Source organism: Zootoca vivipara, chromosome 14 (assembly GCF_965207765.1).
Source record: "Zootoca vivipara chromosome 14, rZooViv2.hap1.1, whole genome shotgun sequence".
Classification (NCBI taxonomy): domain Eukaryota; kingdom Metazoa; phylum Chordata; class Lepidosauria; order Squamata; family Lacertidae; genus Zootoca; species Zootoca vivipara.
The window spans coordinates 39,072,654-39,347,159 of record NC_142597.1 but is presented as its reverse complement, the minus strand read 5'-3'; the positions used below and the strand labels follow the sequence as shown (position 1 = coordinate 39,347,159).

At 46.3% G+C, this 274,506-nt stretch overlaps 6 protein-coding genes, 1 long non-coding RNA gene and 1 other non-coding gene across 26 annotated transcripts; 4 read left to right on the top strand and 4 right to left on the bottom strand.

The window, feature by feature from the left end:
- Positions 1–3,349: 3,349 nt before the first annotated feature.
- HEATR6 (HEAT repeat containing 6) lies at positions 3,350–25,587 on the bottom strand. Its single transcript, XM_035139695.3, has 20 exons — positions 25,328–25,587; positions 24,848–24,955; positions 23,950–24,090; positions 23,419–23,534; positions 23,073–23,187; positions 22,076–22,177; positions 20,853–20,990; positions 19,289–19,566; positions 18,895–19,072; positions 17,087–17,293; positions 16,645–16,744; positions 15,866–16,230; positions 15,014–15,136; positions 14,192–14,278; positions 13,563–13,697; positions 12,902–13,024; positions 9,281–9,405; positions 8,459–8,555; positions 6,843–7,047; positions 3,350–5,651 (listed from the first exon to the last, which is right to left on the bottom strand). The coding sequence occupies exons 1-20, from the start codon at positions 25,553–25,555 to the stop codon at positions 5,098–5,100; spliced, it is 3,525 nt and encodes a 1,174-aa protein (XP_034995586.2). The 5' UTR covers positions 25,556–25,587; the 3' UTR covers positions 3,350–5,097.
- A 29,201-nt stretch (positions 25,588–54,788) lies between these two features.
- On the bottom strand, positions 54,789–68,494 carry DYNLL2 (dynein light chain LC8-type 2). The gene is made up of 3 exons (XM_035139685.3): positions 68,192–68,494; positions 58,616–58,754; positions 54,789–55,324 (listed from the first exon to the last, which is right to left on the bottom strand). The coding sequence occupies exons 2-3, from the start codon at positions 58,745–58,747 to the stop codon at positions 55,187–55,189; spliced, it is 270 nt and encodes an 89-aa protein (XP_034995576.1). The 5' UTR covers positions 58,748–58,754; positions 68,192–68,494; the 3' UTR covers positions 54,789–55,186.
- Positions 68,495–106,898: 38,404 nt separating this feature from the next.
- LOC148683581 (uncharacterized) lies at positions 106,899–111,063 on the bottom strand. The gene is made up of 3 exons (XR_015947071.1): positions 109,939–111,063; positions 108,754–108,989; positions 106,899–107,257 (listed from the first exon to the last, which is right to left on the bottom strand). It is a non-coding gene; the product is annotated as an uncharacterized LOC148683581 (long non-coding RNA).
- A 1,712-nt stretch (positions 111,064–112,775) lies between these two features.
- SRSF1 (serine and arginine rich splicing factor 1) lies at positions 112,776–125,522 on the top strand. Of its 7 annotated transcripts, none has more exons than XR_015947070.1 (6): positions 112,776–113,275; positions 117,074–117,258; positions 117,751–117,923; positions 118,802–118,921; positions 119,742–120,079; positions 124,715–125,522. XR_015947070.1 is itself a non-coding variant. In XM_035139436.3 (4 exons), exons 1-4 carry the CDS (start codon positions 113,082–113,084, stop codon positions 118,838–118,840), a joined length of 591 nt encoding a protein of 196 aa, XP_034995327.1. In that variant the 5' UTR covers positions 112,776–113,081; the 3' UTR covers positions 118,841–120,244. The 7 variants fall into 7 exon arrangements, 2 of the variants coding, with proteins under 2 accessions (XP_034995327.1, XP_060124598.1); XR_015947068.1 differs by having other exon boundaries at positions 118,195–118,921; XR_015947069.1 differs by having other exon boundaries at positions 118,802–120,079.
- A 27,092-nt stretch (positions 125,523–152,614) lies between these two features.
- Positions 152,615–182,414, top strand: VEZF1 (vascular endothelial zinc finger 1). Of its 7 annotated transcripts, none has more exons than XM_035139376.3 (9): positions 152,645–153,059; positions 166,900–167,618; positions 168,252–168,315; positions 171,266–171,449; positions 173,298–173,339; positions 174,731–174,865; positions 178,292–178,330; positions 179,168–179,212; positions 179,909–182,414. In XM_035139376.3, exons 1-9 carry the CDS (start codon positions 153,027–153,029, stop codon positions 180,334–180,336), a joined length of 1,689 nt encoding a protein of 562 aa, XP_034995267.1. In that variant the 5' UTR covers positions 152,645–153,026; the 3' UTR covers positions 180,337–182,414. The 7 variants fall into 7 exon arrangements, with proteins under 7 accessions (XP_060124509.1, XP_034995267.1, XP_034995268.1 ...); XM_035139377.3 differs by having other exon boundaries at positions 152,648–153,059; positions 166,900–167,597; XM_035139378.3 differs by lacking the exon at positions 152,645–153,059 and adding an exon at positions 156,441–156,460.
- An 11,256-nt stretch (positions 182,415–193,670) lies between these two features.
- CUEDC1 (CUE domain containing 1) lies at positions 193,671–256,171 on the top strand. Of its 7 annotated transcripts, none has more exons than XM_088658131.1 (15): positions 193,839–194,036; positions 217,533–217,657; positions 233,019–233,144; positions 234,380–234,594; positions 236,006–236,644; positions 239,911–240,038; positions 244,477–244,603; positions 246,864–247,047; positions 247,697–247,780; positions 250,603–250,677; positions 251,273–251,366; positions 252,966–253,024; positions 253,293–253,356; positions 254,536–254,553; positions 256,051–256,171. In XM_088658131.1, the coding sequence occupies exons 5-14, from the start codon at positions 236,354–236,356 to the stop codon at positions 254,540–254,542; spliced, it is 1,113 nt and encodes a 370-aa protein (XP_088514257.1). In that variant the 5' UTR covers positions 193,839–194,036; positions 217,533–217,657; positions 233,019–233,144; positions 234,380–234,594; positions 236,006–236,353; the 3' UTR covers positions 254,543–254,553; positions 256,051–256,171. The 7 variants fall into 7 exon arrangements, with proteins under 7 accessions (XP_034995183.2, XP_034995187.2, XP_088514259.1 ...); XM_088658132.1 differs by lacking the exon at positions 193,839–194,036 and adding an exon at positions 194,110–194,250; XM_035139292.3 differs by lacking the exon at positions 234,380–234,594 and having other exon boundaries at positions 193,671–194,036.
- TRNAM-CAU (transfer RNA methionine (anticodon CAU)) lies at positions 244,932–245,007 on the bottom strand. The gene has a single exon. It is a non-coding gene; the product is annotated as a tRNA-Met (tRNA).
- Positions 256,172–265,768: 9,597 nt separating the features above from the next.
- Positions 265,769–271,599, top strand: MRPS23 (mitochondrial ribosomal protein S23). The gene is made up of 5 exons (XM_035140134.3): positions 265,769–265,879; positions 266,357–266,533; positions 268,970–269,047; positions 269,160–269,283; positions 271,164–271,599. The coding sequence occupies exons 1-5, from the start codon at positions 265,836–265,838 to the stop codon at positions 271,311–271,313; spliced, it is 573 nt and encodes a 190-aa protein (XP_034996025.1). The 5' UTR covers positions 265,769–265,835; the 3' UTR covers positions 271,314–271,599.
- Positions 271,600–274,506: the final 2,907 nt, after the last annotated feature.

Sequence of the window (274,506 nt, the reverse complement as noted above, 5' to 3'; positions counted from 1 at the left end):
CAGATTGAAATAAATTGAGCATGAGAAACATTTAAAGGCCAATGTGGATGTCTCTTGGGAGCATGTTCCACAGGTATTGGGCCTGCCAATCTGACTGATCTTAAAAGAAGGGCCTGCAAGGAGGACTTCTGAGGCTGATGTCAAGGCCTTGGCAGACTCATATAGAAAAGCAGGTTGACTTTCACATCATTCGTTTCCAAACCATTTGGGGTTTAAAATCAGAAAGCATTTAGAGGAACTCCCTATTAGCTTTCAAGAAATCCTAGGGTTTCCCCCAGAATACTGTTTGGAAGCCAATGCAGAACAGGGCTGTTGGGGATGAGTCATAGCTCAGTGGGTAGAGCATCTGCTTTGCATGGCCAAAGGTCCCCAGTTCAATCCCCCGCATCTCCAGGTAGAGCTGGGAATGCTCCCATCTGAAGCCCTCAAGAGCTGCTGCCAGTCAGTGTGGGCAATGCTGAGCTAAGTGGACCTGTGATCTCAACACAGTAGAAGAAGCTTGCTATGGACACTGACACAGGATGGAAACATGTTCCTAGTTAAGTCACAGTGGGCTTGTTTTCACTAGGAAAGATTAATTCACCAAGTTGTAATTCCTTGTAGGTATGGGATTCACAAGGCCAACAGTGTCACCCCAGCAAATCCCGGCAGAATGCCAAGAACCAAGAAACACAATAATTTGAATCACAGAATAAGGTGCACAGGAGAGATGGGGAGCCTGTGGCTCTCCAATATTGAATATAACTCCCATCATTGCTGAACTTTGGTATGTTAGCTGCAGTTCTACCCACACAGCAAAAACTAGAGCGGTTTAAAAGCCTCTACCCTTTGCTTTCAAAGAAGCCATATGTTGCTCTGATGTGCCCTGTTACTTCTTAAAGGTAAAGGTACCCCTGACCATTAGGTCCAGTTGTGGATGACTCTGGGGTTGCAGCGCTCATCTCGCTCTATAGGTGAAGGGAGCCAGCGTTTGTCCACAGATAGCTTCTGGGTCATGTGGCCAGCATGACTAAGCCGCTTCTGGTGAATCAGAGCAGCGCATGGAAACGCCATTTACCTTCCCGCCAGAGTGGTACCTATTTATCTACTTGCACTTTGACGTGCTTTCGAACTGCTATGTGGGCAGGAGCTGGGACCGAAGAACAGGATCTCACCTCATCCCGGGGATTTGAACTGCCGACCTTCTGATTGGCAAGCCCTAGGCTCTGTGGTTTAGACCACAGCGCCACCCGTGTCCCTTACTCCCTAGGTGATAATAAATCATTCCTCCAGCTGATAAGCTAAGTGGCCTCACCTTGAAACAATTCACAGGGAAGTCTATAAAAAGGGCTGTCTTGCAAACAGAACAACAAGGCGAGCAGCGCAATAAAAGCTGGTTCAGGGCAAGGAGGAAAAAACACCTCCACCTTTTAAAAAGGCTATTAAAGCCCATTCCCTACAAATGTGAGGCTGCCAAAAGAAAAGAAGAGTTAGGAATCAGTCATCTGTGACACTGCTTTGAGAACTCTGCTCTCAGGTTTGCATTTGAAATCCCAAGCAAAGCCACAACCACACATTTAAAGTGATCTTACACCACTTTACGGCTCCCCCCTCCCCCCTCCAAAAAAAAAGAATCATGAGAACAGTTGTATCAGGGTGCTAACCTCAGAGCTGGAATTCCCAGCATCCTTAATAAACTAGAGTTCCCAGGACTCTCCACAACTGTTCAAGTGGTATAAAAGTGCATTGAATGTATGGTGTGAATCCAAGTTGCTAGTCCTTAGGACATCATTAGAACGAAGTTCGAGAAACAGTGCAAGATGCAGTTCATAACAGCTCAGTACCCAGAAAGGGGCTTTGGAATTCCTCCACTAGTCTGGGCATTTATCCTAAACTGCTCTTTGCTGACCTCCTCTGCCTTGCACCATAACTGCCTTTTCTACTCTTACCTTCTTCTGGTGGCAGCACAGAGGCAGCCAGGTAGGGAAGAATCTGCAGTGCATTCATGGTATGCACTGTTGGGCTTCCTGCCTCAATCTTCCAATATTTTATTCTATCTCTGGCCAATATATCTCAGGGCAGGATCCGACAAAGCCATTGGCCATGGTGACTGTGACCGATTTCAGCTGCAGTCCAAAACATCTAGGGCTAGAGGTTGGTGAAGGCTGTAACAGACCAACAGCAGAAAGGAAGTGTCAACTGCAATCCACCAGCACAAAGCAGCTTCCTTGAAGAAGCAGGGCTTGACCGGCAAAGAGCTAGCTAAACATGTCTACAAAGAGAAGCATACCCCTGGGTGTCACCACAAAAAAGGCCAAGTTCTGTCAAGCCAAGGTAAATTATAAATTTAGGGCCAAGTCCATGCGTTTTAATAACAGCAATTAAATAAGTAAGCTCTGCACAGTCTAACACCTTTAAAATTCCCAAAGGCAGAATAATCAGAGGACTGTGAGCCGCTTTGCTGGGATGTATAACATTTAGAAGTTTCCAAATAAGGTTTGTTATCCTCTGCCAAGGGAATAAGCCAGCTTGTTCCAATATGTTTTGCAATAAAAATTTATAAACGTTTCACCAAGACAGAGGTAAATATTTTTGAAACCCACGAGTAAAAACAAACAAACACTGGGTAAAAGATTCAACTAAGACAGCTCTTTAAAGGTTTCTGAATAACCACAAGACTGTACAAGACTGCTTCTACGTTTGCTACCGTAGTTGTGGGAGCAGCACACCCTTAAACATTTTGAAAAAGGAAGCTGTATAACCATCTAGGCTAGGAGCCTTGCCTGATTTAAGATGCTTAATCGTTTCCAAAATCTCCTTTGTGGTTATGCAGTGCTCAAGAATGTTCCTGTTCACCTCCCTGAGCTGAGATATTTACACAGTATCCCCAAAAAATGTTGTCTTGGCTGGGGGAGGCAAACAGGAACCATACAAATTGTTATAAACGTTGGCAAACTCTTCAGTTTGCCAACTGTATTTCACTCCTATTTAAACAGAGTTATTGGCCAGATTTTCTCATTATCTTCAAAACTCCAGTTTTATGTTATTTTTTTGTAATTTATTTCCCATTAATATGAACATTCCATATTCATAAAATCTGTGTTTCTAGTGCAGCAGATCAACAAGTTTGATTCATCTCTAGTACTTCCTGTTCTTTCTGTTTACATTCAAGTTGTTTGTACATCTGTCAGGAGCCAGTGACTTTACAAAGTTGTTCAAGGTCCTGAATATTTCTTTTCCAGTGTTTTGTGTCTGACCCACAAACCACCCCCTTTTCAGAGTAAGTGAACCCTTCGTGCATGCCTAACGATAAACGGAAGCTGGTTCAGTGACTTGGCAACACTTTTTCAAGTTAAGAGACAGAGCGAGATTTGGAGAAACCAGATTTATTATTTTTAAGAGGCAAACTGTTGAGTCATAGGACTTCTCTTCAGGCTTAGGCGATGTTGGGAACTGGGTTGGGTGGTTGCCTCGTTAGGCTGTTTGCCTGGACAGATCTGCTTTACTCACAGCACAAAACAGCAGAAGTTAGGTAAAACAGACACCGTAAGATAACAAAGAATACATTCTGCCCAAATGGAAATCACACAAAGCCCCGTAAGTCCAAATCAGCAATATATAAATTATGGTACCCCTACCAAAAAAGGGAGGGGAGGAAGAGAGGAGGGAGAGAGAAAAACCTAGAATTGGATATATTTTAGCTCAGATCAGGCATCACACGCAACCACAGATTGTGCCAAGTCTAGTATAATATACAAACTATGGCTGAAACTTTGAAAGCATTCAATGAACAGTTGAGTTGCAGTTTCCTAAATTTACTCCCATCTCCATAGTACAGGAAGTTTGGGAGATGAAGGAACAGTCATAAATATGGCTTGTCAATTCGTTCCAAACCACTGTTAAGCTTCCCAAACCATGGTTGGCTTGTTTGTTTTATTTCATAAAATTTATATACCACTTGATTGTAGATAAAATCTCAAAGTGGTGTACAAAAAAGATAAAACAAAAAAATCATCACTAAAAAAATTACAACGATAATTTACAGAAGGTTAAAACCACAATAGAGGTTTGGTGTGATGTCTGAACAGAGTCATAGTTTATCCACCCTGATTATTATAAAATTCTGAAAATGGGATGCTTTCTTCCCTCGGTCCCTTAATACCAAGGACATAAACATCTGTCATATGATATGTCCAGGCCTTTTTGTCATTAGAACTCAGTTCCGGCACTTCTCAGGTGGGTGCTATTGCCATTGTAAGAAAACAAGGGAGGCGTTCGTGGTGATTTCCGGCACCTCTTTTTCTAGAAAAATAGCACTGCATATGACAGTAGCCAGACTATGTGGGAACAGATGGGGGATGTGATAGAACTGAAGGCTACCTCAGACTGCCACGGACTAGCAGGAATGGAGCTCTGGGTCATGTGACAAATATGGAAATGTAGAGGAAGTCATGTGACAAATATGGAAATGTAGAGGAAGGCCCCCTTTCCCTCGGTTTCTGAATCCTCATATTGGGAGAGGAGGAAGGGTTATTTTTGTCCATTTAATTATTCTAATTATCTAGAACTTTCTGATTAAATTCATTAGTTGCCCGGCAACCCAGGTTTTCTGACCAACCAATAAGTTAGAGCCACTAAAATCCAATAAATAAGGTGACTGCATATAGGAAGGGAAAAGTTTGTTAGTGATTTATTATTATTAAACACATGACCCATTTATTTTTCGTCAGAACAGAGTTGGTGACTGAGAATCTTACTTACCAGGTTCTTTTTATTTGGTCTGAATTTGTGTTTGGCATTTAACTCCCCTTTTCCCTGACAGTATTGGGCACTCTCTTCCCTTTCCTTTAATGCGTGTATCTTCCACTATCACGCTCCCCACTTGGGGAAAAGAGTTCTTAGTAACCTGAAAGTCTGCCCCATCCATGTCAAAGTGCACTGACTCGTCGACAGAAAGGGGCTTGATTTTACTCGCTGTGCGCTGCTACTGCTTCTGAGGGACCAAGACAGCCATGTCTAAGCCCCCTAGAGGAAGACTCAAGGCAGTTTTATATTGCCAACAGCAAAGCTGCCTTTTGCGGCACCCGACAAGATGCCCTCTGCTTAGGCCACATTCCTTTAAGCTTCCGAGAGTCCTGTGGCACTGTTGTGGGCTTCCAATATGTCTTCTAGATAAGCTACTGTCCCCCTTTTCTTCGGGCATCCTTCCAACAGCTCCTCGATACTTCGCACATGCTCAACAGCCCTTTCCAGGAATTTGCTCCTTTCGGGAAAATTCTCACCTAGCCCCACTTCCTCTTCGGAAACTCCAGATTTCAAATACTGCAACATGTAGGATCCAATTACTTCTCCATGCTCAGCCACCGCCTTCTCGATGGCCGGCAGGTCCACCTCGTCTGCCAGGCTCAGCAAATGAAGCAGAGCATGGCAGAGCTGTGTCCGCAGGCTGGCGCTGTACTTGAACTCCAGGAAGTCTTGGGCCTCCTCGCTTCTCTGCAAGGCCACGACCAACGCACTCCAGATCTGGGAGAACTGCTCAGGGGTCCCGTAGCGCTTCCTTTCGGCTGGCACTGAGAGGGCTGCGGCTGATTTGATGCGGACTTTGAAATTCTTGCAGGACTTGACAACAGAGGTTAGGGCGTTATAGGCTTGGGCAGTCCAAAGGGCTTCTCCTAAAAGAATTGGAACCAGGAAAAAGCAAGGGTCAGGAGATTGGTTAAGGTGCTTCACAGCCACAATCTGCCAAAAATCTAAGGCAGATGGGCTGTTTTTTGGGGGGTGGGGGTTACTCACAGAATACAGAATTGCTGTAATAAATGTCTAGCTATTGTTGCTAGATAAATGACAGCTGCGCTGGCTGCCAATCAGCTACCAGGCCATATTCAAGGTCCTGTTGTTAACATATAAAGGCCTGAACAACTCAGGACCAGATTACCTGAAAGACCACCTGCCCATGTTCACTTAGATCACCAGTCATCAACTGGTGGGTCAGGACCCACTAGTAGCTTGTGGCCTGATCCAACATGGGTTACGACAGGAGCACTACCACAACACAAAAATGTGGTAAAAGGTTGGAATGGGTCCCAAAATGCATTCTGGGGTTAAAAGTGGGTCCTGGGTCTGAAAAGTTTGAAGATACCAACTTATATCACTAGGGAGAAATTCTACTCATGGCGGCACTGCACGCTACAGAATATCATAGGGTGGTTACTGCCCCTGTACTGTGGAGTACCCTTATTTTCTGCCATATGTGAAGCAGCAAACGCCAGTTGCTTCAGATGTTTTGTGAAGACTTTACCATTTTTGCTGGGGCTTTCTCTGGCCTATAAGACCAGACCCTGATTTATTTGTGCAAATCTCCTGAACACCTGATTTACTTGCCTCCGTGGCGTTTATAAAAAGTTTTTTATTTTATTTTAATGTATAATGTTCTCATATTGTACATGGCTTAAGAGATTCTCATACTATTAAGTGGTTTTGAAATACTTTTAAGTAAAATAAAAATGCAATGGATAAATGGAGTTTCAGAGGCAGTGTGCCACTGAGTAGGGGCAACAGGAGTGGGGGTCCTTTTAGAAATACTTTGAGCCTTGATAATGGGTTTCAAAGAGGCATCCAATTGGCCACTGTGGGAAGCAGAACAAGATCCTCAGTATGATACAACAGGGTTTCCCTTGTATTCTTACACCATACTGCCTGTGATCTGTAGACCAGGTGCCTTGAAGAGACAAGAAGGGAAATCTTTGCCAATATCCACTCAAAGGACACATGACCCTAGGCCTCATTTTTGCACATCCATTTGGGATCAATAACATACAAGACAAATGAGGCACAGAAGCATTGAACCATTGTTTTGCACTCACCCAGCGGCAAGGCACGATTTTTGAAGACGTTCCCAAGTGCGTAGCAGGCGTTCCAGCAGACTTTCATTCTGTTTTCACTCTGCACTGTAGAGATCAAGGCATGTACAGATTCCTCAATGGGTTGGCTGAACCTGGGATTAGCAATCTGTGACGGCTGCAGAAAATGAAGGAGGTTTCCAAGGGCACGGACAGCATTGCTTTTCACCTGGAAGAGAAATTTTGAAATTCTGGTATGTGCAAGAAAATGGTTGCTGCCACTGCCTTCAGTCACAGATTTACCCAGGCTGTGTAAGATGATCAGCTTTGCCTTCTGTGTCACTGTCTTGGGCCTTTAGGTGACTGACCACAAGAAACAGGACCTTCTCGGTAGTAGCGCCGTAGGTCTGGAATACCCTCCATTCGAAAATCTATCCAGCTCCCTCTGTGGCTTCTTTTCATTGTGAGCTAAAAACGGGTTTTCCCACCCAACTACTGCTGGTATTTGTATTGTGTTTTAGATTGCTACTTTTAATTTACTTTTGTGTGCATTTTGAAGCGCTTTACTTTATTATATGTGTTTGCAAAGCCACGCCAAGTACCTATGAGCTGGGAGTAGAAAAATAGTTCCACACTCCATCTGGTGGATCTTGCAAAGTTTGGAAAGCAGCTTCATTCCATGTTCCTTAAACTGAGGGGTGCACATATTGAACCAGGTTCAAATTGCAATTCAGCCCCAGACCTTTTCAGAACAACCACTCCAAAGTGAAACTACCCCATATTGTTGCTAACTGTAAAGAGGAGTGAAATGTTTCAGAGGGACAGTCACATCAGTCTGCTGCAGCAAAACAAGAAGTCACATAGCATTTATTTTTGTAAACCTCTTTTTTCTGTAACAATCAAGCAGTATATATAAATGTTGATAAATAAAAATACATTTAAACACTAACAAATTTATTACGGCATAAGCTTTGTGAACTACAAGTCAGTTTGTTTATTTGGCAAGACTGATATACTGCTCAAACAACAAAAACATCTAAGCACCTAAGAACAGATGAAGTTGACTTTAACTCTGATGAAGTGAATTTTAAACTCATAAAAGTAAATTTGTATTTCAAGTGCCACAAAGGCTGGAAAGATGGGAAATAAAGAAGCCACAAAACCTGCCCCCTTGTGGCAAGAGGTCATGTGCAGAAGTGCAAAGAAGTGCAGCGCCAGACTTCACATTCCCCTGAAAAGAACCGATTTGGAGCTTGCTTACAATCATAGTTGCTTGCCTCTCCAACAATGCCAAATCCAAGCTGGAGGCAGGAAACATCTTGAGGAAATGTACATTTCCCAAAACACTCCAGCACTTAGTCTATGTGGGACAACAACTACAGGTCCTGCTTTCAACTGCAAAGTCTCACCACTTCAGCCAGCCAGAGTGACACCACTGCCATCTCCGAATCCACTGGTCATTCCAATGCACTCCTGTTCTGGTCCTGGCTGAATGGTTAGGTGGGTACCTCAATGTGTCTAAATAACGTAACACACTTTGGCCACCAACTCTGGAACTCTTGGCACTCCCAGTATTTCAAGTGTGTCTGAATCCAAGTCCACAGCACCACCAAATACAAAGGGACCGTCAATGTACTTGCCTTGTCTTTGTCCTTTGACGCATCAGTTGCTGACCGCAACATTTTCAGAAGCAGCAGGTCTGAGAATTCATCCTGGAAGCTTTGTCCCAACAACTCCCTGCATTCCCAAAACGGGAAGGGGGGGGGATCAAAAGAGGAGAGGTCATAATTAGAACAACTGCTGCAAGAAATGCACACATAATGCCCACCTGAGTAAAAGACGAAACTCAAAACTATGTCAAGTTAGCAGAAGACAAAACAGCAGTGCCCTTGGATTGAACATTTCAAATTGTGGGAAGGGAATCCATGATTAAATTAGGAATCTATCGATTGTTCTTCTACGCACTTCTACTTACTGCTTTTTTATTTTAAAAAAAGTCAAAAATAAGTGATGTACATTGTCTCAAAATCAGATTCATTATAGACTACCTGCCTAATCCCTGCAAGCACACACACACACACAGAGAGAATCTCATTAGGACAAAACAGCAGTATCAAAAACTAGGCTCTGGTATAGGCAGGTAGTAGAATTTTAAATGCCACTCGGGCAACAGCACACAAATAGGCTTGTGTACCAAAACCCATCTTGAAGGTTGGTATCTGGGTCAAACCACTAAAAGGAGAGGACAGGGCCTTCTCTGTGGTGACCCGTCAGCTTTAGAACTCCCCCCCCCCACCAAGGTGTTATCTTTTTGGCACTGAGTAGAACCTTCTCACTTTCCCAAACACTTGTTTCTTTTACATTTTAATTTTATGGGATTCAGTTGCTGTTTTTCCGAATGTCATTTAAATAATGATTTAATAAGATGTAAAAAAAAGGTCCCAACAGAGTTTGCTACATACATGTTGATGATCAGAGTGTCTGTCAGGTTGCCCAAGGCCCAAGCTGCTTTGGCGCGGACGTTTGGAGAACTGTCACAGAGGGAGTCCAGGATTGCGTTGGCTGTGTCCGCAACGAACATCACATCCTAAGGATAGATATTGACCAATTTTTTTGGTCCATTTGATTTCACCCTCTTCACCAGGAACCCTGCTGGGCTGATTTTATATATCACAACCCAGCAAGGGATTTTTGTAGGAGTGTCTAGCTCAGCTGCCACAGAAGGGTGTCTGGATACATTTGCAGCTTTTAAGAAAAAAAGGTAAGCAGGAGGCAACATGAGTGTACTGTATAAAATTAAGCATGGTGTGGAGAAAGTGAGTAATAACAACAACAAAAAGGTCTCCCTCTCTTAACACAAGAATTCAGGAGCATCCATTAAAAGCAGAATGCTGGAAGATACAGGACAGACAAAAGGAAGTAGAAAGAATTTGCTTCCACGTGAGGCAGTGATGGCCACCAACTTGGATAGCTTTTAAGAGAGAACTGGCCAAATTCGGGGAAGGCTATCAATGGCTACAAGCCACAATGGCTAAGTTCTGCCTCAATTGTCAGAGGCAGTAGGCTCGTGAATGCTAATGGCTGGAAACCACAGGCAGACAGAGTCCCTATAGGCATCTGGGGAGAACAGGATCCTGGACTAGATAGGCCACTGACTTGATCCACCAGGCTCCTCTTAAATTCTCCTGCTGGTTGTCACTGGCTGAGCATTCTTACCCTGCTTCTACCTACGACTGGCCAAGCTGCTCTTATGGTTACCCATGAGAGGGATGGGGCAATTAGAGAGAACTGAACAGGGTCTGGACCATGAGACAGGACAGGAAATGGGGGCAGAAGAAGAAAACTGAAGAGCAAATAAGCCAGCGGTGAAGCTCTAGCCCTACGGATGTTGGTCTAAAACACCCAAAAGCTTCAGATAGCATGTTAATGGTAAGGGATGGTGGGTGTTGTAGTCCACCAACATTCCATCTCAAAACAGCTGTCGGTTATGTGTTTTCAAGAAGCCTACAAGGGCAGGAAGGCTCTCTCTCCCTTGTTTATCCCCAGCATGTGGGAGTTATGCTGACTCTGGATATGGAGTTCATTTTATTCCTCTTGGCATGGTCACTACTCCTGTGGCAAAGTTGTTCTTCAGCTTTGTAGAGAAGCCTGCAGAAGTTACTAGCCTGCAAACTTTAATAAGCTGCTAAGAGGCTAATAGCCTGAATTTCCATGTCGGCCATGAAGGACAGGAAGCCCCCTGCTCCTTGGTAGGCATGGAATCACAGGCTACTGGCCTCTTAGCAGCAGGTTGGTGGAAGAAGAATGGAGTGGTTGCCTGCATGGAATTCCTGGTTGCCTATGACCACCAGGTGCCTCACTAAATGCAGAGTTGGGCTTCCTCTACACATTACGGGCACTGTATTACATTTTATCCAATATACCCCGTCACCTTGATTGAATGTTAATTACTGACGGGTTGTATGAGGTGCCCAAACTTCACTGGTCTCCTGATACTACAAGGGCCTCTGAGTACATTTTCATCTAATTGGTGCTCCAGCTATTAAATTCAAGTGCAATTACCCCAAACCGCTAATCTTATCCTTTCACTAATCACAACCTATCATTAAATTAATTGCTTCTCAGTACTCCCCAGTGACCTTACAACTCTAATCTGCTCTTCAGTGTCACGCTCCATTTGTCTTCCCCTTTCTTTGCCATTGTTATTATTCATTTAAAGAAAAAAGCCACACACTCTCTCTTTTTAGCTTCAGTTGTTTGGGTGTTTGCCTTAGCAGTGCTCTTTTAAAGAGCAGCCTGCTTACTAAAGGACAAGCAAGCATAGACTTGAGGTTTGAACAGAAATGTTGATCTCAAGCTGTGCTTTGAGAGCCCAAAGGATTGTCAAGTGAGTAGTTGTACTCAGTTATATACAAGAGAAATTTATAATATCCACGTCCCACCCACTGGTGAAGGGGGACATTTGTCCAGGACCCAAGTAGGGTGATGTGTAACTAGACCTGTATACTTGCTTCAGTCCCATGTTGAAGGAAGCTAAGAGCAAAAAGGTCCAAGATTCGAAGAGGCTGAAGATATTGCTGCAAATATAGCAGTGATTTTACGGGTGGCTTAATTAAGACTTGCAATCTGCCCTTTGTGGCAAAACTGAATTTGCATTTGTGTGTTGGTGGTGGAGAAAAAACAGAAGATTTTGAGGGCCTTTGAACCCCTTTCATTTTCTATGCAAGTCAGAAATTCAACATGGACATGAATGCATTTGAATATTTTCATGGCAGTGAAAAAGAACCATGAAGCATTATGAAGTGCATGAAATTTGCAGTTGTAAGGGTTAGTGTACAGTCGTATCTTGCTTCTCGAACAGCTTAGCTGCCAAAACAAATCGGCTCCCAAATGCTGCAAACCTGGAAGTAAGTGCTCTGGTTTGTGAATGCTTTTTGGAAGCCGAACATCCGACACGGTTTCCGCTTGAGTACAGGAAGCTCCTGCAGCCAATCGGAAGTCAAACGGACTCCCGGAACAGAGTAAGTTCGAGAACCAAGGTACCACTGTATATGGATTTTGTACGTGATACAATTTAAATGACCCACAGCGCATGTTTAACATTTTGTAAATTAAAATGCTGAAGACTGACTTATAATAGGACAGAGAACTACACTTGTCAATGCCACAGCAAAGTGAGAGACTGAACACACTAGCAGACCTCATCCTCTCATGGAACTCACTGTTAGATGTGATACTGGTCTCTTGTTCTGACAGCTTTAAAGGGGAATCAGCCCTCTTCTCATCCCTGAAGTTGCCTATCTAAAATCTATCTTCTACAGTGGTACCTCGCAAGACGAAATAAATTCATTCCGCGAGTTGTGTCGTATTGCGAAAACGTCGTCTTGCGAGGCACCGCTGTATTTCCACTGTATATCCACTAGGTGGTGCTGTGGCTTTAGAAAAAAAATCATCTTGCGAAGCGCGGTCGTCTTGCGAATCACCATAAAAATTGCAAGACGCTTTCGTCTTGCGAGTTTTTTGTTGCGTGAGGCATTCGTCTTGCGAGGTACCACTGTACTGTCAGAAAGCCTATGGCCCTGAATACCAATTGCTGGGAATCCCAGGTAGGGAGATCACTATTGTGCTCAGGTCCTTCTTGTGTGATTCCAAATAGGCATCTGGTTGGCCAATGTGAGAACAGGATGCTGAACTAGACAGCTCACTGGCCTGATCCAATGTGCTCTTTTTAAGCTGTTGTTGTTGGACTAGATGGGCCACTTGCCTGATCCAGCAGGGCTTTTGCTATGCTCCTATATTTCATAAATTATTATTCTTATGTTGAGTGAAGAATTACATATTGTCTGCCTTGGAATTCATTGGGTGACCCTGAATTTAGGAGTCTAGTGGCTCAAGGTTAGATGGTTTCATCTGCATGGAAAAAGCAGAACAACAAAAAAGCCCACAATTTCCCCCCCCCCCCAGCTAGTAAGTTTTGTGGGCTTATTTACAAGACTAGACTCAACAACAACACTGTTCCCATTTCATAACAAGATACAGAGCAAAACCAAAAGGAACAGAGGACACAGAGATCAAGCTATGACCTGCTGGAGAGACGGGAAGACAACGTAGACCCCAAGTGCACGAGCGGCAGCAGCTTTCACCAGTGGATTCTCACTGTGGTTGAGCCCAAGAAGAATAGTGATGCAGAGGATTTGCTTGTCGCCCTGCCCATCAGCAAAAGGAGAGAAGTCATCAGTCAAACATCACACAAGCCAAATACATTTTGATGAAAGGGATTTCAGCCCAGGGTTAAAATGGTTAAGTTAAACAGAAAACAGAAAATATGGAAGTCTAACAGACTGAAGGTACTGCGAAGGGATTTTAAACAAAGTCACAGTGAGCCACAGTAAAGGCATCGTGGCAAACCACATTGGAGGGTTTGTATCCTGGTGTCCAGCAGGGGTCAAGAACCTGGTGCCCAGGGGAACCTCACCCTGAGCCACACACCTCTGCGCAGCCACAACCTCCCACCCCAGGCCATCCCTTTCACCAGCCTTGAATCACACCCTCCTTGAATACTTTTTGCCAGGCTGGAATGTGTCTGTGGTCCCTGACAATGCTGCTTCTTGCTTGCTTGGATGACAGAGAGGTAGAAACCAGCCATCCTTACCGAGGCAACGTTTACATCCATTGCTCCACAAACTTTTTGCCTCTTTCATTCCCACAGGAATACTGACATGTAAAGCTTAGCAACATGCTTACCGGGAGACCACTGAAAGCTTCTGGTAAGATGGAAGAGAGAGCATTGCAAGAGCTAGTCTGAAGTGTTGGATGTTGGGCATTTTGGAGGGCGCCCAGTAAGGGTCCATTCAGCATTCTAGTCCAGAATGTTACAACCTACAGGGAAAGCAAAAGCCTGGTTGCATTTACCACCGCTAGGAGTCTTTCAGTAAATTGCTACACAGAATCACAGCACTGGAAGAAATCACTCAGTCAATGCAGGGTGCAATGAGAGCATCCCTAACAGGAGACTGTCCAGGCACTGTCTCTTAAATACATCCAATGAAAGGGAATCCTCCAGTTCTAGCTGTAAGGAGGCTTATGCTAAGACTTCACCAAATTCTGCTTCCCTGTAAGTTTTCATCCATTAAGTTCTAACCCTGCTGGTTAGAGTAACAGAGAATAATAAGTCTGTTCCTTCTGTGTGGCAGTCGCCTTAAACCACTAGGCATAATATCATGTCTCCCCTTAATCGTCTCTACTCCTGGCTAAAGATACCCAGTTTCTTGCCAACTACTCCTCACAAGAGGTGGTTTCCAGATCCCTCACCCATTCAGATACTATTTCAAAAGCCTGAAAAATGGAATCAACCACATGGATATTATACACACCAGGTCGACAGGCACCCGTTGATCTGCAGTGACAGCCACATCTGACTTGTGCTGCTGTATTATACCAACACCAAGCTCATCCAGGAGCTGACAAAAACACACACATACAAGGAAAATGAATAAACTGAAATACATCCACAAGTGTATGGAACAAAACATCATGTGGTCCCAGGTAACTTTCTTACTGATCTGTCTTACTGAACAATTCCCATTCTCCCCAATTTAGAAAATAAAAAATCTCCAGAAAATACGACAAGGCAGTCACAATACTGTATATATGTTGCTGTGGTGCCCTTTAAATGTTGTTTTTCAAGTTATAATATGGAAGCTGCCATTAGCTTAACTGGACGGCCTTTTCAACCATGGAATTTAACTTGTATAATGGCCCTCCACATAGATGCTCGTCTGACAATCACACAAGAGTGTTTTACCAGCCAGGTGAAGAATGCTCTTCTGTTCTTACAGGTCTCTTAAACACAATAAGTATAGTCATCTGGTACTTTTAGATGCTTGAACCATATTATTCCCCTTGCAGGTTTTTAGATTTTAGCTGCTCTTCTTATGCTAGGTTCCTACACACACACACACACACACACACACACACACAGTGTTATTTGTAATTTGGTGTTGCTGTCTTTATTGCCATTTCTTAAATTTTGATTTGTTATTACATGGGTTTGTAAACTGTTCAAAGAGCTAGGCTGCAAATATATGAATTTAACGAACAAAAAAAGTGCATTTATCTGGAACCAAAGAAGTTTGGACAGAAGCTATTTTTTTACCATACAACACCAACATTGGACAAACTCTACAAGCGCTTACTTTTGCCCCGTGGAGCTGGATGGATGGATCTGTTTCCTCCATGCACTTACAAGCCACTTCACCAAGCTCTAGCAGATAGCTCTTGGAGACTGAGAAATACTCCTTGACAAGTAGGGCTAGGACCTGTAATAGATAAAGATGGAGAGAAGAGCAACTGATTGTGTCAGATGAACATAGGCAGCTACATTCCTCCAGCAGTGGGAATCCTCTGGGTCATGGGCCAATCCTGGTCTGTCAGTAGGGCTGCATCTAAACAGCTATAAAAAAAACGCTCTAAAAACGCTCTGCAAAAAAACTGTTTTAAAGTTCACAATGGAAAATTTCATAGTGTTCCGACTTCAGCTCCACACCATCAATTGTCATAGTGTTATAACGCATTTATAACTTTTTTAAAAAAAAAAACTAATGTGGCTTAGTCCTGGGTCTAATTTGGTCCACGAGGCCATTTCCCCAAAACCACACCCACCTGCTTATCAGCTGATGTCACTTGAAATGTCACCTAATGGGCAGGAAGACAGGGATAATTCCTGTACTGGCTGCATGTGCCTGTTCTCAATGGGTACAGCCAGAGCACCAAAATGTAATAGCCCCCCAATTGAGCAGCTGATTAGTTGGGGCTGAAGCCTGATTCAGGAGGGGTTTTTGCGTGGAAACGCCTGCTAAAGCAGAGGGAGGAAACTTCATTTTGGCAGCACCTTGCAACCAACTTCCCTGTGACATCAGGTGATCAACAGGTGGGCTGGCATGTGCTTTCCGACTGAGCTATGGTCTTCAATGTGCCAGAGGACTCCCTTGTTTTAACTGTAGGGAAAAGGTGGCTACCATTCTGGACATCTAGCCTCATTGACTTACCTGCAAGGACTCCAGCCGAACTGGAGAGGGTTCGTATATGCTAGTGGCTGGCAGGCAGCCGGTGTCGCTATCTGAGTAGCTGTCTTCCTTGGGCAGCACAACCAGAGAGATGCAGAGATTTAGCAGCCAGCAGGGCTCTGCTGGTTCGTTCCCCACAGCAAGGGGCTCCTCTCCTGGAGCTGCTGGGGCTTCTTTGCGCCATTCAGGTACGCCAGAGCGTGTAGCTGAATGCGGTATGGCAGAGCGGCCATCACTGAGCCCTGAAGAGCTGGGCTGCTGCAAAAGGCGGTGAACCTCCGGCAAAGGAGCCTGAGCCGATACAATGGCTCCTATCAATGTGAGGCTTAACACTCGAACGTTAACATCTAAGTAGAAAGAAACAAAGAGTACCTGTGAGGCAGCTGCAGTAAGGCCAAGGTCAGGCCGCTCCCTTATATGCATTGTATACTCTGGCATCATGGTAAGTCTCTAAATGCAGGGATCAGCAACTGGAAGCCCTAAGGCAAAATGTGACTCTCCCTGGCTAGCCCCCTGTTGCCAACCCAAATTGGTGTGTGTGTGTGGGGGGGGGAAACGACTCCAATTTGTGGAGCAGAAATATTTGACACCCTTCCCCAGGGTTTCCGGCAGCAACTGACAAGTACAGTGCTGGGTTACAGGCCATAATGCAGCAGACAGTTTCTCAGAATGGAAGTTTAATACACAGAAGACCATTAGCATGCAAGACTGTGGCACAAACCACCCCCCACCCCCCAAGGAGAACTGGGACCTGCGCGTACCTTTGTGTCTGATGTATGGCTTTATCTGGTGCCATATTCTTGTCAGCAGCCCGGGCTTTAGACGGCTGTATGGCGCGTTCGATACCAGATTGGCAAGGCACTGGAAACGTGCAAGGAAAAGAGAAGGTGTTAGCTTCTGGGGGACAAGCCACAAGCCAGGCAAGCAAGTCACTTAAAAAGTAGACACCATGGGTGTTTCTTGTGCAGTAGTACCTGCAGAAGGACTGTCTTGGGCAAGGACTAGTAGCAGTAATAGGCTTAGTAGTCTTTATTTCTGGTTGTCTGCACATTAGCAACAAGAGCATAGCCATCATGGCTAATGGCCACTGATTATGAGAATCTGCACAACTGCTGGAGAAACAATACATGTTGCAAAAATTACATGGCGAGCAAACTAGTAGAACTGACAACATGAAGGGAATTCCTGCAGCCAAAGATTTACCTTGATTATTTGGGTGAGCGTCTGGGAAGAGGATTCAGCCACCAAGGCCAGCAGCAGACAGCGGTGGAGCTCTCGGATGCTGGATGCAATGGAAACCGAGAAGGGTGTGAAGGCTCTCCTGTGATCAACGGCATCTTCGGCAATGGAAAGGAACTGCTTGGAGCCTTCCAAGATGGCCGAGAGAACTTGGAGGGCACAGGCCCGTGTCTGGAAGAGGGAGGGATTCATTTCATGGGAAGGACAATAGCTCAGTGGTAAGGCAAAGACCCTACAGGCAGATGGTCCTGGGTTTGATCCCTACCATCTCCTAGTTAGAAGGGTTAGTTACAGGTAGGTAGCCGTGTTGGTCTGAGTCGAAGCAAAATAAAAGAAATCCTTCAGTAGCACCTTAAAGACCAACTAAGTTTTTATTTTGGTATGAGCTTTCATGTGCATGAAAACTCATACCAAAATAAAAACTTAGTTGGTCTTTAAGGTGCTACTGAAGGATTTTTTTTATTCTAGTTAGAAGGAACAGAGATCAGACAATGGGGAAAGACCCTGGAGACCATGGCTGGTCAAAAGTAGACAATGCTGGGCTAGAATGATAAAGAGTCTGACTTGGTATAAAACAGCTCCCTACAACTTAGTAATAATAATGATAATAAAATAATATCGCTTACACATCAAAATGGCTTCTAAGTGGTTTACAAGATTATGAAATCCATACATAATTAGAACACACAATAAAACAATCCTGTTTCAAAATGTTAATGGTTAAAAAAAAACCCCAATTAGATTAGGTAAGACTTTCCTTGAACTTGGGACTTCCCAAACAGGTTTGCCTTCAAGAGCCAGTGGAATGCCAATGCTGATGAGGCATCTTGTATTTCAGCAGGGAGGGTGTTCAGCCCTGTATACCTGAAGGAGCGCCTCCCCCCCCCCCAATTGTTCAGCCCAGACACCAAGGGTGTTCTGAAACCAGGCAGAGGGCCTTCTCAGTAGCGGTGCTTGCCCTCTAGAACGCCCTCCTGTTAGATTTTGACATTAGAGATGAACTATTATACAACTTTCCATAGACATCTGAAGGCAGCTCTGTACCGGGAAGCTTTTAATGTGTGGTTTGTGTGTGTGTTCTTTTATATTGTTGGAAGCCGCCCAGTGGCTGTGGAAACCCAGTCAGGTGGGCACGGTACAAGTAATAAATTATCATTATTACAACACTGAGGCCACCAGTGAAAAAGCCCACCTCTGTGTTACCACAAGGCGCAAGTACTAGTACCAAAGCTGGGTATTCAAGGTGTCACAGTGGCCGGAGTGGGCTACTTCAGAGTAACGACTCTACACAGCTCTGCATTTTATCTTTTTATTGGTGCTGCGTATTTACAGTGCTAAAGGCAGTGCTATTTACAGAGACACATCTTATCCGCTTGAATCAGAACCTCCGAATGGCGTTTGGCGCGTTTTTCTCCAACATAACAACTTGGGGAGACCCATCCTCTTCCCCCTACGTTTTCTGCGCAATTCCGGAGTTGGGGGGACAGGTCTGCCCCCCTTGCTTCCCCCTTCCTGTCCCACCTGGGACGCTGGCTCCGCTACCCTGTCTGAGCCTCGGACCCCACTTCCTGCTTCCCCACTTGAGACGGAACTCTCCCTGCTTTCCCCTGCGCTCGGGGATGGGCTGGAACTCAGGAGGGGAGGGACTTCGCGATATCCCCTGTCCCTCACACAAGGGATACAAAGGACAGGCAGTCTGACACGGACAGGTTGGATAAACTAAGAATGAAAGTCCGCCAGTGTAAGTCCACAACTGCCAGTGAACTTCTTACCTTCGGAGAAGGATCTTTTAAAGCAATAGTCATCAAGGATACAGACTGTGGGCTTCCTATTCCAGGCACATCGGGAACGAACGCTGACCAGTAACCATAGAGGACTTTCTTCTCTATCGATTTCACAGTGGAAAGGAAGCAAGTTAAAGCCCCTTGACGAACTTTAGCTTGGAAAGACCTTGCACAAAACAAGAGAATACATTTTTAGGTGCACAGAACAGATAATGGATTTAAAAACCTGGATTAAGATTTATTTATTTATAAAAAGGATTTATATACCGCTAAATTATAAAAGATATCAAAGTGGCTTACAACATCGAAAAGGTAAAAACCATGCAATAATAGCGTTAAAAATAATCTAAAAGTACGGTATACCTTATAGGCTTACACCCACCTTGTTTTACTCTGCATCCCCCCTTCAGCATCAGAATACTCCGAGTCACTGCTGCTAATTCTTTTCCAGCCCAAAGCACTCAGAGGTAAATGGTCATTCCCAAATGACGATTGTATGTCACTGGAAGCTCGATTCCAGACCTCTGAATCAGGATCTGGCAGTGCATCTCCACGTATCTTCTGCTTGTCTAGTTTACCTCCTCTGTCACTTTCTGGCTGCACTTTCAGCTCTTCTTCCAACTTTCCCTTCTGCTTCCCTTTGGGCTTTTTCTTCCTGCTCTGTTGTTTGAGAAGATAATCATGTACAGAAAAGGATAATCAGAGTTTTGGTTTTATATAATGAAACAAGAACAATAATCTGCATCAGCAGCCAGAGCACATCAACCTCCCCTAACCTCTTCGGCACAATTTAAGGTTTTATTCCTGCATGCCTAAGAAAACATCTTGTTAGAAATGTCATTCGTATACAAAATTTGATCACCGATATGTATGTGAGTAATGCTTTTCCTGAGTGCTCAAAGAGCTTAACACTTTTGCCCGGAAATCATGATGACTCTGCAAGGGAGATCGACTTTATTAACTCCAGACATAATGGAAAATATAAAATGCAATGTCACTTTGAATTTGGCAACAATCTGACTAAACACAGTCAGATACACAAGGCATCAAAGAGAAATACCTGGCTACCAGATTCAGTCTAAATCTACACATTACAGATGAGACACTGTGACCAATAAAAAGTGTTAGTTACAGGTAGGTAGCCGTGTTGGTCTGACGTAGTCGAAAGAAAATTAAAAAATTCCTTCCAGCAGCACCTTAGAGACCAACTAAGTTTGTCATTGGTATGAGCTTTCGTGTGCATGCACACGAAATCTGAAGAAGTGTGCATCTGAATAAGTGTGCCTGCACACGAAAGCTCATACCAATGACAAACTTAGTTGATCTCTAAGGTGCTGCTGGAAGGAATTTTTTTATTTTGTTTCAATAAAAAGTGCTTTGGTTGAGCTCACCCTGTACACTGAGGTGCTATTGGAACCAGAGGCCCCTAGCTCACGCTCATGTGGTTAACCATCACACAACTTTTTCTGAGGAAGGTCTGCCCCCTTTCAAAGTAGCCAAAACTTTCTTAAAAGGGTAAAACCAGACTTTGCTTATTCCTTTCAAACTCTCTCTCACGCCCCACCTTTGCCAAAACCCGATTCCAAGGCCCTGCGGAAACTCAGCCTGTAGTCATCTGTATTGAACCAATAGCATAGCCCACCCATTAACCTGCCTCTCCTTCCCCTGAACTCTGCAAACCCCCATGCATTTAGAGATTAATGATTCTAGACAAGCATACAAACCAGGGGAGTGCATGGCATGTATTTTCACTACTCGCTATTAAAGATGGCCCCCTGCCCTTCCTGTCCTCTGTTGCAAAGTGTCCTTGCCTAGGCATCCTTAAAATATGGTGAAGCAGAGGCCAGCAGGTGGATTAAAAATGTGCTCAGTCTGTGCTGATGCAGCATTTGAGCTATTTTTGAATGATCTACACAAATGAAAGATCAATACAAAAATATGTTTACCCCAGTCATTTTAGCATTTCTCAGGTCTGACTTCTCCTGCTTGTCCGGCGACCTGCTGTCATATTGAGGAAGCAATGCTGGATATAAAATGGCTGGCATTTCTATGTTCAGTCCAGGAAGCCCATGGAACATGCACTTCTAAAATGAAAAACAACACCACACCCACCATGAGAATTGCATTATTTGGTGACAGCAAGTCAATACTCTATGGTTCCCCTCTTCTTTTTGGAAATGGTACTTTAGTGGCTCCAGACAAAAGCTACCATCCTCTTTCTTTAAGGTGTCTCTGGATTCCTGTGTCATCCCTCTCTCCTTTTTTTGTTGTTGTTGCTAAACACTCCTAGATTCACTTCAGACTTCTCACTATACATTTTTTTAAAAATCAGCTTTGCTACTCTAAAATATTTTTAAAGCATGCCAACCAAATCTATCCATGCAAACTCAGCTGATAATGTCCAGCTAGAACCTGCCCGTATAAGCTGCACTCAAATGTAGAAGGAGGAGGAGGGAGGAGGAGAGGAAGGAACCATGGCTTATCCTAATGGGAATTAGCCTAACCTCCACCAGAGGCTCACATGCTCCCTCTCTCCCCTCTGGCACAACCATAGAGAGATCAGAAACGTTTGCTTTCATTTTAGGTTAGCCAGTTCAACCCTGAACTGTGGCTAATTTTAACTATGGTTTGTTGAAAAGGTTGCTTTAATAATCCATGGTTTAAAATGGACTTGTTTCAAATGACCATAGATTAACCAGTTTGCTGATTAAAGTGGCACAAATGATAGTTAATAAAAAAAAATGGAAGTGAGAGTTTCCCAAGTCTTCCTTGCAGCTGCAGTAGGGGGGACAGGACAGCATTCCCCTGGGGGAAGGGGAAACTAGGCTCATTTCAGTCCTGATACACCAGGCTTCCCCAATCTGACGTACTTTGGATGTCGTTGGACTAAAACTCCCAACATCCCAACTGTAGTCCAACAGATCCAGAGAGAACCATGTTTGGAAATGCTTTGATACACTATAGTTTTATCATGATGTTCAAACTCAAGACACAAATCTAGTCCTAGAAAGTGAAGGAATTTCAAAAGCGGATGGAATGCAGGAGGTTGAAAGGCGGGATCTATTGCTAAGACAAGTATTTGCAGTGCAGAGTATGAGTAGCATCCTGGCCAGAAAGTTCACCTTCCTCTATGAGAAAAGGGATAGGACTTCCATTTTAAACAAGTCACCTTTAATACAGCAAGAAGGGAACCCAGATGATCAGTTTGTGTCAACTTCATCTTCCCACCATTTAAGAGTAACTGGATTCCTTTCAAGGCATTCTGCAACAACTAGAAGACCGGGGTGGGGTGGGGTGGGGTGGAGAGAACAACAACATTAGCCACTTGGCCCATCAACTTGGTGCTGTCTGAAGTCACAATGCTGTAGCACATGATACAATTAGTGTAAAGATTTAAATTTCATCTGCAAATCTTTCCCAAATGCCAGAAAGTACTTCATAGCACCACACCCAAATTTAGTCACAAGCTCAGCATGTGGCTTTGACCAAACAAAAATCTTCGGCCCTATGATACAGGACTGCACATTAAATCAATTTCAAAATGTTATCAGCTTGTTCCAACAGCAACATTAAAAACAGGAAAGTAAGAGGAGTTGGCCAACTAATTATGAGTTCCAAGCAAACTCCTCGGAGCGGGATAGAACTCTGAAACAGAGCATATGCATTCCATTATATGTCATCCCAGTTCCAATTAAGAGATTTCCTGTACCTCGGACAAGGGAAAGACTTCTGTCCGAGAACCTGGAGCGCTTTTTCCAAAACATGACTGCAAAGAAAGCCAATATGCTCCTTCAGCAATAGGTTGACCACAATTTAAGACAGGCACAGAGAATCTTCTTCAGCCCAAGGGCCACTTTTTAACATGCACAATCTTCTGGGAGCCATATGCCAGCAACAGGTGGAGCCAAAACAAAAAGCAGACATGGACAGAGCAGGTGGTGTCAAAAATGGCACAAGCACACCACAAACATACAAACAACACACATGCGGACTCTTACCCTGCTCCAAAGCAATTAGGCTTGGGAAAAGGAATTTTGTTGTTAAATAAAAGGGACATTGCTGTAAGGCATTGCTGCATTTTACAGTTGAGGAAACTATCCCCAGAAGTGATCAGGAAAGTTGCTGCTTACCATCGTGTCTCAGACAAAAGAGCCACATTTGCTTACCATGCAAAAGGTGATGTCATCCACCCCGGATCCTTTTGAAGACTGTAAGACATTAAGGAAAGCCTGAAAGCAGATTTCTCTGTAAGGTTCCTCCAGACATGATTGCCCTGGTGTGCTAAAAAACAACAACAAGCAGTTAAACCAGGCATCCCCAAACTGCAGCCCTCCAGATGTTTTGGCCTACAACTCCCATGATCCCTAGCTAACAGGACCAGTGGTCGGGGAAGATGGGAATTGTAGTCCAAAACATCTGGAGGGCCGAAGTTTGGGGATGCCTGAGTTAAACAGAGCAGGCGAGAACGTCTATTACAGAGACAAAAGACACCACCAGAGCAGCTTTCCTTACCTGAGGCAGAGATTTGCCATGCCAAGCACTGCAGCCCTCTTGAGCTCGGTGTCCATTTGAGCAGGGCTGCTGAGTTGCACCAGAACTCCATTTTCTCCCAGCAAATCCGGAAGGTACTAAAAATATAAAATACCATTCCCCTCACTGCTGGATACATCATCCAATTATTATTATTATTTAAATGAAAACGGCTTATTATCTCATAATACCCTGAAGCCAAAACAGACTAAGACCTCCTTCTTTGGAGGTCTCTAAGCAGAGGCTTGACAGCCATATGTCAGGAATGCTTTGATGGTGTTTCCTGCTTGGCAGGGGGTTGGGCTGGATGGCCCTTGCGGTCTCTTCCAGCTCTATGATTCTATGATTCTAATACTCAGGTGCATGGAAGATAAAAAATAGAACAATGATGAGGGGCCCCAACATGACATCCTAAGATACCTCCCTTGGCAACTGCTAAGGCTCCTTGGCCCTCCATCATCATGACACCAGATGACTGACAGGGGAATGGCCCCACCTTGTTCTAAAACCCACCTTTTGGCACTTAGATCCAGTATTGTAGACAGAAGCTGCCAAGGCCTGCAGGATTTCAACATGCGTCCAAGTGCTGCACTGCTTCAGCGCAGAGATAAAATAAGGCAGAAGATATTTCAGACTCTCCTCATCAACTATAACCTGCGATTGCATAAAGAAATTGTTTTAAACCTCTATGACGTCTCACCTTACCCTTTCGTAAACTAAAAAGTCCTAAACGTTTTCTCATATAAGAGTTGTTCCAGCCCCTTGATCTTATTTGTTGCCCTTTTCTGCACCTTTTGCAGCTCTACAATATCCTTTTTTAGGTGAGGAGACCAGTACTGCCCACAGCACCCCAAACATAGTCACATCATAGATTTGTATTGAAAGGAAAGGTATCAAAAATTTATCTAACCGTCCCTCAACATGGTCTTTGCCTTTTTCTCAGGTGCCGCATAATGGGTCAACATTCTCACAATACTATTCACTGTGAACTCCAAATCTCAGACCCCATTCATATGAATTTAGGACTTCTTGCCCCAATGTGCATAACTTTATAATTGCTCAGGAAAAGCTACCTGAGATCAGACTAGTTGTCCACCTAGCCCAATACTGCCTGTTCCGACTGGCAGCAGCTCTCCAGGGTAACCAGCAGAAGCCCCTCTCAATCACCTGCTCATGATCCTCCTTCTAACTGCAGGTGCTGGAGCGTATGCTCCACCACTCACCTACAGACCCTTTCCATTTCAGAGAACTTGGAATACTGCAATAAATACTGCAGCGCAATAACCATTCAGTTCTCTGGTCCCAGAGACAGCTAAGCAAAAACCACGTGGGGGCACGAACACCTAGCTTCAATTCACACGCTGGATCAGAAAGTAGGGGAGGGGGGGAAGGGAGAAATTAATTTTCGTACCGGAAATCTATTAAGCAAGTGATGAATCAGCTGGCAAACTTTGTTGACAAGATGTTCTTGATTAAGCTGGACAAGCTTGCAAGCCTGAACGAGTAGTTCACAGACATCCTGCCAAGGAAAACACACTCAAGGTTTTTAAATTTTTATTTTTTTAAATTGAATTTATATACCGCCCTATACCAGGGGGTCTCAGGGCGGTTCACAGAACAGAATATGCGTTTCCAGTTGGCCGTCCCTCCCAAGGAGCTCGACCCCACTTCACCTTGTATCCTCACGACGACCCTGCGAGGGAGGGACAAGGGAGAGAGACTGGCCCATCGTCAGTTGCCCAGACAGCTTCATGGCTCGGGGAGGATTTGAACCCCGGTCTCTCCCGTCCTGAACTCTCCTCCCTCCCACGCCCGACTGCCCCCGCTCTCCCCCTTCATGGGCCCCCGCCCACCTCTACACCCTCCACCTCCTCCTCCTCAGCCCCCTCACCTCTGGCCTCGGCGCCCCCGGCCCCGCTCCCCCCGGCCCGCAAGTCTCGGAGATGAGCTGGTCGAAGAGCAGATGGAGCTCAGTGCGGCGGCCGCTCTCGCCTCCCGGGACCTGGCTGGCGTCGCCCCCGAGCCGCAGGGCGCTAAGCCGGGCTAGGTAGCGCTTCAGGAAGGGCGCGGGTTCAAGCCCCGCCGCTCCCTCTCTAAGCGTTGCGGCCTCGGCCGCCATTTTCCCAGCCCGGCTGCAGGTTGCCACGGCGACGGTGCCGCGCGACCGGAACTTCCGGTGGAGAATGGAAACGCCGCCATTAGCCGTGCCCGAGTCTCAGTGGGCGCTACTCTAGGCTGCGACGTCTCTGTGGTGGAAAGCCCCGCTTGGCCAGGCGTTCGAATTCGCGTCTCTGGGCAGGCGCTGCACGTCCTCGAGCGCCCCCTGGTAGCAGCTCGGCATTTAGCTCGTAGGACTTAAGCCTGAAAGTAAGCAAGCCACGAAACTATGACACAGCTGGATATTGCTGGCTGGGGCTGATGTAGTCCAAAATATCCGGAGAGCAGCTGGTTGGGCAAAGGCTGGCACAGACAATGATTCTGGCGACCGCTGTTTCAAGTGCCTCGGTTTGCACAGCACATTATATGCATTGAAATTTGTAACACAAGCTTCTGTTCTGGAGTGTGGGTGGGGACTATGAGTTTCAGATTAATCTCCCTGTATAATCTCCACCATCCTCCTGCTGAGCCTTAAATTATTATCCGCTACATTAAATATTTTTATCCCTTCACCATCCCCCTAAATTGTTGTCTCCCCGCTCCTTTTTTTTGCTCCTTGCATTTTCCTCTCACTCCCTCCATGTTAGTCACAGATACACAGACAAATGTCTGAAAAAAACAAAACGGAAAAAAACATCTGGGTATATTTGCAACCATTCTATCTGCCTAAAAGCTGCAATTTTGCCTTCACAACACAGTGCTGATTGTTCACTTTTGCATAATGTGTAAACTCTGGATGCTTCGTGGTGGCTGTATAAACTTTAAATACAAAGGCCATCATCCTTGCCAAGCTCTAGACTTTTTTTCACATCCCTTTGACTCCAGTATGCTCAGTCTTAAAATTCCCCCGGTGGATTAAAAATGGGTGCTTCATTTCAGCTTCATTTCACCCCCCCAAAAAGGCAGCAGAAATGCCACACAGCCTCTCATCATATTTCTGCAAATGAGGGTAGACGTGTTTGAGAGGGGGCAGTCTTCTAATTGGAAGTTCTGTCCGTCCAAGTATCATTTCAAGACCAAGTACCCTAAGGGGTGGGGTGCTGAAGAACATAACATAAGAGGTGTGCTAGATCAAAGCTGTTCTAGTCCAGCGCTCTGTTCTCATGGTGAGATGCATCTGTAAAGACTGCAAACAGGATCTGCCAAACATCACCCTCCCCATTTGTGGTCCTTAGCAATTGCTATTCAGAGGCACACTGCCTCTGACCAGTGGAAGTGCAACACAGCCATTGTGACTAGCATGGGCAGCACCAGGGCGGGGGCAAGGGGGAAGTACTCCCCAAACAAAGAGCATGCGTCCCCATTCCCCCCCCCCCAATGTTGGACTCACCCTCCAACATTTCTCTTAGGAAAATAGGGATGTCCTGTTGCATAATAATAATTTTATTACCGGTATTTACAGCCCGTCTATTTGAGTTGCCCCGGCCACTCTGGGCGGCTTCCAACTTATATAAAAACACAAGGAAACATTAAAAAAAACTTCCCTATACAGGGCTGCCTTCAGATGTCTTTTAAAGGTGGTATGGTTACTTATCTCCTTGGCTTGGGGGTCGCATAATTCTGTACCCTGCAACATTTCTCTGATGTTAAATAGGGACATCCTAAGGAAAAAAGCAGGACCTTCCAGGAGCAAATCAGAATGGATGGCTTCTGTAAATCCACGACTGTCCCTGAAAAATAGAGACACTTGGAGAGTTTTGCTAGACTCCTGTCATTAACATATACCGTTACTTCTCTTTCAGAGTTCTTAACTTGGGGATCACAACTTGCTCTCCTAGAAATATACTTTGCCCCTTCTTCTGAGTTGTTTCTGGTGCCTTATCCTCCATAAATTTTCTCATCTCCTTTTAAAGCCATCCACGGACAGTATGATGACTGCACAAGACGAGCCAGGCAACTTTTATGAATGAGAAAGGGACTGTTCATTCATTTTGCACGATTTCTCAGCTGTGACTCAGTGTGGCAAATCACAGCCTTTGCGCTTTGTGTGGGAGCCTTGCATCTTAATGTGGCAATTACCTTTCCAATTAGTGTTTTGTAGTGCACGGAGGTGTGCATTCACAAGCCTCTGTGGTGTGACTGCGGCACACCCATAACAAAGAAATCCTTCCTGCCCTGGGGAGCACCTTTCCTTAGAAACTGGCATATTAGTTGTTTTGGTTAGTTAAGGCCCCTGTTGGACATTTCCTGCTTTACTGGCTGAATGATCACCCCAGGCCCTTCATCTCCACTGCATAGCAGAACACGGGGGGGGGGGGGGGGAGAGAGAAAATGGCATATGGAAGGATGCAAACAGTTACACATTTCTGAGCAGTGAGAGACTCCAGGGGTTCAAAGTGCTCTTTTGGGGTTCGGTTTCCTTGGAGTGAAGGTCAGCAGATACTGTGATGTATTTAGGATATAGGCAACTCCCCATTTAAGCACATTCAAGGCACACGTTTTTCCTGTTTCCTGGATGTTGTCCCCAGCTCTGCTCCTGGATTTGATTTCGGTTCAGAAGAGTCCTTCGGAAGAGATACTGCTCCATATAAACAGAAAAGCTGCCAGAACCGCCCAGGGCATCAGCTGAAGCTTTAAGAACTGCAACTGTACTTGAGCTTGCTTTTCCCTCCTCCCTCCTCTTCCTTTTTCCTCATGTCTTCTTTTCTTTTTCTTTTTTTTAAAAAAATTCCTTCCAACAGCACCTTAGAGACCAACTAAGTTTGTCATTGGTATGAGCTTTCGTGTGCATGCACACTTATTCAGATACACTGAAGATACACTAAAGTGTGCATGCACACAAAAGCTCATACCAATGACAAACTTAGTTGGTCTCTAAGGTGCTACTGGAAGGAATTTTTTTATATTGTTTTGACTCCGTCAGACCAACACAACTACCTACCTGTAACTTTTTTTTAAGATTGCGAGCCTGAGAGCAAGAACTGTCTTAGAAATGATATTTTTGGAAGATGCTCTCAGAGTGCTCATTTAGTGGTGTAAAGATAGATAAATACATTTCCAGGCTATGCCCTCTCTGGCTTTTAGTGGGAACTGTGGCCAACTTTCTTTCTGTTTTACTTCCCAGGAGATTTGTTTTGGGGCCTGAGACTGAAACAGTGGGTGGGATTCTCAGAAAGCAACAAGGAAAACACCAAGGCAGGCAGACTCAGGCTGCATACACACCCCAATACTTTGGCCACCTCATGAGAAGAGAAGATTCCCTGGAAAAGACCCTGATGTTGGGAAAGATGGAGGGCACAAGGAGAAGGGGACGACAGAGGATGAGATGGTTGGACAGTGTTCTCGAAGCCACCAACATGAGTCTGACCAAACTGTGGAGGCAGTGGAAGACAGGAGTGCCTGGCGTGCTCTGGTCCATGGGGTCACGAAGAATCGGACACTTCTAAACAACTCAACAACAACAACAACAACACACCCCTTGTCCATGGGTGCTGGAAATGATAGTTCCATTAAGGATAAACTACCATTCTCAGGATCCTTTGGGGAGAGTGCTTTAAACGTATGGTGCCAATTTGATTTCAGTAATGCCAATCAGATTGGGGTCACCACTATGGCCAAATCTGTTGTTCCATCTTTTCGATTTAGTCCTGTATTCCCACCGCTGGAAAATCCCCAGCAAATTATACAAGGATCTCCAGTTACCAATGGTGGATTTTGGGGTTATTGTGGGGATTTTTTATATGCAATTGCAGGCTAAGCACTGCTCACTTTACACAAATGCCTCTGGTTCTGCAGCGGACTTCAAAGGATGTATATATCATTATAAATTGCGCAGTTCAAAGGGGGGGGGACACAAGGCAGCTGTCAGGGGAGGCAAAATAGGCTGGTCTCTCTCTCTCTCTCTCTCTCTCTCATATATCTCTCCCCCGCTGCAACGCTTTACTTGCTGAATTTTTCATTCATTTTAAGAACGCCTCTCAGGCCTTGTTGGCAAACCATGTTCCTGTTATTATTCATAAAGGAACATCTTGGGTTTTCAGCGGTTGGGGAGAGATGGCTCATTATCACCACAAAGCAATCTTGCGGCCCCGTATGTGAATGCTTCTGGGAGGGCAGCAACTCTCACAGAGGTAAACCCCCCCTACAAACAACAACAACAACAATATGCAAAATGACATTCTTACACATTTGGCAGAGAAACATACTATTTCCAGCCAGGGTTGGCCCAGAACATTTTGCTGCCGGAGGCAAAACAGAAAATTCCACCCCACCACAGCCTCCGCCCCGTCAGGCGCCACCCACCCGCCAACAAGCACAGGATCTGCTGCCCCTCCCAGCTGCCCTGAGCCTGTTTGCTGCCTTGTTTTTGGCATTATTAGGGTTGCCACCTTTTTCTGGCAGCTGCACACTGCCAAGTGAAACCTTGGGATCCCCACTTGGGATGGGGTGGGGAGAGAAGCTGGGGAGGAGGAGAAAGAAACACTTGTTGCCCTCCGTCATGAATAGGGCTACCCCAGCCCCTTCATTAAAAATTTGTGGGTGCTCGGACGCCCAAGACCCCGCACAGCCGGCGCCTATGCAAGAAATATATTTCCAACAACTTGAGTACTTGGGTACTTGAACCATGCATGATTGACAAGCGCATGCCTGGATCTCAGATTTCCCACCTGACACCACACCTTTTCTAGGACATACCTATGGTGTTTTGATGATGCTGTGCGAAATGAATTATGGGTGTTGTGACGTGGGGTTTGTGATTTCAGCTCTCTTGACAAAACATGCTGGAGACAGTTCTCTAGTAACAGCTCTTTATTAAAGTGAACAAGACTGAAGACTGAGGAGAGGAAAGCTACATTTATAGGGACAGGGGACTAGCTAGAAAGGGATACATTTTGGAGGGAACAATATCAAGCAATCACAGTGCTGCCTTTTGGAGGAAACCAATAAGACAGAGGATCCAAATACAGCAGCTTAAATGAACCAATAGTAGCTGTACCCTCTGGAACCAAAAGGCAGTTACTTTATCCTAATGCAAATACAGACAATAATAATACAGATATAAAATCCTTTGACTCAATACACAACACCCCTCCCCCCCTAGTGAGCACAGCAGACGTAATCCCTCAGGTACTGTGGGGTCCTACAACTTCTACCTGATCTCCTGACAACAGGTGTTGCAGGTTCTGGATTGGGTGTTACCTGTGGTGGAGGGGCTGCTATAGGGGTTTCATCAGGAACAGATGGAGTCCCAGACATCTCAGGGTCCCCGACCTGTACCTCGTCATCATGAGGACTAGCAGACCCTGGTTCATTTGCTGAAGCCCCTGGTGACTGTACCTCTGGACCATTTTCACTCTGGTCTTGCAGCTGTGCGTCATTAGCCAGGGATGAATTATCTGACTCCTCCCTGCTGAGCGCCCGGCGCCTCAGCTGATCTATATGTCTCTTCCAAACTTGCCCATTTTCCAAGGTCACATAATAGGACACAGGTCCACTAGCCCGGGTGATCACACCGGCCACCCACCGCGGACCTCGTGAATAGTTCCTCACCCAGACCAGATCTTCAGGGGCGAGATACCTTGTTGTGTCAGTCTCAGCCTGGGGGGTTGCTCTTGAATTACGGTTTGGCATTTTATCTGGGTGGACATAATCCAGCACCGTTACCAGTCTTCTACCTAAGAGCAGCTCGGCTGGCGACTTGCCCGTCGCAGTACACGGCGTCGCATGCTGCAAAAATAACATTCGCGCAATGCGAGCCGACCAGTTACCCTCCATTAAGCGCGCAATGGATTCTTTGGCTGTTCTTACCATGCGCTCAGCCTGCCCATTGGAGGATGGGTGAAAGGGCGCGGATGTGACCCCTCTTATAAAGTTATCAGCCAAGAATGCCCTGAATTCTTGGGATACAAAAGCTGCCCCATTATCTGATACAATGGTCTCAGGTAACCCGTGGGTAGCAAACAGCTGCCTCAACACCTTGATTACGGCAGCTGATGCCATGCTAGGGACCATCGCCACTTCTAACCATTTGGAATATGCATCAACGATAACCAAAAAGACCTTTCCTTGGAATGGCCCAGCAAAATCTATGTGCAGCCGGCTCCAGGGAGTCCTGGACTGCTCCCACCAGTGGACTGGTGCTCTAGCCACTTCTGGCCGCACCTCTTGGCATGCCTTGCATGTTCGTACCCATTGTTCTATGTTCTGGTCCATTCCAGGCCACCACACATAACATCGGGCTAGCGACTTCATCCTGACCATTCCCGGGTGTCCCATGTGAAGCGTCTCAAGAACCCTGTTTCTCAGTGGTGCTGGGATTATCACCCTATCTCCCCATAGGAGACAACCCTTATGCATGGACAATTCGTGCTGCCTTGTCGCATAAGGCCTGAATTTTTCTTCATGCGGACCACCTGGCCACCCCCTCCCCACCCAAGTGAGCACACGGGAGAGAACAGCATCTTTCCTAGTTTTCTCAGCTATATCCGTAGCTGTTACAGGAGCCCCCGGAAGTGTTTCTAGCATCATAATGTGCTCCGCCGGAGCAGGATCCTCATTGCTCCCGCCAGGAAGGGGCAATCGACTCAGCGCATCAGCATGGCACAACTGTTTCCCCGGCACATGGGTCAAGGTGTACTGGAACCCATTCAGGAATATTGACCAACGCAACATTCTGGGGGAGAGAATTTGTGGCGTTTGTTTGTTTGGGTTGAACAACCCTAACAGTGGTTTGTGGTCCGTTTCAATGGAGAAATGGCGACCGTACAAATAATCATAGAACCTTTTGATTCCGGACACAATAGCCAGTGCCTCTTTATCAATTTGAGCATAGTTGCGCTCTGTGGGCGACAACGTACGGGAATAGAAAGAGATGGGCTTTTCCGACCCATCCGGTTCCCTATGACTCAGCACAGCCCCCAGACCGTATTGAGAGGCATCACATGCCAGGACCAGCGACTTTGACTCATCATAATGAGCAAGGACGCTCCTGCTACTCAGCATTCCTCGCAAGGAGTCAAAAGCCTTCTGCTGCTCCCGCCCCCATCGCCACACATTCTTTTTCTGCAATAGTCTATGTAATGGTTCAGCTACCGAAGCTTTCTGGGGTAAGAACGAATGATAAAAGTTAATAAGTCCCAGGAATGACTGCAACTCCGTCTTGTTCTGTGGTCGTGGTGCCTCGATGATGGCCTTAATCTTAGCATCTGTGGGGTGGGTGCCTGATGCATCAATTTTAAACCCCAATAAATCCACAGTTGGCACCCCAAAACTGCATTTTTCTTTTTTCAGTTGCAACCCCACCTCCTTGAACTTGAGCAACACTGCACGGACACGTGCAACCAGTTCCTGTGGGTCTTTTCCAGCAATCAAAACATCATCAAAAAATGGCAAGACCCCCGGCAGACCTCTTAACAGGCGTTCCATGAGCCCTTGAAAAATCCCTGGGGCCACACAAACTCCGAACTGTAATCTGTTAACTCTGAACGCCCCTTTATGTGTGACAATAGTCTGTGCTTCCGCTGATTGTGGGGTTACTGGCAGCTGTTGGTAAGCTTGTGCCAGGTCAATTTTGGCGAACACCTTGCCCCCAGCCAGTTTAGCCAACAGATGTGATACGACTGGAATGGGGTATGAGTTTCCCCTGAGTGCCTTATTGATAGTACATTTGTAATCTGCACATATCCTGACTTCCCCATTTGCTTTAAGGGGTGTGACGATTGGAGTCTCCCACTTAGCAGAGTCCACGGGTGAGAGAACTCCCTGCTTGACCAATTTATCCAGCTCTGCCTCGATCTTGGGTTGCAGTGCAAATGGCACTCGCCTTGGTTTGAGTCGGATTGGAGCCACCCCGGGGTCCAACTCGAAGTCAACTGGGGGCCCTTTATAACAACCCAGTTTTCCATTAAAGAGACCAGCAAATTCCTTGCATAATACCTCACTCATCTCAGGGCAGGTTTGGATTGAATTAAGCCCTGAGATACTCAGTCCCAGGGCAGGGAACCAGTCAGTGCCCAGGAGACTGGGGCGACTGCCCTTCGCAATCACCAGTTTGAGTACAGCCTGTTTGTCCCGGAACTGTACTCTCACGGCACACATTCCCATAACATGGATGCGGCCTGCTGAGTACGACTGCAAGGTTGCCGGAAAGGGCTCCAGAGGGGGCAACTTACCCCTGGGGAAGAATGTCTTCGCGGTCTGGTCCGACACGATGGTGAATGCGGATCCGGAGTCCACCTCCATGTCGCACTGCTGACCCTCAATCTTCACCTTGACGTGTGCCTTGCCTTGCGCTGGAAACTGCACGGCCCTCCCGTTGATCTCCGTTACGTAGTGGCAGTCCTTTAGAAAACGAGTTGCTGTGGGCGGTCTGCGATGCTCCAGTCTAGGTGCTCCTGTCGCTCCCGACGCCACCGATCTACAGACCCTGGCGATGTGACCCGTCTTTCCGCACGTCCGGCAGATAGCATCCCTGAAACGACAACTCTTCCTTTCATGGTTTCCGCCACAACCTGGGCAACTGCCTCGGCGATCTCTGTGCACTGTGCAGGCCTGACGCACCGACTCGACCCCACGGACTGGGCTCTGGCTCGGAGTAGCCTCTAGCTCGTCCATGGCATGCGCAACTTCTATCTGTGGCTTAGTGGCCTTGCGACTGGCATCAAGCTCCTCTCTTTCATAATTCTCCGTGGCGGTGGCCTCTTTCAAGGCTGAAGCAAGGGTAACCTCTTCTTTAGCCACGATGCGTCTTCTGGCTTTCTTGCTGCTCAGACCACCAATAAACCGATCCAGGAGAGTCTCTTCCAGATTTTGGAAGCCGCAGTGCTGAGCGAGCTTCCGGAGTTCAGCCAGAAATGTGGATACAGACTCCCCAGCATGCTGCTGCCTCTTATGGAACTCCATCCGCCGGGCCATCTTGGTCTCAGTAGGCGCCAAGTGGCTTGTTAGGCAGGCAAGAATATCTTTGAGAGATGTCTCACTCAGCTTCGCTGGAGCAAGTAATGCCTTGGCCAGCTTGAAGGTCTCGGGCCCACAGTAGCTCAGGAATGTGGCCCTTCTTTTGCTGGCATCGGTGATCCCTTGAGCCACTGCAAAGAACTCGAAGCGTTCGACGTAGTCTTCCCAGGTGTGGGGCTCTGATGGCTGGAAGGGCTCCAATACCCTTGGACTCTCCATTGTCCTAGCGGGCAGGGTCGTCTTCTCAGCTGGCCAGTGAGTCTTGTTCTCAGCTGCAATCCGGACTCTGAGGCAGGGTTGTGTTTAACCGCTCCTCAGCATTCCGGATCCCACCTTCGTCGCCAGTTGTTGTGACGTGCGGTTTGTGATTTCAGCTCTCTTGACAAAACATGCTGGAGACAGTTCTCTAGTAACAGCTCTTTATTAAAGTGAACAAGACTGAAGACTGAGGAGAGGAAAGCTACATTTATAGGGACAGGGGACTAGCTAGAAAGGGATACATTTTGGAGGGAACAATATCAAGCAATCACAGTGCTGCCTTTTGGAGGAAACCAATAAGACAGAGGATCCAAATACAGCAGCTTAAATGAACCAATAGTAGCTGTACCCTCTGGAACCAAAAGGCAGTTACTTTATCCTAATGCAAATACAGACAATAATAATACAGATATAAAATCCTTTGACTCAATACACAACAATGGGAAATGGTGGGAACTCCTCAGAACCCATGTGCCCTTTGTTCTGGACTTTTTCTTCCTCGTTTTGCCTGGAACCTTGCTGCAGCAATAAATGATCAGGCTTCCTAGCCACTGTTTTGCTTCAGATTTGCCTGGATGTCTTCTTGCTTGAACCTAACATATTCTGAACCCACAGGGCTAGACCCTAGCAAAGCTGGGAAATGATTTAAGTATGATGATGATAATTAATAATAATAATAATAATAATAATAATAATAATAATTTATTATTCATACACCACCCATAAGGACACGAGTGGCACTGTGGTCTAAACCACTGAGCCTCTTGGGCTTAGAATCATAGAATCATAGAGTTGGAAGAGACCACAAGGGCCATCCAGTCCAACCCCTTGCCAAGCAGGAAACACCATCAAAGCATTCTTGACATATGCCTGTCAAGCCTCTGCTTAAAGACCTCCAAAGAAGGAGACTCCACCACACTCCTTGGCAGCAAATTCCACTGCCAAACAGCTCTTACTGTCAGGAAGTTCTTCCTAATGTTTAGGTGGAATTTTCTTTCTTGTAGTTTGAATCCATTGCTCCGTGTCTGCTTCTCTGGAGCAGCAGAAAACAACCTTTCTCCCTCCTCTATATGACATCCTTTTATATATTTGAACATGGCTATCATATCACCCCTTAACCTTCTCTTCTCCAGGCTAAACATACCCAGCTCCCTAAGCCGTTCCTCATAAGGCATTTTGGTTGCCCTCTTCTGGACACGTTCCAGCTTGTCAGTATCCTCCTTGAACTGTGGTGCCTAGAACTGGACACAGTACTCCAGGTGAGGTCTGACCAGAGCAGAATACAGTGGTACTATCACTTCCCGATCGGCTTGCCGATCAGAAGGTTGGCGGTTCAAATCCCCACGACGGGGTGAGCTCCCGTTGTTCTGTTCCCAGCTCCTGCCCACATAGCAGTTTGAAAGCACGCAAAAGTGCAAGTAGGTAAATAGGTACCGCTCCAGCGGGAAGGTAAATGGCATTTTCGTGCGCTGCTCTGGTTCGCCAGAAGCGGCTTAGTCATGCTGGCCACATGACCCGGAAGCTGTCTGTGGACAAACGCCAGCTCCCTCGGCCTATAGAGCGAGATGAGCACCGCAACCCCAGAGTCGCTGGACCTAATGGTCAGGGGTATCTTTACCTTTACACCACCTATCCGGCTGGGTTTCCCCAGCCACTCTGGGCGGCTCCCAACCGATCAAAAACAGAATAAAACATCAAATATTAAAACTTCCCTAAACCGTACCCCAATATTTTGTCCTTATCATAAGGTACTTCCTTTGCCAAAATGCCAAAGTGAAAAACCATAAAAAGACTCAACACCGAAGATTAAAAACGGGATAATTAGTAGAAAGGCCTTGGGCACCGTGCATGTTAATGCATGCAGTCTATTTTGAATAAATCGCAAACTTGTGGGTGCAATGTGGAGAACTGAACTGAACTTCAGTTGCCAGCCTGAGGTTGGAACAATGAGAATATGGGAGAAGTAGAAACTGGTGGATTCGCAGATCGCTAGAGAATGGGGAAATAATGCTGGGTGTTATGGGCCACGGTTTAGAGGAGGATGTGGAAGCCAACCACCGCTGATCTGACACCAGACTTTTGGGTGGGAAGGTTGAACGTCATGCCCTGGCACCCACTGTCGTGGGACCGTGCCTGCTTCCTTGTATATAGTGCTGTTTTTTAGAGTTTAAATTCTAGAGTGCCTCGGCAGGAAGGTGGCATATAAATCCAATAAATAGCCACACTTTACACCAACGGATGCATTTTACACACACTGCTTTGCTGGAGAATTGCACAGAAACATTTGGGAAAGCACATGTGTGCTTTTCAGGGTTGGCTGTGTTTCAATTCAGACATCATTTTGGAAAAGGTGAGCTAGGTAGATTTGCCTTTCAAGGCAAACTGATCCAAATTCCTCCCCATCCTTAATCATCTTTCTTGGCCGAGGGCAGAAAGTTCGCGTTCCTGCTCATTTTCTCATTATTCGAGTTAGACTGCTCATTCCACACTAAAGCCTCTTTCCAACGGACAAAGGGGGGCAGTGATTAGAAAGCCAAACATAAAATAAAAATAAATCACAGTTGCCATGGTACAGGGGATCATGACCACCTGAAAAGGTTTCATTCGCAAGCGGAGCAGCCTAGATGACTAACGAGTATACTGTATTATAAAGGTAGCTTTAGGGCAGGGACAGCCAACATGGGTCCTGCCAGATGTCGTCAGACTACAGCCCCATCGTGCTTCTCCATCGGCCATGCTGGCAGCAAAGGTGTGTCCTCGGAGTTCAGGGCAGTAGGTGCAGGCTCTCTAAAGACTGCAACTCCACGTGATATGGACCAGAGAAGGGATACATTTCCTCCTCAGGGCAATAGATTAGCAGCACAGCACAGAGGAATTATACCAGAAAGATATGGAGGTCTCGTACACCCCAGGTAGCGTGGTTGCTGACCTTGAGCCAGACATCTTGGAGAGTGAAGTCAAATGGGCCTTAGAAAGCACTGCTAATAACAAGGCCAGTGGAAGTGATGATATTCCAGCTGAACTATTTAAAATTTTATAAGATGATGCTGTTAAGGTGCTACACCCAATATGCCAGCAAGTTTGGAAAACTCAGCAATGGCCAGAGGACTGGAGAAGATCAGTCTACATCCCAATTCCAAAGAAGGGCAGTGCCAAAGAATGCTCCAACTACCGCACAATTGCACTCGTTTGACACGCTAGCAAGGTTATGTTTAAAATTATACAAGGCAGGCTTAGGCAGTACTGTATGTGGACCGAGAACTCCCAGAAGTGCAAGCTGGATTTCGAAAGGGCAGAGGAACCAGAGACCAAATAGCAAACATGTGCTGGATTATGGAGAAAGCTAGAGAGTTCCAGAAAAACGTCTACTTCTGCTTCATTGACTATGCAAAAGCCTTTGACTGTGTCAACCACAGCAAACTATGGCAAGTTCTTAAAGAAATGGGAGTGCCTGATCACCTCATCTGTCTCCTGAGAAATCTCTATGTGGGACAAGAAGCTACAGCTAGAACTGGATATGGAACAACTGATTGGTTCAAAATTGGGAAAGGAGTACGGCAAGGTTGTATATTGTCTCCCTGCTTATTTAACTTATATGCAGAATTCATCATGCAAAAGGCTGGACTGGATGAATCCCAAACCGGAATTAAGATTGCCGGAAGAAATATCAAGAACCTCAGGTATGCAGATGACACAACCTTGATGGCAGAAAGTGAGGAGGAATTAAAGAACCTTTTAATGAGGGTGAAAGAGGAGAGCGCAAAATATGGTCTGAAGCTCAACATCAAAAAAACCAAGATCATGGCCACTGGTCCCATCACCTCCTGGCAAATAGAAGGGGAAGAAATGGAGGCAGTGAGAGATTTTACTTTCTTGGGCTCCTTGATCACTGCAGATAGTGACAGCAGTCACAAAATTAAAAGACGCCTGCTTCTTGGGAGAAAAGCAATGACAAACCTAGACAGCATCTTAAAAAGCAGAGACATCACCTTGCCTACAAAGGTCCGTATAGTTAAAGCTATGGTTTTCCCAGTAGTGATGTATGGAAGTGAGAGCTGGACCATAAAGAAGGCTGATCGCCGAAGAATTTATGCTTTTGAATTATGGTGCTGGAGGAGACTCTTGAGAGTCCCATGGACTGCAAGAAGATCAAACCTATCCATTCTGAAGGAAATCAGCCCTGAGTGCTCACTGGAAGGACAGATCCTGAAGCTGAGGCTCCAATACTTTGGCCACCTCATGAGAAGACCCTGGAACAGATCCTGATGTTGGGAAAGATGGAGGGCACTAGGAGAAGGGGATGGCAGAGGACGAGATGGTTGGACAGTGTTCTCGAAGCTACGAACATGACTTTGACCAAACTGCGGGAGGCAGTGGAAGACAGGAGTGCCTGGCGTGCTCTGGTCCATGGGGTCACGAAGAGTCGGACACAACTAAATGACTAAACAACACAGCATCTGGCTTGCAAGCAGAAGGTCACAAGTGCAATCCCTGTCATCTCCAGGTAAAGCTGGGAGAAACTTCCTGCCTGAAACCTTGGAGAGCTGCTGTCAGTCAGTGTAGAAAACACTGAACTACATGGATCAATGAATCTGAGTCAGCATAAGGCAGTTTCCTGTTCTCATGAGGACTCTCCCTCCTAGGATTCCTGGCCTGGAGTTGTTGGACTGCAGCTCCCCTCATGCTGCCTGGGGTGGCATACAAATTTAATGAAATCATTTAAAAACCACAAATTATTAGGTAATTGATTTTATTCTCATTTTGTTATTAGGATTCGTTTTTGGATAACTTTTTTTTGGAAAAAAGATAATGCACTTATTACTTTTCTAATAAACTGTCTTACATTTTAGAAGGAAAAGCAGTTTGTCAATAAAGTACTAAAGCTGTGTTGCAATGTTTGCATTCTGCCACTAGGTGTCACTATAGGTCTTAGTTACACAACTAATACAGCAAGTAATGCCTTTTTATTTAAAAACAAACAAACAAAAAACAAGCAGGGAGACAATCATCGCTTGTAAACAACTAAGTCTGGGATGCTCAAATAAAATTCCCCACAATGCCCTAGGACCATGCTGCATCAAGCAAATCGGGGCATTGTTGAAAATATAAAATGATGGATGGTTTCCAGACTCAGCCACAGGTGCCACTTAACCTTACTGCTAGGACAACAGATAGCACTGGTGAGCCCCACAATGCCACAAGGACAGTTTGACCCCTGGAATCTGCCAGAGGGCTCCGGTGCTGATACTGTCTGGCGATTCTAGAGAGAAAGCTTCCTTAGCAACTGCCCAAACCCTTTTAGCATACTTTAAGTCATTGGTTGCTCAACAGCAGAAAAATAAACCTATTTTGCTCCTTTACCAAGAGAAAGAAGAAAACTAAATTTGCATTTCCTAACCTATATATCAGCAGGCTACACAGAGATGCAATATTCTCTCCCTCCCTCACACACACATCCCCTCCCCCAATCTAAGCAATTTAGCTGCAAATCTCTGCCACCCAACTCGATAAAAGAGCACTCACCATTTTTCACTCTCCGCGCATACTAAAAATCTGAAATAATCATGGCAATTAGAGATAATTACAGTTATTTTGAAATAGGAATTCGAGTTGGATTCCGACTCGGCATCCAAGAGAGAGAGAGAAAGGGGAGGGAGAAAAGAAAAGGAAGGGGGAAGAAAACCTGAGGAGTGCTGCCCCATTTATCATGCAAACCACTCACTCCTTTAGTTGATGATTTGCCAGATCTTTCTGTTTAAGGATTCTCTGTATAAATTACTGGGTGAGAGACAAGCGCAGCAGAAGCCGGCTGCCTGCTGTTGCTTAGCATAGCATGCGGGTTAGTTCTGCAAAAAAAGAAAAAAGAAAAGAAAAAAGACAGAAGCTTGGATTAAAAAATGCAGAGTCATAGAATGGTGCTTGCCACCTCTCATCGCAGCTGCATGCACCTTGTATTAATGTATTATTTACTAAAGGAAGGGGGAAAGGAAGAGCTCCGCCATATGCTTGCCTTTCACTAAAGCAATACGAAGGACTGTATGCAATCAGCACACAAACACAAAAATATTGAAAGCCTGGGCTAGAGTACCAAAAGAGACTGTGGGCGCTGTCTTAGAAGAGTTTGGATTTGGTATCCCGCTTTATCACTACCCGAAGGAGTCTCAAAGCGGCTAACATTCTCCTTTCCCTTCCTCCCCCACAACAAACACTCTGTGAGGTGAGTGGGGCTGAGAGTCTTAAATGTGTGCACATCACAAACCTATTGTTGGAAGACTGGGTGGAACTCAGTTTGTAGGAGGAGGTTTTTTTTCACAAGTTAAGGCAGATAGAGTTAGGGACCTCCAGATTCCCAGACTAAACCCTGCATCTTTAACCTCTTGAGCCAGCTTCAGCCTGGCGAAACCCAGCCAGATGGGCAGGGTATATAATAAAAGTATTATTATTATTATTATTATTATTATTATTATTATTATTATTAACCTCGCTGCCTCTCCCATGTTAGACAGATGTTCTCATGTTGTGCTCTGTACAAGCTGCACCTCCTTCTCATACTTCTCTCTGCCTTGTTCTTCTCTAGACTAGAGCAAAAACACTTTCTTACGTATTTCCTACAATAAACATAGCGCCAGATTTACTGAGGTGCGAGCGGTTCCCACAGATTGGGCACCAAGCCAATGGGTGCAAAATGGAGAAGCTCCAAAATTGATAAGATCCATTTTGGGGCACCAAATTTTGGGCACACTCAGGGCACCATATTAAGGATTACCAAAGCCCGTGCCTGATAAGCAACTTTATTATTTTCTTACCTACAATCATCTGTGTTGTGTGATTGCAACAGGTAAGGTCTACTTTCAAATTGAGATTCACTACCGGTAGTTTAAACGCTGGTCACTCTGCACACAGGTTTCAATAGGTAATAGGCTCTGTTATCCTATTGCATATGGAGATCCACGCTGGCCTTAGCACTCTCTTTCCAGCCAGGCTTTGGAGCATTTGCAAACTGGATCATGGCAAGGGGTAGAATTCTATTGCACTGTCATTAACCAATGGCAAGGGCAGGTGAAACATACTCGGAGTCAAGAGTGAATTTCATGCTCTTTATTCAGCTCATAGTCATCAAGGAGGAGAAGAGAAGACGAATGGCTCTTTTCCCCAAACCATCTGCTTATATACATTATTTACACAATGGGCCTTGCGTGATTGGCTACTTCAGGGCTACACCTGTGGGCCAATTATATTGTGGATTGACTTCTGCCTGCAGCCTGGTTGGCTGCTCCTACAGGCCAATCAGGTAGCAGATTCACTTCTGCCAGCCGCCTGATTGGCTGCTCCAGCAGGCCAATCAGGTTGCGGATTCACTTCCACCTGGAGTTGGATTGGGTAGCTCCCGCTGATTCTGAATCCTATTGTTCTAGGATTCAGCTCAGTACATAACACCCCTCCCCTCTAAGTTCCAGTCCTGCCCGGGAAGTTGCATTCGTAGTCCCCAAGGTCTGCTGGCCGCCTCCGTGTGCGTTGTGGCCTGGGGTGTTCCTTGGTCAGGGGTTCTGGTTCTGGCTCGTGTTCCGAGGCTGCTGGCTGTGCCGGGGCTGTCTGGTCTGGCGCCACTGAACCACTAGGTTGTAGCCCTGGTTCCGGTGTCCTTCCAGCCTCGGGGCGCCCCTCTGTGCCTACTGCTTCTGCTTCCCCTGCCCACCCCTCTCGCTCTACAGGCCTCACTGCCCTGCTGTCCCCTTGGGACCCCTCTGTCCCGCTCTCCTCCCGGGTTCCTCCTGGGAATCGTCGCCGTAGCTGGTCGCAGTGGCGGCGCCAACATTGCCCCCCTTCTGTTAGTACCTCGTACGACACGGGACCGGTCACCTTGGTGACTGTGGCGGGTACCCATGCTGGGCCTGCCCCAAAATTCTTTGCATACACTGGGTCCTGGGCCACAAATGTCCGGGGGTTCCTGCCTTTCCCCACCACTACCTCATCCTGAGCTCTGTCGGGGTGAAGTCGGTCCAGTCTAGTTGCAAGGCGCCGGCCCATTAGTAATTCAGCTGGGCTTCGGCCCGTCGTTGTGCTTGGGGTGCTGTGCTGTGCTAGAAGAAAAGCGGCAAGGCGGTATTCCCAGTCCCCTTGTGTCATGCGGCGGAGGCTGTCCTTGGTGGTCCGCACCATGCGCTCCGCTTGGCCATTGGTGGCAGGGTGGAATGGTGCTGAGCGGATGTGGCGGATGGCGTTCTGCGCTGTGAAGGTCTGGAACTCCTCTGACGTGAATGCGGTTCCATTGTCCGAGACGAGGGTGTCAGGGAGCCCGTGGGTCGCAAACAGCTTACGTAGTACCCGGATGGCTGCCGCCGTAGAAGTGGATGGTACCAGTGCGACCTCCAGCCATTTGGTGTAGTCCTCCTCTCGTGGTTCTCCCCGCAGCTTGCACAGTTCCCTCCTTCTCGTCGAGGCTGCTGTGGTGTGTGTGCTGCTTGAGTGCGCCGCTGTACTCGGTGTACTTCCTCCCTGTCAGATTCGGATTCGTCGGTGAGGTCTTCGTGGTAGACCCTCGGTTGGGATGGCGGGGCCGGTCGTGCCTCTTGCGTTGACCTCTCGGCGGCTTCGGTTGCCAGGGCTTCCTCCAGAGCAATCTGGAACGTGAGGTCTTTTTTGGCGTAGAGGCGTCGTTGCAACATCTCGTCCCTCAGGCCACCGACGAGGCGGTCACGAAGCATGTTCTCCAATTCTGAGAAGTTGCATAACCGGGCGGCTTGGCGGAGGGAGGTCACAAACCCAGTTATGGTTTCCCCCGGGGCTTGCCGCTTTGCGTAGAAGGCATTTCGGCAAGCTACCACCGAGGGCTGTGGTGAGAAGTGCTCCTTCAGCCGTTCCATTATTGTTTTGTAAGAGACGGTAGCGACATCTCTAGGTGCAAGGAGAGCCCGGGCGATTTCAAACGTCTCCTCTCCACAGACGCTGAAGAATGTCGCCCTCTTCATGGCATCGTTGGTGACTTCTTTCGCTTGCAGGAGGAAGTTGAAACGGGCGGCGTACCCTTCCCAGTCTCCTGATGCTGGTTTGAATGGCGAGAAGCTGCTGTCGGTTGCCATTCTGGGTTCCTTGGGTCCTGGAGCTGAAGCCTGGATGCACGGTGCGATGCAGCGGTGCAGCAGGTGGCGGTGCTGCGGTGCAGTGCGTGGTGGCGGTCAGCTCAGCAGGATCCCATCCTCGTCGCCAGTGAAACATACTCGGAGTCAAGAGTGAATTTCATGCTCTTTATTCAGCTCATAGTCATCAAGGAGGAGAAGAGAAGACGAATGGCTCTTTTCCCCAAACCATCTGCTTATATACATTATTTACACAATGGGCCTTGCGTGATTGGCTACTTCAGGGCTACACCTGTGGGCCAATTATATTGTGGATTGACTTCTGCCTGCAGCCTGATTGGCTGCTCCTACAGGCCAATCAGGTAGCAGATTCACTTCTGCCCGCCGCCTGATTGGCTGCTCCAGCAGGCCAATCAGGTTGCGGATTCACTTCCACCTGGAGTTGGATTGGGTAGCTCCCGCTGATTCTGAATCCTATTGTTCTAGGATTCAGCTCAGTACATAACAGCAGGGAAAATGTGGCACAGTCCAGACATTAGGACTACAACTCCCATCATCCTTAACCATTGGCCATGCTGATAGGGGCTGAACTCCAACAACATCTCGAGGGCCGCAGGTTCCTGATCCCTGAATGATGGGATCATAGAATCATAGAGTTGGTAGTGACCACGAGGACCATTTAGTCCAACCCCCTGCAATGCAGGAATCTTTTGCCCAATGTGGGGCTCGAACCCACAGCCCTGAGATTAAGAGTCTCATACTCTACCAACTGAGCTACCAAGGATGGTTGCTTTTTCATACAAAGAAGAAGAAGAAACACCTTCAAATGGTATCTCATGAAAGCCTTTAATTAAGGTAAATTGGCTTGTCAGGAGGAGGAGGAAGAAAACAGTTCCCATTTTTATTTTTGCTGTAATTGACTTGTAATACTGTTTGCTAGATTTTGCAATAACTCATCTAGTTGGCATAATAATAATGCCCTCACATGCACACGTATAAAACATTGCAGTGGCTATATTTAACATTCTTACCACAGTCCCTACTTGCCTATAATAAGGAAATCTGGTAGTTAAGAATGGAAGAATTTCCTCTCTGAGTCAGACTTTGGTCCATCTCATTCGGCATCCTGATTCCAAAATAGGTTTCCTCCTGGTTGAATAATAGTCTAGGGACCCACACATCCTCCAAGGAGGGACCCTTGCCTTCCCCTGGGAAATCATTCAGAGCGTGATAAGAGTCTGCTGGATCAGGCCAATGGCCCATCTAGTCCAACCAGGTGAGTGGCCAACCAGATGATTATGGGAAGCCCCAAAGCAACAGTATTCTACCAATTCCCAGCAGCTCGTATTCAGAAGTATCATTGCCTCTGCCCACCACTGAGGTCCAGGTCCTGACAGGTGAGCCCTGTCTGTCTCACAGCCACACCATGCATTTTAAAAGCACTATTACCAACCGTTTGTTAAGGGCTGCGGCCTCAGAGGGTTGCAGTTCCCAGCACCCTTAACGAACTGCAGCACTTCTCCCTTACCAGTCACAATGGGCAACAGCCATCACCGTCAAAGTGACATTTCTAAGATGTCTACAGGAGTCTCTCTGTGTGCTGCACATCACTGAAACCTCTGCTCTCCCTGATGAAAGCTGCACTCCTGTTTGCTCTGCAGGAACCTGCCCTCCCCTGATTTAAAGAGCCAAGAGGGTGCTCGTTCTTTGGGTCTAAAAATAGACAGGGAAAACATAATTGCCCTATTGTATACTATTGACAGATCAAAAACCAGCCCTCCCCACCCCCTTCAGCTGGTGGCTTGTGCAACCATTTAGTACATGGGTAGGCAAACTAAGGCCTGGGGGCCGGATCCGGCTCAATCGCCTTCTAAATCCGGCCCACGGATGGTCCAGGAATCAGTGTGTTTTTACATGAGTAGAATGTGTCCATTTATTTAAAATGCATCTCTGGGTTATTTGTGGGGCCTGCCTGGTGTTTTTACATGAGTAGAATGTCTGCTTTTATTTAAAATACATCTCTGGGTTATTTGTGGGGCATAGGAATTCATTCATTTTTTCCCCCAAAATATAGTCCGGCCCCCCACAAGCTCTGAGGGACAGTGAACCGGCCCCCTGCTGAAAAAGTTTGCTGACCCCTGATTTAGAAGCACATGCAAACTTCGGAAACATAAAGCAGGCATCCCCAAACTTCGGCCCTCCAGATGTTTTGGCCTACAATTCCCATCTTCCCCGACCACTGGTCCTATTAGCTAGGGATCATGGGAGTTGTAGGCCAAAACATCTGGAGGGCCGCAGTTTGGGGATGCCTGACATAAAGCATCCTCCACATGCTCAGAGATTTAACATCAATAAATTTTGAGGAAGGAGCCCTGCCTTAGAGGGTCGGTGTAGCATGGTAGTTGAAAGACTAGGCTGCCAATCAGAGACCACGTCCACACCTTACATGCAACGCAGGCATGAGGAACCTTTGATCCTCCAGGTGTTAAAGGTAAAGGTAAAGGGACCCCTGACCATTAGGTCCAGTCGTGACCGACTCTGGGGTTGCGCGCTCATCTCGCATTATTGGCCGAGGGAGCCGGCGTACAGCTTCCAGGTCATGTGGCCAGCATGACAAAGCCGCTTCTGGCAAACCAGAGCAGCACATGGAAACGCCGTTTACCTTCCCGCTGTAGCGGTTCCTATTTATCTACTTGCATTTTGACATGCTTTCGAACTGCTAGGTTGGCAGGAGCTGGGACCAAGCAACGGGAGCTCACCCCGTCACAGGGATTCGAACTGCCGACCTTCTGATCAGCAAGCCCTAGGCTCAGTGGTTTAACCACAGCGCCACCTGGGTCCCTCCTCCAGGTGTTGCCAAACTACAACTCCCAACCACCTCAGGAAGCAAGGCCAATGGCCAGGGAAGACGGGACTTGCAGTTGGGAAGCACCTGGAGGGCTCAAGGTTCCTGGCACCTGATTTAAAACGCTCTTATGCCACTCTAACAGTCCTGGCTTTCACCACCAAAGTATCCGGGGAACTGTAGTTGGTTAAGGGTGCTGAGATTGGGAGCTCTGTGACAAACTAACTACAGTTCCCAGGATTCCGTAGGGGGAGCTGTGACTGTTAAAATGGTGTAAGAGTGTTTTAAATGAATAGAGTTGTACGCAGCAAAAATTTATGCAGTGTAGAGTCATTGAAATTAATGGACCCGAGTGACATCACTGGGGCTTCGCCCTGCAACATCACCAGAGGGGGGGGTTGCCCCTATGTCTCAGGTTTGTGCCCTGAAATCTCAAACTCTGGTATGCTCTTTATCTGGCAACCCTACTCATTAAATAATATGAGATAGCATTAATCAGGTTTCTATCAATATTGGGTTTGATGTAATGTTAACACTGGGAATCTTTTAAAGCACTTTGTGGTTTTGCTTCATTTTCCTCTCTTTTTTTCTTTCTATAATGCTTTCGTAAACTCCATTATGCAGCTACCCCTTTTTTCACCTGCATCATTATACACAGTACTTTTTGACTATTCTGGGTGTTTCTTGGAGGCTAGAGTTAAAATTCCTTCTCCTTTTAGCAGCGCATATTCATTTGGTCAAGAACGCAGCAGGCTGCTCGGTACAATTCTACACGCCGTTCCCCCCCCCCATGTTGCATTGATGCCACTTAGGTGGCAAATGCAGCATGCATTTCAGGCACGTGACTCCCACCCCGCAACCCCAAAGAATCCTGGGAAGTGTCATTCGCTAAGGATTCTGGGAACTGTAACTCTAGAGGGAATAAACTGCAATTCCCAGGATGCTTTGAGGAAAGTCATGTGCTTTGAATGTGGGTGGCAGTCTTCTTTGTTATTTTGCAACGTTATATTTTCTGCTTGTATCATTTATCTACTTCAGTAGAGGAACTCATTCCGTTATGGATTTAATCTTGCACTGGTTGATGCAAACTTCCAAAAGATTAGCAGAAAGGTTTCTTTTGTGAGGTGGGGAGGCCTAGCCCAAAGGCAGAGGAGGTCCTTGGCATGCAGAAGGGCCCAGGATCAATCCCTAACATCTCTCGTATTAAAGCGGGCCTGGGGAGCCTTTGGTCTTCCAGATGTTGCTGAACTACAACTCCCATCGTCCTCAGCCACTGGCTATACTTGCTGGGCCTGGTGGCAGCTGTCATTCAACAACATCTGGGGACCAAAGGTTCCCCACACCTGTGTTGAAAGGATTCGGTAATAGATCAACTGTGAGGAGCCTCCGATCGGTCCCTGTCTGCGTGGGCTGGGGCTTCTTGGTGAGGCTCCCACATGCGGCTCCGGAGCCATGGGTTGCCGACCCCTGGGCTAGCTAGAAGAGCACCTCACCTTCTGCAGGACTCCTTGCCGAAGAGGCCGCTCACTCCCGCGCCGACTAAGCCCTGGGCGCCGCCAGCAAGAAAAGCGAGAGTGAGACAAACAGCAGCAGGCCGTGGTGGTGGCTGTTGAGAGCTGCGCTCGCCCCGCCCCCGTCATGACCCGGCCGGCTTCCTTTCCGGCGGGTCAGCGCCCCTAATGGCGGCCGCCAGTCAGGTGACAGGGCAGCAAATCGCCCTTCTCGTCGCCAGCGTCTCGCGGCACACCAGCCAGCGTCCCACGGCACACTACTGTGCCGCGGAACAGCGGTTGAGAAACGCTGCTGTAGGGGAGTGTTGGATTGATGTTTTGAAACTGACATATGTCAGTTTATGAGGACAGGGCAGGTAAAGGTTAGGGCAGCCTGCCTCAAGTGCTGAGCGGGTGTTCTTTGCCACACACGCCACAATCCTTGGCCACTGAGCTGGTGCTGAAAGGATTTGCAGAAGTCAAAAAGCCTGGGAAACATTGGCTGTAGCTGAATCAGCCTTTAGCTCTTCTCCTGTTGGCAAACTCCAACTCCCATCAACCACACCAGGATGACCATGGAAGATAGGAGTTGTAGTTCAGCAGCGTTTGGAGGGCCACAGATTCCTCAAACCTGATGTAACAGGTGATGGCAAAGACTCCTCCCTGCTCCAGACTCTTGAGAGCCACCAGCAGAGTTGGCAATACTGGACTAGATAAATAGCCTGACCTGGTAGTATAGGACAGCTCTCTGTGCAGCCGAGACGCTAGTTTTTTACATGCAGGGAATATTGTTATTTGGAGGATTCAGCCGCGTGAGCTAAAGGCCAGACACAGGTTGACAGACAACTCACTGGGCATCATCCAGGCGTGCTCTCCATGTCGTTGTGCCCAATTATCCCAGGCTGTGGCTCTTGTGTCCAACTCACTGTTATTTAATAATAACATATTAGCATTATTATTAGCACTAATAGTACGCTTTCCAATCCACAGAATCTTATACCCATTGAATTGCAGAGTTGGAAGGGATCCCAGGCGTCATTTAGTCCAACCCCCTGCCAAGCAGGAAACACCATCAAAGCATTCTTGACATATGCCTGTCACGCCTCTGCTTAAAGACCTCCAAAGAAGGAGACTCCACCACACTCTTTGGTAGCAAATTCCACTGCCGAACAGCTCTTACTGTCAGGAGGTTCTTCCTAATGTTTAGGTGGAATCTTCTTTCTTGTAGTTTGAATCCATTGCTCCGTGTCCGCTTCTCTGGAGCAGCAGAAAACAACCTTTCTCCCTCTCCTATATGACATCCTTTAATATATTTGAACATGGCTATCATATCACCCCTTAACCTTCTCTTCTCCAGGCTAAACATACCCAGCTCCCTAAGCCATTCCTCATAAGGCATTGTTTCCAGGCCTTTGACCATTTTGGTTGCCCTCTTCTGGACACGTTCCAGCTTGTCAGTATCCTTCTTGAACTGTGGTGCCCAGAACTGGACACAGTCCTCCAGGTGAGGTCTGACCAGAGCAGAATACAGTGGTACTATTACTTCCCTTGATCTAGATGCTATACTCCTATTGATGCAGCCCAGAATTGCATTGGCTTTTTAGCTGCTGCATCACACTGTTGACTCACTGTTGAATCACAGCTGAGGAATCCCTTACAGCTGACCCCCCCCCCCAATCCCTGCTTTAAAATCTCCAGTGAAGGAGAGTCCACCACCTTCCAAGGCAATTCCTCCCACTGTTGAACGGCGCGAAAGTTCTTCCTAATGCTTTGTTGGAATCTCCTTTCTCACCATTTGAATCCACTGGTTTGCACCATCTTCCATGTGACAGCCCTTCAGATATTTGACGATACCTGATTCAGCTAAATTATTTTCATTATTACTGCCTTTATATCTCGCCATTCCTCCAAGGCACTCAAGCTAGCATACATGTCTCTTCTCCCCATTTTTATTATTCTTATTTTTATTAATTCACTAAATTTGCATACCACCCTTCACTCAAAGAATTCCCAGGGGGTCCACAATGTAAAAACGCAAAATGAGAACTAAACCAGTGTTTCTCAACCAGTGTGCCTCCAGATGTTTTGGGACTACAACTCCCATCATCCCTAGCTAGCAAGACCAGTGGTCAGGAATGATGGGAGTTGTAGTCCCAAAACATCTGGAGGCACACTGGTTGAGAAACACTGAACTAAACAACCCTGGAAGGTAGTAGCAGTCATCTTTCTGATTCAGCTACAGCCAATGTTTCCCAGGCTTTTTGACTTCTGCAAATCCTTTCAGCACCAGCTCAGTGGCCAAGGATTGTGGCGTGTGTGGCAAAGAACACCCGCTCAGCACTTGAGGCAGGCTGCCCTAACCTTTACCTGCCCTGTCCTCATAAACTGACATATGTCAGTTTCAAAACATCAATCCAACACTCCCCTACAGCCACACAGATTGGTAGGAGTTGCAGGCAAGCTGCCTCCCGGGGGAGATCTCTTCGATTATCGACCGACCACCATTACTGAGGAACAGACTTTGAATAAAAGAAAAAGCCTGTCTGATGGATGATGCCCAAAGGCCCATATGTAGCCCCCCAGCATCCTCTTCACTCACAGTGACCAATCAGATGCCTCAACGAGAGGCTCAACGAGAGGCTCGCAAGCAGCACCTGAGCTCAACACCAGCTCTTCCCACCTGAGACTGCCCTAACCCATTGTGGCTAGTAGCCACCTATGACCCTTGCCAGGAGTGGAACTGGGGTTTGTGGACTCAACTTGCCTATTATCGTTGCAGAGTCTCCAAATCAAACAAAATACTTCAAAAATCAATGCTGCTGCATTTCATATGGAAAGCAGACTCCCGAACGCCTGATTTTCCCCCCTTAATTTTTTCAAATAAAAAAACCTTCATAGAATCATAAAGTTGGAAGAGATCACAAGGGTCATCCAGTCCAACCCCCTGCCAAGCAGGAAAGACCATCAAAGCATTCCTGACATATGCCCGTCAAACCTCCGCTTAAAGACCTCCAAAGAAGGAGACTCCACCACACTCCTTGGCAGCAAATTCCACTGCCAAACAGCTCTTACTGTCAGGAAGTTCTTCCTAATGATTAGGTGGAATCTTCTTTCTTGTAGTTTGAATCCATTGCTCCGTGTCCGCTTCTCTGGAGCAGCAGAAAACAACCTTTCTCCCTCCTCTATATGACATCCTTTTATATATTGGTGATGATTGGTGATATATGGTTATCATATCACCCCTTAACCTTCTCTTCTCCAGGCTAAAGATACCCAGCTCCCTAAGGCGTTCCTCATAAGGCATCGTTTCCAGGCCTTTGACCATTTTGGTTGCCCTCCTCTGGACACGTTCCAGCTTGTCAGTGTCCTTCTTGAACTGTGGTGCCCAGAACTGGACACAGTCCTCCAGGTGAGGTCTGACCAGAGCAGAATACAGTGGTACTATTACTTCCCTTGATCTAGATCAGGCATCCCCAAACTGTGGCCCTCCAGATGTTCCCATGATCCCTAGCTAACAGGACCAGTGGTTCAGGGATGATGGGAATTGTAGCCCAAAACATCTGGAGGGCTGAAGTTTGGGGATGCCTGATCTAGATGCTATACTCCTATTGATGCAGCCCAGAATTGCATTGACTTTTTAGCTGCTACATCACACTGTTGACTCATGTTTGTGGTCTACCAAGACTCCTGGATCCTTTTCACATGTACTGCTCTCAAGCCAGGTGTCACCCATCCTGTATTTGTGCCTAATATTTTAGGCTGGTTGAATAAACCTGAATGGTGGTACATAAGGCGCAACCTTTTGGTGCAACAGTTTGGGTACCCCCCCCCCCCGCCTCCATAACCTGCAGGGTCCTCCTACCTGCTCCTTGTATTAGAACTGCTAAGGCCTGTTACATCCCTCATTTAAATTTTTATTTGATTTGTGCCCTTTGGGGGTAAAAAGGGAAGGGGAACTACCTTTGATTTTATTGCTTGGCTGAAGCACATTAAAAGGTTCTACCACACACAGACCCCAAATTCTGCAGCCTGAAAAATTGAATTCTGAAGCATGTGTTGTGTAAATCTGCATGTCATTGCGTATCACACTTCAAACAGCCTCTCCTCACGTTGGTCAAAAGAATTATTTAAAAACTGAATGCTTGTCCAACCTGTAATTCTCTACCTGAAGTGTGAATGAAAATCTACAGCGTCTCCTCTTCCCATTAAGATGTGCCTTCTTTTGTAGAAGCATTTAGGAGGGGGAGGGAACCCAACCACAAACTTGCTTTAATATAGTTTATTCTTAATATTTCTCTTGCCACAATGAGGACTAGTTTTGCTAACACCAGATGCAGTATCAAGCCATCCCACCCTAAGATATCCCAGTCAGCGGAAAAGCACTTTTATCCTTAAATGATTTCTCTGCTACCTTTCGGGAACAGGTTCTGAACTTGTGCGAATGGTCAACAACAGTGCTCCTCTAGAAGCCCACAAAGGTTTTGGAAGGCTGAGATCTCCCTCAGGAGACAGTGTTGGGCAGTGGTTAGAGTACTGGAGGCCAGGGCTCAAATCCCTGCCGAGCCATGAAACTCACAGGGTTGTTGTGAGAATAAAATGGGGAGGGAGATAACCATTTATACCACCTTGAGTTCCCTGGAGGAAAGATGGGACATAACTGAGTTATTATAAATACTGTAAAATAATACCCCACCCCTCAAAAGTAACTCAAGTTGCACTCTGCATAGAAATTAGACAATGTTGACCATGTACACACTCTAAGTTAAAAACATATATCCCCCAACCCCCCCCCAAAATATCCTGGGAATTGTAGTTCACCCCTACAATTCCTAACACTGTTAACTACAGTTCCCAGGATTTGGGGGGGGGCGGGACGCTTAAAATGCATGTTGCCTCATTTTAGCCTTGGAGATGGTCAGGGTAAGGTGCAAAGCTCATCCCACAATCCCTTGCACTCTAGTCTCTCATCAGCCTCAAGTATTAAAAAACAAACAAACTGGACACTGGTATCTGAAGAAGTGTGCATACTAAAATAAAAACTTAGTTGGTCTTTAAGGTGCTACTGAAGGAATTTTTTTATTTTGCTTCGACTCAGACCAACACGGCTACCTACCTGTAACTAAAACTGGACACTGTTCTTAAATGTGCCAATTCCTGCTCTGTATGTGTTCTAATGTTTTTGAAAAAGAAAGAAATGTTTCATTTCAAGCATATGCAGTTAGGAAGGTATTTTGCACTCCATGAAGTATCAACATATCCCCAGTTAAGACTCATGCAGGCTGGGACAGTGGGAAAACTTCCTTTTCCGGAGAGTGAATTTTCTGTGTGAGCATGACCAAGGCAGTTCCTCTTCCGCCCTCTGACATCTTTAGATGAGAGACGTAAGTTATCATCAAATAGAAGAGCTACATCCACCTCCTGTGGTGTGTTTTTTTTTCCTGCAGGAAGGGGGTGTTAACAAGTTGGTTCTAACAAAACTATGATACTTTTAGGCATACTTTAGATTGTCGCACAGACACCACAAAAGTGTTTTTCAGAGACAGTCTGGGTCACCCTTGTTTTATTTTTTTCACAGCCAAAAGGGAGAAAAAGTTATTGACATGCTTTCCTTCCCGCCAAATCCCAGGTTATACAAGCACAGATGAATCCCCATCTCCTTATGATCTAAGCTCTGGAGACAGTTCCAACTCCTTAGGTTATTTTTGAGGAGGGGGGAGGTCGGAGTGGTTCCTTTCCCCATCTAATTTGTAGACTTCTTGACTGCAAAAGCAACTAGATGTTTTGGCTAAAAAAGCACGTCCAAGGAATGATCTTGCAAAAGAAAAACAGAGAAGGGCCCCTGGAGCAGGTGGACACCTTTGCTATAGAACTGAAATCATACAATCTGCTTCTCAAAAATGTTGAGGGTGGGGGGAGACACAAAACGACCAGGAAAGGGCTTCTGTACATCAGCCACAATGTTGGGAGTTATGTGGAGATTGCGTGTCTCAGAGTTAAAAGCAGAGGCAGACTAAAAGCACAGCCAACACCGAGCCACCGATTTGGAAGAGGGTCTTCCCACACTAAACAAGTGACTGGAAGCGAGGTGGCAAATAAGGCAACGCTGACTCAAACTGGGATGAGGAGAGGCCTGGTCACAGTTTTCTTGCATCATGAAGACACATGGCTGGGCCACGTGCCCAGCCAATACTTCAGCACAAAAATATGAGGCAGCTCCCTTTGAAATGGCTTTCTGGGGGCGGGGTGGGGTGGGGGTGCAATAATGTATTTCAGACCAGGACAACCCACTTCGGAAATACGGCACTTAAAATTCCATTTTACAGCTAAATACCAGCTGTCACCCATTTTTACTGTCAAATATTAGGCATGTCTGAGAGACAGTTTTGGATCAAGAAGAAACAAAAAAAGACCACCTTTTCCCCTTTTACAGCAGAGGCAACTTAAAAAGGAGAACAATGCACTCTTTGGGGACAGAAAAGCAGGCTGGATTTTTTTTAAAAAAAGAAACAAAACATTGAGTACCTCATTTCAAGCCAGATTCCAAACCTTAATTTCCACTTTTTTTTTGTCTGCTTACAGCCAGCTTCTGAACCTTTCAAAAGGAATTTAAAAACCAAAGGATTTCTTGAATGGAATTGTAGAGATATTCTTTTTATTTCATTTCTCCTTCCCGCTTAAAGGCCATTTGTTGAAGCATTTTTAATTTATTTATTTTTTACAGTTCTCCTAGTGCAAAAGAAAATTGAAAAAGAAAGAAAGAAAGAAAAAAGAGCAGAAACCGAAAACAAGGAACATGAAAAAGATGTTGTTGCCTTGCTTCTCCCAGGCAACCAAAAACAAAAACAAAAAAACGAACAGAATTTTAGGTGGTGTTTTTACTGCAACATATACACATTAAATATAGTTTACAGTCCATGCAGCGGCGCAACCATGGTTGAAGGGTTCCTGGGCCCCCACCTTCAGTGCACTACAGTCCATGTTCCTCGCCCGCCGTCATCGTCCCCACTCCACTGCCGTCTGCCTGCCTCCTAGCCTGACTTGAAGAGGAGAATTGCAACCTGGCCCAAATAGAAATAAATGAAATGCTTCGTCTCGTGTGTTACGTAGCTGCCGAAATTCCTGCCCACGATGCAGTGCCAAGTGGGGTTGTATTTCTTGTCAAATTCCTGAATGGGGAGGGGGAAAGGGGGGAGACAGAGAGAGAAGGGGGGAGAGAAGAGAGAAAGTTACTGAAATGCAACAGCATCAAAAGGAGGCAGATCTGTGCCCCAAGGAGATTACATCTCAACACCTGATACAGGAATCGGGAAGGGTCTTTCAGAGCCCAGAGCCTCCCAAGCGCTAGGCCCATCCTCACACACCCCTACTCCTGGGCAACCCCTGCATTGTTTCCTTCAACTGGGGGGGGGGGGAGAGAAGATGGTAGTTTCTGCAGTAGGATCAATACCAAGGGTCAGCAAACTTTTTCAGCAGGGGGCCGGTCCACTGTCCCTCAGACCCTCAGACCTTGGGGGGGGCACGGACTATATTTTGGAAAAAAAATATATGAATTCCTATGCCCCACAAATAACCAGAGATGCATTTTAAATAAAAGAACACATTCTACTCATGTAAAAACATGCTGATTCCCGAACCGTCCACGGGCCGGATTTAGAAGGCTATTGGGCTGCATCCGGCCCCCGGGCCTTAGTTTGGTGACCCCTGATCAATACAGTTTTGGAGTCCAACCCACCCAGAGACCAGCTTGAGACATATTGATAGAACGAACAGCTACATTGAAGAGGTGCCTCCCATAATGCTTTGCAGTGTTTCACAGAACATAGTTAGGCAACTAATCCCCAAGTGACGTGTGAGTTTGTCAGTCAGTATCTTCTAGAAATGTAGCACCAGGCACAGAAGGTCCCAAGTTCAATCCCCAGGTAGGGCTGGGGGAGATTCCCTGTCCAAACCCCCGCTGCCAGTCAGTGTAGACCTGGGGTCGGCAAGGCTTATCTTGCCCGAGTCGGTTCACTGCCACGGAGCCCCCTCCGGGGGCCGGATTGCGGGTGCACCCGCTATTTCCAGCATCTGCGCAGACACGATTTCCAGCATCTGCGCGATTTCCAGCTCCACAAAGCAAGTCCCTGTGCTGCACCGGTTTAGCGCAGCGCGCAGGGACTCGCCGAGTGGGCGGCTCGTGGGCTGGTAAAACGGCCCCCGTGGGCAGCTCGTGGCCCATGGGCCTTAGGTTGCCGACCCCTGGTGTAGACAATACTGAGTTAGATGGACCAATGGGTCAGTATAAGGTCGCTTCCAATCAGAGCCGAAAGCCATGGGTGCAGGACCTTGAAAACCAGGGTTCAAATCCCCACTCAGCCACGAAGCTCATTGGGTGACCTTGGGATGGTCGCCGACTCTCAGCCTAACCTGCCTCACAGGGCTGTTGTGGGGATTATATGAGGGAGGTGAAAACCACGTACGCCACCTTGAGTTCCTTGGAGAAATAGGTGGGATATAAATGCGATGAACAAAACTTTTCGGTTATAGTGAATTTCATAGAATTGTAGAGTTAGAAGGGACCGCAAGGGTCATCTAGTTCAACCCCCTGCGATGCAGGAATATTGAGTGCAGAGTGTACCAGTAGCTCTTCCCAAAAACCGGCATTCAGGGGCTTACTTCCTCTGACAGCGGAGAGAGAAACTCTCTAGAACAGAACATTTATATCAAGGCAGAAACAGTGAAAAGTGTAACGGGCCTCCTAAATACCCATTTCCAAAGACAGGTTTTCCCCAGCTCACGGGAGACATTGCAGTGTTGTTTTATTGTTTAACATTTTACTTTATTTTCTTAGTTACAGGTAGGTAGCCATGTTGGTCTGACGTAGTTGAAACAAAATAAAAAAATTCCTTCCAGCAGCACTTTAGAGACCAACTAAGTTTGTCATTGGTATGAGCTTTCGTGTGCATGCACACTTCTTTACACACTTCCTTTATTTTCTTATTTAGGAATTTTGTTTCCATTGGTTTCTGTGTATTTCTGGCTGGGGGGTGGAGATGAACTTACTGGTGTTTTAATGTGAATCGCTGACCGATTCTGCATATTAAGCCATATACAGTGGTACCTTATAAATATTATTAATACTGTACGCTGAAATAAAAAGGCGGCCTTGACTTTTGCCACACCCTTACCTGGCTGTTAAGTGACAGGCAGACAGCCACATGAAGTCCATTAGCACATGTACCCAGTCAGTGGCTTTATTTTAAAGAGGTCTTGCAAGGTCTTAATCTCAGGGTCATGGGTTTGAGCCCCACCTTGGGCAAAAGATTCCTGCATTGCAAGGGGTTGAATCAGATGACCCTCGTGGCCCCTTCAAACTCTACAATTCTATGATTCTAAGATGTTTTGGACATTGTTTCCCAGCAGGGAGGTAGCCAAAAAATAAGGTGAGGGGCGTTACTGGTTTCTTTCCGTTCTTATTTTTATTATGTATTTTGTATTTTTTATATTGCAATTCTATGTTGTGAACTGCCCTGAGATCTACAGGTAAAGGGCAGCATACAAATTTAATTAATTGTAATAAAAAAATAATTTGGAAGCAAATAAAAATGGGATTATACAATTCCATCAAGGATAGCAGCCTATAATCCTGCTTTCTCAATTCAATTCCTGCTAAAACATGCAGGGTAAAAGTTGGTAACTCACAATATTAGTCCACAATATGTTTTATCTTATTCTTACTGAATCAGATTGTTACTATTAATGTTTGGTGTTTTATTATTTTTCTATGTGTTGGAAGCCGCCCAGAGTGGCTGGGGCAACCCAGCCAGATGGGCGGGGTATAAATAAAAAAATAGTATGGTTTATTATTACAGTGGTACCTGGGTTTAAGAACAGCCCTGTTTATGAACCATTCGGTTTACGAACACCGCAAAACCGGAAGTAGTGTCCTGGTTTGCGAACTTTACCTCAGTCTAAGAACGGAATCCGAACTGTGGAAGGGTAACGGCGGAGGGAAGCCTCATTAGGGAAAGTGTGCCCTGGTTTAAGAACGGTTTCGGCTTAAGAACGGACTTCCGGAACGGATCAAGTTCGTAAACCGAGGTACCACTGTATTTATTATTCTACTGCATTTGCATCCTACCTTCGCTCTAAAGAGCTCAAGGTGGCAGATGTTTCTCACCCTCCTCATTCAATCCCCACAACAGCCATGTGATGTAGGTTCGGTTGAGAGAGGCGGCAACTGGACAGTAAGCTTCAAGACCAAGTGAGGATCTGAACCTACATTGCAATGGTTCAGAACTTTGCCAGCTGCCAAGAAAAGGGTTAGCTAAAAATAACAGGAACGGAGGGCTGGTGACCACATGCCCTGTTCACTTCCTCGGAGCATCTGCCTTGCCATGGCAGAATGCGACTGATGAAACTGAGCTCACCCAATCAAGGCTCTTTTTCGTCTCTCCCAAGTGCGGGGGCCACAATACCTTTTTGATGTATGCCGCTATGTCCTTTTCTATGTTGTACTTCTCCATGGCCTGAGTGGCACAATCGACTGCATCCTGCTGCATGTCCTCGGACATGTCCGCATTCTTGATCACTGCCTTTCTGTCAGACATGATGGACCTGCCAGGAGGAAGCCAGAGAGGAAGGTCAAGTCACGCTGCAGACCACCACGGGTCTGCCACGGCGCCACCCCTTGGAATGGCGGTGTAAGTGTGCTGTTGCGGCTACTCCTGAGTAACAACGTCCGAGTCTGCTCTGTCTTTAAGTTTTATCGTGCATAGTATTTACAGTGCAAAGATGGTAAAGAACATGACCTATCAGTCACTCGCAGAATCCGGGAGTGGACGCCTCCTGCTACGTGACCAGCAGATAAGCTTGGGAACCCCAAAACACTGCCCCCCTGACCTTACGCTTCGGCACGCGCCTTAAATCAGGCGACGGAAGTGGCTGCCTGCTCTCCTCCACCTGGGGCTCTCCAACATCGCTGAGCCTTAACTGCTCCATCCCGCTAACTTCCTCATTTCCCCCACCTGACCCGCTGCTGCTGCTCTCACTGGTCAAGGTGCTGGTGTGGAGGATGGGCTGAGGCTCCCTGAGGCTCCCTGACAGGCGGCTTGCAAGGAGGCAGGGTTGGGTTGAGGGGCAGACTCAAGCTGTGCTGCGTCCACTCCAGTGGATGAGCCGCCACTGCTGCTTCTCTACCAGCTTTCAAAACAGGTTCACACATGGGGCTAGTCCACAAGAAAAGCACACTCTGCACTGTAAAGCAGTGCAGCCGTTTATTCTGGCATGCCAGCGACCCTCCCTCCATCTATTTCAGTCCAACCTGCTTGAGAAAATACGAGTTTTTAAGCAAGTGGTCCTCCCTTTGTGACTGGGGAAGGGGGCAGTTTGGTGTGTCGAATTTTGCGCAGGCCTGCTCTATCAGCACCAGGCATCCACGCAAATGCACTCTCGACGCAAGAACTGAACACTGCAAACACACCTCCGCAGCTCTCACTTCCACTGCCATTGGTAGATGCTAAGAGTTCTTGGAGAAATCCTCTATTGTTCACTCTATAGCAAGGATAGAGTACCTAGTGTTGCTAAGACTACAACTCCCATCAGCCCCAACTAGCATGGCCAATGGTCAGGGTTGGCCAGAGTTGTAAGTCCAGCAATATCTGGAGGGCTGCAGGCACCTTAACGCCTGATCTGATGAAGTCAGGCTGTTGCTTGCAAAACCACCATTTCTACCTAGTCAGCAAACCTATAGCAACTGAGTCAGACCTGTCCCACCTTATGCTGAACCCACATGCTCTGTAATTGCCAGACCACCAAGATTTCAGGCCAAGAGAAAGGGGCCTCAGCTCATTGGCAGAGCACCTGCTTTTCATGCAGAAGGTCTCAGGTCCAATCTCTGGCCTCTCCAGGTGGGACTTGGAAAGATTCGCTGCCCCAAACCCTGGAGAGTCGCTGCCAGTCAGTTTAGACCAGGCACCCCCCAAACTCAGCCCTCCAGATGTTTTGGGACTACAACTCCCATCATCCCTAGCTAACAGGACCAGTGGCCAGGGATGGTGGGAGTTGTAGTCCCAAAACATCTGGAGGATCGAGTTTGGGGGTGCCTGGTTTAGACAATAGTAAACAAGTCAGGATCAATGCTATGACTCACTATTAAGGCTGCTTCCTATCGGCCTAAGATGCTTTTGGATAGGGCGTCAGAATTGGGCCCAGTGCACCTGGTCAGCAGACATCAAGTTGTAAAGCTGTTCCAGGTGGCAAGGAAGGGCGAACCTGTCCGAAAGCAGCCCAGAGGGGGTGAATAAGCTGTTCCCTTCTATCAGACACTTCGAGAGCTAGGCCCCAATGGGAAACTGTACATTTAAAACAGTATCCTACCACACTAAACAGTCGAGGCTTCACCCCCCAAAAAATCCCTATTCCCCTCCCAGAGCTAGAATTTCCAGAATCCCTTGGGAAGAATGCAGCTCTGTGAGGGAGACTCTTCACAACTCCCGGGACCCTTAACAAAGCAACAGTTCCCAGGATTCTTTGGGGGAAGCTGCAACTGTTTAAAGTGGTATGATACTGCTTTAAATGTATAGTGCAGACCGGACTTTAGTGCAATCAAGATCTGGCTTTACTGGGTAGGAGGAAAAGGAAAACCAGAAGACAACAGTCCACTGGCAGCCTCAGATGCAACGGTTCACAAGCCCCTGTTCTGCACCTTCTTTGAACCGGACACCACAGCTGAAATCCTTGACGTTTTAATGCAGATTTGCACTGCCACACTGGGCCTCTTTTATAAAAACAGAAAGTGTTCCCCAACCTGGTGTCCTCTAGATGTCCCTGGGACTCCCCAACTCCCACCAGCCAGGATGTGCAGTGGTTAAAGAGTGTTCAAACAGGACCTGGGAGGCCGGGACGTTCAAATCCTCACCCAGTCAAGCAACTCACTGGGTGACCTTGGGCCAATCACCCTCTCTCAGCCTAACCTACCTCCAAGGTCGTTGCAAGGATAAAATTGGGAGGGGGGGAACCAAAAACCCTCCTTGAGGGTGCGAGTTTGGGGGACCTGGTGAAGGATCTAACCTCTGGGGGTGGGACTACCATATGTTGCCTTCAGATTCCCCATCCTGGCCTCCCTCCAGCAGGCAGAGTCAACCCCTTTCTTACCTACCAGCATACAGTTAAAACTGCACCTGTGAAGACCATTTAAAAATCCAAAACATGTGACAACTGGGACAAAAATCTCCACTTGGAAGGCTCTTTGAAAGAGGAAGAAGGACCACCAAAGATAACAATAGAGATGGTGCCCGTCTGATACACAACAAGATGGAATCCCAAAGGGTAGCGGACTCCACCCTAAAGGTCCAACTCCTGCTCTGTGTAGAACAGACCTCTCTCCTGCAGAGCACAGTGACCAGCTGAGTATACAAGGGGTGAGACTTTTTAAGGCATCCTGATCCCAAGGCATAGAGGGCTGTGTGCCTATAGGGCACCTTGAACTCTGCTAGGTGCTGCTCTGAAGACAACAAACCAGAACAATGCCATCTTTCCCCTTCATCTCTCTCTCTCTCATATCAAACCCTCTTCCTCCTCCATTACTCCACTATAACTGAGCTATGAATACATGTAACCGAAATGACTGTAGACGCTTCCATTATTGGCTCTCTCACCTCCATTTCCATCTCTTATGGGCAATGCTAGATTTGTAAGCTCCTCAAGACCACAACTGCCCACCCATGTCATGAGTTAAATCCTGCATTGGCTGTGCACCTCCAGTTCTCAGCAGGGAACAGGCATGGGCAGAGAAAGCAAACAGGATTTAACTTCCTGCTCACCAGCAGATGCCCGGGGAGTTAAATCCTGCTCAGTTCTTCAGGATTCCATGCAAGCTTCTCCCCAGTTCAAGGAGTTTGCATAGAACCCCCTGCTAAAATGAAGGGGAGGGACCTTTGGTTATAGCAGCTCCTTGCAAGGTGCTTTGAAACCCCAGCTTCAAAGAACCTTGCACCTGACGCCAGGTCATTGGCAGGTTGGCAACTCTGTCCAACTTGGCCTGCAAGGCTGATCCCAGAAGAATCCTGCCCTGGGAGCCAAAAAGTTCCCCACCCATTGTAGACCACACCCCACACTGGCACAGCATAAACAGGACCCTTAACCCTCCCCACCCAACATTCAAAGGCTGAAGGTCAGCATTTCCTTGCAAGGCTCTACCAACAGATCACAAGAGCTGCAGTTTCCAAAGCTTTCAATGCCCACACTAATGCATGCAGGCACCACCCACTGAAATAACTTGGCCACACACAAGCTTGTTCATAAATGTCAGTTTACATAGCCAATCACCCACAGTCTTTCACTGGGGTGGGTGGAGAGAGTCTCTACTCAGCTGCCTTAACCACAAACAATGCAAAGCCACAAAAGGGTTGAGCCACAGGTGCAAATGCTGCAAGGAAGAAGTGAGGTCGGTCTCTGTGGGCACGTCCAGATTACAAATGTAATAACCAGGGCTGTGGTTGCGGTTGTTTTTTTAAAAGGCTGCTCAATCACATCACTCACACCCCTTCCCAACGGACATCTTTTAGGAACATTAGAAACCGCCCAGCAGTTAATTCATGGTTAATTCCCATGACAGAGTAGAAGTTGTGACAGTTAAGCCAGACTTTTAAAACTAAATTACTAGTCCACATGATTGACATGCTGCCTGCCTGCCAATCCACAGCCTGTTAATTTGTGCCACACACCATGTTCCACTTAGCATAAACAAATAGATAGCCATTTTGGCTGGGAGCCATAGGTAAGTTCTAGCTCTACTATCAGAGGCAGAACACCAGGTGTGAATACCAGGTGTAGGGGGATCCATGGGGGAGGGGGGACCCTGCTTACGGGCTTCCCATGGGCTTCTGATTGGTCACTGCGAGAACAGGACACTGACTAGCAGGGTCTTTCTGCTGCTCTTCAAAAGATTTCTGGAAGAGCTTTCACTCCAGTGGAAGCTCATCGCAATCAGGAGATTCCCCAGCAACCATCGCAGAACGACAGTTCCTGGGGTTCTCTAATCCACGGCCATTTAGAAAGCAAGGAGCGAGCCAGAGTTTACTCAGCGGACACCACCCCAGTTTCCCCTGCCTGCAGGAGGAGTTAAACTCACTTTGCAAATACCAAACCTTATCCACCCAGAATCGTAAGCATTCCCCAGTCCCCTGCAGTGTTAAGGAGAAATGCCAGAATGGTTGCAACGTGGAAGACACAGGGTGGTGTTAACAAGAAGCCCTGAGCCTTACCAGAACCAGTTTGCAGGAATCTCTTGAACAGGAGTGAGGAACAGCAGCCTGGAATGTGCCCTGAAACTCTGATGCTGCTTGTTGCTTGCATGGATGGAGGACAGGTGTGTTTGAATGTGTAGAAACCAGCCCTGATGTACAAACTACATCAGTCAACATTTATATGCTTGGCCCCACCAACTTTCTCCTCCAGCCCCGCCCACCACTGCCCTGTGGCCCCTGGAAGGTCCTGCAAAAGGGTGAAGAAAAAGGTTCCCCACCCTTTGCTCTCGAAATAGTCGTAACTATCAAATTCAAAGATTTGGGAAGGGGGCCCAGCTCAGGAGAAGAGCACCCAGAGCTGGGTGCGCACCTGGGCCCAGCTTTAATCCACGACATCTCCCATTAGGAGGAGGAGGATCAGGTAGCTGCTGCCAGCCAGAGCAGACAACACTGGGGTCGATGGACGAGCATTCTTAAACTGGTATAAAGCAGCTCCCTGCATTCATAGCAGATATGTGGCTGGGGTAGTCAGTCAGCAAGGAGATACTCAAGGAACAAAAGGTGTGAACAGCAAGCTGATTAACTGACCCCTCCTCCCCTGCACACATACACAGTCCTTCTATGGAAGAGCTACGTGGAAAATCTTCAACTATATAGTCAGCAGCTTATCCAGCTTTTTACACACAGCTTTTTACACACTGCAGCTAAGGGCAAGCAAGCCAGTTTCCTTAAAGGCCAACCACTACTAACATGTGCTTGAGCTTGCTTTCCCCTCCTCCCTCCCCATTCTTTTTCCTCATGTGTCATGACTTTTCTGTTGTAAGCCTGAGGGTGGGGGGGTGTCTTAATACTGTACAGATTTCTGCAAGCTGCTCCATAAAGCCCCCCCCCCCTTTTTGGCATTAAGTCCGGGGTATAACTGCTACAAATGAACAATCACTATAAAAAAAAGAGGAAGAGTTTTTCCGTCTGGAAGCACAGAGGCTGCATGCTGAGAGTGATTCCCGTCTCTTGGCAGGATCTCAAAAGGGACTGAAGGAATAGTTTTGTTGCAGCCGTTAAAAGATCGCTATCCAAGAGCAAGGAAGGAACCCGGAACCCGTTACATAATAGCCATGGCCAAGGTTACGTTTATCCAAACCTTTGTGTGTGTGCGTGTGTGTGTCCCCCCCCCCGCCCAGTTTGAAGCCGACCCTGTGCATCCCTCTCTGCCTGAAAAACAACAACATTATTGCATTTACCATGAAGGAGCTGCTACATTTACTAGAACTGTAACAAGAGGAAGACTCCCACTTTGCACACAAAAAAGCCCTTGAAAGGCTATGGGGGTTTGGTGCAAGGAACCAGTGGCCCTCCAGATGTTGTTGAACTACAACTCCCATCAGCCTCAGCAAGCCTGGCCAATGAGGCGAAGCATGTCAGCAACATCTGTAGGGCCACAGGTTCCCCTCACCTGTCCTAGACAGAAGAAGAGCCAGTCTGTTATTGCTAGCCTGCAAGGACTCTTGGCACCGATGCAGGAGATGGATTCAACCCGGCAACCACCTCCTTCGGCTTCCACTTGCTCCCATTTCACAGGTGAGGGAAAGAGAGGCCTCTCCTGCAGGAGGGGCGGAAAGCACACCAATGACTGCAAAACCACCCTGGAAGTTTATGAACAGCATCCAAGGCAAGGCCAATGGTGTCCTACCATGCTCTCAGAAAAACGCCCAAATGAAAACAGATCCGATTTTGAAAGATCGAGGGGCATCGAGGGAAGCAAAGAGACTTAGCTAACTCGTTTTTATTTTCTTCCATTGAGGAAGCTGCGTTATATACTGAATCAAATAATACATGTGCATGGCAATGCTATTGCTACGTCCTCTGGCCTGTAAGAAATTCAAAGCACCGTCCGCAGGGGAACACTTGCTGCAAAGCCAGGGATGTTGCCAGAACAGGTTGAAGGGCCAAATTGTCCCGCCAGCCAGCCGTGTCCTGGGGTCACCCTTCTTCCAGCAGCATATTAGTTCCACTTGAACTCAACACCAAGCTTATCAAGTACCCGTCTCGGCTAAGATGAACTTAAAAAACAAAAACACAAAACCAGGGAAGGTATTTACGTAGTTCCTTCTAATAGGGTAAGCCAGTCTCTCCATAAAATATTTACAGCATGAATATTGGGGGGGCGGGGGGACCCCCCAAAGGATCTTACATTGGATACATGCATGCAGGCCCCTTGCAACAGCACTGGGGAAAAGGGCCTTGGCTCAATGGTTAGAGCACCTGCTGTGCATGCAGAAGGTCCCATGTCCAATGCTAAGGTAGAGCTGGGAGAGACATCTGCCAGTCAGTGCAGGCAGCAGTGAGCTAGACCAGGCACCCCCAAATGCGACCCTCCAGATGTTTTGGGACTACAATTCCCATCATCCCTGACCACTGGTCCTGTTAGCTAGGGATGATGGGAGTTGTAGTTCCAAAACATCTAGAGGGCCGAGTTTGGGGACAGGACAAAGGGAATCCCTGTGCACCATCCGCCCTTATTATGGTCATCACTTCTAGAACAGTGAGGACAATTCAATAATTTGTGTGGCATGCAGTTGAGTGGGCTGGGAGGGGAGTGAAGGGACCCTGGGATTCATTCAAAAGCCCTATCATAAAGGAAGGGGTCTTCTCCTTGGCTGGGACCACCCTGCAATGACTCTGGAGGAGAATGCAACACGGTGGGCAGCATGGGCATAGCCATGGGGGGGCAGCTGCCACCCCCAGATCAAGTAAAACAATTGAAATACTTAACTGACCAATCACGTCGGTTCTGCCCCCCCAAAATGTCCTGCCTGCCCCCCAACAAAAATCCTGGCTATGTCCATAGTGGGCAGGCACATTATCCCAGGTTGCGTCCCCCAGAATCCTTGCAATATACACCATCCTCATGTCTCAGTGATGAGAGTTTTGCTCCAATCCCCCCCCCCACGGCCAAGTGACAAGGAGGTCAGTAACTAGAGGACCGCAAGCCTGGATTAGAGCATGCAGAAGGTCCCATGTTTGATCCCCAGCATCTCTGGGTAGGGCCGGGAAAGGATCTCTGCCTGCATCCCTAGAGATCCCATGCCAAGCAGCATCAACGATGCTGGACCAATGTCCTGACTCATGTTCACGCATGCATGGGTTGGGGGGGGGGGGAGTGTGTGTGTGCAGTTATCACCTGCCCAGCCAAATACAAATGCCATAAAAGGCTTGTTTACAACATCAGCCAATTAAAACCAGTCCCTTTTACTCTTGCAGGGATATAGTGCCAGTCGGAGCAGCCTAGCGGGGTTGGCAGGAGGGTGAAAGGGAGAAGGAAGCAAGAGAGCCGGGGGTGCCACTTTGAGGTCCTTGGCAGAAAAAGTGGGGTGTAAATACGCAATAGTAAATAAAACTGCACTTGGGAAGCGGAGATTCTATTTCCTCCAGAGAGCATCTTTCCTTACTATGAGGCTGCTGCAATGAGGAGTTTCCCTTTCATACAGCCTCTCTCCTTTTTTTGGGGGGGGGAGAGAAGCAAGGAGAGGATGGCTTGTAGAGTAAGCCCCTGAGGCCACACCACACATGCAATCTTCCTTGGATCCTGCCCAAGTTCAGCTCCACCTGCAGGTTCCAAAGGTGGCAACAGCCTCCCCAGCTAGAAAAAGGCCTCGGCAATGTTTTTTTCCCCTCCCTTTTTTTTCTTAAAGCTTTCCAAGTCCCTACTCTAGAAGGATCCATGCTCAATCCCATGATCTCGGTTTCCTCCATCCCTGACAGGGACGTCACTGGACTTTGAAGCCAAGGGCAGCACCAGCAGAATCCCGTTGGCTCTGCTGCAACCCTCCTAGGAAGAGCAAAGGCAGCCTTTTAAGTTTGTTGCACCCTTGGTACTGAGTAAGGCAAGCATATCACGGACCTGAACCTGTCCTTTGCAAGAGGGGTTAACAATCCAATGAGGAGCTAAACAATCCTCCTTCCAGCTCCTATGTCACAAAGGGGCTTCCTAGAAAGGCTTTAGGCATCTTATTTTTTTACCAGCACTCCAAAAACTCTCCAGTCTGATTTCAGGCTTGACCTTGGGGTTTTTTTGGGGGGGGCATAGTATAAATATTTAATTTTAAAATCAATATATGGGGGGGGGGGAGAAAGAGAACTAGCCCGTTGATTCTAGAATGAAATGTTACAATAGCAGCTGCATCCCCATCAACACTCCCACAACTACTGCAGAGGTGAACAAGAAAGCCAAGTGGAAGGACAGTTTGCACACTCACACTATATATTTATTTTGGGGAGGGTGTAGCTCAGAGTTAGCAGAAAGAGGTGGACCCACAGAAACCGTGTCTGCCAAGTTTGGTACAAAGGAAGGTAGATTGCACACTCAATACCCAGCAGCTGTGCCCACTTTTGGGGGAGGGGGGAAAGGGAAGCAGCCTGGGTTGCAATCATCTGCACGCTTACTTATAAATAATTGTGATTTTTTTAAAAAAGTCCCACTGGGGCTTTCTGAACTCAAGGGGGTTTACTTCCGAGTAGGCATGCATGAGATTGCACTAGGCGCAGGAGCCTAAGGGGCGTGGACTAAAACAGAGAGAAAAAATGAAAAATAAGACGGGAGGAAGAAGGGGCGGCCAAAATCAAGTATCCCCATCACTTCTAATGACCAGAGCCCCTCGCTGCTCGCGCAACTATTTGAGTGCCCCCCCAAAGCAGCCCCCCAATCAAAACCTCCGTCCCAAATTCGCCCCATCCGCATGCAATTCTGCAATGGGGGGGGGGGTCAAACAAAACGAATTAATAAGTCACCCGTTTGCAACCGCTTACCTTCACAGTGTTAGGCAAAGCCTCCAATTATTTATATATATAGATATATATATTTTTTAAAAAATAATAATTAAGGGCGCGCTCTTCCCCCCACGGCTCGTCGAAAGGCAACGTTGCAAAGGCGTCTACAGCCCCCCAACGCCCGGACTCCTCTGCGCGTTCCTGCCCCGTTTGCAAAAAAGAAAAAGGAAAAGGGGGAAAGCACCAGCGAGGCGTCCGATGCTGCTGTCGGCGAAGATGGTTGGAGCGTCTCTCGCTTACTCAGCGCAGCAGCAGCGCCGGCACCCTCCGCTCTCTTCCCCCCGCGAGCCTCCTCTGGCTGCCTGCCCTGGCCCCCCCTGGGCTGAAATAGGCGCCCCTCCCCTTGCAGTAGCTCAGCCACGCTGCGCCTCCATTGGCTGCCGCAGAGCCTCGGCCCACAGCGACGTAGCGTTCTCCTCTCGCTGTTCTCTGTCTACATCTTATTTCATCCCATAATGCCACGAGGAAATTGCAGAACCAATTTTTTTTTTTGGTGGGGTGGGGGTGGGTGGGTGGGTGGAGAGAGGCTAGGGGTGGGGCTGGAGTGGAGTTTCTCGCTTTTTGTTTGTTTGTTATTAAAACAGAGCGTCGATAAATGAGCCAATGAAGAAGCGGGCATAATTATTTTTGTGTGTGTCTTTTCTCTCTGCTCCCTTCTTCTTCTGCTCTGCCTCTCTCTCTCTCTCTCTCTCTCTCTCTCTCTCTCTCTCTCTCTCTCTCTCTCTCTCTCTCTCTCTCTCTCTTTCCTGGCAGGGAACAGCTGCATCACCAGGCAGAACTGCAACAGGTGCAGCTTTACCCCAGCATCACTAGGCGGGGAGGTGGTGGTGTTGGAAGCTACACCTGTTGCATTGCTGCCTTTCAAAGGAGCACTGGAATGAGGAAATGCAGCTGGTGGGGGGAGATAGATAATTTGCCTGTAGGTAGCAGCCAAATCCTTTGGGTTATGTAACAGAGGGTACAATGCCCTCTTGCTTGGGTGGGAATAAGCATAGCTGCCAAGTTCTCCCTTTTTTAAAGGGAAATTCCATTATGCTGAATAGGCTTCCTCGCGAGAAAAGGGAAAACTTGGCAGCTATGGAATGAGCCCAATGAAACTCAGTGAGACTTACTTCTGAGTAGATGCCCATAGAATTGCCCTGGAAGTCTCACTGGCTTGGGTGTTATTTACAAATTGTTTGAATGGGAGGTGAGGTGGGACTTCCTTGGAGCAGGGAAAAACAGAATGTAACACACACACACACCATTTATGTGGTTCTTAAATTGATTAAGAAACAGCTGTGTCTTTTGATTCCACAACGAAAATATCAGGATGTGAAATATTCGTGAATATTTGTTTTTTAAAGGTTAAGTTAGCTAGATTTTGTTGTTGTTGTTGGGGGGTAGTCCCTGGAAATCGAATCAGTCAACAGCAAAGGTGAGGAACCCCTTTCAGCCGTGGGGGGGGGGGTCGCATGACGGTGATAGAAAGGGCCAGAGGTAAAAATGGCATAGACTTGAGCAGGCACCCCCAAACTTTGGCCCTCCAGATGTTTTGGACTACAATTCCCATCATCCCTGACCACTGGTCCTGTTAGCTAGGGATCATGGGAGTTGTAGGCCAAAACATCTGGAGGGCCACAGTTTCGGGATGCCTGGACTAGAGGTATAATTCTCACCTTGGTGCAGCTGGCTACATTCCAGCTATGGAAGAGTCAGTGGTTTCCATATGTGCACCCACCTCCCCGTAAATATCAGTCTGTCTTCCATCCAAGCAAGCAAGAGGCATTATCATATAATGGGCAAATTCCAGCCAGGCATAATAGCCCAACTGGTAGAGTATGAGGTTCTTCATCTCAGGGTCGTGGGTTCGAGCCCCATGTTGGGGCTGGACTAGATGACCCTTATGGTCCCTTCCGACTTGATAAGTGCTCAAGGAAGGTATGAAGCAGGGCTAGTGAGGGGTGTGTCCTGGGGAGACTGGGTGTGGCTTGGGCAGGGGGCCAGAGAGGACGGCGAGGCCCAGAGAGAGAGAGACCTGGAGCGCCTAATTCAGTCCTCAGTCCTGAGGTCCCTCAACCCATATATGCAGCAATCAGAAAACAGAGGGACAATTATTCCCCCTGTCCACTGAGGACAATACATGCTTACTCCAAGCACCTGCCTCCCCACTCGCATATCTCAGAATTCAATGAGTGAAACACTTTCTCTACGAACATTTCATTTGCTGAAAAAAGGTCACCTACAGAGCAAACAGTTAAAGCAAATGGCTCCCCCCCCAAAAAAAAGGATCCTGGAAGCTGTAGTTTGTTAAGGGTGCTGGGAATTGTAGCTTCCGGAGATCTGAACTACAGTTCCCAGGATTCCTGGTGGGGGAGGGGCTTTAAATGTGTGGCGTGGGTGTGTCAACAAAGCTTTGCCAAGTTCCAGGCCCGCAAGGATTTGTGTAAGGCACAGAAGGGGAGATTTTATACAGCGCTGCTTCTCCCGTTACAGGAAACGGAAGGGATGCAAAGGACAGGACTTCCTCTGGAACACAGAAGCCTAGCAATGGAAGAGTGATGAGCGGAACCCAAGGCATGTTTTCTCAGAAGTGAATCCCGCTGAGTTCCAGCAGGGTTTACTCTCAGATCATTGGGTACAGGGCTGCAGTCTCCACAGGTGAAGGGGTGCCTAACTCTGTTATCTTCCAGGTGTTTCTTGACATATAGCTCCCATCATCCCTCCTCATTGGGACTGATGGGATTTGGGGTCCAGCAACACCTGGAGAGCACCCAAGGATTCCTGCATTGCAGGGGGTTGGACTAGATGACCCCTGGGGGTACCTTCCAGCTCTACAATCCTATGATTCTAGGAGTTATCCTTCCAGAAGGCAGAAGGGATATAGCTCAGTGGTTAAAGCTTCTGAGCTGCATGCAGAAGGTACTGGGTTCAACCCACAGCATCTCCAGGCAGAGCTGAGAGAGAGTCTTCAACCCTGGAGAAACTCTGCTGGTCAGTGTAACTCACGTGTGGGGAACCTTTGGCCCTCCAGATGTTGCTGAACTACAACACCTTTCAACCCTAGCAAGCATGTCCAATGCCAAGGAATGATGGGAGTTGTATTTCTGCCACATCTGGAGGGTCAAGGGTTCCACACACCTGATGTAAACAATATTGAGCTATCTCAGGGTTCCCCAAACCTGGGTCTCCAGAAGTTTTTGGACTACAACTCCCATCATCCCTAGCTAGCAGCAGGACCAGTGGTGAGGGATGATGGGAACTGTAGTCCCAAAACAGCTGGAGACCCAAGTTTGGGAAACCGTGAGCTAGATGAATATTTGTCAGCTCCCTTTGTCGCTTGCCATCACTTCTGTTCCTTCCCCATCCAGAGAGGTTTTCAAAATACAGTCGAGCTGAACAGGTACCTGTCACGGCCAAGAGGCTGGATCCAGATCAGGCACCCCCAAACTTCGGCCCGCCAGATGTTTGGACTACAATTCCCATCATCCCTGACCACTGGTCCTGTTAGCTGGGGATCATGGGAGTTGTAGGCCAAAACATCTGGAGGGCCACAGTTTGGGGATGCCTGATCCAGATGGTCTCTTACGCTCATTGCAATGCTGTTATTGAAAGAGGGCCTGGGGGAGGATTAACGAGGATATGGATGAAAGAAGGCAAAACGTTAAACTTACTACACGTCTCTAAAAATATATATAAGCAACACCTGAGCTTCGCTGACTCACTCATTGAACAAAGGTGTCACGACTGCCAACACACAGGAAAGCTGAAATGTGGTACGTGCACCATCTAATTCATCTTAATTAATGGGCAGTGGGGGGGAGATTGAACGAGGAATGAAACTCCTCTGAAGGCGAGGGATGGAATGCTGGGCTGCAGAATCGCCTCTGCTAGCAGCCTGATAGGCCAGACAGACAGACAAACAGACAGAGAAAGAGACGATTTTCCAGTGGCAATGAACACATTTTTATTTGGGACAAGTCAGTGGAGACTGCTTCATTAGGGCAAATGGGGCACTGCCCCGCCAACCTCAGTTTGTTCTCAGCCAACCTCGTTTCTCTGGGCACCTCCAGACGTCGTTTTTACTGTGTGTTCATGATGGTTTGAGCTCATGAATGGTATCAGGGTGGTGATACAGGATCCCGCTTTCAATACTATTTACAGCTGCAAACATTTCAAGGCGGACATACAGCTTTTGTTTCCAAGCAGTGCATTTCCACAGCTTCCTGCTGAATTCCTGTAATTTTTAATATCACTAATGTTCTAGGTTGTGTGGGGTTTTTTTTTATTGCTGCGCTTTAGTGCAAGAGTACCCCTCCTGATGGCAATGATGTGTGGGGCTGGCCCCGGACATGTTGCTGCTTCAGGCAAAACAAAACCCTAGCCCCCCCCCACCTAGCCAGGCACCAGCCAGGGGTGGACTTGGGTCTTTCAAATTTCAGCAGCACCCGGTGCGTGGTCTAAATTTAGAGCCCCCTGGCTCACGCCTTCCATTCTTCTCAGTTTACTATGACTTACTTGCGATGCTCTGCGGCACCTCCTAGGCCTGGCACCAATGCAGCGGAAGTGGTCACACTAAATCTGCCTCTGCGCCGCCACCTCCTCTTCTGCAGCCTGCACAGCTGCCACCACCTCTTCCTTTGCAGCCCCCTTGGAGGGAGTGGTGGGACATGTGCTGGTGGAGGGGCAGACACAGAGGAGGCAGCTGTGGGCGGATGCAGGCAGGTACAGAGGACGAGGCAGGCAGGCAGCTGGTGGTGCGTGTGGAGGATGGGCACCTGTAGAGGAAGGACATTCATGGCTCTCTCCTCAGAGGCCAGATCTACCACCCGAGGAAACTGCCTCGCCTCGCCTGATGGGCAGGCCAGCCCTGATAACATGGCAACACCCACGAAGCATCGCAGAAGAAATAACGCAGAATGATATACAGACAGCCCAGTATAAATCCACTACTAATGCACGATTATTGCATAACAACAGGTTGTAGAACACAGTATAGCCCAAAGCTAGGGTTGCCATATTTCAAAATGTCAAAATAAGGGTTGTTGATATTTTTGTTTGTTTTGCTTTGTTTTTGAGCTGCTTTTTAAGGAAATTCGCCAAAATATCAACACCTCCCATATGGGCAGCCACATGCCCGGATTTCCCCGGACATTTTAACTGATTTTCGGTTGACGAATCCCCGATGTGTCTGGGGGATTCCGGACGTATGGCAGCCCTACCAAAGCCCAACTCTGTCCCCTTTCATTATGAAGGTTGCTAACCACACTGGAAATCTGCTGGACCTCTTTGACCTGAGACCACACAGAGATGAAAGGACACCACAGACAGTGATGCCTTTGCGGTGCCACCTTCACTGAGCTGGAAGGGTACCTTCTTCTTGCAGCCCTGTTTTCATTAAATCGCAACGCTTGTTAGTGCTAATTAATTTGTGCAACTGCTAGCACCCAAAGACACCCCCGCTGGTTGCTTCCAGGCCACCTGTTTATTCAGCCTTCCTCCTGATTGGATTGCAGGGATGTTTGACCACATCAGCTGTCAGCTGAGTGTTTATTCTGATTGGTACACAGGGAAGTCAAAAGAATGTTGCATCAGGAAAATGTTAGGGGGCACACACACACAGCCCACACACTTTCCAGTACAGGTAAAGACCAAGGTGTGAGTCTGTGTAGAGGGGTGTGGCCTGGGGAGAGTTCAAAGGGTCAGGTGGAGGGCCTGGCCCTGGCCCTAAGATTCCCCATCTCTGCCTTAGAATCTTGAGATCCCGAAGCACTAGATCAGATAGTGTGCAATTTATTGATGCAAGAAGATCAAACCTATCCATTCTGAAGGAAATCAGCCCCGAGTGCTCACTGGAAGGACAGGTCCTGAAGCTGAGGCTCCAATACTTTGGCCACCTCATGAGAAGAGAAGACTCCCTGGAAAAGACCCTGATGTTGGGAAAGATGGAGGGCACAAGGAGAAGGGGACGACAGAGGACGAGATGGTTGGACAGTGATCTCGAAGCTACGAACATGAGTTTGACCAAACTGCGGGAGGCAGTGGAAGGCAGGAGTGCCTGGCGTGCTATGGTCCATGGGGTCATGAAGAGTCGGACACGACTAAATGACTAAACAACAACAACAACAACAAATATAAAGAGATATTGGGAAGTATTCCTGGATAGCATCTGGGAAATGGCAGGATGCAGTCTGAAATTTGACCTTGTTCCTTGCGTTATTTGGCAATGTAAAAACACAAGGGGGGGGCTACATCTTTACACAGAATAGGCCTATTGGAAATCAATGGACGCTGTGGGTTAAACCACTGAGCCTAGGGCTTGCTGATCAGAAGTTTGGCGGTTCGAATCCCTGTGACGGGGTGAGCTCCCGTTGCTTGGTCCCAGCTCCTGCCAACCTAGCAGTTCGAAAGCAGTCAAAGTGCAAGTAGATAAATACGGTAGGAACTGCTACAGCGGGAAGGTAAACAGTGTTTCCGTGTGCTGCTCTGGTTCGCCAGAAGCCACTTTGTCATGCTGGCCACATGACCTGGAAGCTGTACGCCGGCTCCCTCGGCCAATAACGCGAGATGAGCGCCACAACCCCAGAGTCGGTCACGACTGGACCTGATGGTCAGGGGTCCCTTTACCTTTACCTAATTAAACAGGTCTACTCTGAATAAAACTTAGCTGAATGCTGCCCAAGGTGCCAAAATATGAAAGAGAGATTATTATCTCTTTTCTATTGGCAGCTGACTGGCAATTAGCCACATATGGAAATAAGGAGGCTTGAGATCATCAATTTGTTAGGATGTTCTGAATATGGGACGTGGCTCATATCAGCAGTGTGCGACTACCGCATCCTGTCGGTACAATGAGTTTTTCTTGCAAAGTGGGACTCCACACACACACACACACACACACACACACACACACACACACACACACACTCCAGATCTGCTCCAGAGGGTTGGGGAACCCCTAGAACAGATTTGTGGGTGGAGGGGGAGAAGAGGGGGCAACTGTGTCATCACTCAAGCAGAAAGCCACTCAAGCAGTCGCATAGCATGGCATTGGAAACAACCCTTCGTCGAATCTCACAGATCAGACCCTGAAATAAACCACACAGGGGCGTACCCAGGATCAAAACTAGGGGGGGGCAAGGCACGGGAGGGGAGGGGCCACAACGTGGGAACGTGGGCGGGGCTACGGAGAATGATGATGATGGTGATGATGACGTAAGAATAAAAATGAAAATAATAAAAATAACGTATCCTCGCAGCGCCTGGCTCTCGTTCTAGATCCCAGCCCGGCCGCCGCCTCCTCCTCCTCCCTGCCTGGTGCCTTCCTCCTCAAGAGGAAGCCTTTCTGGGGGCGGGGGGCAGCCTTCTCCGCCGACAGAGGCGGCCTGGAAGTGAGCGCTGAGGCAACTCTCTCTTCTCCCTCCGCCGGGGCGTCAGGCTTGGGGCCTCTTCTTCCGTGGGTGCCAGCGATCGCTAAAGATCGCGGCGGCGGCAGCAGCACTCCTGGCGGGCGCGGCGACATCACACCTGGCAGCCGCGGGTGAACCACGCGGTGGAGGGCAGGCGCCCAGGAGCACGACCACTGGCAACTATAGAGACGCCGCAGCGCCGACAGCCCTGACAGCAAGCCCGGGGCGGAAGCAGCCGCGCTCCCTCCCAGCTCCTGCCGAGCTCCCAAGGAGTGCAGGAGCACCGGCGGCGCACCTGGCGGCCGCAGGTGAAACATGCAGAGGAGGGAGGCCCAGGGCAGGCGCCCAGGAGCGCGGCCTCTGGCAACTACAGAGACGCCGCAGCGCCGACGGCCCCACCAGCAAGCCCGGGGCGGAAGCAGCCGCGCTCCCTCCCAGCTCCTGCCGAGCTCCCAAGGAGCGCGGCAGCGTCAGTGGCGCACCTGGCGGCCGCGGGGAAACCATGCGGTGGAGGGAGGCCGAGGGCAGGCTGTAGCACGGAGCTCGGCCACCTCTCGGGAAGCTGGAGGGCGCAGCGCGGCGGGCGGGAACGCCGAATCCGCGCTCCGCCGGGCTGTGCTCCGCCTCCGCCTCCACCTCTGCCCACCAACCCCGCTGGCCCTGCTTCTAGGTAAGGGCAGCTGCCCTCACTTGCCCCGTGCTGGGTACGCCCATGAAACCACAGTACAGTACTTGATTTTAAAAAATGGTCTGATGACACTACCATTTTTTAAAATGAAGTTTTTATTATAATTTACTTACTAAGAGTTTATTATGTACTGGAAGAAAGTCCCCAGCAATGCTCAACTCATAATAGCAAACAACTATAAATCTTATCTGTATCTTATGTAATAATATCAACTGCTTGCTTTGCTTTGGGGACTTCTTACTGTGGGTCATAGTATTTGATTTTGATTCTCCCCCCCCCAAAAAAAAAACCCATCCGAAAAAAACTTCAAAATTATTGGGAATGAAACTTACAAATCCCAGACCATTGATCTCCAGTATGCATTCCAACCTGCTTGGGATCCCACTCTGCATTGTGGTTGATCCAGCTCTCCAGTAACAGATCACACAGAAAATAATACCAGCAGTGAATTAAGTGAAAGGAAGGACAGCGTGGGATTGCCCATTTTCAGGCACATCAGTACGAAATGCCTTCCAGAGGGCCAATTAGCTGATGGGTAATCTGGACACAGGGACTTCACCGGCGCCAACTCACTCCTGAAGTTCAGAACGCAATCAAAACGAAACTTCCCTGCTGCTCCTCCGTTCACCTGCGAACGGGGTTTCAAACAGAGGGGCCAAGAAAACGACTTCCTCTCCGTGGGGCAGTTTGGCAAAGGTGGAGAGAGCTGTCTTTTTGGATAAAGGCATGAATGAAGAAATTCTTCAGTCGGCAGGCTGCGCGATGTGTTTGAAGGAGGAGCTCCTCTCCTCTGAAGGGAACATAATAGGAGTGCCTTTTACCAGCTAGGCCTGCTTCACGAACGACGCCAGCTCTTGCGCTGTGATTCATGCACCGGCAACCTCCTTGCTCCATTTTTGCAATGCTCTCTGTGTGGGGCTATCCTTGGACCTGGTCCAGAGCTGCCAGCTGGTGCAAAACGGTGCAGCTAGACTGTTGACGGGGAAAGTCTACGGCCAGCACATAACTCTGGTGCTCAAAAGTCTGCACTAACTAACTGCCCATACAAGGTACACTACAGGGCCGGGTTTGAGGCGCAAGCATTAATTTGCAAGGCTCTTACCGCCCACCTGCCTGCCTTATTACGGACTATCAGTCTGTGAGTCACAGATGGTGGCCTCTGGCTGTCTTTGGCTTAGGCTCCCTTTACTGTTGGGCTCCCTGTCCAACAGTACCTGGTTGACTGGTACTAGGGGATTGTAATCAGAAAAAACTGCTCCTTTTCCCTTATGGGGTACCCAAGAGCCCGTATGTAGGTTCTCTATCGGTAGGAGAAAATAACAGAAGACAACCAGAGAATGTTGTTGTTTAGTCGTGTCCGACTCTTCATGACCCCATGGAGCAGAACATGCCAGGCACTCCTGTCTTGCACTGCCTCCCGCAGTTTGGTCAAACTCATGTTCGTAGCTTCGAGAACACTGTCCAACCATCTTGTCCTCTGTCGTCCCCTTCTCCTAGTGCCCTCAATCTTTCCCAACATCAGGGTCTTTTCCAGGGAGTCTTCTCTTCTCATGAGGTGGCCAAAGTACTGGAGCCTCAGCTTCAGGATCTGTCCTTCCAGTGAGCACTCAGGGCTGATTTCCTTAAGAATTGATAGGTTTGATCTTCTTGCAGTCCATGGGACCAGAGAATATTGAGAAGCAAAACAGCTAGTAAGCCTGATCTTTATTAAACTGTTGCAACAGGGTGATCACACACACACCGGCGCGCGCAGGAGGGAGGAGGAACCCATTGGTGTGCAAGTTCTTATAGACTATTGAAATTGCCTACCCTGTAGCTCAAGACCACCCCCAAAAACATCATACATACATCACAGAAAGAGGTGGTCCCCAGAAGAAATTTGAGTGTGTTGCTTCTCTCCTGTCTGCCAGGCTACCTGATACTGTAATGCCTTATCTGATTGCCTTTTCTGGGTAGCCTGGCCATTCCTTTGAGATGGTAAATATTTAGTTCCTGAATCTCTTACGCATATTGATAGTGTGCTCAGCTTAACAGATACTTGCCAGACTGTATTTACAGGGAGGTGTAAGCCCCTATAGTTCAAAGACAATTGGAGAGCTTTTCCCATATCCTTCCTCCTTGCAGAGGAATATTTGAGGTCAATTTGGGAAAGTCAAAATGGCTTCAGGATTGTTCTCCTGTACTATCGTATTTCAGACAAGTAGTTTATAAACTTATGTATGTGTTTGCCTTGTACATTTATGAACATTTATTATATATATATATGACCTTGGAGGGATGCAGGTGGCGCTGTGTTCTAAACCATTGAGCCTCTTGGGCTTGCCGATCAAAAGGTTGGTGGTTCAAATCCCTGCGATGAGGTGAGCTCCCGTTGTTCAGTTCCAGCTCCTGCCAACCTAGCAGTTCAAAAACACACCCCAAAGTGCAAGTAGATAAATAGGTACCACTCCAGCGGGAAGGTAAATGGCGTTTTCGTGCGCTGCTCTGGTTTCCCCAGAAGCGGCTTAGTCATGCTGGCCACATGACCCAAAAACACTGTCTGCAGACAAACGCCAGCTCCCTCGGCCAGTAAAGCGAGATGAGCGCCGCAACCCCAGAGTCGCCTGCGACTGGACTTAACTGTCAGGGGTCCTTTACCTTTACTTTTTATGACCTTAGAATTCCTATACGTAACAGGGTCCTGCTTCTGGGGCTTTCCCTCCAATCAAATTCCCTAAAGAAAGGGAATCTAGTCTCAAGGTCTTGACACACACCCTGGCAGAAAGGGCTCCCTCCACGCAGCAAGCTTGACAGCAGCTGATCTAGCAGTGTCCTAGTGTGAACGGTCGATGCCCTTGTGCATGTGCTACACAGGCTTCGAAAAGGTAGCAGTTCTCAGCTATGGAACAAACGCGTCAAGATGAATGGATAGCCAACAGGGGTGAGATTCAGGAGCTGAGAACAGGAGGTTTGGGTTCCTAATGGAGTTTGAGCTTTCAGATCATTTCCTGCCTCATGTCTCATCCAAAGCTGGTTGCAAAACCCTAATTGTACAGTGCTTCCTTGACTTAAAAAAAATATATCCCAGAACTCCTGAGGATAATCTTAAAACTGCTTAAATCAGATTTGATGGGAGGGGGGCGTTCTTCCCTCCTGAACTCCTTAGCTGTTTACATGGCAAATCTCTGAAAATCCATTGCAGAACAACTGCCAACTATCCTGGGCTGGGGAGCTAAGGCTTTTGTAAATTAAATCAACGTTATGATGAAAGGATATCTGAACGAGTCGGCTTCCTCTTCCCAGCTCTTGCTGCCATGCTAGTATTAAAAAGCCGGACATTTCTTGTCTTCCATCCCTCTAAAACTGATCCCCTCCCTCTGTTGATTTTCTCTATTAGCTGAGCTTCTTTTGGTCTTTTCATAAGCATCAGGCCAGAGACTCAGTCCACGCATCATCATCATCATCATCATCATCATCATCATTAATTATGGTTTATTTTATTACACTTTGTTATTACACTGCTACAGAAATCAGAGAAAAATTAAATGGAAAATTAAATGTTTCTCCTGCCAAAGTAGATGGGAACATCTGATGAAAAGTGGTATCCCTTTAAGGCTTCGGTATCTGGGGCAGAGATAGCTCTGTTTACAGTTGCATTTGCGTCAGGGAATTCAGCGCTGCATCCTTCTGAATATGATCAGGAAAATACATTCTTGCCCTGGATTAGGGATGAAGGGGAAATTTGATGCAGGACGCATTTTAAAGCCAAATTGATCAGACCTGCACTTTGCAAACCAAGGCGCGTCTGTCCTGCAAAATTCGCACTTATCTGAATGTTGTGATGCAATTCGCCAGCCAGACATTGTTTACAAAAACACATGTATCTGGGGAGAACATGCATAAAAATGAATATATTAGAGAAAGTAATATGTAAAAATGCATCACACCAGAGGAAATTGCTTGGAAAAATGTGAACACTTATAAATAGGGGGTTTATTAGGAGAAATTCATACTAAAATGCTGGTGAATTTTCACGAAGATATAGTTTTGTTTTGTTTTGTAAAGTTGCTGCAAAATGTGGCGAACTGAATTTACGACTGGACCTGTGTAAAGCATGGATTTTCTCAGTTGTAGACAAGCAAACAACCCATTCACAAGAAAGGAGAGCAGCCAAAAAATCCAAGTCTTTTTTATGCCATTTGCCATGGCTTTATCCCATAGGCAACCCTGAATGAACACAAACCGTGGAGACCTTTGGAGTGATGCTTTCATTTGATAAAAATGATTGCTCTCTGTGATTTCATTTATCATTGCTTTTTGGGGCGGACACACTGCTTTTATTCCCAATCAGTGCATGTCCCATAGCTTCCTGTAACTTTCCATATCACAAAGGTTCCAGGGCGTGTGTGTTGTGTTTTAAATTTTCTCCCACTTCTGCTGTGCTATAGGGCAAGAGCTCCCCTCCAGATGGCAATAATGCGGTAACATAGGGGAAGCACCACAGAACAAATAATAAATTGGAATGCTGTTTGGACAGTAGAGCATAAATCCAACACTAATGGACTTTGATTGTGTCAAGTTAGGATACACTCACAAAGCCAAAAATAAAATAAAAGGTCTGAAGAGGTCCCAAAATAACACCACCACTCAACAGATTAGAAACTGTTTACAATCACCCAGAAGCTTTCACTTTCTCTGTGTTGAATCCATCCCTCTTAATAAAAGCATTATCTCTCTCTCTCTCCCCCACCCCACTCACTCTCATAAACACACACACGCACACGCACACACACACGCACACACACACACACACACACACATTTTGCTTCTGGGCTTCTTGAGAGTGTTCAGTCTTCAAATACAGCAGGAATGATGTTAAGTGCAGTAACTTTGCGAGCGCTTTATAGTCCAGTTCCTGAGAGAGAGTGCAGCTCGTGAAATTGGCACCAAAAAAAATAACAACGAGAAACCTACCCACTTTGCAGGATGAGCACAAAAGCCATCCTTTTCAAGAACTGTCTGGAAACCCAATGATTGCCATTAGCTCTGCAGACGAATCTTCAGTCCCTCCATGGAGTGATGCTATGACGCTTCAACAATTTTGAAACAGCAGAGAACAGGGAGAGGCACCTCGGTTCATGGGCGTACCCAGCACGGGGCAAGTGAGGGCAGCTGCCCTTACCTAGAAGCAGGGCCAGCGGGGTTGGTGGGCAGAGGTGGAGGCGGAGGCGGAGCACAGCCCGGCGGAGCGCGGATTCGGCGTTCCCGCCCGCCGCGCTGCGCCCTCCAGCTTCCCGAGAGGTGGCCGAGCTCCGTGCTACAGCCTGCCCTCGGCCTCCCTCCACCGCATGGTTTCCCCGCGGCCGCCAGGTGCGCCACTGACGCTGCCGCGCTCCTTGGGAGCTCGGCAGGAGCTGGGAGGGAGCGCGGCTGCTTCCGCCCCGGGCTTGCTGGTGGGGCCGTCGGCGCTGCGGCGTCTCTGTAGTTGCCAGAGGCCGCGCTCCTGGGCGCCTGCCCTGGGCCTCCCTCCTCTGCATGTTTCACCTGCGGCCGCCAGGTGCGCCGCCGGTGCTCCTGCACTCCTTGGGAGCTCGGCAGGAGCTGGGAGGGAGCGCGGCTGCTTCCGCCCCGGGCTTGCTGTCAGGGCTGTCGGCGCTGCGGCGTCTCTATAGTTGCCAGTGGTCGTGCTCCTGGGCGCCTGCCCTCCACCGCGTGGTTCACCCGCGGCTGCCAGGTGTGATGTCGCCGCGCCCGCCAGGAGTGCTGCTGCCGCCGCCGCGATCTTTAGCGATCGCTGGCACCCACGGAAGAAGAGGCCCCAAGCCTGACGCCCCGGCGGAGGGAGAAGAGAGAGTTGCCTCAGCGCTCACTTCCAGGCCGCCTCTGTCGGCGGAGAAGGCTGCCCCCCGCCCCCAGAAAGGCTTCCTCTTGAGGAGGAAGGCACCAGGCAGGGAGGAGGAGGAGGCGGCGGCCGGGCTGGGATCTAGAACGAGAGCCAGGCGCTGCGAGGATACGTTATTTTTATTATTTTCATTTTTATTCTTACGTCATCATCACCATCATCATCATTCTCCGTAGCCCCGCCCACGTTCCCACGTTGTGGCCCCTCCCCTCCCGTGCCTTGCCCCCCCCTAGTTTTGATCCTGGGTACGCCCCTGCCTCGGTTTCCTTATAAAGAGATCCGCACCAGGGATTTTGCAGACCCTTGGCAGGATGCGGTCCTAGGGTCCTCTCCTATCTGAACACCAGGGAGGAGGGATGTTCTCCTCATTGTCCGCAACTGCAGCCCATTATCTGCATGTTTTCTGTACTGGCGGCCATTGTTCTTATTTATAAAGAAGTAAGTGATAAAGCAAAAGAGGAAAAATGTGTGAGAAAGGAAGGTGTAAAAATAATGCAATAGGTAAAATTGATACACTTCTATACATTGTTCTATAGAATTGAATGATGTTGTACTCCTGATACAAATGTATTTACAGTGGAACCTTGGTTTATGAACACCTCGGTTTACGAATTTTCGGTTTACGAACCCCACGGACCCATCTGGAACGGATTACAGTAATTCACTTTCCATTACTTTCAGTGGGAAAGTTCGCTTCAGTTTATGAACGCTTCAGTTTATGAACAGACTTCCGGAACCAATTACACCCATGCTTCGGGTTAAGTACGCTTCAGGTTGAGTACTCCGTGGACCCATCTGGAACAGATTAATCCACTTTCCATTACTTTCAATGGGAAAATTCGCTTCAGTTTATGAACGCTTCAATTTATGAACAGACTTCCGGAACCAATTGTGCTCATAAACCGAGGTACCACTGTATTCATAACCTCCTACAGTCTTCATAAGTTCATTCCAAATATCACTATACAGTGGTACCTCGACATACGAATGCTTCGACTTCCGAAGGTTTCGACTTACAAAGTTGACAACCCCGAAGTATTTTCGCAAAATTGTGCTTCGCGCATGCGCAGAACGGGCGCTTCAACATCCGAAAACCTTGACTTATGAAGAGCGCCACGGAATGGGTCGTCTTCGTAAGTCGAGGTACCACTGTATTTGTGCAAAGTCTATGTCTGCAAGCAATCCGTTCGTAAGTTGCGAGTGTTGTCATATTGTCGATCCATTGGTTAAAGGGAATCTTATCTTCGTTATTCCAATTCATCCGTAGCAATCTCTTGGCCACAGTCAGGGCTCGTAGAATCCATTTTCCTTGTCCAATTGTCAACTTCCATACAATAGGTATATAGCTCAAAAGAATATTCTCCTCTGAAAATTTTACCTTTTTTTCTGATGCAGGCAGACTGGTGTGTTTAAGTTATTCAGTTGCATTAAGTTGCTCAGCGGGGCTTAGTTCCAGGTGCATAGGACCGCAGCCTTCACTTTGCAAATTTTTATTTTAAAAAGGATCCTACTGCCCATCAGATCCTCCAGGGTCTTTGCACTGATAGGGTAGGGTAGAACAGCCTTTGCCCCATGTTGGCTGGGGCTGATGGGAGTTGTAGTCTTGTTGGTTGGTTGGTTGGTTGGTTAGAATCATAGAATCATAGAGTTGGAAGAGACCACAAGGGCCATCCAGTCCAACCCCCTGCCAAGCAGGAAACACCATCAAAGCATTCCTGACAGGTGGCTGTCAAGCCTCTGCTTAAAGACCTCCAAAGAAGGAGACTCCACCACACTCCTTGGCAGCAAATTCCACTGTCAAACAGCTCTTACTGTCAGGAAGTTCTTCCTAATGTTTAGGTGGAATCTTCTTTCTTGTAGCTTGAATCCATTGCTCCGTGTCCGCTTTTCTGGAGCAGCAGAAAACAACCTTTCTCCCTCCTCTATATGGCATCCTTTTATTTTTTGAACATGGCTATCATATCACCCCTTAACCTTCTCTTCTCCAGGCTAAACACGCCCAGCTCCCTAAGTCGTTCCTCATAAGGCATCGTTTCTAGGCCTTTGACCATTTTGGTTGCCCTCCTCTGGACAAGCTCCAGCTTGTCAGTATCCTTCTTGAACGGGACACAGTATTCCAGGTGAGGTCTGACCAGAGCGGAATACAGTAGTACTGTTACTTCCCTTGATCTAGGTGCTATACTCCTATTGGTTGGTTGGTTGGTTTAGCATTCTGCCCTTCGCCCAAAGATCTGGAGGGCATCAGGTTGGTGAAGGCTTCCTCTCCACCCTCCTCCACAAACCTGCCAGGGTTTCGAGTGCAGGGATGTAACACATGGCACAATTAAGCTGCATTTCCAAAATACCCAGGCCAATAAATAAACAGAAAAGCTGGGGGAGGATTGGGTCAAGATGCCACTGGCAGCCCGGCAAGATATATAGCCCATTGGAGGGGTGAGGAGCTGCGGCTGCATTGAGCAGTGTGCTCATCAGCATTCTGCACAGCTGCAACCCAAACCTTGCATCAAAGAGAGAGGGAGGCTTTTTGAGCAGAGCAAGAGAGCAGCCAGAGGAGTTCAGAACTGTTAGAAGTGCCCTGAGGAAGGAGAGGATGGCAAAGTGAAAAGTGGATGCATTTTGGTTTCGGGCAACCGTCCTTTTTGCAGGCAGGGTTGTAACCGCCCCGTCTCTGCCACCATCCCAGTCTCTCTCTAGGGATGGGGGAGAGATTTGATCGCTTAGAAGCAAACTGTCCTGATTCTCACTTACAAGATGAGATCTGAAGAGCAGCTATCCTTCATAATCTGCACTTTTCAATTTTGCAGTTGAGTTCTCCAGCCAAGCATTGTGCACAAAAAATATATGCTGTTGTAAAGTGTGTATGAAATGGCATATAGATATCTAGGAAACCAACATATTAAAAGGCATTATGTTGGGGGGAAGCACACTGCAATAAAACTTCTATATTAGGCAAAATTGCATACAATCTGTATGTACATGATGGGTTCTCATGAGGACTTTCTTAAAATTGAGCTTGCAAACTGGTGTGGAAGTGTGGGGAATTGAATGTAAGCCTAGAAAAAAAAGAATCTGAGAGAAACTGAAATTGATGCACACAATCATACATACTCTGGTGAAAGCCAACATTTTTTGTTTTTATACTTGCTACACCATTCGGACACCAGTTCCCCTTCATCTCTGCCTCCTCTTGGTGCCATCTTCTACTATGTTGGGGCGCCAGGCCATTGCTGAACCTTCACATTTGCAAATAAGCAGGTTGCAAGTGGGGGGCTGCAATAAAATGTTGCAGCATCGAGTTCGCTTGCTCGGGGTTCCAGCCTGCCTCCAGGATATTCCACTCCCCTTCTCCTTAGCTTTCCATTTCTCCCCAACAGCCACCCAACATTCCATGACCACTAGGCACCCTGTGTCCCAACAGCCACCCAAGTTCCCTCTTCTCCAAGGCATTTCCCAAGCAATCAGAGACTAAGCCCAGGTGCAGCCAACCCCTCCTCCACCCTTTTTATGTCCCTCTTGGTTCAGGGAGACACGGGGGAGGGGAGTTTGTTGCAGCAGGAGTGGGAGACACCTGTGACTCTTTCCCAGCCAGACTCATCTCTGCCTCTTGGTCTCCCTCCTCTCCTACTTAAGCCTCTGCCTCTGATTCTCTCTGCCACGGACTCCCTCAGCTCACTAAGCCCTGTTGCCCCTTCAGCTTCCGACACCTCCTTCTCCCAGTCAGCTCCCACCACTCACCATCATCCCACCACCAATCCCTGGGCTTTGAACCTTCTTCCCTTGGGAGTTTTCCAGCTGGCTCCTCCCACTGTTCCTTTGCGTCCAACCAGTCCATGATGCTACCCCACCAATCTCACCCTGTCCCCACCCACCTGCCTGCCTGCCTTCCTACTTGCAACCAACCCTTTGGGTAGCCTTGGCTGTCTGCTTCCTCCTTCTCACTCTCCGTATTGCCCTTGTACAACATGGAGACAAGACCTGAATTAGTTGGCTTCCCACCCCTGTCATTGGCTCTGGTTGCCGCCTTCTGTCTTTCTGTCCCACCAGTTTCCAGCATTGTCTCGTCTGGAAGGAAGCTTGCTCTGTAAAGGCAGCCCCACTCCTTTCACCTCTCAAGGAAGAACATGGCCATGCTTTCCTTGGATGAGAAAGTTCCGCAAAAGTGGAATGGGAATCTTGTTCATTCTTCCATTCCCTTGACCTTCCCATTTGTCCGGTTTCAGGTTTGATGGTGGGGGTCTTTGCCTTCAAGGAAAAGCCATGAACATTACTCACACCCATGGCTGCAGTTCAGCAAATGAAGCGAGAGGACAGTTAGGAGCCAGTGGCATTTGAAATTCATGGGCATGCAGGGTTGCTCTCCTTGAATGAATCCGGAAATGCTAACTCCTCAGAGTCTCCTGGGGAGGGTGCATGCTTGGCATCCCGCAGTGAGGACAGATTAGTTATTTTTAACACAGGGAAGCGAGCCTGGTGCCATTGCTGCCTCTTTTTAGGTGCCAAGCGAAAACATTATTCGCTAGCCAAGCTGGTGTTGTTTTATTGGCAGGGTAGTTAGATAAGTCAGCGGCCTTTGCTTGGTTTTGCTGCATTTGCAGCATCAAAGTGACCTCTCCGAGGTGCAAGCCTGGGTCTTGTGTATGGAGGTTCTGGGCTGCCCAGTCGTGGTCTTGCTGATGTGGTCCAAAGGAAAGCAGAGCAATACGTTTGACACCAGTTCGGCTGTAGGAGTTGCCAGAAGGAGGCGTACAAGGCGTCATCAAACTGCCTTAGGGACTCCGCTCCAGATTTGTCTCGGGTTTACTCCTTAGCCTTTTATTCTCTGTCACAAGACAGCAGAGATTTAGGATCAGAGTTTTCCTTCTCCTAGATGGGCTCCCTTCCCAGGTTAGGAGTCCCATCTGCCTTTCATTTTCCTCCTTTTAAATATATTGTTCCTTTGATATATCTTCTCTAATGTATCTTGAGATAACCTTGTCTGGTCTGCATTTTAGTTTTTTATTGCTGTGGTTTTTTAATCTGTTTTTAATGTATTTATTATTTTATTTTTACCATGCAAGTTACTTTGAGGCTTGGTTTGTTGCTGTTACTTCAGCTGCACAGATAAGAATAGGGAAAGAATAACACTGTTTTCCCTGCCCTCTTGGCCTATATTTTCATTTCACACTTTATGGGGGAAGTGGGGATTCTCTGCTCTGCCAGCGATCACCTGTTTAATTAAAACAGAGTTCAAAGGTGCGAAAGAAATCACCTTTCTGATGGCATTTCAGTGCCATCAATTAGCTCCTTTTTAATCAGCAAGCTGCATCTCCTCGGATGCCGGGAGATTCGGTGCCTTCTTGCAAAGACACAAAGAGGTTGTGGGTTTACACCAGCTGAAACAGGTGCAGAGGCCTGGTGAGTTGTGGCTGTGGATGCAAACAGAGCTTAGCTCACTTCTGGGATGCCTGTTTAATGAGCAATAACCCCGATTTGTTTCCAAAACAATTGCAAGGAGGTTAGATGACATTGACAGTTTATTGAGCATCCATCCTGGTTTGTTTACATGGAATCCTCTGCATACCCAACTGGATCACTGCATTCTGCAGCAGAGGGCACCCTGCAGATACCGTTCAATCAGGAGGCCACATGATGTGAGAACAGGACCTTTAATGTGGTGGCCCCGACCCTTTGGAACTCCCTCCCACTGCATATCAGGCAGACGTCTCCTCTGCTGATTTTTTGACACCTGCTAAAGACGTTCCCCTTCCAACAGGCCTTCAGAAACCTTTATGCCAGTTGGAATCTATCTTGGAATTGAACTGTTTTTTTATTTTTGCACTGTTGTTTTAAACTGTTTTTATGCTTATAAGGTGTGTGTGTGTGTGTGTGTGTGTGTGTGTGTGTGTGTGTGTACTGCTCGATTGTAAAAGAAACAAAACCTCATGGTGGTTTACAAAGAGATATATGTGCAGATGCAACAGATATAGGCAATTGTTTAAGCTGTTTTATATAAGTGATTGTTTTATGTATGCTATCATATTGTAATTCGCTTCCAGATGCCTCATGGGAAGTAATCCATAATTTTATATATATATATATATATATATATATATATATATATATATATATATATATATAAATGTAAACTGGACATGTGGGTGTATCTCCACTTTTATCCGAAACCGCTTGACCGATTGCGTTCAAATTTGGACACACCATCCCATGTGAATATGAGAGTGACCCCATACTGTTTGCTTAGACAGATGTCACACCTGGGCCACGTAAAACCCAAAAAACCACGTGTTCCAGAACTCACAACTCAGACGATAGTGCATGCTGGGAGCACAGGAAAGGTTTCAAAACAGCGCCCTCTAGCGATGGCTACACTGGTACTGCAGCTAGGAAAGCTTCCCTCTCCACAGCATCTCGGCTTGGCTTTGCAGACTGGGCTGAGTGGAGATGGGGGGCTCTCCTGGGTGGGAGATGGGGGGAGGAGGGGGCGGGATAGGTCATGGGTCGGGACAGGGTGGGGCCAATCACAGGGATGAGCTGGGGGTGGGGGGAGCAGGGGGCGACATACCTCATGGGTTGGGACAGGGTGGGGAGCGTCACAGGGATGAGCCTGTGTAAACAGAACACGCATAAAACATTTCAACAAAATGAAGGGGGACTCTGAAGGTGAGTGGAGTCTGAAGGGGGACTCTGAGGGTCCGTTTAACAAACTGAGCCACAGCAACGCATGGCCGGGCCAGCTAGTAATATTAATAATCATCATAATGATGGTGATGATGTCCCTGTGACAGTGGTCAACTTCAAGGTCAGCAGTGGGCCCCTTTGCTGGTGTCTAGGCCCTGGCAGATGCCCAGCTACATCATTACAAGTTGTTGGAAGGGGGCACTAACCCACAAGGCTTCCCACTCTTTAGCGGACAGTCACATGGCCCATTCAAAATAAGCTTTCCTTTTCTCCCGGTGCACATGGGTTTGCCATGCCCTCCGGTGAACCAGCAGAAAGCCTTTGCGACGGTCCCATCTGGGCGAGAGGGAATGCATCTCCCTTTCAAAAAGCCCTCGCCTCCCATGAGCGATTTCTCTCTCTTTCTTTCTCTCTTTCTCGGCTGCCACGTAAACAGGGAGCAAGCAACAACAGCTGGGCTGTGTGAGCTAAGTGGATGGCACTCAGCTCTGAAGACATTGCTTTGCTTGAGGGTCCATTTCCACTGGTTTGTTCCCAGAGACGCACCCAGGAGTGGGGCCGCGTGCTTGCGGATAGAGAGCATCCAGGGTTGCACTGGGGAGATACGACTCCAAGGGTGAAGATCACTGGGTGGCATTGGGCTGCCTGGACTGGCCAACTTTGCAAGGTTGTTCTGAGGATAACGAGCTAAGCCTCGATATAGGTGCCAGGAGCGGGCAACATTTTTGCATGTTAATTTCATTTAATACAGTGGTATCTTGGGTTACAAACACCTTGGGTTACAAACACTTCGGGTTACAAACTCTGCTAACCCGGAAGTAGTACCTCAGGTTAAGAACTTTGCTTCAGGATGAGAATAGAAATCGTGTGGCGGCAGTGGGAGGCCCCATTAGCTAAAGTGGTACCTCAGGTTAAGAACGGTTTCAGGTTAAGAACGGACCTCCAGAACGAATTAAGTCCATAACATGAGGTACCACTGTATCTGCCTTTGAAAACACGCTTCATTTATTTATTTGAACAATTCATACACTGCTTTTTTTTACAAACATATTTTTATTAAAGATTTCTTGGTTCACAAAAGTATGTGCAATGTCTCTTTTTTTCAAGTTACATTTTCTACAGATCAGTTTCATTTGTTGCGACATTAGTGTTACATTAGGAAGAAAAGGGGAAAGAGTTGGAGGGGAGCATAGTGGTGGGTGGTCTCGGGTGGCAATGCTTCGCTTCTACTTAGTGTATGTGTGGGGTTTTGTGTCAGCGTCGCTTGTGTGGGTTCTCTTTACTATTCGCTTGTATTCCTTTGGTGTGGTGAACTTCGTTTTCATGTGTGAGTGGGGTGGGTGGGTGTTTTTGTATCAGGTTAGCCATACCGATTCGTATGCTGTTGGTGGATTCTTGTTGGGCTGTGATGTGATAAAAGGGAGCCATATTGGGGTGAAGGCTCTTCTATTTGTCCCTGTGTCAGTTTCAGTTTATTGGTTAGTTTTCCTAATAAGGCAGTTTTCCATACTATTTGATATCATTGGTCCATGCTTCCTCCTGACAGGTGTATACAATGTGTTTTGGGGCATATTACTTGGCCAGAGAAGTGCACTACAAACTTTGGGGAATTGTGACTTTCGAAGGATGACTCTGTTTCATTGCACCAATTGTTTCAGGAAGTGTGGTTTAGGTGGGTTCGCCTTTAGATGCGAACAGAACCGGCACTGTCTGGGGCTGATTGGAGTTGGTGTCCGAAACATCTGGAGGGCACCAGGTCAGCGAATGTTGTTGTATACGAATGGGAGGAGGTGCTATCTTCTCCTTTACCTCCAGCGGCAAAAATGTCTCAGGCCGGCCCTGCTGTTTGCTTCAGGAGGGAAGGTGCTGGAAGAATCTTCATCAAAACAGTGACACGGGGAAGAAAGAATTAATCTCTACTTCCCTGCACAACAGGATCCAGAGAGCGAGAGCGAGAGAGAGCGAGAGAGCGAGAGAGCGAGAGAGCGAGAGAGCGAGAGAGAGAGAGAGAGAGAGAGAGAGAGAGATGCTATTTAAAACTGAAGCAGACATGGAATGTACTTCTGAATACTTTTGGGAAGAATTGTGTGGTTCATTCCAAGTAAACACCCATAGGATTAGGCTGCCTACAGGAGCTCAATTTTTATTCCACCAACAGGATGGTTATTTCATAAATATTAAGGGCTGCGAACAGTCAGGACAGTCTGTTTCCAAAGACCTTCTTTCTAAATTTAGTGTGATTGCCCTGCAACTTTTTTTTTTGCATACCAAAAAATTACAAAGTAAGAAACAAAATAAAAGTTATCTGGAGTCTTATTAATATGTATCCGGGTCATATGATTTTAATACACATATATTTGCAAGTGAGTTGAGGTGTGCTCCCATACGCAAGAGGCATAAATAAAAGCATGCTGCTCTGATGTGTGTGGAATGCAGGGGTGCCCACATCTGGCGGCGGCAGCAGAACAGGAGGAGGAGGAGCTAGCATATTGCAACATCAGCAGTGAAGGCAGGGGGGAGAGGGACGCTCAAGATAAGCTGTGGCTCATGATGACGTTTTTGGAGAAAATCAGAACCCACTTTCACAATATAGGCCATCTCTCTCTCTCTCTCTCTCTCTCTCTCTCTCTCTCTCTCTCTCTCTCTCTCTCTCTCTCTCTCTCTCTCACACACACACACACACACACACACAGAGAGAGAGAGAGAGAGAGAGAGAGAGAGAGAGAGAGTATATATATTTCAGGGGAGCGCAAAAATAATCTGATAAGGTTGAAAGAATATAGAAAGAGTAAGGTTTCTTACTCATGACAAACAAAGTGATTCTCTCTCTCTCTCTGTGTGTGTGTGTGTGTGTGTCTATATATATAATTTTCTGTTTTACAATTTAAAATACTCATTTTTACATCCTTAAGATTTATCAATGACTTCCCTTCTTCTCTTTCCATGGTTCATTTTGCATATCATAAATCCCTGCATATTTTACAAAAACTATACCATTCAGTATTCCATTATTACCTCCACCAAAACTTATTTACGCTGCTGAATTTATCTCAACACTGCAGCGTTTTCAGCTGCGCAGTTATTTCCCATATATTCAATAAACATTTTCCAATCCTCTCGCTACGTATCTTCTTCTTGTTCTCTTCTCCCATATGTTAAGTCTGCAAGCTGCGCATATTCTGTCAACTTATCGTAAGTTGCCATTCTTTTTTCGTTGGGAGCTCACTCATTTTCCATTTTGGGGCTAACGAAACACGGGCTGCAGTAGTGGCATAGATAAATACCCTTTCTTGACACCTGGGAATTTCAGTCTGAATTATCCCCAACAAAAAGGACTCTTTTACATGTGGCCAAAATGAAGCCAGTAAGTTAACACCAGTGCATACTAACCCACGGTGACTAAACTTGGAGAAGAAGCAGTAAGGGAGTAAAGCCTAAGAAAACAACCTACCTGTGAGCAAGCAGTTCCCTAAGGAGGAATCCGCCATAGGAAATAATAGACCACCTTTCTGTCTATGCCCCCCACCCCCCAAAAAACGAAACTGGGTCAGGCAAGTGTTGTTGCTTTATTCCCAACAATTCACTACAGTATTTGGTAACTACAGTGGAACCTCGGTTTACAACTACCGGTACCTCTGTTTATGAACGCCTCCGTTTACGAACGCCGCAGACCCGGAAGTGTTTACATCCGGGTTCCGCGGCGTCAGATGTGCAGGTCGCACATGCGCAGAACTCTATCAGTGCTTCGTGCATGCGCAAAAGCGTGCCTTTGGGGAGCAAATGCCTCCATTTACGAACGCCTCCATGGGACGGATTGCGTTCGTAAACCGAGGTTCCACCGTATTAGGAAAGTGGCAGACATGCTGGCTTGGCCCTGCGACCATGGCTCCCTGCGGCATGCTGACATCCCTCATGCAGAGTTTGCAACCCAAAGCATTTGTAACCCAAGGTACCACTGTATATACAACCTGAGCCTACAATGGAAGGGCTCACAGCATTAACACCTTCAAGAAGGCCTTGCTTCTCCCACAGCCACGCCCTTGGATGGAAACAGAAATCAAGCATCTCTCTTTCTGGCTTCTGCCTGCTTCTATCTTTCAGGTCACACACACAACTCAGGCTTTTGTCTTTCTGACTACCAGAGGGAGGAGGCAGAGCCTCTTCCTTTGTTGACCTCTATTTAGGCCATTACCACAAAGCTGCCCTGGCTATTTGAGCAATTGAATCTTTTCTGGGTCCGGGAATTAGATTGGATTCGGGCATAAAGCCTACCCACCCACCTCAACTCACAACACTGCATTATTAGGCACAATTTACCCCAGTCTATGTATTAATATTTCTAGGCATTATTTGGCTGGATAACTGCACTGCAAAATTCAGACGATGGCAAATTTCATAGGATGGCTGTGTTTCAGTTCTCGCTGTTGCTTCAGAAAGTGTGAATTAGGTAGGTTCACCTTTTGCTGCAGTTAAAGCTGAACCCCCCCCCCCATTTCCTTTGGTGAGGTGCAGAAGAAAATATGGCAATGTTCTGGTTCATCTCTGGTTCCGACCCCCTTTGCTAACCCCCTCCCATGAAAAGGGCCGGATTTAGGTTTGGTGAAGCCCTAAGCTACTGTCTGACCAGAGTAGTGTATGCTCTGGTTATCTCCCACTTGGACTACTGCAATGCGCTCTACGTGGGGCTACCTTTGAAGGTGACCCGGAAACTGCAATTAATCCAGAATGCGGCAGCCAGACTGGTGACTGGGAGCGCTGCCGGGACCACATAACACCAGTCCTGAGAGATCTACATTGCCTCCCAGTACATTTCTGAGCACAATTCAAAGTGTTGGTGCTGACCTTTAAAGCCCTAAACAGCCTCGGTCCTGTATACCTGAAGGAGTATCTCCACCTCCATCGTTCAGCCTGGACACTGAGGTCCAGCGCCGAGGGCCTTCTGGCAGTTCCCTCACTGCGAGAAGCAAAGCTACAGGGAACCAGGCAGAGGGCCGTCTCGGTAGTGGCACCCGCCCTGTGGAATGCCCTCCCATCAGAGGTCAGAGAGATAAACAACTACCTGACATTTAGAAAATACCTAAAGGCAGCCCTGTTGAGGGAAGTTTTTAGTCTGTGACATTTTAATGTATTTTGATGTGTGTTGGAAGTCGCCCAGAGTGGCGGGGGAGACCTGGCCAGATGGGCGGGGTATATATTATTGTTGTTGTTGTTGTTGTTGTTGTTGTTGTTGTTGTTGTTATTATTATTATTATAGGTAATAGAGTCCTTTATATGTCCAGCTGTCCTCTGTCAACAACAAATTGTCACTTTTTTGTGTTGAATATATGCTATATGGCAATTAGCCCTGAGTGCTCACTGGAAGGACAGATCGTGAAGCTGAGGCTCCAATACTTTGGCCACCTCATGAGAAGAGAAGAATCCTTGGAAAAGACCCTGATGTTGGGAAAGATTGAGGGCACTAGGAGAAGGGGACGACAGAAGACGAGATGGTTGGACAGTGTTCTCGAAGCTACGAACGTGAGTTTGACCAAACTGCAGGAGGCAGTGCAAGACAGGAGTGCCTGGCGTGCTATGGTCCATGGGGTCACGAAGAGTCGGACACGACTAAATGACTAAAGAACAACAATATGGCAATTTATGGACCTAATAGGTATCTAAAGCCATTTGCACATAATAAAATATGTATTTTATCAAAGTAATATTTCATCATATATTTTGGAAATGTACATCCATGTTTTTTCCCCTTTAACATTTTTTGGGGGGCCCAAGAGAGTGGGGCCCTAAGCTATAGCCTGTTTAGCTTATTTAAGGCTACCAGACGTCCCCGTTTCCCAGGTACAGTCCCCAGATTTACAAATCAGTCCCCACAGAAAATCCATTAAAATGGAAGTGTCCCCAGATTCATTGAAAAAAATCTGGCAACCTTATTATACGTAAATCCGGCAATGCCCATGAATGTCATCCCTGTTCCCCAAAAGCTTACACTTCAAATGATGCAAAGCTGGTGGTGAGGAGCACCCAGGCAGGTTGGAAGAATGAATTATGGGATGGAGCCACTCCAGCAGAGCAATTACGGGAAGCCTTATTAACTCTGCGGGAGTTGTCTCAGAACTTTGACGGTAATTTATGACAGCCAAACTCCCTCGCAAAATAAACACGTCCAGCAATATTAAGGAAAGGTTGGCCAGCTTTCCCTGGAAGAACCTCCGTCAAAACGTCAAAGCCAGCTCTCCATCTGCAGCATAGTTCACGTACTACCTATATTTCCTTCCCACTAAATCCAAGAGGCAGTGGCAGGCTGGTGCCCATTGGGGCCAGTGGGGCAGACGAAAAGGAGGTCAATGGTAGGCAGAGCCAGAGCCCAGGACAGGCAGAGGCAACTAGTTTTGTCCCCATCCTCTTCCTTGCTGAGCTCTACAAGGTTAACCCTGAGACTAAGGAGGAAGATGATAGGCCGGGCCAACCCCTGGGCCAGCTTGTAAGTAAGTGGGCAGGAAGGTGGAAGGGTGTTTCAGGGTGGTGGGGGCCCCAGTGGGCCAGTCTCCACTGCCAAATGTTTTGGGGTGGGTGGGCACTAGCTATATAAAACCATAGAATTGTACAGAGTGGGAAGGGACCCAAAGAGTCGTCCAGTTTGATGATATTGATATGTTAGCACTCCTGAAGTTTTCAGTGCTGTTTCCCAGGTCTGTTTTACAGCTTAGGGACAGCCTTATCCCTGATGTTGCTCATGAATTCAAAGGCACAAAAAACTCAGCGCAGTTTTGAAATCAGTGGTTAAAGTCTGCTCACTTTCGAAATATTTGGTCTACCGTCTTGATTCGAAATGGTGTCCAATTGTATCCAAACACAGAAGAAGACCTGCTCCTTGATGTCAGGAACCATCAAGCAAAATTTGGTTACAATATCATAGGAGCTGTCCAAATGCAGAGCAAACAAACTGCTTTCCAAGAGATACAGTGGTTTGCGCAGCTTTTCTAATCTTAGGTTAATAGGGCAAGCAACTCAGCAACTAAATAAGTAAATAAAAATAAAAATAATCAACCAATCTCCAATTTAGCTCTCAGTTCTAACACAACTTCTCTCACTGCATCTACAGAATAAGTTTTTTTAAAAAAAAATAAAACAAAAAAACAAAATCCACAAACCAGGCCCCAATTCACAGAAAAACTGAGAACAGTGGGTTGTATCCAATTAAGTTATTCTCAATGTAGACCCACTTAGGAATGCCATATTTCAATAAGTGAAAATCCGGACAGAAAAGTTGTTGAGCTTTTATTGCAAAATCTCAAAAAAGGAAAGGAAAGGAAAAAGATATTCCAACATGGGTTGCCATATGCCCAAGTTTTCCTGGACATTTTAACCAATTTTCAGAAATTCTGCTTTTTCCCATGGATATGTCTGGGAAATTCCAGAGGTATGGCAGCCCTAGATCACTGAAATTAACGAACCCATGTTAGTCTTGTCTGTTAAGTTTAAATGGATCTATTCTGAGTACAGCTAACACAAGACACCACCCAATATTTCTGCTCCATCTCCAGGTCTGCCAGAGCAACAGGGAGGAAAGTTGTAACAGCTAGGAGTGCCACTGTGAAGCAAAATGCAGATATCCCTCTCAACCAGAGCAGGAAAAACAGGCATGGTGGGTGAATGAACAACAGAGCTACAGGCAAAACCTGCTCCTGCTACAATACAATGGAACCTCGGGTTGTGAACGTGATCCGTGTGGGAGGCACGCTCGCAACCCGCAGTGCCGTGTCTGCGCATGTGCATGATGCAATTCGGTACTTCTGCGCATGTGCGAGCGCCAAAACCCAGAAGTAACCCGTTCCAGTACTTCTGGGTTTGGCGTGTCCGTAACCCAAAAATGCGCAACACGCAGCGATCACAACCTGAGGTATGACTGTATTTGGAAACTTTGCATTTCTGTGCTGTGCTCCGCCACTGGGGGAAAGAGCTGCATTATAATCAATACACCGTCTCATTAATTGATAAAGAGAATTCTCATTTGTCACTGAGCAAACAATTTCCTTAGTATTGTGGGGAGGGTAATGGTGCCTCCAAATTTCTGTGAGAAGGGGATTAATATAATCGGAGCCCATTAGGCAGACTCTGTAAGACAGGCCTCCAGTAAAAGGGATGACGGGGGGTGTCAGTGTTTTGGAGGGTAAATGCTGCAATCTGTCATTGAACTACAGTAGTCCCTTAGTGGTGGCTTTATACTGGACATCATTCTGCTTTAATAGTTGTTCTGTGATGATTCCCTAATGCTGTTGCATTATTGCTGCCAAGAGAGTACTCTTGCACCATAGCGCAAGCAAAGCAGGACAAAGCAAAAATCCCAGAATATTTGCAGTATGTCCAGTTTTTATTGAGCATTTGTTCTGATTCATCTGCAGGGAGGTTATATGGCAATGAGCACCCATCCTTATTGGCTTGCAGGGTGTTTCCCTGTCTTCCTATTGCTCAGTCATTCACCCCACACATTTCAATTCATTTCCCAACCACTTTCCAACTAGCCAACTTTCCATTCACCCTACAGAAGCTCAGTGTTGTGACTGCCAAGCATGTTCAGCCTTCGTTGGGCTGTTGCGGGGCATGGGCCGGTTTGCCTTTTTAGGTTCCCCCCCCCAAAGTTTTTCTGGATTCTGCAAACCTTGTGTAATGATCTCAGGCAGGCAAGCAAGCCCCGGTAAGAATTAATGACTCTCCGGCAGTTTTGTGTCACGTTTATTTACAAAAACACATCCAGAGCATGGCTTCTCACCTGCTCACATTGACGAGAGTTGGTCAGTCTGAATCTCAGTCCCTTTCACAGCAGGAAGAATGCCAAACTCCCGCCCTTCCTCTCTTGCCCTTCTGTTGTCCTCTGACCTTATCCAGTCTCCTAGAACTGGGACTGAGAGGCTGGCCTTCCCCATCCCCACTTCCACTCAGCACACTCTCTGTCCTCTGCTTATCTGCTGATTGCCTAGCAACACTCTGGCTGCCTCCTAACTCTCCCACTTCTTGAGAGCTAACAGTGTCTTCTTCAGGAAGGAGGGTCAATCTACCCCTTCCAGGCTCTGTCAGCCAGCTTTCCTCTGCAGAGTCAGCCTCTCTCTCACTGAGCTCAATTTCTGAGTCTGACTCTTCCCCTGTGCTCAGGTGAGCCACTCTCCTGACACCTTGGGGTTTCCCCAGACATGCCGAGACCACCCTCTTGTTATTCAGTGGCCCTGTTTGGACAACAGTTCCAAAAGCACTCGGCAGCCAAGTTTGGTGTTAGTGGGAATGATTATTACAAAGACACCAGAATTCTCCTGTGTTGGCTCCTCTGGCTGGCTCCAGGGTCTTCCTGGATCTCAAGCTCATCTGCTACCTGGGAATGGAGGATAAATTCACAAAAATGTGAGCCTGTACAGCAGACTGAAAACTTCCCTTAGGAGAAAAAAAGTAAATTCTCAGCCCTTTTGTATCTTGGACAAAACAGAGCAGCAAGAACCTCCATTCATATTCCCCAGGTCCACCCAGTTCAGGCAGTTTGGGGGAACAGAAATACATTGTTTGGGGAATGATAATCAGTTACATCTTCAGCATCTTCTGAGGCCTTGGAATTATTCCCATGCCTTTGTTTCGCCTCGACTTGTGAAACTTGACTCAGAACGGGGGCGGTGATGCCGCTTGGGGCTGAGTTATGGCTTAATAGTTTGCCATCCCCCTAATGAAGAGGTTGTCTGCTAAGACAGGCCCGAACCATTACAAACAAGCCCAACAATTAAAAAAAAAAGATAAAGAAATTGCCCACTTTGCTGCTTTCCTTAGTCTAGGGCTGTGTACACGTGAGATACCTTCAAAACACATTCGGAAGACACTTGTTTCCTGCAAAGAATTCTGGGCGCTGTAGTTTGCACCTCACAGAGTTACAAGACCCAGCAACTCTTAACAAACCGCGGTGCCCAGAATTCTTTAAAGACATAGTGCGTATGCGGCCTTATTATTATTATTATTATTATTATTATTATTATTATTATTATTTACAGGTACCCGCCCACCCTTGCACGTTCTACTCATGCATTACCGCATATGTTCACGGCACCGGGAAATAAGTAAATAAATAGAGTCATGCCAGGAAATGGCTCAAGAGTCCTTGTGGCTCACAAGGAAACCCTCCACAGAACCATCAGTGAGGGTGGAAAAAGCCCCAAAGAGACTGGAGGTGCAGGAAGGCTTTGTTTAGGCTGCTCACTCTCCCTGCCTAGCTGTTGCAGCAGCTGCTTTCCTGCATTTCCTCCAGCCTCCAGTCAGCCCCAGAGCTTCAGCTCTAGATATTTTGGTCTGGATAGGAGAGAGAGCAGGGGAGGAGCCAAAACAGGCACTTAGAGGCTTCTTAGAGGGTGCTCCCCACTTTACGCAAGGGGGTCCGGAATGTAACCCCCCTCATAAGTGGGAGGATGCCTGTATACCCAGCTAAATATCTACAAGGTTCAAGAGCATATTCCAGCCAGGCAAAAGCACTTGAGGAAAGCGTTGCCTTTCGGAGGGGATGTGGCCTGAGGAGAGTCCAAAGGTTGCTAATTTCTGGTGCGAAATGTGCTTGTGACGGATATGAATGCTGACACTCAAATGCACATCCCTCTCTGCTCTCCCTAGATACAAGAGGCAGCGTGGCCGCCTCCTCGTCCTCCTCAATTCCTGGAGCTGCTTTGTTTCCGTCTCCAAATTGGCAGGTCTTTTCAGCTGCTACTAGCAACACCTCGCCAGGGATGAAAGCAACGGCAAGCAAAAAAATAAAACAAAATCGCAGATTACATGTCAGTTCACACTCGCTGCGGGGACGCCTGGAAGTGGAGTTTGTTGTGGCAAGTCATGAATAGCAGGCGACCTGCGGCAAGCGGGATTGCCTGTTCTTTTGCTGACAAATTGGGGGATCGAATCCCTGGCTCAAGAGACAATGATGTGTTAGGCTTTTGATGGAGGCTCCTGGCAAAAAAACCAAAATAAATAAAATGGGACAGAGAGTGCCTGCTATTTGGGACTGCTGCAGAGACCCCTGGCTTGTGGGAGTACTGTTAAGAGAAACTATTTGTCTCCACAACTTAAGGAGAGCTGTCCCCCACCCCTTGTCTCTCTTTCTCTGGCACCCACTTCCCATTCACCCATTTATTCCCCCTCCTAGTCCACTCCTACCCAATACAGGAATCTTTTTGCCTCGACGTGGGACTTAAACACACAACCCTGAGCTACATTAATCAAAAAACAAAGTTGTGAATTCATTACAAACATGCAACACCAGATGGTGCCAGAGAGCAAAGAAAATTCTAAGCAATTTTTATATAGCGTTTTTTCCTTCGTTATAATTATTTAATTTCTGACTTATTTATAGCATTTTTATAGCCCTAAGTCTCATGCTCTACTGAGCTATCCGAGTGTGGGGTTCCCAACAGAATCTGGCTGGCCACTGAACATGGTAGGCCAGAGGGGCAGCTGTTTTCCCCAATCAAGTAAATCAATACAAATTCTGAGCTAACTGAGGTTCTGCCTCCCCCAACATAAAGCCTGCCCCCCTAAAATAAATCCTAGCTACTCCCATGGGGTGCCAAACTAAATTATCCTTTCAACTCTGCATATGTTTTCCTTTACATGACTCTCCCAACATTCAGCATCAACGGATGACCCCCAGGTTCTTCTGTTATGAGAAGAGGAGAAAAGCCTCTCTCTCTCTCCATGTGAACATGCTGACTCCCGGAGAGATGAGTTCATACCTGCTTGGCTTTGCCTTAGTATGTCCTCTGAACATATGAGTCCTGGCCAAAGTCTCTCCTCTTTAACCACAACTTGTAACTATAGGGCAAATCTCAAGCTACACGTTGTGGTTAAGAGGAAGGGAACTTAGCCATGATCCCAGGAAGGAGCCTTGCAAAGGTCTCAGGTTCAATACATGGCATCTCCAGGTAAAGCTTGGGAAAGCTCCTGCCTGAAAAACCTGGAATGCTGCTGCCAGTCAGAGCACACAATACTATGTTTGGATGACACACTAAGCCAAGCCTTGGTTTAGCCCCTGTTGAGATCTCTTTGGGAGCCGGTGCATTTCCACTAAGCCATGGTTTGGAGAGATGTGCGTCTGGCTACATCCCATTTGTGGATAAGGAACACAATCAACAAAAGGCAGGCTGTTGGGGGCTGGGAGGCCGGGGACCTTTCTGAATGCAGCCAGAAAGCCCTTTGAATAAATCAGCTTCTCCATAGGCTTGGCTTGATCCCTTGCTGCAGACATCCAGATATGATTCCCCTCCTCTCCCCCGCCCAAAGAAGAAGAACTTAGCACATATACTCATCTAGGCAAAACTGATTTATTTATTAAAAGTTGGCAGGAATCCGTCCACCTCTTCCCACATAAACACAGAGGCACTGTTCAGTCAATGCTCCAACTGAAAGCCATATGCTGATGCTATTGTCAGGGTGCTGAATGCTTGTGTTACCCAGTGTTCTTTTTTTTCTGCTGACAATTAGGCTGTAGGAGTCAGGCAAAAGAAGGGAAAAGGCCAAGCTGGCTTTAACACGAAGCAGTGGGGTGAAAATGTGCAGCTAATGTCCCTCTCTGTGTCTGGGCTGGCAGGCATAGTGGATAGGAGCAAGGGCAACACTTGAAATGTGAGGTGGGGCCACCGCACTCCTAGGAAGTACCCTATTAAAGCACTTTGTTACCTGACACAACAAATCCACTTACACACACACACACACACACACACACACACACAAAGTGATACTTTCCTGTTAGGAAACTGACGGGATGATTAATGTCAAAGATGTACATATAACGTCCCTGCAAAGAACTCTGAGCAAATGGTCAATAAAGACTGTACGGTATATAGTCTATCCTCCACATATGTATACTTTTAGGACCCACCTCACTTTTGTAATTTTAGGTTGCTTTAAACTGTTTTTAATATTGTTTAATAAGGACAGGAAGGAGTAGAAAAGAGGGCTTCCTGGTCCAGCTAAGTCTTGGGTTTGTTTCAAGTTCTGACTGCAGGCTCGCTCCTTGACTCTACCTCCTGGTTTCAGCTGTGGTCCTGAATTATGCTTGGGTCTTGACTACTGGCTGGTCCTGTGGCTCCTGCTCCAGCTCAGACTGCTGTTTGTGATATGTCACAGGACAAGATTTTCCCCAAGTCTGGTATAACTTCACTGATCCACTGCATCATCGGCATGTTGCAGAAAGGACCAAAGCTCATCAGCAGAGCATCTGCTTTACATAGCTTTCCATGTTCCACAATAAACCACTGATTAGACTTGGTTGCAAGAAGAAAATGGTATCAAGCATTCCATGTCCTATCATGAACAGATGGGGCCCTGTTTTTGGTGGCTGGTTGGTGTTGACCAGCCTTCTTGGTGGTGGCTCCCCATTTGTGAAACGCCCTCCTTGCTTGTGTCTCCCTGGTTATTGCCTTTCAGGAGAAAAATATAAGGACATCCCAATTTTCCAGGCATGATGGCTGATTCCATGGCAACCTTGGAATCAGTAACTGTGAGGGTCTTTAAATGTTTCAAATATGATTTGCTTAATTTTAAATTGTACCACTGTAATGTCTTGACAGTTACTGCCATGGTCACCTTTGGGAAAAAGGGGGGGTTACTAATACAGTGGTACCTCGGTTTACGAACTTAATCCATTCCGGAAGTCCGTTCTTAAACCAAAATCGTTCTTAAACCGAGGTGTGCTTTCCCTAATGAGGCCTCCCACTGCCGGTGCCCTTCCACCGTTCAGATTCCATTCTTAGACCAAGGTAAAGTTCGCGAACAGGGACACTACTTCCGGTTTTGCGGAGTTCGTAAACCGAATTGTTCTTAAACAGGACTGTTCTTTAACCGAGGTACCACTGCATAGGAAAAGAAAAGAAAAGCAGCAGTCCTGGTTCCTTGAAGGAAGTGTGAGCGGCGATAAATCAATGAACAGAAAATACTATCTGCCTTCTCTCTTAACAGCCAAGGCCACTGAGTTGGGTCTTTTGGAAAGACAGGCTTTTGTGAGCAGAGTCCAGTTGTTTGTTACAAGAACCCCGCTGGACCATGAACTAGAAGTGTAGCACAGAAAATTTGATTTATTATGTTCAGAGGAGGGAGAGGGCTGGAAATGCCTGGCTTTGGGGTTGTCAGGAAAGGGCGACCTGTGGCGGACAGCAAGCACCGGTGCCAAGTCAGTTCAAAGACAATCGCTTGGCTCCATTGCAGTGGTGGAATTATTCGAAAGGGCTCCCTAGATGGAGGATGAACTGAAAAGTGAGTATTCCCTGCTGCCCTCTAGAGGGAAGTTTCTGCACCACTGATTTGTAACATGAAGCACCAAATAAATAAAGAAACCCCACACTGAGCGAAAAGATTCCTGCACTAGATGATCCTTGTGGTTCCTGCCAACTGTACAATTCTGTGGTTCTGTATTTTGTATTTTTCTGTTGTGAACAACCCTGGGATCTCTGGATGAAGGGTGGTATACAAATTTAACAAATAGTAATGATAACGATATTATTATTTGTACCCTGTCCATTGAACTGGGTTGCCCCAAGCTGGCCAGATGCCTGAGTACAACAACACTCTCCTCTCTTGCCATTTTCAACAACAGGCATTCAGAGGCATCCTGCCTCCACTTACTCATGAGTGGACCCCCTTACTCATGTGTCGAAGAACAACTCTGGACCCGTAACTGCCTGCTGTGACATCCCTCTTCTGCCAGAACCTGACGCTTTCGGTGCTGGTGTTCTTGAGGATGGGACCTGGGCAGCTCCACCTCCTGCTCTAACAACCTGGAGGGCCTTCAAGGGGATCCTCACCACTGGATTCAGGGAGCCCTGCCTGCTCCTCAAGGTCCTTGTTCTGTGGTATGTCTGGCTCATCCTCTGAGGACTGCATGTCTAATACAAGGTAAGGGCTAGGCATGGCACAGACACACCCAAAAACAATCTTAAGGGAAATGCTACCTGCTGACTCTGGGCCCTGAGAGCATGGTGTTAACGACCCCAGGGCTGTGAGTTCAAAACCTGCCACTGCAGTACTCCTCCTTTTATGGATGAATTCATGGAGGAAAATTGGCAATCTTGGGGGGAAATAAAGGCAAGAGCTAATTTGTCGTCACAGATATGCCTTAGATCCCAATGCTTTGAACCATGACAAAACTATTGTTAATGAAGATTGGCCTCCCAACCTTCCACAGCCAAATCCAGCCACACTATCCAATGATTAAATTGCCAACTTTGCAGAGAACGAGACTCCCCTGATTGCCAAAACAGCGTAATCTATCCATGAGCAATTAGGAGTAATAAGAAGGAAATTAGACTCTTGTTATGTCAATAGCTAACTGTGATAAGGAGGTGTCAGTGAAGGCTAATCATTCCAATTTCAGAGGAGGGTATCCTGGAGGAGGGTATTAACCCCTCTGCAGCGCCACAAATCCAACTCAATGGTGTAACATTGGAAAATGTCAATCACTTTTCCGACCTAGGCAGTTATCTTTCCACAAGGGCCGAAATCCAGCATTGCCTGAGCTCTGCGAGTGCAACTTTCTCCTGATTGAAGTGCAGTGTGTTTGAGGACCAGGACATTCGCAAGGAAACCAAAATCATTGTTTACAAAGCTATTGTACTACCAACCTTACTGTATGCTTGTGAAACATGGACCACTTATAAGCGGCATTTCCAACTCCTCGAAAGATTCCATCAACGGTGTCTTCGAAAATTTTTACACATCACTTGGGAAGACAGAAGAACTAATATCAGTGTACTGGAAGAAGCAAAGATCACCAGTGTTGAAGCAATGATTCTTCAACATCAACTTCGTTGGACTGTCATGTTGTGCAGATGCCTGATGATCGTCTTCCAAAGCAACTACTCTATTCCGAACTTAAAAATGGAAAGCTGGTGGTCAACAAAAGAGGTTTAAAGACTGTCTCAAGGCAAATCTTTAAAAATGTAGTATAAACACTGACAACTGGGAAACACTGGCCTGCGAGCGCTCCAGTTGGAGAACAGCCTTTACCAAAGGTGTCATGGGTTTTGAAGACACTCGAATTCAGGACGCAAGGGAGAAACGTGCTAAGAGGAAGGCACGCTTGGCAAATCCACACCGTGATCAACTCCCACCTGGAAACCAATGTCCCCACTGTGGAAGGATGTGTAGATCCAGAATTGGCTTCCACAGTCACTTACGGACTCATTGTTAAAACCGTGTTTATGGAAGACAATCTTACTCAGCTAAGACTGATTGGAGGAGGAGGAGGAGGAGGAGGAGGATTAGTCACTGTAACATGCAGTCCATTCTTAGTTTCCATATGCTGGACTGGGCAGTGTCTGGTCGACCTGTGTAAAAAATTTCCTTCTTTTGCGTGTGTGCTTAAGTGTTACATGTGAAGTACACCCTGCAGGTGTGAAGTCAAACTGCTAGATTAGCAGGACCCAAGTGACCTCCCCAGGGTACAAGCCTGGGAAGTGTGCATGGAGGTCCTGGGCTGCCCAGTCATGGTTGATGTGGTCCAAAGGAAAGCAGAGCAATGCATTTGGGACCAGCTTGGCTGCAGGAGTTGCCAGAAGGAGGCATACAAGGCACCATTCAACTATCTTAGGGACTCCACTCTGGATCTGGGTAGGGTTTACTCCTTAGACTTTTCCTCTCCTGAAAGAAATTTTCCTTCTCCTAGATGGGTTACCTTCCCAGGTTGATGAGCCCCATCTGCCCCTCACTTCCCTCTGCAGAAACCGCCTTCTTGACTGTTGGACCCACAATTGGTCTCGTCCGCTCAACCCACCAGAGGCTGTCTTTGCATGTAGGGAAAGTTAAGTAATGTGTACAACAATAGGTAGATAGATGGATAGAGATATTCATGAAAAGTGTACATGAAAATGCATATATTGGTGAAAATAACATAGGAAACGGCATTATACTAGAGGAAGTGGCTTTGCAAAAAAATGTATATATTGGGCAAGATTGCATGCAAAAATGTGTAGATTGGGAGATATGCACACAAATGCTGAGTTTTCATGAGATTAGTTTTTAAAAGAAATAAAAAATCACAAATTGCTGCAGAAATGTGGAGAACTGAATTTAAGACTGAAAAAACAAGAAACTGAAAGTGGCAGAATTGCCCACCCCTAGTCAAGAGCCCTTAACAATAATATGTTGCCAACATTCCTTTTATTCCTCATTATCCTTCTAACCATCCAGGATATGACATTATTCATATGGACGGCATAATAAGCTGCTCCTTTTTTAATGCCGTCAAAGCAGCTGACAAGTAGCATATCAAGCAGGAGTTGAAAAGGTGAGGTTTGGGGACTGGATCTTAACATATTTTGGAATTTCTGAAGACTCTCCCTTCTGTGCCAAGAATGTCCGTGTGCAAAAACCCAGTACACAGCCGTATACCCCAGTATGGTAAGCCACCTCACAGAGATGCTTTGTTGCATGCAATTTTGAGTAGAAGCCACTGGGTGGCTCCATCATGCACACTAGCCCCAAGAAGACAAGAAAGAGCAAGGCAAGGTTAAGTTCAAGGAAGAATAAGCAAATAATTAATATGAATGGGCTGTGTGTGTGTGTGTGTGTGTGTGGAGCAAGGTCCGCTGGAAATCAGGGACAGAGCCAACTGAGCACAACTCATTACAAAACAATTTCATGAATATACAGTAGAGGACAAGGATCTGGAGACCTTAGCTGCAGCTGTTATGAGAGAGCCTAGGATTTTTAAGGCGAGCTTAAAATTGCTCCAAGTCTATACACACGAGAACAAAAGCCCTTATGAATGGCCTAGGACAGGGATGTGGTGGGAAATGTTCAGCCAGGGGCCAAATTCCAGGGGTGTTTGGGGCCAAGTGAAAGGGAAGGGAGTGGAGCAATGGATGTGATTAACTTTTTATGGCAGGCTACATTTCAACATTTCAAGGGACCCAGGTGGCGCTGTGGTTAAACCACTGAGCCTAGGGCTTGCTGATCAGAAGGTCGGTGGTTCGAATCCCTGTGACGGGGTGAGCTCCCGTTGCTTGGTCCAAGCTCCTGCCAACCTAGCAGTTCGAAAGCACATCAAAATGCAAGTAGATAAATAGGAACCGCTACAGCGGGAAGGTAAACGGTGTTTCCGTGTGCTGCTCTGGTTTGCCAGAAGTGGCTTTGTCATGCTGGCCACATGACCTGGAAGCTATACGCCGGCTCCCTCGGCCAATAATGCAAGATGAGCACACAACCCCAGAGTCGGTCACGACTGGACCTAATGGTCAGGGGTCCCTTTACCTTTACATTTCAACTGCCCAGCAGGTTCTACACACACAAACCTCTCTTTGTCCATTTAGGGAAGTACGTAACACTGTTCAGTGGTAGTGTCTGCCTCAAATGCAGAAGGTCCCAGGTTGTTGGCATCTCCAAGTAGCACTGGGAGAGCCACTGTCAGTCTGTGAAGACAAGACCGAGCAAGATGGGCCAATGGTTAGACTCAGTATAAATCAGCTTCCAACCCTACAACCAGGTGAGCAAGAGGCGTTATCACAGTTCAAAGGCACATTCACAATGGACAAAAGCACCCAAAGAGGGTGTGGGTGAGGGATGTGACGTGGGGTAAAGAGCTGTGTTCTTGGGGGAATTTCTACTTTTCCGTGGAGGGGGTGGGGAGCCCCCCAGTGATATCAAAGAATCATATAATTATATGCTTGAAAGTACTAGGGGGAAACTGAATTGAATTCAGAGGATGCAGTTTTCTCTTTTAGGACCTAGGATGCAAGGAACTACTGTACCATGCTAGGCCCCTTAATTGTATAAGTTTTCATTGCAGAGACAGAGCTAGCAACCCGGATGGAGCTGTAGTTCTAGATACCATACATTCTAAATAAGGTTTGCTTTTTGCTGAAACATTTGAGCCTGAGCTTCACCTGGAGCTGTCCAGGGTGCTTAACTTTGCCTTATTGGAACCTGACTAATTCTTTCCTTGACTTTTGCCTTACTGGAAAGTGCCCTCTGATTTGTTTGGACTCATCAGGTCCTTGCTGACATTGCCTTAGTGGAATCCTGAACTTGCACTTACATGACTTTGCCTGGCTTACCTTCCCAGGAAGCTGTACTTGTGCCTAGCACAAACACATCCATCTTCAGCTAGAACCCCATCTGCCTGAGACTGCTGCCTGGAGCAGAAGAAAAGCCTGTCTGTGTTTTGGCAAAATATATCTGCAAGCATGTAACAGTGGGATGTTACGTAACATTACATACTGATGAACAGAGATCCAAGGAAGAATATTAAATAATTGAAATGGATTTTTTGCAGCAGGAAAACTGTGGTATCAGCATAGTACTAATTACCACCAATGGTTAGGATGCTGCCTTTATCTTCTCTTCCTCATTTTCCTTTTGCATGGTTAAAGCACAGCATCTCCCAATAGCCCCGGGCCCTTCAATGCAACATCAATATGCTCAATCATTCTTTAGGCTGTGTTTTTGAACCATCCTCCTAACTAGGCCATCCTGCTGCTGTCCCCTGGGGTCTGAATCCGTTGTCAGAATTTAAGAACAAACACTTCCCAGGCAGTGATTATAGTGAGTTGTGATATCTCCTCATTATATTGATTTGTGCTCCCGCATATTGACCTTTCTGCAAATCTGGTTCCCTTGTGAGGAAACATAACTTTTATGCAGCATTTGTTCCTGAAAAGCTAGACAATAGGATTCCCTCACTCTGTCCCTCCATGATTGCTTCCTGCTAGCCATTTCCAAATTCTCCGACTTCTCTCTTTTCCTAGCACACTCAAACTGCTCCCTTCAGCTCTCCATCCCCAAGGCAGGTCAAGTGTGTACAGTGGCTAGCAGCCAGAAAAAGCCATTAAGCAAGTAATTGGCATGTCCTGTCACATTCCCGAGGAAGACGCAGATGATGAGGAAATATAGGCTGCTTGCCACTGACTGGTTGGACGCAGAGGAGTGGTGGGAGGAACCAGCTGGAGGATGCCCAAGGGAAGAGCCAGGGGATTGTTGGTGGGATGACAATGAGTGGTCAGAGGGAGAAGCCTGGGAGGAGGTGTCAGGAGCTGAAGAGGCAACAGGGTTTATTGAGTGAGAAGAGTCTGTGGCAGAGACTTGTAATTTCTTGAGGCATGCCGCTGTTTGATGCATTTCCCCTCAAACCAGCTTCCATCTGATCTGAAAGCATACGTTGCTGTTAGGCTGAGGAGTGTACATTTAAGACAGCTGTTGCGCATGCGCGGGCAACAGCTCCACTGAATCAGGTGATGCGCACTTGGTGAAGACATCTCTGCCCCCTTTCTGGTGTCTTCAAGTAGCATAAAAGGTGACTTGAAACTCAGCAGAGTGAAAATTACCTTTATGTGTTTTAAGCCTCTAATGTGTAAAAGTAAAGGTAAAGGGACCCCTGACGATTAGGTCTAGTTGTGACAGACTCTGGGGTTGCAGCGCTCATCTCGCGTTATTGGCCGAGGGAGCTGGCGTACAGCTTCCATGTCGTGTGGCCAGCATGACAAAGCCGCCTCTGGCGAACCAGAGCAGCACACAGAAACACCGTTTACCTTCCCACTGTAGCGGTACCTATTTATCTACTTGCACTTTGACGTGCTTTCGAACTGCTAGGTGGCTAGGAGCAGGGACCGAGCAACGGGAGCTCACCCCGTCACAGGGATTCGAACCACCGACCTTCTGATCGGCAAGCCCTAGGCTCTGTGGTTTAACCCACAGCACCACCCACATGTACATAGCCTTAACTGAAAAGAATAAGAAGCCCTGTCCTATAGGATTAAATTAAGTGGTTTGAGTCTGAGAATAACCGTGTATCATGAGAACCCTAGAAGATGGGAGCAAAGTTTTTACCTATTCTAGCTCCTGAAAGAGTCGTGCTGTAGCAATGGAAGATGATAGGGCTGATCTTTGAGCACGACACAGAGGGCACAAGTAAATTTATGGAGTTAGCTAGCAAACATGGCAACAGTGGGAAAAAGTTTTAAGTAGGTTTTCCAGTGTTATACCTGGGTGTATACTAAGGAGGTGTTTAATGATGTCTGAGGAGTGGGGCGATGTTGTATATGTGGGTGGTCTTAATGGGATTAGAGGAGACTTTGCAAGAAAACTGAAGATTTACCTGAAAGGGGCATTGTGGTGATATCCGATAGCAGGATTGTGATGAGGAATGAACCTGAGATATGGGACGGAAAGATCACTCTGTTAAAGTACTGACACAACAGGCATAATGATTGGTGGTGCTGTTTCCAGCCCGCTAGCCTGCTTTGATTTCCTCAGCACTGTTCACTTGCAGGATTCATCAACCACAGATGGCTCAATGCCACTCTGAAATAAAAGTGCTTCAAAGAGTTTTAACTGCTGGCTAGTAGCCTCTGCTGAGAAATTTGCTGAGAATTTCTGGTGGCAGGGCTGGGGTATGGGGTAGCACTCTATAGTGACCCAGGAGCCATGGAGAAAGTCCCATAGTTAGGACCAAAAAAACAAGAGGCAGAACAAAGGAAAAACCCGAAGGTGATCTAAAGGACAACAAAAGGATACAGGAATGCACGGGTGCTCAGGAAAACGTTAGTCCTACTCAGAGTACACCTATTGAAAGTTACCAACATGCCTAACTTAGGTGCATTCATTTCAGTGGGTCTTCTTTTGAGTAAAACCTAGCTGGATACAACCCAATGTTGAGCACAGCTGAAGTCGCCGGGTGGTATACGTATTCCACTGGCAAAAAAAATTTGTGCCAGCAGAAAACTGTAGTGTGCAACAGAGAATACAATAAGCAGGCTGCTGGTAACTTTGTAACATTATAGATTGTGCAACCTGTTGCTCACCAAGTTTCTACTTGTGCAAGTGCTGCATTGGGATTCATCTGTTACATAACATTAAAACTCACCCACCCACTAGCGCAAGAGCCCTTGCTGTAGCGGAGAGAGCCTTCTGCATACAGCCTGCAGATACTTAAGCCTCTTTATACTCCTTCCTGTTCCTATAGCCTCCCTTTTCCAAGATTTAAGGACCACTTTCATACCTGGGCTTTAAGATCAGCATCAGAGCAGCTCTCTGGTTCATTATTAGCAATGAACGGTGCCTCCAGTCACTATTCTGTAGGAAGGATTCAAACGCACACCAGAAATTTAGGTTTCTTGTCAAGGGACTCAAGATTAGAAGGGAAACTATACTCTGACCCTTACAGCAACCATAAACTCTCTGTGCTTACAAATGATTTATGTAGTATTACCATCTGCTTGCAAGCTGCCTTGAGAGTAATTTAATTTAAAGGCAGGATATAGCTATTCAAAATAATAAATAAGTATACCTTCAAAACAGAAAAATACAAAATGAGAATACAAAATACATAATAATAATAATAACAATGATAACAATAATAAACATATAACCTCCCCTCCCAAGCTCAGTGGGTGACTTTGGGCCAGTCACTGCACTCACCTTAACCTACTTCTCAGGATAAAACAGGGAGGGGAGAACCATGTACACCACCTTGAATTCCTTGGAGGAAAAGGTGGTATATAAATGTGATAAATAAAATAAATACGCTCCCCTAACCTGTTGCCGCCAGATGTTTTACACTACAACTCACATCCCTGACCATTGGCTAAGCCATCAGCTGATGCGAGCCCGAAACATCTGCAGGGCACCACATTGTGTTTTTTAAATTGTAGTTTCATGTTGTGAACCACCCTGAAATCTGCAGGAATAGGGCGATATACAAATTTAATAAATTTAATATCTGAAGAAGTGTGCATGCACACGAAAGCTCATACCTATGACAAACTTAGTTGGTCTCTAAGGTGCTACTGGAAGGATTTTTTTTTATTTTTTGTTTCGACTATGTCAGACCAACACGGCTACCTACCTGTATTTAATAAATAAGTAATAAAAGAAGGCTGAAAACTCAGGGTTAGTCACAAAACGCCTGCAGCATGAGGAAGCGATAATCTATTTGCAACAACTTGTGCCACTGATCATCTCTTCTTTGGAGATCCCTCATAGCTGAGTAAGATTGTCTTCCATGAATATTGTCTTAACTGTGTGTCCGTTAAGTAACTGGGTGTCGATTCTGGATCTGCACGTCCTTCCACAGTGGGGACATACATAAGTTTCCAGGCGCGAGTTGATCACAGTGAAGATTTGCCAAACGTGCCTTCCTCTTTAGCACGTTTCTCCCTTTCGTCCTGCGTTTGTGCTTCTACAAAGCCTATGGCGCCTTTGGTAAAGACTGTTCTCCAATTGGAGCACTCGCAGTGCCACTGATAACTGTGCATTCGAACACTGGTTTATCTCATTCACACGTTACATGTGTGATGTACAACTTCAATATCCAGGTCTACATGAAAGGCGCGGGGGGCGGGGACTACAGTAATAGATGCACTTGCCCTTATTCTTACATCTAACAGTTATCATGTTAGGTCTACTGGGGCGGATTTTGTTTTTTTGTTTGCTGTCTATTCTCCTCTGCTCTCATGCCCTATTGGCCAACCGCTCTGCATTGTGGGACTATTCCTTCCTTGGCGCCAAGGCCCTCTCACGCGTGTTGCATTATGGGAGAAGCTCATCTCCCGCCGGATCTTCTTCCCAAGTACTTTTAACGGTCCGCACCGCTTGAGGGCTAACGGAAGCCCCTTCGCTCCGCACGGCTTAAAAAATAACAAGTCGTCCGCTTTCCCCTCACCACCTCTTTAAAACAAACGTGCGCCAATCTCTTATATCTACCTCTCCTCGTCGCCTCCACCAGAAACAAATAGGGACTACTTTTTTCCCTTACTCGAAAGGGGGGGGTTAGAAATCGGCGCATGCGCCCTTCGAAGGTGGATGTCGCGAACGGCAAGCATGAACGTGAGTGTCTCCACAGCCCGCCTCCCAGCCAGCAGAGTGTGACGTCGAGGCGGCGCGGGAGGATCCTTGCGCAGGGCAGGTAGGGCCGCGTGAGGCGGACGCCATTTTGTGGTGGCTTCAAGGAGTGGGAACGAAGAGGAGGCGCCGCGCTGCCGCTACTGCTGCCACGACTAACCCCGCCGCCACCACCACCACCACCTTCCTTCCTTCTCCTCTCCCGCCTTTTCTTCCCATCTCTCTCTTTTTAAAAAATAATAATTTTACCTCAGCTCCTTTTTAAAACATTTGCCCATATATATATCTCCACCTGCCCTTTTCCCACCCGCTCCCGGGCCTCCTCTCCTCGGCTCCGTCTTCCATTTTTCTCCCCTCACAAGCGCCCACCACCCAACCGCAACCATTGCCGACCTAGCTATGTCTGGTGGCGGCGTGATCCGCGGCCCGGCCGGGAACAACGACTGCCGCATCTACGTGGGGAACCTGCCGCCGGACATCCGCACCAAGGACATCGAGGACGTCTTCTACAAGTACGGCGCCATCCGGGACATCGACCTCAAGAACCGCCGCGGGGGCCCGCCGTTCGCCTTCGTCGAGTTCGAGGACCCCAGGTGGGAAGGGCGGGCGAGGGGCGGCTTCGGGTGCGGAAGAAGGAGGGGAGGGAGAGTGTCGGCTGAAGAGATCCGCCGCAGCAGAGCAGGATCCCGCCGCGGGCTCTACTCGAGAGTAGGCCCGACGGAATACCATCGCTGACTCCGGGAGGGGGGTTTAGTTCTCTCGACGCTTTGCATGCCGCCCGCAGCCGCGGAATGCGAAACTGGGTACGGTTACCTTAGCGCGAATCCTGCTTCGTGCGCACGGTCCTCTTTTACACGCCTCAACTGCCTCGTGTTGCACGCTCTGGGCTAAGGAATCTCGACGGCATGTAAAGAAAAACAACCGCGCTGGGTTCTGTCCCGCGGGCCCAAGTTATTTGCGCCCGTTAACTTCAGCGGGCCAACTCCGAGAGTAGGGCTGGGCGTTGGGGTGCCACCCGCAGTTGGAAATGCGCCGTGGAAACTGATGAGCACTCCGGTGCGGGTTTCTCCTACAAGGCGCACATTTTTCTATGCGGTTTTTGGCTAGGTGGTGGTTATGTTTTTTTGGGGGGGGCGCAAAGCGATTTCCCCTAATGTAATGCACGTTTTATAAAAATCCAGCGTAAAGGCCACTGATTTCAATAGTCTGCTCTTGAGTAGTACTGGGAAGCAGACGGCCAATTAGAACCATTGGGTTGTCTCACTTTTATTCAAGAGCAGAATTGAAACCTGGAGGCACGAGTCCATTTTCTAGACCCACAAGATTGGGTTCTGTTTCTTTACATGTTAGAATTCTTGGGATTTCTGTTTTACATGCTTTTTATATGTATGTTTTTAATACAGCTGTTTTATTTGTGTTAGGCTGTGTTCCTTGTTTAACATTTTAATGATGTATTGTTTGTTTATGGGGTACACACAACTTAAGAGGTTTTTTTTTGAAATATTGAACGGATTTTAAATGCTTTTAAATAAACAAGTTGTGACCCCTATTTTCAATGGATCCACTCTGAGGATACAAACCAGTAGGTCTACTCTTTGAGTAGGACTAAAATTGGGCATAGCCAATTTTGTGTACTTGTTTAAAAACAGGATCCTAAATCATTACTTTTCAGAAAGTAACAGTTGAATTCAATAGGGCTTACCTCCAGGTAAGTGAAGTTAGGATTACAGCCCGTGGTGGTTCTTTCCCCCCTACTTTCTTAGCACAATCAGTCTCAGGACCACTAACAAATTCAAAGGTTCTCATCCATCCTCCTTTTTGTCTTCACAACAATCCTGTGGGGTAGGTCAGGCTGAGATAAACACACTGGCCCAAGGACCCTAAGGCTTTGGGTGATGGGGAGAGAGTGTGCTTATAGCTAGCAGACCTGTACTTAAAAAACATTTACTTATTCTAAATAATTTATCCTGGCCTTCATAAGTGCTCTGCATATCTAACCAATCCAAAGTTTCTCCCATACTTCTTTATCAGTTCTTGCACCAACCCTGTTAGATAGGTTAAGTAGAGAAAGTGCCAAAGGCCACTTCATATGCTTTATAGTTTGAGGGCTTTGAATCATTTCCTTGTAGTAGCCCTGCTAGGAGGCTGTGCTGAGATGTGGTGACTGGCTCCCAAGATCCTTGAGCTAGTTGCATGCTGTCAGCTTGATGTACTTTGCAGGGTTGTTGTAAAGGATAAATGATTTACCGTATATCCCCGCACAACCCTGTGAAGCCCACTGGAGTATCATTATCAGTATTTTTACTCAGCCTGACCTGGCTTACAGGGTTGTTGTGCAATGCTCAGAGAGCCTTGGAGAAATGGAGGAATTAAAATCTACTGTAGTAATGTGCAGTCCCATATGAATCTTTACTATGCATTCATAGGATTTGACACTTTTTTATTTTCTTGTTTGTTGCTTCAGGAAAGGAAGGTGGGTTGCAGGTATTAAATGAAATAAAAATGGAATGATCCTGTGAGTGCTTGCTTGGAAGCATGTTTTCCTAAGCCAGTTGTCTTCAAGCCTTTTTGCCCCAAAATTCATGTTTTACTCCCAGGCTTTTAGTGGATGAAATCTCATGCTTCACTGTGTACGTGTAGCATTGTGTTAATTAATTGCTCTTTTTAAAACAATGTTATAAAAGCTTGTGTTGGCTTACAGGCAAATGTCATCACAATTTTTCTTAAACTTTATTGCTAGCTACCTTAGAAGCTTCTGCTGAAATGCAGAGTAGATTTTTGCTAAATAGACAAACTACAACTTAAAAGTAGGACCCACCCATTTTCAAAATCAATTTTGTATTGCATCTTGTGTCTCAAGGGCAGACAGAACCTCTATACTGTAACTTTTTGTGTATAAAATGAGATTTTATTTGGGAGAAACTGCCTGTAGAAATTTCCACTTTCACAACTTTTCAGAATTTGTGGGGCTGTTCTTCATTGCCTCTGTTTTTATCAATTGTCCCAATGCTTTTGAATGCATAGAAGATTACAACATATTACATATTTGTGAGCAATTTGGTTTAAAAAAAACCATTTGCATGCTTTCCTGTGCATCTCTGTGTGTAAAAGGGTAAAATACTTTTCTTATAAATAAAAATTTAGGGGAGGGGCCTGGAAATTCCCCAAGAGTGGTGCAAGCCCTGGGTCCTGGCATAGGCAGACATCATTTACTGCCTCTCTCTTGAGACTCAAGAGAACTATTACAGTGTTGATTTTTCTACATGGAATCCCACAACTCAAGCTACTTTTAACTATAAGCAATCTTGGTATACACCTCACTTGAAGTCTAGTGACCGGCTTAGAATTCTTTCAGATCATTCTGTGTATGTAGGACTGTGGAGTTCTGTTTACTACATTGTAGGTGTACATAGAAGTTGCAGACCTTTAAAAGTTCATTTAATGTTCTGCTTTTTTAACGAGCATGCATATATGGCAAGTAGTTTTCCATATAAACATAGTGGCTAGTATGCAACTAAATCATTGTGGACAAACCTCCCCTCCCATTTTCTTACCCCACAAGCTCTCCCATCTGCTCTGTGGCTTCCTATAACGCTTCAGAGCAGATTTGGGACTGTGCCAGAGGGGGGCAGGGAGGAAAGGAAGGAAAAGTTAACTGATTTAGTTGAGATACAGCTCTGTACATGTTACTAAAATCTTATTAATGACTTAAAACCATGTCTTCGTTTTACATAAAAGTAACATTCTTTTAAGTCATTAACAAGGTTTTAGTTCCTGTTCTGTTGTGGTGGTCTGGTTCCTTTATGCATTGGCATAGCACATGCAAATATAAAAGGCTTCACAATGCACAAACTCAAGCACTTGTTTGATTTTGATTTTATCCAGCCTTTACCTCTCTTTCTATATACCACTGTGTGTTTAGGCAGGGATCCCTTGTACGAATTGATTTCTCATTCCACCTATTTTCTTTTCCCTCCCAAATCCCCACCAGTGCGTCAAATTTCATGCTTTGACATGATACAGGGTACAGCTCTGTTTCTTGTTTCCCAGTTTGTTGATCTAGCTCAGGGTTTTCCAAACTTGGGTCTCCAACTGTTTTTGGACTACAACACTGGACATGGTAGCTAGGGATGATGGGAGATGTTGTCCAAATAGCTGGAGGCAAAAGTTTGGGAAACACTGATCTAGTGCTAACACCATTCTAACAGGTGAAAAGTTCTGTCACTCAAGACTGTGTTGGTTTCTCCTCTTGCAACTGCAGCCTCTGGTATAGTGACCTGTACTTCTAGTGTCATTGACTTAAGGGAGGGGCAGTAACAAAAGCACAATGTGCTGCTAGCTCCCAGGAGCCTTTGATCTATCTTCAGTGTGGTTCTTTTCCATTTTTGCAGGGATGCGGAGGATGCAGTCTATGGACGGGATGGATATGATTATGATGGGTATCGTCTACGAGTGGAGTTTCCTCGAAGTGGACGGGGCACTGGCAGGGGTGGAGGAGGCGGTGGAGGTGGTGGGGCCCCAAGGGGCAGATATGGACCCCCATCCAGGCGATCAGAGTACAGAGTGATAGTATCAGGTAAGTCATTTTTACACTTGGGAAAAGCAGCTTTCTTTGTTCAAATACAGCTTGGTCATCTAGGAAGAAGATAATATATATCTGCATGTATCAGATGTATTCCCATTTGCAACTTTGGGCTGGTATATAGTGAGTTTTCAGAATTTGGCATGCTGCAAAGCTTAGTTTTCACTTTCTTTCTTTTTAATGGTTGTTTGGGCTTGTTAAAAAAATCAAAAGCAAGCTTGCAATGGTTATTTGGGGCCCTAATGCCTTATAGAGCTTCCTGCTTCTATTGCCTTTTTAAAACAACAATATGCCTTTGTACTTTCCAAAAATCCTGAAACCTGGATGTATGTACTTAATCGTGTTGTTAACATGCCACTTGCTGGAAAAAATGAATTTCTACTTGTGACCCTCTCCAAACACGGTCCATTCTTGAGTATATGAAGGTCTGATTGCATCAATCTCTGCTTAACATCATTTAACTGAAAGTAACTGTCTCTTGTTCAGGACTACCTCCCAGTGGAAGCTGGCAGGATTTAAAGGATCACATGCGTGAAGCAGGTGATGTATGTTATGCTGATGTTTTCCGAGATGGAACTGGTGTCGTGGAGTTTGTACGGAAAGAAGACATGACCTACGCAGTGCGAAAACTGGATAACACTAAGTTTAGATCTCATGAGGTAGGTTTTCCACTTAATGTTTTGACCAGAATTGGATGCACAGGGTTACAATTGGATGCAATAGGATTGAAGGTAAGGAGGCGCAGTCTCTGTTTGCAGCATTAACAAATACTGAAAACTTGTTGGGACATCCCATGTTAAGAATGGTATGCAGGGAGATGTGATGCGACTCCTCTTGGTTCTTGTAAAAAGATCTTCAGTCTGTCAGCATGCCTGCAAAGACAGCTCAAAAGCGTAGACCTTTCAATCGAAAGTTGTGTCTATTTGATAGGGAGAAACTGCCTACATCCGTGTTAAAGTTGATGGCCCAAGAAGTCCAAGTTACGGAAGATCTCGCTCTCGCAGCCGTAGTCGTAGCAGAAGCCGTAGCCGAAGCAACAGCAGAAGTCGCAGTTATTCCCCGAGAAGAAGCAGAGGATCTCCACGCTACTCTCCCCGTCACAGCAGATCACGTTCCCGTACATAAATGATCTTTAATGGTGCTCCTTTTTGTAGAAAACCCCTCCATGTTGTACGCAGTTTTCCTTTACTCAGTACAGTCTTTCTTTTTTTAAAAAAAATTCAAGCTGTTTTACTCAAAATTGGCTAAAGTGTTGAATTGCATTCTTGTATATTATCCCTAGTGAGTATTTGCTCCTTAACATCAACATTCCCTCACGTCTTTGATGAATTGTATTTTAACACATCCTAGGCAGGGTTCTCTCTAGTTAGGTAGTTTGCTGCCCATATTCTCTTCCAATATGGTATTGCTGTATAAAATGTCTTTGTTCAACTATGGTTTCTACAAGCTGGGAATGTTGGGGGGAAATTGTGGTTTAACTTGTCTCTTCTGGGGGAGCTTACATTTTTATCTTGCCTTTTCATGTGTCTTTCTGTAGACATATCTGAAGAGATGGATTAAGAATGCTTTGGATTAAAGGATTGTGGAGCACATGTCAATCATTTTAGGATTGTCAAAAGGAGGATTGAGGAGGATCAGATCAATAATGGAGGCAATGGTATGACTCCAAGTGCTATTGTCACAGATTAAATTGGCAGTATTGACCTTATACCGAAACTAGGCTAGTACACAACACCTCCATTGTTCCATTAGTTAGCTGTAATCTTCTAACTTCCATGATGCAATGAATGCTAAATATACCCATGTAACTCTTCCAGTCTCTGGGGGTGGGGGGGCGTATGCTGAGTGACTGCAATGTATCAGTTGATTACAGGTGCAAACCATTAGTGCACCTGTAAAGTACAGGTTGTTTCAAACCTGTAAGTATAATCTCAATACTGCTAAAATCTGCATGTCCTCTGTGTGACTGATATAGCATTGCTGTTTCATCTTAAAAGTAACAGAATGAAAGCAATTATAGGAGGGGTTTTTAAACATGGGGATCCTTTTTAAATCCACGTCTTCCCCTTCAGGATAAGTCGAGAGTTGACTTGCATCAATTAAATTTGTTACCTCCCAGATAGTACAATAATGAGCTTTTAGTTTAGATATGCAGTAGGTGGATAGCTTTAGCAGCAAGTTTTTGCAACTTCATAGAGAACTTTTTTCAACCACCAAACCTGTAAAGCGCCATATAGGAATTGATATGTTGGCATTATCAGTTACCCTGTGTAAATACTAGAATGTTTCCTCCAGATAATTAACATTGCTAAAATCTGAGCTTCACAATTCAAAAGCTTGTCTTGGGGAATTGATAGTTATGAATGCCCATCTTTATTACTCAGTAGCAGACATAACTTATCATTCTCCTAAATCCTATTTTCCATTACGGTATCTAACTTTCTGCCTCCTTTTTTTTGGTTTTGCTGGTTATAAAGGTTTGGATTGGAGAGGGCTCACTGGATCCCAATCCTTGGAGCTGGATCATTGGATTCAAATCATAATGTGGATAGGATAGGGAGGATCAATTGCAAGGATTCATGGAGCGGGATCAGATTACCAGGAACATAGGAATGGATTCCTGCCCCAACCAAACCGCATTCGTGTGGATTTTTATTCAACTCAATTGGCTATTCCAAAGATTTTTCCTATTTTTGACGATTGGAGCCCTTAAGATGCACGATGGAGTTTTCATTTTTTGGTAAAAGGAGCAAAGCAAGGACCTGGAGAGGTACGCTGGAGCATTCTCCTTGGAAGGATTCAGCACGAGTAGATGGTAAATGTTAAACGGGAAAAGGGGGGTTTGTTTAAAAACGTTAAACTAATAAGTCATTTATCTAAATTTAAAGACACAAAGAAATTGGAGTCTTAAGATTAAGTAGGTTTTCAATTGGCTATTGCCTTTTTTTCTTTTGACAAAATAAAATTTTATAAAAAAGTGCATGGTGGTTCTGTTGTATTAAATAATGCCCTCTTGCATTGTCTTGTGCCATGATGAATGAACTCAGCCTTTAAGCTCCTCTGTCCTTGGCCTGGGAACTGAATGGGTGTTTTGTGGCCCATTCATTTCCATTGGATCCCTGTCACCCCTATGGGAACAGTGGTGAGTCGTGAAGAGGGTTGAGTCTGACCCCTCTTGGAAGTTGAACATCGTGGATCCTACATGGTCATGCATCTGGAGTTCAAGCAAAATAGTCTGCTCCTCTATAGTGTGATAGAAAACATTCTTCAAGGGCTCTCACAATTGTTGGTGAGTGCAGATTTTGGATAACAAGGTAAGACTATTTGACTTCTGTATTGGGCGAGACTAGTTTATCAAGCCAGTGCTTTAGTTTCGTGTAAATAGACCTTGGAATGTGAACTGCCTGTGGGCTGACTCACTGTTGCATTGCCTTACGTTCCTGCTTCAGAGCTCTTGAAAGGCTGCACTTGTGGGCTACTAAAAAACAATCCAAAGAAAGTACTTTCCTGAAAGATAAATGGCAACACCTGCCTGAGGCCACCTCATGGATCCTAGTCTCCCAGGCTCAACACTGCACTTTGCTGGCCATTAAGTATATTTCCAGATGTGTTTGGCTGCAGCACCTGTCCCCTGTGCTAGGCAGTACTTCTCACCACTCTTGACATATCCTGTATGCAAGTAAAGCGATGCACCCATCGCTCCACCCACATGCTCAGAAACTAAGGTTTTGCAACCTAGCAGCTGTAAAAGTTGTCTGATTAGCTGACTTGAGTAGGGGGTCCATTTTTAAGTAAGGAGGAAGAGCCATTGTGTTACAATGTGAATCACACAATCTCAGGTTCCTGCTAATCTGAAAGTGATGAGGATGTCCTTATGGTTGTCCAGTACCGGTACTTGCTATGTCAGCTGCTATAAAGCTGTGTGCCTTAAGATGTAGTGCTTGCAGCTAGTTCATACTAACTAGAGTGGCAGGAATAGTGCCAGAAAAATCATCTGATAGGCTACATTGTGATGAAGAAGCCATTTAAGGTGGAAAAAGCACCAGCCTCTTGGGAGTTCTGATGGTATAAACAAGTTCTTTGGCCATGCATCAAATGCTAAAAGTTACCTTTTAGCAAGCAAATACAAAGGGCCCTGGAATGACACTGGATCCTTTGTGTGGTTCTTCACCCCTGTTTAATTGTGTAGCTCATTGGATGAAGATTGGATCCTGAAAGGCTGGGTTCAGATCTCTTAGCCATAGAGTTCACTGGGTCAGGGCCAGTCAGTATCTCCACCTTCCTGGTGGAGGTAGAGAGGGAGTCCATCCTATTTGCAGTGCTTAGGTTTTTGCCTTCACTGGTGCCGGGGAGGCCCTGTGCATCTCAGCTGCTTTTTCAAAGTCCAGTAAAGTCCACTTGAACTCTGTAATGAGTGAGGAACAGTGAGCTTCCTCAGAAATGTAAACTGAAAATAGCCTCTTGGGTAATTGCTGCAGGATGAGACTTTGAACCTTGCTGAGGTAAGCAGGATTCTAATGATAAAAGGTCTACACTTGTTTAGTAGTGGCTAAAACAGCACAAACAAGACAGGAAAAAGGTAAATATTCATTAGGGGGGGAAAGCCAGGCCTGTAATTAACATGTGACTTGCCCCTTTGCATAATAAAACACCTGGGTCTTAGCTTGAGGCAAAAGATTGTCAGCCTCATAAGGTTTCTGGTGCTGGATCAAACACCCTAGAGCAGGGGTCCCCAGACTTACCGTGCGGCGGGCCGGTGCCCGCCGCGCCGACCGCGCGGAGGGCAGGGGAGTGCGCGCGCAGCGGGCCGGAGGGCGGGGGAGTGCGTGCGCATGCGCACACGCGCCCGTGCGGGGAAAAAATCGCCGAAAATCGCTTGTGCGCATGCGTATGGGCCTCCCCTGACCCGGAAGTGCACCAGAAATGACCTCTTCCGGGTCAGGAGAGGCCCATACGCATGCGCACAAAGGATTTTCGGCGATTTTTTGGCGATTTTTTAGATCGTCGCTGCGCCGCGCGCCGTGAGAGCGGGCGGCGGCAGCGGGCGGCGGGGGTCGTCGCGGGCCGGATTGGAAGGCCGATTGGGCCGCATCCGGCCCGGGGGCCGTAGTTTGGGGACCCCTGCCCTAGAGTGTGGTGCTTGCTGCATAATAATGCAAATTATAGCCTTCAATAATTGGCATATTGCAAGTTGCTTCGTGGAAAACAAAGTGATACTGGTAGGGGAAGGCCTCTGGCTTCTCTTAGCCATTAAAGCTACAGTACTTCTCATTATTCCCTACAAGAGAAACTACACTTTACTCAAACTACTTGGAAGCAAAAAATAAAAAGGTTAATGCTCCTGAATGTATGTATGTATGTAGTTGGGATTAGCAGTTAGGGGGCCTAGTAGCCAAGTAAAACAGGAATGGAGAGCTCATAGCCTTCCAGAGGTTGCTGGCATACTCCATTATCCCTTTCTTCTGACCATAGCTGCCAAGTTTTCCCTTTTCTCGCGAGGAAGCCTATTCAGCATAAGGGAATTTCCCTTAAAAAAAGGGAGAACTTGGCAGCTATGCTTCTGACCATGTTAGCTGGGGCTGATGGGAAGTGGATCCCCACAGCTGAAGGGCACCTTATTGGTTATTCCTGGTTTAAGGAATACAATTCTGCACACTTAGTTAATTTAGCCAATTAAAACAATTGCATAGAACCCTTGCACTCTGCAGGAGGGTATACTTCAAGTTCAGCTCTTGTCTGAATCCCACCTGCACTCCAGAAACTATCTCTTGCAGTAATGTGTCTGCACGTGTCGGATGACAAAGGGCCCAATTGTCAGTAATTGGGTAGCGACCAGAATTTTCATTTATGTAGGATGGAAAGGAAACTCAGTTACATCCAATGCGGCCATTCTGCTTTTGCTTTTCCTCCTCTGAGCATCCTGTTGTTCAGCCTCAAAATCTCCAGAGGGCTGGGAGAGACTAGCAGATTTTGGGGTAAGCATGGGTAGGAGAGAGAGACAGTCTTAATAATGCAAGCAGAACTTGTATTATTGTATTTTAAAATTTTCATCCACCCTGGAACCTCACGGTAAAGGGACCCCTGACCATTAGGTCCAGTCGTGACTGACTCTGGGGTTGCGGCGCTCATCTTGCGTTATTGGCCAAGGGAGCATTTCTGTTGCTTTTCCGGGTCGGAAGTTGGCAGCCGTGCCACACCACGCCGGTAAGAGCGGGTGGCGGGGCCCCTGGGGGCCGCATAAAAGAGCCTCGGGGGCCGTATGTGGCCCCCGGGCCATAGTCTGTGGACCCCTGCCCTTGGCTCTGGTTTAACCCACAGTGCCACCCGCGTCCATGGTAAAGAGTAGGTAACAAATTAATAAAATATAATTCAAAGAGTAAAAACAGGAGTATATAATACCACTCCAGTGGCTGCAGGGGGTTGCAGTGTCAGATTATTTGCCAGATCTTGACCACAATATCCTTGTGAAGACCTTTGGCCATAAGCCAGAGGTTTTCAACCTTTTTGAGTCCATTGGTCCCTTAAGCAACTACATCCTTTCTGTGGGGCCTAGGAGCCCAGTTATGTCACCCCTTGCCTGCTGAGCTGGCAACCTCGTCCTTTTTCAAATGCCCTACCTTAGCCGCCTCTCTCCCCAATCCTGAAGAGAGGTGCCTCCCTGAGGCACCATTTGCCTGAGGTATTTGGGAGGCTGAGACTCCGGAGGGCATCAGAGGAGGGAGGGAAGGAAAGGGGGACAGAGATTTGACTAGTATCAGCAATGTGATTGGCGCCTGGGTTGGGCAAGTAATCCTTTGGTTGCTGCAGTTTGAAAGGGGCAAAGTGTGGGAAGGGTGCAGTGGAGAGGTTTTAACAGGCTTGTAAAGAGGTTTGTTAAACTTGAGATGGATAGGACCTGTGACCCTCCAGGTGTTGCATGGCTGCAACTCCCATCCCCGACCCATGTTGGCTGGGGCTGGTGGGAGCTGAAGTCCCAACACCTGGAGGGCCACAGGTGTGTGCCCCCCCCCAGCATGAAACTTCAAAATCCACAGTTGGGCGCTGCTTTTTATTGGGACCTGCAAAAATGTGACAAGCTTTCAAGATGTCCAAGATTCTTCGTCAGGAGAGCTCAGAAGCTTTGCTTCTGCCACATTTTCATAGGTTCCAATAAAGGTATGGCTGAACTGGATTTTACGAACCTACATGGTTACAATAGCTTTCTAAGTGCATTAAATGTTAGTGTACAATCTACTTTTTTTAGTTCAGGCAATAAAATTTTGTGCGCTAGAGTTAAATGGACCCCAGGATTGCCCTCTTGCTTTTTAAAATGTGTGTTGCTTTTTGGTAGTCTCTCTGTTTCTGTTTCCTGCTTGCTGCTCAGAAAAATGTAGAAAAAAATCGGTAAAACCAGGAAATGAAACATGAACTCTCTGGCTGCAATTAGTTTGCATATCGTTTCTGTTAACAGATGACTGAGGCATGCAGACTTGGCGCCCTGCTGGTGGATGATTTGAACTTGGAGCCAGGAGAGGATTCCTAGAGGCAACCCTTTTCCTCCTTGAATGTTTTCAGGCCCTTGCAGAACAGTTCAGCAGTACACAGGAGAGGAGGAGACCCGTTTTTGTTTGCTGGATCACGGCCTGGCAAGCTTTAGCATAGAATTCCTTCAGCATCACTGCCATTGTGTTTCCAGGAGTCCATATCCACCAAAGGGGAAGAGGGCATTTAGGCATTGCAGTGACTGAGGACTGTTGAACCCTGCTGGATGTGATGCCTCTCAAAATGGGGTGGGTGCAGATTGGCCTTTTTTGCCTGGCCCATGGTGATTTTCAAACACAGTTGGCATTAACATTTTCATGGAGACCTCAAATTGTCAATGGCTGCTGGCATTTTTGTTCAAGAGCCAACTCTGTAGCCAGTGAGCAGCATACAAACTATATAAACAACACCAGATCTCTGAGTACCCAGGCACTGCAATGTGCTCGGACCCAACTAGTCACAACCTCGTGCTCTCCTTGCCTGACAGTGTGCAAGTTGTTAAGCATATCCACCACTCCAGACATGCACACACTTGCTTCCCTCAAGTTAGGGAAGGAAAGTTAAGCATACTGCTGAACCTACTGAGTACAAATACTTGGTCAGAGGTCACATACAGGATTTGAACACAGGACTCCTAAAATCCATGTCCAGTTCTTGTTTTCTATGCCCCTCGCAACTCATAAATCTTGTGATCTGAAGCATTTATAAAAATTGAATTTACTTCCATTACTACCATACTTGTGGCTCTTGATTTTCTTTGCAACTCTAGGTCATGAGGCCTATGTATTGAAGGTCCTAAATAATTGTATTTAAAGCATTTCTTAAAGTACAGTGCAATGCACCAGAATTTCATCATGTCACAAATAAGGACCAAATACTTCATCCTCTTCCCCCAGCTGTGGTCATTTAGTTTGTGGAACCAGTCCGTTGAAAATAGTACAGCAACTGAATTAAGTAAAAATCACGGGGGCCCTAAAACAACATATTTTGAATAGCTGCACAATTCAAAGACTTGGAAAAATGCTCTAAAACGGCTCTTGATGAGCTGTGCTGTTGGACTCGTGAGATCACGTTCACATTCCTATGGTGCTAAATCGCCCTTTCTGGCAATCCTTTTTCACTCTCTGCAAGTACCGTATATTCCGGCGTATAAGACGACTGGGCATATAAGACGACCCCCAACTTTTCCAGTTAAAATATAGAGTTTGGGATATACTCGTCGTCTTAAGAAATACGACCCGGTGTATAAGATGACCCCCGACTTTTGAGAAGATTTTCCTGGGTTAAAAAGTAGTCTTATACGCAGGAATATACAGTAATGACTGCTGCAAAATTGAGCAATGGCTTAATTCCTAGTGATTTCGGCACGTGTTTACTGGATGAATTGCACCCCTCCCCCTTGGTTCTTGCTTAACGTACAGGCTCCATGCCAGTTTAATAGCTGCACTGCTGAGGAGCTGAGTGCAATGCAGGGACACCTGACCTTAGTTCTGAAAAGTGTGTGATGTTCTGTAACGTTGCTTGCACCTTTGAATTCTGTTTCGAGGATCCAAAGAACCCATGACTGCAGAAAGCTGTCTTACACTGAGGTCAGACCAATGGTTCATGCAGCTCAGTATTCTTTGGCTCTCCAGGATTGAAGGCAGGCTTCTCTCCCCGTCTTCTAGATACTGGCAACTGAAGCAGGGATGTGTCTGCAAAGCAGATGCTTGTCACTGAGCTACACCCCTGCTCCTAACATCACAACCAGTTTCTTGCACCCCAAGCAAACGTGTTCCTTGATAGGTCTTCAACGGCACATACGGAAACCACTTTCAGAACAGGAGGGGTGGTTTTTAAGGGCGGTCTGTTAGAGTCAACAAGTTATGCTAGACTTGTGCAAATGTCTCAAAAGCCACAGTACCCACCTTTCCTGGAAAGTCTTTCATTCTCATTGTTTACAACAAACCAACTGAAGAGCGGTTTATCTGTTAGGCCTGGGCCTTCAGTCCATCTCCAACTCTGGATCCATGCTAGGGATGGATGAATCTCATCTCTTTGCAAGTCCTTCACTCTCAAAAGTGTTTGCTCTTAAGTCCACATGAAAAACAACCAAAAGTTTTCGTTTAATTTTTTGAAGGTGTTTTATGCCCAAAAGATGCATTAAAATGCTTTATTCTTTATGGTGAGGACTGTTTCAACATTGGGAGGAATGTATGAACCTACGAAAATGCTGCAGATAACCTGCTTTTGCAGAAGAGCATGCTGAGCCACAACCTTTATCCCTGATGTGCTAGCCTTCCTACTTGCAGGGAGGTTTCTGGGGAGGCACCACTTTAAGGGGTTGGCATTCATACTCTAGACAAGATGAGACTTTCCAATTGCGAAGAACTATGCTGCAGCTGCATTTTGGGATGGTTATCTTGGAACATGAGCCAGATGGTAAGACAATGATTGCTGTCTGCTTTAAAGCAGACAAGGTACTCTGCCTCCCCAGAAGGTTCAAGACTGATGCTTCCCCTGAGCTGTCTTTTAACCAGTGATCTGATAAATTCCTCCTCATAACCAGCATAGCATTGCTCAAGGCATGGTTGCGAATTTTAAAACTGCTCCACTAAATGCTTCTTACTTGCATTCTAATAAAAGACCAGGGGCTCACTGATGTAGCAAGGAGGGCGTTTTGTGGGTTCCTTCAAAACCTGGGCCAAGCCTTGTGCATGTGTGCGCACATGCATGCTAATATGCATATATTGTGTGTGTATTTCAGTGGAAGTTGCTTTTGGGTCTTAGAAAAACAAATTTTAAAAACAAGACCACATTTTCTTGCATTCTTACTCTTCTGCTTCCAAGTTTTTCCGTGGGCAGTGATCTGCCTTTTGAGTTACTTTGACACTGTATATAGGAATGTGCTATGAATTAAAGCAACTGCTCTTTAGATTCCATCCTAGTTTTTTCTTTTTCTTTTAAGGTCTGTCGGGGCCATTTCCTCACCCACCCACTCACCCACCATTGTCCCTTCATAAGTCACTCTGTTTATACTTTTAAATTTCTGAGCAAATGCCTATTTTCTATTGGAGCGGCCTACACATAGTGCTTGATGCCGACAATGGTAGGCCCTTTTCAAACAGGCCCTTTTTCTTTCCAAGAACTCTTCAGGCACTCGCAGAGCATGCAAATTGGAATCCCATTGCGTCTCAGGCTGCAATGTGGCGATGTGCCATCATCCTTGCCTGCTGAATGTGCTCTGGGGAGCACTGGAGGTGGGTGGCACGAAATAAATATTGGAAATCTGTGTACCCACAGATGAGGCAGCCTGCTGCCTCTCGGAACAGTGGCTGGCTCTCCCATTTCTTTCCCTAGAGGCATGGAATTCTGAACCACCACCACTCCCTGTGGCGCGCAGCGGATTGAATCACTCAGTTGCTCTTGCAGAGGCACACAGCAGACTTGGTTCTTGCCTAGAACTGGGAGCAACTTTCTAGAGTTTCAGGCAAAGACGCTTCCCCAGAATTCCTTGGAGATGCTAAGCTGCACTTGTTAACTACAGAGAAATGTTCCCTCCATCGTTAAAAGTAAGCCCCCTTCCAGTCCTCTCTTGACTACAGGCTGCTTGTTATTAGGAACAGAACTAATTCACAATATTTATTTTATTTATTTATTTATTGAATTTATATACCACTCAGGGCAGTTCACAGAATAAAATCAAAATATAAAACCACGAAAGACATAATCGAAATAAAACCCAATAACCCCCACCCAAAAAACCCGACCACATTTTAAAAAGGCATAGGATGTCAATCAAATCAACCAAAGACCTGGTTAAAAAAGGAACGTTTTTGACTGGCGCCTAAAGGTGTATAATGAAGGCGCCAGGCGAACTTTCCTGGGAAGAGCATTCCACAGATGGGGAGCCACTGCAGAGAAGGCCTTATTCTTGTGTTGCACCCTCTGGACCTCTCGAGGAGGAGGCACATGAAGAAAGGCCTCAGAAGATGATCTCGATCCAGGTAGGTTCATATGGAAATAGGTGGTCCTTGAGGTATTGTGGTCCAGAGCTGATTAAGGCTTTATAAATCAAAACCAGCACTTTGAATTGGACCCAGAAACTAATTGGTATCCAGTGCGGTCAGACCAGGACTGGTTTAATAGGCTCAAACTGTTTTGCTCCGGTGAGCAACCTGGCCGCTGCATTCTGCACTAGCTGAAGTTTCCAAACCATCTTCAGAGGCAGCCCTATGTATAACGCATTACAGTAATCTAACCATGAAGTTACCAGAGCATAGGCAACAAAAGTTGTCCAGATAGGGGCGTAGCTGGGCCACAAGCTGAAGCTAATGAAAGGCACTCCAGCAAAGGCAAAAGCGACAGCAAAGGATCCAGGAGTACCCCCAGGCTACGAACCTGCTCCTTCAGTGTAACGCCATCAAAAGTAGGCAATCTCCCACCCATCCAGTCTTGGCAACCACCCACTAACAGTGCCTCAGCTCCCATCCAGTCCATTACCGAGGCAAGACACTTCCATTGCCTCACCTGCAGATATAAAGGAGAAATAGAGCTGAGTGTCATCAGCACACTGCTGACAATGTACGCCAAACCTCTGGATAACCCCACCAGTGGTTTCATGTAGATTTTAAACAACCTACGGGATAGGATTGAGCCCTGCGGAACCCCACATTGAAGGTTCCACAATTGTCCTTACTGGCAGTGGTTTTCCAGGGCATCATGCAGATGTATTTTCCCATTAGCTGGGGGCCAATTTTGGCAATATGGCTCCCTGAGCAAGGACAAATTTTGGTGCCACCGCTCCCCCCATATTTCATATTTTCACAATACAGATTACTCCCAATTTATGTGGGAGTTACGTTCCAAGGTACTGCATGTTTAAGAGAAATCATGGATATTTGAAACACCAATTGCAAACACCCCGTTCTGCCCCCATTCTGTTGGGTCACTTCTGGGTTTGGTGTGATGCACCTACTGCATGGGTAGGCAAACTAAGGCCTGGGGGCCAGATCCGGCCCAATCGCCTTCTAAATACGGCCCGCAGATGGTCCGGGAATCAGCGTGCTTTTACATGAGTCAAATGTGTTCTTTTATTTAAAATACATCTCTGGGTTATTTGGGGAGCATAGGAATTCGTTCATTTTTTTTTTTCAAAATATAGTCCGGCCCCCCACAAGGTCTGAGGGACAGTAGACCGGCCCCCTGCTGAAAAAGTTTGCTGACCCCTGACCTACTGTATGCGTGGTCATGCACATATTGAAAGTGTGTAAATGAGGGGATGCCTGTAATTGAGTAGGTACCTGTATAAACATAGCTATTTTTTATTTTATTTTATTTTTGCATCTCCTCGGCTCAGTGCCCTGTGCAGAGGATCCACCCAGCAACAGCTGTTTCAGGCACCTTTTAACCTGGAGGTTTCCAGGTCTTCCCTGCAGCGCATGTGCTCTGCTCCTAAGCTACATCCCCTGCTCATTGCTCAGGCTGGGGTCTAGTTTAAAGGAAAATAATCTCCAGGCATGATTTTGGGCACTCCTCATGCCTTTTGCTTTTAAAATCAGACATGCACAACCCAGCCCTCTTTCGTACATGTTTGGAGTAGGCATCCAGATGTTGCTTCTCATTTGTACCCAGATTTAAAGTGGTTTTATTTAACATTAAGCAGCAACAACAACAACGAAGTGTCAGATTGCTTTATTAGAGTGCTGTTTTCTTGACCAGATGCAAGTAAGTAGGAAGTGTGCAGAAAGAAACCTGTTCTGTCCCAAATTCACTCTGGCTACATCTTCGCTGATTCCAAACAGGAAGGGATCCTTTTCCTAGGGTTACTGTACGGATAGCGGAAGAGTCAAGCGCGTGCCTCATTAAGATGTTAGTCACGTATATCATCTTCCTATTGCTAAAGCCACTTAGGAGGGAGGCTGTAAAAAAATCGCTTCCCAAAAAACCCGTGTCTTGCTGAAGCCATCTAGTGGGGGAAAACTGAAAATGCCGTTTGGGTTTGCGAGGGTCTTCCCTTTGCCTGATCAGATGCATCGTGCCGTCTGTTTGACTGCTTCGAGACATGTAAAGCACAAGTTAATAGATGAAAGGCAGGGATAAAGTTCTCCAGGTCATGCAAGTCCTTTGTGAACTGAAGGCAAAGGGGCAGAGTGTTTCTAAAAACCACATTCTCATGCACACCAGAGTTCTTTGGAAACTTACAGAATGCTAATCACCGGAGGGTGAGCGTCACTGAAAGCGCATTGAGGAGACACCTGCTGGATCGGGCCAGAAGCCCAGCATCTAGTTTCCTACAGTGGCAAATCAGATATCTTCAGAAGAACCACAAGCAAGGAATAAAGTCGATAGCCCTCTTCCTGTTGCTGCTTTCTCCGCAACATCTCATAGACTACTACCACGGGTGGAACATTCTATGGCACGCTCTCAGTTCAAATATGACAGAAGAGCCCAAAAGACCACACCTGTCAAAAGGGTATGAGCTCTGCGATAGCATCCCTGGGTTCTTTGGCAGACATGGCAGAGACTACGATGTTCCTGGAAGGCAAAAAGTTAGGCAAGGACACGGGAATGCGCGATGCCACAAATAAGACGGACAGCTGCTGTCTAGTAGAATAAAGTTGCATTCTTAAGCATGGCTATTTGGGAGCATGGAGCTTACTCATGAGTAAACAAGCATAGCACGGTGCTGCTAAGTGTGCTGTACTATAACTACAGTAGGAATGTATTGTCACGTCAGGGAACAATGGGTCAGTGCTTCTGGCTGTTAACCAGACGGATGCTGGTTCAATCCCGCCCAGGGACAGCCCAGACTTGCTGTAGGCAAGATTCCTGCATTGCAGGGCATTGGACTTGGGATCTCCTCCAACTCTATGATTCTATGAAACCACCTAAACTGGAATGCTGCTGATCAGGGATTCAACCATTGCAGTATAAACTGGGCAGAGAAGCTGAGCCCCTCCAGATATTGCTAGACTACAACTCCCATCATCTCTGTTCAATTGGCCATGCTGACTGGGGCTGATGGGAGTTGGAGTCCAACAACGTCTGGATAGCCACAGGTGTTTCCCTCCCGTGTTCAAGCATTGCCCTGCTTTGCCATTATTTCCCAGCTGACACTCGACCAGCTGTGGTTACTGAGCATGCTCAGGCTTTAATTCTGGCCTTGTTTGCCTAAATAGATCAGCAAGTCTGGGTTTTCCTAAGAGTACACCCCCCTCTTTTTTTGCCCTGTTAGTGGTCCCTGTCTGCCAGCACCATTGCCTTCGTTCGCCATGAGGCAAAGTGCAGTGGCGAGGAAAGGTCACATAGCTCAGTGTTGGAGCAGCTGCTTTGCATGCAGAAGGTCCCAGGTTCAGCCCTCAGCATCTCCAGCTAGGGCTGTGAAAGGCTCCCTTCTTGAACCCCTAGAGAGCCACTGCCAATCATTGTGGACCTAGGATCTATATCCGAGGTAGCTTCCTATTTCCATAATTAAATCAACCCTTAATTCAGAATCATGAGGACTGGAACCGTGTTCCGTTTTTAGGAGAACAGTTGTAGATCAATGGCAGAGTGCCTGCCTTGCTTCCAGAAGGTCCCAGGTGGAATCTCTGGCATCTCCAGGTAGGGCTGGGAAACACCCCTTGCATCAAACCCCAGAGAGCTGCTTCCAGTCAGTGTAGAACAGTGTTTCTCAACCTGTGGATTCGGGACCTGCGTGAACCCTGTGGAATCGGATTGCAGGCTTTATCATATTTACTTGCATGCCTCAAGTTAATGTTTATCAAATAGGCAAACGTGCAGTTAAAATGCATTAAATCGGTGGTAGCTGAAGACCTGAGGTCCAAAATTCGGGAGACAATAAACCAATGGGGCCAAGTAAATTTGGGTTTGTGGGTCACCATACCCCAAAGGTAGCATGAACTAAGAACGTAAAGTAGGCTTCCTGTACATCAGGAAAATTCCTGACATGTCCTGGTTTCCGGGTGTAAAAATGGTGTGGGGGGGGGATTTTGCTGAAGTGACAAAATGTCAGGGAAAACGATGGATGGATGGAAAAAAATAGAGGAAGCAGCTCCCAAAAAATTCACTATTTTGAGGGTAAAAAGGTAAAGGTAAAGGGACCCCTGACCATTAGGTCCAATCATGACCGACTCTGGGGTTGCGGCGCTCATCTCTGGGTTTTGTCTTGGGCCTGGGGACTTGGAATAGAGGGGGTGTTCCACGGATTTGCATATGACATCAAACCAGAAGGGGTAACTAATATCTCAGAAGACAGAATCAGGATTCAAGATGACCTTAACAGATTGGAGACCAGGTGCACAAATATAGGATGGATGACACTTAGCTTGACAGTAAAGGCAAAGGGACCCCTGACCGTTAAGTTCAGTCATGGACGACTCTGGGGTTGCGGTGCTCATCTCGCTTTACTGGCCAAGGGAACCGTTGTACAGCTTCCGGGTCATGTGGTCAGCATGACAAAGCCGCTTCTGGCGAACCAGAGCAGCACACGGAAACACCGTTTACCTTCCCACTGTAGCGGTATCTATTTATCTACTTGCACTTTGACGTGCTTTCAAACTGCTAGGTTGGCAGGAGCTGGGACCTAGGCTCAGTGGTTTAACAGCTTTCCCCCAAAAAGCTCAGCCATTTGGGTTTGCTCTCAAAAAAGGCTTCACCACAACTTTGCGGGTGTCTGGATTTTTTTCCTGAAATATGGCAACCCTAGCATAAAGTCCAGCATCCGATCCACTCAGCAGCCAGTTAAATAGATCTAGGAAACCAGCAAGCAGGAGCCGAGTTCAGCTGCAACGCTCTCTCGTCCAGTGGCTTCCAGCAGCTGGCATTCAGAAGCCTTTATGTGAAGAGAGGCCGACAGCTAGATGGACCTCATGGCCTGACTCAGCCAAAGGGCTTCCTGCATTCCTCTGCCCTGCAGACGAGGCCCTCTCAACAGCAAGCCTCGCATGGGCCCGTGCAGCTGGCCTGCCTGTGTCTAATGAAAGAGGCAGGAGGGTTTTTTAAGCAGGCAGTTTTTATGGACTGCCTCGAGAGTCTTTCATGCTTCCCCCTGGTTTTCCAGGGTTTGGGGCAGCCTGCGACTGCCAAGAGAGCGCCAGCCCCCATTGTCTGGCAGCTGCTGGGAGGAGGGTTTCTTGTTTCCAGCGGAATTCTAGACATCCCTCTAAGCTTTCCCCGCCTTTGATCTGCCCGTGAATCTCTGCCTTTGTCCTCTTGGACTCCAGGGGCCTCCTTCGCCGGAGAAATATTTCAGCCGTCTTCCCACTTTGCTTCGCGAGGTTCCTTCCGCAGAAAAGCAAAACTGCATGGGCTTTGCTATCCGTCCTTATTTGAAATTACAATTTTTCTTCTTTTGTGTGTTACAATTTTTTTGCACGCAAACACATACAGGCACAACGGACACCAAAGAGGTCGCACAAATTCAGATTTTAAGTGCCATCAAGAGCAGCAGGTGACACAGATCTGTAGCAGGAAGCAGACCCACTGGGCTCAATCATGTAAACGTAACACATCATTTTATTTTTATTATGTTTTTTAAAAAGCATGCTACTGTGCTTTAGGCTTTATTTCCTAAATTTATATACCGCTTGATTTTTTTTAAAAAAATGTGGTTTGCAAAAAGAATAAAACATTATTATTATTATTATTATTATTATTATTATTATTATATCATAAAAAACAACATCCAAACAATTAAACCCAGCAATAAACTAATCAGCTGTCTAGATATCTGGGTAGGCTTGTCTAAACAAAAATGTTTTTAGCAGGTGCCAAAAAGAGCTCATTGAAGGTGCCTGACTGATATCAGCAGGCAGGGAGTTGTGGAATAGTTAGTCTATGGTACCTGCAACAGTGCCAGTTCCGCAGACTGAAGTGGTGGAAGAGGGTATATAGATTGGGGTAACATGGTCTCGTTACTTCTTCCAGGGAGAAGACTCCCTGGAAAAGACCCTGATGTTGGGAAAGATTGAGGGCACTAGGAGAAGGGGACGACAGAGGACGAGATGGTTGGTTGGACAGTGTCCTCGAAGCTACGAACATGAGTTTGACCAAACTGTGGGAGGCAGTGGAAGACAGGAGTGTCTGGCGTGCTATGGTCCATGGGGTCACGAAGAGTCGGACACGACTAAACGACTAAACAACAACAACATGGTCTCGTAGGTAAACTGCTCCCAAGTTGGTCAGGGCTGCAATTCCTGCATTGCAGAGGCTTGGACTAGATGACCCTTGGGGATCCCTTCCAACTCTGCAGCTCATTGATTCTATGACTGACGTTGCCGCCTGCATATTTCAAGCCACTTTGCTTTGCTTTTCAAGTTGGAGTGCCCTAGTGCAGTGTTTACTCAAGTCATTAGCTTTGTCTTCGGGTGAGGACTTGGAATGCTGAAGGAGAACATTGCCAGCTAGCAGAACTCCTAACCAGACCCTGACCCAGCCCCCCCCCTCATGCCCCCTATCACATGCACTCCAACATTTCTTCAATTAAAATAGGGACATCCTATTCAAACATAATCATAATCATAATAATTTTGACCGGGTTGCCCCAAGCACTCTGGGCGGCTTCCAACATATATAAAAACATAATAAAACATTAAACAAGAAACTTCCATATACAGGGCCGCCTTCAGGTGTCTTCTAAAGGTTGTATAGTTACTTGTCTCCTTGTCTTGGGGGGCATGTCGCATAACTCCATACCCTCCAACATTTCTCAGATAAAAATAGGGGCGTCTGTGGATTAAACCACAGAGCCTAGGGCTTGCCGATCAGAAGGTCGGCGGTTCAAATCCCCGTGACGGGGTGAGCTCCCGTTGCTCGGTCCCAGCTCCTGCCAACCTAGCAGTTCAAAAGCATGTCAAAGTGCAAGTAGATAAATAGGTCTACTATAGCGGGAAGGTAAACGGTGTTTCCATGTGCTGCTCTGGTTTGCCAGAGGCGGCTTTGTCATGCTGGCCACATGATCTGGAAGCTGTACGCCGGCTCCCTCAGCTAATAACACGAGATGAGCGCTGCAACCCCAGAGTCGGTCACGACAGGACCTAATGGTCAGGGGTCCCTTGACCTTTAAGGAGATTTTACTTTCTTGGGTTCCATGATCACTGCAGAGGGTGACAGCAGTCACGAAATTAAAAGACGCCTGCTTCTTGGGAGAAAAGCAATGGCAAACCTAGACAGCATCTTAAATAGCATAGACATCACCTTGCCGACAAAGGTCCGTATAATTAAAGCTATGGTTTTCCCGGTAGTGATGTATGGAAGTGAGAGCTGGACCATAAAGAAGGCTGATCGCTGAAGAATTGATGCTTTTGAATTATGGTGCTAGAGGGGACTCTTGAGAGTCCCATGGACTGCAAGAAGATCAAACCTATCCATTCTGAAGAAAACCAGCCCTGAGTGCTCACTGGAAGGACAGATCCTGAAGCTGAGGCTCCAATACTTTGGCCACCTCATGAGAAGAGAAGAATCCTTGGAAAAGACCCTGATGTTGGGAAAGATGGAGGGCACTAGGAGAAGGGGGCGACAGAGGACGAGATGGTTGGACAATGTCTCAAAGCTACGAACATGAGTTTGACCAAACTGCGGGAGGCAGTGCAAGACAGGAGTGCCTGGCATGCTCTGGTCCATGGGGTCACGAAGAGTCGGACGCGACTAAACGACTAAACAACAACAACAAGGAGATGTGGGACATTCCAGGATCAGATCAAAAATCCAGGATTGTAAATCCAGGATTGTCCTTGGAAAATAAGGACACTTGGAGGGTCTGCTATCACTTCCTTGGCGCTCTGCGTACCAGGGATGGAGAATCTGCAGCCCTCAATTTATTGTTAGGCTCCCATCACCCCTGGCCATTGACCATCTGGAGCCACAGATTCCACATACAGATACAGCTTAGGCCCAAGCTCTCTGAAGGGCTGCATTCTTCCACACAACCCTTCTCTCAGTCGCAACACCTTCACGAGCACATGTAGTGGCAATGCAGGAGAGGGCCTTCAGGGCGGCTGCTCCCTAGGCATTGGAACTCCCTTCCTAGAGAGGCTAGACTGGCTCCCTCCATGCTGTCCTTCCTCCGGCAGGTGAAGATTTGAGTGTCCCTGTTTTCCAGGGACAGTTCTGAATTTAGCATCAGCTGTCCTGGTTTCTGAATATATACTTGGAATATCCTGCTTTTCCTTAGGACATCCCTATTTTCATTGGAGAAATGTTGGAGGGTATGGAGTTATGCGACCTCCGAGCCAAGGCGATAAGTAACTATACAACCTTTAAAAGACAGCTGAAGGCAGTCCGGGAAAGGGAAGTTTTTAAATGTTCTATTATGTGTTTATATGTGTTAGAAGCTACCCAGAGTGGTTGGGGCAACCCAGTCAGATGGGTCGGTTTTAAATAATAAAAATGTATCATCATCATTATCATTATTATTGAATAGGATGCCCCTATTTTCATTGGAGAAATGCTGGAGGGTATATTTCAGTGAGCTTTGGGGAAATGTCCACTTTTTAAGGAAAGATCTTTTAATACCGTAGTGCTGTGCTGTTTTGTTTTTTACTATATTTTATTTGATGATGATGATATATTATTATTATTATTATTATTATTATTATTATTATTATTATTATTATTATTTCCACCACCCCCCATCCGGCTGGGTTTCCCCAGCCACTCTGGGTGGCTTTCAACAGAACTTTAAAAACAGAATAAAACTTCAAATATTAAAAACTTCCCTAAACAGGGCTGCCTTCAGATGTCTTCTAAAAGTTGGATAGTTGTTTATTTCCTTGACATTTGATGGGAGGGCATTCCACACGGTGGGTGCCACTACTGAGAAGGCCCTCTGCCTGGTTCCCTGTAACCTCAATCTCGCAGTGATAGATGTAATAGATTTGTTTCATTTTTTATGTTTTTGCTTTCTGCATTGTATCCATGTTTGTTTTATTTTTTGCGAGATTCCCCATGCCTTTAGGATGTCGTTCTCCTGTGCATCCCTTCCTTTCAAATGACACACTGAGGCATTGGTAGCTGAAGTAGTGCTGTCTAGACATTGTCCAACTACAGTTCCCACAATCCCTTGCCTTTTAACCAGGCAAGCTGGGGCCGCTGAGAGTTGTCATCCAACATGGTGTTGAAAAGGTTTTCGAGAAGCAGAGGAGGGCGACCAAGATGATCAAGAGTCTGGAGACCAAGCCTTATGAGGAACGGTTGAAGGAGCTGGGTATGCTTAGCCTGGAAAAGAGGAGACTGAGAGGAGATATGATAGCCATCTTCAGATATCTAAAGGGCTGTCACATATAAGAGGGAACAAACTTGTTTTCTCCTGCTCTGGAGGATAGGACTCAAACCAATGGCTTCAAGTTACAAGAAAGGAGATTCTGACTAAATAGCAGGAAGAACTTTTTGACAGTAGAGCCCTTCAACAGTGGAACTGTCTCCCTTTGGAGGTGGTGAACTCTCCTTCCTTGGAGGGTGTTAAGTAGAGGTTGGAATTCTTGCATTGCAAGGGGTTGGACTAGATTAGGGTTACCAGACGTCCCCGGATCCCGGGGCCAGTCCCCGGATTTGCAAATCTGTCCCCGGGAAACGTGGCAGCGGCAGCCTCAGCAGCCCGGAGCCAGCCTGGTAGTGCAGTTGGCTCTGGCTGGCTTCAGGAGCTGCTCGCTGCTGTGGCAACTGCCATTTTTCCTGCGCCACGGCAGCGAGCAGCTCCTGAAGCCAGCCAGAGCCAACTGCACTACCAGGCTGGCCCCTCCTGGGCAATGCATGCCCACCCGTGACTCCTGAGCCTCCCCTGATCTGTCAAAACAAAGGGGGAAGAAGATCAGGGAAGGCTCAGGAGTCATGGGTGTTGCCCAGTTTTTAAAAAAGCTCTGTGCATTTATGTTTCTCAGGGTGCGAAAGAAGGGCTTTGCACCTTTATACAATATGCATGTGTGCTTAGGCCCAAGTTCTTTTGCCTCACTATCCCCACTACTGACTCCCTGTTGCTACTCAGCTTCAAAATAAAAATTGTCCCCAGATTCATTGAATTTTTTTTTTGTAACCTTAGACTAGATGACCCTTGGGGGTACCTTCCAGCTCTATGATTCTATAATTCTCTGAAAAGCCCTCTTGGTACAGATCACGCATGGCCAAACTTGGCCCTCCAGATGTTTGGGGACTACAGTTCCCATCAACCCTGACCACTGGTCCTGTTAGCTAGGGATGATGGGAGTTGTAGTACCAAAACCTTTGGAGGGCCAAGTTTGGCCATGCCTGGTATAGATCAACTAGAGCTGTGAGGCTGTGTCCTAGTAGCCACTTCCCAGGAGAAGGATGGATTTAAGCTGAACTCATCTGTCGAAATGGCCTGCATGGGAGGGGGAAGGTAAAGATCTGGCCCGCTGCCCCACCCTGGGATCTGCTGTGACCACATATCAAAGAGGGCGGAGTTCCTTTGCATTTTGCATATTTGTGAGGGTTCACAGCCTCCAAAGTTATTCCGTCCTCCCTTTGGGCTTGTTTCCTTTCCTCGGTCCAATATACCTGAAGGAGCGTCTCCACCCCCATCGTTCTCCCCTGACACTGAGGTCCAGCACTGAGGGCCTTCTGGCAGTTAGGGAGGGGGAGAGCCACATTTTGGGGGTGAGGGCAGGCTGAAAATGTTGAGCTTTTTTTTAGGGGAGCCAAACCTGTTGAGCTTCTTTGGAGGGAGCCAGTGATCTACCAGTAATCTTACCACAGACATCCAGTGATCTACCGGTAGATCACGATCTACCTGTTGGAGTCGGACATGCCTGGCCTACACTGACTGGCAGCAGCTGTCAAGGGTTTCAAGCAGGGGGCGCTCCCGAGCCCTACCTGCAGATCTTATTGGGGATTGAACCTGAGACCTTCTGCCGGCAAAGCAGGTGCTCTATTACTGAACTATTGTCTGTTACCTAAACAAAGGGGGGGGGTCTAGTTCTCATGGCTTTAAATAAAGGACTGAGTTAAGAATGTAGGAAGCTGCTGCATTCCTAGGATAGCTCAGTCAGTAGAGAATGAGACTCTTAATCTCAGGGTCGTGGGTTCAAGCCCCATGTTGGGCAAAATTTCCCCACATTGCAGGGGGTTCGGCTATATGACTCTCAATATGGTCCACTAGCTCAATATTGTCTCCTCTGACTGGCAGCAGCTCTCCGTGCAGAGGGCATTCCCAGCCTCGCCTGGAGAATGAAACTGGGATGTTCTATATGCAAGACAGCTGCTCTATCACTGAGCTACAGCCTTTTCTTTACTGCACTCTGCCACTAGGCCTCACTGCCTGCACCAGGGTAGCAGACCTCGGCCCCCAAGGCTTGTTTGTTTTAGTGCAAGCAGGGAGGGGGCGGGGAAGAGTTTTGCTGCATACATTGGCAGCCTGCCCAGTATGCAGAAGGCCTCTCTGATCCCCATGTTTTCCTGCCCGGCATATATTCTCATAGGAATCCCTCTTTCGCCATACAGTATTAACACGGCCTTATATCAAGTCAGGCCATTGGTCCATCAAGCTCTGTATTGTCTACACTGAATGGCAGTGGCTCTCCAAGGTTTCGGGTAGAGATCCTTCCAACCCCTGCTTGGAAATGCTGGGGACTGGGCTGGACTGGCGGCCTTTTGCATGCAACCACTGAGCTAGAGTTCCTTTCTGAGAATATAGGAAGCTCACGTACACTAAGTTGCTTCACTGGTCCACCTAGCTCAGTATTGTCTACACTGGCTGGCAGTAGCTCTCCAGGGGGTTCCAGACAGGACCCTTTCCCAGCCCTGTTTGGAGATTCAAGGGATTGGACCTTGGACTTTTCACATGCAAAGTAAATAAAAAGCAAGATTCCAGTCCTCGTGGTTCTAAACAAGGAGCTGGTTTAAACCAGCATAGGGAGGGCAATCCCAGCCCAGTATCGCCTACTCTGACTGTCAGCTTCTCTAAAGAGTTTCAGGGCAGGAATCTGTTCCTAGCTCTACCCGAAGGTGCCAGGGATCAAATCTGTGACTTTCTGCCTCCCAAGCAGGTGCTTTATCACTCACCGTAGATGATGCTCCCTTTGAAAGCTTCTTGGTGATTTTGCAAAACAGGCTCGCCCCGTGACCTAGGGAATTCTCTCTCTGCATGGTCTTCTGTTCATTTAAAATGACTACTGCTCCACTTTTAAACTAAATCAAATACATCTTTCCCCCACCCCACCCCACCCCTACGGTACCTTGAACTGCAGTTTTGGCACTTTCCCCGAAAAAGACCAAAGTTTCACACAGATGTATTGGGGATGTGGGCGGATGGAAACATGAACAGGCCGGCTGGAGGTGCCAGACTGTTTATGAGTAGACAGAAACAAGGTGAGGTGTTTGCCTGATTTATGACTCAGCGCCGAGGACTTCCCAAGCACGTGTTCTTGCTTTCTCCAAGGATGACTCAGCAGAAAACTCCAGTTCCATAAGCCAAGTTGCTAGCGTTTAAAGTTGACGGACTTCTCTGCCAGGCAAGTCAAGGCTTATTTAAGTTATATTCAGCTTGCACCTTCCCTGTGGGCAAGTTTCCATGATGGACTTATAGAGGCACCAATAGCCCTTGCGTGAATGACTTCTCCTCCTCCTCTCTCTTTTTAACACATGACCTGTTTATTGAGAGTGTTCGCTCTGATTTGCTAACTTCTGATACAAAGTTAGATCCTATCCGGAATTTACTAAGTGTTTGGTCCGATTTGGTTGCGGGGAGAGTATATGACAATGAGCATCTATCCTGATTTAGAATAATAGAATTGTAGAGTTGGAAGGGACCCTGAGGGCCATCTAGTCCAAACGCCTTGCAATGCAGGAATATGGAGGTATCCCACACTGGGATCGAACCTGCAATCTTGGCATCATCAGCACCATGCTCTAAGCAACTGAACAATCTAGGCTGACTTGATTGTGGGGTGTTTTTACAATCTTCCAATTTGTTCAACTCACACTATTAATTGCATTTACCCATAATTTTCCTACCCACATAAGTCAATTTATTTTCTTTTTAAGAAAAAAACAAAAAGTGGTTTTGTTGCGCTAGTGTCCAAGAGGTAGGTCGTGATCTACCGGTAGATCACTGGACGTCTGTGGTAGATCACCGGTAGATCTGTGGCTCCCCCCAAAGAAGCTAAAAAACTTCGGCTGCCCTAATAAAAGCTCAACATCTTTGTCCTGCACCCCTAAAATTACCTGAACCACAAAAAACAGGGCTTTCCTTCCTTAAAGAAGCTCAACAACTTTTACGTGAACCCCCCCCAAAACAGGGCTTTCCTTCTTAAAAAAAAGCTCAACAACCTTGATCTGAACCCCAAAAAGGGGGGTAGATCACTGCCAGTTTTTAACTCTGTGAGTAGATCACTGTCTCTTGGAAGTTGGCCACCCCTGCGCTAGGGTGACAGAGCCCTTTAATCCACTGAAAATGTACAAACCTAAGCTTCCCTCCTGCAAAAAAACTGACTCTGTGGACAGCATAGCTGCCAAGTTTTCCCTTTTCTCGCGAGGAAGCCTATTCAGCATAAGGGAAAATCCCTTAAAAAAAAGGGATAACTTGGCAGCTATGGTGGACAGTGGAGAGGCTGGCTGGTCCACAGGGCAATTGGGGCACTGCCCCACTAACTTCAGTTGGCTTAGTCTCAGTGCTGCTCTTGTAGAACTCAACAGGGAGGCGGATGGGGACAAAGCTGGTTGGTTCTGCCTGTCATTACCTCCGGTTCTGTCTTAACTTCTGGCTCCCTACCAGCCCTTATGGGTACCAGTCACCACTGACTCTGGAGGCACCTTATATAGATAGCAGGTGGTTTTTCTAGATCGAAACTGTTGACCAAATTACAGCTGTTACTGCAGGATAAACGACTCTTCTTCCTTATTAAAGCTCTGTAAAGTGATAGCAAATTGCAGGTTAGATGTGGGTTGCAGGACCAACTTTCAGACTGTGCTGAGATGGCTAGGGGAGTGAAACAGGGTTGTGTTTTGTCCCCCCACATTGTTTAGCCTTTTCCTAAATGATTTAGAGGAAAGTCTAATGGACTCAGATGGTCATCTCCTATAAACAGGAACCAGCTATATGCAGATGATGCGACCATCCTTTCTCGTTCCAGACCTGGCTTATTTAGTATTTCAAAATAATCTTCCAGCATCTTTTTTTGTGCTTTTACTAGCACATTTTGGTCATCCAATAAATCTTCATTTAATCTCCATCTAAATTATGTTTGACTTTAGTTTTGAATTTCCATTATCATGGAGTTATGGTCCGACAATGTTCTGGGATCCTGGCTTGAAATACCAACTAAGGAAGTTCTCATATTACTGTTCTGACAACGGGTTATCCATCAACTATGAGAAATCCAAAATTTTTGTCTCTGATAAAATATGTTCCCCTCGTAAATGGGTACTGGATGGCCATAATCTAGAGCAGACTAAATGTTTCCGGTACCTAGGGCCACAGAAATTCCTGGAATTGCCACTGGCAGACTATCTGTCAGAAGGCGGAGATGAGTGAGATGTATAGATTAATAATGTTAATAAGTCATGAAATAAATGATAAGTTCATAAAACAAATTTTAAGGTTTAGAAGTAAGGTTAAGTTAAAGTTGAGTTAAGGATTTAGAGTTAGAAATTACTAAAATAAAAGTTTTTCAATGTAACGCAGTGGAAGGAGGAAGTTGATAGCTAGATTAATACTAAGAATTTTTTGTAACAAAAGATTTTTGGTTTGTTGTGTCTCTTTTTTGTATTGTATCTTTTTTGTATTGTATTTTTCTGTATTTTCTTTTTTCTCTCCTGTAATTTGTATTTGGATTTTGTATTAGGAAATGGATTGATTGTTTTTGTTCTTTTATCCTTAAATTTTTTAAAAAATAAATATATATTTTTTAAAAAAAAAAGAAGGCGGAGATGAGCAAACTTGCTATACTGTACTGCGTTTATTTTTATCAAAGGTGTTATAGACTTTGAAGATGCTTGAACTCAGAACAAAAGGGAGAAACGTGCTAAGAGGAAGCAATGTTTGTCAAACCCTCACCATGATCAACTCCCGCCCAGAAACCTCTGTTGCCACTGTGGAAGGACGTGTGGATCCAGAATTGGCCTCCACAGTCACCTATGGACACACCGCTAAGACCGTGTTCATGGAAGACAATCTTGCTCGGCTACAAGTGATCGCCAAAGAAGAATACTACACTGTGAGCAGTTCAAACAAGTCAGGGGTCAATTAATTGAACCCCTATTGGTAAATTTAACTGGAAAATCCAAAATATTCCACCTCGAGTACCTCCTTGGAGAAAATGTCAAATGACACTACCCTGGTTGTAGCGAAGTTCCTCACGGAAGTATTAAGAAACAGAAACCTGCATACAGTACACTGGATAAAACATAGCAACCACCTTGGTGCCCTTTCCCAGTATTTCTGTTTTATTTTGCTTTTTAAAGTGTTTTTATGGGTCTTTGGACTGAAATGAATTTTATACACACCACACACACACACACACACACACACACACACATATATATATATATATACCGGTATATAGCAGAGGCAGGGCCCTGATCCAGATTGGGATCCTGGAATAGAGAGGAGACAGGAATGGGACAGGCCCATTCATTGCAACTGACTTGACAAGCTGGAACGTGTGCAGAGGAGGGCACCCAGACGACCAGGGGCCTCATGAGGAATGGTTGAAGGAGCTGCATGGAAAAGAGGAGAGTGAGAGGAGATAGAGTAGCCATCTTCAAATATCTCAAGGGCTGTCCCGTGGAAGAGGGAACAAGCTTGTTTCCTCCCGCTCTGGAGGGCAGGACTCGAACCAATGGCTTCAAGTTACAAGACCGACTAAACATCTGGAAGAGTTTTCTGACAGTAAGAGCTATTCGGCTGTGAAACAGACTCCCTCAGGAGGTTGTGGACTCTCCTTCCTTGGAGGTTTTTAAGCAGAGGTTGGAAAGCCATCTGTCATGGATTCTTCAGCTGAGATTCCTATGTTACAGGGGGCTGGACTAGATGAGCCTTGGGGTCCCTTCTGCGATATTTATGAGTAGGCGTGCATAGCACTGCACTGTAAGTCTCTGATCTGTGTGAGACGGAGACGGAGAAAACCCAGGCTCTTCCCATTATTGTTAGACTGCAACTCCCGTCTTCCGTGACCAGCAAGTTCTCCACCCCTGTGTGTCTGTAGAAGAGATTCACGACACATTCCTACATTTCCCTTTTAGATCGGGCTAGAACGTCTGTATCTAATCAGCTGCCTGGTTTCTTCCCCTCCCGCTGCTTATGTGGCTTTCTAATGCGTCTCGATTTCTGAATTTCATCCAGGTGGTGTCACAGATTTATTCTCTCTTTTTTTGCGGCTGGCCTCCTTTCTCGCCTTGCGTTTCCTGGAGGTTTGTTTTTAATTACTCGCCAAAGCGAGCCTGTATTAAACACGTATGCCGTATATAGGCCAGAAAGGTAAATCCAACTCTGAAAGGAGCTGGGCGGCGGAAGGAGGTGGGGGGAAGTGTTTGGAAGAGCTGAGTGACCCTTTGCAAGGGGATCAATAGCCACCACCTCACCCTTTGGCCTTCTTTTGAGCTGTGTTGTGCATCCTCCGCTGTCAGCTCGCCTGTAGCTGCAGTCAATTCCACACACACACACACACACACACCCTTCCTTTTCGATGGAAGTAGCACATCCCTGGTGGATTGCCACAAGCAAGGAGCTCCGGTTTAATGGGGCATCTCCTTCTCAAAGTAGCATCATCAGCATATTTCTGGGGGTATGGGAATGTGGATCTGAGTGCCTGTGCAGTAGGGGGTGGGGATAAAAGGACCTCAAATCTGCAATACACATTGCAAAACAAGGAATATATATGCCAGCCTCCTTCTGCATTTTTGGCTCCGCACTGCCATTTCAAGTGGATTTTGTAGCGTTCGTTTTTAAGACTCTGCTTCTCCTCGCCCGCCCCCCACGGAGGTGAAGTCGGTACACTGCAGTCATATGAAAGATGCCACCAGAGAACACATAATTGGCACTGTGTGGAAGGGAATCCTTTCAAGAAGCACGGCTGAAATGCATCCACGATGGAGCAGAAAAGCAGCAAACTGGGGGGGGGGGGCAATAGAAAGCTTTGCAGATCAGTGGCTTAGCTGCTTTTTAAAAAAAAAGAAAGAAAAGGTATTACAGAGAAAAATATAAGGTCCAAGAGCATGCACGGCGGGGGAAATTAGATGGTTGCGATGGTTACCGTTGCCAACTTTTTAATTGCCCCTGCTCCTGTGTCTTCAATAGTGGACTGACCAAAAAAACCAAAATGAAACAAGGTTAACAGGCAAAGTGTTTCCTAACAGGGGATCTAGGGATAAAGCGATGTGAGGAACCTTCACCTGCTTAATTTTTGCACAACAGCCTCCTGTTAAAAGACACAGGAGGAAAAGGGGCAACCTTAGGTATCCCCTGAAATATTAGCAATTCCTGCAAGGTTTAACATGAATCTGTAATCCAGCGCAGGGACTTCCTGCCCCCAACTCAGCCCACCCCAGCTAGGACTTCACCATGAAATATGTGAAGAAAAATTAAGGTTGCCATTTTATTTATTGCCTTCTCCTTTCTTTATTGGCTTTAAAAACAACAATATTATATGCATTTATTTGTCACCTTGTATATTTATTTATTTGTTCCGGGGAAATCAAGGTGACTTATAGTAAAATCAGTCAGGAAGCAGTCGATATATGTACAGTGGTGCCTTGCTTAACGAATGCCCTGCTTAACGAAATTTCCGCTTAACGAAAGGATTTTTCAAGCAGAGCTTGCCTCGCTAGACGAATGCGTTTTACGAAAATTTCGTCTAGCGAATCACGGTTTCCCATAGGAAGGCATTGAAATTCAATTAATGCGTTCCTATGGGCAAAAAAAAGTCGGAAAAAATTCAGTGCATTCCTATGGGATTCGCTACACGAATTTTTCGCTATAAGAAAAGACCCGTGGAACGAATTAATTTCGTCTAGCGAGGCACCACTGTACTTCAGTAAGAGCAAGAAGGTTGTTTTCAGTGGACCAGTTCTACACAAATAGACCCTGTAAAGTTAATAGATCCATGTTATACATGCCCATTTATTTCAGGCGGTTGTATTCCCACTACGCCCTGCTTAGCACAGACCTGATGACATGAATGGACCAAAGTTGGCCGTGTCCATTCATTTCAATGGGTCTACTCCAAGTGTAACCAACACCACATATGACACAAAAGAGTCTACTTTGAATAGGGCTGGCATTGGATACAGGCCAATACAGTAAATATAAAACTACACACCCACAAAACTACAAACAAAACCACTTTCTTTTATTTTTTTAAAGCCCCCCCCCCAGTAACAGCCCACACCCAATATTTTCACTTCCACAATAGAAGATATTCCAACATGCTAAATAATATTAATATCCTGCCCATCAGACTGGGTTACCCCAGCCACTCTGGGTGGCTTCCAACAGAATATAAAAAACATTATGATGTATCAGACATTGAAAGCTTCCCAAAGCAGGGCTGCCTTCAGGTGTCTTCTAAGAGTTGTATAATTGTTTAACTCTTTGACATCTGATGGGAGGATGTTCCACAGGGCGGGCACCACTACCGAGAAGGCCCTCTGCCTGGTTCCCTGTAACTTCACTTCTCACATTGGACCTGTGTTATGTGGTCCCGGCGGTCGCTACGAAGGACCAGTCTGGCATCAACAGAATATGTAACAGAGTCCATTCCCCCAACTCCCTGATCAAACTGGGTTCTCGATCCATCCTTCTCTTCTGTGTATCCAACCCCCTTGCAATGCAGAAATACGCAGCTGCCCCATACGGGGATCAAACCTGCAACCTTGGAATTATCAGCACCACGTTCTAACCAATTGAGCTACGCAGATACTGGTGACTTTTCTTCCCGAGGGAAGCTCTTGTGTGGAGGACAAATATATTGATTTCTGTGCTTATTTATTTATTTATTAAGTAACTTAATTAAAATTCTGATGTTAAGCCAAACCGAGTGTGACCTGTATAAATCACTGATGAGACATACCTTTGGCCCTCCAGATGTTGTTGGGCATGGACTCCTATTGGCCTCAACCAACATGGCAAAGGGTTACGGGTGATAGAAGCGGAACATCTGGAGTGCTGCAGGCCCTCCACCCCAGGGAAATGATGCAAGGGGGGTAGCTAATCTCATGGGAGGGTAGGTTGCTCAATGGCTATGAGCTGTCACAACGAAATGGAACCTCCAGGTTCAGAAATAGTATATCATAAGGCGGGGGGAAGCAATCGGAAGAGGGCTGTGGGTTTTACATCCTGCTTGTGGTCTTCCTGAAAGGATCTGGTTAGCCATTGTGGGGAAACAGGACCTTTGGTCTTTCTTACCCAGCAGGGCTCTAAAGTTATATATATCTGCTCTGTGAAGGAGAACAGACTATGTATTGACCGCTTTGGTTTCTGAAGTTTTCTTGAACATTGTCAACAGGTTTGTTCAGCAAACTTTGCCCCTTTAAGGGTAAAGTTATGGCTTTTAAAATGTAGAGGTTTGTTGAATTCTTTTCCTGTGTTTCCAGGATCCCGTTTTGCCTGTGAATAGGTGGTTGCATGGCTTTCATTACTGGAACAATGTGTGAAAATGCCATTGGTGCTTGGATAGAGACTACGGTACCTGATGGTGCTTTACTTTGCAGTTCTTATTAGGGGAGCTGAGCTGAGTATACTATTCCAAGGTTTGTAAATACTATTCTTAGGGTTTGAGGCTCTTTTTTTGAGGGGGCAGGGACAGGCAAGGACCTCTAAAAATGACTTTTTTTTTGCAGGTCCACAAATGGTTCAAGTCCTTGCCCAGGTACAAACCTAACTGGGTGACCAAAAGCCTGTCGCTGTCCCTTAGCCTAACCTACCGTCCAGGGTTGTTGTGATGATGACATCAGGAGAGTGCCACTTGGAGCACTTTAGAGGAAATGTGGCATATAAAAGTAATCATAAAATAAACCAGTGACTTTTGTTATGGGCTACTAACTTCAGCAGACTTATTGTGAGGTTATTTATTTCGTAGCATCATAGCCCATTTTGTGCCCCTTCTACAGGTGATGGTACCTAGGGCAGAGATGGGGAACATGTGTTTCCCCCAGATGTTGTTGGATTCCAACTCCCATCAGCCCAATTAGCACTGCCCAAGTTTAGCTGTGATGCAAATAGTAGTCCAAATATAGTTTGGAGGGCCACAAGTTTCCCCACCCCTTGACATGGTTATATGGTGATAATGTATCCATCATTTTCTTTCTTTGCCGCCTTTCCAAAGTTAAAACCACTCTCAAGGCGGCTTGTGCAACCCGTAAAAAAAATGTCATAACTACAAACCTAACAAAAACAGTCATAAACAATGAACAAAACATCAAAAAGTACAAATCTAACAATTCCACACAAATAAGATCCAAAATAAAGACACATATTGTAATCAGGCTGCTGGAAACTTCCTTAAGAGGCTGACTTTGAATTGCAGGATGAGAGTTTTCCATTCTATATCATACATATTTTTTAAAAAGCACAAAACCTCTGGGAACTGTAGTTTACCCACCCACCACACAGAGCAGCCTTAAAAAACTACAGTGGTACCTCGGTTTATGAACACAATTGGTTCCGGAAGTCTGTTCATAAACTGAAGCGTTCATAAACTGAAGCGAACTTTCCCATTGAAAATAATGGAAAGTGGATTAATCCGTTCCAGACAGTCCGCGGAGTACTTAAACTGAAGCGTTCATAAACTGAAGCGAACTTTCCCATTGAAAGTAATGTAAAGTGGATTAATCCGTTCCAGACGGGTCCGCGGAGTACTTAAACTGAAGCGTTCATAAACTGAAGCATGGGTGTAATTGGTTCCGGAAGTCTGTTCATAAACTGAAGCGTTCATAAACTGAAGCGAACTTTCCCATTGAAAGTAATGGAAAATGAATTAATCCGTTCCAGATGGGTCCGCAGCGTTCATAAACCGAAAATTCATAAACCGAGGTGTTCATAAACTGAGGTTCCACTGTATAGTTCCCAAGATTCTCTGGGGGAAGTCATGTGCTTTTACTGTATGGTGTGTACTGGGTGTAGGGTTGCCAGACTCAATAGAGGACAAGAATTCTGTGCCTTTGATTGCCCTGCTCTCTTTTGAGCCTGGAAACCCAAAGGGTCTGCTGGTTTCTCTTTAAGGTTTCCAGACTCAAAAGAGAGCAGGGCAATTAAAGGCACAGAAGTCCTGTCCTCACTATTGAGTCTGGCAACCCTAACTGGGTGTACAACCTGAGTGGCATTTGCCTAAAGAGTAGAGCTGTAACTGTTTTGTTGATCTGTTAATCAGTTAAACACTATGTGACCAATTAAACAGTCATCTAGTCCCCTGGCTAATTGACCAGCAGATATTTTGTAAAGACAACAGCAATCAACTGTTAATTGCTGCTTCTACTAGCAAACTCAGGTGGTGAATACCACCAGCAGGATGGTAGCCCAAAAGTGGCTACTGTGATTGAAGCAAGAGGGAAGTGGAAACCTGCTCAGGTGATCCCCAAATATTTGGAGTGGGGGAAATCTAAGTGAGCTAAAAACAGCCCACGAAGGACCGATCATGCTCTGTAGCAACAGAATGCAGAGTTGGGGAGTAGATTTTCTGCTTGGAGGGAACAGCTGGCTAAGAAACCTGATCAGGAACATGTTTAGAAGGAAGGAAACGGTGCAAAATTTTGGCAGAGCAGGCCCCAAGTTCAATTCCAGGCAGAGCTGGAAGCCTCCTTGCCTGAAATGCTGGAGAGCCACTGCCAGTCAGTGCAGACAGTATTGGGCTAGAGGCACCAAATGCTCTGACTTGGTCTAAGACTCTAAGGCAGCTTCCCATGTAAGTAAGATGTCAAGCAGGTGGGGGCTATCCGAGGGCAGAAATTAGTTTGGTGGGGCAGTGCCCAGCCACTATTGACTAGCTAACTTTTGACTGGATTCAGATGTTTTTGCTCTAGGGTTGGGGTGAATCTATATTTTTCAACCACAATCCAGTACCGTACTACTTTCTGTTCCTTGGATTTCTGGGGCATTATAAAGAGGTGCGGGCCTCTCCAAAGAGCGAAACACAATGGGCAGCTAACTTCCGAGTGGGTCTTGAATGTGTGAACCATGTTTCCATTAGATGTTTAGTAGGGTTGACAGATATTTCTTATTCTAGGATACCCCAGTTTGCATACTAAATAAACCTTAGAGATTCTGTTACTGTGGCATAACTTTTCACAGACAATGCCTAGATTGTATGGATGGCTGGAGAGTAGATGAAGTAGAGAGAATCAAATAAAGAAGCAAAAACTATAGGAATACACACATGGTCGAGCTAATAGAATCAATATACTGCAAGCCATAGATTAAGACCATTGTTTATGAACAGTTAAAAAAACCAATATTGCCAAATTTGGCAATTATATCCAATCACTTATTAATAACTTGGCACCACATATGTTGAATTGCTTTCTAGACTCTGTGTAATCCCAAACATCTTTTACTGAGTAGGAAGTCCCATTAACGTTACTTGAACTTAACTTCCAAGTTCATTTAGGATTGGATTGGATTGGAGTTGTCTGCCACAATCCTATGCAAGTCTGGGAGTCCGTTTTTAACAGTGGTTTGTTTTATGCTGAAGAATGACGGATAGGATATAAGTATCTTAATAAATAAATTTTATTCAGAAATAATCTTTCTTCAGAGTAAACATGCAGGATTCTGCTGTTGACCTGACAAATTGTACTTCAGATTAGAATAAGGAAACCCTACATTACTAAAGAAATCTGTACAGGGTTCTGTATATGTAAGTTAGCTGTAAATCGTATTGCATTAGATGAGGCTTACAGCCAACTGCTATACAGGGCAATCCTAAGATTACTCAGAAGAAAGTAAAATTATTTTAAATGGGACTTACACCCATGTAAGTCTTTTTAGGATTGCAAGCTTAGATGGTGTAAATGGCATGATTCTTTTTTTCTGCAGGACACAACTTTCTAAACTTCCCCAATGTTGCAATTTTGAATTTTAGGCTGGGGATTTGGGTTTGACATGGAAGTGCTCTGCCTGGGCTCATTATTTATGAATGGTGACATTGGCTTCAGAACGTTATAACAAGCTAATTATGTTTTGAAAGGCATGCGAGAAGCCCATTTGATAAAATAATTCATATTGTCATCTTCTTGTGTGTATGGTTGGGTTTTTTTGGGGGGGTATGCCTTTCTCTTTGGGGAGATTTCTCCTCGTTAGGCAACACCTATTGCTGTATACATATTTGTGTGAAGCAGATTTTTGTGGATTTTAATATTTCTCAGGGGAAAATGGAATTCCTCCCCTCTAAGATGCTGTTTTTGACAGGAATTCCTCTTCCCTGCTTTTCAACCTCACAGGACACTCTGTGTTTGGCTTCATTTTTTAAAAAGTGAGGGCGGGACGGGGAATAGCCTTGGTGACCATCCCGGGCCTTCACCCTCAGCCCTCTCTCCTCCATCTTCTCACAGCTCAAAAACGGCTCAAGCGCTTCTCTCTCTCTCCACCTCCCCCCCCCACCGCCCCGCGCTTCAGCAGCCTGAGGAGAGCGGGCCGTTCCATTCCGCGCCTCCGTGGGGGTGCCCTTCTCACCACCCTCGCCTCGCGCCTCCCCCCCAGGCTCCCATTCGCCCCTCTCTTCCCCGCACCGCACCGGAGCTCAGCCACCCTGGAGCCAGGGCGCGGAGGAGCGGGGTCCCCGGCTCCTCATCCGGCTCCGCCCTCTCTCCTCTCCCCGCCGAACCCCCCTATTCGGGGCGATGGTACGGCCCGCGGGTTAGCGGAAGCGCGGCCGCTGTGGCGCTGCCATGTTGAGCAGCCTCCTCCTCTCCACCTCCTCCTCCTCCTCCGTCGCCGCCGCCGCCGCCGCAGCAGCCCCAGCCGCCGCCGCTTGTGCTTTGTTGTCGGCTCCATGTAGTTGGGGGCCCGGGGAGGGAGGAGGGGAGGGGGGCGGGCGGGGGAGAGAGAGAGGAGAGAGAGAGAAAAAAAAAGAGAGGGAGAGGGAGGCGAGCAGGCAGGAAGAGCGAGCGGGCGCTGTGAGGAGCCGCAAAAAGACCAGGCCGCCGGGCCTGAGGAGAGAGAGGGAGGCACCATTTATATAGATATAGATATATATAAAACTTATCTATCTAAATACAGAAGGCACTATTTTTTATTTTTTAAAAAAACATATATATATATATATATATATATATAACCCTCCGTATTCCCGGCCGCCGCCACCGCCGCTTCCAAAGCCATGGAAGCCAATTGGACCGCGTTCCTCTTTCAGGTGAGGGGAGAAAAGACGACCACCCTCTTGAAAACCAACCCCCCCGCACCGCGCGCGCACTTCTGAAGAGCCCCCCCTTAAATGTCCCCGCCTCTCCCTCCCCCAACCCCCCCTCCCTCCCTCCCGCGCTTGCCTGCCTCTCCCCCCCCCCGCACGAGGCACCCCGCACAACCCTCCCCGCCAGGCCCTGATTCTTCTTGCAAAGGGCCGGCTCGCTCTGTCAGCAGCAGCTGCAGCAGCAGCGGCGGGCGACCCCCCCACCCGCTAGAATAGCCGCGCGCGAGGGGGGGCGGAATAGCGGGAGGGAGAGGGAGGGAGGGAGGAGAATGTAGCTGCTCTCTACGGCGCTGTGGGAGGCCGGCTATAGCGCGCTCGCTCTCCCTCTTTCTCTCTTTTCTCCTCTCCTCTCTCCCGCACCCTCCCCCCCCCTGCAGCCGCCTGCAGCCCCGCCACTACCGAAAAACAAACAAACCTGTTTTGCGTAGGTGGTTTTCCTCATCCCTCCCCCCCCCCAAAATACTTTGCCTTCGTTTTTTGTGTGTCCATTTTTTCTTCCCAGAGAGGGAGGAATTCGAGCTCGCTCTCTTTTTAATTTGGGGAGTGGTGGCTGCCCTCCGCCCTCCCGTCTGCTCATCGTATTTGCTCAGATATTGATGGCCGATGTTTCTTTTTTTAAGGGGACCATCCAGTGTTTTCTCCCCCACCCATTCTAGAGTCCCCCCCCACTCCATCTTGGGCTCATATCGGTGGCTTTTAAGGGGAACAAAACCTGTTCCCATATATATTATTGTACTTCTTGGGGCTTCTGTGCTTTTTCTCATCTTGTGCTCAAGTATCCGTGCCCCTTTATATGTTAAACTCCTTGACACATTAGTTTTTCTTTCTCTCCACCCCACTGGATTTTTCTACTGATATATATGTGTGTGTGCTCTTAGTTCTTTTTTATGTCCTAATTGTTTACGATTTTAATTAATCTCCTCTCCCCTTGCATATCCCTCTCCCCACTCGCATTTTCAGCTGCTGCATTCTTTGGCTCCCCTCAGTTCTTTAGGACTCATTTACTAATTTTCCCTCTTCCCTCCATGAGCTTCTCTGTGCTCTCTCTTGCTTCTTCCCTTGCCACCACATTTTCGGCTGCATTCTTTATTCCAACTCCCTCCAAATGCCTGCTATGAGATTCTCTGTACACTCTACTTTCTTCTCTCCCCTCAACTCTTTTTGCATTTTCCATCTCTCCCCCCACCCTGTGTTTAATTGGGATTCTTAAATTATTTTTCTCTCCTCACTCCCACAATGGAAAATAGGATTTTCTGCATACTTTTCATTCGCTGCAATCTCCTCTACATCTTGTGTTCTCCAGCTACTTATTTTTCTCCCTCAATACTTCTGCTGCTTTGGGACTCCTTAACTAATCCTTACCATGTCCTCTCTACCCCCTCTAAAAATTCTCTACACCTTTTATTCTCCAGGCTCCTAGTAGTTTTTGGTCTGCATTATTTCTCTTGTCCCAAGATACTTTTGCTGCCTTTTATTATTAAAAATAAGTGCTGGCTCCCTCACCCTTGCCCCATTTATTTTGATTTTATGTTTTCTTTGGTGCTTTATTTGCATTTATTCCTCCCTTTTACTCCGATCATCTGCACTTTCCCTTTAGTCTTTTAAGGTGCCATAGGGCCTTATGTGTGTATGTGCGCGTTCTGAAACTAACGGCTACTCTGGAATTTCTTACTTTGTAAGTTGCTGCTACTTTGGCCGCCCTTCCCCCAGCATGTTACCTTTAACTGTTCCCTCCCTTTTTTAACCATGTTTTTGGTGGTGCCAATTTTACAGATTTTTAATTCTCTTTCTGTCCTGCAAATCATTGATCTTTTGCCCCTCCTTACTTTGGCTTGTGGAATTCTGTATTCCTCCCTCTTATGTTGTTTTCCAGTTTTGAACTGAGCAGCTAATTCTTGTTCCCTAAACAATTATGCTCTTCCACCTTTTGCAACTTTGTCCTCCCATTTTTACTACCTTTTCTGCCCTCATATTTTTCTATGTGATGTGCCTCCTGGTTCCTTCTCCCTCTTTCTGTTCCCTCTACCTTTTTCCTTTGTTCCCCCCTCAGTTTTTACCATGAACTTTTAAAGCATTTTTTTTCTTTAAAGATTAATCACTTTCTCCAGTTTGTCCTGTTTCCTCTCCCTTTTTTCTAAAGATGTGTATTCACATGTTTCATTTCCTCTTAGCCAATTCTTCAAAAAATTGTCACTTTCTCTACCCTTTTGTTCTGCTCTCCTACTTTAAGTTACTATTCTCTTCTCCCTTCTCCCATATTCTGTTTTCTCTCTGTTACTCTGTCACATAAAGGCCTTCTACTTCCCCCCTGGGTTTTTACTATTCTTCCCTTAGGAAAGTAGTTCACTGTCTCCTGAAAATTATTTGTAAGTGGTTCTTTGAACAAGTCTTAAGGACAAATTATATTTTAATTTCCATGCCTAACCCTCTTTATCGGGATATAGGTCAGGAATCCCCTTACCTGCATGTGGAATCAAATACAGCACTGGGCTTCTTTGAGGAGAGAGCATGTTGATAATGTAGCTGGAATTTGTTGACTTAATAAGAAAACGTTGGGACAAACCATCTGGGGTGGGGGCCGGATATGTTCAGGTTCCTAATCAATTTACTAGTCTGCAGTTTTGATTTCAAAGAATACTTGCCCATGATAATTTTTGAGGGATTGCTCTCTAAAACCAGGGCCTGAGTGAATGATGAACATGTCTTCTGTTAAGCAGCTCTCCTTGCTTAAACCCCTTTGAAAAACAAAACTCCCATTTACATGCTTTTTCTTAAAAAGATGCCAGAATAATGTAGTAAAAATGATGTCATATAGCCTACAACTTGAGTCACTTAAAAGCATTAATATTCTGTAAGGAATGCAGCATGCCAAGCTTACTTCCTCCTTAAATCTACAATCCAAGTGAGAACCTAGATTACAAACCATTCCCCTTTTTTAGCTTGGAAAAAGTAAACTAATTACAATACCTCTTCTCCCCCTCTTTCTTGAAGGTAAAATAATCCTCTCTGCAAATTACAAGTCTGCGCCATTTTCCCACTGAGTCTTCTGTTCTCTTTAAAATACAAAGCATGACTCCAGTTTGAAAACATGAAGCGAAGGAATAAATTGAGGCAAATGCACTGCAGTCTTTCTCTTCTAAAGGAAAATAGTCACCCAAGTACAAAGATGAGTCATTCACTTAGGTGCCCAGTTTTTGGATGGAGGCTTAAAAATCCTCTTGAAAACAGAATCTGTTTGAGCTTATGATAACTAAGAGCTCTTGTGTGACTTTTATCTTTGAATACAAGGAATGAAATGTTTTACCATAGGCAGATTCTAGCAGTGATACATCTGCAGTCCAATGGTGGGTTTGATTTATTTTCCATGTTTAGAGATTTGAACATTGTTAATCTCCTTAGTGAATCATAGGTTATAAGATACATTTTTTTCTTCTCTTTACCAACCTCTACTCCCTTGGTTTCTTTCCATAATAACCACTTGAAGGAATGATTATTGTGAAAATATACATTAGGCCCTTAATGGCTGGCTCACAGTTATATTTGTACTTCACTTTTACTGTTTAGCTAAATAATTTGGTACAGTATTTCAGAGTTGGGGTAAAAATTAATCTTATGAGGAGGTCAACTTCATAAAAATATGCTAATGTCAATCAGTATGCATGATGGATTCTCTCCCCCACCCCCACTTTTTAAAGGTTTTTGATCTTGTTCATGTGTTGAAAATGTTCTGCTCTGAAGCAAGGTGGAGGTTTTACGCCTGAGTAACTTTTGCCTACACTGCTGTCTGAGCTTATGTATATATTAAAGCAGATTTTATAGCTGCCTAGGAAGTACACGTTGCATGTTTAATATTGGGGGAAAGATAACCCATCTAATAATGCAACCAAGGTATGACTCAGTTATGCTAATTGGTTGCTCTGACATCAAGGCTTCAGTGCAAAAAATCTTTGCCTCTGGCAATGGAAGTTCACAATGCCAAATCCTTCCACCCTGGGTCATTAAACTCTTTTGTTTTCCATCACAGAAATCACAGTAATAGAAAGAAAATCATGAGCTGTTGATTTGAATCCCAGGCTAAATAAAAACTACTGTACACTGCAAGTGAATGAAAATGACTTAACAAAAGATAGTCAGATGCTGTTTCATTCTTCGTGCCCTCATTTACCATTTAGCCCCTGATCCTTTTTTAGAAGGCCTTAATGCAAGAGATCAGTAGGAATCACAGAAACCATTGCTTATGGCAGAAAAGGGACATTGATTTAGCAGTTTCAGCAAACTTTTAGCAAGGTGAGATACCCAGGTCTTAAAGTACATACTGTATCCTTGTTCAAATTATTTTTATAGGAGAAAGCTCTATGAGTATATAGAGTTCAGCTATCTTAACAGTTATGTAGGTTTTGTGTTAAAAGAATGAACCTAGCCTCCCTCAGACATTCCCCCTTGCCTGGTGGGGCTGCAAGGAAGAGTTTGGATTGGAAGCTTCCACTTCAATTTCAGATAAACCACAGTTTAGTCTAGTATCCGAACCCTAAATCTTACTGGTGATTAGTGAAAGCATGGCAGCCTCTCTTAACTATGGTTTGAAGTTAGATTGTTTCCATTAACCATAGTAAAATAATTCAGTTTTTCAAGATGTAGATAACATGGCAAGTTGCTGGTAATAAGAGAGGACCTAAATGTCTTCTCATGGTTGCATGGGGGTTGGGGAGAAGAGTGTGCAAGTCCTAGAGAGAAGCTAAGCTTGTTCTAATGATGCTAAACCATAGTTTCTTGTTGGGTCCACACGAACCTAAAAGCTTATTAAAGTGTGGTTTCTTGAATCTTGTCTGAAGGATTTGTGTTCCATTTTGAACTGATATGTTTGTGCCTTGATAATGTGATTTAGGTTAGGTGCCTTGGGCCAAATCTTTCCCTTCCATTATTTTTTATTGGTACCTCAGTTACCAACAGAGGTAAAGGGAAGGGTATGGAAGCAGATGTAGGAGCTGTGCTAATCACTAACAGGCTCCTTTGATAGAGGTGGCTATGGCCCTGACCCCCTGCTGAGAATTGCTTGCAGGCTGCCATTGTAGATAATGTGTGCAGTGTATTAAAATATGTAAAAACTTTGTATGAAGATAATTGGGCCCTGAATGCTTACTGTCTTCAATTTTTGTGTGTAGAGCCTACAGGGAAATACACATACAGTAAAAGAGTTAAAGCTTGTCTGAGTTAGGTTTCCAGTGGTTGCATCCTTGGCTGCAATTGTTTTACAGGATCATTATGATATTTTAGTTGAAATCTTGATGAAAAGTGGAACCTTGTGTTGGGTTCACGCTCTGGTCATCCAGCCTCCAATCCCTGCTATATTAAAGATGCCTGTGAGCTATTCTAACAGGCTCGAGAGCATTTCTGGGACAAAAATGGTTTCGTGCCACACATACAAAATTGGGCGCTCAATTACCTATCCTCCCCCCCTAAAGAACAGCACAGTGCCATTTATCTTCAGTGAGCAATCATTTCAAAGGTGGCGGTTGGAAAAAAGGTTGCAGCCATTTTTGGTCTCAATAAACTGTCAGATGCTGCATCTGACAGACGTACTTGCACAGGCTTTTTTCTTTTTTGCTTTTGGAGGGATGTGCTACTGATCGTGAATTAGTAATTAGTGACTTGCATGTGCTGTTTTATGCTTTGCTGATTTTATTGTATTATTGTTGTGGGTGGCTTTTATTGAATTTTGGTGTTAGAATTAAAAACCAAATTAAAATATTACATGTCAGCTACAGAAGTACATTTACTAGGTGGCTTAATAAGTGAAATGAATGAATGAATGAATGAATGAATGAATGTTAAAACAAACCTGACAGCAACAGCTAACTTCATAATAATGGGAGGCTAGACTCTCCTAAACCCATCTTTTCAGCTTGGAATATAGTGGAGGATTCTGTAAGGACAGAAATATCTCCTCTTCCACCCTTGCTGAAAGTGGCCAGAGGTGCTATCTTAATTTCCAAACCATGTGCAGATGGAGTAGAGAATGGCAGAAAGGTGATCAGGGAAGCTGAAATACTTCCTGTACTCTGTGCCTGGTGAGATATTTGTAATGGCTTGTGGGCATGATGCAAAACCATGTTGTGGGTCACCGGTTGGCTATTCCTTGTATATGAGGTGGGTTAGCTGGTTTAAGTCAGGCTATCTCACGTGAAAATATGTATATGGTTGAAACTGTACGATTCATGAGAGGGTTGCATGTTGTTTAGACTTTGTTTTCCTCTGAAATAAGCTATACAGGTGTTTCAGTACCAGCCTATGCTATCCAGAGAGCCCAGTTCTCACAAGGCTTGTGCATGCCTCTAGTGTGAACATAACATGGCCTGGATTTACTCACTCAGCATGCCTTGCAAGTCTCCTGAAGCTATTTCTAGTAGCAAAAGTTTGTGAAAGGCTTTGTTTTTCACTTTAGTACTTGATAGAGTGCCTCTAGACATGAACTGCAGGGGGAACTGCAGAGGTTCTTTCAAAACATGGTTGTTCAACTCGACTTCAATAAGGTCTGTCTTCAAATGAAGAACCATTTCAATGCTGGATTCTGATTCAGACGAAAAATGTATGACTAATTTTGGTTAATCCCAACTATTGAAAAGCAAATGCCAATGCAGATCATACAGCGTGAAAGGAAAGAAGGCTCAGTTTTTTTCTTACCTCTGTAGACAAAATTTAAATAAACTGTGCTGGTAACAATTAATTTGGCCAGTTGAAGAGAACCTATAGGGTCTGATTCCAGGAGGAGCAAGAGTACAGGCAAACTGTTCATTCCTGGGAAATGACATAGTGTGTACAGTCGTCTTTCTCTGCAGTCATTCAGGGTCAGCTTGTACTCTGGCAAGTTTTAAGAAGTCTCTGCTTGAATTCTCCCCAGTCCTATACAGTGAAACCCATTTATGGTTTTAAAATACTTTCTTTACTTTGAAAGCAAGCTTAGTACAACTTTGATTTGTTAAGGTTGCCAAATATTACATACCGGTAGTACCCCTAGATAACACTTGAGTATGGCTGGAAACCACCCCTTCTTAAGCAGTCATGGAATACTTGGGCAACTGTATTCATGGGATCTCTTTTGTCTTCATGCTGGGCAAGTGAGTTTCAAAATGGATACAGCTAGCACCTATTCTCACATCTCCCTTGATTTATTCTGTCTGATACAGAGCACTGTCAAAGGCTCTCCTTAAATGCTGAGAAACAGGGCCACACATATACTCTTTAAGCACAGGTTAGCATGCATTTGAAAAGTTGCTCATCTGAGAATATTTCTCTTGTGAGCTTTTTTTATATTTTTTTAGCATTGCAAAGTGAGAAACCCAACCAAATGTCATGTCCTCTCCTACGTTTGCTCCCTCTATACAAGTGTAGTTCAGCTAGAACTACGGTATTCCCTTTGTCCTTGAGCCCAGCTTGTTTGTCCTCTCCATGGCATCCAGGTGATATGGCTTGCAGGCCATAGACCCATTATGAATTCAGAAGTGAAGCCTCTTGGGTTGTCACCAGATCCTTGATATTTGCCGATCTAAAATCTATTCCCCAAGGAGCTGCTGACAGAATAAGAAGTACATTTCTTATTTTCACCTGTCTTCAGCCTGGAATGCCTTAGTCATTGTGTTACTAAATATATACATGTCAGAAGGTGTGAGTTCCCAGTACATGCTCCTTGTGTTTAGTTCCAGCATGGGCAAGCTATTACAAGCACAACTGACTTGGTTGTACAGTCTGTCTGGCGGGCTCAGGGTTGGCTTTCAGAAGCAGCCTTCCTGTCAGTGGACTGGTGTCGACAGTTGTGTTATCCCCCATGTAATGTATCCACAATCTAATAGAGCAGACTGGGCATTATAATTATATTTGTAACTTGTAGTTAACCAAATAGGCTGTCATTAAGATAGGGATCATGTAATATGTTGAGCAGCATGGCATACACCCAGTCATTAGCTGCAAGAATTGCTCCCCTCAGGAATTAAAAAAATGGTTTGCTGAAACGTGCACCTTACTATATCCGCCTGATGAACGCCTGTATTTAGAAAGCAAGTGGCTTATCTTCCTTTTGGGGAAATTACTGTGGGTGGGATTATATAACTCTAATGTCCATTTACCTCAGTTCTTATGTTGAGGATTTGCTCTTGTATTTATAGTGGGAAAGAATGGCATAGTAAAAAGGTGGAAACTTCATTGGTTTTGCAGGTGACATTGCTATTTAAGTTGGCCAGCAATTTACTTTAAGAACACACTCCTGGTGGTTCAACAATGGCAACAACAAAATATTTCCTTCCCCCATTATATGGCTGAAATGAAGAAAGCTAGGAGTAGGGGAGGGGATCTTTTTGTGGAAGGGCTGAAAGCTCTGTCAGTTGTACTGTATTAAAAACAAGTTATTAGGTTTAAAATGTTTTAATTCTAAGTGTGTCTTTTGTTCTGGTTGGAGGATTTGGGGTTTTAGTAAAAAAAGAAAAAGGAGATCTCACATGTCTGCCTACCTATATTTAAGTCTGCCTACCTATATTCTAGGAGTATGATTGGTTCAAGCAGGTTTAGTGATGAAGTTGAAAAGTGAATACAGTGGTACCTCGGGTACAAACACTGTGGGTTACAGGCTCCGCTAACCTGGAAGTAGTACCTTGGCTTAAGAATTTTACCTCAGGGTGAGAACAGAAATCGCACAGTGGCTGCACAGCGGCAGCAGGAGGCCCCATTAGCTAAAGTGGTACCTCAGGTTAAGAACTGTTTCAGGTTAAGAATGGACCTCTGGAACGAATTAAGTATGTAACTAGAGGTACCACTGGAGTGATAATAAACATAAGGCATAGCCCAAGTATGGTCCCAAGTATTTAAGTATTAGTTCCTCTGCTCTAATGGTCAGCTGCTTTCCAGAAATTCAGGCAGACATCTTTCCCATCACTAGTTGCCTGAGATCTTACTTGGCAATGCTAGAAATTGAACTAGATACCCTCTGCAATGCAAAGCTTGTGGTCTGCAACTCTCTTTGTCTCTTTTCTGGGTTCCTTGGAAATTGCCCTGGAATCTTCTGCAATCCATAGTCATTCCTTGGTACTTCAGTCAAAATGGGAAAAGTCCACTGAAGAGAAAAAGTTTGAAAACCCCGTTGTTGGTTATGTCACTTTTCATCACAAGAGAGTAACCCAGAGCAATTTACAAAAACTGTGGCAGTCTGAGTGGGCAGTCTACATGAGACTCTCTGGGTCAGACCAATTATATGCAAATCTGTTATCCTAATCTTGGTGGAACTTATTTTCAGTAAGTATTTGAGAACAGTGACCTAAAAAAAATGTTGTAGCTGCAATTTTCAATCCTTACTATTTTCTATTATTTAGGATGACTTGCTCTTTAAAAAAAGTTCAATTCATCAGCAGTCAGTCTGCATAAATATACTTCCCAATAATCAGCAATAAGAGAAACTATTTTATTAATATTTTGAAACAGTTCAAGACGCCTCACAAATAAAATGGGTTCTGTAGTGAATTTTACTACTGCTGAGTTGCATTGAGCTTGCCTTCTGCTTTTAACTTTATTTCTAGCCTGAAGCTTACTGCAAGTCCTAACTGCTGTAGTCAATGCATTGGTAACCTCGATGCTGGATAACTGTAACACACACTGTGTGGGTGCTGCTCTTGGGCCTGGTTCAGAAGCTTCAGCTGGTGCAGAATGCTATAACTACATTGCTGATGGAGGCATCTGGCTGACAGCATGTGATACCAATGTTAAAGTACCATATATACTCGAGTATAAGCCTACTTTTTCAGCACCAAAATGTGCTGAAAAAGCCACCCTTGGCTTATATTCGAGTGAGGCAGGCGGTGGCAGAGAAAGGCACAGGACTGGGGGTTTGGAGAAGCCCTGCGACTTTCTGAACCCCTGTCCTATGCCTGCTCTGTGTGAAGCGGTGGGGAGGGAGACATGGCGAGGAAGGGGTCCTTCCTCGCTGCTTCTCCCCCCACCCCACCGCCAACAGCTGGGAAAGGCATAGGATGGTATTTATTTTTATTTTTGAAATTTACCAGTAGCTGTTGCATTTCCCACCCTCGGTTTATACTCGAGTCAATAAGTTGTCCTAGTTTTTTGGGGTAAAATTAGGTGCCCCGGCTTATATTCGGGTCGGCTTATACTCGAGTATATATGCACTGGCTGCCCATCTACAGGCGAACCAGGTTCAATGCGTTTGTATTGCTTTACAAAGTTCTGAACAACTTAGGTTCAGGCTACTTTAGGGACCACCTGAACCCTGATATCCCAGCTCAGTCACTTTAGTCATCTGCTGGAGTGTGATAGAACCATAGAATTATAGAGTTGGAAGGGACCCCAAGGGTCATCTAGTGCAACCGCCTGCAATGCAGGAATTTCAACTACAGCATCCATGACAGATGGCCATCCAACCTTTGCTTAAAAACCTACAATGAAGGAGAGTCCACAACCTCCTGAGGGAGTCTGTTCCACTGTAAAACAGCTCTTACTGTCAGAAAGATGTTCCTGATGTGTCACCAACTAAGTTGGTGAGGTTCATTTGACAAGAAACAAAGCCTTTAGTGGCACCAGCCCAGTATTCTGGATTCAGAGATTCAGCAGGCTCCTTCAGTTTCAAACTTTAAATGCCTGCTGAAAACTTTTCTATTCCATCAGACTTATGCAGGCAGTTACGAATACATCTTTCCACAATACAGTAACAGTTAGCTGATCTTGATTTTAACTTTTTGTATGCTTTTTTTGTTTTGTTTTACATGCAGTTTTTCTAAACAGCTCTGATATACAGGTGAAACTCGGAAAATTAGAATATCGCCAAAAAGTGCATTTATTTCAGTAATGCAACTTAAAAGGTGAAACCAATATATGAGATAGATGCATGACAGACATGCAAAGCAAGATAAGTCAAGCCTTTATTTGTTGTAATTGTAATTATTTGTCATTATGCGGGTCAATTAAAAATGGAATGTAATTAATGAAATGTAATAGCAATGTTAAGGGACGCTGGTGGTGCTGTGGGTTAAACCACAGAGCCTAGGGTTTGCCGATCAGAAGGTAGGTGGTTCGAATCCCCACGACGGGGTGAGCTCCCGTTGCTCAGTCCCAGCTCCTGCCAACCTAGCAGTTCGAAAGCACATCAAACTACATGTAGATAAATAGGTACCGCTCCGGCAGGAAGGTAAACACCGTTTCCATGTGCTGCTCTGGTTTGCCAGAAGTGGCTTAGTCATGCTCGCCACATGACCTGGAAGCTGTACGCCAGCTCCCTCGGCCAATAGAGCGAGATGAGCGCCGCAACCCCAGAGTCGGTCACAACTGGACCTAAGGGTCAGGGGTACCTTTACCTTTAATGACAATGTTTATTTTTGTATTATTGTAACTTTTTGTTTTATTACTGTGGAATTTCCAAAAGAAAGCATTTGTAAAAATTAAAAGAAAAATAAAAAAGAATAAGTTGCATTACTGAAATAAATGCACTTTTCAATGATATTCTAATTTTCCGAGTTTCACATGTACTTTTATGATTAAAGTAGAATGAATATACCTGCTGGGAACAAAAGGATCGGTATTACTTTCCTTTCTCTTGGATAAGTTTGTCCCTTCAGGTGCTAGGTGGACCAACACCCCACTTTCCAAGTAAGAGTGGCTTCTTCAATTAAAATCCATACAAAATCCACCACCAGTTGATAACGTATAAAAATGTGGATTTGGGCTGAGTAAGTACAGAGGACAATTCTATTAAGTAACAGGTGAGGTGGACCAAACATTACTTATTATTCCTGGCCTGTTAGCTAGTTGAGGACCAACATTCTGATCCCATTGGTGGCCATGTGGGTGGCTTTCTTAATGGAGCATGGATTAGGATTTTGGTGTCTTGGGAGACTTTGGAATTTTGACATTCCCATCACTTTCAGCAAATGATCATGAATTAGTCCGAAATATGAGATGAAAGCACACTATAGTGCAGTCATACTTTGGATCTTGAACACCTTGGCTCCTGAACAAATCGGCTCCCAAACGATTGAAACCCGGAAGTGAGTGTTCCGGTTTTTGAATGATTTTCAGAAGCCAAATGTCCGGTGCGGCTTCCGTGGCTTCCGATTGGCTGCAGGAGCTTCCTTCAGCCAATCAGAAGTCATACTTTGGTTTCCGAATGTTTTGGAAGTTGAACAGACTTCCGGAATGGATTCTGTTCGACTTCCAAGGTACAACTGTATATAGCAGCGATCAGCAACCTTTTTCACCATCCCTCAGACCATGTGGTAGGCTGGACTATATTTTGGAAAAAAATAATGAATGAAATTCCTATGCCCCACAAATAACCCAGAGATGCATTTTAAATAAAAGCACACATTCTACTCATGTAAAAACACCAGGCAGGCCCCACAAATAACCAAGAGATGCATTTTAAATAAAAGGACGCATTCTACTTATGTAAAAACACGCTGATTCCCGGACCGTCCGTGGGCCGGATTGAGAAGGCGATTGGGCTGCATCCGGCCCCCGGGCCTTAGGTTGCCTACCCCTAGTATATAGTATACAGGCCTCTTGGCCTTCCTCTCAGCTGCAGAGCACAAGGGAGTTAGTCAGAAGTACAGCCCTGACTGTAGCTGTGTCTGTAGGCTCTCCTGCTCTATACGGTACATGTTCTGTGGTGGTTCATACTCTTAGCTTTCCCTCAAACCAGGAAGTTTGATACTGGTTGCTATTTAAAAGGCATACAGTAAACAAAAGCAAATGCCTAAACCAGTACTCAAACTGCACTCTTCCATTTATTAGCCTCAGGGTGGGGAACCTCTGGCCCATCTATAGGAAAATTTGACTAAGCCATACCTACTTGTCAATCACCTGTTTTGGTATAAAAAGCACTATCAGCTAATCAGCAGATCTTCAAAGCAATGCACAGCACTTTGAAATCCTGATTTTCAGTAGATATCTGTGCATCACAGCACTGCAATGTCATTTGTGATGTCAGATGATTGATAGATGAGCAGCCCCCCCCCAATGTCAAATTCAGCCCAGGGGGGTGGGGTGGGGAGCTAAGGATCCAGTTTTCCACTCCTGCACTAGCTATAGCAAGTTTCCAGTACTTCATATCAGTATAAAGAAGATTTTATGAACTGCCTTCACCTGCTTCCTAAAAATAGAAAATGACGAGTTTAAGTGGATCTCCTGGAGGAGGTAATTCTATAAAAGGTGTGCCACAAACTGCTGGCTAGCTGTACATGAGAACAAGTTTCATTTGTTAAAACAGGTTTCTTGCTTAGAGAGTGAAAAATTTGAAAGCACATTGACTGACTGATGACTTGAAAATGAAACATAACTTTAGTCAGGCCTGTGGTAAACCTCTGATGTCTTGCAGAGTTGCTTGTCCCTTCTGTTTGCTCAGTCTGTATAACTTTCATTCAATTCTTGTGTCAGGCTCCCTAACTCTTGCTAATAATGTGGGGGGGGGGAATTAAAAACCTGAATTTTGGTAGTGGTAGTATAAATTAGCAAGGTAAGATATGTACAGATTTGCTTTCAGCATTCTCTGTGTGCAGCTTGAATCCTTTTGTTGCCTTGTGTGTGCACAGTCCTACATATTAAGTGCCATTTGAACATTAGGAGCTGGGGCCCCTCAAATCTGTTCCAGTGAAGGGCAGCTCTTGCCTTCCAAATTAAACCCTACCAGATTAGGTAATGTGTGGTATTTACCATCCCAACAGGTTTCTGAGAAGTCTTCCCTTATCAAAGCCAAGTAGTGCATTTGTAAGTTACAAATGAATATTTCTGTTTTTAGGCACACGAAGCATCCCATCACCAACAGCAGGCAGCGCAGAACAGTTTGCTGCCACTCCTGAGCTCTGCTGTTGAGCCCCCCGACCAGAAACCAATTTTACCCTTACCAATAACACAGAAACCTCAGCCCCCACCGGAAACGCTAAAAGATACCATAGTCGGGATTAAAAAGGAGAAACCGAAAACCTCCTTTGTGTGCACATACTGCAGCAAGGCCTTCAGGGACAGCTACCATTTGAGGCGCCATGAATCCTGCCACACAGGGATAAAGTTAGTGTCACGGCCAAAGAAAGCTCCTGCAACGATGGTGCCCCTAATCTCGACCATCGCAGGTGACAACAACCGGTCAACGCTGGTTTCGACCATCGCAGGTATCCTCTCAACTGTCACTACGTCTTCCTCCGCCACCAACCCAAGCAGCAGTGCTGGTGCCACGGCCATGCCGGTGACGCAGACGGCGAAGAAGCCCAGTAAGCCTGTCAAAAAGAACCACGCCTGTGAGATGTGTGGCAAGGCCTTCCGTGACGTCTACCACCTCAACAGGCACAAGCTGTCCCACTCGGATGAGAAGCCTTTTGAGTGCCCAATTTGCAACCAGCGTTTCAAAAGGAAGGACCGCATGACCTATCACGTGAGGTCTCATGAGGGTGGCATCACCAAACCCTACACCTGTGGTGTTTGTGGAAAAGGCTTTTCGAGGTACCATGTAGAAAATCCCAGGCGAGCTCAAGTATTGGATTTTCATTCCGTGTTCGCGTGGGGGGTGGGGGTGGGAAGGGGCCGTAAGGAAAGTGAGTGTGGGAGGTGGGGTGGGGGAGGGAACAGTGACCCTTCTTGGGTCTTAAAATCTGAATCTAAAGGCAATTTTGCAAGTGATAGGACATGCCTGTGAATTTAAAACAAAAAGTTAATTATGTTGGTCTGCATTGGACCTTGCATGAGCAGGCCGTGGATGGAGATCTTAAAACAACTCTTTTTATAGAGACCAGAAAGAGTACCAATCTATCAGTATTGGGGAAGCAGAGATTCTGTTCTATTTGGATGATCTCAGTTCTAATAGCTAGTAGATCTTTCTCTTAAAAAGAGAATTATACCAATGGAGAATACCCTAATTATACCATTGGGGGGGATTAATTTATTTCTAGGCAGACCTGCAAATAATCACAGGCAGGCCATGTGACCTTTTTGAGGAATGCAGTTAGAATGCTGCTTATAGGGAAGTATGGATTTGAAAGATTTGGGTGGTTGGTTAATTGTTTATTGTGAATGATGTTGGGTTTTATAAATGACCTACACTGTGTTATGTGTAACAATGTGTTCTCTTTGTGTCTCTACTTTTTCTTTCTTATACAGGCCTGATCACTTAAGTTGTCATGTTAAACACGTTCATTCCACAGAGAGGCCCTTCAAATGCCAAGTAAGGGGTTTGGTGATCTACTGTGCTAAATTTATTTGCTGTCTGCTAAACTGCTTCACACAAGAGTTTAGATTTGGATGTCATAGGGGCTCTTTGAATTGGAAATATTGGGGCATGAGAACCATATTGGGTCCCATTATGGATCCTTGGAATGTCATCTTTAGGCTGCATCAGTAGGGCTTCGCCTTGCTTTAGAGCACTCTTTCAGCTTATCTTCATGAGGCGACTTTGGCTAAGTGCTGAAATGGCCCAGAAGACTTTTTATAGGGTAGGTGAAAAAGCACAAGGGACAGAGAAGCTCCAGCTTCTGGTAGCCACTTCCTTGAACAGGGCTCTACAGATCTCAGGCTGACTTTGGTAGCCAGCCCAAAATGGTCATGTCTGTGCCATTATGCTCAGCTTGGCATGTCACAGAAGAGCACTGTAAGTTCAAGCGTCTTTCCCGGCTTCAGAGCATGAACTTAATAAACTCACCAAAGCAGGGACACTTAACTGTCATAAGAGAAAGTGAAAGAACCATAGTTCAGTAGCGAAGCATCTTCCTTAAATTCAGAAAGTCCCAAATTCAATCTCTGGCATTTCCAGGTATGACAGATGAATCAATGCTCTCACTTAGTAGAAGACAGCTTCCCATGTTCCTAATCTGTCGACCATAGCTAGGTGTGTTAGGTCCACAGACTGACTGTGCATTGGCCCCAACCATTCCAGTGTATATATGAGGTGTACAGTGGTGCCTCGCTGGACGAAATTAATTCGATCCACGGGTCTTTTCTTATAGCGAAATAATTCGTAGCGAATCCCATAGGAATGCATTGAAATTTTTTTGATTTTTTTTTTTTTGCCCATAGGAACGCATTAATTGAATTTCAATGCATTCCTATGGGAAACCGCGATTCACTAGACGAATTTTTCGTAAAACGCATTCGTCTAGCGAGGCAAGCTCCGCTCGAAAAATCCTTTTGTTAAGCGGAAATTTCGTTAAGCAGGGCATTCGTTAAGCGAGGCACCACTGTATATGGGTGTGAGCGCATTTTAATACAGTCGTACCTCGGGTTACGACCACCTCGGTTTGCGAACAGTTCGGGTTACGAACTGCGCAAACCCGGAAGTGTTTTCGCCGCACGCATAAGCCGCGCGCGCGCAATCGCGCACTTTGCGCATGCGCAAAATGGCGGCGCCCATCGCGCTTGGTTTGCGAACTATTCGGGTTACGAACTGCGATCCGGAACGGATCGCGTTCGTAACCCGAGGTATTACTGTACTGTCATTGTAAGCTTCTTATATAACTCTTGTTCTTCAACATGAATGAATGTTCATGAATGCATTTAATGAGTGAATAAAAAGTGTAGCTATGTGTACTTGGCTGAATGTACATGCTCCAGATGTTCTTGATGGAAGCATGAATGTATTTTTGTCTCTGTATTTGAGCAGGACTGTACACGTGGATTACTTGAGTGTCTTGTTTTGCTGTCTTAAACATGTTAACTTCACTGTTTCCTCCAGTGGAATGGAAAATGTCCTCCATCTTGACACCATATCTAGTATTAGTTCAGTAAGCACATTCTAAGGCATTTTCAGCAAATATTGCCAGTTCTAGCCCCTGTATTGAAAACAATTTCTTGTGATAAAAGTTAGCTAGGAACCAAAGACAGACCTGCAAATATCTGTTTGCAAATAGGAATCTACTTCAGCTGACTGCATAATTAAGCTTTTGTAAACTGAAGGAATAGTTGTGTTCTTTTTTTTCACTTGCATCTTGTCACTGTGCCATAAATGACAACCTGCCTGCATATGTAGGCAGACTAGCAATTCTTTTTGTATTGGCTAATAAGTTGTCAGCTAATTTACGAGGCTGATCTTAAAGGCAAGCAAAATGGCTAAGTTGATTGAACAGTTGGCTGTTCTTCTCTCTTGCTTCATCTGCAAGACTGAGCTTGTTCTCCGTGACTCAGCTATGGCCAGCTAGTGCTTTGAGTTAAAAGGAATGACTCTTCATGCTTTGTGCTTAGTTTTTGTCTTGATTTTTATTTAACTAAATGTAACTGAACAGTGGAAAAATCATAAGCAGGAGTGTTGGCAGGAAACAATACAAGAGACCACCTGTGTGTGCATTCCTAGCATTTATAAGCCCCATGGCAGTTTGGTATGCGAGACTGTCTTGCTATCAAAACACAAAAGTCCCACTTTTGTCCTCTTTAAGTATTACTTAGCTCTATGACATGAGTGTGCTGTTCAGTGTTTGGATAATGGGTACATCAGTTAAGAGACGGTTGGAACCATAGTTGGTATCCAGTTCATAGAATCCCAGAATGTATTTAGATTGGTCTTTTATCGGCTGCATCTTCATACTGCCTGAATACTAACCAGCTGCAAAAGTGTACTTTGGTGGCTAAGCATGTTAGGCCTGGTAGACGTGCTAAAACTTCCCAAACCACTTCATGGTTCACATAGTTGAGTGGCACTATACGCACACACAGATTCTTTCCAGAAAGAAGGAGAGGAGAGCCTATACTGCAAATAATTCGCATGCAGGAGGATTCTGTCATGATACTCTTCCCTGCTGTCTTCCCACCCTGGGCAGTTTAAAGTTGTACAGTCCAGATACAGGTTTACAATTTTACTTGCGTTTTAACAAATTAAGTGTTGCATCCCGTTTACACATACTCTGATTGATTGATATGACTACTGGGGTGGGGGTGGGGAGCTGCCATACTGGTTGGGCTACAAATGAAAGGGATCTTCCTTCACTGTGTATTCTTACGGGGAGGAATACTGCTATGCTTTAATTGCACGTCAAATTGGTTTGAACTAAATCTCAAATTTCCGTTTCTCCTTTGTGGGTTGTAATGACTTATGGTGTATTGGCAGCTTAATAATAAGAATATACCTAAAATTAGCATTCATTGGAGTAAGGGTATCTGCCCAAAACTTCTGTTTTCCTTCCATGTAGACTTGCACGGCTGCCTTTGCCACCAAAGACAGGCTGCGGACACACATGGTGCGCCATGAAGGAAAGGTGTCATGTAACATCTGTGGTAAACTTCTGAGCGCGGCATATATTACCAGCCACTTAAAGACTCATGGGCAAAGCCAAAGTATCAACTGTAATACCTGTAAACAAGGCATCAATAAAAGTAAGTGAACACCCCCTTTTTTTCAAAACAGTCTTTCAATGTACGCTTTAGCATCAGCTATATGTAGTGTATGTGTGGCATGTTTAAAATAAAAAATACATGATGTAGCTCAGGCATAAGCAAACTCGGCCCTCCAGATGTTTTGGGACTACAACTCCCACCATCCCTAGCTAACAGGACCAGTGGTCAGGGATGATGGGAGTTGTAGTCCCAAAACATCTGGAGGGCCGAGTTTGCCTATGCCTGCTATAGCTTATGTGAGAAATGATGGGGAATTGTAGTCATACAAATGAGACTTGAAAGAAAAGGAATTTCTGTATTACACTGGAGTTTGCACGAATTTTTCTTTCCTTACCACAGTCGATCTCAAACGTTGCCAGGCCTTATCCAAAGCCCTTTGAAGTCAGTGGAAAGTATCCCATTGATTTTAGCAGGCCTTGAATTGTTGCTTCAAAGTTCTTGACATGCTAGAGCTCATAACTAAACAAGTTTTTTTAAAAAAACACACACAAAGCGTTCATCCTGATGGAGTTTTTAGAGCATTGAAGATAAATCTTGGTTGTTGCAGCTGAAATGCGCAGTCATGTTTAGCAGTGCAGATAATGAAGACATTTCCTCCTCTAAAACAGCTACATAAGAATGGGATTTTCAGTGGATCGTAAAGGAGTTGGGGTCCAGCAGCTCACTTCAGTCCCTCTTTTGAAGGATTTCCATATCACAACAAATGTTTTCATTTTTTTCTTCATTTCTCTGTGAAAAAGCTTGAAGGCACGTATTAGCTACGGGGAAAGCAAGATAATAAATTTATGGGATCGAATTGTTCATCACATAATAGGTTTTGATGTCTTTGTCACAATCTGCAAATCCAAACATAGGTTTATAAATAACAAATTGTGGTGAGTAAGGATGGGCAGGAGTTATGACTTTTAAGTCACTTAAAAGATTTGGACCATACATGCAGTAGAATGAGAAGGTAGAGATCTGAAGTGGTACAATGGGCTGTGCCACCTCATTGAGTGGCATTTTTTTAATGCTAGTTAAAAATAAATAACACTTCAGGCAGAAAACTGGCACAAGAAGGAGCAGGCTGCAGTAGATCCATCTCCCTGATGTTTTTTGGTAGAGGGGGTTATTTGCAGAGAAAGTTTTATTTTCAGTACTAAAAGACCTCCCATCTTCCATCTGCTGTCTAGAAAGTCCAGTCTACCAGCTCAGAAATCTTTTGCCTCATTCTATTGCATGTGTAGATGAGACACAACGAATAAGATGTGGGCTAGTAACTTTCATAGATTTATTAGTATGGCTGCCTAAGAACTCTAAAACCTACAAAATAAGTGATAACCTACCAAATTGAAGGAAAATAATTATGTGTGATGTTGCCTGGTCTCCAAAGATACAAGAGGCAAGAGTCGGTCATGAATTAGCAATCTGGAAGAAAGGTTTCTGTATTGCCCTTCCTCATAACTCCTGTTCTTCCCCAATAACTTCAAAAGGGTTGTTTCAGAATATATATTTTTACTTGTGATACCACTGAAACAATCCAGTCAGGATCGATTCAGACTTAGCTAGTGGTCAGCTCCATGGCTTGGCAGGGGGACTTGAACCAAGTTTTCCCATCTCCAAACTGTAGCCTGTACTCACCACTTAGGCTCTGTTGCTTTCCCCTTGTACAGCAACCATCCTTTGCCTGTGTATCCCCCATTCTTTCACCTTCTCTGTCATCTACCCCTTTCCACATTGTGTCTTTCCACATTGTGAGTGCAAATGAAGTCTTTTTTTTGGTGGAGATAAAGGGTGTCTTGTGTTAATTATTTAATGTTGCTTCACTCACATTCCTCTTAATTGCAGAATTTGGGTTTTTCAAGCAAGAGAATCTGCACCTACCTTCTTGTGAGTAGCAATTGTCTAAAATGGATATTATTAGGCTGGAAATGCATGATGCAGTAACTGATAACCTGCCCTTATTAAGATACTAAGTTTTCTATTGATATGGACTGCTTTGCATGTTAAACTATGACTTAACACAAATGAGCAACCACTGTACAAATCAGAGCTGTGCCCCTCTTCTTTGCTGTGCCAGAAGGACACAAACCAAGTGTTGACTTAAGTCTTATGTGCACCCAGGACCCTTGATTGGTTTCTCTCCAAACAAGTCACAAGAATAAGCCAAAGAAGATATTCCTCGTTCTTATTTGTTTGGAGAGAAACAAGCCACAGTCGCTGATGTACATGTAACACTAAACTAGTGTTTATGTTTGTTTTCTTCTGGTTTTGCAAAAGAGAGGAGGTGGGACAGGTGCAGTTTGACAGCATGCACTAACACACCTGTCTATTCATAGTAAACCGTAGTTGCTTAACTCTTGCTTGCCATTTTGTATGAACCAGGCTACTGAGAGTTGTTGTATCTAACGTAAGGCCTACTCAGAGAGGACCCATTGAAATTGGTGCTCCTAAATTAGCCATGTCCATTAACAGCATTGGGTCTACTCTGAGTAGGACTAGCTTTGGATACCACCCTGAGCCCTTGTACAAGCCATGGTGGCATAGGTTTCCAGTTTTACCCATAAATGATTCCAGCCAGTCTGTCCTGCAGTGCAGTCTGTCAATGCAGCTAGGCTACCTTCCATCCATCTGTTTATCCACAACTGTGGCCACTGCGCACACTTCAGTCTGACTTAGGAGTGGTCAGGTGCCCCATTTTGGCACAACTACATCATGGAACTCCCTGTTGGCAGAGATGGTATACCTGCAGTAGCTACATGTTCGGAAAGCAGCTGGGTCTCTTCCAGTGGGAAGGTCTGTTAAAACTCATTTGTTCTTGCTCTTAATCACAAGGACTTAAGGAGGGTAACATCCACCTGTATAAAGTAGACAGGTCAGTGTCCCTTAAAGAACTCCAGATCTAAGATGAACATATTGGACCCATGAAATGAGAGGCAGTAGTAGGCTATGTTTGTCCCAGTCATCTCAGCAGCACATTTAAAGGTGAGGGTTTGGTCTCCTAGTTCTTCTCCAATCTATTAAATGGCTGGGTTTGAAGCCTTATATGCAGCCGTCCTAGCAGAGGTGATGTTGGGAGTGTTAAATTATTTGCACACAACTGCTTTTGTTCAAAATCATGAAGGGATAGTTTTATGGAAAAGCTAATGCAAGTCTTCCAGAACCCAAACCCACTTTCCTCAAAAGTTGCCAAACTTCAACAAAATTATTCCTTTTGATGAAAACTCTAACATATATCTGTATATATGTGTCTCTCTTAAAAAAATATTTTGCTGGACTAGCATGCATGAATGAAGAGAGTAACAACCAGAAGCAGCAGCAACAGCAGCAGCAGCAACAGCATGTCACAAACTGGCCTGGAAAACAGGTAGAGACCCTGAGATTATGGGAAGAAGCTGTTAAAGCAAGGAAGAAAGGTAAAAATCTATGCCCTTAGAATGTTGTTAAGTGATGCTATTGATGATAGATAAATTCACAATAACACTTGTGTCACGGCAGCAGCCACTAGATAATCTGGCATTCCCTGCCTGCCATTGCCAATCAGACTCACAATAGGTCCTTACCACTTAATCACCTCAAGCAATTGCCCAATTATGAGAACCAGGCTGGGAGGCATTAGTCCTATTATGTATTAGCAAGTCACCTGTCAGCGTGGTCTGCTGCTTAAATAAAAAATTTGAGCTCTTTCTCCAGTGTTAAGAATTGGGGACATACTGTATAGAAAACTTTTGATTTAAAACCTTTTATGGCAATTTCTTTTGTAAAGCTATGAACTCTAGCAATAGAATTAAGATCAGTCAGAGGCATACTAAAAAAAGAAAAGAAAAAAGAAGTCCGTCATCGGAGAAATAATTTCTGGGTTCCCCATGGAGAATTCTCAGCAACTTTGGAAAGCCAGAGAAGTTAAACTGGTATAAAGCCACAGTGTAACAACTTTCTGTTGTTTTCTTGTGTGATTAGTTGCCAAACAACAAAAAGTGGTATATTCTCTTCTTGCCAGGGTGACTCCAAGACCTGTTGTAGGCTGAGCTGGTCACTCAGTTGCCTTTTTGTAGCTCATTTTTGTCTTAACTTCAAAAAGCACACTAGCCTAGGAAGTCTTGGCTGACCATTGCAGGATAATGACATAACTCATCTAATGGAGTCTAAGTTACTAATTCTTCTCCACACTTGAGCTTCTAATGACAGCCCTTTTGTTTTAGATACATTTTTTGCTTAAAATAGTATGAAAAGTACACTTGTCTTTCTATTCTATGTCTTGCGGTGGTTTCCATATAAGGAAGTAGCAGTGAAAATCAGTGCCAGATTTTAAAAATCTTTGTTTAAATGCCGATAATAGTGGCCTAGTTTGCACATATGTTAAGTCATGGCTTGTTAAACCATGATTTGTTGGCTTGTCTGATCCCCTGTCCAGCAGCTTAACTATGGTTTGTTAATTGCCAAGAAACCACATTCTGAAGCCATAGTTCGCTGACTAAGTTTTGTTTTGACAATGGCTTGACATTGCGTGCAAATCCATACTTTTCCTTAACAATGGTTTGTTCAGCCACTGCAACCTAGATGCTTGCCAAGCTACAAAGACAGAAGGCAAGTGTAGCTAGAAAAAAATCAAACTCTTGAGAAGGAAGCCATATTTTGATAGATTGCCTATGGAACAACTCTTGGTTTGTTAGCCAAACGAGGGTTTAGGGTTATGGGTGAACTAGGCCAGTATAATATATACATGTTATTTTTTCATGAATAGAAGCTACAGAACAACTCTCCACACTAACTTTTTCAACTGTTGTAGATCAGTGCTTACTTAAAGAACATTACTGTAGTAGAAGTCTTGCAAATAATGATCATGTGGCAATGTCCAGTTTTTTATTAGAATTAATTATATTGTTATCCTTATAATTTGGATTTTTGTGTTGTACACCAAAGAAATCTGGCAATTAGAACAAACCATCCAGATGTTCCTCTTGCATTATTCTGCTTTCAGAGTTAAGATTTTCAGGATGAAGAATGATACAGTAGATTCCATAATTATAATTTCTGGGCCACTAGAACACACTCCTGACACATACTAGTCTAACCAAGCTTTCTTCTAATTTCCCTTTGAAAAAGCTAAGACTTCTTGGGATGCAGAATCCTGAACACTAAATCCCACTCTTTCTAGTGAAAGATGTAGCAATATTTAATCTTATAATCCTGTTCCTCCTCCAGTGGCAGCATGCACGGCTTCATGCTAATTTGGCTTCACAGATAAATTGAGAATGTAACTGGTTCAAGGTCGTTACTCTATGATTGAATGGGGATTTGAACCTGGGTTCCCCCAATGCAAATCCAGGTCGCTTATGTATATGAACCTGACACACTCTTAATGCTTAATGCATAGAGTCTTCCTTAGGACCCAGAGTTTCCCTTCCTTTCCAGATAAAGGTGTGTTGAAGTGAACTCCAGTTCCTAAATGACTGACGTCATATTTTAGCCCCACCAAACACCTGCATTTCTTTCTTTTGTTGACATTTGCTCCTTCATCTTCCTCTGGTGCTTATGGTAGCTGCTGGCATCTTCATTTTCATTCCCCTATTTTTTATGAACTGTGCATGCACACGGTATCAGGGAACTTGGGGATAGAGAGACTGTTCTTAGAGTTGTAGCTGGGTGGAATGCTGAACTGTCCATAGGGTGCAAAGACTGAACTGGGAGAGAATCCCCTGCAACCTAGGAACAGTGATGGCTTGACAACTTGGTGGAAGCTGAGCCTGCAGTTGCATGAATGGCCGACTTTCTTGGGCAAGAAGCAGAAGGCATTGGCCATTCCTTAAGGCAGTTTTAACCCTTGATTGTTGAAGACAGAGTTTAAACACATGATGTAGAGTAGCATTTTTATACCTCAGAATGCAAGAAAAGGGGATGTCAAGAAAAGAAACCATTCAAATAATTTTTGCCTGGCAACTAAAGGGCTGTGGAGATAGCCTGAGAAAGGATGGCCAGAGTGCGAGTGGAAAGTGCTTTAGTCTTAATCGATTCTGAATCACTTGCACAAAAGGAACAAAAGTTGCATTCCATTGAGAAGTAGAACCCACTGGCTCTGCTGCAGAAACACCAGCCACAGCACAAAGCAGCCCCGTGAACAAACGGAAAGATCTGACTTCAGGATGCATCCTGCCTTGGGTTCTTGGGACACAAGTCAGGATTTGCTTATCCCAGGGATACCAGGAAGCCTGGATGCCCTACTTGTGTTTGCTTCTTTTTCTCTTGCATTGTTGAAGTCCTGAAATCTACCTTTTAAAGTCTGGGTGCTCCTTAACTCATTTTCTCTTGTGATGGCAAGTCACATTGGTGCACACTGAATTATTGGCACCTAGGTTCCAACAGTTATAAATGCATGGCAGTATTGTGCATGCACAGTATCCTAAGGAATGTGATGTTCAGGACTGGAGTGCTGGCAGCTTCTGTATGCAATAGGTGGCAGATCAGGGCACGGTGAGAGGCTGTAAGTCAGTTGAAAAAACCCATGCTTCACAGGTGGCAGATGTCAGATTCAACCCCTGGCATCTTAAGTTTAAAAAATCTCAAATTTGCTGAGCTTGAAAAGTCCCCTGGTTCTCTGAAGACTTTGTGGCTGCTAGTAAGAGTAGGTAGTACTGGGATAGATTTTTGCCTCACAGGTTGAGCGCCTATGTTGCCGAGGAACACTTGGCTTTGCTTAGAAATTTTAAAGTTGGACATGACAGTTTCATGCTCGTGTGTAAATGCAGCCACCTTGGTTATACTAGAGAGTAGGGGAAACTAGAGAAATGTCATTGAATGGCTTAATTGCAACACCTTTCCTCCACCTCCAATTTTGATTGCAGAAAGTCAACAGACACTGAGGCCAACTTCAGTCAAGCAAGGTAGGGTCAGATACATTTATATAGCTTGTATGGTAAGACCAACCCTTGGCTCTCTTAGAATCTGATTCACCAGATACAGTTCCTCCACATTTGTGGGTTACAAGATGGCAGTTTCCAGACTCTGACAATAACACTAGCTGCCTGTCACTAAGAACTAAGCACCCTGGGGAATTGTATAGGGGCTAGAGCCCTGTCTACCCAACTACCTTTTGCCCATGCCAGTCTTTTCTTAATCTCACCCTCCCTAGTTGTGCAGTATGAGGCCCACCTTTTGAAGGGTGGGATACAGTCTGTTGTGCAGCAGAGCAATAGCATGGCACAACCAAGGCTTCACACAAGTTGCTACCTGAAAGGGATTCTGGCTATATGGCTTTGGCTTGCCTAAGTTGAGGTTTCCAAGAGCAGCTAGCTGTTTGTTTTCATGCCATAACTGGAGGATTTAGTTGCACATCCTCCCCCCCCCCATGTGAGCATAAGTATTCTATGGCTAGCCAGCAGGTGGTGCTGATATACTAGAGGTATTTACCTCTACCATGTACTCTTCCTGCTTATTCTCCCCATGCAGTTAGCCCCAAGGGTCCTTCTGGTGTACAGTGTAAGCCTAACTCTTTCTCTCAAAATTCTAAAGGAAATAACTTTTAGCCAACCTGAAAAGCTATGTGACCAGTGGGGTTTGATGCACACACCTTATTGACTGGGGTGTTGTAGTAATTTAGTAAGAATTTACACTTACTAAATTATTCCACCAACTGTGGTTTAAATTGGTCTTAAGCAGGTAAATAGTGAAACCAGCTTTATCTATTGGTCCCTAATAATGACTTTTTAAAACCTTCACAGAATGTCAGTACAACTTTGAGAAGGCTATAGAGTACGTACCATTCGGTATGTACACTCTCCTCTACTTATAATGTTCCTCATGAGAGGATTTTCTGCTAATACTTTGCTGTTTTTATGAACAAATCCCCCTTTTATATTTTAAAAAACAACTTTCGAAGGAAATGTCTTTAATTCAGATGAATTGCATGATTGAAGTTAACCTAGGCTGTATAATTAATTGTATTTAATGATCTTATTCCCAAGTTGATGCTGTTTGAGGATACTTAACTGTTGTAGAGAGAGAACTGAGAATTTGTTGACTGCCATTAGTTTTCTAAAAAAACAAATCCAGTGGTTTTGCCAGATTACCAGGAAACCTGAGAATAGCCGCAGGTTGATGGTTAATTTGTTGGCCTGCAAGCACTCCGTAGCCATTGGCTGAGCTGCTGTGAGGGGATCAAAACATTCTCGCTTCTCAGGAGTGAACTGTCAGCAATGAGGGCCTGGAGCTGGAAGGGACCATGTGTTGCAGTGGGAAGGGATACTTAGAGATGGAGGGCTGGCTTTGCAGGAGTACAGGTATGAACCCACAAAAAATTGCAGTAAGGTTTATGTAATGGACTAGCCGTCCATTACTTAATGGACCCTTCTAAGGACTGCCATGCCAGGGGTTCAAAGTCTTCTCTGGGGTGTCTTTTATTTTAATGTTTAGGAAAAAAAACAACCTTTGGTCTCTTTTTATATCTCTTTCTTGTTTTTTAGAAGCTGCTAACCTGTGCCAAACGTCCACTGCTGCCACTACGCCTGTGACTCTTTCTACTCCCTTCAATATAACATCCTCAGTGGCATCCGGGACCATCACCAACCCAGTCACAGTGGCTGCTGCAATGAACATGAGAAGCCCAGTCAATGTATCAAGCGCAGTTAACATCTCCAGCCCAATGAGCCTAGGCCACCCTGTCACCATTACCAGTCCGTTGTCTATGACCTCTCCGTTAACACTCACCACACCTGTTAATTTACCAACTTCAGTAACTGCTCCAGTGAACATAGCACATCCGGTCACTATAACCTCACCCATGAACCTCCCGACGCCAATGACATTAGCTGGTCCATTAAATATAGCAATGAGGCCAGTGGAGAGCATGCCTTTCCTTTCCCAGGCGTTGCCAACCTCTCCCCCATGGTAAAAACAAGCAAACAAAAACTCACAACAGTATTAAAAAGAGGAATGAAAAGCAAGTCCTTACCAGCAATTATGTTTTTGTTTCGTTTGTTTTTGTTTCGTTTTAGTTAACAGCGGTAATGAAACCAAGCTAATTCAGCTGGGGCAAAAATAATAATAATAATCATGCACCATTTTTAAAAATGGAAAACTATTATAGTGTCTCTGTTTAGTTAGCTGGCTGTTGATCTATATTACTGGACCACATTTGTTTCCTTCAAGCTGGCAGTGATGTTGGAAGAGGAACAGATCGGAGTTTAATCCAGTCATTTTTTTAATAAAAAAAAATCAGCATTGCTGATAGCCCTGGAAATTTCGAATGAAGAAACAGTTTTAATCTAATGAAGAAACGGTTTTAACCTGAACACTAGAAGGCTTAAGAAAGGCCCTCCATATTATCATAGGGTGGAGATGGATCACTTGCCAGCTCTGTGTCCCTCTGATTCAGAACGTAGTGTTTGTAGTGTTTTTTTTAAAAAAATGCATTACATTTTTGTAAAGGCATTACATGGTCCTTTTTTTGTTATGTTTAAGAAAATGCATTTTGAGTAATTATGCATTTTACCTTTTGGGAATATGATAATTTCAGGCCGAATTCCCTATGGGAAAAGTGATACCAGCTCTGATATGCAAAGCATATGGTAACTTTATCATTCTACCTGCAACATATACATAACTAGGGATTGTGACCTGATATTTGGAGATGTAAATACTACGAGACATATTACCCTAAGGGAATACAACATCATAGTCAACATTAAAAAGGAGAAGAAAAAAACTGTTCAATGTTTGGCAAGGAACAGCTGTGGCTGGTGGAAGAGGATTTGAAACCTACACAACAAGCATGGTCTCTGCTCAAAACCCAGTTGGGACTCTTTCGGAAGAGCAAATAATGGGCTTTGGAACACAGAAGAACAATGCTTTAAGCTAGAAGACTCTGGAGATGCTGGGGTATGATGTATGTATGCCCCCCATTCTCCCAATCAGAACCTGCTGACTGTGTTGTCAAAGGAGAGCAGGTGTTGTTCACTAGAAGTTTTTTTTGTCTTATATTATAAAATGGTATACAGTTTTTATTCTAACCACTAACTAGTTAGGATGCCCCTTCAGGACAAGCCAAGTGTGCATCTTATTGTTTTGTGTTCTTTTCTTTTTTAAAAAAGCCCTTTTCTTCCCTTCTCCTGAATCAAGTGTTGTGCAGATCTCTTCAACTTTGTAAATATTTGCAGGAGGAAACCCCCCCCCATCATTTTTACTTTTAGTTAATTGTGTTAACCCATAGTTATCAATTTGTGGGGGGGTTTCCTAGTAACTACCTGACCTATCCAGTGAAGGAGAGGAGAAATGCCCCTTTCCCTCACCCAATGGTCACATTAAAAAAAAAAAAATACAGCTACACGTTTCTTTCAACTTTTTTTATCTGTACTTAAAAAGTAGGATGGAAAATCTAGGGAAGAGGTTACTTTTTTAGGCTATCATGTCACAAACATTTTTTAAATCTTCATTAAGACCTGCCCTATAAACAAGATGATGTGAGAAATAATTGGAGGAGCAGACAGGTGGCTATTGATTAGAACCAGGGGCCTCGCCTCACGACAAAGTGGCTATCAATACTTTGATTTTAATGGGATACAGGCAAGCCTGTGAGGGTCAAGCCCACTTTTTGGTGCGTGTTAATACCCATCGTGTCAGTGTAAAAGCAACATATTCCGTACTTTTGAGGCATACATCTGGGGTCAGGAGATGGATGCCCAGATTATGTGAAAACAGTTCTAGGGGCTTGGACTACATAGTAAAAAAAAAAGTGGGGGGGGGAGGTATAATAGAACTTAGTGTAAAATAATTTTATAAATGATCTTTTGTACCTTAGGACATCAAATTGTACAACTTTTGTATATATAAAAGCTTAGGAACTTCCTGTGTAGCAGAAAGAGAACACATTCCTACACTTTTAATGTATATGTTTGTTATAATGTCATGTAAACATATGCCCCATGTTTGTGCCTTTTAATTAGTTTGTCTCAATAAACAGAAATGTAGAGACGTTGTAGTTATGTGTGTATTGCCGTACAGTATTTGTATTTATACACTGTTCCTTTTTCTATTTTTGTCAAGATCAGTGCTTGAGGCAGCTTGCAAAAAAGGTGCAGTGTTTCAGGGATGTATATGTGCTCATATGAAGATTTTGATCTATATGTCCTGCCTGTTCTATACAGAAGAGGTAACCATTTATTGGGACGAAACCATCAAAAAACCCTCTTCCATTAGTGGGAATGCCTCCCTGCCCTGGAAGAACTATTTCCTGCTTTACAGAAGAATGAAAGACTTTACACAAGCTCTTTTAATGAACTCCCCCACCCAGCCACAAGTTTCCTTGCATCAACGTATGTTACTACTGTACTCCTGATGTATAGTGGCTCTGAGCAGAGGAGATAAGTCATTCTCTTATCTCCATACACCCCATACATACATAGATGTAAAAAGGGGCAGGGCTCCAGAGTTGGAGATCACCCAGTAAGAACACTTGTGTAGGTGTTGCTGGTCAATGGTCCTGTCAAGAGCCTTTCCTACACATTGTAGGTAATGAATACATATAGAAGGTTGTATATAAGGACCAGCCAGGTTGATGTGTTGGTTTTAATGGATTAATTGCGTATGGAATTCTGCAACTCTGCTCCTACAGACTTAACTTGTGCATCCCAAATAGTTTATGTGTATGTAACTCTTAAAGAGTTCACTGCCTGTGCTTTGCAAGCTCAAAGTAGTGATTCATTCACCTAGAAAGGCAGCATCCTCAGCAGGTAAGTTCTATTGCCTCTGTTTCAGGTGTTTTTGTATTGTAAACCACCTTGTGATTCACATATGAAGGGTGGTGTAGAATTTTTTTTAAATAATAATAAAGTGGGCCACCCAGAGACAGTTCCTGTTTCCTGTTGCTCCAAACAGCAGTACTACAACAGATGGATGGAAATTGCAGGTTGGGTGAGGTAAGGTTTTTTTTAAAAAAAAAAACATTCCTTCTGCCCAGCTGGCTGTCAGGAGAGGGTCAGAGAGCTCTTTCCAGAAGTCTGAACTGATCTCTTGCAGAGGGCTTCCTTCCCACCCCATTGCTTCCTCTGTTCGGCTCCCCGCCCCCCAAACCTACATTAAATTGAGCCGGCACACATCCACACAACCCATTTAAAGCGCTCTCAAGTCACTTTAAACAGTCATGTTGTTGTTGTTGTTTAGTCGTTTAGTCGTGTCCGACTCTTCGTGACCCCATGGACCATAGCACGCCAGGCACTCCTGTCTTCCACTGCCTCCCGCAGTTTGGTCAAACTCATGTTCGTAGCTTCGAGAACACTGTCCAACCATCTTGTCCTCTGTCGTCCCCTTCTCCTAGTGCCCTCAATCTTTCCCAACATCAGGGTCTTTTCCAAGGATTCTTCTCTTCTCATGAGGTGGCCAAAGTATTGGAGCCTCAGCTTCACGATCTGTCCTTCCAGGGAGCACTCAGGGCTGATTTCCTTAAGAATGGATAGGTTTGATCTTCTAGCAGTCCATGGGACTCTCAAGAGTCTCCTCCAGCACCATAATTCAAAAGCATCAATTCTTCGGCGATCAGCCTTCTTTATGGTCCAGCTCTCACTTCCATACATCACTACTGGGAAAACCATAGCTTTAACTATACGGACCTTTGTCGGCAAGGTGATGTCTCTGCTTTTTAAGATGCTGTCTAGGTTTGTCATTGCTTTTCTCCCAAGAAGCAGGCGTCTTTTAATTTCGTGACTGCTGCCACCATCTGCAGTGATCAAGGAGCCCAAGAAAGTAAAATCTCTCACTGCCTCCATTTCTTCCCCTTCTATTTGCCAGGAGGTGATGGGACCGGTGGCCATGATCTTGGTTTTTTTGATGTTGAGCTTCAGACCATATTTTGCGCTCTCCTCTTTCACCCTCATTAAAAGGTTCTTTAATTCCTCCTCGCTTTCTGCCATCAAGGTTGTGTCATCTGCATATCTGAGGTTGTTGATATTTCTTCCGGCAATCTTAATTCCTGCTTGGGATTCATCTAGTCCAGCCTTTCGCATGATGAATTCTGCATATAAGTTAAATAAGCAGGGAGACAATATACAACCTTGTCGTACTCCTTTCCCAATTTTGAACCAATCAGTTGTTCCATATCCAGTTCTAACTGTAGCTTCTTGTCCCACATAGAGATTTCTCAGGAGACAGATGAGGTGATCAGGCACTCCCATTTCTTTAAGAACTTGCCATAGTTTGCTGTGGTCGACACAGTCAAAGGCTTTTGCATAGTCAATGAAGCAGAAGTAGACGTTTTTCTGGAACTCTCTAGCTTTCTCCATAATCCAGCGCATGTTTGCTATTTGGTCTCTGGTTCCTCTGCCCTTTCGAAATCCAGCTTGCACTTCTGGGAGTTCTCGGTCCACATACTGCCTAAGCCTGCCTTGTAGAATTTTGAGCATAACCCTGCTAGCGTGTGAAATGAGCGCAATTGTGCGGTAGTTGGAGCATTCTTTGGCACTGCCCTTCTTTGGAATTGGGATGTAGACTGATCTTCTCCAATCCTCTGGCCATTGCTGAGTTTTCCAAACTTGCTGGCATATTGGGTGTAGCACCTTAACAGCATCATCTTTTAAAATTTTAAATAGTTCAGCTGGAATATCATCACTTCCACTGGCCTTGTTATTAGCAGTGCTTTCTAAGGCCCATTTGACTTCACTCTCCAAGATGTCTGGCTCAAGGTCAGCAACCACACTACCTGGGGTGTACGAGACCTCCATATCTTTCTGGTATAATTCCTCTGTGTATTCTTGCCACCTCTTCTTGATGTCTTCTGCTTCTGTTAGGTCCTTACCACTTTTGTCCTTGATTATGGTAATCTTTGTACGAAATGTTCCTTTCATATCTCCAATTTTCTTGAACAGATCTCTGGTTTTCCCCATTCTATTGTTTTCCTCTATTTCTTTGCATTGCTCATTTAAGAAGATCCTCTTGTCTCTCCTTGCTGCTTTTTGGAAATCTGCATTCAGTTTCCTGTATCTTTCCCTATCTCCCTTGCATTTTGCTTGCCTCCTCTCCTCCGCTATTTGTAAGGCCTCGTTGGACAGCCATTTTGCTTTCTTGCATTTCCTTTTCCTTGGGATGGTTTTCGTTGCTGCCTCCTGTATAATGTTACGAGCCTCCATCCATAGTTCTTCAGGCACTCTGTCCACCAAATCTAAATCCTTAAACCTGTTCCTCACTTCCACTGTGTATTCATAAGGGATTTGATTCAGATTGTATCTTACTGGCCCAGTGGTTTTTCCTACTTTCTTCAGTTTAAGCTGGAATTTTGCTATAAGAAGCTGATGATCTGAGTTACAGTCAGCTCCAGGTCTTGTTTTTGCTGACTGTATAGAGCTTCTCCATCTTTGGCTGCAGAGAATATAATCAATCTGATTTCGATGCTGCCCATTTGGTGATATCCATGTGTAGAGTCGTCTCTTGTGTTGTTGGAAGAGAGTGTTTGTGATGACCAGCTTGTTCTCTTGACAGAACTCTATTAGCCTTTGCCCTGCTTCATTTTGAACTCCAAGGCCAAACTTGCCAGTTATTCCTTTTATCTCTTGATTCCCTACTTTAGCATTCCAATCCCCTGTAATGAGAAGAACATCCTTCTTTGGTGTCATTTCTAGAAGGTGTTGTAGGTCTTCATAGAATTGGTCAATTTCACTTTCTTCAGCACCGGTAGTTGGTGCATAAACTTGGATTACTGTGATGTTAAAAGGTCTGCCTTGGATTCGTATTGAGATCATTCTGTCATTTTTGAAATTGCATCCCATTACAGCTTTTGCCACTCTTTTGTTGACTATGAGGGCCACTCCATTTCTTTTACGGGATTCTTGCCCACAGTAGTAGATATGATAGTCACCCGAATTGAATTCGCCCATTCCCTTCCATTTTAGTTCACTGATGCCCAGGATGTCGATATTTATTCTTGTCATCTCATTTTTGACCACATCCAGCTTACCTCCATCCATGGTTCTTACATTCCAGGTTCCTATGCAATATTTTTCTTTACAGCATCGGACTTTCCTTTCGCTTCCAGGCATATCCGCAACTGAGCGTCCTTTCGGCTTTGGCCCAGCCGCTTCATCAGCTCTGAATCTACTTGTACTTGACCTCCGCTCTTCCTCAGTAGCATGTTGGACGCCTTCCGACCTGAGGGGCTCATCTTCCAGCGTCATAACTTTTATATGCCTGTTGTCTTTGTCCATGGAGTTTTCTTGGCAGGGATACTGGAGTGGCTTGCCAGTTCCTTCTCCAGGTGGATCACGTTTGGTCAAAACTCTCCACTATGACCTGTCCATCTTGGGTGGCCCTGCATGGCATAGCTCATAGCTTCTCCGAGTTATTCAAGCCCCTTCGCCACGACAAGGCATTGATCCATGAAGGGGTTAAACAGTCATAGCTTCCCCCAAAAGTACCCTGGCATGTGGTTAGGTAAGGGTGTCGAGAGTTGCTAGGAAACCCCTATTGCCCTTAAGAGTTACAATTTCCAGAGTTCTCTGAGAAGACAAATGGATAAACCATTCTGGGAATTGTATCTCTGTGAAGGAAGTCAGGGTTTCACAGCTACTATCGGCACCCTTTAACAAACCAGTTCTTTTGGAGAAGCCGTGACTTAAAAGTGGTACAAGTGTCTTTTAAATACAGTGGTAACTCAGTTTATGGACTTAACCCATTACGGAAGTCCGTTCTTAAACCAAAACTTCTTAAACCGAGGAGCGCTTTCCCTAACGAGGCCTCCCGCCGCCTGTGCCCTTCCACCGTTCGGGTTCCGTTCTTAGACCAAGGTAAAGTTCTCAAACCAAGACACTATTTCGGGTTTTGCAGAGTTTGTAAACCAAATTGTTCTTAAAATGGACTGTTCTTAAACCGAGGTACCACTGTATGCATGATATGGATGTGACTCTGACTGCCAACCTCTGATTCAGCAGAGGAGCATTTTGAAATGTTTGTGGTCTTGTAGTCCTGACTTCCTTGGGTTGCTGTTGTTTGGGGGAAATGTAGGGGTAAAGGAAATCTCTGATAAGCTGGACCCAGGCCATTTTGGGGGTTGTAGGTAATTACAGCCACCTTAATTCAATCTGGGAGGCTCACTTTTTTAATTTTAAGCCTATGCATAGACCTGATGCCTGTAGGCTTAATTAAAATATTGGTTGGTTGATAAACAAGTTTGTTTTTTTAAAGCATTATTTATTGAAATGTGTGAAAGCTCAAGAAAATAATAAATATTTTGCATCAAGACTGGATGCAGTCAGCTGTCACAGAGATGTATAACTTAGCAGTTGAGTGCCAGCAGGATTGGAGTCAAAAGTGGGGGCGGTGGGTGTTCCTCTGAAACTTACTCAGATTTATTATTTACAGACTTTATTAATTGCTTTATATTAGAAATATCAAAACTGTCTAAAAATCAATTTTTTTAAAAAAATTCTCTGCTTTTACCAAGCAACCTCCATGAACAATTTTACCCAGCTTTCGGCTGTAATACTTGAAGCCAAGGCAAGCTCGCTCTCACTGCAGTTTGGGCCCGTCATACCAAATTGGGTGAAGTCACACCAAAATCATGTTTTGGTCTGCCATGTTTATTCAAAATGGCACCCTGCATGCAAACTTTGACAAAGAGTGCTGCCTCCACTTTGGGGACTCTCATGTTGAGTTTGGTGTTATATTGAGAGATGGCCAAGCCTATCGCCAAAAATGAGTGAAGTCGTCCCAAAGTGATGTTTCAGTCTTCCATCTTGATTCAAAATGGTGTCTGCCATACCAGTATCAAACAGCTGCCACGACCTCGGAAACACTCCTGCAGAGTTTGGTGATGATAACCAATGTTGGGACCCATAGAGTGGACAGACCAGAGAAAAAAACAGCTTTCCAAAATACATAGTACACAAGAGGGAAGTGCCTGATGCTGCCAGGGAATTCTTAAAAAGCAAAAATATACAGTATGTGAGTTTGGACCCGTCAAGCCAAAGTTACGAAGTTTTGCCAAAGTCATGTTTTGGTCCATCTTTATTCAAAATGGTATTGGCATCCAAACATCAGCAAAGGTTGCCTCTGCCTCCTCAGGAACCCTTGTTGTGAGTTGGTGATAGATTGAGTGGTGTCCAAACACATAGGAGCCAAACAGGACAGACAAGCAATAGGCTTTCCCAAATACGGAATTTCTCAAGTACGGAGAGGCTGGTTGGCTGACAGTCTGAACACTAGCACTTCTGTTATGGCATTAGGATACAGTGCAATGTTTTGTTTAAGGCCCTGCTCATCTGATCTAAAACTTGTCAATAGTCCTGTTGATGTCTAGCTTTGTTCAATTCTGGATTTTGTATTGTAAGCTGTGTTGTCAATTCACTTTACTACAGTTCTATCAAGCTCCATGCCTTCTCTCTGACCTACACTTTGAAACAAGACTGGATGATTAATATTTTAGCAATCATTTGCTGCCTGTACTTCAAAGCCAGCTTGAAATGATAAAAAGTCATTGGCGCTAGACAAATAGCAGGGTTGGTTTTTTAAAACCAAAAAACCTGCCTGATTGTAAAAGTGCACTTTGTCCTCCTCCCATTTATAATAAATTGGCTTTAAAGCCAGACAAAAATCCACAAATGCAAAACTTGGAATATTCTGCATGTCAGACACAAAATGACATGCACAGCACTCCAAAGGATGGATCACTGGGTGAGTGAACATTTGAGTAATTATAGCTGGCCACAGGCTAACCATGATTCACAGGAATAACTGTTCTTTAAAAAGAAAAACAAAGGAAGTACCTTTTGGGGATTTGACAGTCATATCCTAAAGATGAGTAATAGCTCTTTAGTTTGGTTCCAGACTTCAGCTCCATTTTTTCCCCATCATTAAAGTTGTGTTGATCCTGCAGATGATATAACTACAGTAACAGGCACTTGTTTTTTTAATTTGGTCTGATTTATTTGTCTAGCAGTGCAATCCTGGGCATAGGAGCCACTGTTTCACAGTGCTTAATCCCTAGTACAGGGTGACGGTGGGGATTTCAGCCCACTTTCCCTAACGGCCACAAACCAATGGTGAGTGTGGCCCATTGGGACAGGTGGGGTGGAATGCAGGGAGGCCAACAGTAGGTGGAGTCAGAGCTAATGGCGGGTAGAGTTGGAGCCAATTAATTTTGCCTCCACACTCCCTGCTGAGTTCTCCAAAGGCAACACTGCTACTGAGAAGTTGGCACTGCCACCCCCTCGACTGGTTTGCAGCAGGTAGGCAGGTGAGGTCTGGCTGAGGGCACACTGAGCTTGGCATAACAGTGCCCCAACCAGGTGGGGCACTGGATGTGATTGTTGCCCTTGTACAGTAGGCTACAGCCCAGCTACATACATGTACATCTCTCTCCAGACAAGCATGAAGCATGAATATAATTGAAGGACACTTACTCCAGAGGAAAAAAAAGCCTGGGGAAGGAGGAGGAAGCTGACAACCAGTACCAGCCCCTAGACTGGATTTACAGTGTCTCAGCTTTGTGTACACTGGCTTCGTCATGTCCACAGTATGGAAGATGGCAGGATCCCCAAAGACATGGTCTATGTGGAGCTGGCTTTCAGCACCAGGCCAGTTGGCAGACCAACTCTTGTGTTACAAAGATGTCTGCAGCCGGCACATCTGGCAACACCAACTCTGCCATGTGGGAATCCCTTGCAGACAACCACAGTGCCTGGAGATAGGCAGTCAGGTCGTGCAGAGTGACCAGAGGAGAAATGACTGCTGGGAGGAGTGCAGAGAGAAGACACGCCCTGGTGCATCTACAGCAGCACTACTAGATGCCTTCATCTGCCCCAGCTGCAACAAAACATGCCTCTCCCGTATCAGTCTCTGCGACCACAGCAGGTGCTGCAACCTTCCCAAAAACATGGCCTCACCCCCAATGGCGCATTTAGGTAGGTGGGGTGCTGGCTGAGGATAGACTGAGCTTGGTGGGCCAACCCCCTCCCTACAAACAGTTCAGATTGCAAAGCACGTGAGAGGAACCTGAGGTTTAATGTGTGCTAATAAAGGATAGTAACTGAGTTTTTTTGTTTGTTTTTTGGGGGGGCAGATGAGATGGTGATCTATTTATGGATGCTACCTTTCAAAGTGTGCTAATGGATGCTAAAAATACCAGCCCAGGTGACACAAGTAGGGCTCTGCCCGTCTAGAATGGTTGGGTGATGAATGGGAGGAAGGCGAGACTGACTAGGCCTGACTCATCAATCCCAGTTTGCATGAGATTGCCTTATACAGGACCAGACCGTTGATCTTTCTAGCTTGGTCTAAGGCAGCTTCCTATGTCCTTAAAACCACACCTATCACATGTGATCTGTGGGGTGTGCTGGACCTGATGCCCTCCAGATGTTTTGGACAATGATTTCCATCAGCCTGAGCTGGCAATGCTTGTCTTATCTGGTTTTGTCATTACTCATTATGTTCTGTGGACTGGTTGTTTTGGAGAAGGGGGAAAGCACCTGTCTCTACAGGAGGCAGATTGGAGTTTGGGGGAAGTGTCATCACTGTTCTGGTGACCCTTAGCTCTGCTTCTCCATAACATCTCAGTCAGGAGAGGCTGTACACCATCTGGACCAGTGTTTCACAAACTTGGGTGTCCAGCTTTTTTGGACTACAATTCCTATCACCCCAGCTAGCAGAACCAGTGGTCAGGGATGATGGGAACCGTCGTTCAAAAGCAGCCGGAGACCCAAGTTTGGGAAACATTGATCTGGACCATAGTCTGGGCACAATGGCAGACTGGATGGGGCCCAGTAAACTGATCCTGAACCCTGGGAAGACTGAGGCGCTGTAGGTTGGTGGTTCCTGAGTCTGGGTGTTCTCCTGAAACTCTTTTTGTCACTAGAGGCCCAGTGGCTAGGATTGCCTTTCACCTACCACAGCTGGTGTGTCAATTATGGCCATTCTTGGACAAGGATAGTTGAGGCCATGGTGATTAATAGAATCAGGAAGGGATCCAGTACATCATCTATGAATATGCACCTGTCTCCTACGGGGATCGAACCTGCAACCTTGGCATTATCAGCACCATGCTCTAACCCAGGCATCCCCAAACTGCAGCCCTCCAGATGTTTTGGCCTACAACTCCCATGATCCCTAGCTAACAGGACCAGTGGTCAGGGAAGATGGGAATTGTAGTCCAAAACATATGGAGGGCCGAAGTCTGGGGATGCCTGCTCTAACCAACTGAACTATCCAGGCTGAGCACTGAGACTCCATTATTGCAGGCCTGATCTAGAGGCTCCAACTGGTGTCTTCTGCATTTGCAGCACCAAAGTGACCTCCCCAGGGCACAACCCTGGGCGGTGTGTATGGAGGTCCTGGGCTGCTCAGATGACAAGATGGCCTCTTGGCCTTGCTGATGTGGTCCAAAGGAAAGCAGAGAAAGTTATTTAGGACCAGCTTGGCTGCAGGAGTTGCCAGAAGCAGGAGTACAAGGCACCATCCAACCGTCTTAGGGACTCCACTCCAGATTTGTGTAGGGTTTACTCCTTAGCCTTTTATTCTCCTGAAGATGTTCTGCAACGCACCAGGTACATATTTTTCCTCCTTCTGAATCAACAGGGACCTCATTGCTGCATCTAATGTTACTGCCTTGGTCTTCTAAGCCAACAAGTGTGCACTGACCCACTAGGAGGGTTGGGTGGACTGGACATCTTATTGGGAGGGCCATCTCAGAGGTGGAGCATCTGCTTTGCTTGCAAAAGGTCCCAGGTTCAATCCCCAGCATCTCCAGGTAGGGCTGTTAATGTCCCTTCCCTGAAACCCTGGGAAACCACTGCCAGTCAGTGTAGACAATACTGAGCTGTGTGGACTAAGGACTCTGTATAAGGCAGCAGATTAAACCAGTTGCTACATTGGGGGAGGTACCAGCATTGTTAGGGCAAAAATCTGGGTGCGAGAATGCTCAGCCACCCAGCTCATCAGGCAAGGGTCTGTGGTTGTTGCGGAGTATAAACTGAAGGAGTCCAGCCACGATCCGGAGCAAACAGCAAGGTTTATTACTGCGCAGCAGGTTCAATGCCAGACTGAACACCGTGAACAGGGCTGCAAGAACTTTTAAAAGTTCCCACCACCCTCCCATAATGCACATCAAAAGCATCATACATACATCACTTGTGACAGGGTAAAACGTCAGAAAAAAGGGGAAGGTGCAAGGGACATTAGCATACAGGTAAACAGGAGGTAAACAGGATTAACATAAGGTAACAATGCATGATGTCCCAGGGCATTGATAAGCAAGTACCAGTAAGTATCTGGGAGGGGATCCTTGAGTACCTGGCGGGGGGGGGGGGGCGGACAATGGGTCCAGGTGTGTGTATTGCCTCTGGCTTCGGAGGGTCGGGAATGGCAGGAGATGGTACCTGAATGGATTATGGATATGCAGAGGAGCACCACCCTGGCTACGTGACCTCTTGCTTAAAGGATTATGGCTGTTCCCTGCATCCCTGAGAGTCCTTGACCAGAGTCGCAAAAGGGGGTTTCATTTAGAAATACAGATACACGGTATTCATTCATAAAGAAATATGGTTACATAGAGTCTCAGGCAACAGAGAAAGGGTAGGAAAGGGAGCCTTTATTACACAGGGCTTGATCTTGAGGGGTTCGTGTTGGTGCGATACTAGAGTGGTGTTGTAGGATCAGACGGGGTCCCCTTGAGGGCATTTGTGCCAATATTGATTCCCAAATGAAGCCTCGTTTGGGTGCCCCCCCTATAAAATTCCCTAACAAGTATTTTAATGTTGCTTGTTAGTAAAAACACATGGGAAATGGGTTTTTGATTTTATTCAAAATGTTAGATTATGGGTTGTAGCCAATGCCAGTTTGCTAGATCACTCAGAGTAGATCTACTGAAAATAATGAACACGAGTCACTTGGGTCTATTAATTTTAATGGGTCTATGCAGAGTAACACTGAGTTTTGCCCACCCACAAATTACTTGCAGGACTGTCCAAAACGCCATAATAATAATAATAATAATAATAATTAATAATAATAATAATAATAATAATAATAATAATATGGTCGTATACTTTCTTGAGCTTGTCTCTTGGCCCCGGCGGGCAATGCTGAGGAGTCACAATTTGATATGTGCCCGGGTCCTCATGACATGTGTTTGCGCGTGACGGACCGGGGCTATGGGTCTGAAGATCCCCAACAGGAAGGGAAATTAGGGGGAGGGCAAACTCCCGGCCAAATTTGGGAGCTGCTGCTCTAGTCTTTTGTGAGCTCCTCCTCTTTCTACCCCGCCGTGTTCTCGACACCCCCCCCGCTTTCCTCCTCAAATCTGTGCCACTTGTGGCGAGGCGGCCTTCCTGCGGGGAGGAGGGGTGTGTTACACAGCTGCGTTTCAAACAACCGGCCGCTAGGCTTGGGGAGGGGAAAAGGTGGGGGGGGGCTAAGAGAAGCAGAGAGAAAAGGAGCTTCGCCCGCCGTTAAGTTGCCCTCCTGTGTTTGCAATGGATCTGTGACCATCGGGGAGGGAGAGGCGACCCAGCAAAGCAGCCACACCAACATATATTAAAAGGTGCGCCTTCTCCAGCGACCAACCTGCCCCCCTCTCCAAGGTCTTGGATACGGAGGAGGAACAACTGCGAGGGAACTAACGTAGGTAGACCGGGAGAGCGGGGAGGGAGAAGCGGGCGTAGCTTTTCCACAGGGGAGGGGTCGGCGGCGGCAGCAGCGGCAGCAGCAGCAGGAGGATCCTTGCAACACCCAGCGCGTTCTCCCTACCCATATCTTCGGCTAGCCCTATCCTACTTCCCCCAGCAGCCCAGCGGTGTCGCGCGTCTCCCCTCCAAGCCCTCCTTGACTGGCGCGGGTAAGCTTTGGAACGTTGGGGGTGGGGAGCTGGGCGGGGGAGGGGCCCTTTTGGAACGCCGAGGAGCCTTTTGGAACGCCGGGGACGGAATTGTTGCTACTTTTCGCCGCTTCCCTTTTCGTGCGCGCCGAGGAAAATAAAGGGGGTTGGGAACCCCACCCCCGAAACACGGGGTAGGCTGTTCCTACCCTCCACCCGGCCGGGTTTCCGAAAGCTGTAGCAGCAGCTGACTTTTCAGCCCACCCACCCCGCATCTCCCCTCCATAGCGGCCTGTTTTTGAGCCAGCGGTGCCTCTCGCCTCCCTCTCCCTTTGCGCCTCAGAGGGCCCTCTCCTTTGATGAGGCGCGTTCTCGGCTCTGCTTTCGGTTCCTCGCTCCTAAGAAGGACCTGGCGGATTGGAGACGCGTGGGTTGGCTGGTTGGTTGGTGTCCCTGCGCGTCTTCCTTCTTTTCCAGGCGGTCATGTCCCCCACCCCCTTTTGCCACCACCCCACCCCCTTATTTCAACTACGAGGGGCGTGTGGTTTGGAGGGCGCAGATAGAGCGTCTAGCCCAATTTAAAGGGGTGTGTTTTTAAGCAAAACGAGCTTTGCTTTGAGAGGGCGCAGAGAGAGAGAGAGAGAGAGAGAAGCTGGCAAGCATGGCTGACCTGGGAAGGGAATCAAGGAAAAGCTTTGTTGTCTTGACACCTACCTTTCAAAGTTTACTTCTTTGGCATTCCTTCCTTGTTTACATAATGAGGCGCTTTGGAGAGGTTTGGGACCACCTCTCTTCCCTCCACCTTCATTAATTAGGAGGAACTGGTCCTAGAATTGTATTTCTACTATTCCTCTCTCCTCTTCTCACAGCCCCTCTCCCAAATAATCTACTTTTCCCATCTCCATTCCACAATAGTTGCACATTTGTTTCACTTTCTCAAATTTCTTCCAAGTTCAGCATCATAGTAATAATAATCCGCAGTATTCTCATTAATGAATATATATACTGCTTAATTGCCAAACACACCATTTAAGCAACTTTCAAGTATAAAACCAATTACAAAATAAGAAAATGGTGTGTAAATAAGAATGCACAATAAAACAATTCGATTGAAACATTAAAATAAGCATGTATAAAAAAGCAAAGCAAACACCTTTGAAGAGCGCAACAGTTAAAAAAGCAATTAAAACAATAAAAATTAAATATAGTAATAGTAATGTGTTTGCATTGAACTGGAGTGCTCTGATGCTGCTGTTAATGTATTCTTGTAATCCATGAGACACCTGTCAGGTATAGTATGGCTATGGTATTATCTACACATTGCAGAGAGGATAAACTGAGGCTGAGAGAGAATGGCTTGTTTAAGGCTACATAGTTCTTGTGGGAGGTGAGATGAACTGATTTTACTCTGGTTGTAGCAGCTACTTCATGCAGTGCTTCATTAAAAAAGAAAAATGAGAGGTTCTGTATCCTGAATGGTGGGCTATCAGTTGTAATAAACGGGACCTAGTTATGGCTGGTTTATTTCCGGTAGTTTCTTCATTTTTGAGACACACTAATGCAGTTCCATTTCTGAAATCTGTCTCTACTTTGTCACATAGATGCATTGCTTGAGTGGCATGGGAAATTGGCTACCTTTGTGCAGGTAAAAGCACCCACTAGGTAAAGGTAAAGGCCCGTTAGGTCCAGTTGTGAACGACTCTGGGGTTGCGGCGCTCATTTTGCTTTATTGGCTGAGGGAGCGGGTGTACAGCTTCTGGGTCATGTGGCTAGCATGACTAAGCTGCTTCTGGCGAACCAGAGCAGCGCACGGAAATGTCGTTTACCTTCCCGCCAGAGCGGTACCTATTTATCTACTTGCACTTTGACGTGCTTTCGAACTGCTAGGTTGGCAGGAGCAGGGACCGAGCAACGGGAGCTCACTCCGTCGCGGGGATTCGAACCGCCAACCTTCTGATCGGCAAGCCCTAGGCTCTGTGGTTTAGACCACAGGACCACCCGTATCCCTAAAAAGCATCCACTAGTGTCTCTCAAATGCTCCAATTTGACAAAAAAGGTAGCAGAAAGCTTGTTGTGTGGGATCCACTGGTGGTCTACTAGGTTCCATTGGGTTCTTGGGCTGAAGTTGGAAGTGACTGAAGTGTCATTGTTTCCGAGTTTCCAAACTGCACTGTTAAGATTGAAAAGATTTGGTTCTCATTGTCTGACTCACTCTTGGCCAGTTGGAGTGTTGCTCCCCACCTGAGAATTGATGCCGTAGCATCACCGTTCACATTGCCTGCCAGGTAAAATGGCACAGACAGTTCCCAGCACACGGAAATAAATGCAGAAAGTGCTTTTCTGGGAGAAGGATGACACCTTGTTTCTGAGAAGAATCTTCCTTCTTCTATCAAAGTCATTTTGATGGTTTGGATGTGGCCTGGGAAGTTTTCATTGTTAACTGTTGTGACAGGATTTAATTTCATTGATAGTTGTTGATGACATGCCCATCAAAGGATGGAAATGCTTGAAATCCGCTTGGAATTTTGAAACTTGCAAATAAGGAAGGTGGCAGAGACCATGCATTGGTTTATTCGCTGGTGATGTCATGATGCCCTTTTCCTTATTGCTGTTCTTTGTCGAATTGGGCAGACCACAGCTTTTCCAAGATCAGTCTATTAACTTTGACCCTAACATCTTTCTCACAACACCTTTCTCACTTGGTTGGATAAAAGATTTTAGAAGGAGTAATTTGATAGGCCCAGTTGCAGGCATCTGAAGGATATTACAGTACTGGTACCTTGATTCTACCACACAGAAGTGATTTTATGTTCCATTCTTCTGTGCAACACCTTAACAGAATATATTTAATTAGATGCAGATGCAATTCCAAAACGTGGAATAAAGTCTAAATATGAAGGTGGGAAATGAATACAAAAAGAAATACGATCTTCCTCCTGGAATAGAAATATTCAGGCTCTGCAATCCTGTACACACTTGAATTCAACGGGGCTTAACTTCTAAGTAGGCATGTATAGGATTGCACCGTAAATCTGCTATATATTTGGACAGCTGCCTGTTAGCTATGCATTCAGACATCTCTTAAGATATGATTTGTGTGATGATTCCTGAGATCCATGAGCAGGTTTTTGCCTGTGTTTGGATACAATTGAACATCACTTTGAATCAAGATGGTGGCTTGAACCTTTCAAAATTGCACTGATTGTAACTACAAGCAATACCAGGGATGGGGCTATATATTTCGTCCTGTGTTCTGTACATCGACTGCTCCTGTTTATTAGTGACCCAATTAAAGAAACCTTAGTTGGCTGATTGTATGAATTTTAGCAAAATAAAAAAAATTCCTTCAGTAGCACCTTAAAGACCAACTAAGTTTTTATTTTGGTATGAGCTTTCGTGTGCATGCACACTTCGTCAGATGTATGAATTTTAGTTGGCTGATTAACTAAATTTGCATAAATTCACCCGTGGATAAAACAATATCTAAATCGGGCATCCCCAAACTTCGGCCCTCCAGATGTTTTGGACTACAATTCCCATCTTCCCCGACCACTGGTCCTGTTAGCTAGGGATCATGGGAGCTGTAGGCAAAACATCTGGAGGGCCGCAGTTTGGGGATGCCTGATCTAAATAGTTCTTTAAACTTGTAAAACATCTTGACCTATTTTTTATTACTCATTTTGCATAGGTCTCTCTGAAAGGTGACCTTCTTCCCCTACAGACGCACTTTGGAGGTCTTTAAGCAGAGGCATGACAGGCATATGTCAGGAATGCTATGATGGTGTTTCCTGCTTGTCAGGGGGGTTGGACTGGATGGCCCTTGTGGTCTCTTCCAACTCTATGATTCTATGAGTGTTGCCATCAACAAAGCAGGACCCTCTTGGTCCTTCTGTGCGGTGCTCAAAATTCCTCTGGCGTGTTTTGCAACTGGTACATGCCCAGTTGCGACCACCTGCATTCTGCCCTACTGGTGCCAATGAGCATCTTTTAAAAGTGGGGTTTGATCACAGGGCAGCATTTCAGATTTTGGAAGGTGGTGGAGGCAAAGAGAAGAGATAATCATCAAGGTTTAAAGCATATTTTTTCCAATCTGACTCCCACCATCCCTGACTATTGGCCATGTGACCTAGAGCTGATAGACGTTGTAGTCGAAAACATCTGGAAGACACAAGAGTGATGTAAAGGCCAGGTTTTTTTATACCCTGGGAGTTAAATTGCCAAATTAAATTTCCCAGAAACAGCATGCTTTAAGAGCATTTGCTGTGGTTACTTTTTTAAAGACCCATAATTATTGTGATATGATTGGCACAGGTTAGAATACCACCACCCCTCCGAAGTAATGGGACTGTGCCTTCCAGCATGCAAGCCCATTTAATAGTTTATTGTTGGGTTGCTATGATCCTGCGCGTGCTTTCCTTGGAAGAGGCCCCACTGAATTCTGGGAGATTTACTTCTGAGTGAATATGCCTGGAACTGGGTTCCAGCTCTGAAGCATCTTTGAGCAGGCTCAAGATCTAGGTTGGTCCAGAGGTGTGTTGTGGAAGCCAGTTAGTGGGATAGATGCATGGACTTAGCGTCTGAATTTGATCCCTGTATCCTCAATGTCTCTTAGTGTATCGGAATTAATTTGGGAACTGCTTGCTGACAGCCCGGATCACAGATGTCTGTTTTCTAAAACAGTGTGGTTTATTTCCCTTTGTTAAGAATTTTACATTCCTGTGGGCGGACAATAACTCGCCTTTGGATGAAAGTCTGCAAATGTTTCCAGCTCAGAGCATACCTTCGCTTCGCCTCTAATGTAAAGAGTACATTTTCCAGATGCCATCTAATACTGCAGTAATATATATAGATTTGCAGCCCTCCAGATGTGCGGGTGAAAACTGGCCGGGGAGAGGTGTCTGTGTGTGGGCGGAAACTGCTTCCACTCCACTTCCTGAATCTTCCTCACCTCCTTGTGTTTTGTTTTCCTCTTGGTCTCTTTCATCTCGGGTGCTACCAAGTGTTTGGTCACTATGCCGTCGACTTTTAAGAGAAGCGGGAATCAAACTTGGACCTAGAGCTGCTAGGTCAGGCATCCCCAAACTTCGGCCCTCCTGATGTTTTGGACTACAATTCCCATCTTCCCCAACCACTGGTCCTGTTAGCTAGGGATCATGGGAGTTGTAGGCCAAAACAGCTGGAGGGCCGCAGTTTGGGGATGCCTGTGCTAGGTCTAACCTCAGAGCGCCTTGCAAAAGCTCAGCAAATCATAGGGAGGAGATCGGCTTAAGTTCAGGTTCAAACCTTGAGCGGAGCAGAAGAAGACTTAAAATGAGTGGTGAAAGAGTGGGCCAACCAGTTCCATCTGTCTGATGAGATTTGAAGAAGAGGCTGCAATCCCATGTGCACCTTCCTGAGAGTAAGGCAGTGGGGGTACTTCTGAGCAAACATGCATAACATGTGCCATGTGTTTCTTAGGTGGCAACATCCCCATATTTAAATCACACCGGACACCAAGGAGACCTGCGGTTAGGGACAAAACCCTCTTAGTAAGCAGGGGAATCAAAATTGCCACTGGGTGCATCAGTGTGGTAGCCCATATTTTAATTTTGATTGTGTGCGTTGGATGCAAAATGCCTTGGCTGCATGCTACCCAGGGAAGGACCGAGATAGACAACATTGTGCATGCTGGGTGGGACTGATGGGAGTTGGAGTCCAATAGCACCTGGAGAGCCACCAGCCAGGGCTCAGAGGGGCTCAGCACATCTGATTACATAAGTAAAACCTGCATGTGATAAAGCAGGCATCCCCAAACTGTGGCCCTCCAGATGTTTTGGCCTACAACTCCCATGATCCCTAGCTAACAGGACCAGTGGTCAGGGATGATGGGAATTGTAGTCCAAAACATCTGGAGGGCCAAAGTTTGGGGATGCCTGTGATAAAGTGATTGTTTGGGGGATTGTTGGGGCAGAGGACTGAGGAAGCCAAGCATTTAGTTATTGGTCGGTAGTTTCCAAATCAACCCCGTGATGTGTTTTTTTATAATGGGAAAACCATCAGACTCCAGTGGGGGAGAAATGGAATGGATGGTGGCTAATGGATTGAAGTTGAATCCTGACAAGACAGAAGTACTGTTTTGGGGGGACAGGGGGCCGGCAGGTGTGGGGGACTCCCTGGTCCTGAATGGGGTAACTGTGCCCCTGAAGGACCAGGTGCGCAGCCTGGGAGTCATTTTGGACTCACAGCTGTCCATGGAACCACAGGTTAATTCTGTGTTCAGGGCAGCTGTTTACCAGCTCCATCTGGTACGCAGGCTGAGACCCTACCTGCCTGCACATTGTCTCGCCAGCATGGTACATGCACTGGGTATCTCCCACTTGGACTACTGCAATGCACTCTGTGTGGGGCTACCTTTGAAGGTGACTCGGAAACTACAATTCAGAATGCGGCAGCTAGACTGGGAGCAGCTGCTGAGACCACGTAACACCAGTCTTGAAAGACCTACACTAGCTCCCAGTACGTTTCCGAGCACAATTCAAAGTGTTGGTGCTGACCTTTAAAGTGACCTCGGCCCTGTATACCTGAAGGAGCGTCTCCACCCCCATCATTCAGCATGGACACTGAGATCGAACACCAAGGGCCTTCTGGCGGGTCCCACGCTGTGAGAAGTGAAGCTGCAGGAAACCAGGCAGAGGGCCTTCTCAGTAGTGGCACCCACCCTATGGAATGCCTTCCCATCAGATGTTAAGTAATTATTTAACATTTAGGAAACATCTGAAGGCAGCCCTGTATAGGGAAGCTTTTTAAGGTTTATGTTTTGTTATGTTTTTATGTATGCTGGAAGCTGCCCAGATGGGTGGGGTACAAATAATAAATTACTATTATTATTATTATTATAATTATTATTATTAATTGATTTACTAAGATAAAGATACAGCAGGAAGGATTCAGTAAAAGAAAACCAATTTAGGGAGCAGTCCAAATAGCACTTGAAATTGGTGCATTTATGTCCTCTGAAGCTCATGAAGTTGAGCAAATACAGACACAGCCATTTCTCTGAGGCCACATCAGTGCATTTCTGGGACGGTTGCTCTTGGGTATTTGCAGTCTTTTCCGCTGCACGGCTTTGCCGCCTGATGCTTATTGTAATGGCTCAAGAGCTAATGTCCTAAATCCAAAATAAATTATAAGGTGTTCCTTCATTTACCGCAACAAAATGACTTCCTCCTCCTCCTGCCTCTAAATCCTGGGCTGGCTATTAGTTTCCTGGCTCGGTGTTGGGGCAGTTATTATCCTCTGTTCTTCCAGCATCTCAAATCTCCCTTGCAAGATTTTTAATTTAAAAATCTAATTAGCTAAGCACGCAGTTGGGTTGTCATAGGTAACGGAAGCGGACGCTTTGTTGTTGAGGCCTGTGGATGGCCTTTCAAGATAGTCTTTGGGCATTCAGGAAAGGACTTTCGGGGTGGCAATGGTGTTGTTGAGACCTCTTAACAACGATTGGTTGGGCTGCTGGGCTGTCACAGAGGGACAGAGCAATCGGAAGGCCTCTATTGGTTGTGCTGCTCAGATTATAAAAGAGGGCTGGGGCAGAAAGAATGGTCCAGGGCAGAGAACCTGATTCCTTCCAGAGGTTGCTGGATTATACCCTGCCATTTCTGAATACTCGTGACTACTGGCCATGCTGGTTGGAATAGAATCAACATTTGGAGTGCCCATTCCTAGCCTAGGGAATTTTGAAAGCCCTTGTATTCTCTGGGGAATCTGAATTCCTCCCCTTAACCTGAACCTTGCTAGGTAAACCAAATTAAACAGATGTCTTGTTGTGCCCACCTTTACCACAGACCCCACAAGTGTCCCAAATTATTCAGCACATCCTGAATTGGCAGAAGATGCCCCTTCTTCTCCTACCAATCCCGAATGTCCCGGTTTTGCACCCCTGTGCTGGTCAAGGGAGCAAAAGACGGGCGTTTTTTAGTTCTTCCATGGGGCGAGTCCAGAAACAGGTCCAAAAAAACGGAAGAAAAATTTAACCTTGACCTCCTCTTCCGGAAGTTCGTCTGCGGTGCTGAAAAAGGAGGCGGAGGGCAGGGACTAGCCCAGGAAATCACTATCTGCCACCCACCTACTGAATTGGAAGCGCTCTAGGAAGGTAGTGTGGTGCAGCAGTTAGAGTGTTGGACTACGACCTGGGAGATTATAAAAGAGTCCAGAAACAGGTCCAAAAAACGGAAGAAAAAATTAACCTTGACCTCCTCTTCCGGACGTTCGTCTGCGGTGCTGGAAAAGGAGGCGGAAGGCAGGGACTAGCCCAGGAAATCACTATCTGCCACCCACCTACTGAATTGGAAGCGCTCTAGGAAGGTAGTGTGGTGCAGCAGTTAGAGTGTTGGACTACGACCTGGGAGATCGGGGTTCAAATCCTCACTGGGGTTCAGGCTCACTGGGTGACCTTGGAGTCAGTCACAGCCTCTGAACCTACCTCCAGCTGTCTGGAGACCATTAGCCAATCATGGCTGGGATGGGAAACCTCCAATCAGGAGGGAGAGAGGTAGGAAAAGTTTGATTTCAGCTGCAAGATAGGGCCTGGATTGGGAAGTTGGTAGGATAGACACAGCGAATTCCTCAGGCAGAGGGAAAGGTGGCTAGACTTTTTGTTTTTTACAGGCAGGGTAAAGCAGAAACCATTCTAGAGAGCACTAGATTTCATAGGAATGGTTTCGTTGAAGAGACTTGTGAGTAAATTTCTCTTTTAAGCCTGTAACAGTGTTTATGACTGATTCCAAGTGTTGTGCTTTTATTAGTGAAACCATTGAAAGTGTCTGTTAAAATAAAGTACGGTATTGTTTCCAGTGTGCCTCAGCTTTAATTTATACACAGAACTGGGAATAAATTCCCTTGGGAACTCCTCGTTGCAGATTCTTAGTGTTTTCTGTCACTCATAGAAAATCCCTGCATTCACACTTGATTTATACAGGGAGTGACCATGGATAGATTCTCCTGTTCTCAGTCCTGTTGCCTCGGGAATTTCACCTTCTGACTCTAAAATTCTGTGATTCCAGGTGAGAATGTTTCCAGTTGTCATTCACAAATGGCAGAATTGCAGCCCATTAAATAAGTAGATAATAATACATGGGTTCTAATTTTTCCGAGCTTGTTCTAATAGGCAAGGAGGTTGTATGTTGCATGCCGGATCCAAAGTAAGAGGCAATAGTGTAGTTGAGTCCAGAATGAACATTCTCACGTCTTTTCCTCCTCCCTTCCTGGCAAAAGTTGCAGGGTGGACTTTGATTTAATATTTTATTTAATATTTGTATTCCAAGGATGAACGTTGTGCTCAAAGCTGCTCACAATAATCACAATAGCGGTAAAAAAGAACAATAATTGCAATCACGATAATATAAAACACAGTAGCATATAAAGCAAAGAACAACCAATTCATCAAAACAATTGATGCAATTTAATATAGCCATAGTAGTTCAGATTTCATCGTGCATCATAAAATCATAGACTTGTGGAGCTGGAAGGGGTCAGAAGGGTCATCTGGTCCAGCCCCCTGCAACCCAGGAATATTTTGCCCAACATATGTCTCGAACCCACAACCCTACGATTAACAGTCTAATGCAGGGGTCCCCAGACTTACCGGCGTTTGGGCCGGTTCCCACCGCGCTGATCGCGCGGCGGGCCGGAGGACGGGGGAGTGCGCGCCTGTGCACCGGGTCGGGAGAGGCCCATACGCATGTGCACAAAGGATTTTGGGCGCTTTTTCCCCGACCCGGAAGAGCGCTGCCGCGCTGCGCGCCGTAAGAGCGGGCGGCGGCAGGTGGCGGGGGTCGTCGCGGGCCGGATTGGCAGGCCAATTGGGCCGCATCCAGCCCCCGGGCCGTAGTTTGGGGACCCCTGGTCTAATGCCATACCAACTGAGCTACCAAGGCAGATAAGAAAACACATAGGGCTCGTTGATGTCTTTGGTTGGAGACAAACTGGAAATGCAAGACATGGGTGTTATTAGTCTGTAAAATGGGTGCAATGGCATAAGCTGCTTTGAGAGGAGGCTGGCCAGGAGTGGAATTAAGGCCATCCAATTGTATCAACATGTGTCCTTGGGGAGGAGTCATAATTCTGCGCCAGAGTTTGTGCAATCCATGCAGAAAGTCCTAGCTTTTATTCCTGGCACCTCCAGTTGAAGAGATAAGATGGCAAGTTGATGAGGAAATCTCTCTAGATTGTTAAATTTTGTGGTCCTTGCAGACCAAGTTTGTCAGGTGGGTGGGGCTGCCCTCCTGTCAATCACCTGGTGTCACAATGGTATCTGTAGGGATATTGCAGAGCGCTCTCATCACCACCTAGCTCAGTGATGGCCAAACTTCGCCCTCCAGCTGTTTTGGGACTACAACTCCCATCATCCCTAGCTAACAGGACCAGTGGTCAGGGATGATGGGGACTGTAGTCCCAAAACAGCTGGACCTGTTTGGCTATGCATTTTTTAAAAAAATGGCCAACACAACTGGGTTTGCTGTGGTAATAGCTCAGCACAAATATTTTAATGTGCTAGAATCCCCATTGCTTACAAAGAAGGGGCGGTGCACAGGCTTGCATTACTTTTAGTGAGGAGGAGGAGTTGGGCTACATGTTTTTCCTATTAAAAAAAAAAATCCAGGCCAAAACTTTACTACGAAGTTTCCACAGTAGGTGGGAGGGAAGCAGGAAATCGAGTTATGTTCTACAGAAATAAATATTTCTCTGGGTAGCTTTGCAATGGCCCTGGCAGTTGATTAGGTTGTGTGTGAGTCACTCTTCATTTATCCTGTAATTAGGACAGCTGTGCGTGTGTGTGTCGTAGAGTTAGCATAGTGTAATGATTTAACTGCGGCTTTCCATGGTATTTTAATTTTGTTTGGTTTTTGTCCTATTGTATGATGTATTATTTAACGTATGTCTCATTTTTGTAAGCCCGTCTGGGTACGTACAGTACTTAACGATTGGCAGAGTGGTTCTTGTTGTTGTTTTTATTGCTGTCGCTGTTGTGTAGCCAAGAAACTGAAGTACAAATCAGGAGAACCCGAATTCGAATCTTGCCCCTACATTAATTCACGTAAAAGCTTAGCAGGGCTGTTCGTATGCTCTTGGGGGCACCTGGGTTGAATTTTTATTCATTTACAGTACTTGCCTGAAAACTGCATCTATATTCCTCCTTTCTTCCAAGGAGCTCATGCTGATGTTATGACTCTTCCTGTCCCCATCTTATCCTCACAACAACCCTGTGAGATAGTTTAGCTTCTGTCTTTTCCCGTACCTTCTGCTTACTGGGATCACCATCCAAGACCTTTCTCCATAGGCCCCGGGTGACAGGAGGGTGAGAGAATGAAACTTTTAGGCGGTGGTACCCACTTAAACTCCAACTCCCATCAGCCCCAGCCAGCAATGGCCAATGGTCAGGGATGAGGGGAGTTGTAGTCCTGCAGCGTCTTAAGAGAGCTACAGGTTTCTCAGACCATCTAAAGTAGCATGCATTTATTTTTTAAACGGAGTTGATGCAAGCGTCATTGTGTTGCTGTTCTTCCTTGAGTTTTCACTCTCTTGCTCCACTGCAATATTTCTCGAGTTGCCAGACTCAATAGAGGACAGGACTTCTGTGCCTTTAATTGCCCCGCTCTCTTTTGAGTCTGGAAACCTTAGAGAGAAACCAGCAGACCCTTTGCTTGGAAATTAAACAAAGGGTCTGCTGGTTTCTCTTTAAGGTTTCCAGACTCAAAAGAGAGCAGGGCAATTAAAGGCACAGAAGTCCTGTCCTCTGTTGAGTCTGGCAACCCTAAATATTTCTGTTTGTTTCCTATCTTCGTATTTTATTGGATTTTTATTCTAAGTGATGGGACGCAGGACACACACACACACACACACTGAGTGATGGTGGGCGTGGTACAGCTCTCTGCACACTCCTGAACCATGAAAATGTCTTGCTCCTTTGGCCTGATCCATGCCAGGCTGTAGAATTCACCTTCGTTTTATGGAAAACAGGCCTGCCTCATTTTTCCAGCTGCAAACAAGCAAGTTCCAGCATGCAGCTGTTGCAAACTGCATGTTTGACCTGCCTCATCTGAAGGCAAAACCCGGACTGCCTCTTTGGTTGCCGACGGCTCACTCATTCTCGCTTTTGCCAACACGCTCACTGTGGCGGATGAGACCTGGGGGCTGCCGGGCTGCCAAGTGCTTCCTTATTCAGATGTGGACTTTTTGGGCTTCCCACCCACCCACATGGGGTGCTCAGCTATGGAGTGGACAAATCCTTTCTCAGGCTCTGATTAGCCCTTGTCCTGATCATCTGATCGGCTAGAAGTCCTGTAGCGTGCACCTTTTGCATAATAATAATAATAATAATAATAATAGTCTTTTATTTTTATCCCGCCTTCCCCAGCCGAAGTCGGGCTCAGGGAGACTAACATCAGATATATAACATTGGTATAAAATCAAACAATAATTAAATTTACTCCTAAAAACAGGTCAGAATTAAATTAAAGTCTAATTAGATAGCTTTCCGGGGTTAGGGTTGTGAACAGTAAGTGCTCATCATTACCAGTTTGGGAAAGCCAGGCTGGTTCAGCACGCTGGTGTTTGGCATTTGGGTCTTACTCAAGGGGCCACTGCTCAGTGGTGGAGCGCCTGCTTTGCATGCAGAATTTCCCAGGTCCAATCCTGGCATCTCCTGATACAGATGGGAATGTTCCTTGAAGAGCTGCTGCCAGACAGTGTAGACCAGGCATAGGCAACCTTGGCTCTCCAGATGTTTTGGAACTACAACTCCCATGATCCTTGACCACTGGCCCTGTTAGCTAGGGATCATGGGAGTTGTAGTTCCAAAACATTTGGAGAGCCAAGGTTGCCTAGGCCTGGTGTAGACCAAACTCTGTTCTCCAGCTGTTTTGGACTACAGCTCCCATCATCCCTAGCTAGCAGGACCAGTGTTCAGGGATGATGGGGATTGTAGTCCGAAAACAGCTGGAGATCCAAGTTTGGGAAACCCTGATCTAAAAACTCACTAAACTGATCAGCAAAAATGTAACCTGACCTGCTTCTGTGTTTTTAACAGAGACAATTTAACGGTGCAGAAATCAGCAGGCAAAACTTTTCACTGCTGATCAAACTTGAAAACTTTGGTCCCCCATCCTGCACTCAGCTCTCACCTGTGGCTCCTAGAAGCTGTCTGCATGTGACAGTGGCCACACCCCCAGAAAACTGCTTTGATTGGCTGGCTAAACCAGGTGAAGGCTGCAGGTGGGTCCCAAGCCCTCAGTGAGTTAGGGAGTCGTGAGGGATTTCACCTGCATGCAAGGACAGGCTCCAAGGGATTGAGCGGAGGAGACCAAGACTAGCTTTCTTCCCCCCCCCCCCCCATTTTGAGCATTTTGGGGGAAACCAAAGCTTTTGGAGCTTTCAAGCTTTTGGGTTTCCCCTGACATTTTGCCAATTCGGCAAAATTCCCCCCCCCCCCCCGATGCCATTTTCACACCCAGAAACCGGGACATGTCAGGAATTTTCTCAAGTATGGCAAGCCTAGGAAACCCTGATGTCAGTGTTCGAAATTAGCCAGGTGCGCTTTGCACCTGACTATTGGCCACTTTGCAACCAAGTGAAGATGCCTGGGCGCCAGGATGGCCCAGCCTGGCATCTCCACCATCTGGAGATGCATGCCTGGGGATCATTGAATCTCGACTGTTTTCACACACTAATGCCACACCCTGTAGAATTCTATCTGTTCTATTCTATCTGCCCAATCTGAATGAATTTCAGGAACCAAAATGTTTTTTTCCTGTGCAGCCTGAGCAGGAGCAGTGAAAAGCTTTACAGTTAATTGTTGCAGCTTGTCTTCATTTACCCCACCCTACTGTCCTGCTCACAGTTGTGAATAATATTCTTAGGTTATGAATGGTGTGTGTCATAATTAAGAAAAGAGGTAGGAATAGGCCAATATAAGTGTGGACTGTCCCTGGATCAAGTGAGTTTTCTTCTTTAGGTTCTCAAAGTTAGTTGCCATAGGTCCTCCTTTTCCAGGACAGGTTCACTTTTCCAGGGGTAAAATTTCTGTCCAGGTGGATTTTTTGAATTTGACAAAAAGTCTGGCGGTAAGGGAGCAGGCTGCTTTTTATGTTTCATACGCAATACTAGACAACCAAGTGCAAAACATATACCAGTATACCTGAAGGAGCGTCTCCACCCCCATCGTTCTGCCCGGATACTGAGGTCCAGTGCCGAGGGCCTTCTGGCGGTTCCCTCGCTGCGAGAATTGAAGCTACAGGGAACCAGACAGAGGGCCTTTTCAGTAGTAGCACCCGCCCTGTGGAATGCCCTCACACCAGATGTCAAAGAGAAAAACTATCACCAGACTTTTAGAAGACATCTGAAGGCAGCCCCGTTTAGGGAAGCTTTTAATGTTTAATAGATTACAGTGGTACCTCGGGTTACAAACGCTTCAGGTTACAAACTCTGCTAACCCAGAAATAGTACCTCAGTACTTAAGAGCGATGGAGGTGGAGACGCTCCTTCAGGTATACTGGACCGAGGCCGTTTAGGCCTTTAAAGGTCAGAACCAACACTTTGAATTGTGCTCGGAAACGTACTGGGAGCCAATGTAGGTCTTTCAAGACCGGTGTTAAGTGGTCTCGGCGGCTGCTCCCAGTCACCAGTCTAGCTGCCGCATTCTGGATTAATTGTAGTTTCTGGGTCACCTTCAAAGGTAGCCCCACATAGAGCGCATTACAGTAGTCCAAGCGAGAGATAACTACTAGAGCATGCACCACTCTGGCGAGACAGTCCGCGGGCAGGTAGGGTCTCAGCCTGCGTACCAGATGGAGCTGATAAACAGCTGCCCTGGATACAGAATTGCGTGATGAAGGAAAGGGGTAAAAATCCAGGGTGTGTGTGTGTCCCAACCACTGATGCCAAAGTTGGCTTTTTGAAGCATCCCCAGCCCTCTATGTATGTATAACACATTGGCTCACTCTATCTCTCCCCCTCCCCCTTCCATTCCTAAGCTCCCTACCCTTCTAGCGCTGGGCCAGCTGCTGTGGAGGATGAGTAGATAATTCATGTCAGCAGCTGGTATCCTTTTTTTAAAAAAAACAAATCCTGGGGAACCGGAGACGACTGCCTGAGCAATCCCACTCGATGGCAACCTTGTCAGCCGGCAGCCCTGCAGGGACAGCTTATGTGTTCGCATAGCAGTGAGCGCCGTTGTCTGTAGACAGCTTGTTGCTTTCTCTGGGTACCTGCTGCACCGCTCTCTTGCCTCGAAGGGATCTCTGGGCGCGGATGCAATTGGCCAGGCAGGTTTCCGAAATCGCATCACAGGTTGCTTCCCTTCTGCCTCCCGCCTGGCAGCAAACGCTGTCTGTCCCCCTCCTTTCTTAAAGCACAACCCAGGCTACTGCAATGATTATTATAAGGCTGGCATTGCCTTTGTAATAAAACGCACGTGCCCGCTGTAGTGCTATTGCATAAGATGCTCTCTTAAGGACCAAGTCAGATGACTGGTCCACGCTAGCTCAGTATCTTCTACACTAGTGAGGAATCTGTGCCCCCCCCCCAAGATGCTCATGAACTACAGTTCCCATCACTCCCTACCAGTGTCATGGATGGTGAGAGTTGGAGGCCAGCAAAATTAGGAGGGCTGCAGGCTCCTTACCACCGGGGATGTAATAAGGCACCATTCTCTGTTCTGCCTTACATCTGTTGCAGAAATATTCTATACTAGGCATCCCCAAACTGCGGACCTCCAGATGTTTTTGCCTACGACTCCCATGATCCCTAGCTAACAGGACCAGTGGTCAAGGATGATGGGAACTGTAGTCCAAAACATCTGGAGGGCCGAAGTTTGGGGATGCCTGTTCTTTACCATTCCCCCCACATGTATCTTTGCCTTAAAAATCACATTATTTTCTGCATTGTTTTTGACATTTCCCTTCCAGGGAAGGGATTTAAGCTAATTGCATTTAAGCTAATTAATCACATAATTAAATACACAAGTTTTCAGCCACAGCAGTGAGATGAATAATGTGGGTTTTAGTGGAAACCGAATTGTAGTGGAATAGAAGCAGCGCAGATTGCAATGAGCACAGGTTGGGGAGAAATCATTGGTTCCTTAATAGAAGGAACCACTTCTTTATTAAAGGTGTAATAGAGCCTCAGAGATCTGAGTACAGGCCAGGGATGGGGTAGAAATTTGTTCCGTTTGCTTTTGAATGTGTACCTACCCAATTTCTCACTTGCCACACTGAAACGCAGCCACCCTTTTCTGAATTTTGTGATGCACTCCTCCAACCCCTATCCCCCCAAATGCATATTGTATATAAAAAGCATGTATCAGAGAAGGATATGCTCACAAGTGCTTGTTGCATTAATGCAAAATGCTGTAAGAAGATGTATTTAACTTGGAAGAAATTACTTGCAAATTACTTGAGTGTCATTAGGTGGCTTTTTATGCAGACTCTTTAATCGTCAAGCAATGTGACAACGGGGAGAACTGAACTGAAGTTTAGGAGGGGGAAATGAGAAACCAAAATGGGCAGAATTGTCTTTCCCCAGTACAGGCCCAGCTTTAGTGAGCAGCATCCTTGAGCAGCTGTTGGGGACTGATTTGGAAGAACAGTTGATAAATGGGGCCAGCCCTACCCTTAGGTGAGATGTGGGCGACCTTTGGCCCTTCAGATTTAGCTGAACTACAATTCCCAGCATCCCTAGCATTTGAAGGTTCCCTACACCTCCAGTGGGCAGTTGATGCCTACTGCTGTTCCATTGCCAGTGTTGAAGTAAGATTCAATTGCCAGTACAGTCAGCTTCCATACATGGAACGGGGACACCATCTGGTCCACCATACCCCTGTAGCTCAGTGGTGGAGCATCTGCTTTGCCTGCAGAAGGACCCAGGTTCAATCCCAGGCATCTCCAATTAGGACTGGAGAATGTCCCCATTCTGAAAACCTTAGAAAGCTGCTGCCGGTCAGTGTAGACAGTACTGAGCTAGATGGACCAATGTTCTGACTCTGTGTAAGGCAGCTCCACCACCCCCACCCCCAATCTCAGGCAATCAAATGCTTTGGGCCACTTCCTGCTTGGTAACGTGCAAACAGAAAATAAACAAAACAAAACAAAACTGGTGACTGTCTTGGCCTTTCGTGAAACCTCATGATACTTGGCTACATGGTGTAAAAAACACAGAAGGCTTTTGGAAAGCAGGGAAGAACGAGTCTTAATGGGGTTGTTGGTGGCAACAGGAGAAAGCAAACAGGGATGTATGAGATGAGCAAAAGGGCATTCTTTTAAGATTTTTATTTTCATTCCGCTCCTGGGCTCTTGGGTGGTTAAGAATGTGTGAAGCTGACCACTACTCCCCCCCACCCCCCCAAAAATTGCCTTGCAGATATTAAACCCTGCATTTCTGAATGTTCTATATACCATTGTCATTCTGACATGCAGGATTGTGGTGTGTGCGTGTTTACCAATTCCTCACCATTTCCCCAAACTAGCTGTTTTTTCAGACAAATTCAAACACAACGAGTTTTGCTGGATCCAGGCCCGTGGCTACCTCTAGTCCATCATCCAATTCTCACAGTGGCCAAGCAGATGAGCCTATGGGAAGCCCACAAGCAGCAATTGAGCCTAACAGCACTCTCCGCTCCTTCGACTCTTGCATACTGGGCATTCAGATGCATACTGGGCATACTGCCTCCGAGGGAGAAACTAGCTGTCGTGGCTGGAAGCCATTGATAGTTTTGTTCTCCGTGAATATTTTCTGTCTGTATTTTCACTGTTTGAAATATGGCGCCCCTAGCTTACTCCTTAGCCTTTTCATCTCCTGAAGGTATCCTGCAAGGCAGCACAGGTTTTAGGATCCTGCAAGGATCTGTTGTGGAGGGTTTGGGAGCACCTCCAAAGAAATATGGAAGGTGATTTAGGAGACACTTCCATTCAAATTCTTGCAGTGTTCTTTACCTCCCCTAAGCTAGCTGTAACTCGTCTCTGACAGCTGCCGTTTCCCCCCAGCTGAGCAGACTATACCGTGTTTCTCATATTTTAAGGCATCCCTAAAAAATAAGGCATGGCAGGATTTTCAAGACCTGGCGAAATATAAGGCATACCCCGAAAATAAGACATGCTGGTACGGTATGGCAGGGCACGCCGTGCCAAGTCCCGACCCAGCGGGACCCGGCAAGGGCAGCAGCGCGCGCTTTGCCGAGCCCCGACTGAGCGGGAGCCGGCAAAGGCAGCAGCGGCGCTTTGCCGAGCTCCAAGCCGGCGGCGGGCTGCTGCTTTTGCTGGTTCCCGCTCAGTCGGGGCTCGGCAAAGCGCGCACTTTGCCGAGCCCCGACTGAGCGGGAACCAGCAAAGGCAGCAGCCCGCCGCCGGCTTGGAGCTCGAGCCGGCAAAGGCAGCAGCGGCGCTTTGCCGAGCTCCAAGCCGGCGGTGGGCTGCTGCCTTTGCTGGTTTCCGCTCCGTTGGGGGGGGGGAGCAGGAAGTCGCTCCTCCTCCTCCTCCTTCCCGCTGCGCCTCCCCTTTCTGGGTTTCTCGGCGGAACCTCCTTCTCCTCTTCCGACGCTGGCTCACAGGGTTGTTGCGAGGATAAGATGGGGTCAGGGAGATCCATGGACGCCAGCTTGAGCTCTATGGAAGAAAGGTGAGCTATAATCTTGGAGGGATGGCTCAGAGGAATCTGGTGGAATCCTCTTTCATCACACTGGTCTCCTAGCAGCTGTCTGTTTACCTAGTTTGGAGACCAGGTGTTCTGTTATCTTGAAAGTGCATTGGGTATCAGGTCGGGGCTCGATAAGGAGCTTAGCCCAGTGTTTTGTCCTGTGGGATCAGAGAAGGTAGGTCTTTGGGTCAGCTGTACAATCCGTTACATGTTCCTTACAGTTGGGTGTATTGCAAAAGTGCCCAGTCCAACCACCGCCACCCCTTGGGTCTGCTACACAGCCAGCAGCATTTTATAACAAATGTTATTCTGAACGCTGGGAATGGGCTGATCTGTCAATTTTGGTTTCTCTCCGATACTCAAATTTTCCCCACTCTTAAATTCAGTTCTCCACATTTCCACATGATTTGTGGTGGGGGTTTTTTTTTTAAAAAAAGACCTCCTGAAAACTAATCAGCATTTTAGTGTGAATTTCACCTAATGCACACATTTACCTGCAGTTTTGCCTAATTTTAATTTTTGAAAAGCAGTTCCCCACGATACAATATTTTTTGGGGGCTCATTGTTTTCACTTTACTCAGTACATGCATTTTTGCACACATTACTTGGCTGGAGAACTGTATTGCCATGTTCAGAGAAGTACAAATTTGGAAGATGCCTGTGTTTTGGTTTGCATAGTGTTTTGGAAAGCATGAATGAGGTATGTTTGCCTTTAAATGCAAACTGAATTTAATCTAGTAGCACCTTGGAGACCAACTAAGTTTGTCATAGGTATGAGCTTTCGTGTGCATGCACACTTCTTCAGATTCTGAAGAAGTGTGCATGCACACGAAAGCTCATACCTATGACAAACTTAGTTGGTCTCTAAGGTGTTACTTGGTAGGGCAAAATCCTGGGTGCGAGAATGCTCAGCCACCCAGCTCATCAGGCAAGGGCCTGTGGTCGTTGCGGAGTATAAAAGGAAGGAGTCCAGCCACGATCCGGAGCAAACAGCAAGGTTTATTACTGCGCAGCAGGTTCAATGCCAGACTGAACACCGTGAACAGGGCTGCAAGAACTTTTAAAAGTTCCCACCACCCTCCCATAATGCACATCGAAAGCATCATACATACATCACTTGTGACAGGGTAAAACGTCAGAAAAGGGGAAGGTGCAAGGGGCATTAGCATACAGGTAAACAGGAGGTAAACAGGATTAACATAAGGTAACAATGCATGATGTCCCAGGGCATTGATAAGCAAGTACCAGTAAGTATCTGGGAGGGGATCCTTGAGTACCTGGCGGGGGAAAAACAATGGGTCCAGGTGTGTGTATTGCCTCTGGCTTCAGAGGGTTGGGAATGGCAGGAGATGGTACCTGAATGCATTATGGATATGCAGAGGAGCACCACCCTGGCTACATGACCTCTTGCTTAAAGGATTATGGCTGTTCCCTGCATCCCTGAGAGCCCTTGGCCAGTCGCAAAAGGGGGTTTCATTTAGAAATACAGTACAGATACACGAATTGATGCTTTTGAATTATGGTGCTGGAGGAGAAGAGTCACGAAGAGTCGGACACGACTAAACGACTAAACAACAACAATTCATTCATAAATAAATATGGTTACATAGAGTCTCAGGCAACAGAGAAAGGGTAGGAAAGGGAGCCTTTGTTACACAGGGCTTGATCTTGAGGGGTTCGTGTTGGTGCGATACTAGAGTGGTGTTGTAGGATGAGACGGGGTCCCCTTGAGGGCATTGGTGCCAATCTTGATTCCCATATGAAGCCTCGTTTGGGTGCCCCCCCCCAATAATTTTCCCTAACACTACTGGAAGGATTTTTTAAATTTATTTTTTGTTTCGACTACGTCGGACCAACACGGCTACCTGCAACTGAATTTAATCTCTTCACCCCCCCCCCCGGCATTCCTAGTGTCCATTGGGACTGGTGGGTCAGAAGGCCCAAACAGTAGGCGGAGACAGAGCCAATGGCGAATTTTCTCTCCCCACCTCCTCCCTTGCTAAGTTTTATATGGGCAAGATGGAAACTTAGGAGGAGAAAGCTGACAGGCAGTGCTACCACCTGGAGTGGTTGCAAGTATAGAGGCAGGCAGGGGTTGTGGGTTGTGGGCAGAATGAGTGCCCCATTTACTGCAATGGACCTGCCTCCACGACCTGGAATATATCCCTTCTGTTGTCTTCAGAGCTTTAATTAAAGCATGTATCAGCGCTGCCCCTTTAATTAATGGTTCTTTTGCAGACAGCTGGTATGATTCCGTCCCTTTTTAATCCCCTCTGCCTCATTTGCATATGGCTTAGTCAATGATCTAGCCTCCTCCATCTGAGAAATGCAGAGGGATTCCCACTCCCCCTTATGGGCATATGCAATGCACTCTAGGTAAGATGATCTCTTTTTTATTGACTTTATTTTATCAGCGGAGGGAGCAGGATGTAGGCGTTTGTGTTACACAGAACTCATTACCAGGTGGAGTTCTCTAGAAGGTCAAAAGCCTGAACGCTCCCTTTCGCAACCCACAATGGCTTATTTAGAAGATCACCTTTAAATATTTGCATGTCCTCTTCTGGGGCGATGGCTGTCTCATCGCAGGTCGTGAAAAAGATAGCTCCTGCTATGATATGCCGTGATTTTTGCCATAGGAAGTTCGGTAGAATCCTATTCCCAACCATATTCTTAAAATCTGTAATTCTGGAAAACTCCTATTCTGCATTTTAATTATTTATTACACTTCTATACCACCAGCTTCATATCAGAGTGGGGATTTGAACCCTGCTCTCCCAGGTCCTACTGGTAGTCGGTAGGGCACGCCATTTGCATTTTCTTCTTGGTTTGCATGCGTTTTGGATTACAAACACGTCAAACTCGGAAGTGGGTGTCCCGATTTGCAACCTTTTTTTGGAGTACAACCTGTCAAGGGACGTCCCCAGAGTCTGCGGGAGGAGGAGGAAAGGAGATCGAGTTACAGGGAGCCCTGGCCCCCCCTTTCCAGCAGCACCCTGTCCAGTCGGGAAGGCAGCCAAACATCCAGTAGGGGGGAGAGGGAGGTGGTCAGCACGGAGAGGAGAGGGCTCGAAGATGCTGGGTTGGAGCCCTCGCACCACCTTCGACCGGAGGGCTCAGAGAGGGAGGTTGGAGTTTGGCGTCGTTACTCGTGAGCAACCACCTCACGATCCTGACACAACCCATTTTGGGGGGATTACGAACAAATTTATTTTTGGAGGCCCCATTGGCGAAAGCGTGCCTTGGGTTACAACCTGTTTTGGTTTACAAACGGACCCCCGGAGTGGATTATGGTTGTAAACCAAATAGGTACTGTACCTATTTGGGCATCGAGGGCGCCATCTAGGCTGCAGTTCCAGTTTGCCTGGACACTGTCAGCTGACTCTTGAGGGCCCAATCCCAGGCCACCAGCCCCTATAAAGCCCTGGCCTCGGGGGATGTTCTTCACCAGGGGTCAGCAAACTTTATCAGCAGGGAACTGGTCCACTGTCCCTCAGACCTTGTGGGGGGGGGGCGGACTATATTTTTGGGGAAAAAATGTCTATGCCCCACAAATAACCCAGAGATGCATTTTAAATACAGTGGACCCTCCAGATACAAACTTAATTTGTTCCGGGGGACGTTACGTACACCGAAAAGTCCGCAACATGAGGCGCCGCTTCTGTGCATGTGTGTGGCGCAATAGAGTGCTTCTGCGCAAGCGGCGAAACCCGGAAGTATACACTTCGGGTTTGCCACGTTTGCAACCCGAAAGTTATGTTACCTGAAGGTAACGTAACCCAAGGGTCCACTGTAAAAGGACACATTCTATTCATGTAAAAACACACTGATTCCCAGACCATCCGCGGGCCGGATTTAGAAGGCAATTGGGCTGGATCCGGCCCCCTGGCCTTAGTTTGACTACCCATGCTCTTCACTCTGGGAGCTTTGTGTTGTGGGCAAGGCCTGCAAAATCTTCTGGGTTCTGCTTTTGTTGTGCAGCTTTGTGACTCTGAGAAGATAGATTTTTTTGTGCTCCATGAAGTGGCTTCTTTACACCACAAGGACTGAGGCCTAGTCCCAGTTACCACAAGCAGGCTGAGGATGGGGACACAGCGATAGTTTCCAACCCTGGGGAACCGGTTTTCCTGGCACATATCGAACGCTGGCAGTCTGCAAACATTAATATTTGAGGAGGTGGTGAATAACTGAGGGGCGATGAGAAATCAACACCGTTTGTGACGTCTTCGTGTGCAGAAATAGCTTTAATGTGCAGAAATAGGAAGCACTTTTGTGTTTTTCTGGTCGGCGTTTAACGATCCCTCGCCCCAACATCTGGCAGTGGGTTTGCTCATTTTATGGGTGCATTTGTTGCTTAATGTTGAGCACATTTTTTTGCCCCATTGTATGTCAGAGCTATCTTGAGAAAAGACCCAGAAATCTAAAGCTCCTCATGTGAAGCATTGCCTTGCTTCATTGCTCGAAAGGAAGCTGCACAATCCATATTCTGGAACTGTTCCATGTTTAGATGTGTGTGCAATCGTATTGTTACTGCCGTTAACTTATTTGCACAGTGCTTCCAGCACACACCAGGACATGCCGAATGTCCCAGGTCCCCAATCCTTGGAACCTCCACTTTTTAAAAAGGATATTCTCTGTTTCAGTGCTGCCGTCTCTGAAGAATGGGCCTTCACGCTCCAGCTTGAGTGGAAAGCAGTCAACAAGCAGGAAGCGGGCATCGTTCCAAGTAGATTCCTAAGGGGTGCCAGCCAGCCAGTGCTAATTGAAGGTAATTGCCTCATCAATATTTATAATCCCTATTCTTTCCCCTCCCCCAAACGATGATCTGGTTATGCCAACAAATCAGCGTGGGCCTGGGGGGCCCTAGTGTCGTCGTCACTCGCTAATGCTTTCTTTAAAATGCCAAGGACTTGGAAATTAATGAAAAACCCACAGTCCCCCAATCTGCAGGCTTATGATTTACTTGTTGGGAGAGGAAATGTGGATCTCTGGCTACCTCTCCGTTGTGGTGTGATCTGCCACCACGATTCCAGGACCACATCTGCACCACACGTCTAAAGCAGGATCATACTGCTTTGGACAGTCTGGGCTTCCACCAAAGAATCATTGGAAGCTGTAATGGTAATGGCAATAGTAATAACAATAATACAGTGGAACCTCAGTTTACGAACACCTCGGGTTACGAATTTTCGGTTTACGAACAATTGTAACCTGGAAGTAAGTAACCCGAGGTTTCCAAGGCCTACGGAGGCGCTCCTTCACTCTGGGCCTCTGCAAAGGCATCGGAGTGTTTCTGTGGCTGCAGCCCAGTCGCGGACGCTCCGATGCCTTCGCGAAGGCCCGGAGAGAGAAAGAGAACGGGCTCGGAGGACGGGCCCGGAGGAGCCGGCTCGGACTGGGCTGCGTCGCTGCGCCCGCCCCTCACTCTGCCGCCGTTGCCACCACCGCTGATTGCTCCCGCTGCCACCCGAGCACCCCTCACCTCACTCACCGTAAGGAGAGGCAGCGGCGTCCCCCTTCCTAGCCAAGGTCGCCTGCCATCTCCACAACTGCCCCACAGGATGCCCAGCAGGTAGCTTCCCAGCCCCAAAGTTAGGTAAGGAAAATAAATGTTTATTTTTTTTCATCTACAATACTGTCTTTAATTATTTTATAGTACAGTACATTGATTATTGCCTTCATTTTATGTATCAATGGTCTTGGTAGACAGTAAAAATCACGTTAAATTGCTGCCTTAGGGGGTGTTTTTCATCGTCTGGAACGGATTAATCCACTTTCCATTACTTTCAATGGGAAAGTTCGCTTCAGTTTAAGTACGTTTCAGTTTGTGAACAGACTTACGGAACCAATTGTGGTTGTAAACCGAGGTACCACTGTAATAATAATAATAATAATAATAATAATAATAATAATAATAATAATTTATTTATTTGTACCCTTCCCATCTGACTGGGTTTCCCCAGCCACTCTGGGCTCCTGTAGTAGTTTTTGAGTTTATATACTGCTCTATACCTGCAGATCTCAGGGCAGTTCCAAGGATAAAATTAGAACATAAAACCACAAAATACATAATCAAAATAAAAACAACAGCAACCAGACTGGTTAGGAGAACCCCTAAAAGAAAGCGCAGTGGGTTTTTTTTCTTTAAAAAAAACGTTTAGGGGTTCTCTCATTTTGACTCAAGAAAACCCCGATTTTATAGTTTAAATCGGGGAAAATAAATACAGTAAATGGACAAAAGTACAAAGATTCACAAAAATGTTTAGGGGTACGCATGCCCCTGCGTCCCTCCCAGAAAAAAAAGCACCGAGAAAGCATCCTGGCTTAACCTAGTCCTAGTCAAGTTAACTGGCTGCATCTTTGCCTGGTGTTTCGGATGCCCATCTTTCTGTGATTTCTCCTTCCAGCAAGGATGAACTGTTCCACCAATGGAACGAGAGAGCTGGTAGGGCAACCTGCCACATAGGTGCAATTGGACAGGATGCTCCAGCATTTGCTGGGCTCTAGCAGCTTTTGCACAGGGTGAGAAAGCAGACGCTTGTACCTGTCAAGCAGCAACAGTTGGAGATCGTGGAGGTTTGCCACGAAGCAGCAATTACGATAGAACCGGGCTTCCTATAATATCTCAACATGGGTGCACATGTCAGCAAGAGAAGATCAATAGGAGGTTGTCAGATTTCCTACGCCTAGAGAAACAGGATCTTCAAATTCACTCTACTTTTTTTGTTTGTTTTCTTTTCCTTTGACCATTTTTAAAGCTGTGTGCTCTCGGCCTTGATGATCAGTGTGGGAGGGGAGAGGGAAGATGGGAAATTTGGAGCTTATTAGAAGATGGGGCTTGGTTCTATAAAACCAGCTTAGTTTTACCAGTCGGCTCTGCTGGGGAACATGGACGGTTTGCTGAATGAGGAAATCTGAAAGGGGGGGGAAAGGAACCTCTTAGAACTGCCTTCTTCTGTAGATCCTTGCCTTTTCTCTTAAGAGCTGCATGCTACCCAAAGATGGGACTATAACTGCTGTAATAGCTTTATATGTTGGCTGTCTCTCCAGGAAATAAACCAAACCCAGATGCAGGGGATAAACCCTTTTTCATTTAAAAAAACACCCCCACTATGAGCCATTTCTATTTGCAAGACAGTAGGAGGATTGTTTGTTCCATAGGCTTCTTTTGAAGACCTGATTCACTCTTGGCAATGCCGACTAAGCCCCCAAACCTATCTATTGTTGTGAAATATGAGCCAGAGTTCAATCACAGCATTAAAAGAGTTGCTGTGACTTGGAATGTGTGGTGTAATAATGTGTGGAGTGCCTTTTATTTTATTTGGGAGAGGGGCTTTCAGGGGAGGGGCTTCAACATGGATGTGAGCCCCAGCACTTATCTTTACAAATTAGCTGCACATTTTCTGTCTGTCAAAAGAGGAGTGAGGCTAGCTTCATGTTGTCAGGGATGGGCAACCTGAGTTTCAGGGCCAGATGTGACCATCCAGTATTCTCTATCTGGCCCTTAGGCCTCCTTTCATAGAATCATAGAATTGTAGAGTTGGAAGAGACCACAAGGGCCATCCAGTCCAACCCCCTGCCGAGCAGGAAACACTATCAAAGCATTCTTGACATATGCCTGTCAAGCCTCTGCTTAAAGATCTCCAAAGAAGGAGACTCCACCACACTCCTTGGTAGCAAATTCCACTGCCGAACAGCTCTTACTGTCAGGAAGTTCTTTCTAATGTTTCCAGGCCATGCCCTGTCCCTAACCGCACCCCTCACTGGGCCTACTATAATACATTTTTAAATGTACAGTGCAGATGGGGCCTTAGCCATGTCTACTCGTTTTAGTGGGTGAGTAGGTCCAATTGGATACCACCCTTTGGTTATTAAATCTTTGCCACCATGTGGAAGGTGCCATTTTGGATTCTTTGCCTCAGGATCCACCCCATTTCTGGCTCCTCCCCCAACACTTTCTTTCACCTTATTGACTTATTCAGCGCAGAAGGACCCAGCTTCACTTGTGGCAATAGAAAATGCGTATTGTTGTGCATTTTTGTATTATTATTACGCTGGTGTTTTTTTAAAATGTGGTTTTCCATATTGTGTGCTTACTGTTTAATGCCGCAGGGTTTTTTTTTTGCAAGCAGGGCATTATTATTATTATTATTATTATTATTATTATTATTATTATTATTATTTTGATAAGCCAATAATGTAAGACCTAAACGACTTTGCCTTCTGCTTCCCAAGCATTAGGCCGGTGGGTCTGAAATAAGCAGGTTGTGTCTCTCTGCATAATGAATAGCTTTAAATCTTTCCCCTTAGACCTTAATGGACAGAACCCTGTCCTGCTTAAATAATTTACAGTGCCCATAAACGAGAGGGTTTTCTTTCTCCCCCCCCCCCACCTCACTCTTTTCAAACTGCACACATTCTGTTTCCATAGAAACACATGCAGTCTTTCTGCCTTTGCCTCGCCTTTGGCAAATCAATAGTGGTTTATTTCTCTTTTCACACACACACACACACACACACACCCCTCCTCCTGCCTTTCAAGGCCTTCTGTGGAGGCCTTGGGGGGGGGAGAGAGAGATGTCAAAGGCACGGTTCCCTTCTGCACTCTGTGGGATAACTTTGCGGCGTAGAGCCTGGGGGGATTCTGAGCAGCAATTGACCCACTGGTGTGATTAAGAAGTGGCGGCTTTAATTGCACATTATACTGCAACCCACCTCCCCTCCCCGTGAAATGCTGCTGGCTGAGGACAACCCAAAGCTCTTGGATCTCCGAAGGCCCGCCGCCATGAGGAACAGGCCCAATGTACGGGGCGGCACTATATAAATAGCTTAAATGGATTGCCTTTATGATTTGTGAGAAATTCCACAGTCAGAGCTACAAGGTCCTATTTCCTTTTGTACAAGAGAGCTCTGATGATTTATTGTATCCTCGGGGAACATAGGAAAGCTGCCTTATTCCTAGTCGGACCATTGCTCCATCTGGCTCCGTATTGTCATCAGAGCAGCCCTCCAGGGTTTCAGACAGGAGTCTCTTTCGCAGCTGGGGAATTGAACCGAGGACCTTTTGCATGCAAAGCTTGTGCGGTGCCACTTATTGGAAGGCTCCCCAGAACAGGCAGGAAAATGGTTGTTTCTGCATTGTTAGATTCTCAGAGAGCAACATTGCCCCTCCCTCTTCCCTCGCGCTTCATGGCTTAGGCTGCTTCTGGCTCAGCTAAACTCCCAGGTCCGCGTTTAGATATAAGTGTTTGTAGATGCACCGCAGGTGAAAACGCTCTGATGGATGTCTCATTCCAAAGGCCAGGGGGAGAGATTCCCAGGCCATCAAGGAATGGGGAGATTTCGTTAGGTAGCTGCCTACCTGTTAAGTTTAGCAGGCAAAACTACTGTATAGCAAAGACTCATTTTGATGGGTAAGTAAGGTACCCATACTTAGAACAACATGAAAGCCACTTCCTCACATTCCAACCCTTCCCATCTCACTGCTTTGTTCCCCATCTCACCCATCCCTGGACAACTGCAATTTTGAACCTGTTTTGTAGGTTCTTGCAGTAAAATAATCACACAGGATGGTGCTTTTTTTTTTAATCCCACAGTCATTGCCCTGTGAATAAGGTGCAGACATTTAGTCAATCAGGATGCTTTTAATTAATCAATTGGATGGATTGGCTAAATGTTTGCCTCCTTTAAATTGCATGTGTATTAGTGCCAGTGGGCTTTTTCTGTTGCTACACTTCAGTATGGAGTTCTGGCACCTTTTTTTATTCTAACATTATTATTTATTGAACTTACCTGCCACTTTGTTTACTAAACTTAATTCAAAGAGACTTACTTACATACATACACTAAAACCTAGGTAAAGGTAAAATGGAGTAAAAGCTAAAATGCATTCACATTTATAAAGAGGCAGGGCTAAGACATTCTGCTCACTGAAGGAGGAGGTCAAAGGCCTGGTGGAAAAGAAATGTTCTTGCCTGGCGTCCAGATACAGGTAATGATGGCGCCAAGTGTGTCTCGCTGGGGAGAACATTCCATAAGCAGGGGGCCACTACTGAGCAGGCCCATTCTTGTGTTGACACCCTCTCTACTCCCTTGGAGGGGAAATGGGAGAGAATGGCCTCTGGTGACTAATGGGGGTCTCGGTTGGTTCATGCGGAAAGATGCGGTCCTTGCGGTATTGGGTCTTGAGCTAGTGGAAACTAGTGTGGTCATGCCTGAATTGGTGTTATGTGCTCAGACCATCTTCTGTTGGTCAGCAGTTTGGCTGCAGTTGCCAGGCTGTCTTCAAAGGCAGGCCTACATATAATGCTTTGCTGTGATGTAACCTAGAAGTTAGAAGGGTGTAGACAACAAAAGCAGGGTTGATGAAACCCTGCTCCAAATTGTTACTTCCCTTGCCACAGAATGGGCCAACTTTGGCAAGGGGTAGGCCCACCAACCTCTCAATCATTTGATGTGATTGACACTCGTGGAGGTGGGGGCAAATGGCACACATGAGTAGACGTTCCACTCTTCACCTGTTGGACAGGAAGTTCAATCCTGCTTTGTTCAGATTTGGGTGTGTGAGTCAGTTCCATACATGGTACCCCCTCATGCACCCAAATTGAGGAGGATTCAGCTCCCCCCCCCACCATCAGCTAACTGGTTCGGTGTTGGTGTGTGATAATCCTGCTTTATGCCGGCTTTGTGTTAGTGAAGCAGGCTTTGAGTTACCCGCATCCCGGTTTCTGTGTTACAAAAGCACTGAGTATTGCTTTCACATTCTCGCCGTCCTCCCTTCTTGTAAATCTTATTTCATGTTTGAATTCCCTCAGCTATTTCAAGAATGTCATCCTACTGAGGTCAGATTACTTTCCCATGCAATGTATAGAGAGTGCAAGCCTGCGAGGCATGGCACTTTTCAATTAAGTCCCTCTACTTTTCTCAATTAATTTCTTAATTTAGAAGTATAGGAGGCTGGAATTCCAGTATGGAACAGCAACACATCAGTCACAAGATACAAAGGGGGAGGGGGACCACACACACACACTTCAGATATTTTTAGAGGCTGTTCTAGAGAGGGTCAACACCCCCAACACAGTTTTCTGAAAGCCAGATGCGGTTGTTTGGGTCCTCACCTTCGTAGCATTGAAATATTGCTTTTTTAAAGACATAATTTACATTGCGGCTTGAGAGTTGAGCAAATAAGGTGGCAAGACAGGCGCTCAACTAGTGGGGAGGGGGGAAAGACGCCCACATTCTCCAGGAACGGAGAGGCACAGGTTCAAATCCATGACTAGTCTTGCACCCTGGACCCCAAGGAGGAGACACTGTTTCCCCTGTGTGGCAGGTAACCCAGAGCAGCCATAGGAACAGAGACCCCCTTTCCTTCCCACAGTTGCTGCAGCAAAAGTGCTGCCTGGTGACTAACAGTAGGAGGCTAGTAAAAACATGTCATTTTCTAGATCCCCTGATCCTCTTTGTGTGCCCATTCTTTCCATTGATGTTGTTGTTATCAGTTTGTTCATTTGTTCTCTCAGCTTCTTTCCCCCATTTTGAGGAATACAGACAAACTCTACAATTTGCCATTGGTTCTGCATCCCCTGATGAAGCTTTTAATCTGCTGTGGAGTCTTGAGGATCAATTCTTGTTGGGAAAGTGTGTGTGTGTGCGCGCCTGGTTGTCCCCAGAGGGCTTGCCCATTTCATTTCCTCCTGATTGCTTTGCGTCCCTGTCCCCCGACAACTAGCTTAGTCTCTGCAGCTTAATATATGGCTGAACGACATTAACAAGGGATCACTCAGGTGCTTTTATTTTATCAGAGTTAGAGGCCAGCGCTCGCCTCCTCCTTCCCCATGTTTTGATGGCACGGCAGCAATGCTCTGAATTGGCACCGGATAGCCAGGAGCTGCCATTTAAATTTCCCACAATGCCCCAGAGCAATAATCCTTCAGTTGCATTGTGGGTAATTTAAATGGTGGCTCTCAGACTCAAGACTATTTTGAAATGGAGGGAGAGAGGCCAAGCAGGTGTTGGTTTGATATGCTGCTACCAGGACCCTTGTAAGCAGGGTCTGGCCCTCGTAGTAATGACACCCTCAGTGTGGTGAGCAAGAATTTGGGCCTCTGCTTGTGACATATATGGTTTTGCCCTTCTCCGTTTTAACCTCACTCAAAGTGAGTGGCTGGCCCAAGGTCACTCAGAGAGCTTCATGGGCAGGTCCTCTACCTTAGAATCATAGAATTGTTGAGTTGGAAGGAACTCCAAGGGCCATCTAGTCCAACCTCCTGCAACCTTCTATGATTTTGAAGGTGAACGCAAAGCTACTTCAGCAGGTCATTAAACAATGTTCTTACCGTTTCCGGTCTTCTGTCATTTAGCAGCACTTCTAGGGATGGGGGATAAATTACTGTAGATCCAGTTTGCATTTAAAGGCTAACCTACCTAATTCATAGTCCCCCAAACAGTACCTGAACTGAAACACGGTCATTCTTCAAAATGGGCTTGTGTTTAAATTTTGCAATTCAGTTCTCCAGCTAAGGAATGCGTACAGAATGTGTATATTGGTGAAAATACATGATACTGTATTAGGCAAAACTGCTTTGCAAACATGTGCCTATTAGGAGAAATTCGCACTAAGATGCTGATGGATGAGACATTTACTTTTTTCAACAAAACAAACAAATAAAAATAAATCGGAAACTTATATGCAGATGTGGAGAACTGAAGATTGGAAAAATAAGAAATGGAGAGATGCTGAAATTTACAGTTCTAAGGAGAGGCTCTTTTGCACAACACTGAGCTTCGTAGGCTTAGGAGGTTCGTTTTTGCAGCCTTCTGCCCACTGCGTGTGTGGGATTATGCTCCCAGCCCTGCTAAGGATGACAGGGGAGTTTCCACGACTGGCCTCTGCCACCTCTGCAAACCAAAGACAGGTGTTCAAGGTCTGAGCCGACGTGGTATTAAATGCTTTGGACTCCCACATACGAAGATCAGCTGTCAGGAATCCGCACAACTCACGTAGGTCTGCCCAGGTCTGCGGCACGATGACGCAAAGGACAGGGAGCCAAACGTATGCCATGATGTGTGACCCAGTTTTGCCTTTTGGAGGGAATGTCTTGTCAACTTTTTGCTGGTGTGAACTGCTCGTAGCGACGCCATTCCTCAGAATTCAGCTGCTGCTCCAGAGTCTCGAGGGGTTATGTCTGGGAGGGCATGTGTGGCGTGCAAACACCTTCTTTTTAGTGTACCCGTTGGGACAGGGGTAGGCAACCTAATTCCCGTGGGCCAGATGCGGCCCAATTGCCTTCTCAATCTGGCCCACGGATGGTCCGGGAATCAGCGCGTTTTTACATGAGTAGAATGTGTCCTTTTATTCAAAATGCATCTCTGGGTTATTTGTGGGGCCTGCCTGGTGTTTTTACATGAGTAGAATGTGTCCTTTTATTTAAAATGCATCTCTGGGTTATTTGTGGTGCATAGGAATTTCTTCATTCCCCCCTCCCAAATATGGTCCAGCCCACCACATGGTCTGAGAGACGGTGGACCGGCCCACAGCTGAAATAGGTTGCTGACCCCTGCGTTGGGAAATACATCCATGTTGATACTTAAGGCCACATCCACACCATCCACACACACTCTCATTCCTCTTTAAACTGTCATGGCTTTCCCCAAAGCATCCTGGCGGACTATAGTTTGTTACAGGTGCCGAGAGTTATGCGGAGACCCATGTTCCCCTCACAGACTTACAATTCCCAGCGTCCCCTGCAAAGAGGGATGAATTGATAAAACTACTGTGGGAATTGTAGCTCTGGGATCTAAGTGTCTAGGAAATTGCCTTATCAGCAGGCCAGATCAGTGACCCCAATATTTGCTATAGTGACTAGCAGCTAGACTTTCAAGACAAGTTTACCTCATAACTCTGCCTAGAGAGGCCATTGGGGATTGAATCTGGGACTTTCCGCATGCAAACCAAGATGCTGTACGATCCTTTCCCTGTCTCGGCCGGCTGGTGGCCCCCTTGATGCCAGCAAATTGGTGCTGTAGAGTTCACTCCTGCAAGTGGTAGTTATGGCCACCAACTTGGATGGCTTTTAAAAGAAGGCCTGGACAAATTCACGGAGCATGAATCTGTCAGTGGCTACCAGCCACAATGGTCATTCTCTGCCTTCATGGTCAGGGGCAGTAATGCTTGTGAATACCAGTGTCTGGAACAGCACTTGTGTTCAGGCCCTGCTTGATGATTTCCCACAGAAATCTGGTTGGCCGCTGTGAGGATGCTGGACGAGATGGGCCCTTATTCATTATTTATTATATTTCTATACCGCCCTTCATCCGAGGATCCTATAACAATAACCCCACCCCCCCACAGTATTTTACGGTTCTTCTGTTATCTTCAATTCAGTTAAAATATCAACAGCTTCTGTTTTTCTACTTCTACTGGTCAGCTGTTCTCCGGATGCAACCGCTGGCTTCATCTCGCTTTTTTAATATTTAGCAGTCATTTATGCCTTCCTTTATAAGCAATTTTTTTTAAAAAAAGTGCTTCCTCAATGTTGTTCCATTAATCCCCTTCTTGAATTGGAGGGCTGGGAAGCTAATCTGTTCATGTGCAGGAGGATTGGCTTACAAATAATTAGCAGAGGATTTTTGTGCCAAATATCAGAAGCTAGGAGGAGAACCCCACAGCAGAAAATGTAAGTTGATGAACATGGTCTCTTAGCCAGATTTTTAAACTAAATGGATGAAATGTCCCTTCCCCTCCCCCCCGCTAAAGCACTCTCAGTGATTTTTGTTTGCTTGCGTAGAATAATGGCTTCCAACCTGAAAGCAGCAAGGCTTCCATGCCACTGCATAATGAAGCGCCATAATGATCAGGTGATGTGGCCATGGATAGCAATTGGTGGAGGGGAGGAGTCAAATGGCAGCCAGTCCTAGCTGAGCCAATGGAGGGTCCCTCCCTGTCTCACCTCTCCCTCATTGACCGCCAGGGGAAATGGTGTTATATCTGACTTAGAGGAGCTAAAGGGCAGTGCAAAAATTTTAATGGAGAATGGCCAGTACTCTTCACTGAATTACGGAAATGTGTAAAACAATTATCTGTAAACTTCGATATGCACATGAACTATTTTGATTTGATGCTGCATGTGGATTTTTGTTCGTCATTCAAAATCAAAAGAGCCAACTACAGTTGTACCTTGGAAGGCGAAAGGAATCCGTTCTGGAAGTCCATTCAACTTCCAAAACGTTTGGAAACCAAAGCACGGTTTCTGATTGGCTGCAGGAAGCTCCTGCAGCCAATCGGAAGCCACGGAAGCCCTGTCGGACGTTCGGCTTCCAAAAATAGTCTGCAAACTGGTTTGCAGTGTCCGGGAGCCAAAACGTTTGAGAACTAAGCTGTTTGAAAACCAAGGTACGACTGTACTCCATTAGACAACATTGTAGGCCACTGAGCTGTATTTAAGTGCATTGTAAGTTTATTTCTTCTAACTGCCCAGCAGGTGGTGGGTGCCCTTATCTCTGCTTTTAAGGCATATCCTACTCTGGTTTACGAGAGCAGCAAACTAGTTTCTCATTACTCTTAAGTGGAAAGTTTTGAATTTCTCATGGCTTGTGGTCTTGGGTGTGTTTGTATGTGCGTAGTTGCAGCCCCAGCAAGTACGGTTGATGGACAGGGATTATGGGAATTTTAGTTCAGAAACATGTAGAGGGTCAAAGGTACCCCGCTAGTGACTTTCTTATTGTTTAGGCATGGTATTTTAACACCTTTTCTGGTTCAGGGAATGGACAGAGTTGGAGGTGGCAGCCACAGAACTAGGTTGGTTGCCTAGAATTCATACTACTGTACTTAGAATCACAGAATTGTAGGGACCCCGAGGGTCATCTAGCCCAGCCCCCTGAAATGCCGGAATCTCAACTAGATCATACATGACATGTGGCCACCCAGCCTCTGCTTAAAAACCTCCAGTGAAGGAGAATCCACCACTTCCCATGGGAGCCTGTTCCACTGTCAAACAGCTCTTACTGTCAGAAAGTTCCTATATTGTCAGAATCTCCTGTCTTGTAAGTTGAATCCATTGGTTTGGGTCCTAACCTCCAGAGCAGTTGAAAACAAGCTTGCTCCATCTTCCATGTGACAGCCTTTTAGATATTTGAAAATGGCTGTGAGATCTCCTCTCTGTCTCCTCTTTACCAGGCCAAACATACCCCGCTCCCTCAACCATTCCTCATAAGGCTTGGTTTCCAAAACCCTTTATCATCTAGGCTGCCCTCATCTGCACACATTCGAGCTTGCCAACATCTCCTCCTTAAATTGTGGTGCCCAGAACTGAACATAGTACTCTAGGTGTGGTCTGACCAAGGCATAATAGAATAGTGCTATTACTTCCCTTGATCTGGACACTTAACTTCTGTTGATGCAGCCTAGAATAGCATTAACTTTTGTTTGCTGCTGCATCAAACCCGTCTCCTCGCTTTGTCCTGGGGCAGGCGCTCACCAGCATAAAAAACGAGGTTGCTGCTGGCAGCACAGTTCTGGTCTCTTGTGCAAGGGTTCTTGAGAATTTCCAACATTTCTTTGCACTGGAATGGGTGGAATAGCTTTGAATGGAACGCGTGGGAGGCTTTATTGGCCCGATGAAAACCTGCACACATGCCAAAAGCTGTGAATGAACAGTTAACATGCCTGTGCGGGGGCAGAAGCATGTGTTCAAGGGCCCTCTATGAGACATTCATGGACAAATTGCAGAAGGGCGCAATATGGTTTTGAAAAATGGCAGCGGGTGCGTGCCAGGTTTTTCCTAGGGCCGTCTGCGTAATGGTGAGGGTGATTATTATCCAGGCGCTGTTCTGTCTTATCCAAGTGGGGGGATGGAATGATATAGAAACCGTGAACACCGTGTTTCCAGCAATAGGAGTGGGGGGCAAGGGGTTTATATTGAAATAATGTCAGGCGATCAACCAGGTTGCTGCATTTCAGGGTATGAAAGAGAATAATTCCCCATCTTGCTGGGAGCCGACAGCTGTGCTACAGCTGTAATCCTGCTGTGATTGACCTCCGTGCTTAGAGACTGCCTACCTTGGAGAGTGCCAGCTGCCGAGGGCAAGCAGCAGAGGATGCCCCATCTCCCTGGAAGCTGCTGGGTGCAGAGAAAAACATTGGACTGGATGGGACCTTTTGGCCTAGTCCAGCAGGGTTGTCTTCTTATAAGCCCCCGGAGAGAGTGCTTAGAACAAGAGTGGGGATCCTCAAGCCCTGGGGGGCTGAATGTGGCCCTCCAGGCATTTCTGTCTGGCCCTCAGAACTCTCCCTGGGCCAGGCAGAGGTTTGTTCCAGCTCTGCCTGGAGATGTAGTGGATTGAACCTTGGACCTTCTGAATGTGAAGCAGATAGCCCGGTTGGAGCATGGTGCTGATAATGCCAAGGTTGCAGGTTCGATCCCCATTTGGGACAGCTGTATATTCATGCATTACAGGGGGTTGGACTAGAAATCAGGGGTGGCCAACTCCCAAGAGACTGTGACTCACAGAGTTAAAAACTGGCAGTGATCCCCCTTTTTAGGTCAGGTTCAGGTCAAAGTTGTTGAGCTTTTTTTTAGGGAGGAGGAAAGCCCCATTTATTAGGGGTTCAGGTATTCAGGTAAAAGTTGCTGTGCTTCTTTAGGAAGGAAAGCCCTTTTTGGGGGGGGGGTTCAGGTACAAGTTGTTGAGCTTTTACTAGGGGAGCAAAAGTTGTTGAGCTGCTTTGGGAGGAGCCAGTGTTCTACTACAGATGTCCAGTGATCTACCAGTAGATCACGATCTACCTGTTGGATGTGCCTGGACTGGATGATCCTCAGGGTCCCTTTGAACTCTACACTTCTATCCTTCTTTTCTTCTTGTAGCTGAGTCCACTCTTTTGAGCTAAGGCACTTTTCTGATATGTAAACTGGGAGGTCCCATCACCTTTGCTGGAATGCCTCTTTCTGGAGGCGTGCTAAATTCACGTCCAGCGGTGAACAATACAAAGCAAAAGTTGTTCGTGCAAGTGAGCACTCAGAACAGGATGCAAAAGAGACACGGGTGAACCAGTTTTGTTCCTCAGCGAGCTTGTAATAACCCGCTCTGTGGCACCTTGGAGACGTTTACTTAATTGAATTCAGTCTGCCGTCAGGTTAACGTCCCTTTGCTTGTTTGTTAATGAGGCTGGTACTAAGGCTCCTTGGCTCTTTCCCCAGCTTGCAGCAGGAAAGCTCCAAAGGCTTGCATGGAAATGTTCAATTTGCTTGGGCTATTCCTTGAAATCCATTCAAAAGGCAAAGCATCTGCAAGGCAGATGAACATTGGGCCTGCACAGATGTAGCCACCTTGAAACATAACAGAGGTGGTTTCTTCCCCCCCCCTTTTTAAGGACCTCTCCATATGTCTTTTATTGTGCATTCATGATTATTTGTGATCACAATGGTCTGGGGGCAGGTCTATGCAATCCCACTTTGCTCCTGCACAAGTTCCAAAGCAGACATGCTGCCTTTATTTCCAATTGGCGCCTTTCGCATAACTTCCTGCTGAAACCCTGTAACTTTATACATCACAAATGTTCTGCTTTCGTGGTGCTATAGCACAGGAGTGACCCTCCCGATGGCAAAAATGTGGTAACATCAGGGAATCGTCACAGAACAACTAATAAAGTTGAATGGTGTGTGGGTGGACCAGTATAGACCCACCACCAGTGCACTGTTATTGCATCAGTGATGTGGCAAGAAAACAACCACCCTTTAGCCTGGAGGTATTTGGGCCAATATGTTTTCAAAAGCCACAGCACTGTGCGACAGCCTCCCATGCTCAACCCAACTTTCTCACCAGAGTGTCTTCGCATGAAGGTTGGTGACCAAGCCACTTGGTTGAGAACAAACTCGCATATGAAGCAGGAGAAAAGCCACACCCACCCAAGGCCTAGTCTCTGCCGTTCCCACGCTCTTGTGTAAAAACTAGACTGGAACTGTTCCAAGCTCTGCTAATCTGGGACACAGAAAACCTGGTCTGGGTTCCCTTAACATTGCAACCACCACAAACCTCCCAGAATAAGGGCCACACCAGGAGTGTTTGTTTGAGGAGGATCTCAGGTATACTCATGCAATGCCTGTGACATTGAATTGCCCTCCAATGGCACTCCCCCCCCCCGCAGGATTCTGGGTTGTTTTAGAGGGTCCCAGCTGGAACTGCCTCTGGTTTCTTTATTTTCTGGCTAGTGGAGCAGGGAGCTGGTGCTTAATCTACGAGGCTCCCTGCTCAAGACCCACTGAGCAGAAGGGCCCTGTGGATTATGCCCCATGGGTCGGACCTCTCTGTGGATCCTTTAACAACCTTTGACAAATTGTTTTCTAGTTATATGTACTGCTAACATGTGATAAAACGAAGCTCTCTAATATTTCCTGAGTACGGCAGGTATGAAGAAATTTGTTGTTGTTGTTTAGTCGTTTAGTCGTGTCCGACTCTTCGTGACCCCTTGGACCATAGCATGCCAGGCACTCCTGTCTTGCACTGCCTCCCGCAGTTTGGTCAAACTCATGTTCGTAGCTTCGAGAACACTGTCCAACCATCTCGTCCTCTGTCGTCCCCTTCTCCTCGTGCCCTCAATCTTTCCCAACATCAGGGTCTTTTCCAAGGATTCTTCTCTTCTCATGAGGTGGCCAAAGTATTGGAGCCTCAGCTTCACGATCTGTCCTTCCAGTGAGCACTCAGGGCTGATTTCCTTCAGAATGGATAGGTTTGATCTTCTTGCAGTCCATGGGACTCTCAAGAGTCTCCTCCAGCACCATAATTCAAAAGCATCAATTCTTCAATGAAGAATTCTTCAATGAAGAAATTGTGACGACATATTTACAAGATGTAATAATTGTGCATGGAACACTTTGCTCTTAATATTAATCTGCAATCTGCAAACTGTCACTGCCCTGCAACACCCCCACATAGGTTTCCCACAATTTGAAATAGCAAAATGCACCCTGAATTCCCACTGAAAGTTGTTGGGGAAGGTTTGTCTACATGCCAATCTAATTTTATTGGTTGGGGTCCCTTTTTTTTGCCGCTTTACTTTCCCTGTGAAACATTCCCCCACAACCGTTCAGCAAACTAAGGAATGACTTAGCACTAACACAAGCATTTTCTTACAGGTTGCTATGGTTCCCCCACTCTCAGTCTGAACAGGCAATGAAAGAATCTCCTCCTCTTGGTAACAAGTAGCTTTCTTGGAATCGCTGGAGAATGAGATGGCGGTGCGGCCCCTGTGAATTGTCCTGGTAAGTCTTCTATGTATTCCAAAACAGTTCAGCTGAAAACACAAGGTTTCCCCCCCTCTAATAAATTCATTTTATAAGAAGAGTCCTGCGGTGACAGGCCATAATCAAAATCATAATTTGATTGAAAAGTCTGCTGGAATATACAGTCTTCAGTAAGCACCAGAGGTTCTGGCCTCAGTTGCGGATCCACAATGGCCCCTGGTGGCTATGAGCTGTGTATCTGAGCCATGGGGGGAAGAGTATAGGCAGCTGGTGCAAGCTTTTGACCCCCAACAGCAGCCTCTAGGGCAGAGCAAAAAGGACCAATTAGGGAAACCTCCCTTTTCTGAAATCAAAGATCCCTGCTAGATCAGACCAGAGGTCCCTCGAGGCCAGTCTTTCTCAATTTGCAAGGTTTTTCTTTTTCATGACAATTCATCAGCATTTCAATGCAGTTGCCCTCCGTACATTCTACCCGGCCCTCAGAACTCTCCCTGGCCCTCACCACTCATTGGGCCTGCTTCACATTCCTGTATTTCCCTGCCTGTAGAGCAGTGCTTTCCAAACTTGGGTCTCCAGCTCTTGTTGGACTACAACTCCCATCATGGGCGTAGGCAGGGGGGGCAGTTGCCCCCCTAGAAGCAGGGCCGCTGGCCAGCCTGCCCCACTGCCTGCCGCTGACTGGTGCCGTCTGTGGGGCGGGTGGAGAGAAAGCCCCAGAGCCGCGCAAAGCGTTTGGCTGGCTTTCCCTCCGCCCGCCCCACAGCCAGCCGGCTAGAAGGGATGTCTCCCTTCTCCCTTGCTGGCTGTGGGGTGGGTGGAGGGAAAGCCAGCTTTCCCTCCATCCGCCCTGGCGATCGCGGAGGGGGAGGAGGGGATCGGAACAGCCCGATTTCAGGCTGATCCTGGCGCCCCCTCGCCCCTGCCGATCGCGGAGGGGGAGGAGGGGGCCGGAGCAGCCCGCTTTTGGGCTGATCCTGGCGCCCCCTTGCCCCTGAATGACCATGGATTTCCTTGCCCCACTGTGGCCCCTCCCCCCGCCCCTTGCCCCGCCCTAATTTTGATCCTGGCTACGCCCCTGACTCCCACCATCCCTGACCACAGGTCCTGCAAGACAGGGAGGATAGGAATTGTAGTCCAACAATAGCTGGGGACCCAAGTTTTGCAGGGAGTCCCATAGTGGTTGGAATTGGAGCAGACAACAGGCAAAGCTGACTCATTCTCTTTTTGTCCCTATCCTCTTTCCCATTGCCTAGTTCTACAAGGGCAACACAGACTATAAGGAGGAGGGAGTTGGAAGGCAGGGTCACCTCCTGGACTGGATGTAAGAAGTCAGGCAGGCAGGTGGAGGCTGAGTTCAGACTGAGGTTAGTGGGGCAGCGCCCCACTCGTCCTACCAGACCAGCCTCCCGTGTTTCCAGGAATAATTCAGTGTGTTAAAAGGCTGCAGTTTTATCGCTGACATGAATTGGTTAGTACAAGAACAGAACATCTGTGCATAATATGTGTGCGTGATAAGAGAATTGTTAACGCATGGGTAAATTTTGCAGCTTATTGCTTTGCCTAATGGTGTTAAGTCTGCCTGCACGCTGTCTCGCTAAGAGGTTCTAATGACATTTCTTGTTCTTTTGCGTGTACACACACACACACAATTAATATGGTTCTATTATCTTGTTGGCTTTTGAAATCTTCCGCCTGCCACGTAATGGAAATGAGATAATGTGATGGAACGCTCCCCCCCCCCAAAAAAACCTGCCCAATTCATTCCTGGTATAATTTCATCCACCAGTGGAGTCTGTACCAGGAATAAATGGTATTTTCCTTCTGTGTTTTCGAAGGGGGAAAGGCAATACTAATAATTGAATTTGTGGTGCTTTCTGCTCTTGTGGATTTGAGGTATTTAACAGCAAAGCAAAATACTATGGGTTGCTTCTAGTGTTAAGTCATGCTCAGACCAGTTGAAAATAATGGGCATATTTAACACAGGTCCATTGGGCAGTATCCAGCAAACGCGTCCTTTCAGCTCAAGGATTTCTGCTTTCTCCGTCTTTTCTTCCCCATGCATGCCCCGTGCCCTTAGTACAGCTCACCAACTTCAGTGGCTCAGCTTGGAATAGAACTTGCTTGAATACAACCCTACGAGGCACATTTCTGCAACATGTCTTGACGTATTGTTTTCCTATCCATTTTGTTTCTGTATCCTTTATATATTTTCTTTTTGACAGTGAAATCAACACAACCAACGTAGCAAATAGAGTGTTGTTTAATTTTCCTGCTGTGCAATTGTGGACACATTGGTTCATTTGTTTTAAATTAGACGCTTTCTCTAGTATGTTTTTTTCCTTTTTGATGCTGCAAAAATCCATTTCATCTTGTTTTTTAAACACATTTATATCCAGGGTTGCCAGCCTCTAATTTCAAAACCAAGAGCCGTAGCTCATTAGTAGCACATCTGCCTTGTATGCAGGAAGATGCCAGGTTCAACCCCCAGCATCTTCAGGGAGGGCTGGGGGAGACTCCTTTTTTGAAACCCTGGAGAACTGCTGCCAGTCAGTGTCGACAATACTTAGCTAGATACCAACAGGTCTGACTCAGTATGATCCTAAAAGTAATGACACACTTGGAGGAGGCAAGAGGCATAGCCAACACAAAACCTCCATCTCTCATTATACCAGAACTTGGGGACATCAAATGAAGTGGAAACTTTGGTTAGATGTTTGAATAAATTTTATTTGAGGATTTCCACCCCCAAACTCAGTTCAAATTCTGCCAATTCCCAGTTGTCTCAGGAGTTGTGTGGGCAGGTGAACCGTTTAAAACCAGCTATCTCTGGTTACATTTCTTACACAAAATAATAATTAAAAAATCTTTTTATTTTTCAGTCAAACATGCTTCTGAGGCTTCGGACGCCGTACTGAAGGGCCTTCTCTTGGACTTCCTCCTGTGGTAGATTCACCCTGGTCCAAAATTCTCCAGGCATATTCGGCAGCGTTGCGTTTTGGCATCGCCAATGTCCCGCCATTTTGTTGTGGATTACTGGCTAGTGGCGCTGGAAGATGTCGACGTAGCTTCTTGACGACAAATCTGGAAGGCCGACTGCGTGCCTCCTCACCTTTTCTTCCTCCTGGCCTGGGGATTTATACGTTTATTCTCTTTCCTTCCTTTCTACCTCAAAAGCTGGTTTGAAGAAAAAAAAAAGTCTAAACATTTTCCAAAAGCAGTTATCAAAAATGACAAGTCTGTTCCGGCGGAGCAGCAGCAATGGCAGCTCGAGGAGTGGCTCCTCTGCCCAGGAACTCAACAACAGCCGCCCCGCGAGGCAAGTCCGGCGGCTGGAATTCAACCAGGCCATGGAAGATTTCAAAACTATGTTCCCCAACATGGATTATGACATCATTGAATGTGTCTTGAGGGCGAACAATGGCGCAGTGGACGCCACCATTGACCAGCTGTTGCAGATGAACTTAGACGGCAGCGGGTATGACGACAGCTCGGATTCAGATGACAGTATTCCTCCTGAGGTAAACCTCACTGTGTTGTGGGACGATGGTGGGTCTGGCTGCATCTCCAAGGAGGCCGTCCGCAAAATGCCCTCTGGTGGACCCCTCCTTATGCTTGCGTGCCATGCATACCTAACATGGTGGTGCTTCTTCCATTGCTGCTGGGTATCCTCTGTTTTTACTGCCCATAATTGCTGTGGGGCATTGTGGGAAGTGAAAATGGCAGCTGCCCAGCAATGAAGACCGGGGGGGGGGGGGGGAATGGGAGAATCCAATGAAAGGTGCCAAGGCCAGCAATGATACTGTGTGGTGAAACCAGGCCCGGGTGTTTGCTAGCTGATGTTCCAGGGGTCTGCTGTTTTTCTTGTGTGGAGAAAATAAAACCAGAGGATTTGGGGGGAGCAGGGGACTATGGAGTCAACAAACTGGACTGTGTTTGCTGAGGTAGTGGTTGTATTTTATACTACGGTTTTGTCATGCTGCTTTGTTTCTGATCGGTGAATATCCTGTAACTTGCTGCGGGAAGCCGGAAACTTTTTAGACCCCAAATGTTCTGGTTCTCTCCCCTCCCAACATTTGCTTTATTAATGCCATGTGGTAGCATTGGAGAAGCATCGTGGAATGACTGATAGAGCGGAATAAACCCGCCACTAATGCACTGTTGCTGTGTGAGGAACGTATTACGGTACTTTATAGGTCTGTGTTTCGCACACTACTCCATTATAAGCCATTCATTGTTTTCTTCTAGTTTTTAGGATTATTTTTTTAAAAAAATTGAAAGTTTTGGGGGTTTTTTGCTTGTTGCTCCCACTGTTTTTATGTAAACCGCTTAGCAGTTTGCAATGTATATAGCAGTATATATTTAAAAGAAATAAATACACTAGTCCCTCCAGCCCCGCCCTGCCCAGCGCCCCATGTTTTGGACTACAACTCCGATCAGCCTGAACTGGGGCAGAAAAATTCTATAAAAATATGAGATGAGCTGTGCTGGATCAGTCCACTGGCTCATCCAGTCCAACATCCTATAATCGCAGTGGATGCAAGTGGGAAGCTCTCAAGCACGATCTGTTCACAGGAGCACTCTCCCGTCTTGTGGTTTCCAGCAACTGTTATTCAGAAGCATAACCAGCCAGCATGAATTTGTCTAGTCCTCTCCTGAAGCCCACTCAATTTGGCGTCCATCACTACCTCCTTCGGGAGCAAGTTCCATAGTTTAACTGTGCAGTGCATGAAGAAGTACTTTCTTTTATCTATCCTGAATGTTCCAGCATTCAGCTTCATTAGCTGCCCACCAGCCCCAAACACTACAACAACCTTCCTTCATAGGCGCTCCACCCCCTTGATCATTTTGGTTGCCCTTCCCTGAACCTTTTTCCAACACTACAATATCTTTTTTCAGGTGAGGCACCCATTCCAAATGTGGTCGCACAGTGGATTTGTATAACATCATTAGGATTCCTTTTCTTTACTGGGTCAGTGTCCTTCATTGATCTCTCTGCTGTGACTGACTACAAGGTCTCCTGTTCCTGGTCAGCCACTGCCAGTTCAGACCACATGCAGGTTTATGGGTTTGGGGCTCACCTGTGAATAAATAAGGAGCACAAGAGTTATAGGGCATTAAAGGATAACATCTCCCGCCCCCTTAAGAATGGCAGTAGGAAAAACTATGTGCATAAGAGCTTTGCAGTGCAGAAAAAGACAAGGCGGGGGGGGGGAGAGAAAGGGGTGGATGACAATATCAGAGCAGCCATGGTGAGATGAAGCCAACGGCCTCACATTCTTCCAAAGCAGATCTGACAAGGGCAGGCTGTGTGTCGCGCTTGGTTAGAGGGACAACTGCAAGCGGGTTTCATGTTGCGTGAATAGCTCGCCGACTATTTGCGGATTTGAAAACATCCTGGCAAGATGATAGCACAAGCTCCGTGCTCCAAGGCTGCCAGGATCTCGGTGGAGTTGAAACTCTTTATTTTTTATTTTTGCTCTAGTAGCGGGAGGCGTCGGGTGTGGAGGGGCACGTCCTGCCTTGGGTGACTTAAGGCCAAGCGGCCAGTTGTCTGCCCAGTCTTGCAGTTCCCCCAGGGGTCTACCTGCCTCATGGCCCTCGCAAGATGCATTCAGCCCACCAGCTGGGCACAGCGGGGCCTCCAGAGGGCAATGGGAGCCTGGTTGTGTCGCGTGTTTGAGGCTGCAGAAGCAGAGGCAGTTGTGAAGCACCTGTCAGGCCCTGAAAGGTGGCTATTGAAGTTTATTAAGCTGTGTGGCGTCTTAAGATGCCAAACCTTGCTCTACTGCAGTGCTTGCCAAACTTGGGTCTCCAGCTGTTTTCGGACTATAACTCCCATCATCCCTAGCTAGCAGGACCAGTGGTCAGGGGTGATGGGAGTTGTAGTCCAACAACAGCTGGAGACCCAAGTTTGAAAATCACTGCTCTACAGGCAGGGAGCCTTAGGTGCGTGAAGCAGAGGTGTGAAGCAGGGCCCGTGAGTGGTGAGGGCCAAGGAGAGTTCTGGGGGCCAGGTAGAATGTATGGAGGGCAACTGCATTAAAATGCTGATGAATTGCCATGAAAAAGAAACTTTGCAAGTTGCTGCAGAAATGTGGAGAGTGAATTTAGGGTTGGAAAAATGAGAGGCTGAGTGGACGGAAAGTTCTTCCGTGACTTGTCCCTTGCTGCCCCCTCCCTTAACCCTCACTTGCTACTTTTAACCTTCAACTCCTTCTGCAGATCTTTTGAGTTCATTTTTCCTTTGGCCTCCTGCTGTCTCCGTTCCCACTTCCCCTGCCCTTCATCTTACAGAGTTGTCAGTAGCTTTTTAAACAACAAGAAATTAAGAGCTGCCTTCTTTTAGTGAAAGCGAGGAAGCCACAGGCATGAGACCTCAGTGGGGATGTCATAGAATTTGGTCAGAAATGGGAGCAAAAATTGCCACAATTTATATATTTTTTCGCCTCATGTCGGGAACAGTATTTATGGTTGTATTTTTAGTCTGGAAACCTAATGTAAAGGATTGTGTTACTGTCTGTATCGTTTTTGACGTTGCCCTTCTACTGAAATGCATTAATATGAATTATGATATCAATTGCACAAGTTTTCGCCCTAGCAGATAGAGAGGCAGTTAACGTAGGTCTTAGCAAAAGTCAAATTGTAGCAGAACAGAAACGCTGCTGATTGCAGTGAGCACAATCGCTGCCTCCTTTACATCCCTAGTCCTCACCGTTACTGGATCTCTGTAATGTCCTAAGCCATTCTAAATTCTGTCTCCTTCTGCCTCTCTCATTTGATTCAGATCTTGGAACGGACTCTAGAACCTGACAGTTCAGATGAAGAGCCGCCTCCGGTTTACTCTCCCCCCTCCTACGACATGCACGTGTTTGACAGGCAGTACCCACAGGCTCCCCCAACACCACCTCCCAGGTAAGCAGGCTAAACTCTTATTGGGAGTTCAAAAAATTCTAATGCATTTTGTTCAGCAATCAGGCGATTTGCATCAGCTGTCCATCTGAGGCATAAAGTGCATTGCCTTGCTGGCCTAAGAGCGGAGTGAAAAATAGCTGAATCCACAATATCTGGCCCACTAATCCAGTCTTGCAATTAAGCACTAGCCTGGTAGCCATAGGCAACCAGGAGTTTCATGTAAACAAGTGACCAGGCTGGCAGAGGAGGAATGGAATATTCCATCCTTCCTCTGTGCGTGCCACAGAAACCAAGCAGAGCAAAGCTCCCCTCCTCTGCACACAGTCTGTGGAGATTAGGAGAGCAGGGCAGGATGTTAGAAGCAGGGTTTCATCACCAGCTGGATGAATCACAGGCCTTTGGAAGCTACCCCTCTCCCGCCCCATCTTCAGCTAAAAGCAAGCTGCTAAGAGGATGCTTGAATGCAGGGACTCGCCTGGGCTGTGTGGAAGCGGCTGCAGTTTGCATCTCGGGATGTTGGAGGATTCCCACGCAAACAAGAAACTGCTGCAGTTCATGTTTACGTCTGTAGCCAGGAACGGAAATAATGCTGTTATACAAATCTATGGTGCGGCCGTTGTTTGGAATATTGTTCACAGTTGTGGTTGCCTCACTTCGAAAACGATATTGTGGACTTGCAAAGGGTTCAGGAAAGGGCGACCCAAACGATCAAGGGGATGATCCCCTCATATGAGGAAAGGTTCAGCCTTTGGGACTTTTTAGTTTGGAGGAACGGTGAGTAAGAGGCGACATGATGCAAGTTCATAAAATGATACATGGCGTGGAGCAACTAGATGGAGAAAGGTTTTTCTTCCTCTCTCATAAAACTAGAATCCACAAAAGTTGAACGCTGGAACATTCAGGACAAATAAAGGAAAGTTCTTGTTCATGCAGCACAGTGTTAAACTTTGGTACTCCCTCCCACAGGAGGCACTGGTGGGCACCAACTTGGATGGCTTTAAAAGAGGATTGGACAAATGGGTGGAGGAGGAGTATAGCCATGCTGGCTATACTCTGTCTGCACCATCAGAAGCAGGAATGCTTTTGAAAACCAGTTGCTGGAAACCACAGGAGGAGACAATGCTTTTTTACTCAAGTCCTGCTTGACCGTTTCCCACAGGCATCTGGCTGGCCACTGTGAGAACGGGATGCTGGACTAGATGAGCCACTGGCCAGATCCAGCAGGCTCTTCTTATGAGCCAAGCCAACACGATTTGCATTCCTCCACACAGTTGCTGTTTTTAAGTCCCCAAACAATATGTAATTAATGACTTTATTTCAGCACATTGTGTCGTTTCCTTTACCCTTGAAATAAGTGCTAAGTTAAAAAGCAGACAGTGAGATGGAATGATGTAGTATTTAGCAGAAACTGAACTGCAGAGGAACAGAAACATTGCTGATCTTTATGGATACAGGACAGAATGGAAGCCACTGCCTTCTGACATCCCTTTTGGCATCCTGATATCCAAGGTGAGGGGCAGCACAGCTCTCGTCTGCAAAGAACGGGGGGGGGGGGGAGAGAGGTTTGAGCCCCAATTTGAGCCCCTGGCCCACTTTGACTTGGGATCGTTCCCTGCCAGCATCTCCACCGCCGGCTTCAATTACCTGCTCACTACCCTCTCTTTTTATAAACCCTGTCCTAATGAAGACACTAACCTGTGTATACAGTCATAATTGCCTCTTGCCACCCTCTCTGACTTTCACGCTCCAATGAAGGGGCCGTGAAGGGGAATTCCCAGCATTGAGATGCTTGGTTATTAGCAGCTGCGAGCCGAGCCAAGATCTGAAATATAGCAGAGCCTGGGTCCCTGTGGCGTTCTTTCCTCATTTTTTCCTCTCCTTCTTTGGCTTTGAGCCCTCTTCCACAAGTTGGCCTCCTTCGCGTGTGCCAGTTAAGGGAGCCTAGGCTACTTTCCTCTCCCTTCTCTTGAAATCCTGGCACAGCAGAGAGACCAGATCTCGATGGGTGTTCTCAGACTCCTGCCTCAGCCTTTAGAGTTTGTTGAGTTTCTTTTCATAGAATCATAGTTGGAAGGGACCCAAAGCACCATTTAGTCCAACCCCCTGCAATCCATTGTGTGGAGATTTTCCTTCCACAAAGAACGAAGGACCGTTTTTGTTTTTTGCAGGTGTAGTTTGCAGCTTGCTGCTGACACAAAAATAATAGTTTACTACTTAGGTCTTCAACCAGTGGGTTCAGACAAAGCTTTGGCTACCATGTTGGTGTCTAGATAAAGCTCACCAGAGCACTCTATGACGTGTCTGGGCTAGATGTAAATGTCTGATGCAACACTCATTTTCTCAATTTCTATGAGTGCTGCATTGTGGCAAAGGAAAGGCACGAGCATTTTCCAATAAGATACATATTTCTGACCAGTCATACCCCCCCCCCCCCCCACTTTCCTGTGGCTATGCCTGCAGTGAGGGCACTCGGTTCACTTTCCAGTCTGCTCCTGTGGTTTTCAAGACTCCTCGTAAAATGGAATTTTGCTGGGAACTAGCATGCAGGGACGGGGTGGCACTGTGGGTTAAAGCACTGAGCGTAGGGCTTGCCGATCAGAAGGTTGGCGGTTCGAATCCCTGTGACGGGGTGAGCTCCTGTTGTTCGGTCCCTGCTCCTGCCCACCTAGCAGTTCGAAAGCACATCAAAGTGCAAGTAGATAAATAGGTACCGCTCCAGCGGGAAGGTAAACTGCGTTTCCGTGTGCTGCTCTGGTTCGCCAGAAGCGGCTTTGTCATGCTGGCCACATGACCCGGAAGCTGTACGCCGGCTCCCTCGGCCAATAACGCGAGATGAGCGTCGCAACCCCAGAGTCGGTCATGACTGGACCTGATGGCCAGGGGTCCCTTGACCTTTACCTTTAGCGTGCTGAAGTGGTGAGGCAGATTGGTTGCCATCATAGCAGCAGTGGCAGCCCAGGAAATGACAGCAACCGTCTGGTAGCTGCAGGAGGTTAGAGTTTCTGGAGGGAGAAGGGCTGCAGTGTTTGTTTGTTTGTTTGTTTGTTTTTCATTCATTTCATTTCTATACCACTTCATATTAAATAAAAAATAAATAAATAAAATCTCAAAGCAGCTTACAATCTACATAAAAACATCAAATAAAAACAGTCCAGAATTAAACGTTATGGAAGAAAGTCAAAGTATACATTCAAAGGAGCATAATCAACGGGAGACTAAAATATTATCTTAAAAGATTTCAGAAGGAAACATTACAAAGGAGGTCAAGTGCAGAATGCACATGTAACGCAGCAAAGTCCCCCCCCCCAATTTAATCTTCACATTTCAAATGAAAACCTTACTAATGGAAATCAAATATAAAATGCATGTTTAAAACAGCATAATTAGCAAGAGACTAAAAATATTTTCTTACAGCTGTTGCTGTCCTGCCAATGGAGGTACACGGCTGGTGGCAGCTGTGAAGATCAGGCTTTGGTGACCTGAGTCTGCACTAAGAGACAGCCAAGATGTCTCTGACCTCTAACAGCTTCAGCTTTTGTAGCTGGAGTCAGTCTGGACCTCGCCCTCCCAGGCCAGGTGGGAAAAGACCAGCAAGGCAGGGAGCACGTCATCCAGGACCATAGCTGCCAAGTACCCCGTTTTTCCTGGGAAACCCCCGTATTTTCTTACCGTTTCCCGCTGGTCTCCCAAATGGATTTATAGCCCGTAAATCCCCCAGAAAGCAGCTCCTGTTTCTGGTGCCGCTCTGCCCATGTATGGGCACCGTAAATCGGGCCCCGCCGGCATCGGAAGTCACTTCTATGCATGTCTGGAAGTGCATAGAAGCGACTTCTGGTGCCGCTCTGCCCATTTCCAAAATGGCCGCAGTGCCAGAAGTTGCTTCTATGAAAGTCCGGAAGTGTGTAGAAGCGACTTCTGGCACTGCGGACATTTTGGAAATGAGCACAGCAGCGCTGGAAGTCGCTTCTACACACTTCTGGACATGCATAGAAGCGACTTCCGGTGCCGCGCCGCCGCTGGTCCCGGATTTTTCAATCCGGAACTTGGCAGCTATGTCCAGGACTCACAGCCAAAATGGTCATCCTCACTCCTCCCCCTGGAACTTGAAATTTGGCTGGGTCAGGGGAAATCCTGTACGGAATTGATAGTGTTAAGTGCTAGGAGAGAGAGCCAGCCTTCCAAGCCTAGGAGCATAGGAAGCTGCCGTATTGCAAGTCAAGACCACTGGTCCATCTAGTTCTGTATTGTCTACACTGACCGGCAACAGATCTCCAGTGTTTCAGGGAAGAATCTCTCCCACTCCTATCTGGAGATGCCCAACAAGGGCTGGGCCTGGGGACTTTATATGCAGAGCAGATGCTCTAATAGTCTACTACGAGGTTTTGAAGCTTTGTCTTAATACGCCTCCCACCCCCACCCCACCCCATTGACCTTGCAGGAACGATCTCCAGAATTCCAGCGGACCCCAAGTGCAAAGGCGGTACCGGAACTGGAATCCTCCGTTGCTAGGCAACCTGCCTGATGACTTCCTTCGCATCTTACCCCAACAAATGGAAAAGGTGCAGGTAGGGTGGATATAACTCTCTATATTTGGGCTATGAGTTCAAAATACCGACAAGGTTTGTTCAGTGTTTCGGCCTTTCGGGGCATTAGGTAGCTCAGCAACTTGTGTGTGTGTGTGTGCGTGTGTTGCCACAAGCTCTTGAAACACACTTCAGCCCTCCTCAATTTGCATATAGGCCCTAATAGGTCAGGTACCACCTGCTGAACAATGGAATTGCTTTTGGGACATACTTGTTCTCTGATCTCAGCAACTTAGGAGTCATAGAATTGTAGAGTTGGGAGGTACCGCAAGGGTCATCTCGTCCAACCCCCTGCAATACAGGAATCTTTCACCCAAGGTGGGGCTCGAACCCATGACACTGAGATTATGAGTCTCATGCTCTACCACCTGAGCTATCCCTCAGGTCCTTGCTGCTTCCTCCATTGCATTCCCCCTATTTTACCTTCTCCGTCCTGCCCTGCTTGACCCACATGGTCATGCCTCCATTCCTAGAAGTCCCTTTTCCTGCCCTTTTGGGTTAGTTTTAAGAGCAGGTTTTAGATCTAAGCTTCAATTTTATATGTAATCATAGAATCCCAGGGGGGTATTTTATTACTTGTAACCGTTCCAGATCAGATTGGATGGCAACCCTGTGAACCTGATCTTTAAAAGATCTGTTTCAATGAAAGAGGATTCAGGAGAGAGGAGAACTCCCAAGGAAAACCAATAATGTTGAATGTGGTGTACAAGCCTTTAGAGGCAGGCACGTTGTTGCTGTGGTTGTTGTTTTTTATTCATTGCATTTATATCCCACCCCTTTCTCCAAGGAGCTGTACATCGTTCTCTCTCTCCCAACTTTATCATCACAACAACCCTGTGAGCTAGGTTAGGCTGAGTGGGGATTAGAACCCTGATCTCCCAGGACCTAGTCCAACACTCTAACCCAGGGGTCAGCAACCTTTTCCAGCCGTGGGCCGGTCCACCGTCCCTCAGACCACGTGGTGGGCTGGACTATATTTTTTTGGAGCGGGGGGGGGGAATGAATTCCTATGCGCCACAAATAACCCAGATGCATTTTAAATAAAAGCACACATTCTACTCATGTAAAAACACACTGATTCCCAGACCGTCTGATTGAGAAGGCGATTGGGCCGCATCCGGCCCACGGGCCTTAGGTTGCCTACTCCTGCTCTAACCATTACACCATACTGAGATCAAAAGCCGAGCCTTTCCATTTGCCCCAAGAGACACAGTTTAGGTGGTGCTGTGTTTGGAAGAGAAGAGACTTGTGGGTTTAGCGCCAAGCTGGACATCCAGTATCAGATGCCCATCACAAAATGTAGGCTCCCACCAAGCATCTAAAAAGCGTTAAGTTTGGAGTGTATGATTTGGAGAGGAAATGCCATGGGCAAGAAAACAACATTTCACCCTGTTTCCTGCATTCCTCTCCCCCAGCTCCCCCCTCCCAAATCACACACTCCCAGTCCTGCTTTTTAGAGTAGGCAGAGATCTGGTTCTCCACTGAAAAATGAAGCCTTGTGGATTTGAGTCCTCAGAGTGACAGCTTCACGTGTTACCTTTTGGGGGAGGGCCGGTAAAGGTGTACACCTAAGATTATTATTTTTTAAGTGTCTATTTAAAAGAAAGTGTGAATGCTGCAAACCTGGATGTGAGGGGGAAAGGGTACAGAGAGCCCCCCCCCATCATGAGGAGCAGCTCATCCACCAGCAGTAGCATCAGCGGGGAGGGGGAAGAGTCCAGTGAGGAAGGAGGAAGGAGGAGACGGGGCTCTAGCAGCATAGGAGAGCCCCTGCTGCACATGGGACAGGAAGAGAGAGAGGGGGAGAAGGAAAACATGGAAAGGAGACCCTTTTCCCCTCCGGTTCCGGAATTACGCAGGAGGAAACGCGGGAGGAGATTTGGGGTGCCCAGACTCTTAATGTTGGAAGAGGACGCGGAGCGCGCCATTCCAGGGTTCTGGGTCAGACTGAGCGGATGTATCCTGTATAGCTCTAGCACTGTAAATAGCCTGCACTTAATAAAAGCATGAAAAGGCAAAGGTCTGGAGAGTCGTTACTCTAGAGTAGTCGCAACGCATCACCTGTGACACTAGGTTAGCAAAATGCATGCATCATACAGGTGCAGCCATCGGAGGGGGGGGGGGCTCTGATGGGTTAGGGCTCTGGGCTCTGGCTCCCTGTGGTGGCCATGGGTTTGCTGCCCTGTGAAGCTTGCAGTCCCTAGCCGTTCCTTCTCTCTCTCTACGTAAATGCCACCTCCAGAGTCCGCAAAGCTGCCACCAAAAAACAGCAAGCCCCGGAAGCCAGAGGGCCCATGGCTCATTGGACCAGGAGAGGAAGTGGAAGCAGTATCTAGAAGACGAGCGGATCGCGCTCGTCCTGCAGAATGAAGAGTTTATGAAGGAGCTGCAGAGGAACCGGGATTTCCTCCTGGCCCTTGAGAGAGGTAATGGCTTATTTCATAATCTTAGCGTGCTTTGTTTGTTTGTTTGTTTGTTTGTTTCCTTTTTGGTAGGAATGTGGATTTTCTTTTAGCCAACCAATTTCATGAACGGTCCCCTGCCCTGTTTTGTTTATGTTTTATTACTGTTGTTGCTTTTGAATGGTGTGCTCTGCTGTATTTAGGAAACTGAGGTGATTATATATAAAGTAACATTCCTCAACACAAAGCCTTATCTGAGGCAGAGCAGCAAAAGCCTGTCAGTATAGAAAGGTCTTGACCAGGCTTCCTCGAACTCGGCCCTCCAGATGATTTTGGCCTACAACTCCCATGATCCCTAGCTAGCAGGGACCAGTGGTCAGGGGTGATGGGAACTGTAGTCTCAAAAACTATCTGGAGGGCCAAGTTTGAGGAAGCCTGGTCTTGACTGACCAATGGCAAATGGCAGAGAGTGGGCCATTTGAACCTCAAGCAGCAAGGAATTCCATAGAGGATTGGCCTGAATGCAAGGCAGCAGGTCTTCCCCTGAGCTATGGTGCCTGAGTGGAAATCAAACCCAGAACACAGCAGGGAAAGTGCCCAATTCCTGACCACTTGACCGCCAGCTTGTGACACTCATGCATTTCCTTCTCTTACTTTTTTGGTCGCCATCTAGATCGATTGAAGTATGAGTCGAAGAAATCCAAGATGAGCAGCGTTGCCCTCAGTAATGATGTTGCTTTCACCTCTGTAATATCAGGTATTACCACCCCAATAGTTCCCCCCCCCCAAAGGACGGGTGTTAGCTTTGTGGTCAGCTGCCAGAATGTGAGGGTGCAAATCCAGTAAAAAAATATTCCAGTTCAATCAGTACTTAGGTTACTTTGATTATGCAGGTGTGGCCAATGACTGGCTCAAGGTCACTCAGAGAGCTTTGTCTCCATGTAAGAATTTGAACCTGAGTCCCCCCCCCCCGGCATTGTTTGACACCAACAGTTAAGCTGTGTATGGGGAAGCTTTCTTTTGACCATTTGGCACGTTCTGAATTTTGAGAGAGTGCTGGGGGTGCCAGTCACAAAATGGCTGCTATGGGGTGTGTGTGTGGCATAAGACAAAATGGCTGCCAATGGTAACACAGAATTAGACGGTCACTCGTGACAAATTTAGGCTTGCCATGGGAAGTCAGCTTTGTCCTGCTGTTCCAGATCGTGGAGATCACGCAGTATTGATTTTACACATGCACACACATTCTCTTGCTGTCTGATATAACAGGGAGCATTCTTCAGCAGCAGCAGAAATAAACCACACCATGTAGACTCTCGTTTCACAGAAATAGCTTAGAGGAGAACCTGCACATTTTGCACCAAAACTTCCCTTTTTAGGAAGACTAGAGACTTTTTTTTTAAAATGAAAGCTCAGCATTGGGGATGTTGCCCCAGGGCAACAGTGAGAGCCTCCACGGGCATCAGTTGCACCCATAAGTGCCAGGTTGGACATGCCCGGTTTAGTATGTCCTGGGCACCTGGGGCAAATAGCTGGTGTGAAGCGACAAACAGCTTCTGGAATATGTTTTCAACTCTTGCCTTGTACATTTGCAAGCAAATGCTCATAAGTATCCTTTTGCTTTGGACTGCTGGATCAGGACTTAGTCTTCCCTGCTCCCCCCACTCCAGATCCTCCCCCCATCCCATGAGGAATGGGCACAAAATGGTGAGCAACCTGCTCTGGTCCCCAGTCATAGTAAGCACAGATTCCTCCTTCCTTTTCATCTTTGAACAAAGGGGATATTGGCTCGCTGGCAGAACAAGGAAATAATCCTGCTTAACCTTCACTACCCAAGCCGAGCGGCAGCCTCGGAGGAGGGAATTAGAGCCACTGTCTGTCGCTATCACATGAAAACTATGGAACCGCCGGGGCCTAACCAAGTATTATAAAGCGACTGCTTCGGCTGAGGATGCAAACAGCAATTGATGCTGCGCTGCAGGCAGTGGAATCTGGTCTGTCTGGGCGAATGAGGCAGCGCCCCACCAAGCTCAGCCTGTCCCCTTCCTGTGCCTTATCGCATACAACTAGTCTACGGGATGGCCCTGCCTGCCATCTTCCTTCTCCTTAGTCTCCGAGTTGCCCCTTTAAGAACTCAGCAGGAAGATGGAGGCAAAACTAGAATGAGCTGGCTCTACCAGTCTTTGTCTCTGGCGCCACCTGCTGTTGGGCTCCCTACCTTCTGCCCTACCATTCCCAGAGGGCACCAGCCATCGCTGGATTCAGGGGCAAAATTCTGGAAAAGACAGTTTAAGAGGATTGGGGCATTCTGGGCATGTCCCACTGTCAGACCTCTCAAGAGCCAAATTTGGTGCTGAATGCCGAAGAGTTGCGAGGAGACGCTCTCTGGTTCTTTATTTATTTGTATTAAGTTCCTATTCCTTAAGGCTGTAAATGCTGCATTGCATGATCTGGAGAAAAATGTAGGTATCTGAAGAAGTGTGCATGCACACGAAAGCTCATACCAAAATAAAAACTTAGTTGGTCTTTAAGGTGCTGCTGGAAGGAATTTTGGAGAAAAATGGACAGGTTCCTCTCCTATCGTACTACCCTGTCATGCAGAATTCAGCAGTCAGGGTGCTCACTGGGGACAAGACGATTGCAGATGTAGCGCCAATCCTGGCCCAACTTCACTGGCTGGCAGTTAGTTTCCAGGCCCAATTCTATGTGCTGGTTTTCACCTATAAAGCTTTAAACAGTTCAGGACCGCAATACCTCAGGGACCGCCTCTCCCCGTATGAACCAACCCGGACCCTGCAATCATCACCTGAGGCCCTTCTTCATGTGCCTCCTCCACATGAGGGTGGCAACATGAGAATGGGCCTTTCTGGGGCGACTCCCTGCTTGTGGAATGCTCTCCCCAGGGAGGTCCACCTGGCGCCTTCATTACCTATCTTTAGGCACCAGGCAAAAACATTCCTCTTCACTCAGGCCTTTGGCTAATTAAACAATATATGACCTTTCAAACTGTGTGTGTAGTGGTTAAGAGAGCCAGTGTGGTGTAGTGGTTAAGAGCGGTGGACTCGTAATCTGGGGAACCAGGTTCGCTTCCCCGCTCCTCCACATGCAGCTGCTGGGTGACCTTGGGCTAGTCACACTTCTCTGAAGTCTCTCAGCCCCACTCACCCCACAGAGTGTTTGTTGTGGAGGAGGAAGGGAAAGGAGAATGTTAGCCGCTTTGAGAATCCTTCGGGTAGTGATAAAGCGGGATATCAAATCCAAACTCTTCTTCTCTTCTTGTGTGTGCCGGGGCGTGTGTTATTGTTCTTCGTTACTATGTTACGTATTTTTGTGTTTTTATATCGCAAACGGCCCTGTGATCCTTGGATGAAGGGCAGTGTAGAAAATTAATGAGGACCATAAGAAATGGCAACATGCCTAACATGTTTAATTCCCTCTCCGTTTTTCAAAATACATACAATCGGCTTTCCCGCCACAATACCCCTGACTTTTAGCATTTTGTCTTAACTGCACATGTTGAAAATCCGCCTCTGTTTCCTCAGAGTTGTGTTTTAATCCCGAGTTTGTTTTGCCTTCCAGACGATGTAGCTCGCTCCAGTGGTGCCGTCTCCGATGATGCCTTATTCAGGGACAAATTAAAACACATGGGAAAATGTGAGTTGTGTCACAGTGGATTTGGAGCTGCGGTGGGATTTCCCCCAGCACCCTGCATGAGTGAATGTACCGTAAACGCTGCGCTAGGCCACTGAATTACTTTGCCAGTATATGGGAATCTGAATATCTGCCTGTAACTGATGGGAGTTTTTGGGAGGGTGCATTTGACCCTTGCAGTATACAATGCAGGTATGAGCTTTTGCCAGCACAGAGGGGTGAATGGGGATGATTGCACAGTGAGCTCAGGCCTTCGGATCCATTTTCCTGGCCCACCACATTTGGCCCCTGGGTGGTGCAGGGGCCTTTTCCAGGGGCTCCTCCACATTATTCTCGTTCTGTAGTCAGGGATACGGATACCTTCTGCAATGTGCACAAAGCCGGGTGCGGAATTCAGTATCCCGAGAAGATCACGTCTTTTATTTTAAACAGGTTCTCAGTCCTTAAGGCTAGAACCCTAATTCCAAAAGCCAGAACGAGTAGGGTGTCCAGTGGTCTTTGAATTATCAATCCTTAGAGATACTGCATGGCTACATCCTCTTTCTCCTTTAAAAAAACAACAACAACAAACCTTTATCTCCACCACCACCCCTTCCAGCTACACGCAAGAAGCTCTTTGAACTTGCCAGGGCTTTCTCAGAGAAGACCAAAATGAGGAAATCGAAAAGAAAACAGTTGTTGAAGCATCAAGTGTATCCTTCCACGTGAAGTCTTGCTGTTGGGTCTTGAGGGTGCTAAATTCCCTGCAGTTCCGAGCACATTTAAAGTACATGGTTTCCCCCAAAGAAACCTGGAAACTGTACTTTTACCAGCCCACAGTTACAGTTCCCGGCACACTACAAACTACAGTTCCCATGGTTCTTTGGGGGGAAACCATGTGCATAAAATACGCTTTAAATGTTTGGTGTGCATGTGACCCTCAGAAACACGCCTCCTGCATTCTAGTGTGAGGTTGGCCATGCCAGCCAAGTTACGTTGCTGGCACAGAGCTGGCTTTCTGCACTCAAGTTCCTTGTGGCATGGCCCAGGGGTCAAGAGGGGCCTCCCTTTGGGCTTTCTCCACTGTCCATGCCTACCCCAACAGCAACCAGTGAGCTTTTTGCTTGAGCAGGGAGTTGAACTCCTTTCTCCTCCTCCAACTTGCGAGTCACCGTGTTAAATCCCTGTGCTGTATTATTATTATTATTATTATTTATTTATTTATTTATACCCCGCCCATCTAGCTGGGTCTCCCCCGCCACTCTGGGCGGCTTCCAACAAACACCAAAATACATTAAAATATCACAGATTAAAAACTTCCTTAAACAGGGCTGCCTTTAGGTGTTTTCTAAATGTCAGGTAGTTGTTCATCTCCCTGACCTCCGATGGAAGGGCATTCCACAGGGCGGGCGCCACTACCGCAAAGGCCCTTTGCCTGGTTCCCTGTAGCTTTAGCAGTATTAGACTTCATTCTGCGGCCGTCTTCGTAAGTCGAGGTTTTCGGATGTCGAAGCGCACGGTCGGCGCATGCGCGAAGCGCGATTTCGCACTTCTGCACATGTGGCGACCGCGCACAGGGAAAAGACTTCCGGGGTTGTCGACTTCGGAAGTCGAAGCCTTCGGAAGTCGAATTGTTCGGATATCGAGGTATGACTGTAAAAGGATGTCATAGAGAGGAGGGAGAAAGGTTGTTTTCTGCTGTTCCAGGGAAGTGGACATAGAACAATGGATTCAAACTACAAGAAAGAAGATTCCACCTAAACATTAGGAAGAACTTCCTGACAGTAAGAGCTATTCAACAGTGGAATTTGCTACCAAGGAGTGTGATGGAGTCTCCTCCTTTGGAGGTCTTTAAGCAGAGGCTTGACAGCCAACTGTCAGGAATGCTTTGATGGTGTTTCCTGCTTGGCAGGGGGTTGGACTGGATGGCCCTTGTGGTATCTTCCAGCTCTATGATTCTATCCCTGCTGTGTACGTAGTTGCGAACCTGCTCCTTGATCTCAGGGTTATGGTATTTAAAGAGGTGGCCAGGTGCATAGAGATCAAACAGCTTTCCAAAATATATAATAGGTGATGACGATGCAGTGTGACTTGGGAATCTTTGGATTCCCAGTTGAGTTTGCAGATCACTGAGTGAAAGACAATCTTGCGCACACACAGAGGAACCCTAGCTTTGGCTTCTACTCTCCCAGGGCTGAGCCATAGCCATGGAAATCACGGTTCTGGAGCTCAGATCATCTGAGGCCTGGCTTAGATTATGCCCTCAAAATGTCACTGGTTTCCTCTTTTTTCCTCCTTAATCGCAAGTGCAGGATGGGAACAGCAGCTTCAACAGCTAATCTTCTTGATGACGTTGAAGGACATTCATGCGGTATGGACTAATTCACCCATTTAAGACCCTTTCAAACTGTGTATAATGATGGCTGCTCCTTTATTGGTGTAGACTTCTGATAGCTCAAAAATCTCACCCTATATCTTCACCTGTGGAGGCTGGTCTAATACAAGATTTCCCAGCCCCCCTGCTTATTCTGTGCTGTCTCTCTCGTTCGTTCTGTGGGGCCCATCTGACGGCAGCTCCACGTAACTGCTGCTTCTGACCGGCAGGTTTCCATATTCTCTTGCCTTCCTCTGCCTTTCAGATGAAGATGGCCAAGCAAGAAAACGACAGCTACACACGGAAGATGAAACATCAAAAGAAGCACAGTAAGGTGAAAGAGTATTTGGAGATTAGGGAGAGGGATGTAGCTCAGTGGCAGAGCATCTGCTTTGTATGCGGAAGGTCTTGGGTTTAATCCCCGGCATCTCCAGGGAAGATTCAGTGTCTGAGAACCCTGGAGAGCCACAGGTGGTCAGTATAGACCAGGTGTGGAGAAGCTTTGGCCCTCCAGGTGTTACTATCTTCTGTGGCCATTAACAATTTCTGTTTGGGCAGCATAGGTTGACCAACTTAGTTTATTGGGGTGGGGGTGGCTTTTTGCGTGAGTTTAGCAAGCATTTTTATGGACGATTCTTAATTTTTCTGCTATTTCAGTGTTTACTCCATTCTTTTGGGATCGCTACAGGATTGTATTTTAATAGTTTGTTGGAAGCCGCCCAGAGTGGCTGGGGAAACCCAGCCAGATGGGCGGGGTATAAATAATATATTACTATTATTATTATTATTATTATTATTATTATTATTATTATTATTACTGAACTACAGCGCTCATCACCCTTGGCTATCAGCCATGCTTACCCAGGGATTATGGGAGGTAGTTCAATAGCACCTGGAAGGCCAAAGGCAGGTATAGGCAAACTCGGCCCTCCACCTGTTTTGGGACTACAACTCCCATCATCCCTGACCATTGGTCCTGTTAGCTAGGGATGATGGGAGTTGTAGTCCCAAAAACATATGGCGGGCCAAGTTTGCCTATGCCTGGCCAAGGGTTCCTCACATCCAGGGTAGACAATACTGAAGTTATATGCACTTTGGGTTGGATTCCTATGCAGAGCTTTTGCCTTGGGTTCAGTATTGAATATTCCATTTTTTAAAAATAAAAATAAAAATAGATGTTTCCAGAAAGTGGGTGTTATTTTTTTCCTATTTTTTTCTATTGACCCTTCCAGTTTGATCCACTAGAATCTGCTGTCTTGGTCATAGCATGGTGCTAAAGGATGGCGAGACTGGTTTCGATTCTGGTTTTGGGGTGGCTATACATCCCACAAAAAAATCTGAAGTTTTAATGTTTGAAGTTTTATTCTGTTTTCACTGTTCTGTTGAAAGCTGCCCAGAGTGGCTGGGGAAACCCAGCCAGATGGGCTGGGTAGAAATATTAAATTATTATTATTAATATTAAGCTCAATTTCACTAAGCATTGACATCTGCCCTCCTTTGTCTTCCAGATCCTGAGCTGGCCAATACCGTGTTTCCCCTTTTTTAAGACACCGTCTTATAACTTTTTTCCCTCAAAAAAACACGCAGTGGCTTATTTTCAGGGGGTGTCTTTTTTTTAAAGTGCTGGTACAACTGGGACCCACTGGCTCAGGACGCTCGGTGCTCTCTTCTGCGCGCTGCTGGGCGCGTTGTTGGCGCTGCCAGTTCCGAGCGCCTGCAGGGTGGGGTGGGGTGGCAGTGCTTTAAACCCCCAACCCTGTAGAAAGCAATGGAAGTTATGGACCGTAACAATCCTTAAGAGGTGCAGGTCTTAAAAAACCCCTGGTATCACCCTTGAAGCACAGCCTTCCAAAGTCAGGGGGGAAGAGGTCTGTTTAGACAAAGGAAAGGATCGGGGGTGATTCTGCGCCCTGGGACCCACAGAACTATTTTAAAAATCCCAACCTGGGGGGGGGGTCAAATAGTGAAGCCCCATAGCCCTGTAGCATAAAAAATCCAGGAATTGTAAAATTAACAACAATAATAGGGGGGGGGCACTCTATCCAAAGAGTTAAGAAGGAATGGGAAAGTGTTGAGTTATATATGGAAAAATATGGAAAGGAAAGTTAAAGATAAAAAATAATAATTATCGCAAGGGAAAAAGTAACATCATAAAGGGTAATAATATTAAATATAAAATAGACAACACAACAGAAAAAGCAAGTATATGACTAAATGAGATCGCACAGGAGTGAGGGAAGTGGGGAGAGAGGGAGGGGGGTAAGGAATGGAAGGAGGCAATGGTTGGAGGAGGGTATAGGGGGGTGAATTAAAGGAAAATTAAGACTGAGAAGCGCATGGTTTTTGTTTTTTAAAGATGCAAAGGCTTGCAATCAGCCAAAGTATAGAGCCCAACTTCCAGGAGACTGCGATCTACTTGCGGATTTATAAACTGGAAGTGATCTACCCCCGTTTTATTGGTGTTCAGGTCAGAGTTGTTTTTAGAGAGAGGAAATATCCCATTTTTGAGGTTAAAGTAAAAGTTCCTGACCTTTTTTTATAATGAGGAAATGCTTCTAAAACTCCGTTCTTCATTCCACGAAGGGGAGAGGGGGTGGGGCCGGGTGCTCAAAGACAAAAGAAATGGAAAAGGAGATAGCGATCAACTGCAGCCTCCTGGGGATCGAGCATTCATGCAGCCGCCGGGAGAGGCAAGGGCTGCAGCCGAGTGCTGCTTCACAAACAAACGGGGGAAAGTGCTTAGAACCCAGAGAATCTGGCTGAAAAACACGAAGCAGCAACAGCAATTGCACACACACCATCCCAAGCCAGCACAGTAACCAAGTCCCAAAAGCAAGAAAGGACTCAGCAAACACTGCTGCGGCCGGCGTTGCTGCTGCTGACTCGGGGAGCTCAGTGCTCTATTCCGCACAGCGCCTATCACTATGGCTTATTTTCAGGGTACGGCTTATATTTCTCAAATGCTTAGAAATGCTGCTATGGCTTATTTTATGACTACGCCTTAAAAAGGGGGAAACACGGTATATATATATATTTAAAGAAAAGGTGAATAATGGGAGAATTAGAAGATGTCAGAGAAGCACGATGGGGTCAGGTGCTTTTGTCCTCCCCTGGAGCTGTCAGATGCTTCCCAAAGCCCAAGCTTTTTATTATGCCAGGCACATGGTTGGTCCTTTCTTACCAGCTGAGTTCGAAAACAGTTATCGGTTGGTTTTTCCTCCTCCTCCAATCTGAAGAATTGCCAGCCCAAAAGGAGGAAAGAAACAGCAATCCGATTTTACAGCTGACCTGATTTTTTTTTCTACGTCAAATATTTGCAAACTGCAGAATGAATTTTTGAGATCTTAAGGATGGGTCAAGGACCTTTCTTTCTTTGTTATACTGTAGCGTTCAGACATCTGGGGGGTGGGGGAGAGGTGCTGTTCAAATGTGGATTCTGGCCTGGTGTTTTTAAACCATATCTCTTTAACTAACAGATGACCTTTCTCCAGCCACAGGATGGCCTCAGAATTTCATTGTATCATTGATGATTATCATTACATAATTATTGCTGCTAACAGAAAAATAAGCCCAAATCAAGAGATTGGATGGTCAGGATGTTATAAACTTCTCTCCACGAAAAAAAGAAGAGGAGAGAGTTTCTGCTGATTCCAACTACAACCAGAAATGCCTCACAGTGGATTAATCACCTGCCCTTGGTCCTTGATGATTATTATTTTTAAAGTGGGCCTTGGAATCACCGTCCCTCCAGCTACTTTCATCCCATTGCTTCAGCGTGGCCCCCCCTCCTAACTATGTGTTCCTTGTATTGCTGAAAATTATGATTGGAAAATAGGATTGATGTAAAGGGTTGTATTCTGTACGTGTTTCTGTGAATAAGGCGTTCTTCATGTGATGGTGTGAAAGCCATGTGGTCTTTGTCCCACGGTGCTCAGGTGACGCTCGAAAGCCTGGAGCCAGGCGATAAATTAAACTTAGTGGGGCATTGCCTCGTTTGCCCTAACGGCAAATGACCCTTTGTCCGGCCCACCATGCCTGATGCTTGTGACTGCCAAGGTTTGATCTGAAACAGACACTCGTCCTGCCATTCACAAGTGACACTGACCATAGCGATCTGGGTTGTTTTGGTTGTTTTTTAATGCCCACCCAAAGCAGTGCCAACAGCAGAACCTGCGCCTGTTGCTTTAAATCACAGGCGGAGAATGCCCAGCCGGGCTGTAACAAGAGGGAGGGAGGGGAAAGCAACAACCACCCAATCCCGCAAAACCCTGAATGAAGGTTTGTATGTTCTCCAGCGCAGAAGTGACGTCAGTGCAACTTAGACAAAAGTTCAGCTTCTTGGACTCTCTCCGCAGGGCTGTTTTGTACAGGATCCAAGTTTCCAGGGAGAGTTGGGAGAAAGCAGTACTGTATTGCTTAAAAAGATCCCCAAACTTGAGGGGCTGCCAGGCAGAAACGGTTCCCTTTTGGGGAGGGGAACTGGGGTAAGCAGAGTGAAAGAGAGAGAGAGAGAGAGAGAGAGATCCTCAGGATAAGACAACCCCCCTCACCCAAAGCCGTCTTTGAGGCTAAGCATCCACTAGTTGCCAAGGAGAAACCTGGAGAGAGGCCACTGGAAATAAACAGCCAGAGAAGTAGAAAAGCCTTCAAGCCTCTCCCCCCACCCCCGTGGGTTCCTAGCTGAATAAGCCACCGGCTGTTCCTCTTTTCACATCTATAGCTGGACTTTCTCTCTCTCCCTCTCTCTCTCTGAATGCTTGGGAAGGACTCAAATTCTGGAATCGGATCTGCTAGTTTGAAGGCTCCATTGCTTTGTGGCTTAACTTTTTAAACTTTCCGTTTTATTTTAATGACGCAGACAGAAGCCGGGGGGAAAAAAATCTTGCCGCATGGCAATGGAAGCTGCTCCTTTAGGGGCGGATGGGGCATTGCCCCACCAACCTCAGTCTGTCTTCAGCAAGCCCCCCAACCTGCCTGCTTTCTTAAGAACAGCCTGTATGGGGCGGGGGGTTGGCCTGCCCCCTTACAGAACGCAACAGCAAGGAGGAGAGAACGAGAGCAAAACCAGAATTGGCTGGCTCTTCCTGTCGTTGGCTCTGGCGCCCCCTGCTGCAGGGCTCCCTGCCTTCCACCCCACCAAGAAGGCAGCTTTGCGGGAAGTGTCATGGGGAAGAGGACATGTCCATAGCTGCCAAGTTTTCCCTTTTCTCGCGAGGAAGCCTATTCAGCATAAGAGAAAATCCCTTAAAAAAAGGGATAACTTGGCAGCTATGGACATGTCAAGGGCACTTGCCCTTCCTCAGGACACGCTGCCTGTTGTGTCTTTATCCCTCTAGCCTCCGACAGTGGAAAAAGCCATGCAGACAGCTTTCCCAAAGAGGTGGGGAAATGGCCCCACCTGTTTTGAGCGAAATGACTATAAGGGATTCGTTGCACGGCAGGAGGGCAGAAATATGAGTAAGCGGCACCCACAAGCTGCGATGCAATTGCTGAATTTTCTCCCTGCCAGACTTCCTGTGCCTTTAGCTGGCAGCGAGTTGAGGAAGGGGCATAGCTCAGTAGCAGAGCAACTCCAGGCAGAAGGACCCGGGTTCAATCCCTGGCGTTTCCAGGCAGGGCTGGGAATATCCCTCGTTTGAAACCTGGGAATCCTGGAGAGTGACAATACTATGGCCCTAAGGTTGCAGGAGGAAAGGAGGAATGGACCAGGGTCCCGTTTTATTACTACGGTACTCCAAAATGGGCTGTTGCAAAGTTTCACAGCCAAAGTGCCCAACAAATGTCCTTGACTCTAGGTTGGCAGTTTTTAATCTTTGCAGGGTGGGTAGGAAGGGATACTTCTCAGGCAGGAGGGTGGTTTTTGCATCGGGGCTTCTGGCTGCTGGTCCTTACTGACTTCTGCCAGCTCTTGCTCCTTAGCAAGCTTTGCTTCTCCATCCTGCCCTCATTGGCTTGACCAGGACTCCTTTTTAGGACCCATGGCTCAATCGGTTCCTTCTGCCATTGCAAATTCTTTGCTTCCCCATTGTCCTGCTTTATTTTATTTTTTTGCATTTAAAACCTCAGGTCAATGTGGTCGCTCCTCTCTGCCTGGCCCTTGAGGCTTTTCTCCAGGCAACACCCCCTTGCCAGCCTTCCTTCACACCCTGCTTGGGTGTGTTTGCTTGGCTGGAACATGTCTTTGAACTCTTATTAATTTCTCTTGCTTGCCTGGATGGAAGAGGGAGAGGAGGGGTGAGTAGAAATCAGTCTCCTGTATGAAGGTAAAATCTATATTCCTTGCTCCACCTACTTTTGCCCCTGGTCCCTGCCCACCACTGGCATGTGGCCCCTGGAAGGTTGCCAATGAGGACATGCGGCTCTTGGGTTGAAAAGGGTTCCTTGCTTCTGTTTTAAAACAAGCGCTGGCTGCCCCTTGCTGTGATTGATTGATAAGTTTCAGCATACAAATGAGAATCTGGGTACATTTGTTCAGCTCCCGTGAAACCCTGCAATCCTTGTGAGTCTACACAGATGAAGCCTGGGCTGTTTCAAGCAGGTGCGGGGAACCTGTGCATTCCAGATGCTACTGAACTGCAACTCCTATCACCCCTGGCCATTGCCCATGTTTCAGGGGCTGATGGGAGTTGTGTTTCAGCAACAACTGGAGGGCCAAAGGTTCCCCATGCCCAGCTTAGAGGCTGGGAAAAGTTCTTTTTTGGAGACCCCTCCCAGCTGTTTAACAGTACTGCAGCCTGAAAGGGCACATCCACTCCAGATAACCGGTTTATTGAGCATTCATACTGATTTGCTTGCATAAAGCTTATGCAGAGGTTAGACTACATCTGGCCTTCACTGAATACCCATTGTTTATGACAAGCATTTGTCCCGATTTGCTCGTTCAGCGTGTTTAACATCTTCCCCGCTAAGCATCGGTTTGTCCCACCTTTTCCGATGTGTTTCCCCATCACAACCCTAACCGCAAAAAAAGTCTGATCTTTCGCAAAGTGGGTTTGTTGCGCTTGAGCGAACAGAGCGCTCTGATTCACTTCAGTTGCCCAACTCTACGCTTCTGGTACAAGCTTGAATACATTCCTGCAGAATATTGGCGGTCTGGGTGCAACTGTGACCCTGTGTCCTTCAGCAGGTGAGAAGAGCAGGTGGGCAATGGGGCCAGGACTGCGGGTGGGAGAAGCGTAGTTGAGTCCTCCTTGGTAGCTGGGATAGGTCTCTTAAAGAGAGGGTGGTTTCTTGGATTGGCCCGGCAAGAGTGATGAGGGATTTGCTCCTTCCATATTTTCTGGGAGTTTCATGGATGGAAGGGAGCAACTGTTTCCAAAAGAGGCTCCCATATAAATAAAAGCACGCACACACCCCAATGCCCGGTAGAGCAGGATTAGAACCCGGGTCTTCAACTTCTTCAGGTAGCTACACTGACATCCTTTTAAGCCTTGCACACTGAAGAATGTAGGCTACATGAGAGAAGTCGGGGAAGGGCTGTAGCTCAGTGCTGGAACACTTGCCTTGCATGCAGAAGGTCCCGGGATCAATCCCTGACATCTCCAGGTAGGGCTGAGGACTCCCAACGAAAAACCCCAGAGAAGCTGCTGCCAGTTAGTGTAGACAATACTAAGCCTGGTGGGCTGAGGATGGATTCTGTGTAAAGAAGTTCTCATTACTAGGTTTGGAAAGCAATTGGGAAATGGCAAAAACAGAATGGTTTTGTATATGTGCAGGTGGGTTGAAAGTTTTAAGACCTTTCCTTTAGCAGCCTCCGGACATTTGGACCAACTGAGCCCATGGGGCGAATAGCCCAGGGGAATGAGGGCAAGGATGTCATTTTTAAAGAATCTAATGTAAATGCATTTTAGAGGCTGCCAAGTTGGGCTCCTAAACCAAGCTGTGTTTCTCTGACCACCAAATAATGTCCTGTCCTTGGTAATGTTTGTATTCCTTTCTTTTAAAAAAGGGGGGGGGTGTTTTTTTAAAGGAGACAAACCAACAAAAAGAAGAAGAGGAGACTTCTGTGACGTTTGTGAGTGTTGCTATTTTAGAATTTATTTCCATACATGATTTTTTTCTCTCTTAAAGATGTTTAATAGTAATTCATATAATAAAGTCATGTTGTACTCTCGTAATGCTTTTGGCTTTGTGAATCTCCGCTGTGGTTTGTTTATTTATTTTCAGAAAGGGAAACTCGAGACAACCTTTTAAAACACAAACATTAAAAGAAGTGCAAAAAAACAAGGACTATAGCTCAGTTGGTAGAGCGCGAGACTCTTAATCTCAGGGTTGCGGGTTCGAGCCCCATGTTGGGCAAAAGATCCCTGTATTGCAGGGGGTTGGACTGGATGACCCTCGTGGTCCCTTCCAACTCTACCGTTCTATGACTCCATAACTTAGACTGCTCATTTAGAATATGGTGCAAGAACAGATTCAAAGGTCAAGCCCACTTCCTGCATCCCAAATGTTGGGTTGAAGAAGGGAGACAGACATCCTTTTTAGATACAGAATGTGGGCTTTGCATCGGCTGGTCTGTAATTAGAACAGTAGGAATCTCTAAATCTAGCTTACTGGTATTCTTAGGATGTCTCTCATAGACGTTTCCTGGAAATACTGGAGGTATGAGAAGACTGCTTGTTCCAGTAACCTTGGGGTAGGTGTTCCAGCACATTAATCATAAGGGTTGGTTGGGAGTGGGTGAGAATACGAATATGATGTAAAGTGTTACATCTGGTGACATCTGGTGGACACATCTTGGAAGTGCTGGTAAGCCCAGGAAAACATTCACAGAGACCCCCGAAGACTAGGCCTCAAGCCTTCCTAGGCTGTGTAAAATGATGCCAAGCTAAACATACTGTGCTGTGCTCAATTGAAATATTTCCTCACCAGAACTAGGCTTGGGAAAACCAAGTTAGTTGCATAACCCTACTCTGCATAGCACTGATTGGCTAGGACCCGTAATGTCACAAACTTGCTGCCCACCCCCGGAGTGATTATGCGATTCTTTCGAAAGCAGTTCCCTGCTTTTAATTACAAAGGCAAACGAACCAAAATGCAAACCAAAACCTAAAACAACAAATGAGTAAAGCGAAGAAACAAATGAAGTGCCTGATTCAAGGCTTGGGAGATCTAATGTTCAGTTTTCCCCGCTTAGTCATGAAGCTGTGTGACTCTGAGGCAGGCATCCCCAAACTGCGGCCCTCCAGATGTTTTGGCCTACAACTCCCATGATCCCTAGCTAACAGGACCTGTGGTCAGGGATGATGGGAATTGTAGTCCAAAACATCTGGAGGGCCGAAGTTTGGGGATGCCTGCTCTGGGGCATTTGCTAGCCTTCTAGTTAAAGGTAAAGGTAAAGGGACCCCTGACCATTAGGTCCAGTCGTGACCGACTGGGGTTGCGCGCTCATCTCGCATTATTGGCCGAGGGAGCCGGCGTACAGCTTCCAGGTCATGTGGCCAGCATGACAAAGCCGCTTCTGGCAAACCAGAGCAGCACACGGAAACGCCGTTTACCTTCCCGCTGTAGCGGTTCCTATTTATCTACTTGCACTTTGACGTGCTTTCGAACTGCTAGGTTGGCAGGAGCTGGGACCAAGCAACGGGAGCTCACCCCGTCCCAGGGATTCGAACCGCCGACCTTCTGATCAGCAAGCCCTAGGCTCAGTGGTTTAACTACAGCGCCACCTGGGCTTACCAGCCTTCTAGTTAACCCAGCACAAAGTCCTGTCATGAGAATAAAATGGGGTGGGAGCAGCGGCAGAGGAAGGCTCTCAGGCCCCTGGGACAGTGTGCCCAGGGGCGGGGCAAACCACTCATAGGGGCAGGGCGCAGTGCCCATATCGGTGGGGCACACAGCGTCCCGTGCCATCCCTATGGGAGCTGCGGCGCACACCGTCCCTATGGATACCGCACGCCCTGTGTGGCACCCATATGGATGAGAAGGGGCACACAGTGGGGTCTCAGCACAGAACCTGTGGGTGCTGAGACACATGGCTCGTGTGTGCTGCAGGCCCCGGGGTGACAAGTGCCACCCGCCATTTTGTCACACCCCCCCCCCCCGTCAGGGTGACACCCGGGGCGGACTGCACCCCCCCTTCGTACGCCCCTGAGTGGGAAGAACTCATTGGAAAAAGGATACGATAATGAATAATAAAAACCAGAATAAAACAACACTAGCATTTTGGTTGAAACCTCCTTTTCCAGCCATTGTTTCAGCCTGTTGCGGTAACCCCAGGCCTGGTGGCTATATGTGCCCCCCTGGCCCTCAGAACTTCCCTACTTGCCACCCTTGCCTCACACCTTCCTTGAGTGTTTTTGCCTGGCTGGAATGTGTCCTTGATCTGAGCATGCCTTTTGCTTGCCTGGATGGAGGACAAAGAGGGCTCTGTGCAAGTGTGTGTAGAAATTAGCTTACAGTACAAAGGTAACATTTACTTTTGTTGCCCTGCCCACTTTTGCCTCTAGCCTCGCCTACCACTACCTACTCGAAAGGTTGTCAAGAAGAGATTTGCAGGGTTTCCCTTCCCTGCTCTAAAGCATGGTGTATGTGACCCAGAGCTGAGAGGCTAATATCTGGTGATCTACCGGTATTAAAGTGTGTTTTTCAGTACAGTACAAGTTTCCAAAGGGGTATACAGTTTAATCATGGATTGCAACAATCAAAAACACTGTGTGTCCTAAAATATCATATAGCAATTTAATCACAATTCAATAAACCATGACCAGGCTTGCCCTGTGCCCTTCTAAAATGTTTTTGCCTAGCTGTAATGTTGTCCTCTGTATGGGATAATGCCTTCTGCTTGACTGGATAAAGAGGGGGGGTGTTTGTTTGTTTGTTTGTTTGTATGTTCATATTGTAAACTACCCTGTGATCTTCGGATCATATGGCAATATAATAGGGATTTTTTAAAATACAGCAATCTCTGACTTTCCTTGGCTGGAATGTCCCATCCTGTACAGAGGCCCTTCTCTGCCCCTAGCCACAACTTCAATCTTCTTTCTCACTGGCTGCATTCCAGCTGTGAAACTCTCCCCTCCACCCACCTAATCTTCAATTCAAGCAGGTGGAATTGTATCTGGGAGCCAGCAACCAGCAGCCATCAAAAGCCATCAATGCTCACTAGGCAACTGTTTTTAAAGCAATCAACGCCCATCTTTAGCAAAAGTGCTCAACAAGTCAAGCAGAGAAGGGGAAAAAGTCCCATCCTTCCTTGACATCCGTTAACAATGTCTTCCTATTACGAGATAATTGCCACAAAGTGCACATCTATTTATGTTTATGCCGGGGAAACAAAGCTGACAGAAGCCTCATCAAGCCTTTCAGGTTTGGGAGCCATCTGGACTCTACGCTCGGCCATATGGTCTGAGCTTAAGGACTTTAATTTGTGTTAAGTTGCAAGGCACACCGAGCGTCTGTCCTCCTCCTCCTCCTCCTCTACTCAGATGCGTTTCCTTTCTAATGGGAAGAAGAGTAGCACTTGCCAGCATCGCTGTTCGCTCTCACACTGTCGCGCTCTGGGACTAATAAGCAGCTGAAATGCCTTCTGTCCCTGTAGAACCAGTTCACGTGCCATAGCTGTCCAGTTTACCCTTTTCTCGCGAGGAAGCCTATTCAGCATAAGGGAATTTCCCTTAAAAAAAGGGGAGAACTTGACAGCTATGGCACGTGCCCCTTCGCGATCATGTGTGAAACGAAGGAGAGGGAGAGACCGCGTTGGCTGGTGCCCGGTGGGGGCGGAAGGCAGGGAGCCCCACAGTGGGCGGAGCCAGAGCCAACTAAAGCCTGTTTAGCCCATCTACCTCCTCCCAAGCTCCATTAAGAGGCAACCCCGAGGTTAAGAAGGAGGAAGCCCCTCGTCTGGTTTGTATGTAAGAAAGGGTGAGGTTGGCGGGGCTAGTGCTCCATGGTGCAGCTTCCACTCCAAAGAGAAGATAACCAGGACCCCCGTCCCCTGCACACACCCCAAAGCCAGGCTGTCTGGGGGAGTGGTTCCGGAGTTATAGATAGGATGGTAGAGTTGGAAGGGACCACAAGGGTCGTCTAGATATTGAGCTGCTTTTTAATGCACTGTGAATGTTGATACGTACAGTATACCATATTGGAATAGGGTTTTGATGTGAATTTACTTTGGTTGTTTTTTTATATAATACTAATTTATAACAATAATTTATTATTTATACCCCGCCTATCTGGTTGGGTTTCCCCAGCCACTCTGGGCGGCTTCCAACAAAATATTAAAAATACAATATTCTTTGATACATGATTGTCCTGTCTCCGATTCCATTTGGAGAAATGGTGTGTTTGGGGAGTGCTTTTACAGCACATCTCCAGTTTCTTAGGTCGAACTAAATTCTACTCCGAATGAGGGAAGCAATTTCACCCTCACGCTCCTTTACTATTAAGGTTGCAAGCCTACAAACAGTTACATAACATGATGAGAGTAAGCCAACTTCCCAGTAAGCATGCATGGAATTATTATTAATGATAGTAACTGCATTACCAGTTGCATATTCTATGGCTGAGCCATAATATTGCAAATGGGTTCTAGGGCAGAGATCAAAAGGAAAACCGTCCCCCCCTCTACCATACAGAAGGCAGGCAGCGCCCTCTTCAGCCAGCCCCGCTCTTCCATCAATTGCTTCGGCCTGCCGTCGCTCATCCATTCTTCTCCTGCTTCTGTTTGCAACTGTTCATCACAAGGCTGTGAGGCGCTTGCGTCCGGCAGGCGTCTCGCGAGGCTTTGCGTTTCCGGTTCCGGGTGCTGCGGGTTGCTAGGGCCTGCTCCGGGTTGCTAAGAGAGGCCTAGCGAAGGCCCGAAGGCGTTATGGCGGGGAGTAGGTTAGAGAAGCTGGGCAGCGTCTTCAGCCGGTGAGGCAAGCTTTGCGGGTCCTCCGTTTAGCAATTGGGGGTAGGGGATGGTGAGGGGGGACTGTCGAGGTTGCAGACTCGGGGCGGCTGGTGTAGCGCGTAATGAAGAGTGTGGAAGTCTCGATGAACCTTTGGGCGCTGGGCTCGAAACGAGATGTCATAAGAGAACGCAAGAAGGGCCCTTTTGGTTGGAAACAAATGTTATTGTAGCTCAGGTGTGGGGGGAAAACCTGCGCGCCCTTCAGATCTTGCTGGACTACAGCTCCCATCATCCCTCACCATGATATTGTTAGCTGGGGCTGATGGGAGTTGGAGTCAAATAGAAATCTGGAGTGCTACAGATTCCTCCTCGCCCCCATTTCTTCCTTGCCCTATCTTAGACTGAGGACACCCTAACCTTGTTTTTTTTGTTGTTGCTGATGTCATACTCTTTCTTTCTCTCTCCATCTGTATATTCACTTTTTAAAAATACTGCAGCACACGGGACCTGCTACGTTCAGGGGTCATTCCTGAAGCCAAGAAACCCATCTGGTTCGATGTTTATGTCGCTTTTCCTCCGCTGAGGGAGCCTCTCTATCGGGAACTTCGTCCACAATATGGCAAAATCCAAGATGTGGTCTGCCCCATCCTGTACAAGGAGGACGAGATTAGAGCGTAAGTTCATGCCGTCACCTCTGCCACACACATTTCCGCTCTTGTTCATTCATTTGCTGATTGCATCATTATATCCCACAGTTTTTCTCTCTCCAAGGAGCTCAAGGTGATGTATGCCCCCATATAATCCTCACAACAACCCAGTGAGGTAGGTTAGGCTGAGTAGGAATGTGGCTGGTCCAAGGTCACCCAGTGAGAGCTTTGTGGCCAAGTGGGGATTTGAACCTAGGGGTCGTCTAGCAGTGAAATTGATGGACAGTAGATTCAACATGAAGAAAAGGACGCCCTTCTTCCTGCTACAAGATGTGGTGATGGCAACTAACTGAAAAGGCTTCACCATGGGAAGTGTTTATTTTGAAAACTACTTGTGTTTTAAAGTGCAACCAAACATATATACAATCAAAACCATATAAAATGGTTAAAAAGGGAGATCAGCTAACTACTGTATTACTGGAGTTGTTGTTGTTAATTGCCTCTGTAAGCTTGGTAGCATAAAAAGGTTTCCAGCAGAACGCGGCAAATTTTTGGAAGAGGTAAGGCTTATTGGATGCGGGTGGCGCTGTGGGTTAAACCAGTGTTTCCCAACCTTTGGTCTCCAGCTGTTTTTGGACTACAGTTCCCATCATCCCTGACCACTGGTCCTGCTAGCTAGGGATAAAGGGAGTTGTAGTCCAAAAACAGCTGGAGACCAAAGGTTGGGAAACACTGGGTTAAACTACTGAGCCCAGGGCTTGCTGATCAGAAGGTCGGCGGTTCGAATCCCCACGATGGGGTGTGCTCCTGTTGCTCGGTTCCAGCTCCTGCCAACCTAGCAGTTCGAAAGCACGTCAAAATGCAAGTAGATAAATAGGAACCGCTACAGCGGGAAGGTAAACGGCGTTTCCGTGTGCTGCTCTGGTTCTCCAGAAGCGGCTTTGTCATGCTGGCCACATGACCTGGAAGCTGTACGCCGGCTCCCTCGGCCAATAACGTGAGATGAGCGCCGCAATCCCAGAGTCGGTCACAACTGGACCTAATGGCCAGGGGTCCCTTTACCTTTACCTCTAAGGCCTATTGGTGACTGTTACCATGAAGGGCAAATGGCATGTTCACATTCAGAGGTAGTATGCTTCTGGGGACATAGGAAGCTGCCTTATGCAGAGTCATATGCTTAGTACATTCAGCTCAGTGTTGTCTGCACTGGCTGCACTGACTGGCAGGTGTCTCTACAGGATTTCAAACAAGGAAAATACCCATCCCTACCTGGAGACTGAACCTGGGCCCTTCTGCATGAAAAGTAGACACTCTGTCTCTGAGCTAGGGTGCTTCCCTTAAGAACACAGGGACCTGCTTTATATTGGATCAGACAAATGCCTATATAGCCCTTGTCTACACTGGCTGGCAGTGGCTTTCCAGGGTTTCAGAGAAGGGTCTCTCCCAGCCCTACTTGAAGATACCTGAGATTGAACTTGGGACCTTCTGCATGCAAAGCTCAGGCTCCACCACTGAGCTTCAGCTCTTCCCCCAAATGTTGAATACCAGTTGGGTTTTTTGGGGGGGGTGGGAGCTGTTGCCTTTAGGTTCTACTTTGGGCTTCACTGACACATCTGATTTACTACTGTGAAAAGGAGAATGGAGGACTAGATGGCTCTTTTCTTAATGATTCCCCTGTTTTTTAATTCCAAGGAAAATACTGGTAACTTGGCTGCCTGGTTATATTAGGAAATTCTTGCTTGAGCAGAACTTCTAGTAGGGAACGCATATTAAAAATGTTTGCCACTCTCAGCCTCCTGCGAATAAGTTTGAAGTCTTTAGTGGATGCCTGGCATGTGACCAGAAATTTCAAGTATTCCTTGGAATGTAAATATATTATTTGACTGCTCATCACCCATGCCTGAGCCTACATTCAGGAAATAAAAGAAGATTTGTTTAGAACTCCATCTCAAGTTCTTGGAGTAACCAGCAATAGTCTTGTGTGAAATGTGTCCATATTACAGATTTGTATTCACACCTGCATGCTTTATCTAAATCTGTGTCGCCAGAAGGCAGTCATCTGTAAGCTAAATGTTGGCTAAATCAATAATCAACTTTGGCATTGGTTGGTCAGCAGGGAAGACAGTTTCATAAGTTGATGCTTATGGCCCTACAGAGGATTGGAAATTCTAATCTGAGGTAGGCATGGGGAGGGGGACTATCTTTATTATGGATTAGTTTACTTGCAACCCTTTTGTTTCTGGCTGTACCCACCATTTGCACCCACTATCCATTGCTTGTATATAGTCCCCATAGAATATAACTTGACTTAATCTTGAAGTTGTGTAGGAATCTAGCTCAGATCATGAAGGGGGGAAACCCTCTAGAAATTGCCTTTGCTTTATCACTACTGGATCTACATATTTATTGACATTACTATATATGGATCAGTCCCAAACTGAAACTTATTGTCTTATTGATTAGGAAATTTTATCAAGCTTATGGAAATGGTCCAAGAGCCTTTGAACTGTCCAGATTAAACTTCAAATCCACCTGCCAAAGGTAAGTGAATAAACTGTGACATGAAGATTTGCCCCTGAAATGATGGGAGGAATAGGGATTCATTTCCCCTGTTTGTTGCTGTTTAACTGGTGATGGGCACCTTGAATTGCAGGTTTGTTGAGAAATACATTGAACTGCAGAAACAGGGAGAAATTGATGACAACAAACTGTTTGAAGAAACAGGGAAAGCACTCTTGGCCGAGGGACTTCTCTTACGCAGAAAAGTGTCAGAGAATGTAAGTATTCTAAAGAGTTGCTCTAAAGGAGAGGCAGGGGCTGAATTAAGTTTTTGAATGGTCTTTGGGGCCTCAGTGTATGAGGGCCATGGACTTGAAGACTGGTGGCTGGAGTTTAGCTTTGGAAATGGCCTTAGCTGGTGATTCACCAGAGCTAACTCGGCAACAAAGTTACCATTGTAATGCGTGCGAACCCTTACAAGATATATTTTAAAAGCAGTTTACTACTCGGAGGGTAACCGTGTTTTATTTCTGTCCATTATTGATACATATTCAGTTTCACAAATAAGTCCTGATATAACAAAGGCAGTTTTAAGGTTACGGTGATGGTCCTTGTAGCACATTGGTTATCCAGGGGGCACTGTCATATAGAGGGGACCCTTTGGGGTAGAGTAGGGACTGGTGTTCCAATGTTTTCCTTGACATTGGCCTATAAATGTAGAGCCAAACTAGACAAGACCCAATACACACAGATAAATTATGTGGGTGTTCTTTTAAAAAATAAATGGAAAGTGTGGGGGTGTGGGATGATCTGGATCAGAATGCTGGTGGGGATTGGTTAAGCCTTTGCTCCCTGAGGAAGGGCCATCACTCAGTGATAGAGCATCCGTTTTCATGAAGAAGGTCCCAGGGTCAGTACTTGGCATCTCCAGATGGGGCTGCAAGGCTGTCAGTCATTGCAGACGATATTGAGCCAGATGGACCAATGGCTCCAGCTCTGTATAAGGCAGCTTCCTATGTTCCTATGCTGTGTTCTTGGTTAAGATCTTCCATTGTTATTAATGGAACGACTCACCTCCCAAAGCAAAATACTAGGTGTGGATGCCCCAAGTTAGATCAAGACCACAGTGGCGAACAGAGGGTTGGGGGGGTGGGGAACCTGTCCCAGAGTTCTCACCTACTTAACTTCCAAAAACTATTATTGCAGTGGATACCTTTACCTTTAACTGTGAATAGCATCTCATCTACCGTGTTTCTCATAAAATAAGACACCGTCTTATTTTTTTAAAATAAGGTGTCTTATTTTTTTAAAAAATTACCTCCTCTTCCTGTCGCGGCTCGGCGCCCGGAACTGGCTGCTGCTGCTGCTGCTGGGCGCTTTGTCGGCGCTTCAGCAGGGCACGCTGCTGGGTCCCGCCGGATCCAGGCTCCACACTGCGCACGCTGCGGCTCTTGCCGGGTCCCGCCGCCGGGGCAGAGCTCGGCGCGATGCACGCTGCGGCTCTTGCTGCATCCCGCCACCGGTTCGGCGCTCGGCGCGGCACACGCTGCTGGGCATTTTGGAGGGGCAGCAGCATCCGGTTCCGGGCGCTGAGAGGCATCTTCCTCTTCCATGGCGTCATCCAGACCTGCTCCCACCACTATGGCTTATTTTTGGGGTATGTCTTACATTTTTTCAACCCAGGAAAATCCTGCCATGGCTTATTTTCTAGGTGCGTCTTATTTTATGAGAAACACGGTAGTTTGGCCCTAATATCGCTGCCCATAGCTGAGGTCAGTAGTGGAGCAACTGCTTTGCATGCAGGAAGTCCCAGGTCCAACCACCAGCATCTGCAGGTAGGGTTGTGAAAGATTCCTTGTCTGAAACCCTGGAGAGTTGAGCCAGTCGGTGTAGACAATATTGAGCTGCCTGGATTAATGGTCTGACTTTGTATAAGGAAGCATCATTTGCTTTAATTTCCTGATGCTACAGCAGGGGTGGGAGGTCTTCAGCCCTCCATATATTGGTGATACACAGGCCCTGGCAAGCATGGGCAGTGGCTACGGATCAGGGGAGTTATAGTAACAGATGGTACAGCAACCCTGTTAGGGGCTAGACTCAAGCTTCTGACTCCGTTTCATTCTTGCCTCTCTGTTGTTCATCTGCTTGTAACCTCCAGGTAGCCCAGGAGGCTTCTCAGGAAGCCAGAACCAGGGACCCGATGTTAGAAATGCGACTCCAGAACGTGCTGCAGGAGATGCAGGACGGCAAGCAGGAGCAGGAGCTTGAAACCACAGGTGCACCAGAGAAAGGCCCTGCCCCATCCTAAGGGCTCCACATTTTTCAGTTGCCTTGTAAAAGAAGGGTTAGATGCCACCGAATGTCTTGTCTGTGGGCATATGACTGGCTGGACTGGGAGACATTTACAAACAAGCGCTTGGCCTTTTTCCAGCCACCTCAATATTTCATGTCGTCACACACATTGGCATGCAGCAAATGGATAACGAGGACTTTGTCTCATTGTGACTTGCTATGGCACAGGAGGGGCCAGTCCTGCATACTCGCTTGCCTGTCTGATATGATGGATTTGATTATTAAAACTTCCTTCAGAAGTGTGTCTTGCCTTGGATGTTTGAGCTTTCAGTTATGTGGTGGGTGAAGGGCTTGTGGAGTCGTCTGGTCACTAGGCTGCTATTCTTTACACTCACTCGGCAGGAAGTCCCATTGAACTCGGTAGGACTGACTCCTGAGTGGATAGGATTGCACTGTGTGATGGATTATAGCAAGAAAGGACAAACTGAAGTTTTGTTTACATCCTTTTGTGTGTGTGGGGAGGGGTTCTTTCTCCCTTGCAGAATGTAATTATGGCATATAATAGGGACAAAACTGATGGTTCTAGATGGGGCGAGTAATACCATGGAGACCTCTCCCTCCCCTGTCCAAATCTCGACTGAGTAGGTGACCTTCAGACAGTTGCAGTGTCTTGCGGATGTAATACAGCAAGCCTCTTACAATAACTTGTAATTGCAGATGAATTGCCAGGACACAGCAATAATAATAACAATAATAATAATTTTAGTTTGCCCTGTGCTTCTGTTCTTCTTCACCACAGGAGTGTGTGTATTTTAATTTTTGTTGCAGCTTGTATCCTGAAATATTTGCATAAGCAACATGGTTTAAAGCAGGCATCCCCAAACTGCGGCCCTCTGGTGTTTTGGCCTACAACTCCCATGATCGCTAGCTAACAGGACCAGTGGTCGGGGAAGATGGTAATTGTAGTCCAAAACATCTGGAGGGCCGAAGTCTGGGGATGCCTGGTTTAAAGCATACTGGAGGTGGGAGGGAATCGGGAACATAAGGAGAGCCCTGCTGGATTAGCCTAACGGTCCATCTGGTCTAGCACTCTGTTTTCCCAGTGACCTACCAAATACCCAAGGGAAACCCATAAGAAGGACATGGGCCTGACAGCGCTCTCCCAACTGCAATTTCCAGCTACTGGCATACTGCCTCTGACAGTACAGAAGCACAGGAAGCTGCCTCATACGGAGTCCGGCCCTGGCTCCATTTAGCTGCACCTTGTCTTCACTGACTGGCATTAGAGTCTTTCCCAGTGCTACCTGGAGATTAAACTTGGAACCTTTTGCAGGCAAAGCAGCTGCACTGACACTGTGCTTTGGTCCTTCCCCATAAAGATAAAGTAAGATTCTAGTCCTCACAATAAAATATCTGGTGACATGTAAACGGGAAGCTGCCTTAAACGAAGCCAGACCCCTGGTCCATCTAGCTCAGCATTCTTTGCATTGATTCAGGGATGTCTTTCCCAGCCCTGCATAGAGACACATAGGATCGAATCTGGGATCTTCTGCAAGCCACCCAGGAACTATGCCACCGAGTCTTTTAGTTATGGCACTCTCCCTAAAAGTTCCACAATAGGGGTAGGACATGGTCATAGTGAGCGTTAGTAGCCACTGAGAGCTTTCTCCATGAATTTGTCCTCGGTGCCAAATAAAGGCTGGAATCTTTCAAGGGAGGCCAGTCCCACAGCCTGCAGCTTAAACAGAGATTGTTACACACAATTAAGGCTAAGCAAATTAAGGCTGTAATGCTATGCATGCTCACCTGGGGCCAGCCCTGTTTGTACACATTGGGACATCTCAGCACCGAGGATTGCGCTTTCAGTTCTGTTAATTTTAAAACTCTGGACTCCTATGTTCTTCAACCCAGCACCATCTTTTTTCTCCCTCTGCCTCCAGTCCATGCTTTTGTGTCTCTGCTCATCCTGTCTGAAGAAGGTTTTTGTGAAACCCATAAAAGTTTTTTCCACTTCTTTTAGCTCTTCAGTTGGTTCTAATAAATGGTATTGCTTGGCTGTGTGTTTTGCAAGGAGGGGGGGATTTTACCTAACTGGCCAAATAGCCAACCAAATTGCAGCTGTCTTCTTAAACCTGATCACTAAATGGAAAACACTTGCCGTGTCTCTGGGGGAACATGTTGGCTCCAGCAAACCTTTGGTGCAAAGGAGCCCCATCTCGGTTTGCACAGTGTACCCAGATGGTTGAATTTGGGGAATGTTCCCTGCCCTCATCTCTTTCTTTAGTGTTTGGACTACTGGGAATGCTTCTAACTAAACACTTGTTCTAAAATTAAAATTGACTTGGAGAAGAAGTCCCAAGGAATTTCACTCGTCCAAGGCTGGAGCTGTCGTCTTGGCTGCCGGTTTTATGATCATGGCTTGGCTTGACACGTTGCCACCTCTCGAGAGAAGCCGCAGCCATTGGGCCTGCCGCCGGAGGGGAGAGAGGCATGATGGTGTTCCGTGTAGCTAGTAATGTGGTCCAATTAACTGGAAAGATTTGAAATGCCTAAGTGAACAGCCAAGCTAAATGAGCTGGCAGGGGTCAGGACTTGCTGCTGATGAGGGCGGTTTGTTGGCTCTTCTGTGGCAACAGAGATGGGGAAATAGTTGCTTGTTTCTCTCCCCCCCCTTCTTTAATTTTAAAGGCAGCTTCCAGAATTGGAAATAGCTTTTTGGAATCTTAAGTTGCTTGTTGGCTGACCTCAATCCCAAAGAACACATCAGTTGGAGTAGTGGCTGCCAGGCAAGCTCAGTCTCTCATTTCCTCCAGCTGGCTGGGAAGGGGGGCAATCTTTGGGGGTTCACCTTTTGAATACACAATGTGATTTGCAAGTATCTTTCGCATTATGAAGGAAACAGCTCAGAAGGAAACCATGTGTCTAATCCTCCCTTTCTGTTGGGTGAGCCCTTTGTACTCTGGGCTCTGTCGTCCTTAGTGACCTTACAGGAGCTGGAGTATTTTTTAATTAAAAGGTTGTAAGCAAAACCCCCAAGGGTGACCTATTTACTTATTTATCAAGCATTTACCTTCCAGCTGTTAGCAAAAGGTCACTAGCTTCAGCTGATGCTTTAGGAGTTATGAGTGTGTGTGCTTTTTAAAATTCATTCCCCCCCTTTTTTTCTTTTTCTTTAGCTTAGATGAAAAAAGATGCTTGATCAGTCACTC

Excerpts from the sequence above, each read along its gene's own strand:
- CUEDC1 (XM_035139292.3), top strand. The coding sequence starts at position 236,354 with ATGACAAGTCTGTTCCGGCGGAGCAGCAGCAATGGCAGCTCGAGGAGT. Across the intron at positions 247,048-247,696 it reads CCTCCTGGCCCTTGAGAGAG|ATCGATTGAAGTATGAGTCG; the intron begins GTAATGGCTTAT and ends GTCGCCATCTAG. Across the intron at positions 250,678-251,272 it reads ATTAAAACACATGGGAAAAT|CTACACGCAAGAAGCTCTTT; the intron begins GTGAGTTGTGTC and ends CACCCCTTCCAG.
- MRPS23 (XM_035140134.3), top strand. The coding sequence starts at position 265,836 with ATGGCGGGGAGTAGGTTAGAGAAGCTGGGCAGCGTCTTCAGCCG. Across the intron at positions 266,534-268,969 it reads AAGGAGGACGAGATTAGAGC|GAAATTTTATCAAGCTTATG; the intron begins GTAAGTTCATGC and ends CTTATTGATTAG. Across the intron at positions 269,048-269,159 it reads TTCAAATCCACCTGCCAAAG|GTTTGTTGAGAAATACATTG; the intron begins GTAAGTGAATAA and ends CTTGAATTGCAG.
- HEATR6 (XM_035139695.3), bottom strand. The coding sequence starts at position 25,555 with ATGGCGGCCGAGGCCGCAACGCTTAGAGAGGGAGCGGCGGGGCTTGAA. Across the intron at positions 23,535-23,949 it reads CTGGATCTAAGTGCCAAAAG|TACCTTCCGGATTTGCTGGG; the intron begins GTGGGTTTTAGA and ends TTATATTTTTAG. Across the intron at positions 22,178-23,072 it reads ATGACATCACCTTTTGCATG|TTGTTGCAGAATGCCTTGAA; the intron begins GTAAGCAAATGT and ends CCGGTCTTCTAG.
- SRSF1 (XM_060268615.2), top strand. The coding sequence starts at position 113,082 with ATGTCTGGTGGCGGCGTGATCCGCGGCCCGGCCGGGAACAACGACTGC. Across the intron at positions 113,276-117,073 it reads GTCGAGTTCGAGGACCCCAG|GGATGCGGAGGATGCAGTCT; the intron begins GTGGGAAGGGCG and ends CCATTTTTGCAG. Across the intron at positions 117,259-117,750 it reads GTACAGAGTGATAGTATCAG|GACTACCTCCCAGTGGAAGC; the intron begins GTAAGTCATTTT and ends TCTCTTGTTCAG.
- VEZF1 (XM_035139376.3), top strand. The coding sequence starts at position 153,027 with ATGGAAGCCAATTGGACCGCGTTCCTCTTTCAG. Across the intron at positions 167,619-168,251 it reads TACCATGTAGAAAATCCCAG|GCCTGATCACTTAAGTTGTC; the intron begins GCGAGCTCAAGT and ends TTTCTTATACAG. Across the intron at positions 178,331-179,167 it reads GCCAACTTCAGTCAAGCAAG|AATGTCAGTACAACTTTGAG; the intron begins GTAGGGTCAGAT and ends AAACCTTCACAG.
- DYNLL2 (XM_035139685.3), bottom strand. The coding sequence starts at position 58,747 with ATGTCTGACAGAAAGGCAGTGATCAAGAATGCGGACATGTCCGAGGAC. Across the intron at positions 55,325-58,615 it reads TAGCGGCATACATCAAAAAG|GAATTTGACAAGAAATACAA; the intron begins GTATTGTGGCCC and ends CTCCCCATTCAG.